At 42.6% G+C, this 288,358-nt stretch overlaps 1 protein-coding gene, 1 long non-coding RNA gene, 1 other non-coding gene and 1 pseudogene across 10 annotated transcripts; 2 read left to right on the top strand and 2 right to left on the bottom strand.

The window, feature by feature from the left end:
* The first annotated feature begins 6,452 nt into the window (after positions 1–6,452).
* On the top strand, positions 6,453–6,575 carry LOC142438423 (small nucleolar RNA SNORA67; annotated as a pseudogene).
* Positions 6,576–24,508: 17,933 nt separating this feature from the next.
* Positions 24,509–37,118, bottom strand: LOC142424995 (uncharacterized). Of its 6 annotated transcripts, none has more exons than XR_012779413.1 (6): positions 36,905–37,118; positions 33,756–33,813; positions 31,715–32,019; positions 28,240–28,391; positions 25,576–25,732; positions 24,509–25,337 (listed from the first exon to the last, which is right to left on the bottom strand). It is a non-coding gene; the product is annotated as an uncharacterized LOC142424995 (long non-coding RNA). The 6 variants fall into 6 exon arrangements; XR_012779404.1 differs by lacking the exon at positions 36,905–37,118 and adding an exon at positions 35,787–36,040; XR_012779403.1 differs by lacking the exon at positions 36,905–37,118 and adding an exon at positions 35,763–36,040.
* On the top strand, positions 35,090–141,306 carry TGFB2 (transforming growth factor beta 2). 3 transcript variants are annotated; one of them, XM_075530437.1, is made up of 8 exons: positions 35,090–36,757; positions 53,587–53,670; positions 102,513–102,676; positions 129,924–130,056; positions 130,175–130,285; positions 132,168–132,230; positions 133,750–133,903; positions 138,438–141,306. In XM_075530437.1, exons 1-8 carry the CDS (start codon positions 36,409–36,411, stop codon positions 138,505–138,507), a joined length of 1,128 nt encoding a protein of 375 aa, XP_075386552.1. In that variant the 5' UTR covers positions 35,090–36,408; the 3' UTR covers positions 138,508–141,306. The 3 variants fall into 3 exon arrangements, with proteins under 3 accessions (XP_075386552.1, XP_075386535.1, XP_075386543.1); XM_075530420.1 differs by having other exon boundaries at positions 132,053–132,230; positions 138,438–141,303; XM_075530428.1 differs by lacking the exon at positions 53,587–53,670 and having other exon boundaries at positions 132,053–132,230; positions 138,438–141,302.
* On the bottom strand, positions 126,224–126,360 carry LOC142437762 (small nucleolar RNA SNORA7). The gene has a single exon (XR_012782283.1). It is a non-coding gene; the product is annotated as a small nucleolar RNA SNORA7 (small nucleolar RNA).
* Positions 141,307–288,358: the final 147,052 nt, after the last annotated feature.

Here is a 288,358-nt window from a genome sequence, read left to right on the forward strand (position 1 = left end):
TTTCAGTAATTTCTCTCAGTTACTTTGCCCTTGCTGAATCCCTACCAGGCCTCTCACACCCTCCTTGCCACTGAATTTGGATCACTTGTTGCTCCACTGTACCTGGGTTGGTCAGCACCACCTCCTTACTCCCTCATGTCCCCCCAGAACAATTGGTCCTGTTGTTTTCTCCTCCAGACTATTCATGCAATCTATCTTATTTAGATAGATCAGTAGAGATAATAATATGCACCAAAAAATCAAGCCATAGCAAGATAGGCAATGCGTGAGAACACAGCGATGACAACAAAAAAGGAAACCAATTACCCATAGAAGAATAAATTAATTAAAAGAAAAAAAATTAAAAAGAAAGTAAAACCTGTAAATAGATCAAGGTCTGATTTTTGATCTCTAGGTGCGTCCTTCAGTCAGGTTCAATGGGTTACCATGCTTTGGCCGCAGAGTCTGTCCTTTGTACTTCCTCAGGGCCTCCCTGCTCTGCTCCCATGGTTGCTCTGCTGCATGCTTTTAGTGGTTTGCCTCAGTGTCACAGGGTCAGTCTGGGCCAGTCCCGACACTGAGTCTCCCGTGTTGTTCCCCTTAGGGTCCTGGGCCATCAAGGGATGATGTGTCTCATAGTGGGATCAGCCATATTATCCACTCTATTCATTGGCTGTTCGGAGTGGGGATATCATCCTCCAGACCTGATGGGCCAGGATGTGCTCCATTATCTCTTCCTCCCCTTTATTTGTTCCCATTTGCTCTGATCAGACATGCCACTCTCCCCTAGCTGCAGCTTCAGTGCCGTCCTCTCAAGTTAATTCTTCTGGGGGAGGGGCAGTTGTCCACATAGCTGGCATGGAGGCCAAGCCCTCAGACCTCTCCACTGGCTCCCCACTCCTTGCTGGCACACTGCATTCATCTGGCAGTGGCTTTATATCTGGTCCCTCTTTCCCTGTGGAGACACAAATACCCTCCCCTTGGGGTGAGCTAGTGCCCTATTCCCCCATCACATATCTTTTTTCCCCTTTCCTCCCTCCACCCCCTTTTTAGTTGGCTACCATATGTACCCCTGCATTTGTTCTGGCCCCTGCCATACTACATGGACCTCAACCCTGGAATGTTTGTATGCAGTAGCTTTTTCCTTGTGCCCCTTTTGCACTTACCTTTCTGTTCTTTCATATATATCATATATATGTATATATATATATATATATACATATAAACTTACCTCAGCAGACTCATGTTATATTTTTCCTTTTGTGCTTGGCTTACTTCACTTAGCATAATTTCCTCCAGGTCTTCCCATGTGGTGATATGCTTCATGTGTTCATCACTGCTTTTCAGCGATGCATAGTACACCATTGTATGTATGTACCACAGTTTTTTAATCCATTTGTCTGTTGATGGAAATTTGGGTTGTTTCCAACTCCTTGCAATTGTGAACTGTGCCGCAATGAACATTGGAGCACAGATGTCTGGCAGTGATTTGTTTCTTGCCTCTTCTGGGTGTATGCCCTGTAGGGGGATTGCTGGGTCATATGGTAACTCAATTTTCATCTGTTTGAGAAATCGCCACATAGATTTCCATAGTGGCTGTACATATCTACAGGTCCACCAGCAGTGGATGAGAGTTTCTGTCTCATCACAGCCCCTCTAACACGTGTTGCTTTCTGATTTTTTGAAGTGGACTATCTTTGAGGGTGTTACGTTCTATATCATAGGTGTTTTAATTTGCATTTCTCTTATGGCTAACGATCGGGATCATTTTTGCATATGTTTATTGGCCATTTGGATTTCAGACTCTGTGAAACATCTGTTCAGGTCCTTTGTCCACTTCCCTAGTGGGCAGTTAGTTTTTCTCTTATTGTAAGCTTTCGAAGTATTGTAGATTTTAGTAATAAGGCCTTTGTCTGATGCGTCATTGCTAAAGATGTTTTCCCAGTTGGTGTACCCTCTTATTACTCTCTTGGTGGATTCTTTCGATGTACACAGGTGTCTTATCTTCAGTATGTCCCACTTGTCTATTTGTGACTCCTCTGTATTTGTATCCTTTTCTATTTCTGATAGCTTATGTGTTCCCTGTGCCAAGGTTCTCAGGTTTGTACCGATTCCCTCATTAATGGCTCTAATTGGGGTTTTATCTCAAGGTCTGTGATCCACCTTGAGTTTATTCTTGTGCATGGAGTGAGGTAAGGGTCTTGCTTCATTTTTCTGCAGGTAGATATCCATTTTTTCCAGCACCATTTATTGAAGATAGCATCTGCTTCCTATTTAATATTTGTGGGCCCTTATCAAAGATCAGTTGCCTGTATACTGATGTTTTTATTTCTGGATCTTCAGCTTTTTACCATTGGTCTGAATATCTGTCATTATGCCAGTACCACACTGTTTTGACTACTGTGGTTGTATAGTACATGCTAAAGTCAGGTAGAACAAGCCCTCCCACTTTGTCCTTCTTCTTGAGGAGTTCTCAGCTAATTCTGGGCTTCTACGCCCTCCATATGAAGTTGGTAATCTGATTTTCCAATTCTTTGAAGAAGGATGGTGGTATTGGTGTCTGGATAGCATTGAACTTATATAGTGCCTTGGGCAGAACTGACATCTTTACTATTTTGAGTCTGCCAATCCATGAGCATAGGGTATTTTTCCATTTGTTGAGGTCACTCTTTATTTCTTGAAACAGTGTTTTATAATTTTCCTCATACAAATATTTCGTTCTTTTAGTCAGGTATATTGCTAGGTATTTCCTTTTGTGCTTGGCTATTGTAAGGGTACTACCTTTTTAATTGTCTCTTCTGTGATCTTGTCTGATGTGTAGAGCAGTCCAATAGATTTCTGTTTGTTGATTTTGTATACTGTCACTCTCTCATATTCCTCTATTGCTTCCAACACTCTGTTTGTGGAGTTTAAGGGATCTTCAATTTATAGAATCATATCATCTGCGAATAATGATAATTTCGCCTCTTCCTTCCCCAGCTGAATATCTTTAATATCTTTCCTTTGTCTTATGTTGTTAGCTAGGACCCCCCAGTACGATGTTAAATAGGAGTAGGGACAAGGTGTATCCTTGTCTGGTCCCCTTTTTTCAGTGGAATTGTTATCGTCTCTTCTCTGTTAACTACCACATTAGCTGTTGATTTTTCATATATGGCCTGTATAATACTGAGGAATTTTCCTTCTATTCATATCTTCTTGAGTGTCTTCAACAGGAATGTGTGTTGGATGTTGTTGAATGCTTTTTCCATGTTCATCAATATTATCATGTGGTTCTTATTATTTATTCTGCCAATGTGGTGAATAATGCTGATGGTCTTTCATATGTTGAACCATCCCTGAATCCCTGGTATGCATCTCACTTGGTCATGGAGAATTATTTTTTAAATATGCTTTTGTATTCTATTGGACAATATTTTGTTAAGGATTTTTGCATCGATGCTCATTAGGGATATTGGTCTATAGTTCTCAATTCTTGTGGCAACTTTGCCCCCTTTAGGTATCAAAGTTATACTAGCTTCATAGAATGAGTTTGGGAGTTTTCCGTCTTTTTCTATGTTCTGGAAGAGTTTGTATAGGATTGGTGTCAGTTCTTCCCTGAATGCTTGTTAGAACTCTCCTGTGAAGCCATCTGGCACGGGGGATTTTTTTGTTGGTAAACCCTTGATTACATTGTCTATTTCTTCCATTGCTATGGGTCTGTTGAGGTTGTTGACATCCATCTGAGATGGTCTAGGGAGGGATTATTTTTCCAAATATTTGTACATGTCTTCAAAATTGTTATATTCATTAGAACATAGGCCTTCATAGTACTGTGTAATTATCATTTGGATTTTATTTGGGTCTGTTGTAATGTCCCTTGTTTCATCCCTCATCCTTGCAAATGTCATTTGTTCCTTCCTTTCTTTGGTTAGGTTTGCCAGAGGTCTATCAATTCTGTTAAATTTTTCAAAGAACCAACTTTTAGCGGCATTAAATTTTTCCATAGTTTTCTGGTTTTCCCTCTCCTGTATCTCGGCTCTGATTTTTATTATATCTATCCTCTTGCTATTAGTAGGGTTGTTCTGTTGACTCTGCTCTAATTGGTATAATTTTTTTGTAAGCATATCATCCACAAGTCTCTCTTCTTTTTTAATGTGTGCCTTTATTGTTATCAGCCTTCCTCTGATAAAAGCCTTTGCTGTATCCCACAGGTTTTGGTGCGTCATATTTTCATTCTCATTGGTTTCTAGAAACTTCCTGATTTCGTCTCTGATATGGGTCAATACCCACTCCTTTTGCAATAGGACATTATTCATCCTCCAATTGTCTGTCCCTGTTTTCACCGTCCTTCTGTTAATTTCCAGCTTTATGGTGCAATAGTCAGAGAGAGATGTCTGTGTAACCTCTATGTGCTTGAATTTACTCAAGTTCAACTTGTGTCCCAACATGTGATGTATTTTCAAATATGTGCCATGCGGGCTTGAAAAGAATGTGATTTTTTTTTCCATGTGGGTGGAAATCTCTGAAAATATAAAGTCAAGTCATCCAATTGTGCTATTTAGATATGTAGCCTCCTTGTTGAGTTTCTTTCCCAATGATCTATCTTTTTCAGAGAGCGGTGTATTAAAGTCACCAATTATAATTGTTGAGCCCGTGATCTCTTTTTTCATCATTGGGAGTGTTTGATTTAAGAATTTCATAGGTCTCACATGAAGTACATATATGTTTATTATGCTCACTGGTTATTGGTATATTGTTTCCTCAAACACTATGTACTGCCCCTCCTTGTCTCTTGTTATGGCCTGTATCTTGAGGTCAAAGTGGTCAGCTATTAAGATCCTTACCCCTGATTTTTTTTTTTTGCATTACCATTTGCTTGCTATATTTTTGACAGCCTTTAATTATCAACCTGTTTTTGTCTGTAAGCTTGAGATGAGTACCCTGGAGGCAGCAGACTGATAGCTGAGTTCTGGTGTTCCTTCACTAGGTTTCTTCTTATGCTGATTTATGTTAAGGGCCTCCCACTTCCGTGCTCCCTGGAACTGAGCAACCAGACTTGGGTTTGAGTTTTAAAACCAATAATATATATTTCTCCCTTTTTAATATTATTATGTTTGTAATGTGCTCCGATTTGGGGGCTGTCAGGCTGTCTCCCAGAGGGGGAGATCCAGCTTATCAGGGGGCTTGTTTCCTTCTCGGCCAATTGGAACTAGATTCACTCCCTTGGCTCCCGACTTTCTGCCTATTTTCTCCCACACTGCAATCTACCTCAGGTAAAAATCTACTTTTTCTTCTACTCTAAATTATGGCTACCTGCGACCACCACTCCCCAGGCTCTGAGCTCAATTCAGCCAACCACATGGAGAGCTCTGGTGTGGGGTGCCCCTCGTGTCTGGGACTCTGTCCCCTCTAGGTGTCAGCCTGGAGTAATTGTTGCTCCCAGCATGGGTGCAGCCAGCCTTCGTTTGCCAAAGCTAGAGCGCTTTAGAGTGTTCTTGGTTTGCTTTGTGAGTGGAAATCCCACACAAAAAGTGGTTCAGGAGAGACCCTGGTACCCTAGTTCTAATTTTAGGACTCCACCTACCTGTTTCCTTCATCTTACCTCCCAATTTTCTGGTCTGGCAGCAGGAGCTCTGAAGGTGAGTCCTATCTGGTCACCATCTTTTCCCCTCCCCTGATGCTATATCTTGTAAGAGCCAAGCACCATCAGATTTTTCACCACATTTGCTTATGCACCCATTTTGCCTTCAGCAATTGTGTTGGGAAGGTGAGCATCAAAGAACACCAGGTTATTAGAACAAAGTGTTCTTGCATTGAGGAAGGACTTGAGTAGAGCCCCAATGTCCATCTGCTACTTTAGTACTTAACATATAAAATATGTACATAGACCGATATCTCTGTCATTATATATTAATATATTTACATATAAACTCATTTATGTATATATTATATAATATATATATATAAATGTCTTGCCTCCTAGTCCTTTCCTCTATTCTTTTTTACTTTCCTCCTGTCCCATTATCATATTCAAACTTCAGTTGGCTATCTGTACTTCCTCTTGGCTACATTGTACTTGATCATAATTATTTCCCTTCATTTTTGTTGTCCACGTGAAGAACTTTTATTTGTACTTTGAGTTTTCTGGGCTGCCCCTCAAACAGTAACTGTTCTCCACTGTGGGTGTAATAAACCTTAATTTTATGAGGTTATTTAATTATATTGTTGTCTTAAAGTTTGTTTTATAATTGTTGTGTTTACATTGTTGTCTATCTCCTTTCTGATAATCTGCTGCTGTCTGTTCATTATTAGAACAAGTATTTACAAGGGGATTGGAAACTGGGTGCCAATCTCTTTCAGTTCAACTGTAGTGTGTGCTAGGTGGGTAATTAGAAGCCAGTCAAGTTTTCTGTAGAGTGCTCCTCTGGTGGCCTACCTGGAGGAAAAATCTGTCTGCCTTCATGTTTGGAGCCCACTGTGAAAAAGGAACTAGAGTCCAAGGTGATTCCCTCTTCCAAGGGACCGACTGGTGCCCCTCTCAGGAAAGTAGCAGCTTGGATGTCCCTGGGTGAAAGGACTGCTCTTCTCCTTTGGCCCTCCTTTGACAGCCCACAGAGATCAGGAGAAAAAAAAGAAAAAGGAACTAGAACTCCTGTGTGTGTGACCTAAACCCCATGTTTTCAGTGTCATAAGCAGAGCTTCATTTGTGCCAGCCCATTACCTCTCCAGAGGTTGAACTTCTATCAAGATTGTGGTTGGTGGTGAGAGAATGATCGAGTAATGTGGAACAAGGCCGGGGATCTAGAAATGTACTTGTTTCTTGACATAGCTCTCGCTTAATTTTCTTTATTTGGTTCTTCTCCCACAACTCATTGTTCCAACAGAACCCAGCACTTCCAGGTTCTGATCCTTTTGAAATTTGCAGTAAGCATGGTTGATTGTCAGTTTGACAATGGAACTCTCAGGTTTCAACTTTCTTGGGTTTTAAAGTTTTCCCTGGCTTAGCGATTTCCAGCTTCCAAAATTGTGGTTTTCACCTCTTTAGATCTTGTCCTTGTGGGGTATATCTGTAAATACGATAACAAGCTATCTTACCGTCGCTTTGTTGGGTTTTGCATTTGAGCAAGGCTAGTTGTTCACCTAAACCTGGAACCTTTCCCTCGTTCTGTTTATTTCTTTAGCGGCTGTCGGCATTATATAGACGCCTGTGACCTGTAAAACAATGGTTTTTATTTATTTTTTGCTCTCATACCACCATCTTGATATGTCAAAGAAAACTATATTAGCCCACATTTATGTGCACTAATGCTTTATCTTTTCTTTTCCCCCTTGATTGCTATCGCGCAGTATAAAAGTGCCAGCATACTAACGCTAGCTAGAATGGTCTTATTGAAGGAATTTAATGGTGAGTCTAATGGCGGGTTTCTAAAATCTTTCCCATTCGTGTGTTTCATCAGCTTGCTGCTATAACTGAACAAAACTGTCTTTAAGAAATAGTTGTTCCTTTTTAGATAGGTGATTCTTAGTTGTCAATGTGCATGTGAATCTCTGGCTATCATATTAGGACACACATTGCAGGGACCCACCCTATTCGTTTCTGATTTAGTAGGTCTGGATTGAGGTCAGAGATTTTATATTTCTAAGAAGATTTCAAGTGATCCTATTGCTAGTGCCACTGGGCTATGGGTCCCTTGTTGGGGACCACTTCCATATATATAAAACAACAAAGAACTATAACAAAAATTTCCCAATGAAACATTACTTCAAGTTAGAGAATTTAGAAAACTCCCAAATGACTGTGCTATTGCTCAGTGCCTTAAAACTATGTCGACAATGATCATCTTTCATGACAACTGCGTGAGACCATTGACTTCAACATTTGTCCACATGCTCCCTTCTTACTCCAGCCTCCACTCGGATGGGGCTGGACACCCACAGTAGAGTTACTTTTCTTCTGCAAAGCATTCCCAGGTTTACTGCCCAAGTATAGCACGTACCAGACTGACCATGAGGTTGTTGGCTTAATTTCTCTCTTCATCCCGCCACATGGCCGGGGCTCACCTTCAGGGTCGGTGCTGCCCACAGCTGCATTTGGAGGAACAACTCCCCAATCCAAAAGGTGAACTCAAGGTGTGAAATCAGGTACTCTGTTTCTCCTATAAACTTGGTTTCTTTCAAACATTGATTGTGAACAGGATTATCAAGGAAAAAACCCTAAGTATCAAACAAAGCTAATAACGCAAGAGCAGCCACAATTAGAAAGCAAAGCCCACAAAGTTCAGCAAGAGCCCTGGCATTATCATCTGTGAACTGGGGATCTCCTGTCGACCTCAGGCGCTATCTGCTTCTTTCCACTAGGATATTTTAAGAGTATAGTCATTTCTTTCCAGCGTTGAAAAGCACAGGACTTCCTGACTTCGTAAGTTGTGACACATGATTCCAGGTCTTAACTCCCTGTAATTTGGATTAGTGAGGTAGGGAGTGAGGTAGAGGCTCATCTAAGAAGGTTCCAGTGAACCTTAAGTTGTTGTCTCTCCCGAGGTACATATTCTCCTGGAGCTGTGCACATTTTGAGTGTCCAGCTTTGTTCTTACAGTCTCTTGTCACGTGGGAAAGATAGCGTTTAGGACAATAATTTTGTAAAGTTATATAAAATAATTTTCTTTATTTTTTCAATTAGTATTTTCTTTTATAATTTTCTTATTAGACCCAGTCCATAATTTAGAAATAGGATCTTGATAGCATCTTGCCTATTTTCATGTCTTAGTCTTGTTCATCTGGGATAATGGTTGATATTTTAAAGATTTTCTAAAGTCAATTCCTGAACATTGGAATTATCAGTAAATAAACTGGGAGAGTCCTATGTTTATTCATAACTGGTCCACATATGCAGGTGAAACACAAAAACAAACAAATAAACAACAAAAAACCCCAAATCATCAATTAGATAATTTAGACAAAAAGAATTAAATGTTGTTTTCTATCCAAGAAATATTAGGGTGCTTCAAAAATTCATGAAAAAACATATTATTTTTCAATTTCATGTTTCATAAACTTTTTGAAGACAGCAGCAATATTCTCCTATAAAACTCAAAGTAATTCTTTTGTTTACAGAGTCTGATGAAATTAATTTCTGTAATAAATGATTTTGGATCAGTTGTTATCTATGACTCGGTTAACTACTTTCTAGCCCTTATCTTGCCTCTTCAGACTTTTTTGGTCTCCTGCACTCAAAGAACATTTCAAAGAAACATGATTTGAGTCCTTCGAGGATGTAAAAACGACTGTTTTGATAGGGTAAATTGAAGAGCTCAAAATTATTTGGGAAAGGGTAAGAGCTATTGAAACATTGCTTTAAAACATATAGACATAGAGCATATACTGAGGAAAAGTAACTTCTTTTCGTGTTTAGTAAAAGTTTCTCTGATATTGTAAGAATACTTTAGATATGCCTTTTAAAAATCCTTTCTTAGTGGCATAAAAGACAAAAGCACTGCCATTGAGTAGATTCTGACTCTTAGTGACTAATCTTTACTGGAACAAACAGCCTTCTCTTTCCTCTGTGAGTGGCTGGTGGGTTTAAACTGCTACCTAGACGTTGATAAATAATTCAACAGCCATAGTACCAACTAGGGCGCCGTATAGACCCTTCATCTCACTGCTCTTGAGTTGATTCTCATTCTTAGCCACCTTGTAGGACAGAGCAGAATCCCTCCTGTGGGTTTCCTATATCTATCTATCTATCTATCTATCTATCTATCTATCTATCTATTTATGGGAGTAGAAAGCCTCATCTTTCTTCCAAGGGGCAGCTGGTGCTTTTGAACTGCTGACTTAGCAGTTACCATCCTAGCGCATAACCCACGATGCCACCAGGACTGCTAAAGATTGTTAACATGGCTGCTGAGTCTAAGTTTCATAGACAAAAGAAGCAGTCTTCTTAAAGACAAACCACTCCATTAAAAACACCAGCTGTAGCCTTTAATCTCATACAAGACAGGGAACCTAGATGTGGACACCCAATACTAGAGGCGGGCTCTCAGAGTAAAAGGAAACCCCCAAACCAAACAAAAACACACACAACCTTGCTGATTTGTGAGACCAGGTCAAAAGCTAAGATTATACAACACCATGTGAGTCAAATATATGGGAAACTTAGATTTTAAGAAATGTCTATGGCAATTTATTTTTATAAGATCAGCTCAATAGGATCTAGATCAGTGGTTCTCAATCTGTGGGTCACTACCCCTTTGGGAGTCAAATGACCCTTTCCCCAGGGTCACCCGATTCATAACAGTAAGCAAAATGACAAAATGGTGAAGTAGCAATGAAAATAATTTTATGGTTGGGGATCACCACCACATGAGGAACTATATTAAAGGGTCGCAGCATGAGGAAGGTTGAGAACCACTGCTCTAGATGAAACTTAGTAACTTGTTAGAGTCTCATACAGAATACTCTCTGACCATCTGGGACTGTTGAGAACTAAACAACAGATCCCCAAAGAAGAACGCAAAGACAAAACAGATGCCTCTTTTGGGGGCTTCAGATAACACTCAAAGAGCCTCCCCTTTGTAGCTACCAGATTGCCTTCATATTTTATGTCACTGCATAGAAGACTATTGTATTTAGTTTAAAACAACTGTATGTAGTTTAATACAACTAATGTATGTAGTTTAAAACAACTGCACACTGATCCTCTAGACTAGTTTTGCTAGGTGGGGTTCTTAGGAGAAGCTGAACGAGTGCCATTTGCTTGTGTATGTACACAGAAAGAGATGTCTGTCAGGAAATAGCTCACACAACTGAGAGTACATTCAGTCCATCTCCATCAGTGTGCTGGAGACTTCTCCTGCAGCGCCGATGGAGAGGAGCCAGGACATTGAAGTAGGAAGACCATAGGCTAATGGATGCAGAGCTGAGATTGGCAATCTGGGTAGGCTAGAGAAACAAATCCATGGACACTCGTATGTGTATAAGAGAGAGTTTTATATAAAGGGTAATTGTATATAAGAAAGTATACCAACCCAGTCCAGTCCAAGCCCATAAGTCTGACATTAGCCTATATATCTAATACCGATCTATAAAGTACTCTTCAGACTCACAAAACACATGCAATGATGCTGAATGCAGGACGATCACAGGCCAGTGGGTAGAAAGTCTTTGGATCCAGTGGCTCTGTAAGCATCTCAGCACTGGCAGGGATCTCTACGTGGCTTTCCTGGCTTCAGAGGTCTGGTTGCATCAGTGTAGGTCCATGTGGCTTCTCCAGCTCAGGGCACGGACGTAGTTCCGTGTGTCTTGTCAGCTGCAATGTCTCCCAAGGAGTGAGCAGAGCGAGAGATAGTATCTCCCATCTCCAAGAAGGAATACAGGATTTTCCAGAATTCTCAGGAGAAGGTCATGCCCACACAGAGGTCTCATTGACTATGATCTGATTGACAAGGCAGACTCCACCCCTTCACTCTTAATCCTCTCAAATGCACACCAGATTATGTGACCCCCACACCAAGATTGCAGTTCACTGGTGCATCCTGGCATCAGCAGGCTGCGGAACCAGCTGTGGAATGTATACCTAGCAGTAGGGACCTAGCTTCCACACAGTGTCAACCTATCCTCAGAGTAGGCTACATCCCGAATGAAACCTCCCGGAATTGTATCAAGGCTCTGAACAGAGTAAGGAGGTGGGTCTCCCAGTTTTTCTCAACTGCTTGGCTGCTTCACAGAATCCCCCATCCTGGAGTTAGATCATATCATGGACAAGTCCTGGCCAAGCCAAGTTGACATAAAGTCTCCCAAAGGGGGTGCTACTACCCCGTGGGGGTCCCTGCAGGGATCCAGAGGGACTGCAAATGAGGATACTTACATTATATCCTGAATTATGGGATTAAAGTGTAAAAGAGTTTCATTTTTAGGGGTGGGGGTTGAGGCTGATTATTTTCTGTAAATGTGGCCCAGAAAAGTATGGGAACCTATGCCCTAGGCTGTCTTTAGTGAAGATATGTCAAGATATGGTTTTTGGGGGGCACCCCTGACCTCATCTTGCTGGAGAAGGGATACTGAAGACTGATTTCTATAAGGTGGAAATCAGACTTGCTTCCACCCGCCAGCTTTCTTTATCCCTATCCGATACCAACTGTCACTCCTGTTAGATTGGGGCACTCCCAGGGCACTTTAGTTGTTTGAAAGTCCATTGCTATGGCCACCCAGAATTCCCGGACAAGACTCGGGGTTGTGGGAGGTTTACCAAGGAAATTAACAGGTTACCACAAGTCAGAGTCAGGGAGTGTTAAGAGTGCTGCCTGATTGTCCCCTGCAGCTCCTCAGCTCAGCTATGCAAGTAGGCACAACTCTCCCTGGTCCTCAGCGTGCCAGCCAGGTGACCCCTTGACCTCTGCCCCACTTGGGCAGATGTTCCAAAGCTGGTTTCGTGCTGCTGATGCCTGAAGGCCCTGGGCTCTACTTGTTCATGTGCCTTTGCATCTCCTGGTGTCAGTGCCACTGCTTCCAATGCTGTCGCCACATCATGCAGGGGTCTCCTGCACACCTTGCTGGTGGCTTGTCCTTCTTGATGGCCCTGGGATTCTCTACCTCCTGCTACTGAGATGGCTCACTTTATACCCCAGGGACTGGCCAACTGATCCAGCCCCTCCTTAGAGTCCTCTGTGCCTTATTTGCATGTGAGTTACAGAGACTATGTATCGAAGAGCCGTACCAAGCAATGTCACTTCAGTGCAGTAGACTAGCACTCCCACCCGAAGCCATTTGTGGACTAAACTCTTGGTAAGCAGGGGCTAGCTGAAGGTGGTTCTGCTGAGACCTTAAAGACAGCATGCCCTCTCTTACCAGGACAGCGTACTAGACCATGAGCTAGCCCTCCCTTAGCAGGACAGCGTACTAGACCATGAATTAGCCCTCCCTTAGCAGGACAGCAGACTAGACCATGAGCTAGCCCTCCCTTAGCAGCACAGCGTACTAGACCATGAGCTAGCCCTCCCTTAGCAGGACAGCGTACTAGACCATGAATTAGCCCTCCCTTAGCAGGACAGCAGACTAGACCATGAGCTAGCCCTCCCTTAGCAGCACAGCGTACTAGACCATGAGCTAGCCCTCCCTTAGCAGGACAGCGTACTAGACCATGAACTAGCCCGCTCTTAGCAGGACCGAGTACTAAACCATGAGTTAGCCCTCCCTTAGCAGCACAGTGTACTAGAACATGAGCTAGCCCTCCCTTAGCAGGACAGCGTACTAGACCATGAATTAGCCCTCCCTTAGCAGGACAGCAGACTAGACCATGAGCTAGCCCTCCCTTAGCAGGACAGCGTACTAGACCATGAGCTAGCCCTCCCTTAGCAGGACAGCAGACTAGACAATGAGCTAGCCCTCCCTTAACAGCACAGCGTACTAGACCATGAGCTAGCCCTCCCTTAGCAGGACAGCGTACTAGACCATGAACTAGCCCGCCCTTAGCAGGACCGAGTACTAAACCATGAGTTAGCCCTCCCTTAGCAGCACAGTGTACTAGAACATGAGCTAGCCCTCCCTTAGCAGGACAGCGTACTAGACCATGAGCTAGCCCTCCCTTAGCAGGACAGCATACTAGACCATGAGCTAGCCCTGTTGTGTGCATTGGCTTTAAATATGTACCCAAGAAGAAAGTAAGTTACAACTTCACGGGCTAAAGCATTGGCTGTGTCCAAGTGCTGTAAAATTGTGTCAGGGTTCTGCTGTGAGGTTTCACCTGACGTGTACTTTTGGTTGCTCGGAGTATTTGCTTGTGGGCCTGTGTGGCTGACAGCCACCAACACCTTGAAAACATTGGACTGTGCTCATATTTCTGTTTGAGGCTTATTAGACCTAGGACCATCATAACAGCTACACCACACTAAATCTGGCAACAAATTTGTCAAGATGTTCTCTGAGTAGGAGAAATCCAACATGTCTCAGAGAACTTCCACACTAGGAAGCACAGCTTGATTGGAGGGTCTTTTTGCAGGATGGTGTGTGTGTGTGTGTATGTGTGTTGGGAGGAAGTGGGAATCCCAGGGATCTGGGACAATGGTGGGCCTCAGTGGCCCCCCTGGTACTAGAACCAGAATCCCAAGGTGTCCTGGGGGCTGCCAAAAATAATACACCTTTAAATCCCACCCATCCAACACCAAGGCATCTCAAAGAGTAAGAATGCTTATTGTGTTAAAGCAGAAGCAGAGATGTATCGAGATAACACAATTCACTAATTGTGGGAACAGAGGACAGAGAAGGAATTAGGCGGGGTTACAAAGCATGCAGGGAGAGGTATGCTTTTATCATAACTGTGGAGGCAGGGAGTGTTTCATGGTCACAAGATTACATGGTCACAAAGTAGGTACATCATCAGCAACAATTGCCAACTGCCTTCTTCCCGGAACAGTTTGAGTGAACTCTTTCTCCCATCACACCCGTGACCCCCATCTTTATTTACAACGAGAGCCTAGGGAGCAATAGCCAGGCAAGTGAAACAAGATGATGGATCAGGCAGGGTCTTCCTCCCCTGAGCAGCCAGGGGCTCAAGGCCTGTGCACATGAATGGGAAAGAAGTCAAGGTTACACTCCCAGGAATGTACAAGCGCCTCAGAAGCAGGAACTTGTCACAAAATGGAGTTTTGGTTCAGATCTTATGTCAGCCATGTTATGATGCTAAGTGTTTTCAGCTTGCTTGGCTGCCTTCCTACGTTTCTGCTCTCCTTTCAGTTTTCCATGGAACAGTTTTACTGTTGAATTTTTCTTTCTGTTTGTAGCTAACTAGTATTACAAAATTTGTCAATGTTTGATTTACAAATAGGTCAGATGTGAAATTCTTGCTCACATTTACATGCTACCCTAGTCTCAGGCTCCATTTGACTTTAAACCCTGCATGGATCTTTGACTCCGTAAGTGGGTCAGTGTGACACAGTTTCTATTTGCAGTAGTACATTTTTTTAAAAAGTTTTTATTGAGCATTTTAGGAGCCACAATATTTTTAGAATGAAGGAAATCTGCATTAGAGTTAGATATTTCTTGACTCAGACAATATCTTTAATATTTTTATTTTTAAAATTCAAGAAAAATATGCATCAATTCAGAGATACTTATATATGTATACGGGAGAGCTTTATATCAAGAAGTAATTATGCATCAGTAAAACATCCCAGCTCAGTCCAACTCAGTCCTGAAGTCCAATTGTAGCCCACAAGTCCTTCTTGAGACCCACACAGCCACATGCAATGATGCAGATCCCAGACCAAAGGGTGCAGAGTTGTGTGGCTCCGGTGGCAGTGGCCACATCACAGGGCTCTGGCGGGTCGCCGCTTGGCTCCTCAACATGAAGGTGAAGGCAGAGTGTGGGGAGGTTCCCATGACCCACCTTTTGAGAAAGCCACACCCACAAGGAGGCACCATCATGCTGTGACCTGATTGACAGGCTAGACTCCACCTCTTCACTTTTACTAATGAAGTTGACTGGAAATTATGTAATTACCACAACGGCCTAAAAATGTCAGGGGTCCTGGTGGCGTAGTGGTTATGTGTTGGGCTGCGAACTGCAGAGCTGGCAATTCAAAATCATCATCAGCACTCTGGGAGAAAAACTGGGCTTTCTACCCCCTTAAAAAGAGTCTCAGAAGTGGCCTGCAAAAATCCTGCGTTTGTTTTCTTCCTGTAAGAAAAGTGTGTTTTACTTTCACTCCCTGATCTGCAGCATTCCACATTTGGCCAGCTCAGATTTAACACCAGAGCAGGAATAGACCAGACACCTTGACCTCAGTTGAGCCCAAGAGCACAGAACACCCAGGCAGGGGACTCTAACTTGAGGAACTAGCTGCCAGGTACTTGCACATCATCCTATAAGAAGTAATGATACCCCACCCAGCAGCCTTTGCCACAGTCCCCATTTTGCATAGCCATTCCATGCTCACTGAGTTACCAGAGTCCCGCCTATGTGAATTTAATTTCTAGAATTCTCCATCTCCTTTGATGAATAAACACAATGCCCTTCTTGAAATGTCCTTTGAAAAGCCTCTACTTTTCCTTTGTTTGGCAAGATGGGGTATCTAAGTTGCTTTAGGCCCCCTCCCTGTCTCCCCTGCAAGATGTTTCTCTGTGTAATAAGCCTTTTCTCACTGCTCCCCTTGCCAGGGATTTCTCGCTAATAATCGTTTTGCTTGTGGGCTAGGCATGGCTCCTTGCTTTGTTCCTCTCACCGAGCAGGGAAGGAGCCTCAATTGGAAGTTTGCTGTGGTGACAGTTGCAAGCCCATAGGGCGGAAGACCAGTGCCACAGAGGATCGGCAAGGCTTTCATCTTTGCAGAAGGAAGGCGAGGTAAAAACTAAAGCCTGTAACCCTTATGGAAGCCTGGTAGTCTACCCTGCAGGATGTTAGGCGATGAATTCAACCCAAAGGCAGTGTGTTTGGACTTTCATTGTAACAGTGGCAGCTGATCAGGTCTTTTCTTCCATGGAGCTCGATTGACAACCTCTTGGTTACCTGCTGAGTGCTTAACTACTGCACCACTAGGGCTAGTTTTAGACACCACCACCATCACCATCATCCATCCCCCCCCACCACCACCTCCACCACTCCTCACTGCTCTCCAGTCAGTGCTGACTCATAGTGACCCCACAGGATCACCATAGGGTCAGAAACCACTGCAGGTTTCTGAGACTATAACTCTTGTGGGAGTAGAAAGCCACATTGTTTTCCCTTTGAGTAGTAACTGGTGGTTTGGAACTGCCAACCTTGCGGTTAAAAGTCCAATGGATAACCACTAGGTACCAGGACTCCTTTTTGGGCCTCCAGTTCCTACTAAGTTAGTGTATCCGAAATGAAAGAAATCTCACAGCTGAGAGTAGGTCTGCGTAAGATGCAGTACTGAAATTATACCACAAGGTGGTAATGTTGTACCATGAAATGAGAGTGCTCTTCTTGGCCTGAAAGGTAGTGTTTCAGAAGTCTTATGAATGAATTATTTATAATTTTGTCATTTGCTTAGTCATTTGACTACGTGGCTGGGTCCATCAGTGAGAATGTACATAAGTAAAAGGCATTTGGTTTAAAATTTTATAATATATTCAATGAGATAAGATGTCTAAAACTTTAAGTACACTATGACGTTAGCTTCCTTTGCTCCTTTAGTTTTGTGCTAAAAAGTTTCATTTAATTTGTATTTCTGCTGAGCCATTTTACCATAATCGTCCTAATGCATTATCACTGATGGTTAAATAGTATCATGAATTTATTTTAGTCAAAATAGTTTTAAAATGGATACCAGCCTTGTTTTATTATAACTTCTGCGCGCGCACACACACATACACACACACACAGAAAGTATGTTTGTTTTGTTTTTAGCTTTTATTTATTAGCACAGAGCTCTCTTTTTAGACATCTGCACATATGATGCGATCTTAATGTATCAATAAAGTTGATTTATCATCCGTTGAGCTTTCACCCATATTGTAGAACCAGGCATTGAACTTCTGGTTTGCAGCTTGGACTTGCTTCACTTCCTTTTCCAGAAAGTTGACTTGGATTATTTTGATTCCATCATTTCCCTCAGACTGAAGTGAAGTCAGAAGAGCGTCCGGGGTGGGACATCCTGTGAGGTGGTGTCCTGCTGCAATGACTGACACAAGGACAGTGAGGAATCAGATGGCAGTCGACCGGCTTCTGCACGTGACACTGACACAGAAAGTTAGAGATCATACACCTTTTTCCTGGGAACATGTTTCGTGTTCTGAAAGATGAGAACTTGTAAGAATACCATTTATAAGGAACCGAAAGACTTCTATCAACTTTCGTTATTGTCACTTTTCACATTAAACTTTGTTAAAATTATGTTTTCAAATCTTGTGTAATTTTTAGTCCTGTTCCTTGAGACAACTCATAAACATGAATGTGCCTACCTCACCACAGCATCAGAGTGGTGTCTCCTCAGTGTCATTACAAGTTTACTTATTGGAGATGGGCATCAGTGGTTTATTTGGATGTCACCATTGTTTCTAGAAATGACAATACCAATTCATAATTAAAGTAAATGATTCCAAGTTTATATTTCTCTGCCTCCCAATTTGAAGGCCTACAGATTTTAAAGAGATATTTGTGGGGGAGTGGTTTTGTTTGTAAGTGGAACTATTGAGAAACCCTAATTAGTGAAATTTAAAGTTAGGGTGATTTGTGGGTAGAGATTTTGTTTAAAGATAATCTAGCAAGAATAATATAAATATGCTGGATGTTCATATTTCTTTTCTCTTATATACTCATAAAAACTGAATTTTTGGATGTTATGTTATTTTTGCATAAGGAGTTTTCTGAACTAAAACCTTTCATATTTAAGTTTTGTTATAAGATAGACTTTATAAAGAAGTATATTTGACATGTTCAGTCTCTTTTTCCTGAAATAATTGAGTAAGCCTGAATTTTCTTTTGTTGACTTATCAATGAAATGGTAAAGTGAAGCAATAGGTAGGCTGTATTGTTTGTACACTGCATTTGAAGGTTCATTCCATGTTGCTGCTTTCCAAGTGATTATATCGAATGACATTTACTATCTTATTGCTAAACAAAAAGAGAAACTAAGATGATTTCATACTATCCCCAAATTTCCGTGAGACTAGACCGCAGGCTGAAAGTTTGGGAGGAAAGGATTTAATAGATGTTGTGTGTACCTCTTTTCAAAAGATACATCTTTCCCTCCAACCTTCCATAGTAAATCCTGTTCCCTCCTACCACCCACAGCCTACCTGCAATCTGCTGAAGGATGATCCTCCCCAGCAGTCAGTGCTACAGCAGGGGAGTGTACAGTTTCTAGTTCATTGAAGTGTGACAATACTTATATAGCTCAAGTTACATTTGTCGGTGGCCCAATAAGTGTCATCATAAAGATGTACGCCCTAGAAGAACATGGATCCACCAGCAAAGAACGGAAAGCATTTGCATATGTGTGCCCACTCTTGTCCGTTAGTATGACCTTGTGGGACTGCCATTTTGTCACTGTTAAAGAAGTAAAGGTTTGAAGAACTATTTTCGTAGCCATGTGACAATGATGCTATGAGGATAAGTATAAAAAATGTAACGCTTAAAAATATCATAGAAGATATTGCTTCTCCACATGTCCTGAAGCCCGGTCTATATACTCTGACGGCTCTGTTTCCATCTTTAGAACTTCACTGAATTCTGTGATCTTGAATTTCCACCATTTCAATATGGACATTTTGTCATCTTTAAGGGACTCAAATGGTGCTTATTTGAAATGGCCTTTGAGTTTTAAGAATGAAAAGCAGCCTGAAAAGGCCAGGCAGTGATTGTCCGGGGCACAGCTTCCTGAGGAATCTCTCAGGGGACAGCCTTGCTAGTCTCAGTGCACCGAGGTGCGTTGTCATGATGGGAAAATTCCTCAGCCCAACTCTCATGGCCTTCTTTTAAAGCGATGCACTTTCCCATTATTTTTAAACTGCCTCCTAATAAACTCTTGGGGTCATTCTGTTTCCTTTGAGAAAAATCATCCAGGTTGCCTCTTGGGAATCCCCATAACGGACATTGGAAGTTTCTGAGCTGACCTTTCTGCCTTGAATTTAACTGGCCCACAGATCCTGCTCAGGAACTGCTGTTCTCATTGGACATTCTGAAGGCACCCGAACAAGACTCAGACATGTGGATTCCCAAGAGAACGCTTCAGCAGCCTCTCGCTGATGGCAGAGACAGATTTAAAACGCTTGGTGTGGACTCAACCGATGCATGTAGGAGCTAGAACTCTAATAGAAATACTTGTTTACTTAACCTCAAATTTTCAATGTAATTTCTTAATATAGAGAAACATTTTCATATACTATTTGTGCTACTGAAACATTTTTTCTCCACAGTACTAAAGACCACAATTTAATTCTTGTTATTAATCTGTTCTGCATAATATTACCAATTCATACAAATTTTTCTGAAGTACATTTGGGTGACAAAAATGGGGAAGAGCTGTTTTGTTTACTGAAAAATTGCTTTGGGAACAAATATTTGTATTTTAAGTCAGCTTAATTTAGGAAAAATTTCAAACTGAAGGTAAGAAAGAATAAATAAATGGCAATTATTTTATGCCACAGTAAAATTGAGTAGCTATTAAAAATACATTAGGAGGCAAAATGAGGCATATATGAAAGAGTTTCAAAATATTTGTGCAAAAATTCCAGTTTTCCATGAACTTCTGAAGCCCCCTTGTACAAATTTGGAGCCCTGGGGGATATGCTTTGGGACTGCCAACTGCAAGATCCACAGTTTGGATCCACCAGCTGCTTCTTGAGAGAAAGAGGAGGCTTTCTACTTCCTAAAAAAGTTATAGTCTAGGAAACTCAGCAGGGGCAGGCGTTCCACCCTGACCTATGAGGTTGCTACGAGGAGGCTTCAACTCAATGGCAGAGAGTTTTTCTTTTTTTCATATAAATTACATGAAATAGTTTCATCATATAAAACAAAACCAAACCCACTGCTATCTATTTGATTCTATCTCATAGTAACCCCCATATAGTTTCCAAGCCTGTACATCTTTACAGGCTCAGACAATCTGGTTTTTGGAACAGCTTGTAAATTTGAGCTCGTGGTTAGCAGCTTAACTTGTAACCCACTAAAGATATTTGGAATGTTTTATATATATTCATACTTTTATATCTTGGCTATAAAATAGTTAAGCAAAATAACCACCCTGTATAAATAGGAACCTGTGGGTGACTCACTGTGACCCTACAGAACAGCGTAGAACTGCCCCACAGTCTTTCTAAGGCTATGAATCGGCCTCATCGTTTGCCCTTGGAGCTCTGGGGCTCCGACCACAGACGTTGTGGCACCTGATGCGTCACCAGGGCTCCTTACTCCACTCCAGCATGTACGTTCTTATGACCTCAGACATAAATAATGTGTCCACTCCATCTTTCTACGTTGAATTGGTTACAGAGGGGGAGGGGAGACCTGCATTCCTATACCAGCCTTGCAGCCTTGCACTCTCATGGGCCAAAACCTAACAGTATTAGAACTTCATATTTGTACTATAGTAATAAAGAGGTTACTTTGTTTAGAAAGAACGATGGAAAATTACCCACCCACCCCCTGCCATCAAGTTGATTCTAACTCATAGTGGCCTATGGGACAGAAGAGAGCCACTCTTTAGGGTTTCTGAGAGGAAGCTGACAGCCTCGTTTTTCTTCTTTGTAGCACCTGATGGGTTTTGAGCCACCAACCTTATAGCTAACAACCCAACACGTAAACCACTGTGCCACCAGGGCGCCTCTGGACACTATTAACAAATCAATGGAAAGTCTTGCGTCTCTGGGACATGTGCTTGGATGGCTGAGTTGGTGGTTCCCGGTGCTTAGCAAAGCTAGCCTTGGCTGTGGATTGCATCTGCAGTCCTGACATCTGAAAGACAAAGGGCATGCCTATTAAGACAGAACATAACCAATAGTCAGTCATCTGAGCAGTTGGCACTTTAGAATGGAGCTAGACTACTGGATTTATTTCCAAGGGACCTAGAAGTCTGTGTAGCTAGAGCACGATTTAGCTGAGTGAAGAATACACCTTGCAGGCAGGAATGTGCGGGCTCATCTCCAGTCCTAGGAGGAGGAGACTCTAGAAGGCTTGCTTTTAGAGTCCGCCAAGTCCTTCGAATATTCTGTGCCCCTGGAAACCAACGGTGGAGAACGGAGTGCTTACGTTCTGTAAAACCTCCAAGGGCATGTTAATGAATGCGTTTTGCTCTTGTGAAGGCACATAATAACTCACTGGCCCCTAACGACTTTGCCTCTGCAGACTATGCTTGCCTTTAACAGGTGAGAGAGAGTGAAGCACTTAGTTATAAAACCATTCGATGACAGTTTATAGATGTCTAACGATGTCCTTGCTAAACACATGGTAGCAGAGAAGTCTCGGGGCTTGTTGAGGTGTGAGCAGAAACAGGAAGATGTCCATTGTGTTGCAAGGAGTTAAAGGCTCATGCAGTCCAAGAAATGCCTGTGAACAGTAATCTTCAGAGACATTTTCTGTAGGTGAGGTCATTGCAGATCCAATTTGTAAGCTGAGAGTTTGCCACCTTTTGGATAACTTTCCCCTACACACATTTACCTATTGTTATGCTTATCTTATAGTTACTTTACTATGTGTATTGAAAGGGTAATAAGTGAAACAGGACAGGTGTTTTTATAAGACTCTTAATGACTACCGAAGCCCAGCTGCCATCAAGTTGACTCCAACTCCTCGAGAAGACCGTTAGGGTTTCTGAAACTCAAAATCTTCACCATAGCATGCAGCCTCATCTTTCTCCCAGGGAGCTGCTGGTGGGTTTGAACCACCAACCTTGTTCTTCTTAGCAGCCTTTCTCACAGCGCCATTATTCTGCATAGTGTCTTGATAGGTGCATGTCATGTGCATTTCATTTGTTAGAACAAACACCTGAAAATTATGTTTAAAAATGTATAATACCTTAAGGAAATAATACATGCAAAACACAAATGATTTGTTTTTAAAATTTAGTCATGAAGTTTCAGTTCTATGCAGGTCTTCATTGGCTAACTTCCTCTGAAGTAGTAAGCTGGTTCTGTCTTCCTTGTCTGTTCTTAGTCTGGAAATGCTACTGAAACCTATTCACTTTGAGTGATGTGCTGGCATTTGAAATACCACTGATAGAACTTTCGGCAGAACAGCACACATGCCACCGTGGGTTTGAGGATGGTGCAGGCATTGTTCTGTTACACTGTGCATGGGGTTCCTATGGGTCAGAATCCATTCTGGGGTACTTAGTACCAACAGGAGCCATGGAATGACTTTGCCTACCATTCCTTGACTTAAGTGGTTTAACAGAGTGAGACAATTAATTGACATTGCTTGAACACTTGTTACGCTCCCATAATCATGCTACAATTAGGTGAGTGATGACAGTGTTTATGGAAAAATAAGAATGCATGTTACTCATAAAAACCAATAATGAATCTCTTCCTTTATAGAATGTTTTTCTTCTTTTCTGTCTTCACAGGTAAATTCCTGCAGTAAGCTCTTACCTATGGTTTGTGTTGTATGATAGTTTGGCGTATCATTGATACTTGAGATAAGTAAGTCCTCCATCAGGGATTGAGAATTTTTGTTAAGAGACAACCATTTAAAAAATGATTAGGGTCTAGGGTGTAGGCTAATAAGGAAGCCAGACACTAGAGCCAATCTGAAGCTGTGATTAGACTTTGTTGGTGTTTTATTGATATGTTCGCTTCATTTTTAGTTAAGAAGACTTCAGTGGAAGACAGTAAAATTCCGTTTACTTTTTCCTGTGTTTTCTGTTCGGACCAGTGTGGCTGTTGCCTGTTCTGCTCTGTATGTCAGCGATAGGTGGGGAGCCTGGGAAGCTGTGCAGATATTATAAATACAAGGACTCTCGGAGGTGAGTTGGCAGTAAGTCCAAGCTATGGAAACAGGAGCAAACAAGTCTGTGCTACACCTGCTCTTAGAGCTTCCCCAGGGCAGCAGGAGCCTGAAATCACGACCAGCCGGGGACAGGAGTCTGTCTCACTGCCCACTGCATTGCAGCAGAGGGAGGTCCACTGACATGTTCACTAGGCGATCTGCCCTGACACTCGACTGAGTGGATTAATCAAGGGGATTTATGAACAGATTGGAAAGTAGAACGATGGCTGAGGTTCAGCGATAGAAAATTTCATGGTTGATCTTTAATCAAGCGCAAAGAATTGCATTTAGTCCATCTAAAGAATTTAATCTAGTCATAGAATTTTAGAGATGGTGGTACCTGCTAACAAATATTTCTATGTTTTCTAAGAGAATGTTTTCCAGATTAGGAAAACCATGGCAATATTTTCCCTCCATGATGCTAAACTTGCCTTCCGGGAGTTATGATTTAGGCTTTGTCATTGTTGTTGTTTTAAATCAAGATGAACCCTTGGTGCTCGGGAGAGATGTCCTCAGAGACCGATTTACCAAGCACGTGTCACCTTCCGTTGCTTTGCTCAGGGCATCTGGTCTCCAACTGCTCACCCCGCTGTCGCTGCTTGGCCTGTCCCCCAGGAGCTGGAGGACAGAGTGAGCTTTCTGGCGAAGGCTCTTGAGTTTCTCCGAGTAAGGTAAGCAAGCATTCATCTGAGGAGGTTTCAAAAGGTTTGTGGAAAAATGAACCAACCAAAAACATAATGGAAGTTTTCCATAAGCTTTTTGAAGCCCCGGATCGTAGAGAAGTGGGCATTAGTTCTTGTCGTTTGAGTGCCTAAGCTAGCGCGGTGTGATGGAATTCTCCGCAGTGATGGAAACACTCGGTCCCCGTGCTTCCAGTGGGGCAGCACAAGCAGCTGTCGAGTGGTAACTGTAAGGAGTGTCGTATCCAAACCAACTCACTGCCGTCAAGTCAGTGCTCAGTCATGGTGGCGCCTGTGTGTTTCCGAGACTAGCGGTTCGTGGGAGTAGAAAATCTCGTCTTTCTCTCATACAGCGGCCGGTGGTTCTGAACCGACAGCTACGCGGATCACAGTGAAACAAATCACCACTACACCATCAGGGCTAGCGGAACTAAATTTTACATTTTATTTATTTGTATCAATTACTTAAAATCTAAAAGCTATACATGACCTGGTGAGTGCTGGGTAGCTCAAATGGCAAACCACTAGACAACCAGCTGAAAGGGCGGCCTCTGGGGTGTAGGGACACTAAGGAAGATGGACGTGCTGATCTGGTTCCCTAAGTCACCGCCTCGGGACCCCTGAGAAGCCCCTCGATTCTGCACGCATGGCCTCCCCAGGGGGTGGATCTGACTCCCTGGCCACTTACAGCGCACCCAATAGGAAAAGAATGCCGTCGCGGGGCATGCGGTTAGTGTTCTAAAATAGTAGTGAGTTTGGAAGCACCAATGTATCGTAAGCATGCCCCATAAACTTCTTGGTGTGTAATTTTAAGTGCAAAAAAGTGTTTATATAATTTTATTGACTGGGTTATTGTTGATTTCTGTTTTCACTGTTCATATTTTTAAAAAGAGAAGTTCTTTTAAGATATAAATGATCTCCTGAGGGACATGCTAGGCTCCTTCTGATAACAAACAATGTTATGTCCTTAGCATTGCTTATCTGGAATTTTCCAAACGACTGCTGCACCAGACATTCAGTCTTAGGGAGACTCCAAAAGAATGGGTTCATGGGGCACCAGAAAGGGCACTGTCTGCTCCGTCACTGCACCAGACCCCAGATGCCACCTGTGCCAGCGAATCCCCGGGTGTAGAAGTTCTGTCTGGAGCACCGACTTGGAGGTTTCTGGAAGCAGTGGCTTCATTGCAGGGCTGTAGGGTTGTCCGACAGCTTCATCTCTTCTGACACACCCTTGACACCTCGCCAGAGCGGGGCGCAGACTGCAGATGGGAGCAAAAACCAAAAATACAGAGCACAATGAGCGTTATTAGCAGCGCCAGTTTGAAGTGATGAGGTGTTAACCACATTTGTTTAAAGAACAGTTTCTCTAACCCCAGAATCATTATCCCGCATTTTACTGCAATCAGTTCATAAACATCAAAGCCAGAGCGTTACATTTGTATGGGGTCAGGACCGACTGGGGCTGAGTGGAGAGACAGCCGCGAGCCCCTTCCTTACATGTGGGTGGCCTTGCAGCTGTTGGTCTACCCTCAGGCTCCTAGACAGATGCTTCTTTGCTCTTGCAGAGCCAGGCTTCAGTCCTAAGGAATGGACATAGACCATGGAGTCCCATCAACTCTCAAAACACCAGCCAGGCAGCCAGACAGCAGTCTCCCTGCAAGACCGAGAGGACCAAGCATAACATCAGAGCTGTTTCTACACAATAATATTTGGCTTTGTAGGATAACACTGGGTTCTCTTAAGCATATTATAAATATAAAGCTCAGAGGTCGGAGGGTTCTATGTGATACTAGTGGCGGAAGTCTACAAAGAGCCTGCATGAGACACAGCCGCTATACCTTTGCCCTTTGTCCCAATACCCTCCTCAAAGACAAGTAAAACTCAGCGTCTGCGTTGGGCATTCCTGTACAGATCGATCCTCACTACGAGGTGAGTTTCTGCGGCTCGGTGCTGTCGAGTGACTTCTCACTCGGCATCCCTGATAGACAGTGGAACAGCACACGGCCTGTCCTGGGCCATCTTCACGAGGATGGCTGTGTTTGAGCCCATTGTCGCAGCCACTGTGTTAACTCATCTAGTTGAGCATCTTTTTCACCTTCCCAAATCTGATGCCCTTCGCTGGGACTAGTCCTTTCTGATCATATATCCAAAGCACATGAGACGTAATCTTGCCATCCCAGCTTTTCTTGAGCATTCTGGCTGTACATCCTCCAAGACAGATAAGTTGTTCATCTGGCAGTCCATAATTCAGCGGCATTAATTTTTTTTCTGTCTTTCTTATTCATTGTTCAGCTTTTGTGTGCCTATGGCATGATTGAAAAATACCGTGTCTTGGGTCAGAAGCACCTTAGCCCTCAAAACGACATCATGGCAAAGTCTTTGGCCGCAGTGCAATCTCTGTGCTTTCTTGACTGCTGCTTCCACGGTGTTCCATGTGAATCTTAAGTAAAATGAAATCCTTGACAACTTCCATCCTTTCTCTGGTTCTCATGATGCATTTCTTGGTACAGTTCTTAGGATTTTTGTTTTCTTTACATTGAGGCCTAACCTACACTATTTGATGTAATCTATGCACATAGATTAGGGGAAATATATTTTTGGAATAAGAACTACATTCAAAATATTTGGGCTTCCATTAACTTTGGGTTCTTAAATAAATTTCTGAGGTGCGTATTCAAATCACATAGCAACACATGCCTTAAAGAGATTACAATGTTACGTGTGCAGCGTCTCACACAGGGCCTGAGAGACAGGAGAGGCTCAAGAAAAGTTCTCCATTGTGATACGTCGGGAGGATGAGGTGCTGTCTACAGACTTGTCCTTCATTTCTGATCTGTGTAATTGTAAATACTCTACTTCTGCCTCACAAAGATTTTCATGCTGGCACTATTACTGAGGCCCACTACTTCTGCTTGTGGAAAGTTTTCTCTGAATGATACTCTAGTATTGTCTTTAGTAGCAAAAGGTTATAAGGATCTACATGTCCCATGAGATGAGGACATGCACGGACACGGGGTGCCCATGATCACTCTGAAGGCCAGAGAAGACACAGTTCAGCCACTGTGAGTGGAAGTTGCAGACTCACACTTTGGGGAATATAATTTTAAGTACATTTTTTAATGGCAAAAACTTGATTAGGGGAAAATAATATAATAAATGATATGCTCTTTCTTTGAAAACAGAAAAGCTGACCATCTGAAAAGATCCTAACATTTAACGAGATGATAGAACATGTTTTTTATATGCTTCTCTGTTTCAGTTTTAATGCACACTAAGGGAAGGGGTGTAAGAGATGACTGCAAGAATCCTACCTTATCGTTTCTATTTTACTAGCTCCAGTGCTAGGAAGGTTGAATGGCAAAGAATTGGTGATTCCCTCTCTTTTCTGTGCCTTCTGATTAATAAAGATTTTTCTTGAAATAGAAACCTCTGCTTTTTAGATTTACTTTTAAATTATTGCTGCCATTTCCTTTTAAGCATCTTATTTTTCACAGCCCCATTCATTCATTATGGAAACGTGGGAACCGGGCAAGCAGTAATAATAACAGCAAACATTTAGACAGCATTTCCATTGGCCCGAGAGAAAGGGTCTTACAGGCCCTACACTCACATAGTCTTTCTGATAACTCGGTGGAGAAAGCTCTGTGACTGTTATGCGGATGGAAAGACAGGCATGAGAGAAGTTGCATAACTTCTCCCAAATCATAGTTAATACTATTCCATCCAAGCACAATTCACAGCAGGCTCTCCACACAGAGGTCCTTGTATTTATTGCTTACCAAGAGGGAGATACTGTACATTCGATTCTGCTTTGGAAAACAGAATTTGCATAGCCATTTCCCCTTGCTCATTGACTTATGACATGAAGCAGTGGCGGACAAAAGTGGATGGCGTGTATCAAAAGGTGACCACTCCCAGTCAGTAGATTAACGTAGGTAGTTCATCGTCCGTCTTGCCTGAGCATGGCTGCTAACGAACACTCACATTGGAACTATCTCTGAGTTGGAGAGATATCCACCGATGTTTCCATTACTAAAAGTAGTTTGCCACTATATTGCCATTCAATTTTTAATGGCATTAGATGACTCAGTGTAAGTGGCGAAGTGGCAGCCATTTTCCATAGGATTGTACTGGCTAAGAGATAACAGGTAACTAACTTACCTTATAAATCACGAGGCTCCATTGCCATTGATGTACTTCAAAAAGTGCCTATTATGTAACAGTAGTGAACCGATAGTGTTCATTTGATGTGCTGCGATTTTTGAGACAGTACGATTCTTGTGGGAGTGACTCCAGAATCAATGGAAGATATTCTTGGGGTAGAATTGTAAAATATATTAAAGTTTAAAAAATTAATAACATACAAGTGATATTCTGATTTTATTGTTTCATAAGTATGATGAAAATACCCAAAGACCATTGAGAAGATGTTTTCTCGAAATATGAAAGTGTAAGGCATACCACTATTCCCCTCTAGGTGGCATGATTTAGGTTGTCATTGAATCAATAGAAACCATTTCTTCCCTGGCAACCAGAGTGCCTGGTTTCTGAATAATCAGAGCAACTGCCGCATTGACTGGATTTAATTGTTACATCTGGTCAAGTAACTAGAACGCCTTTGTAATTCTCTGTTGTTTAGTAATCTTAGCTTTTTAAAAGACCTTAAACAAACAAACAAACAACCTAGTTCTTATCACTCTTAGGCAGCCACGATTATTTCTGAGTAATGCTGAAGTCTCTTCAGGTCACAGTGACATCCGTTTCGGATTTATTTAATTGGTTTAGGATAAGCAGCTTGCCAGTTATGGAACATAACGATTGTCTTTATACTTGAAAGGACATTTATAGATATAGCTAAAATAATTAACAAGGAAAGTACACATTGTTGGCATCTTGATCAGCACCCTTTTCAAATACGTGGTGGACTTGGCAGGTGTGTGTGAGGAGTGAGCATGTATTCAATAAGAAAGATCATGATGTCAAAGTTAGGGTGATGTGACCCATACCCAGCAAAGGACAAGCAGCACCTTCCGTTTTTGCCTGTTTGCTTGTTTTTCATTCTCTGCACTGACATTTAAATGAGAAAGAGCTAGAACTCATTTTCGCTTTTTGAAAAAAAAAATTCACTCTTCATGTTTGGTTTTCTAAATTTAAAAGATGAATTTCCCTGGCTATGCACAGCACACACGGAATGCGTGTCAATCCTCCCTCAGTTGTTATTTCTAGCTTCTTTGTTTCTGTGTGAGAGGTGGCCTTTCACGGAGCTCAAAAAGTTTACAGAAGCCCCTCATTCCGGTGGCCGCAGACTCGCTACAGCTGTGCACAGACGTGTTTTAAAACGCAGCTCTGTTCGTATTAGAATTATAGGCAAAGGATCAGAAGGCTTGGAGATGCAAAACATGGGATCACCATTTTAACAAAAGAAAGGTGGCAATCTGATATATTGTTGCCAATTCAGACTGCAAGGTGGCTCCCTGGTAGAGAAAGTAATGGTATACAAGTAGACAGGCATATATGCCCTGGTTTGGGCCATCTGCACGAGCTTCGTGGCGCACCAAGTGCCAATACTTCCATTCGCAGAGTTTCCAGCCTACATTTCGTCCTGTTTTGTTTTTCTGCTGCCTCCACGCATTTAAAGACGATGGATGGATCTTAAACAATAAAAATTCCACTTTGTGATTGTCAAGCCCCACTCCTTCTAATTAGGAGAACCGATCATGCTTTTCTGAATCCTTTGCCTTCTCTAGCCCTGCCTTGTAGTTAAACATTTTTATTTGTATTTTGCTAAACCACTTCTCCTTTCTCCACCAGCAACCTTTTCGGGCTCCTGGGTTTGGGAGCAGGGGAGGGAATGAATGAAGAATGGAGATTCTCTGCTGTGAGAACCAGTATCAACCATTGCCCGCAAAGTGAAGGGAAATGTTGCTGCTGGCTTCTTAGCATCAACATTAGTGAAAGCCTCATCTTTCTCACGTGGAGTGGCTTCTGGTTTCAAACTGCTGACCTTGTGGTTTTGAACGCTGACCTTGTGGTTAGTAACCTAATTGGTAACCACTATGCCACCAGTGCTTTCTGCCTTTAACCCTGCCTGCCCCACTCCACCCTGGCTCCTTTTTCCTTATCTCTTGTTCCTTAGTCACCTTTAAAATTAAATGACAATAGCAATCAATCTGATGACTTTCCAAGGAGAAATCACTATGGTTTTCAATTCATTCGTAGCAATAAACATGTTTATCTCTAGCAATATAAATAGAACATGGGACAACTATGGAAATAATCAAATATGAAAATTGTGGTTTCAGGAGATAAGATTATAAGAATTTAAATGTGGTCTATTTTCAGATTAGATGATTATTTTGCATTTTTTCCAACGTGCTATAAAACCTAATCAATTATGGTTGTCACCACCACACCACATACTCTTTCTGGCTTTAATGTTTGAAATCATTGTGGAATACTTTCAGAATTTTTCAAATTAAGGTTATTCTTTTGTCAAGGTTAGGATGGAGCTATTTAGATCATAAATTCACTCCTAGATCCAGAGGGTGAGATGAGAAGGTTTTTTCTTTTAACCAGAGTTTTGTTTAATTCCTTCTAGAAATTCCAAATTACTTCTCTGAATGCACCCCTTAACTAGCAGGAAAGGGTTTGGAAAACAGCTGCCAAGCTCTACTCTGATCTGAAAAACAAGGAATTCCACTTTAGGGTGTTAAATATTGAGAGACTTGATTGTGTTTCTGGACTTGACTTTGGTAGACATTTAGCATTCTCTTCTCTCAAAATGCACTCTCTAGCCCCTTGTCCCTATAATCACTGGAAACAAAATGTCATAATGTTTAAAATAATTAGGAGTCCTTGTGGTATAGTAGATTACATGTTGGGTCTGCTAACTGCAAGTTCACCAGTTCGAAGCCACCAGCCACTCCACAGGAGCAAGATGAGGCTTTCTGTGCTCTTAAGTATTTGCAGCCTCAGAAACCCACAGCTGTGCGAGCCTACCATCACAGGGTCACTCTGTTTAGTTTAGTTTTCTTTTTTTAGAAACCGCTAGGAGGCAGAATCATGAAGCAAACTGGCGTTTTCTTCCCTTTGCTCTTTGGTTCTATTTGTAAATAAGCAAGCAGAAGCCAGATGATTTTATTATAAATTCCCCGTGCAATGCGAAAGTGATAGATAATAATAGTAACGTTGAATGGGCACTTCCTAAGTGCCAGGTTTTGTTTCAAGTGCTTTCTCTGCATCCCATAATTTAATCCTCGTCATCTCCATGTTTTTGGTAATGTTGATCCCCATTTTACAGAGGAAGAACCCAAAACCAAGGCCCGCGTCACTGGGCAAGGATCACAAAGTCAGAAAGTGGCAGGAATTTGAATCCAAGAAATCTTGACACTGGAGCGTGTCCTTTTAATCCTGTTCTACTGTCTCCTACAGATCATCACAACAGGCTGTTCCTGATTAAATACCATCTTACTGTGCAGACCGGGCATATAGAGTCCCTAGCACCTTGTGAGATTTCAATAAATAGAGTGAATGCTTTGCTTTTTTGGCTACAGGGTTAAACAGCCTCCAGAAGGGTTATTTAATCCAAGAAAACACTAGTTTACGGTTAATAGAAAAATAACGTTTGCTGTCTTACCTAGGACATTTCCTGTGATGGTGGCACCTGACATTGGTTGCTCAGAGCAGGGTAAAGAGGCTTCTCTCCTGTTGTCCTCAAGTTGTTCTCCTCAGCCCCACAGGCCAGATGATGTCATCGGCCAGCCCTTATCACCGCCCTCATGGGCTCTGGGGAAATTTAAAGTCGCCTCTTATGAATGGACCAGGGGTCTCAGGTTTAAAGGATTATGAAATAAGCCGGAAGCATTCAACACACTGCCTTGAACTAAATGGTATGTTTCTGTTGGGAACGAGTGGTCATCAGAAGCATTTCTGGCTTGTTATCTGTAAGTAAACCAGAGGAACCTTTGTAAGTAAACCAGAGGAACCTTTGTTGTCAGGGGGCTCACTTGTTCATCCGTGTGCAGCTAGACCACTGCCGTGCTCAACCTGAAACCCAAAGGGTGACGTAACTTGATGACACAAACAGCCCCACGAGGGTGCCTATGGTCATACTTCACTGTGGCTTTTGGGATGGTAACTGGCTGTGGAATTCCTTGAGTTGCTCCCACTTGAGACTGGCCACAGAATAGGAACCTGCTGACGCTGATTTGCACATAGCCATCAGACGTGGTTAAGGTCTTGATTCCAGAGTTTTCCAGTGGCTGTTAAGAGGGGAGGGAAGAAAATGCTGGGGCACTGGGATACCAGGTGATGCTAAACTTTAGTCTTTTAAAGTGTAAAACAGTTTTCTTCAGGACTCTCAGAGCCTTTACCGTGATAATGCGGATTATTAATCTACAAGAGGAGGATAGAGTGGCTGGTGTCTCCCAAATTACGTTGGACGCATACATCCTGTTTGTCATATTCCAGGACCAGTGTTTCTTAGAAGTAGGTAGTGGGTGAGAACATTTGCAGGGGATTCTGACTGTAAAAACCACTGGGCTGGAGACACTTCAGTCTCTGTACCTCACTCTCTTCCTCTGCAAAATAGGAGTCAGATCTACTTCCAATGGGTTATTGAGGCTTAAAGGAGTTCGGTACCTATCAATCCACAGTTATTAAGTGGGATATGTGTTACTCTTAAACTCAAGTTGATTCTGATTCCGAGCGACCTCATAGGACAGGGTAAAGCTGGCCCTGTGGGTTTCCGAGACTGTAATTCATTGGAGTAGAAAACTTTAACTTTCTCGTGAGACGTGGCTGCTAGTTTGGAACTGCTGCCTTTGCAGTTAGCAGCCCACTAAGTCACCGGGATTTCTTAGGGACCTGCTTTTGCTGGTTTCCTCACTGCCACAGAGTTGATACTGACTCACAGGGACCCTACAAGGCAAGACAGAGCTGTTCCCCCTCTCCCTTCCCCACCCCTGTGAGAGTCTGTGACTAACCCTTGATGGGAGTAGAAATCCCCATCTTTCTCTCCAGAACAATTGGCGTTTCCTAACTACTGACCTTGCAGTTAGCAGCCCAGCATGTAAGTGGGCACCAGGGCTCTTAGTGCCACGTGTTAGATTTTATTAGAAGCCCCAGTGGTGCAGTCATTAAATGCTGGGCTGCTCACGGATAGGTGAGTCCCCTTTCCCAGGACCTTAGGGAGACATCATGTCCAACAGCTCCCATTTACAGCCCATCCATGCCTGTGAGCAGTTCTACGTGTCCTATGGGGTCACTGGGAGTCAGAAGGCACTCAATAGCCCCTACACCAACACATCCATTCCTGTTCAAGCAGCCCTCCACTCACTAATGATAAATACACACTGAAAGTGCACATTCTGAAAGTTAGGAAAGGCTCCTACTGACTTCGTTCTTTTTGTAATGAGAACATCTGAGCTATGAATAATATAGAGAGGCTTTGAGTTTGGGGAAAAACTCAACAGTTTCCAGTTTAAATCACCATACTAGTCAGTATGGGCACCGCGTCATGGGGAAATGAAAATGTTGACTTTTAGTAACTAAAGGTGGAAAAGAGGGGAAATTGAACAGTGGCGAGGATTATTCTTGTGCTCATCTGGTTTTGCCTAGGATGAAATAGAAACAGTGAGATTGTGCATAGCGTGTAACAGTGGCTATCAGACACTTACCATTCCAGTTTCTGAATGTGCGCTATGGAAAGGAGGAAGCTGGCTGACAAGCTCTAGCCTATAAGGAAGGTGAAGAGACAGCTGTGTCAAGAAACGGGCCAGGCAGCAAGCTCAGGAGTTCATCATTTAAATAGTAAAACAAGCCGATGCACCTTAGTCTTTATGTAAAAGAAGCAACCCTTGTAGTATTCCAGCAGTTCACACTAAACAAAGACCAGACTGCAAAACATTTATAAAGTAAGGATGGAGGTTAAGTTAGGGAATCTGGGAAAATCTTAAGATTTCAGAAGTAAAAAGCACATTTTGGATCTGAAAGATGTCCTCAAGGCTGGCCTGACCCTAAGTACACTGTACAAGCTCTCTGGCGCGCGCGCGCGCATGTGTGTGTGTGTGTGTGTGTGTGTGTGTGTGTGTACACATAGGAATGAAGGCTTCCATTTGAGAACTAGTAATTCCATTGGAGAGGCACGGAGTGAGCCACCGTAAGTGAAAACGGGACGCTCGATAGTTGTCCTTCAACAAATTGTTCCAAAATGACTATATAAAGTAAATACCGTAAATCACTGCTGTCAGGGCACACACTGCACCTCCGCCCTCCCTTCCCCACAGCAGTCCACATTTCCACACCCCCTTCAACTCCACGGTGGAGGAGAGCTCGTGGTCGAAGTAAACGAGAAGCCTTCTGCCTGTAATCTTAGCACGTCACTTTGTGGAAGGCAAACACGTGGTTCAGAGAGAACTTATAAATCTCTCCTCCCCACCAAGATCGTGATGTTATCTACTGGCAGCAGAAGGTTCGCTCTGAGCCCAGCTCCCAAGGAAAGAGAGAGAGGGAGAGGGAGGAGAGAGAGAGAGAGAGAGAGAGAGAGAGAGAGAGAGAGAGAGAGAGAAGAGGAGAGGAGAGGAGAGGAGAGGAGAGGAGAGGAGAGGAGAGGAGAGGAGAGGAGAGGAGAGGAGAGGAGAGGAGAGGAGAGGAGAGGAGAGGAGAGGAGAGGAGAGGAGAGGAGAGGAGAGGAGAGGAGAGGAGAGGAGAGGAGAGGAGAGGAGAGGAGAGGAGAGGAGAGGAGAGGAGAGGAGAGGAGAGGAGAGGAGAGGAGAGGAGAGGAGAGGAGAGGAGAGGAGAGGAGAGGAGAGGAGAGGAGAGGAGAGGAGAGGAGAGGAGAGGAGAGGAGAGGAGAGGAGAGGAGAGGAGAGGAGAGGAGAGGAGAGGAGAGGAGAGGAGAGGAGAGGAGAGGAGAGGAGAGGAGAGGAGAGGAGAGGAGAGGAGAGGAGAGGAGAGGAGAGGAGAGGAGAGGAGAGGAGAGGAGAGGAGAGGAGAGGAGAGGAGAGGAGAGGAGAGGAGAGGAGAGGAGAGGAGAGGAGAGGAGAGGAGAGGAGAGGAGAGGAGAGAAGAGAAGAGATGGATGGTCCTGCATAAGGGAACAGTACCACAGTCTAGGGTGTTGTTGGAGAACAAACTGAGGAGCTTCCTGGCTGCAGATAAAAGGACGATTTCAGAAAGGTGGCAAGTGCTTCTATAACCGAAGCGAGTAAATCCAAGTGGAGGCGAGGCCAGGAGGGTTTGGGAAAGGCCAGTCGCCCAAGGAAACCCCTACCCACCGCCCTTAGGAAATAAACTCCCCGGGCAGCGCGTCTCCGGAGTGGCGGCCGCCGTCCGTCCGCAGGGGGTGAAAGCCACCGCGGCCGCGGCCAGTCGCCTGTTGCTGGGTTGGCGTTTGGAGCGAGAGGAGGAGCAGGAGGAGCCCGAGAAGGAGGGAGCTGGAGGCTGGACGAGCTGCGAGCAGCGGCGGCGGCAAAGGAGCGGCCAGGCGGGGCGCAGGCTACCTACGGCGCGGCTCCCGGAGCAGCTCCTCGCTCGCGGCCTCTGCAGCCTCGGCGGTCCTCGGGCGACCCAGCCGCCCCCGAGCGCCCCGCGAAGCGCACCCGCCTCTCCGCGCCGGCCTCGCCCCCAGCGCGCGCCCACGGACTCGCGCGAGCGCGCGCCCCCACACGGACACACACACTCACACCGACACGCGCGCGCGCGCTCACACGTGCGCTCCTCGGCTCCGGAGCTGCGGCTCTTGCTCCCAGGCGTCGCCGTGGAAGGACAGGCCGAGCCGCTCCTCCTTTAACGCTATACATTCCCCGCCCGGCCGCCTCGGCGCCCCGCGCAGCCCGGCAGGAGCCCCCCGCGTCAGGTCGGCAGCTGCCAGCCCCGGGACCTTCGCATCTCTTCCCTCTGGGCCGGAGGAGCCGAGTTCAGACCCGCCACTTCGCACCTGAGACTGCCACATAGAACTCACTTTCGTCCTCTTAAATTTGTTTCTGTTTATTAGTCCCTCTTCCCCCTCCCCCTCCCATCTTGTCGCTCCAAGAAAAAAAAATTCTTACTCTCCCCCCGCCCCCCCCCCCGAAACTCACAGCTTTCCCCTGGCCATCCAAATTCATATTTCCACTCGGGGAACGAGTTGCATTTTTTTATAAAGGAATTCCAGCAAGAAATATTTTTCTCGATTGGGAATTGACTCTCGGTTTGCAAAAGTTTCGCATTAAAAAACCCCAAACCCCCCAAACCTTGACCTATACGTTCAGACGTGTTGGTTTCTAGCTCCTCTTTTTGCCTTATTTTTTTTCTCTTTTTAAACTTGTTTTTTTTTTCACCTTTAAAAAAATGCACTACTGTGTGCTGCTGAGCGCTTTTCTGACCCTGCATCTGGTCTCGGTGGCGCTTAGTCTGTCTACCTGCAGCACGCTGGATATGGACCAGTTCATGCGCAAGAGAATCGAGGCGATTCGCGGGCAGATCTTGAGCAAGCTGAAGCTCACCAGCCCCCCTGAAGACTACCCCGAGCCCGACGAGGTGCCCCTGGAGGTGATTTCCATCTACAACAGCACCAGGGACTTGCTCCAGGAGAAAGCGAGCCGGCGAGCCGCCGCCTGCGAGCGCGAGAGGAGCGACGAGGAGTATTACGCCAAGGAGGTTTACAAGATCGACATGCCTCCCTTCTTCCCCTCGGAAAGTAAGTGCTCCTTCTCGCTTCCCTTCCCCGAGGTGGGGCGCTGCCCGCTGCCCGGAGCTTTGGGCCCGCAGCGGCTCAGGGGATCGCCCTGACACCCCCGTCCCCGCTCGCGCTCTCTCCCGGTCTCTCGCGCTTCTTCCCACCCACCTCCTTCCCAGTAGGGTGCTTGAGGACATTCGCTTTCAAAACGCCAACTTTCCACTTTGGTTTTCTCCGTGGCCTCCATCAGAAGGCGTTATTTCCTCTCTCCGCGTTGCTGTCTCTGTCTTTTCCTCTCGATCTTCTCGACTTGGCCACCAGCTAGGTGTCCGCTCTCCTGCATGGAAGTCAGGGCTCCCCCTGGGGCGCAGTTCCACCGGGTTTCTTTGCGCACACTGGTGCGGAGCCCGTTGAGCTGATGCACGAAGGGTTAAACAAAAAGTGGCTCTCAACTAGTCTCTCCGGAAGGTGCCCGCTTTCCGTGCTGCACCCCCAACCCCCGTGCCAATTGGCACCTCCGAGTCTTCCCAGTTGTTGAAAACTTCCCCTCCCCCAAATGTCAATATCGGCCGGACAAAACCCGGTTACGAGACCGCCCGGGAAACCCCCCTTGGAACCCTGAATTCCTGATTCATCTTTTGCCGTCCTTAGGTGGGGAGGTGTTTACATTCCCCAACCATGAGCCCTGGCAAGCACTTACTGCCCGCTTTGCCCTCACCTGGAGGGCCAGGAAGTGCAACCCCTTCTCAGGCGGTGTAAAAGGTGCCTTCTTTTAGGTCGTTGGTTGGATTTGTAGTTTGGTTTTAGTTCCTGTTTTTCTCCTCAGCGTTCAGCCAAACATACCTTCTTAAATTCGCCTGTGATAGTATCGTTTTGGTTATAGCTTACCGGATCACTTTTCTTAAGATTTATTGTGTCTCCTCGCCAATCCTGAGCCCCAGGTCTCTGCCCTTTCCCTGCCTTCCAGCAGTTAGTTTGTTGAATTCCTGATCTCTGAGTACAAGACTGCTGCCTTTTTGCCTGGCTTCTTGGAGGGCCGTGTCCCCCAAACCAGCTGCGTACAGTAGCAATGGGAGTGAAACGATTAATTGTCAGGTTCTTTGGGGGGAGAGGGTAAGAAGGTAGTGTGTTTAGAATTCCTTCAAAAATTTTCTTCCCCCACCCAGAAAAAAAGAGGAGGCAACCGAATTTAGTGATACTAGCGAGGGGTAAATAACAAGCCGAAGAAAGAGTGAGAGGAGGAAGGAACCACCAAAACTATCTGCTCCAACATTTGCGAGAGCTCCATCTCCAGCCCTGAACTTTTCATTGGTTGTCATGGCTCTCCTCCCCTTCCCATGCCCTATATACTTATTGGCTGCCTTTGCTAAGCCTCTGTGTTGCCTAAATAGATAATTCAGCCCTCTTGGTAATTTTATCCCAGAGGTTCTAATTGCAGGGTGGCGCTTTTCTCTTTTAATATTTATTTTTAGTTTGAGAAGTTATAGCTCTGTGACTTGTCATATCTTGTCCTTGATGGTCTCAGAATGTCAGCCTGTGAGCCTCAATCCCAGTCTTCCCGGCTACCTTTCTTTTTTCTTCCCTGCAGCTTCTCATCTTGCTCCCCAGCAAGGAGAGAGGAAATGCTGACAAGCAGGGTGATTGTATTATGGTAATTATGGCACCATCCAAAACAGCGGGTGATAAAAAACACTCCACCCTGGTTCTTCTCCCTTGGGAAGGCAAGGGAAGGAAGGCTTTCAGCTTGAGGTGGAGCCAAGGAGGTATTAGGAAAGAAAACTCATTGCAATTGGTCAAGAACCATTGAGGCCAACCGAGGGGCTGAGTCAGTTTGCTGTCTGCAGCACCTGGATGGGCTCTGCCGCTATGAGGGCAGATAGGTGAGAAGGTTACTTGGAACTGAACAACTCATCCCTGCAGTGTTTACTGGCAAAAGCTCTGGGAGCTGCCAGGCTTTTATAGCAGAGGAGAGGCCTGACTTCATCAGTATCTAGGTGTGGTGGGAGCAAGTTACCAAAGAGGGTATTAATTCTTTGTTCTCTGAAGTACACTTTGGTCCAAAGAGCTGAGAAGATCCAGCCCTGGGCTCATGGTCATCACTAAATTGGAACAATTCTCAGATGGTTAGGAATTCTGAGTAAGGCATTTAAGATCAGTGTGTAGATACTCCTCCCCATTTAGCCACACCCCCAACTAAATGGAGAGAAAAACAACAACATACAAACCAGCAAACAAACTTCTGGGATGTCCAGTATAAAAAAAAATAACACTCACCGGGATTTGGGGGCCAAGAATACAGACTGCTTACAGTGTGCATTGGAAGTTTAGAAGCAGAGAGCTGCATTAATAGCAGATTTGCTTCCACTGTGCAGACTGGATAGTTTTATAGAAAGTAGGTTAACTGATTTTCCAGAACTTTCTAGTTATGCTGGAATATAGCGAACTCTTCCAAAAATAGGAAGAAGTGAAGAAATCACTCCAGCATATTTTCGAAGCGCAAAGTAAAAGTACAGCACTGACTTATGGACCAAGTTTCCCTCCTTAGGATTTTACTGCCTAACTTTGAACTCTACCACCCCTGCACGTCTGCATTTCTCGCAATGGATTCGCTGAGGGTCACAAGCCCCAGAGATGCCAGCGTGGGAAAGATCACTCGGTCATTTTTTACCACCGAGTTATTAGCGCTCAGGGAGTGACTTCAGCTCAAGCATTACAAATATGCTCTAATTATATTCAGCGTGCTATATATCACTGCAGATTGTTGATAGCCCTTTGCAGGGCATTTTATACACTTCAGACCAAATATTTTTAGCAATGCGGAGATTTAGAAGTAAAAATATAAGTGATATTGTATATGCCCTAAGGCATATTTTGTCTTAAATATTATCCTTGGCCAAGTATACTATATAAATACAGTAAATATGAATAGAACTGGCCAGGTGCCAATCTCTTGGGATAAATTTTAGTCAAGAAGGTATTCCTGGGATATAAATAATACTGTGTCAACATTTAAACAAGGGGTCTGATTAGTTTTGAATTTATTCATATCGATCTTTTCGCACGCCGTTAGTTTAAGGCTCAAAGTGGAGTCTATTAAGGTTTACTGATGGTTTGCCCAGTGGGAATTAGTGCCCTTCTTGTTCTTTCGAGAATCTATGAGGTGTTCAAGGCACATCTCGTCACAAGACAGCCCCATCCAGCTTCAGCAATCGAGAGTGAATACACAAGTACAGGAAGAACGGAAGCAATTGACCATTAAAATCTCTAGTGAGTCGGAACATTTAGAAAAGAGGAAGAACAGTAAAATGTCCCGGCTTAGGTTTGAGGGGTGCACATAGTGCACAGAGACTGGAAATATGCTGTTTCCCATTCTGTAATGCACAGGACACGTCCCCACCCCGAAACAATACTCATAAAAAAATGTCAGAAGTGCCCACTTTGAGAAATGTTGGTAGTCCTGGTATTTGGGGTTCTTCAGTTCTGCTCATGGGGTCATTTTAAAAGCAATAACTCAGAGATAACTTTATGATCAGAGGGCGTTAAAATAAGAGTGGAATCTCTAAGCCAGGCAACTGAAGACAATAATCATGCTGGTTTATTCTGTCCTATCGGATGAGATTGACAAACATTTACAGACTGAACAAGAACAGTGAGGTTTCCCTTGAAATTGTTTATCATTTAACACCAAGCTCTTTCTTTAGTTTTCATTGTAATTTTCCAAATGAAAGCGTGAAATGTAGAATGAATACCAACCGTTAATGCTAGGGGTTTGAGGAATGGAATTTAGTATCCTGTTCAGGAATGGATATATGCCCTGTGTTGTAAGTTGCTGGTCTGGTGGGCCATTTGCCCAAAGATGGAAAATAGTAGCCATTGCTGGGACATCTGTAATATGTTTGTTTATGTTCAGGGATTTTATTTTTAAGATTATTTGTGCTTGTGCTTGTGCGTGTTGCCCGTGCATGCATATGTGTGTGTATGAGAGAGAGAGAGAAACCGATCTCACCAGATAAGTAGATTGAACTGACCCTTTAACTTCCTGAATGACTATTAATATACAACAGCCCAAAGTTCAATACCACCATTCTTATTGCATCATTGCTGTCTAACACTTGTGCTTAATTGTGGTCATACTTAAGTTAGGCCACATTCTCCTCCTTCAGGATTTCGTCTCCTAATCCCCCTCCCCACCCTACTTTTCAAAGACTACTAGGAAATACACTGTTTATTACTGAGGTCCATGGACAGTCTCTGTTGCCAAGTGGGGCCAGCTGACCGATGGAGGCTGGGCTTATGCTAACTGGCAGAGGCAGGTGGTATCCACTTGACCTCACAAAGGGAATGGACCGCTCCCAGTGCCTCTACAGCGACCCCTGTGTTCTGCTGAAGAGCCTGTGTCTTTTGATTCACAACTCCTTGGCAAAACAATGCGATGTAACCTAATGACAGCATCTTTCATATAAAGATATTAAAGAATGACAGATCATTTTTCCTAGAGGAAAAAGAGATGTGAAAAAAGGGCTAATGACTCACTGTTGATCCCACATCAAATCTGGGTTACAATGGAGGAGGTCACTGACTCCTTAAGCCTTTGCCCAGAGATTACAACACACTGAAGGCTGTGTTTTTAGAAGATTAGGAGAAATACAGTGGAGGAGCCTGGCCATTGGCAGGGTGTGTGGGCCCGCTGTGAAGTGACCCTAATATCAAACTGTCCCACCAGCATCTTTCCTGGTGCGTGCGTGCATGTGTGTGTAGGATCCCTGGTAGTGGAATGGCTATGTGTTGGGATGCTAACTTCAAGGGCTAACTTCAACCACTAGCTGCACTGCTTTAAAGAGTTCCAGTCTCAGAAACCCACCGGGGCTATTCCACCTTGTCCTATAGGGTCACTGTGGGTCGGCATTGACGTAATGGCAGTATGTGTGTGAGTATATGTGTCTATAAATATCGTGCATCTGTGTCTATGTGTGTGCATGTGTTTGTGTGTGTTTATCAGGAGTAGTAACCTGGGCAGCAAGCAAAAAGACTGCATTGAAAAGCTCTGAAAACAGCCCTTTCAGCTTTCGTGATGCAGCATTTCCGGCCCTGATGGGATCCTGGAGAGGGACCGGACTTGCCAGATGTGCTTGCTCTCCTGCAGACTTCCTCGTAAGGGTGTGTTCCACTCTGCAGATTGCAAGGGAGAGTTCAGAACAGTGTGCTGAAATGTGGCTCTGGCTGAGATAAACAAATGCTCCACTGTCGGCTTGAAACCATATGGTGTCCTTTTGTTTTTAAATTATTTGTTGTTCAGCAAGGACTGGTTTTTTAACCTAGGAATGCAATGTTCTCTAGGTAATTTATTTGAATTTAATTAGCATGTTTGGGATCATCTCACACCTTTGTTTAGAATGATAAGTTTGCTTCTGACATAGCTTTGAAAGAAAGTTGTTTCATGCCTAGGACTAGGGGCTGGTTTTGGTGGTAGCAGCCGGTTTATACGAGTCCCTGGGTGGTACAAAGGGTTAAGGATTCAGGTACTAGCTGAAAGATTGATAGTTCTCACCCAACCGGAGGGGCCTCAGAAGAAAGACTCCATGAGCAGCTTCTAGGGTCACCGCCATTGGTAGCCCTGTGCAGGGCAGTTCTGCGCGGACACGGAGGAGTGTGCTGTAAGTTGGAACTGATTCCAAAGCAATGCTTTTTCTGGGGTGTGTGGGTGTGTGCAGGGCGGTGGCTTCCGTACTCTTCTGACCTCCGCTATCCAGAAGTGGGTTTGCTAGTTCTCGGCTGTTAACACTAGCTTCCTTCCTGGATTGGCTTGGTGGGTAAAGCTCTCCCACGACCTCCTTCCATCAGTCTCTGAATTGCCTCCTGTTCCTTACCTTCCTGCAACGGTTCCTGGTCAGATGGCTGAGTGCTCCCACAGATGCCCTGGTGGACACTGCTCAGTTTGCTGGCGAGAGCGGTCATCTTGATGCCCTTGGCCCCACTGCCACTAGCCCGAGTGTCTTAGGACCTCCACCGCCGTCTTTTCTTTGTAAGTTCTACCAACCGTTTCTCTTGCTCCAGATTCTTTCTTCGGTGCATCAGGGTCGCATTGAGGTGGGGGCGGGGACAGAGATGGAACAGGTAATTCACCAGGCTGGTCTCTGGGTCGTCCTCCTGTGAGGGTCCTGGGAGCCAGGAGTCCTTCGAGATTGACTGGTCACCTAAAGATTATCTGTTTGGACGGAGCTCCCGGTCCCCACAGCATCTTCCGGTCCCCACAGCATCTCCATTGTAGAGGCCTGGTGAGCAGATTCTGTGGGGGACAGCACAGCAGACCCCGTGGAGCAGTTCTGTTCCGAAGCATGCGGTAGTCTGTGATGCCTGTGATCCCCCGATGACAGTTCTCACTTGAGGAGGAGGCCCTAAGAGCTAAAGCTCTCAGTTAAGACTTCAGGCGCCTTAGACACCATTGGCTTCTCCTCTTTGTTCAGTCCCATATCTCAATGACCTGTTGCCATTGTGTTACTTCTGATTCCTAGTGATCTGGTAGGACAGAGTATAACTGCGCCCATAGAGTTTCCCAAACTGACCTTCGTGGAAGCAGATCACCCCACCTTTCTCTCAAAGAGAAGCTCTTGAATCAAACCTACAGAGCATTTTGAATTGCTGACCTTCAGATAGCAGCCACGTGCTTAACAGCTGCACTACCAGGCTTCCTACCTCTCACTGAACCTCTGCATAAAGCCTCCTCTCCCGACGCACTGCACCCTTTGACGCTCTGCCCCTGTATCGATGGCACCTGTGGGCTCTGCTCTCTGCTGTTTCCCTTGCTAACCTTGAGACATCCTTCCAGCTTAGCCGGGTGCTGCGACGAAGCCTCCTTGGTTTGCTTAGCCACCCTCACGTGCCTCTTCCTCTTCCGTCTCAGAAACTGTGCAGGTACTGCCTATTGTCTTTTGCCCTTGGTCAAAGTTACGTGTCTGGGGTGGCTATCTACCTCAATGGTTGCTGACTCCCTCAGACCAGGAGCCAGTGGTCTATTCTGACAAACCCTGCATGGTAGTTTCTCAGTAGATCTTTCATGTAATAAATCTTTAATGAACATATTTCTCTTTAGGAGTAATGATTGAATCGTGAGAGAAAGGATCTGTGGGGTCAACACTCCAGACCTTGGAGATGTGGAGAAATGAAGTCTATTCACATTTGCTATCCAGACAAACGGGCCTGATGGCATACTCTTACTCTGCTGAAGGCAGCGCAGGGTCTCTTATCAGCACATGTCTCTGAGGTTCAGATTTACTGATAATAATGACAGTATCAAAAATGATAACATTGATGATAGGCCTAAACCAAACTCACTACGTCCAGTGGATTCCAATTCATCATGCCCCTCCACAGGGCTTTCAAGACTGTAGCTCTTAGAAGAGCAGCCATCGTCTCCTTTCTCGCAAAGAGCGGGTGGTGGGTTTAACCTGCCCACCTTGCAGTCAGCAGCCCAGCACTTACCACACACCAAAGTTAGCCTTTAGGGAGCACATCCGGTTAGCCTTTAGGGAGCACTTTCTGCATGCCAAGCAGTTTGAAATACTTTACATGTACAAAGGGACTTCACAAAGGTGGTAGGAAATCCCATTATCTTCCCATTGTGTTTTCCTAGGTTTTTTTTAAGCCCCTCTTCTGTACCCCATTATCCTCAGAGCATCCCTTGAGGTATGCCCCAATATTTCCCCTTTGAAATATGAGGCAGTGGATGCTGGTGTACTACTGCTGGTGATGTTGTATTGAAAGTACAGCTTTTCGGTCATCATAAATAGTAAAAAACAAACCAATGAAATAATCTCGGTGCCTTTAAGGTGAACACAACTCATTGTAACCCCATGGGTTGGGGAGAGTGGAACTGCTCCGTGGAATTTTCATGGTTGTGAACTTTTAGACCAGCTCATTGGCCTCTCTTCCCAAGTTCCTCTGGGTGGATTTGAACCACCAACCTTTCAGTGAGTCATTGAGCCACCTAGGGACCCCTCCCAAGATAACAGAGACTCCACCTAGGGACTCCTCCATAGATAGCAGAGACCCTAATAAGGACCCCAGGAAATGGAGAGCACCACTTCTGTCTCTCTCTTGCAAAACAATGTAGCAGTGCATCTCATGGTGACTTTGTCTCCCACCTCAAGATAGTTCTTGAACTCTGTGTTCTTTCCTAGAAAAGGAAATAAAGCTCAGAAGCCTTGGGCTCAGCTTTGATTCTTTTTTTTTTTTTTAAGCATTTTACTGGGAGTTCATACAACTCCTATCACAATCCATCCATCCATCCATTCATCCATCCATCCATCCATCCATCCATCCATCCATCCATCCATCCATTGCGTCAAGTACATTTGTACATGTGTGGCCATCCTCATTTGCTTTGAGTCTGCTTTCCTTGCATCGAACACATCCAGCTTTGAGCTCTGCGTGAAGATAATCCAAACATTATGATTCATGGAGATTTTTTTGGTTTTGGCTGTTCACTGCAACTATTTTCTTCATAAAAGGTTGGATGTATTCGATGAGTAGAGGATTCATCTTGTCTTTTTTCAGATAATTAATTTACTTGGGAAGTCAGGATGGTGTCACACAGGGACCGCAGACTTGGGCTCCAGACAGACCCAGTAAGTGAAGGGAGGAGAATGAGTAGAAGCGGAGGGGGGGATGGGGGGGCGGAGAGGTCGCATCAGTGGGATCTCAGAGGGTGCAAGGGGAGCAATAGTCTCACAGACATGAAGTTCTCCTCCAGGACTTTGGCAGTGGTTAAAAGTGGTCCCGTTGAGGTTAGCAACTTGACTCTCCCAGTGCAAGCTATTAAAACCACTTCATTGTTGACATTGAAGTTGCTTCCTGAGGAATTCAGATCCTGGCTCTGCCATTAATGGCTTTAGAGCCCCAATTGAAGCCTGTTCACACCACCCAGCCTGCTTTCTCTGATTGTAAAGACAACCACCACAATAGGTGACAACCAAGTATGTAAGGAAGTGCTTACGTAAGCAAGCCCTTCTGCCTCTCCTAGAGCTTTCTGTGCATGCCCGGGGTCCTTCTCTCATCCCAGGCACCACTGCTTTTAAGAGGCCACCTTATCAGGACAGAACTGTCACTACTAGCTACATACAGCGTGCCATGGCTCCCAAGAGACGATCTGCACTTCAGAGACACTCAAATACGAAAACCCTATACAATCAATGACACCAGATAACGCGGAAGGAAGAACAGTGGTGCATGTGGACAGAGGACAGACTGCTGTCCTGGAAGCACATGGAAAGGAAGATGAAGTGGAGACGTGTTATCTGTCCCCAGAAAACCAGTCTACGTCACACATGTTAGGAACTGCCATCTGGAAATAACCACCTTTGGAACAAGAGATCCTCCTAGTCAGAGCGTATTAGTATGCAGGTTTCAAACACCAAAACAACAGCAGCAACAACAAAAACCAAACCCAATTCACTGCCACTGAGTCCCTTCAGAGTAACCCTGTCCTGAGGAGTAGAAGTGGCCCTGAGGGTTTCTGAGGCAGTAAATCTTTACAGGAGTAGACAGCCTCTCTTCCCCTCCCTCCCCCCCCTCCCCCCCCCAGAGCTGCTATGTCATTCGGACTGCTGACCTTGAGGGGGGCAGCAAAACTGGCCACCGCTACCCCACAGGGCTCCTTCATGCAAATTTAGACCATCGGCTTTCAGGCTTTTTGTTAGTTTATTTGTTTTGTAATCGTAGTGTGTGGCCAGTTTGTCTCAAAACCATGCATGTTTTCAGGGCCAAATGCTTAACCATTTGTCACTGATCTCACTGAAGATGTGGGTATGTCTATGTGGGTATCTGTACATAGATGCCATTTATCACTTGCCCCCTTGTCTTTGAGGGCCCTAGAGCAGGAAATCCAATCAAGGGGGGAGGGGAAGGTGCTCACAAAAATCTGCCTGCTGTAGGGCCTTCTGTAGACCGTGCAGCTAGGGGACGGTGGTGGAGGGTCAGTGGCAGACTTCTCCCTTTACATGGGGAAGGCTCACGCTTCAGTCCCTGGCCAGTGTACCTCACGTGTGGCCACCAGTCATCAGATGGGATCGGCAGCGATCATGGGGATGCCACAGGTTCAGGCAGCACTGTTTCCCATTTCTCACAGGATCCCCAAGATTTGGAGGCCGTTCACAACAACAAAGCCTGTTTCAACCCCTCCTCGAAGACACCCTCTCTCTCATCAACTCCCCTCACCATTGTCTCTGTTGAGAAAGTAGCCAGGACACTTGGAATCTAGGCAGAATAAATTAATCGAGGCAGAATTAAGTCAGGTGGCCCTGGTGAGATTGGGGTAGACTTCATTTCACTTCTGTCATCAAGTACTGGCTGGTTGCTGATGTAAATTTAAGGAAAGGCTTCAGCAACAGAATGCCATTAGGGAGTAGGTATCTGAAAGAGGAAGACACAGGAGAGGCAGGAGGTGGTTACCTTCAAGGACTCAAGGAGATGAAAGGACTACTTGGGAGGTGATATCAAAGAGTACAGGCCACAGGTAGCTAATGGCTTCAACAGTTCTCTCAGTTCATTAACATCTGGCTTTCCTGAGGCCACCTAGCGAAATCACTTTGTGTTCGAAACATTGTCTGCTGTCCAAGATGGTTTCTGAGTTGGCAGGATTCGATGTTGGTCAGCGTTGCACCTTTTCACCAGACTTATTCAACCTGTATGCTGAGCCAAATAATCAGTGATGCTGAGCTACATGAAGACAAATGCGAGGAAGGCTGCGATCTGCAGGTGACGCAACCTTGCTTGCTGAAAGGGAAGAGGGCTTGAAGCCCTCACAGATGCAGATCACAGGTGGCCACCTTCAGTGTGGCTTCCAACTCGAGGCAAAGAAGACCAGCACCGTCACAACGGGACCCACCATCTCTTCATTCTCTTCACGGTCACTGGGATGTGCGCTGCCTGCTAGGCTGAGATGTGTGGCCTAGATGTTCCTTCAACCACAAACGCGAGGCACTTCAGGCGAATGGAAAATGCTCTCTGGATAGTGTGAAGCCCAAACCTTCTGGAAATCATTTGAAAGCAAACCCAACCCTGTGAGGCAGCTGTTTGTTCTCACACCAGCATTTTCTACAAATCTGTGCTCCCTGGGACTTCCTAGCTACTTATGTGTTTGTTGGTAATTAGGAAGCAGACGATCACTGAAATGGAGATACCAAGTTTCTGGAGGAAAAGTCATGGAGCAGCATTGGGAGAGAATGAGATGGCTTTTTTTTTTTTTAAGTTGTTTGTTGTCAGGAAATACTAGAGCATCCCTTTGGTTTCATGAAAGGAAAGGAAAAATGTTGTGACTTAGACCTTGGCCTTGCTCATTTGGCTTCTTGTATCTCACCCCCACCCCACTGACAAACACTTCATCTGTCTTGACAAGCGAGTTCACAAAAACAAAATAAAACCCAAACCCAAACTATTCATTCAATAACTGTGGGCTATTATAGAATTGTTATTTGTTACTGAGTTTCGTGAACAAGAATGCAAACCTGGGTTTTAAGAAAGACCCTGAAATGACCTCACATCCACTGGTCTTTGCCACAACAAGAGGAGTACCATCCGAAAGAGAATGCTGTGTATTTCCTAGTGCATTTTTAGAGCCGCATTAACGTCGCCATTGTTGCCAAAACATAGCTGGGGCTGTTCTGGGAACGAGACTCTAATTGTTACGTGCTGGGTTCGCTTCAGCCTTGTTAATGTCAGGGCTTCTGCGCTCCAATTTCTCGGGGATGGCTCTGCCGATGCCGGATGGAGCAGGGCCGTTGTCTTTCCTTCCAACGGGGATTTGCCCTCATTTATTTCCCTCTCTATTGACTTAATCTTATTTTCATTTCTGCTATGACATCTTCACAACAGCCCCACTACAGTTGTTTCTCCTGTAATGGAGCTTCTCAGCAAGTTCCACATGTGGTGCGCAACTCATATAGAGGCCAGGGTGGGAGGGGTCTCCCAGGCTGAGGGCATTCCTCGGAGAAAATAGAATCTTTGGTGGAGGAACTGTCTACTTGAACGTCTGTCCAGACTTTCTGTGGGCACATGTCTTTCTAGCTAAGTTCACTCCTTGACATTTTGAACTCTGGAGGTTGAGGGGAACACAGAGGTAGGAATGCTTGATAGCACCTGATTTCTACCTGGAAGTGACTGGGCAGAACCAAGGTCAAATCGCCACTGGCCCCTCAGGTTTTGAAGCCATAGTACCCACCTTATGGCAGTTCTCAAACCAACTCCAATGCCATTGAATCAATTTGGGCTCATAGGGACCCGATGTAGGATTTCCGTGTCAGTATTCCAAACCCTGTCTTGCTTGCGTCTTCCTCTACCTGGTTTCATATCTAAGCCATTAAAAAAAATCATGTATATTTGCATGCTAGTGTAACTGGAGGCTTGCTTCTGTTTAGTAGGAAGCATTAAATTAAGTGTGTTGACTTATAGATAACCATTATAAACTAAATCCTGAACTTCTGCTCCTTCACCTTTGAGATGTGTGCTCCAGAAACGGAGAGGATTTGTGCCAGTTTGCCTTAGAAAGAGAGAGACTTAAGAAAAATTTCATTGCCAAAGAAATCTGAGTACCAATAAGAAGGTGATATGTGAAGAGTTCTATAGGATCACATTTAACTTGTTGGCACTCTATTTGGGCTCTGGAAAGCAGGGTTTTTAATCAGGCTGACATTTGGGGTTAGCAGATTGTCCTTTCTCGGTAACATTTTCTCGGTAACATTTCCATTCTTCAAGTGGAATAGGAATTACTGTAGTTCAGTATTGGGAGGAAATATGAGTAGCCACTTACAACTGTAATCCAAGAGAGATGTCGTATATGTTTGTGTAAGGGTTGAGAGGAATGACATGGAGGTTAGTTGAGCTTTCTGATTGATTCTTAATTCTACTTAAAACACCACTAAGGAGCCCTGTTGGCAAGATAATTTCTTGAAGTTCAAACCTACCCAAGTGGCTGTGTGGGAGAAAGACCTGACCATCTACTTCCATAAAGATTGCAGCCAGGAAACCCCTATTGGTCTGGCCTGCCATGTCAATGAGTGGGGTGGCTATCATTCAAAGGCGATGGCTTCTCAGGGCAACAATAATATAACTAGTACAGTAAGAAGGGCTCCATCTCTCTCCTGCAGACACTTGCACAGTACAGAAGATCACTACTTCCTCAGAACAAGTAACCGTTATTAGGGATATTGCTGTAAAGTCAAATGAGGTTTGTCTGAAAAGTGCTTCTACGTCTCATTCTACGTTCAAAGACAGAACCAATGTTTCTCAGCGTTGTGCCTGCTAAAAGTATCATGAGGAATACTTCCTACAAGTGCAGAGTTCAAAGCAATGCCCCCCCCCATACCCATCTAGTGATTTGAAGGTAAGAACCCCTGGTAATGCAGTGGTTTTCAGTGCTTAGTGCCCATCCAGAAGATTGGGCATTCCAAGTCACCAGTAACCCCAATGGAGAAAAGATCAGGCAATCTGCTCCCATAAAGATTACACTCAAAAAACTAACTGCTATCGACTCAATTCTGACTCATAGCAACCTAATAGGGCAGAGGAGAATTGCCCCTGTGGCTTTCTGAGACTGTGAATCTTTCTGGTAGTAGCAAGCCTCATCTTTCACATGCAGAGCAGCTGGTGGTTTCTAACTGCTGACCTTGTGGTTAATAGCCTAACACTTAACCACTATGCCAACATGGCCCCTTGTATAAAGAACTCAGCCTAGGAAACTCTATGGGGCAGTTCTACTCTGTCCTATAGGGTTCATGATGGTCTACATGGACTCAGGGCACACAATAACAGAAGCCACAATAACAGCTGCATTTTAATAATCTATGTGATTCTCATGTGGGAAGTTCAAGAAACACATTCTGGAAACACTATTTTTTGGTTTTCATTACTTTAAGTCTTAGAACCAACATAATGCCAACAACAACTCCTTTATAATTAACTTCATAGTCACTTAGTGACTTTGTAAATTAACTGTGCAAATATTTCAATCCATGACTGTTTTGAACTATTACTTGTGGAAGCCACAGTCCCCAATATCACTGAGCTTAAGACGATCAACGTCTCAGATTTCCATCTATTTTATAAAGCATGTTCCACATATACCTAAAGCTTTGTTGATTTAAAAAAGATGTATCATCTATACCATAATGCGACTCCAGCTCACAGTGACCCCATAAAGCAGAGTAAGGCTGCCCCTGTGGGTTTCCAGTACAATGGATGTTTATGGGAACAAGATGCCTCATCTTTTCCCTTTGGAGCAGCTGGTGAGTTGGATGCACCGACCTTTCGGTTGGCAGTCCAGCCCCAGGTTTTCTAGGAACTGACTCCATGACAAAGAGTTTGGCTTTAATTTGATGCCACTCCAATCATGTAAATGACTGGAAAGTGGTTACTTAAAAACTGGAGATTGTGTTCTTTAGCTTAAATAATAATACCTGTATTGCTCATATCTCCACCCCATTCATGTGTGCATTATCTGAGGCACTGGGTTCACCACGGAATTCCCAGTTCCTTCACTACAAAAACCAAATAGTGTCCAGTTGGTCTGGATTCGTGTCGGTCCCATATGTGATTACAAATGTGCTTCATTGAGTTATCAAGGACTTATATTTCAGAAGTGACTTGCCAGGCCTTTCTTCTGAGGTATCGATGGTTGACCCTAGTCTACATCCCTGTGGCAAGCAGCTAAGTCTATTAATTGTTCACACTGCCTGTCCTTAGAAGCAATCAGTTACATGAATAAATAAACAAAAAGTTCCTGCTTAAAGTAAAATAAAAAATTTGAGAAGTAAAAATAAAATTAAAAATTAGAGCTGAGTAAAAATAAACCACAAAATTGCCTGCTGGGGAATGGCTACTGATACCAGCTCCCTTCCTCATTCTCACCTCAACTTCCCATGACTGGCATGGCTTTGGGGGCTGCAGTGCTGCATTCAGTTACAATTGTCCTTTTTCTGCACCACAACATACACTGGCCTGAAGAAGGTGCTGTTTCCCAGGAAAAGGAGTTAAATCCCCCCCAAGAAATGCATAGACCCACGGTTTGAAGAGCCAGTATTGCTAAGTGAATCACTCTGTGGATTCTGCCGTAGCAATCTTGACTATGTTTTGTGAGATTCTTATTTAAGATAACTTTCAGCATCTCCTTTTAAAGATCAGATATGAATGAGAAAACTTTGTTTGACTTGCTAATCTTGTGACAAACAGTTTATCCCCAGTGTAGCTTCCTGTCTTTGCTGACCGGTTTTTTGAGGTTTCTTTTTCCCTCTGTAATGCTCTGGAGAAGGCTCTGAAAATAAACAACATGGTTGCTTGTTGGTGGGAACAGATGGGAGCAGATGGTGGCTGGAAGCAGCATGTGGCGGCAAGGTGACAGCAGACTGTGTGCACTGGGGACCGCATGCTGGGCCTCTGTGCCCTTGTGCCTCTTAGGCTGTGCACATGGCCTTGTTTCCATAGAGAAGTCTGACTGGCAGGTGTCATTCCTACGATCTGATTTGTGGGGTGTATGTTGTGAGAGAAGATTAGACAAGGTATGTTATAGGGTATAGGTTAAAAAAAAACACCCGCATTTTCAATTTTAAAAGTGAGTGACTAAAGGCACAAAGATGATACCCACCCCCCCAAAAAAAAGGAAGAAGAAGAAAGAAAGAAAGCAGTCGACAAGGCATTTGTTAATTTCAAAAGAAGGCAAATCTTAATTGTTGCGGCGGCACTTCTAGAAGACATGCCCTCTGTGAATCAAGGGTGTGTGGCCACTAATCTGTGTAAGAAGCTAGGAAAGAGAGAGAGAGGCTAGCAGACAGTCAATAAGTTAGCTCCGTAACATCACTATATTTCCTGGGCACCTTATATGTGTCAGTCACTCTGAAGTAGATCACCTCATTTCAATCTTATAAAATCCCTCAGGAGTAGGGTGATCCCTTCCTCGTCTGATGGGACCCACAGCTCCCATACGGGACTTGTCTGATGAGTCCTAGCTGATTTTCAACAAAGTTGGTGTTTCAATCCAGATGGTTTCATACAAGCATTCTCTTCTTACTTACTGGACTACAGTAGTGAAGTCTTTGGACCCTCAGCAATGTTTCTTGTTCGATTTATATGAATTGTTGGTGTATTTTCTTTTATGAGAACACAGTGGGTGAGATGCGAGGTCTGTTCGCTTTACAGAAACAGGCTTGCCCAGTTCCTTCCGTCTGGACTACTGATATATACTGAATCCCAGGAATGAAACCTAGCTCTTTAAATGTAGGTCAGCAGCCCCGAGCCCCAATGTACCCTTGCATTTTTTACTCACCTGGGAAGGTGCATTCCCATTGCAGGTAAACAGGAACAGCAGATGGTTCAAAACAAAAAACCAAAGCAGAACACCGAAATCCAGTCCCACCAAATGAAAAAAAAAAACCAAACCAAAAATACCCAAACTGTTTTATTTTTAATAAGTAGCCTCTGTTTTATCCAAGTAGGTCAGGGCCTCTTCTATACATCATGGTTTCAGGTATTTATTTTGTCATGCAGCCTAGAAATTGCCCATTGTTCTTCTAAATCTGCAAGGTAAGGTATGGTGTTGAGGCAAGATTGAGTTCAGAAGCCGATTCCGGCCATTAAGGGATGCAGGAGCTCTGGACCTGGGACCACATATCCTCGATGGAACACTTTGTGTATGACCATCTGGCTTGTATTTTCATCCCACGGTCCCAAGTAGCAGGGACAACTGCGACTGGGGGGATGAGAAGAGCATTCAGAGAGTCTCTCTTCTGCTTTGAATCTTTGTGTAGCTCTGTACAAGGCCTCTCCTCCATCAAATAGCTAATGACTGTGCTTTTTAAAACTCCTAGCTGTCTGCCCAGTTGTTACAACACCCTCTGGCTCAGTGGGCAGCTTGTGCTCCAGACAGTCCCAGGTGCTCTGTGGGTACCTCGGTGAGTATCCTTGTCTGTTTATACCTCCTTTGACAGAGTGATATCAAGTCCACCTTTCGTATGTGTCTCCTGGGGGGAACTGGGCAGAGAGGCAAAATAGAATTTGGACATGTTGATTCATCAAAAAGGGGCCCTAAATTTTTGATTCAGATTTTAAATAAGAAACCCCCCTGGATAGCTTTGAAGTGAAATGATGACTTGATTACAGTATGTGAAAAAAAATTAGATTGTGGGTATAAGATATATGTTCTAAGAATTACCGGGGGGTGGGGGGGTGGGGTTGACATCTTTATCTTGTCACTCCATAGAGGCCACTCTTGGATTCTGCCTAGAATGTCAAAGGGCCTGTTTTTGTCAGCCTGTGGTGTTAAGTCAATGGTCATGGACGATATCTTATTTGTTTCTGCACTCTTATTCTTGGCACAAAGTAGTTGCTTAATTCATGTTGTTGTTTTTTGAAATGAACATTTTATTGTGTTTAAGGAGCCCTGGTGGCGTCATGGGTTACTCATTGATCTGCGAACTGCAAGGTCAAGTGGTTCAAAACTACCAGCTGCACTGAGGCAGAAAGGCAGGGCTTTCCACTCAGTACAGAGTTACAGTTGGGGAAAGGAGGGGCAGTTCTATTCTGTCCTATGGGGTCACTATGAGTTGGCACCAACTCGATGGCTGTGAGTTTGGTTTTGAAGATGGAAGCTTACATAGCAAACCAAGTTCTCATTGAACAATCTCTACACAGTTTATGCAGTGATGTTGGTTATACCAATTAATATTTCCCAAGCAGAAACAGGAGAAGGTGATTTTCACCCCTTGGAGGTTTCGGAGGGAGGCTTGTGGAGAGTTATGCCAATGTCATTGTCATTGACTTTTATTTTGACATTCCTGTTTTGCATGAGCAAGTGAATTGCATGGGTCAGCCCCTCAGCTGACTGGAAGTGGGACTTGTTTGCCACTTGCCCAGACCACTTAAAATTGGCCCTAAAACCAAGTGTGGACTCCTCCGAGGCAGTGTTGTGTGTTCATCCGAGGGCTGGGACAGTTCACAATTTACCAGCATTTATTGAGTGCCTACTCTATTTCTGGTAACAAGACCAACAAAGCAAAGTCAAGGATGATCCTCACACTCCAGGAATTCAGTAGCCCAAGTTGTCCCCACAGCAGGCTCAGGAAGTGTGGGAATGGAACAACTTGGCATTGGTTCAGTCAGTATTTTTAAGGCTCTGAGGAGGTTTGGCTTATGTGGATCCTAAATGTAGGTGGAGGTCCTCTGGTGGGGACAAGGACACTATTTTTATCACCAGAAGAGATGCCTGATTTATTCAACTATCTTACTCCCGAGCTTGTAAAGGGTCTCATTCTCTCCTACATGGAAGGGTTGTGTTCAATGTCCCACCAATGAACGGTGTGTGCAGTCATCGCCTGTAGGTCAGAGGAGGCTTGTGCATTGTTATGCAGTCGAAGAGGCGCCAGTGGAGCTTCCAGGCTAGGAATAAAAGCCTGGTGATCAACTTCCATAAAACAGCCAAACAAAATCCCGACCAATCCACAGCCCATCATGGGGGTCGTGTACAGCCAGGCAGCATTTCATTCTGTTTTGGATGAGGGAGCAGGAGTTCAGAGTTCACTCGATAGCCATTAAGAACAACGGCAACAACCTTGTTTCTTTGGAACCTGTGTAGTTTATTTACAGGGCTCTAAGCTGGGTTTGTGGAGTCTTGGTGGCACTGCCAGCCACAAAATCTATGGTTCAAGCCCGCCGGCCGGCCTAAGGGAGAGCCTATCTGCTCCTGTAAAGGATGCATGCCCTCAGAAACCTGATATAGATCCGCTATGGGGTGGCATCAACTTGATGGCAGCGTGAATGGGGATTGGAGGAGCCCTGTTAGGTATAGTGGGTTACGCACTGGGCTGCTTGCTGAACAGTTGGTGGTTCAAAACCAGAGTTGAGGCAGTCGGCTCCAGTGCGACCGACAGGCTTGGAAACCCTCTGGCACAGTTTTTTGTTGTGCTGTAGGATGGCCGTGAGTTGGAATCCACTTGCCAGCGTTCGGCTTGGTTTTGAAGGGCTCTTTTCTCAAGGACAGCTGGATCTATTAAGGCTATGAGCAATCATTTATTTGAATGTGGAAAGCCTCAGGGGATTTAGAAGTCCCGGCCCTGTGAGCCAAAAGCACGCAAAGTTCACCCATGCTTTCAGTGCCCCCTAGTGAGGCCGACTGTCACCTGCTGTCGCCAAGCTTTCAAGATGACTCTGTTATTTTATGATCTAAACCAGCGAGTTCAGTGAGCACTCTTCCCCAAGAGTGCTCTTTGGAAAGGAAAAGGCAAGGGGATGAGAGAGGGCCATTTGTGCAGTATTCCCGCATCCTTAGACGTTAGGCATAGCCCCCCGTGGCAGGTAGAGCATGACTAGCAATATCGATTTCTCTGGAAACCGGGGTTCAGTGAAGAAAATACCTTCTCCCGGGTCACTGAGCTCTTAGCAGCAGAGCCCAAACCTGAATTACCAAGCGGCCCCTGCCTTTTCTTTTGTTCTCCTGTGGGAGTCCTGCTCCCTGTATTTTATAACTTTCTTACCTACCAGGTGCCTGGAGCCCGGGGGTTTCACCCTGATGTGGTAACCCTTTGAAGCCACCACCGCTCACTGCTCCCCTGGAGATGGACGAGTCTCTGTACCCCGATCCAGAGTCACCATCTGGGAAAGCCACAGGCCGTTCGACCTTGCCCTACCGGGTGGCTCTGAGTAGGAATCCACTTGATAGCAACAAGTGTTTGGTTTTGTTAGTGAGTCCGAGGTAGTCTGCAGTGAGTTAGTCTTTGAGACCCACTGCTTTGCATTATTGCTCCTCTCATGATTTCCTCCCTCTCAGAGGCCTGTGCTGGCTCCGGGTCTGCTCTATCTCCCGAGATGCTCCTCGGTTGGGATGACTCAATCACTTCCATGCTCCACGTTGCCTCTTGTCCTCTGTGTTTGTGGGCAGAGGGAGGGGGGCCGGCATGGGCTCTCCTGCAGGCCAGGCTGGCTGGGGGTGGTGGTGGTGGGGGTGGTGGTGGTGGTGGCGCTGGTTTGTGCATGCCCCGCCTTCCAGGTCTGTGCACGCACTTCACAGATGGACCCTTTGCCAGCCTGCTTGGGGAAGCTGCTGAGCCACGGGGCTCTGCAGTTCTGTCTTTTTTTTATTTCTCTCTCTCTCTCTCTTTTTTTTTGTTGGTCTCTGTTCTTAGAAATAGTAATTGGGTAAAAATGTAAGTGAGTCTCTGCCAGGGGGCAGGCGTCCAGGGTCAGAATGGATTTCTCCATGCGGAGTGTGATTCTGAACACTCGTCCAGTCCAGGCCGGCTGGTGCCAAGCCGCTCAAGGGCCATCCCTGTCACCTTGGGTGAACTGCCTCTCCATTCCCAGGGGACATGGGGAGCGGCCAGAGGGGGTGAGCCCGGGGCCCGGGGCGCCTCTTGGTGTTCGCACTCGCTAACCGGGGTGTAGTTGACATCTGTGGTTTTGACGATGATGACTGAACCGGCAGGTCTGGTGCTGGGTGAGCTTTAAATAAATGGCTCTGGAGATGCAGTGCTCTCTGTTTCCCACAGCCTGGGTGGCTGCAAAGTCCCCCCGCTCACCCTTCTCAGTTATCATCCCCAACAGTATCCACAAAGATGAGGTTCGCCTTTCTGGAGAGCTTCCTCCTGCGATAGAAAAAGTGTGAGCTACAGAGATGCTCACTCCCTGTTAGATGGGAAGGTGGATTGAAATAGTCTCAAACACTTGCTGAGCAAGAGGCTTTTAAGTAGCTAGCTCGGATGTATTCCGAAGGTGGGGTTCCTGCACCATGAACTCCACTCGAGTTTCCCAAGGCCTCTTCAGAAGCCCGTTGTCAGGCCCTGCAACAGAGCCACTCAATCAGAATCTCTGCGGTGGGCCCACCGAGAAGCCTGCACTTTGTAAACAAGTCCTGTAGGCGATTTCTGAGCTTCACGACATTGACCATCAATGGAAGCCATGGAGTGCAGCCCTGGTGGTGCACCAGATAACCACTTCACTGCCACTGAAAGGGTGGCAGTGGGACCCACCAGCTGCTCTGTGGGAGACAGATGAGACCCTAGCAATGTGCCCCCATGAGGGCTATAGCCAGGAAGCTATATGAGACCTGTCTGCTTGGCTCTGGAGGACGCAACAAGCACTCAACCATAAGAAGAAGGTTCTTATATCTTAAGATATGTGTATTATATGCTATGTGTATTAATCACTATGACTAATAATAAAAGAAGGCGCATGGATGCTTGGATTGAGCTGGTCTGTTGACTCATAGTTGGCTGGCCTGTGGGTCCAGATCCACAAGAGCTTCTGTTTGATTGAAAGCCTCATCTTTCTCCCATGGGACAGCCTGGTGGTTTGAAACTATTGACCTTGACGTTAGCACCCGATGTGTACCCACTAGGCCACCAGGGCTCCTTACAGAGAAGGTTAATCAGCCCGATGGGTGGTGGATGTCTACCTTGGAAGTTACAGTATGCGTGAATTCTTTCTCTTAAGTGTCTTTAACTGGGCAACTGGAGTAGGAAGGAAACTTACTAAGTTAATGTATAATGTAGAAGCCAGATACATTTTATAATGTATAAGTTAATGTATAATTGCCCCAGGCACACTGTTTGTCAAAGCAAGCTGACCTCATTGTGGTCCATGACCCCTTCTGAGCTTTTCTTGGGGTGAGGATCCAGCCAACCAAGGAATGTGAACACGGCTGCCATGTTCAGCTCCCGTCATGTTCAAGTAGCTGTACGCTTCTCTTCCCAAACCGCGGCTCCCTCTGCTAGAGATACTCATGTCCGTGCCCATCTACACAGCCAAAGTTAATGGTGCATTACTTGGTATTTACTCTGTGCCACCTGGTGTCACCTGCTGTTCTGATGTTATTTTGGAACGACTCAGTATTTTGAATCCAGCCATGCTGTCTGACTCTTCTATCACTTCAGAAATAGGAAGCTATTTTGATTTTCTGGAAGGAGAAGATTTTCCTTTGCACGTCATTCTCTTTGTCTTTGAGCTTACTTGACCACCATCATGACGGACCAGGAGATAGTGGGAACATCTTCTGTGGCCTTTGATGAAAGAATTGATGTATTTCTACACGAGAACCACTTTGAATATGAAGCTGAAGGCAATGTGGCGCTATCAAGTATTTCTTCCACAAAGCCGAGACGTTCAGAGGACATAATTGGCCTACTGCGTGCTTATCGGATGTGATTAAGTGGACTCCGGCTCATGGCCATTCCATGCATGTCAGAGTACCACTGTGCACCATAAGGTTTTCCAGGGCTAGTGCTTGGCCCGTTGAACGTTTTGGGAAAATGGCTAGTTCTCCTGCATGGTGGATACCACTAACTAGCCCACATTGTTATTGAAACAGAGGAAGAATGGTAGCTAGTGTTAACTCTACTTGCCCAAGTTATCAATGAAAAGATCTCTACATATAATAATTATTTATAAACTATCAAGGGACCAGGGGTGAGATCGGGGAGGGAGGGGGATGGGGGGAAAAAAAGGGAAACCGAGCTGATTCCAGGAACCCAAGTGGAAGGTGAATTATGAGAGTGACGAGTGCAACGAATGTATAAGGGTGCTTTGCTCAATTGATGTATGTACAGATTGTGATAAGAGCCTTATGAGCCCCAATAAAAAGATTAAAAAAATAAAATAATAATAACAATAAAAAGAAAAGATCTCTACATCATATTAACTATAAAGGTATATGTAATTTTTAAAGATAAATGTCAAATGCATGGTAGGCTCTCGGGAAGACAAAGTTAAGGACAGGGGACACTTCGGGTACATTCTGTCATCCAATGGTACTTATTGCCAGCTCTGTATAAGGCAGTAGTGATGTTATTGTGTGCCATTGAGTCAATGCCAACTCAGGAACTGCATGTGACAGACTTCCCTGTAAAGTTTCCTGAGCTGTAACCTTCATGAAAGTGAATCACCAGGAATTTTCCCCATGGAGCCATTGCATGAGTCCAACCCACCACCCTTTCAGTTAGCAGTCACCCGCTGAACCATCATGCCACCAAGTTTTCATGGCACTAGTGATTTCATCAGTAGTGGGGGGACTGTAGTAAAAAACACCATAATCTTGGGGGAGCCTATGTGCTGGTTGGAGAAGACAGAGACTTGATCATGAAAATTAAATTAGAAGGTTAGAAGTAGGCTACTGCTGTGGGGAAATGAGACAGGGTCAAGAGGATGGCTGGGGAGCTGCCATTTTACACAGGCGGGCCGTGGCAGGCATCATGAAGAAGGTCGCATGTAAGCTTACACTGGAAGGAGGTGAGTGTTGCCTGGTGGCCTGCAGGAATGCTTTTCTGGCAGAGGGAACAGCCAGTGCTCTTCCTGGCACATTCAAGGCTCATCAAAGCCTCAGAGATGAGAGTCAAGAGATCCTGGGGGTCAGGTTATATGGGGCCTTGGAGGCTCTGCGACTCTTACACAGAATCAAATGAGCAGAGAGGTGGCTTTAGCTGAGGAGTGATGGGCCCTGCCTTTGGTTCGGGAAGTGTTCTGTGGCTGTTAAGTGAGAAGATCACAGAGGGGCTGGCAAAAGCAGAAGCAGGGCGGGCATTGCTGTGCGCCTTTGCATTTCTCACGGAGACTATCCTGTAACAAGAATGCCAGACAGAACTGCCTGGGTGAAATTCTTAGCGAATAGTTTCTAACAGGTGATGGTGTGCTCTGTGGAGAATGGTCTTTTGTTTGATGATTTTGAATTAATAGTCCCGACTTACTGGCAACTCACTCACCGCCATTCCCTTCTGGAAAGGGGTTAGCTTTGCACCTTTCCATGGATGAAAATAACCCTTTGGGTCTTACATCTTGTGCTGAGAGATGTGGAATGACAGCTGCAGAAGCTGGTGCTTTCTATGGGACCCTACACTGTCTTGCCTAGGAATAGCCTGTGCCCAAAGAGCTCTGGTTACACATTGAGCTGCTAACCATGAGGTCAGCAGTACACACTCACCAGTCACGCTACAGGAGAAAGGTGAGGCTGTCTGCAGAAGCCAAGGCTGCCCGCTCCTGTGTAGACTGAGCGTAGAGAAACCCATGGCGGGGGGTGGTTCCACTCTGTACTTTAGAGTCACTACATGTCATAATCGACATGATGGCAGTGGGGGAACCCTCTCTGACTTAGTGGCCAGAACACATTGCACACATTGGCTTAGGAGAATTATTTCCCCACACCAAACAGAGGGCTGGGCCCACAAGGCTCTTTGGATCTGTACAGCTCTATTTAACACATGAACATCAAGTGTCTTTGATTAACCTCCAAAATGGGGTCAGAAGCCAGGGAATTTGTAAAACCCCATTGCTAAGCAATCACCACACATTTCTCATGTGAAGTAGAGTTTGCTTTCTAATCCTTAGATTTTGACAAGTAAAGTGGTTTAATAGTGGTATGTTAACTTTATTCCTTTACCTACATATCTAAGCAACAGCTTTTAAGATTCGACTGTGTGCCAGGCCTGGTGGAGGGATAGAGTGTAGCCTCTGCCCTCAGGGGGCCTACAATTGCATGATGAAGGCAGGCAGGCCCGAACAAGCTACAAGACAAAAAGCCAACAGCTTGTGCTTGATTATAAATACTTCTATCTGAACGGTTGTAAGAAGAATTATCTGACTTGGTCTGGACGGGTTTGACAGAAGCCTTTTGGGGAGAGGTGGCATTTGCTGCTTGAAAAGAGGACTTTGGAGATTATAGGGTGGCTGTTAGCCGGCAGAGAGAGGAAGCAGCTTATATTTTCTGGAAGAAGATGATTTGTCCTTTTCAACCTCTGGAAACTTGCTTCGGTTCCATCTTGTTGAACCATGAAATAGCAAGAACGGCTCTTGTGGTCCTTGAAGGAACCGATGTCATTTCTAAAGTAGAATCACTTTGAATACAAAGGTGGAGACGAGGGCAGTCCAGTAGTATCCAGCATACCTCAGGGAAAGTTGACTCATTCAGAAAATGTAATTGACTCGCATATATCCAGCTGCCATTGCATGGACTCCAACGCGTGGCATTGCCATTTGTGTCCTTTTGGATAGCAGGCACCTGGTAATACGATGCTGTGATATCATGAGGCTCTGGAAAGGAGCATTCGAGGTCACCAGCACTGGCTAGAGTTTCTTCCACCCTCAAAAACCTACATCAGCAGTTTCTCTGTCATATTACATGTCCTTTATGGGTTGGTGGTAGGAGCCCTCATGGCGTAGTTGCATGCGTCCTCAAACTATGGCCCATGGGCCACGTACATGTGGCCGCTGAGGACATTTATCTGGCCTGCCAGGTGTTTTTGCCACATTCTTTTCTTACTTCAAAATAAGATATGTGTAATGTGCATAGGAATTTGTTCATAGTTTTTAAAAAAAACTATAGTCTGACCCTCCACCGGGTCTGAGAGACAGTGAATTGGCCCCCTGTTTAAAAAGTTTGAAGGCCCTGGTGTAGTGGCTATGTATTGGGCTGTCAACTGCTAGGTCAGCAGTTCAAAACCACCAGCTGATCCATGAAAGAGGAGGTTTTCCACTCTTGTAAAGAGTTACAGTTTTGGAAAAGTTCAGGGTGGCTCTACCCTGTTCTGTTGGGTCACTGTCATCCGAAATGACTCAATGGCAGTGAGTTTGTGGTTTGGCTGTAGCTCTGCTCCATGGAATCTTCATTCCAGGACTGAGGCTAAGGGAGCAGGCTAAAAGAGGGGCACGCTTGTCTCTCGGGGCAGAGGAGAAAGAACACTAGCTGAACCATGAGATGAGGCTTTGTTATTTCCACTCACATCTCATTAGCCAAACCAGGTCTTGGCTTCAGGGGGGGCAGAAATGTGGCACAAGGGAGCGGCTGTGTTGGGAAGCGCCCAATGAAGAGGGACAGCCTGCATCAGAACAGATGGCACAGTCTGCTACAGGATGTGTGTGCATGTTTAGGGGGGTGGGGGCGGGGTTGGTGAACCTTTCACTCATGCCATAAATGTTCTATATCGTGGACATGACAAAATTTGATTCATACTGTTGTCTGTGGAATCATGAGGAGCTTTAGAATGGATGGTCACTGAGTGATTAGAGGTTGACTTTATAAGACAGACATAAATGTTCTTTCTCCCTGTTTTTCCTATGTGACTTGCTCCTCCAACCGAGGTATGTTGAGGTGGTGGAAGAGCAGCAGTTGACAGTGCCAAGTCTTGATTGATGTGCTACACGAAGTGTATGCCTCTCAGGATCCTGAATCTGAAATCAGGCTGACTTCCGTAACACGGGTGACATCCCTTAGCCTCAGGGTCCTAGATTGCCACCAAGGTCCCAACAGGCCCAGCAGTCGCTGGTAGGTGTTGTCCACAGTAGGGATTCGGGCTGAGTTTCCATGAGAGCATCGACGTTGTAGATGCTCAACTGTTTGCTGGAGGGAGCGTGACGTTGCTGTTGACTTATTTTGCTGTGTGAGTGCCACCGCATGTTAACCATCAAGCCCCAACCCTGTCTTTAGTTCCCAAGGATCCTGTCTAACCTGCACTTAAGGTTGCTAACACTGGCCGGCAGGGAGATTATTTAGACACAGACTCCTTCCTGCAAACTGGTGAGTGACCCAGCCTGGCAGGGGAACTCTCAACTCAGTGATAGCCTTTGGCTCTGGCGACCCCCTAAGCCAGCCAGGTAGCGTGGTGCTTGTGTGTTCATAAATAATCATCTCCGCAGGCTATTCTTAGTCGCAGCAGATGCTGAGCTTTGCTCCCCTACCCGCGGGGTCAGCAGTGGGAAAGGGAAGCAAAAATGAACACATTGTTTTGCACATGGACAGCCATCTGTAGCTCTGAATTGCCCTGTTGTGTGTATGATGCAACTGCTGGAGCTGTTTTGCTGAATATGAACTTTGTCCACCGACTGGAGTCTAAATTGATTTTGGATCCCACTGACATCTAAATGGTCAGGCCATATTTTTCTAATATTCAGTTGGAGTGTATGTTGTCTCTGAAGTAGACGTGACGCGTATGTGTTCACATCCACAGCAGGGATGCTTCTCTTGTCCTCATCTGGGTAGCTTGTTTTCTCAAGACTGCTACTTGACCTCGGCCCATGATGTGGACTCAGGAGCGCAGGAAGGCAGCTCCCTGTGGAACTGCAGCCCCGTGGCTTCCAGGATCCTTTAACACCAAGAACCAGCTGCTTCAGGGTTGGTCTTGCCTCATGGCAACCCCCAATGTGCCGGAGTCAAATTGTGCCCCAGAGCGTTTTCAATGGCTGATTTTCAGGACGTAGCTGGACAGGACTTTCTTCTGAGGTACCTCTGAGTGGTTAGCGGTGAGTGTGTTAGCTGTGTTCATCAGGGAGATACTCCGGCAAGCATCCTTTACCCAAGGATTATTTTTAGAGTGAAAGCAAATTGCTTTTCACAAACTAAACGGGTAAACCACCAAGAAGACCACACTTACTAGATGCATTAGGAACTGTGGCAAGGCCTTAGACTTGAACTTCATATCCTCTTAAAAGGCTCAGATCCCCTACTCTGGCCTTTACTGCTTAAAGGGAGTCCCTAGGTGATGTGAAACTAGTTGATGGTTAACTTGTTCAGCTGCTAACCTAAAGGTTGGAGGTTTGAGTCCACTCTGAGGAGCCTTGGAAGAGAGGTCTGTTGATCCACCTCTAAAAGTAGAAAATAGTATAAAGCACAGTTCTACTCTGACACACATGTGGTTCCCATGGGATGATGGCGCTAATGCACAGTAGAGGGTCCCAACTTCACTACGCATCGGAATTCCCTGGGGGAGCATTTCACATAGATCTATCTGGGTTCCACATCTGCAGCTCCTGACTCAGGTAATCTGGCATGGGACCCAGTGTTACATTTGAAAAAAAAAAGTTCCACGTCCCAAGTGAAGAAGCTTTGTTCCCTTTTTTGGGGGTGGTGGGTACTATATCTAGCTCTCTCCTGCTATCCATGTTATGATTTGAGTGGATTATTGCATGGAGAAAAGAAATATATTGGGGTGAAAGTGCTTATTTATACGTCTTTACTCACACCACCACTGCCACCACCAATAATAGTGATACAGCCATTAGTTATTGAATACTTATAATAGGCATTGTGCTAAATTCCATTTTAGCCTTATAAGGTAAACACTGCTGTTCTTCTCAGTTTTATAGATAAGGAAATGGCGATTCATGGAAAACACACAATTTCCCCATAATCCCACACCTTTACCTTGGCAGAGCCAGTTCTTGAACTTGATTTGTCTCCAAAACACATCCTATCAATCATTTTTCTAAAATAATCAACTTAAATGAAGGAGATGATCACAAAGGAAATTCCGCTGAGTGAGAATCATTTATATTTGTAGATGTTAGGGAAACATTTTTTTTTCTAGCTAAGGAAAACTTTCTGTTTGGATGCCTTTATTATTTCTTTAATGTAGTAATTCCTCTGCTAAACACTTGTGAAGGTCCCAGGCAGGTAGCAGGACCCAGAGCTTGAACACTGGTGGTGTTGCTATTGGCAGTAGCTTCTGGGCTCAGCTCACTTATGGTTCTCTGTGTTCTCCCCTTGAGGAAGGGAAATGGTTTCTTCTTATAAACAGAAGGGTGGGTGTTTCTCTTGCGCAGTCCAGGTGATAATTAGAGCATGCAATATAAAATCCTGATGCTATTTGCTTTGTCTCCTAGCTGTTCAGAGATTAGAATGACCCCAGTGCCTATCAGAATGGGCAGAACCCTGGCCCTTCAATGCCCAGTTCCGAGCTGGCCTGCCTGTCCCTATATGCACGAAGGACCTCTGCAGGTCGAAATCTCCAATATGAGTTTTTTAAACAGGAGAGCCAATGGGACATGCCAATATGAATTTCAATAGATACAGTGCCTGCATATGGCTAATTCTGGAAACCAACCTGTTGCCATAGTCAGTTCTGATTCAAGGCCATGCCCCCGTGTCCCCAAGTCAAACCATTTAATAGCTTTGAAGGCTTCAGACCACCAGGCCTTTCTTTCGAGGTGCCTCTAGGTGGGAATGAACTGACACCTTTTTCAGTTGGCTGACACCTTTTTCAGTTGGTGGGAGAACACTTAGCTCAGTGGTTCTCAACCCGTGGGTCACGACCCCTTTGGGGGGTCTAATGACCCTTTCACAGGTGTCACCCAATTCATAACAGTAGCAAAATTACAGTGATGAAGTAGCAATGAAAATAATTTCATGGTGTGTGTGTGGGGGGGGCGGGCGGGGTCATGACAACATGAGGAACTGCATTAAAGGACTGTGGCATTAGGAAGGTTGAGAACCACTGATTGCAGGGACATCCGCACACTGTGAAACCCAAACAAACCCATAGCCGTAAAGGTGATTTCATCTCACAGTGACCCTAAGTAGACTTTATGAGACTGTAAATCCTTACAGCCTCATCTTTCTTCTGCAAAGTGGCTTGCGGGTTTGAACCACCCACCTTGCAGTTAAGACTTCAATGCCTAATCCACATCGTCACCAGGGATCCTTTGCATATTGCTAAGGGCTTCTTCAAACCAGTTGCTGTGGAGTGAATTCTGACTTTTTTTCTTGAGCTGCTTCTACGTGGACTCAAACCTCCCACCTTTCTATTAGCAGCCTAGCACGTTAAGCATTGGCAGCTAATTCGAGGAGAAAGAGTTGGTTGCTTAGGTTCCCAGTTTCTCCATGAGGCCACATGATCTTTTAGCCAAATCCTAAATGCCTACTTTGGAGGAACTTTTTGTACACTAGGCGTCAAACCAAACCAAACTCACTGCCATTGAGCCTATTCCAACTCCTCGAGACAGATGCATCAGTAGACATGGTGATGTTAACAGACCCCTCCCGAACCCCCTTTCTCTGATCTTACCCTCATCAGCCTCTGCTTATCAGTCCCATCCTTGAAGAAAAGATACTATCCTTTTCTTCCTCGTGTGGCATTTTCATAGTATGACTCCAGCATACTCACAGTCCCCAGGGGACAGGAGAACCTTGCCAGCCCAGGTGAAAGAGGAGACACCCCAGTTCAATCATTCCTGCCTCAGACAGCCCTCCAGGGACCCTGAGATAGACTGTGCTCCCTCTGTGAGTTCTAGCTGCTTTCATCAAAGGAGCCCTAAAAGGCTTTGGGGCCCGCAGTCTTGGGTCGTTAGCCAGACAGCACATATCCTTTTAGGGGCTTCTTGTCCCCATGTGTGGTTCCTGCATGAGACCTTAAAACACACGGCTGCGCTGAGACGACTTTCACACTGCTCTCTGAGCAGCGTGGGAGGGGTTGGAGTAGTACACTCCAGCCTTTAAACAGTTTAAAATTTTTTTTATTATTACTATATCCACCAGGCTGAACAGAGGAAATTCAAGTCTAACCCTGGAGGGACCCCTGTTTAGTCATCTGTCTAGACAGACGAGTTCATATAATGGGCCTCTTTCTGTTTCTTTTGCTTTGTTACGACAGACGGTGGTCCCTTCCTTTAAACTCTGTGAAGATGTCAGCGTTTGCTTTTCTGATCCCAACCTCTGTTGATAAGCCAAGAAAGTGACTCACACATGAACCAACAATGACTCTTGAGGGTGACAATGAGGCCACCGTAGAGTGGAAGGAAAATACAGGCTTTGCATAGAGGAGACCTCGTAAAAGCCTGATGATGTGACATTGGCGAGCCAGCTACCTTTTCTGAACCTCATTTTCCTCTTCTGCGAAATGAGCACTAATATAAAACAAGCCAACAAATAAAAAATGCTACAGCCTCTTACTAGGGTGCTAAAGGAATTAGCATAGAAATGGCCTGTACAGAATAGAGTCTGGATCCATTGTTATTCCTTCATTCCGGGAGACGCAATGAAGGCTTACTTTCTTTTCTTCTGTTTTAAAAATAATTTCATTGGGGGGCTCCTACATCTATCGCAATCCATACATCCATCCATGTGTGAAGCACATTTGTACATTTGTTGCCATCATCATTTTCAAAACATTCTCTTTCTACTTGAACCCTTGATATCAGCTATTCATTTTTGCCCCCTCCCTCCCCACTTGCCCCCTCCCTCCCTTATGAGCCCTTGACAACTTATAAACTATTATTTTTTTTCATGTCTTACACTGACCACTGTAGGATGACAGAAACCCCAGCCCAGGATTTTACTATCAAGTCTGAATCCATTGGGAGAAGCACATAATCATGTGTTTTTTTTCAGTCTAGAGAAATAAAAGTGGTACCAATTCCTGTGAGAAATTCATATTGGAGATAGTTTAGAAACCGGTAGAAATCATAAATAAGGCAGCATGACAATCATCTCTGTCTTATTGGAAGTTCCTGAAATAGTAGCTAGTGAGTCAATTCTGATTTACCGAGAGCCCCCAGTGCTGAAGAGGAGGCCTGTGCGATAGGGTTTTAATGGCCAGGGGCTTTCTTTCCAGACACCTCTGGGATGCTTAGAACTACCAACCTTTCAGACAGTAACTGAGCACATAACCATGTGGGCCACACAGGGTCATCACATTCTCTTACAGCAGTGGTCCTCCACCTTCCTAATGACGCGACCCTTTAATAGAGTTCCTCATGTTGTGGTGACCCCAACCATAATTATTTTCATTGCTACTTCACCACTGTCATTTTGCTACTGTTATGCATCATCATGCAAATATCTGATATGTAGGCTGTATTGTCATTGTTACAAATTGAACATCATTAAATCTTAGTGATTACTCACAAAACTGTATGTAATTATATAGTGTGAAATATTTATTTCTAATGACAAATGAATGAAATTTTGTCTTGAAGCATGGTGTAGCATGGGTAACTGTGTTCACACCGGGTACTCGTAAAGTGGGCGTGTCTGCATGTGGGCAGACCCGCCTGGAGACGGATGGAGGAGCGGTGGTCTCAGTTCCTAAGACCATGAGAAATATGTGTTTTCTGATGGTCTTAAGTGACCCCGGTGAGAGGGTTGTTCGAGCCCCAAAGGGGTCGCAGCCCACAGATTGAGAACTGCTGTCTTATAGATGCCTTGAAGGGCTGTGTGGGGTAGATGCAATAGAAGTCCCTATGGTGTCGTGGCCTGCTAACTGAGCTGCTGTTCACACACACACACACACACCCGCCCCCCGGGCTTTGTGTTTATGCCCGTGAGGAATTAAAGTTTTAAAAATCACAGAGACAGCTCTCCTCTGTCCTCTGGGATCACTGCTGGCTCAATGGTAAGCCGTTTGGTGTTGGGTCTGATTTCGACCCCTGAGTAGTAGAGGGACACTTTCATTCTCTCCGTCATTTCTCTTTAAGCAAAGCCTGGATTGTTCCTGAAAAATGAAGTCTGGTAAATTTTTAGTTTTCCCTAGTTGAATTCAGTAAACACCCCCTCAGTGTATGGTGCCTCAAGGGCAGGGTGTCTGAATTAGGCCAGAGGATAAAGGGATGGTCCTCTTAGAAATGTCAACCCAGAGAAGGCCCACAGGGAAGGCCCTGGGATCAGACGTCACATTAGGTTAGTTTCCTCATTAAGCCCCAGTGTTGCTTCACCTACCTAAATTAGATCATCCAAGTTCATGGGTTATTAACATTACCAGTTATTGGGAGCATAGTACATGGTTGGCTATTCAATAGCTATTCATGTAGTCTCTACTTGTTATTTGTGTCTGAAGTAGTGCAAACAGCTCAGGAACAGAAAGGTTGCGGATCAAACTCCCTCAGAAGCCCCTCAGATATAAGACCGGGTGATCTGCTTCCCAAGGTCAGAGCCCTGAAAAGCCTGAAGTGTGAAGTTCTATGCTGTACACGGGGGCTTGCTAGGAGTCAGCATTGACTCAATGGCCGCTCGCAGCAGAGTCATCATGACATCATCCTTGCCTTCCAAGAGCTTATAACCAAATTAGGGAGACTCCGTTAAACACTCACGAACCTCACACAAAGAGGAACAAAAAAGGGGTGAGTGAGATTTACAAGCAAAATGCAATGGCAACCCCGAGGAAGGTGCGGTTTATGCAACAGACTCATGAACAATTCCCACCGCAGAGCAGCCTGGCTTCCTGTGCAGTGGAATGCCCAGCCTTACAATGAAGTGGGAGACAAAACTTAGTCTCTCCTTCAGCCGTTAGAGCACAGAAGCACATGATATGTGTGTTGATAACAAAATTGTTCAAATTTCACTGTGCAGTTTAGCCATTCATTCTCAGAGGTTGGAATTCCATTATCACCCAGTGTTTTCCGTGGCATTGGATAGGGCCTGTCTGAGTCATGTCTTCTTCAGTACAACTGCAACCAATAAAAAATCCAGTAACACATGGTTAACCACAAGGACATCCCTCCCCACCAGCCCCATTCCCAAGTCAACACTGTAGTCATTCAATTTAGGGTTCCTCTCCCCAGTATATTTCACCTCGAGGCATGCTGATACACCTTTGGATACATGCAGATAGAGGTTCTCTGAGGTGCTTGCCAGCACCGGCGTGGTGCTGCCTTGCCTCCCCTGCCAATCAGCAAACCTGACAGCTGTGTCCGGGACTTCTGCCGGATATCATGGGTTAGCAGAGTATATGGCTCTAGAGCAGCGGTTCTCATCCTGTAGGTCACGACCCCTTTGGGGGTCGAACAACCCTTTCACATGGGTTGCCCGATTCATAACAGTAGCAAAATGACAGTGATGAAGAAGCAATGAAAATAATTTCATGGTTGGGGGTGGGGTCACCACAACCTGAGGAACTGCATTAAAGGGTCATGGCATTGGGAAGGTGGAGAACCACTGCAAGTGCGTAGGATGTCAGGGGCTCCAGAAAGTCTTACTGAGTAAAAATCTTGTCTTCCTCCTTCCTAATACAACTCTGCCCCTTTCCTGGAACCTCCTTTAAAACGAGTCTTGAGAAAATGGGTCCCTTTAGCCACCCCCTTTTTAGGGTTCACTCATTCTCTGTGTCATGGTGCTTGTTGGCTTTCTCACACAGAAGGGTCAGAGACAAGAGACAACCAATGAGTTCGGGGTTTACAAGGAGGAGGGAGGAAACACAGAGGAGGGAGAGGGCGAGGGGGGCGGATAGAAAAAGGGTTCAGAAAGGCCACAAAAGTAGTCTTCGCCTGCGTCCTGTTTGGGCCTGTGGCCCTTCCTCACCTGAGCAGCACCTTCCCAGGCCTGCTGAGCAGAGTTGTTGGGCAGCAGCCTCTAGCTGTAATCCCAGCAGTCAGTCCTTGGAACCTTACCTCCCGTCACCCACGGGGGAAATTTGGCCTCACTATATACCTTTAATTGTAAAAGCAGACCAAGAGAACGTGATCTATTTTCTTTATCCATGTGAAAATATTACACTTTTCTTTGTGCTGCCCTCAAGTTCCAGCTCAGCTGTCGAGTTTTCGCTCAAGGTCGCCATCACGGAAGAGGGTTGATTGCAAAGTGCTGGGTTTGGTTAAATATCTGGGAGATAAAGTATTTGGTTAAATATCTGGAGGTTAATTAAATGGGTATCCTTTTCTGCTCTTGCACCGGTGAGCTTAGTTCTGATCTCTGGATCGGTGAAGGCGGAACTTAAGTCTGCTGGGGGAGAGAGCCCTAATCTAATTGGACCGTTTTCGTCTACCTGCTGTAATTCCTGGGGGGACAACCACCCCAATGCCCTGCCATCGAGTCAATTCTGCCTCCCGGTGATCCAATAGCACAGAGTAGAACCACCTGTCTTCATTTCCAAGATTCAATCTTTATGGGAGCAGGCAGCTCATCTTTCTCTCTAAATGGAGAAAGATGGGTCTAATACATCCTGTCGCATGGAATTTCATTTGCTTTCTTAAGGAGCCAGTCAGTTATGATAGAGAGGAATAACTATATCTAGTTCCTTGTATTGTAACTTGGTGTTTGTCAGTAATAATGATGATAATCAGGAGCCCTGCTAGCGCAAGGGCTAAATGCGTGACTGTAACAGAAAGATCAGGCGTTCAAGCCCACCGGGAGACTTCATCGGAGGAAGATGTGGTGACCTGCTTCTGGAAAGATTACAGCCAAGAAAACTCTATGGGCAGCCCCAGAGGAGATGGATACAATGGCTCCCAACAGCAGTGATGACAAAAAGGGTAACAAGGATGATAGGATAATTGGACTGACATCGGCCGTGCTTTCTGTACTCCCGGTATTCCTGTCATCATTTCAGCGATTTTGACCCATCGAATCTTCACAGTGATGGTATCATCACTTTCTCCCCTTCACATAGGAAGAAATCGGCATAATGAAAGAGTAAGTCACTTGCCCAAGATCAATAGCTGCTAAGTTGATAAAGGCAGAGCATTCCCTCTATAACTACTTCTCTCATCCTTGCTTCTTTACATTAATTGGAATCTCAAGTTAGCTACGGCTCATATGACACGAAAGCAGAGCAGCATGGTAGAATAGGGTAGGAACTCCCAAATTCAAAACTTCCTATGTCTACATGTTTGCAGAGAACTAGTGGAGGTATAGTAGGTTATGCCTTGGGTTGCTAACTGCAAGGTCAGTAGTTCGAAGCCATCAGCTGCTCTTCAGGAGAAAGATGAGGCTTTCTAATCCGGTAACCATTTACATTCTTGGAAACCCACAAAGGCAGTTGTATTCTGTCTTATAGGGTTATTATGATTCAGAATTGACTTGATGGCGTGTGTTTAGAGAAAGGCATTTCACTGCAGAAGTAGGCTCCACCTGGCCCAAAATGTATCAATCAGAGTACTGTTATACCAAGCAAGAAATGTCTGTGGCTTGCATTCACACACCAGCGCATGCACCCACACACATATGCACATATGCTTCTTAGGGTCTGAACTAAAAGGAACAACCAGGAGGCCAAGTCCTTTTTAGATCTTTTTTTTAAAACTAGCCGTTTTGATTAGAAAACAGTACATACAAATGTTTATAGAATTGGAGGGTTCCTGATATCTTTATTTGAATTGTGCAAAGCAGCCAAATGTAGTTTGGCCCCAGGCTGCAGAGTATATCCGTCCGGGTGCCAAGAAGCAACTGTACTCTGCCTGAGATGCCCCACATTCCAACCCGTTACCTTGTAAGTGTAATAGTTCCCAGATTTTGGCTTCAGCTGAGATGAAGAGCAGAGCTGTTCCGGGTGGGGCGGGCCCAGCTGCTGGGAAGAGAGCTCAGTGAGTGGAAGAGTCCCTGAATGAGTGGGAGCTGGGAAGGTGACCCAAGCTTTGCCGGAACAGCCCTTTTGCTGACAACTTAACATCTAGGACAATACCAGAGAGGCTGTAGCACATGGAAGGTACTCACCATGAGCCCGGCCCAGAGCAAAGTGCTTTGCTCTCTTGATCCTGTGGAGAACTCTGGGAGGTCAATGCTATTATGCTCCCCAGTTCTTTAGAGAGTTATATGGACTGCCCAGCATCTGGTAACTAGTTCAATTGCAAGGTCTCTCTATACTTTTTACTTTGGGAAGATTGGTATCAAGCAAGGAATGATAGTGGGTAATGCAGGGCTAGATAGAGTTCCACAGGCTATTTTTCAAAAGTAGAACACCAAGCCTTTCTTCTGATCGGGCTTTGGGTGGACTTGAACTTCTGAACTTTTGGTTAGCAGTCAAGTGTGTTAAGCCTGTGCATCACCCAGGGACTCCTTTATGATAGAAACCAAAAGAAAACGGAAAAAAAAATCCCACACCCAAGGCTACCAAGTCACTTCTGACTCACAGTGATCCTATAGAACAGAGTTGAACTGCCCCATAGAGTTTCCAGGGCTGCACATCTGTATGGAAGCAGACAGCCTCATCCTTCTCCTATGGAGCAGCTAGTGGATTCAAACTGCCAAGCAACCATTTAATTAGAAGACGACCCCAGATGAATGCAGCTTGTGGAGAGGATCTGACCTCTTCCTTTGCACATTTTCTCAATTGTATAGTCCACACGGACTTTCATGTAACCATTTTGATAGTCCAAATGTAAATCATGCAAGCTTGTGTCTTTCTCTAGTGTATTGTGCGCTGCAAATACTAAGAAAAACACAAGGCACTGGAATGCAGTAGGGCACTGTCTGTCTGCCCGTCATGGGCCCCCTTTCGTGGCATGACTGGAGGAGGGGCAGCCTGGGGGCCACCTTAAGACCATGTAGGGTCCTATTGGCTTCATAGACCACAAGAATTCTTCCTAAAAAGTAGCTGCCCTTGGCATAAACTTGTGAACCATGATGCTTGGGAGTTGTTCTTGTTTGTTTGTTTTTTGAACGGTTTTAACATGACCACATGTCAGGAAACTCAAGGGACTTGGTGATAATGTCCCATAAGTCTGGTTTCCAGGGCTTAGAAATTGCAACACAATTCACCACAGGCTCACGAAGACCTTTCCATGAAAGGCTTTTTAAGGTAGCAAATGTTGCCTTTTGATTTCCCACCGAAAAAGGTAGAGAGAAGACACATCCTGATGAAAGAATCCCTTGTTCTGGATCTCCTACCCTCCAGACGTGTGAAGTGCCTTTCCTGGACTCTTCCCTGCACGTTGACACCACAGGACGATTTCCTGGTGGTTGTGCTATTTCTGTAGAAGATGAGATACAGAGAACGTTGATTTAAAGTTCCTTTAAATCATATCAAGCAATTCACAGGATTTTTTTTTCTTTCTCTTCTAAAAGACCTTGATTCATCCAAAAACGAAAGCAAAAAAGAATCGAAAAGCATTAAGTACCTTGAATGCATAGGACGTGTGCCTTGTATGTCATGACTGTCCCTTGTCATTATTATTTTATAGAATTTGAAATTAAACCCCGTAAACAAATTCTTTGCCATTGAGTCATCAATTCCAACTCTGGGCGCCCCCATAAGACCAGGCAGAACCGCCCCTGTTGGGTGCCCAAGACTGTCACTCTATGGGAGTAGAAAATCTTGTCTTTCTCTCAGAGAGCAGCTGGTGGTTTTGGGATGACAGGCATTTAGACCAGTCATCCAGCTCTGTGCACTGTCGCTTAGAATACGAATAACTTGAGGATGTTACAGATCACACAGCAGCAGTCGCTTCACGGAAGGCTGAGAAGCAAACATGCTAGATGTTCTCTCTGTATGTTAAAACTGTTGGACACTGCTAAATGTTCTAAGCAAGAATTATGTATCCGGAGGGTCTGTCTTTTCGAATGAGGAACTCAAAGCAGTTCCTTCGTAATTACTTTTACCTTCTAACTCCACCACGAAAGAGCTAAGTGATCTTCTGTAAGTTGTTGAAGCAGCCTCAGGCTCCTCATCTGTAAAATGGAAATGAAAATAGACCATCCCAAGGAGTCCATGAGAGGCTTAGCTACAATAAGTCAAGTAAGCCGCCATGGAGTCCATTCCAATTTAAGTGATCCCAGGTGAGAGAGTGGAGCTTCCCTACTGGGTTTTCTAGACTGTAATCATTACAGGGGCACCTGGCCAGGTTTTTCTCCCTGGGAGCCCTGTGGGTGGATTCAAACTGCCACACTTTCATTGAGTACTGAACCATAATGACACCAGGGCTCCATTCTTGGCCCCTTACGGACCTGAGAGATAGACTTCCTAGGAGTGAATTTCCCAGACATTTGCTTTGTCTACTTGTTCCTAAACTCAGAAGCCGAGTAGAGTTCATTCACCAGAAAGGAACAGATGGCAAACCTCAAATCCGCTGAGAAGAGGTAGTTAAAATGTAACCTGGGGAATGACCCATGAGGCCGTGGACTGAGGAGACTTTCCTGCAGGTGTATGGCAGCTGCAGGAGTGTATGAGGTCACTCCGTGCAGTAAATTGCCCAGAGGATTGAGGAGGCAACCTCTCATAGCCCAGCCAGCCTTGCTCTGCGAGGCTCCCTAGTCTCCTCCTTCCATCAATATGAACTCTTCCCAAGTTTGCAATACACGTGGTGAGTGGGAGGAAGACCTGTTTGGAATTAGGCTCTGGGTCTGATCCCTTTTTCTTCCTCTTGCTACCACTTTGCGGTTACAAGTCCTGAGGCTTTGTTTCATCCTTTGCTAAATGGAAAATCTGCCTCAACAGTTGTTTCCTAGGCCCATGTCAGTAAGTGCCAATTAAAAGAATATAAGGCAATGCTAATGAGCTTTGGGTTGTGTGTCTTAGCTATGACAAAGAGAGGTCAATCAATGTTGGTAATGCCGCCTTACACTTCAAAAAGTGTAAGGTGCTTTTAACAAGGCATGTTCACCTGCATTGTCGTGTTTGAGCCGGACTGGAGCTCTGTGAAGGAGAAGGAGGAGGATTTCTACTTTTATAAAGAGTTACTTGAGCTCTTGGTATTCAGGTCATTTCCCCCCTCCCTCCCCCACCCTAGCTCCCTCATGAACCCTTGATAATTCATAAAATATTTTTTTCATGTCTTACAACCAACCACTGTCTCCATTCACCGAGATGTTTTGAAAATAATGACGGCAACATAGGTACAAATGTGCTTGACACAATGCAGGTATGGATGGATTGTGATAAGAGCTGTAAGAACCCCCAATAAAATGATTTTCAAAAAAGAGTTAAAGTCTTAGAAATCTGTTTAGAGGCCATTCTGACAGGCCCTCTAGGGCCCTGTGAGTTCGAGTCAATTCAGTGGCAGTGAGTTTGGCTTTGGTTTGGACCCTGTCAAAGGAGGCTGGTCATGCGGTGGTTAAGCACTTGCCTGCTAATGGAAAGATTGTGGTTGGAAGCCATCAACTACTGTGAGAGAGAACTGCTCCCCATGAAGATTACAGCTAGAAACCCTCTGACAATCTGCTCCCTATAAAGATTACAGATAGAAAGGGGAACCAATCAGAGTGATGTACATATAACCTCCTCCCTGGGAGACAGACAACAGAAAACTGGCTGAAGGGAGATGTCAGACAGTATAAGATATGACAAAATAATAATTTATAAATTATCAAGGGTTCATGAAGGAGGGAGGAGCATGGGGGGGGGTGAGGAGCTGATACCAAGGGATCAAGTAGAAAGCAGATGCTTTGAGAATGATGATGGTAACAAATGTACAAATGTGCTTGACACAATGGATGTCTGTATGGATTGTGATAAGAGTTGCATGAGCCCCTAATAAAATGATTTTTAAAATTACAGTTAGAAAACCCTATGGGGGGGGGTAGTTGTGCTCTGTGATATAGGGTCACTATGAGACAGAATTGACTAGCCAGCACACAACAGCAGAGACTGGTGCGGGTGGGGGATCGCTGGTCTACAAGGCGCAGAGAAGGTGTGAGTGCTCTCTGCGCAGCATGAGAGGCATGTGGGAATTGTTATGACGTGTCCATCTGAGTTGTCGTAAGCCAGTCATCTCTTTAACGCTTAGGGGGTATTTAACTCCCAGTTGTTTTTCAAAAATATTTTTAAATGATAGTAAAATATGTATAAAATGAAACTTGTTGTACTAACTATTCTAAAGTAAACCACTCAGTACCATTAATTGCATACAAGGAATCCTGGTGGCATAGTGGATTGAACATTGTGCTTGCAGCCTGAGGCTGATGGCTTCAATCCAACAGCTGCTCTGTGGAAGAAAGACATGTCAGTCTGCTCCTATAAAGGTTTACAGCCTTGGAGACCTTAGGGAGCAGTTCTACTCTGTCTTGTGTGGTCACTGTGAGCCAGACTCTACTTTCAAGGCAATCAGTTTGGTTTTTGGTTTTTAAAATTACACTCACAATGCAATACAACCATCATCTCTATTTGTTTCCAAAATGTTTTCATCACTCAAATAGAAATCTTGTACCTCCCAAGCCATAACTCCCCCTTTCTCCTCTCCTGTAAGCCTTGCTGGTGACCTCTAATCGAATGTTTCTTGTTATAGATAAATCATATACTTATAAGTGGGATCAACCAATATTTGTCCTTTTGTGTCTGACCTAGTTCACTCAGCATTATGCTTTCAAGGTTTATGTATGTGGCAGCAGGTGCCAGAATGTCATTTCTCTTTTTAATATTGGTATCATTTTTAAAATTTATTTTTTTAATTAGAGGCTCATACAACTCTTATCACAATCCATAAATACATCAGTTATGTAAAGCACATTTGTGCATTCATTGTCCTCATCATTCTCAAAACATTTGCTCTCCACTTAAGCCCCTGACATCAGGTGCTCATTTTTCCCCTCCTTCCCCGCTCCCCCTTCCTTCCCTCATGAACCCTTGATAATTTATAAATTATTATTTTGTCACATCTTTCCCTGTCCGATATCTCCCTTCACCCAATTTTCTGTTGTCCGTCCCCCAGGGAGGAGGTCACATGCAGATCCTTGTAATGGGTACCCCCTTTCCAACCCACTCTCCCCCTGCCCTTTCTGTATCACCACTCACACCACTGGTCCTGAAGGGATCATCCATCCTGGATTCCCTGGATTTCCAGTTCCTATCTGTACCAGTGTACATCCTCTGGTCTAGCCAGACTTGCAAGGGAGAATTCAGACATGATAGTGGGGTGTGGGGGGGAAATCATTTAGGAACTAGAAGAAGGTTGTATTGTTCATTGTTGCTACATGGCACCCTGACTGGCTCATCTCCTCCCTGAGATCCTTCTGTAAGGCGGTGTCCAGTGGCCTACAAATTGGCTTTGGGTCTCCACTCCGCACTCCCCCCTCATTCACTATGGTAAGATGTTACTTCTCTTTGTGACAAAAATACCATCCTATTATGTAACTTTCTGAACTTTTGTTTATCTGTTATTTTGTTTATCTTTTGTTTGTCCATCTGTTGATAAACATTTAGGTTGTCTTTGCCTTTTAACACCCAGGGACTCCAAAGTCTCCTTTTTACACCTGGGTCATATGAGAGTAAGCCAGTGTATCAGCAAATCTATTGAACCCAAGAGTAGTTTTCTGAGACAGATCCAACAGAATTTGGCACTTCTCCTGAGACTGATAGTTACAAACTAAAGAGCAGTGTGTTAGTCTGGGTACTTTAGAGAAACAAGTCCACAGAAACTCGTGTATAAGAGAGTTTTATATCAAATTTAAGTGTGCATCAAGAAAATATCCCAACTCAGTGCTGCCAGAGCCAAGTCCAACATTAACCCATATGTCCAACACCAATCCACGAAGTCCTCCTCCATCTCACAAAACAGATGCAATGATGCCGACTGCAGGAGGAAAGTAGAGTCAAGAATGTGTAAGCATTTCAGTGCTGGCAGAGGTCTCCACTTGGCTGCTACAGCACCCAGGCCTGCATCAGGTAAGGCTCATGTGGCTTCTCCTTGGGGATGTTTTGCAGGAAGTGAGCTTTGCCAGCTGAAGCAGGGAACTGGGTAAGGCAGCTGCACCCTGGTCCAACCATCAGAAAGCAAGAGACCCGAGAACTAGAAAGGCGAGGCTCACTAAGCCATTTATCTCTCCGCCCTTTAATTAACCCCACATGTGTTTATCATCCAGGTGGGCACATAAAACTAACTCAAGCAGAGAGAAGGGCCAGGTCTGTTTATTCTGGAAGGTAAAGAAAATGAGGCTTCTCAACCACAAAATGTTAGGCACTAATGCAGGCTTGTGGCCCTTGAGAAAAATTCCTGGTCATTGTTGGGTCCAGTTTGTTATTCATAATTGAGGAGACAGGAAACCCCGATTTTAAAGATGAACAGAATTTAAATGTAAGCGGCTTCTCGGTGACAGACTAACATGGCATGGCACCCTGGCGTGTCTGGAGACTGGCAATGCTCGGGTGTTCTCAGGGCATGCGGCAGACTCGTGTCATACAGAATGGGGTGGACATGGCACTGCACAGGAAGCACACTGAGGGTCACAGAATACAAACAAGACATGCCGTGCAACGGTCGGATTGGTGTGTTTGTGGGGCCTTGACATTGTTAGAGGTGGTTAAGAGACAGGACACGAAAGCTTAGACTGGAGAACAGAATTGTTTATGCTTCACACTCACATTGCTAGAAAAAGTATGTCAAGCTAAGTCAGGGTTGGTGATTTCTACTCTTCATCCCCTGTCTCCTCAAGGGCAGACAGTGTCTCTCTCAGCCCTAGATGGAGGTGCTCTGGTCCCAGCCACTCATCCTTGCAGACACGAGGGGACTGAGGTTGGGAAATGTTGATGCCAAAAGATGAGACCTATAGATAAAAAGCCCTTCCGGTGAGTGCTCACGTTTGAAACAGGTGACACCACCTTGTTTCCTGAAAGCGAGGAGGACGTCAAGCACTTCAAAGGACTACGGTCTTTAGGATGGATTGCATTGGGTCCACAGCCAATGCTCACGGAAGCGACCATCAGCAAAGCAAACAGCATATTGCAATAGCCGCATCTGCTGCACAAAACGCCTCCAAGCTGTTAAAAGGGCAAAGGTACCAGTCTGACAGCTAAGATGTGCCTGACCCAGGCCATTGTATTGTCAGTGGCCTTATATGCATGTGGAAGTTGGATATTGCATGAGGAAGATCATAGAAAAATTTATGATGAAGAATACTGAAGGTGCCATGGACTGCCGGAAGAACAAATTATTCTTGGAAGAAACAGAGCCAGGATGCTCTTGAGACTTAAGGATGGTGAGACTTTGTCTGATGTACTTGGGACATGTCACCGGGAGACACCAGTCCCTCTAGAAGGACAACATGCTCAGTCAAGTGCAGGGACCGTGAAAAAGAGGAAGACCTTTAATCAGATGAACTGCACAGTGGCTGTAACAATAGGCTCAAACATAACCATTGGGAAGGGCTGCAGGACTGGGCAGTGCTTCAAACGGTCGCTATGAGTTGGAACTGAGGTGGAACAAGCAACTCCAACAAAAGAGCTGCTATCAAGTTGATTGAAATTAATGACGCCCCCATGTGTGTCGGAGGAGAACTGAGCTCTAGATGGGTTTCTGAAGTAGACAGCCAGGCCTTTCTTTTCGTTGTTGTACCAGTAGAGAGACTTTATTTTGCTAAGACGGCAACCTAGAAAACCCTATGGGATCAATTCGACTCTGTCACACAGGGCCGCGGTGAGTAATCATTGACAATAGCAGTGCCTAACTAAACACAAGTCCTGGTTAAACTTCGGCCTTAATGCAATCAAACAAGAGTTACCAATCCAACATGTTTTGTGTGTACATTTTGGCGATACCAGTGCCATTTGCCATGCCAAACACCGCCCACCCATACTTGCTGCCAAACCCTTATTCTTTTACTACTTAAATATGGGTGGAGGTGAGCCTAGACATGATATAGCTGGTGAAAAGGTGGAATTTAAAAGAGAAAAAGACGTAGTGACTGCGGCAGGTCCAGACAGTATTATTTCTGTCAGACTGTTCGCTCTGGCATGACTAATGGCGGTGGTATTACTGAACTGTACACACATACAATGTGGGGTTGCTAACTGTTGTTCCATTTTGTCCTGGCCAGGAGTTAACCATGAGTTATGTTTAGTGACATACTGTTAGTATTCGATTCCTGCAATTGCCCTTTAGCAGTTTCTTCTCCTGTGGATGGCTCTATATGATACTGACACCAAAACCTACTGCCATCGAGTCAATTCCACTTCATAATGACCCTGTAGAGGGTCTCTGTACCTCCTTTGGGACACAGAGAGGTGCTCGTGGTCATCAGCCAAGCGTTAACCTTTTGCCCATCTGTGGGCCCCACTTCTGGAGATCGCCTGACATATTGTACACTTTGCATCCTTTCACATTCTAAGGGGCCACTGTCCAAGACCTGTTCCCACTTGTCCTCCATTTTAATTTCCTTTCACTCATCACAAAATGTCGCCTGAGTCAAAGTTTGGGCACAATGATTGGCACCTATTTGACCACATGTATTAGACGCATAAAGAGCTTTTTAATACTTTGGGATACTTCTTGGAGGCATTTTAACATGTTGAACGTGCGTGCTGGTCCCATCCCCTGCAGCATCATCCTTATATTAGAAGTGAATCAAGCTGACAGGCCCACAGAGCAAGCCTGAGGAGCAGACTGTGGGAGGACCCTAGTACACAGAGGAAATGAGTGCGGGGTTATATGTAGGGTGTAGTTACTGGAAGACTATGGAGGTGGCAAGGGAGCTCTCCTGGTGCAGTGGTTCTGGCCTGGGCTGCTGGTTGAAACCACCCGCTGCTCTGCAGGAGAAAGATGGGGCTTTGTACTTCTGTACTTCTGTAAAGAGTGACCGTCTCAGACACTCACAGGGCTGAGCGGCCCTGTCCTGTAGGGTTGCTATGAGTCCTAGTCTGTATGGACTAGATGCAAGTGAGTCCACTGCTGTTGTTGTTGTTATTGTTATGGTGAAGGACTAGATGGTAGGGCTTTCATTGTTGGTACAGGTGATGGCAGACTTCCTCTTGAAGCTCTCTGGCTCACTTCTAACAGTCACATTAGTAATAACAATGACAACCACCACAAATGGGCGATAAGTTTGTTTGACACACAAAGGGATGCAAAGGGACCTTTGTAAGCCCTTCTTTGTTTGGGGCTGTGCTGATCTCCCAAGGCCAGCTGACCTCTGTGAGGCCTCTGTCAGGGAAGAGGGCACAGCTGCCCCCCCAACCCCCACTGGGGAATTGAAAAAGCGCAGTGAACTCCAGAGTCATTAGGCACTCCCTCTGAACAAGAAAAAAGGGACTTGGTATTGAGGCTTATGGTCCAGTAGCATCTGTGTTAGGCTCACTGTTGCAGCTGCCTCTCACCCAGCTGCCCCTCACCCAATGCTTGAGAAAGAGCAGACTGTTGAAAAGAACCACGAGAACAGCACCCTCACCATCGGGTCAGCGCTGCCTCCCAGAGAGCCAGGGTGTCAGAGGAGGACGCGGTCAGCGCTGCCTCCCAGAGAGCCAGGGTGTCAGAGGAGGACGCGCTCCACCGGTTTCTTCTTCTTTAGATAAAGCGTTGCTGTATTTTCAATGGAAGTACATATAGCAAAATAGGATCCGAGCCAACCATTTCTACACAAATTGTGCAATGACTTTGGTTACATTGTCTATGTTGTATCCACATTCTCATAATTTCCCTAGCGGTTGCTCCTTCCCCTCAACCTGGTCTCTCACTCTCCCAATCTTCTTGTCTGTGCTTTATAGAGTATGTGTTGATCGGTTGGTCACATATAGATGTGTGTGTTTTAAGTGTAGTACATGAAGCTGATATTCAATACTTTATGAGTTAACCCACTATTTAATTAAGAGGATAGTTTTAATTCACAGAGTGACTACTATCCAAGGGAGGATTGCCAAACTGACTACCTATAATTTTTTGCGTGTGCCGTGTTTCAGTATACATTCATTAGTGTTTAATTTAAAAAGTCTCTGTAGTTAGTTGTTAACAACAAAAGCGGTGTTTCACCAGCCCAGCTTTCATGTATCTGTACAGCGACAGGGCTGTGACTATGCTGATCCTCCTTGGGAACCTTTAGATGCCCTCCAGCCAGCGCTGTCGTCGTTACCCAACGACAGTGATGCTTCAGGTAATGTGGCATCCTCTGCATGTGCTCCAAGCACACACTGTTCCCCTTGAGGATGCAGGTGCTTTTATAGCTTTGGATTTTATCAAATTTACTGGTCCTTTAGTGAAAATATTGAGCGAATCAGCATCTGTGAACATATACCAGTAACATTTTTAAAAAATGAAGCCTTTCAGAGAAAAATTTTAAACGGGTCTGCCCATTTACTGTAATGTTGTTAACAATTTTGTAATTCAATATAGACAGATTTTACAAAACAATTTTGTTAATGTAAGAACTACTACTTTATGTAATTGAAAAGTGTATTTTTCACATATTAGTGCAATTAGTTTTGATGACAAACGACAGTAAGGCTTTTGCCTGGTATGGGAGGAGGTCCATGGGCCGGGGTGGGGACTCTGTCAATTACTGTCCTTGGTGACATCAAGTGACTCCACTGATCTCAAGACAGTAATCTTGAAGATTCCTCCAGTCCCAACTCGTCCAGGAAGTCTGGGTTGTTAGAAGTTTCTGTTCTGTTTCACATTTTTCTTCCTTCCTGTCAGGATCCATCCTTGCGGCCTTGATCCGCATGTCCCGAATGCGAGTGGTTGCACCATGTGGTCTCGGGGAAGAGTAGGCTGTGGTCCATGTAGACAAGGAGTTCCCTCCCTGTTTCTTGCATTTCCTTCTTTCTCTGCTGCTCCAGACGGGTAGAGGCCAATAGTTGTATCTGAACACCTCCCCGCCCCCACTTTTGTTTGATGCTCCACCAAAGTCCCATGTGAAATATGTTGCTGTTGTTGTTCGGGGCCACTGAGTCCAGTTCCGACTCACGGCTAACCTAGCTGAAACAGAACAAATCATGAGCCATTGCTCAGCCACTCTGTCAATCGATCTCACTGCCCTTCTGCTTTCCGAAGCAAGCGTGAAGCCCTTCTCCAGGACTCGTCCCTCCTGATAGCGCAGCTCCAGCATGTGAAATGGAGTTTCAGTGTGCTTGCCTCTAAGCAGCATTTCTTGATGTACGTCTTCTAAGACAGATTTTGTTTGTTCTTCCCAGTCCATGGTGCTCACAGCATGCTTTGCCAGCACCATAGTTCAAGTGCATTGATTTCTCTTCAGGCTTCCTTATTCATTGTCTCAACTTTCACCTGCATATGAGACCATTGAAAATGCCAGGCTTTGGGTGAGGCAGACTTTACTCCTCAAGTTAACATGCAAATCCTTCCTCTTTAACACTTCAAAAAGGTTCTGTGCCACAGATTTACATAATGCAGTGCCTTGTTTGATCTCTGGACTGCTGCGCCCGTGACCACTGAGCGTGGACACAAGCAAGATGAGATTCTTGACTGCTTCAAACGTTTTGCCATTTAACATGCTGTTACCTATTGGCCCACCTGTAAGGATTTGGGTTTTCTTTACACTGAGTAATTCATGCTGAAGGCTCCAATAGGCTATGAGGCAGCTTCAAAATGTTTATGGAAAAGGGGAATTGATTACAAGGATCTACATATAACCGCCTCCCTAGGGGACAGACAACAGAAAATGGGTGAAGGGACAGTGTAAGACATGACAAAATAATAGTAATTTACAAATTATCAGGGGTTCATAAGGGAGAGAGGGTGAGAGAGGGAGAGGAAAAATGAGGAGCTGATACCGAGGGCTCAAGGAGAAGGCAAATGTTCTGAAAATGATGAGGGCGACCAATGTACAAATGTGCTGGACGCAATGGATGGATGGATGGATTGTGATAAGAGTTGTACAAGCCCCCAATAAAATGATGTAAAAATAAAGTTTATGGAAAGCTTTAATCAAAAGATAATGAGAAAGTTACACATGTGAAAATAAAACCGTTTTATTGTGAATTAGGCGAAATTTTATAGAATAGATCATCAGTTGTACATTCAATATATTCATACACATTTTGTTTCAAGTCTTGCATTGCCATCTATCAATGTGACATGGCTTGATCCCACTTACCCCAGTGTTTCCTGTTTCTATTGCTCCTTCTTTCTTAACCCTCTGAACATTGTCCTCTTGCTTATAAATGGCTGCTTATTCTAACACAGGGGTGAGTTCAGTTCCAAAACGGAAGGGTAACTAAGGACCATCGTCTCTGGGTTCCATCCTTCTCTGATTAAGAAGCTTAGTCTCGTTTATGATTTTGCACTCTGTTTCACATTTTCTTCCCACTCAATCCAGACCTTCTAAAGTGGTCTTTTGTCAGTGAACTTCGTGGTGGGAGCTGGTTCGTAGAGACTGATGTTGGCCTGGTCTAATTGTCCATTGGACTAATTGTTTCCACGTGTCTTTCCATTTTCATCACTCGTCTTTCCTCTGGATGGGGAGAGACACCATGCCTGTGGTTTTACATGGCTGCTCATGAGCCTTTAAGGTCCTAGTCCCTACTTCCCCCAAAAGAATGGAGAATATTTGCTTCGCGAACTATATTATGCCAATTGACCTCCGTTTCCCCTGGAGCTACGGTCCTGATCATCCAGACCCAGAGACTCAGTCCCTCAAGGGTTGGTTTATACGCCTTAGAAGTTTTCAGAACGTTGTGCCCTGTATGCTCCACCACATTCAGGGATATGGTTGTAGCAAAGGCAACTACACACACACAACTAGCCTATGTCAAATCTATGTATAATCATGGATATATGCTCTCTCTCCTTCCCACACCTGGTCAGCCTGCATGTGTATGCAGGCATCTACTCATAGATCTCCACAATTGCAGGATTGTATATTTAACAGTATTAGCCTCTGTAGCCTTCAATTCTTGCAAATCTCCCAGTGCTTTCTCCTACCTCCATCATTTTTTGCCTTTTGCACATTTCCACAAAATTTTGAAGTTCCCTCATATAGTTAATGAACTATATAGCATGTAAATAAGCCCAGTTATTCTATAAGGCTATGGCCCCTGAATCTACAAATCAATAAAGTTAAATTCTGTTAGGTTAATGGCTGTCTAAGAAGTATTTTTTACTGTAACTCTTGTTTATATATGAGGAAGCTTCAAAAAGTCCATGGAAAAATCTCATGATCTTTTAGTTCCATTTGTTTAAGAACTTTTTGAAGCTCCCTCTTGTGTACATGAATATGTAAATATATATGTATGTTCATATGAATATATATATAATTCATTGCTGTTGGTTGCTCTTAACTTATGTTTGGCATAAACCCCCCAAACCAAACTCACTACCATCCAGTCCATTTTGGCTCACGTTGCTGTCATTGTTAGGCACCGTTCAGTCAGTTCTGGCTCTACCTAGCCTGTGCTCAACAGAAGAAAACACCTGCTATTCTGCACCAGCCTTACACGTGTTCTGATGTTTGAGCCCATTGTTGCAGCTACTGTGTCAATCCATCTTGTCGAAGGTCATCCACTTTTTCGCCACCCCTCTACATGTCGGATGTATGCAAGACCAAGTCTTGCCATCCTTGCCTCTGAGGAGCATTCTGGCTATACTTCTACCGAGACAGATCTGTTTGTCCTTTTGACAGTCCATGTTACTTCCAATCTTCTTCACCAGCACTGTAAGGCAAATGTGTTGATCCTTCTTCAGTCTTCCTTATTCACTGTCCAACTTTCACATGCACATGGCGTGATTGGAAATACCATGGCTTGTGTCAGGCACGTCTTCGTCTTCAAAGTCACATCTTTGTTTTTCAGCACTTTAAATGAGTGGAGCAAATTTACCCTGTGATCTCTTGACTGCTGCTTTTCATGAACATTGATTGTGGATCCAAGCATGACTCGTAGCAACCCTGTATGACTAAAGATTAAGAATATAGCAAGCCTCTATGACTAACATTAAATTTTTGTAAAAAGCATAGATCTTCATCTTTCTCCCCTGGAGCTGCTGGTAGGCTTGGACTGTGGACCTTGCAGTTAAGCAGCCCAATGTTTAGCCAACCGTGCCACTCAGACTCCTTAAACAAGCCTCAATCTTTGCTAAATGAGGACAACCGGGCGTCATTCTCGGTGCCTCTGTTACTCCTCCTTGCCCTCTCTGGGTCTAAATGTCATATCCATGCAGTGGCCCTGCATCTCCTCAAGTACTCCTGAAGGAGTTGGGTGCTGAGTAGCTGACCCCTGAGGGGGCTGCCGGAACAAGAACACTTTCTCCATCTTAATCCCTTCCAGGCACGATTGCTCTCAGGCTTTGCGCCCTTGGGGAAAGGTTGTCCCTGTTTTTGGCATGGAAATAGCTATTCCTGATTACAAGGAAGAGAAAAGTCCTCTCACCAGAATGCCAGTGCCAACTGACAAGCTATCTTGTGGCTTTGTCTTAACGTTGCTTGGTTTCTTCGAGTTGGAACACCAGAGATGGCTCAGAAATTCATGCTACTCAGCCACCTCAGCTGCACCTCAGTGGCCTCCTTTGAAAATGTACTCAGCAGGGTACTTTGTTTTTCCACTGGCTGCTTTCTGCCTCGAAGGGAGGCCATTCCTGAGTCTGCTGTCAAAAGGCAAGCATTGGATTAGCACCAAGAAGCCCTGGGAATCATTTAAATCAAGCCTCTGAATCATGGCTTTCCCCACAGCTACTTGGCTTCACAGGGACACCAGGCTCTGATGACATAATATGCCTATGAGAAAGCATTTTGTGAAACATAAAGTCCTTTAAGTCCCCCGAAGACCCACGTGGTTAAAGTTAACATTCGTCACAAGATAAAACCCCAAACTCACTGCCATTGTGTCAGTTCCCACTTATAGAGACCCTAGAGGACAGCATAGAACTGCCCTGTGGGGCTTCCAAGGCTCTAGCGCTCTAACTCTCTACGGGAGTAGAAGGGAGTAGAAAGCCTCATCTTTCTCCCATGGAGCAGCTGCATGGTGATTTCGAACTGCTGACATTGTGGTCACCAGTGCAACTTATAACAAAAGCTTGAAAAGAACCACCAAACAACACAGCCTTTTTTGGATTCTGTCTCTAGGTGACCGCATGTGTTACAGAGTCAAACTGCTCCACAGCATTTTTCTGGGCTGTGCTCTTTATGGAAGCAGCTTTTGGGGCATTTCTCCCATGGTTCCACTTGGTGGGCTGAACCGCCAACCTTTAGATTAGCAGCTGAGCTCCTTAACCATCTGCCATATTCAGGGCCTCCTTCAGTGACTCAGCTGTTTGAGAAAAGAATGAATTCTCTTCTTCTTTGTGCCATTTACTGATCACCTCATATGGCAGGAGGACTTTTCTTGCATGTGGGTTGTGGCACAGGGATAGGAGGAAGACATTTCAGCCCCTGTGCTCTTAGGACACTTCTAACGGTCCCCTCTCCCAGTGACAGCCGGTGCTTTGAGCGTCCTGGCTAGGATCTCCTGCTGGGGCGCCTGCCCAAGCACTAAAATAAATGTGTGCAGAGAGCTCCTCTCCCCCCTCAGGGACCCCAAGGCCAGTGCTTCCGGAACACAGTAACATAGCTGGCTCCCTACTGAAAGGAATTTTCACGTGCAGGGAACTGAGACCAAGTTTTCCTGGTCAGCATTGCCCTTAGGAAAGGTGTTCTCAGCCCAGTGTCCCATGGGTGCTGGGTTGTAGAATGTACCTGGACAATCACTGAGGGTGCTGTTCTTGGGAGCTCTCGAGTCCATTCTGGTTTGGAGCAACTCCACGTGACCGAGTCGGCTGTCATTGTTACAAGAGCGGGTCACCTGGTGGTGCTCCCCGAGAAAGTGCTAGGTGGGCTCAAACCACCAACCTTTGGGTTGGCAGCCAAGCCTTTAACCATTTGTGCCATTGCAGTAGTTCACTTGGAGTTAACTCGAGGGCAACTAGTTCAGGATGGTATCTGCTGTGGACATTCCATCTGACTTCATAACACATTATGAAGCATTGGCTTCCCTCACAGAACTTTTGTTTAGTAAGTGCTTTTTAAGAAATGTCACTCTCTTGGGACTAACTGGAAGCCTTGATCTTATTGTGTTTGTACACGTTTTCTCTGATAAAAGACAATAAGGAAGTGTGCAGAAATCATCTGAATTTTGACAGCTCTTCCCACCGAAAAAAGAGAAAATCGAGTGATCAGGCAGACCCTGAACATCCATAAAGAGAAGAAACCCACTAGAAACCCACTTTCTTTTAAGAATTCTCTTTCTTCAAAATGCAGTGCCTCTCCCTCTGCTGGGGTATGTAATATGTAGGGACTAGCTGGCTTAACTCTTTGGATTCCCTGGAGGCCTGTTTTCTCTCCCCATCTCCCTATGAGCAGACTGAAATTTGAGTACCTGATCGCCCCACTACACAGCTGTGAGTGGTAGGGCTGTGAGATAGTTAGTTTATTGTGCCAGCCTGGCCGATAAACACGTGGGATTAGTTGAAGGGTGGAGAGATAAATGGCTCGGCGAGCCTCGCCTTTCTTGTCTCTCTCTCTCTCTCTCTCTCTCTCTCTCTCTCTCTCTCTCTCTCTCTCTCTCTCTCTCTCTCTCTCTCTCTCTCTCTCTCTCTCTCTCTCTCTCTCTCTCTCTCTCTCTCTCTCTCACACATCATCGGGCCAGTGTGCGGCTACCTTGCTTGTTCTGTGCCTCAATTTACAGGCTACACTACCTGTGGGACACTTACCCTGTGGACTGTGTTGGTGTAATTTGAGGACCCTTTAAGACCTGCTTCACCATACATTTGGAATTTACATCTCTTGAGCTGGGGACTGACTGTTGGTGACCTACCTTGTAGTTTGCTGCCTGTGCCGGGATAGCCTGGATCTCTCTACAGAGGACTACCTGGCGGCCCTCAAGACTTGAAGGGACTGCCAGTGCCTCAAAACTGTCTCACAGAAGTGAGTCACACTGAGCCATTTGTATTGCTTTATAATTTAACTGTTCATTTCTTGTATTATATATCTATCTGTATATAATTTAACTCTTCATTTCTTGTATTATATATCTATCTTTATAAATATATATCTAACCTTATTACCAATCTGGTTTTGCCTCTCTAGAGAACCCTGTCTAACACAGGCTGGCTCTCAATTCAATTAAGAAAAACATGTGTGCAAGAATTTTTAAGTTCTTAGCAATGGTCTCGTTCTACCGTGGTCAGTCTTATACTAACCAATGGCTTTCCTTCTACCCTACATGGTGGCTTGACCTTGAAGAACGAAAGCTGCTTAGCACCCAAGTGAACGTAGTTTTTTAAAGTGAGCATAACACTTTTGGCACAGGTCCAGGACTCGTTCAGGCCATGGTTCATCTGCATTCCTATAATTCCTGTATGTTCCCATATCTTAATTGCCCATAGCTGCCTTGCCAAAGCAAACAGGATGAGGGAAGAGCACACACCCTTCATGAGTACATCTACCAACCCAGAGAAGGCTCAATCCTTTGACTTGCCCATAGTCTTTGCGGGGTGCTAAGTGGTTATCCTTGGAAATGTTAATAAGGGGATGGCTCTTCCCAGACAAGTTTCGCTGACTATTCTAATGAAGTCCCTGAGTGGCACAAACAGTTAAAGGCTCAACTACTATAGCAGGAAGGTTTGTGATCCTAACCGATCCTGAGGCACCTCTGAAACAAGGCCTGGTGTTCTGTTTCAGAAAGAAACCCAATGGAACAATGCTACTCCGCACATACGGAGTCATCGTGAGTTGGAATGACACTGGGACAACACACAGCAACACCAAAACCCCTTGGTGGCACAAATGGCTTACACTTGGCTGAAGAGTTGGGCTGCTAATCGCAAGTTCAGTGGTTCAAACCTCTCAGCTGCTTGCGGCGAGTAACCTTGCTGTGAGTCGGCAGGGACTCAATGTTAATGACCGATAATCGAAATGCTGGCTATTTGAGCCCAGCTACACGGTGGCTGGGTGGTTTTGTTCCTTGCTGGGCATGGGGTCCGCATGAGTCGAAGGCTGACTAGACCACCGTTCACAACGACTGCGTAGGCGTGAGGCCGTCCGTCCTTGTGCTTTCATTCCTACCGCAGTGATTCACCGCCCGGGGAGACTGCGTGTTGGCTGTGTTTGCCTGCCTTCTCTCAAACGGGATAATCCAGACCATCTATTCCTCTTCATATTTACTCACTCCCAAGGCCTGCATTTAATACGTTGTAATAACAGCCCATGCCACTGGGATAAATTGGTACACAGCTTGCAATCCTAGCAGGGTGTGCCTTGCCGCTCATTAACTTAGCTTTAGGGCAGAGCAGCAAATCATCACAGAGCCGCAAAGTAATTAGGTGATTGCTTTACAGAAAAACTAGGCCACAAGCGAGGAGCTTATGGAAAACACAAAGAGAAGCTTACCGTACAAGACACGCATTGGCCATTATATGCATCGCTGCTATAATGTTGGAGAGATTAGAGAAAGATTTTCAGGCTAGTAAGAAGACGCTATGCCCATTAAGCATGTCAAAGTCAACACCAATCATTGCAAGCTGCAGGGAAAGTGGAGTCCCTTCTGGAGAGGAGAAGGCTGAGATTTGTTTATCCTGGGATAAGAAGCTATGAGCCGCAGTGGACTCGGTGGCAGTTGGCAAGGATAAAGAAGGGTTTCTGGGTCTTGCTGAGCAAGAATGGCCAAGGCTGGCCCTCATGTCGCCAAATACATCAGCCCTCACTTTCTCACCCTGTGAAACGGGATCAAGAAGGCATTTGCTTCTAGTCTGTGGAGAGGATAGCATATAGGCTAATTCATTGATGTAATGAGCACATGTTCGCTTCCTTCTGAGCTTGACTGAAGCTTTGCTGAGTACACGAATAGTTGCCTGGAGTGCTGTGTCATGGGTTGGGCTGGTTGAACTTTCAAAACATGTCCAACACCAAGCAAATCCTACCCGCTGCCTTCCAGTCAATTGTAGCTCAGGGCAGCCCATGTGTTACAGAGTAGAACGGCTCCATGGGGTTGCCTTGGCTCTAATCTTTATGGAAACCCTTCTTCCAGGGTGTTGTTGGCTAGGCCGGAACCACCAACCTCTAGGTTAATAGCTGAGAGAGAATCACCCCCAACAACTAGAGACTCTTGAAGCACCACCAGTGGATGGAAAACATGACTGTTTTGCCTGTTGGGTGACCTCAAGCCAAAAGATGCAGCTTGAAGGGAACGAGCACATGGGGCGAAGAAAGGACAGAGGACAGAGAGAATACAAGCTGAGACGAGCGCCGAGCAAGGTTGCTTCAGTGGTTTGTCGCAACCGCAAGAGGACACACTGCCCCTGTGTCTCAATCGTGCCCCATCTGTGTGCACCTGGGGTTTCAGGAGGCTTCTGATAGTCCTCGGAATTAGCCACCAGCCTCTCAGCAGCAGCAGCAGCAGCCAGCCCGGCCTGGCCCTGCCAGCACTCACTGCTTTGAATGCACAACACCCTGGGTCTTGTCGCTGCTGGAGATTTGGGCTCGGACTCAGGATGACCCCGTGTGTGTGTCAGAGAAGATCGGTAGCATGGATGTTTCAGAATTAGGTCCCCGGGACTTTCTTCTGAGGCAGGACCCACTTTCTGACTTTGTGCGTAGCAGCCAAGTGTGTTCCAGTATTGTTTGCATGGCCCTGGGGACTCTGAGGTGGAACAACAACGGTCGCTATTTAGGTTGAGTCGGGGTGGGGGGGGGGGGGAGCTTGAGCATATTAGTTTCCTCCTGCCCTTGAGAACAAAGTATCCCACAGCAGATGGCTTTCAAGGACAAGAGTGTTTTATCTCTCAGTTCGGGGGCCAGCAGTGTGGAGGCAAAGTGCTTCAGAAGGCTCGGGAGGAATACCCTGGCTTGTCCCCTCTCCTGGCAGCCTTTGGCGTGGAGCTGTGGCATCGCTCTGCCATCCCTGATCAATCTTCGCTCTGTCTCTCACTCTGGGTTTCTCCTCCTCTTTGGATATTGGGATTAGACTCCACCTACTGTTATCATTTAACTGATAACACCAGCAAAAACCCACTTTCCAAGCAAGGTTGTCTTCAGAGGTACAAGGGCTAAGGCTTCAGCATCCATTTTCGGGATGAGGCCGTGGCAGGGGGTGGAGTGCGGGCAAAATTCAATCCTTGATGGTGATGGAAACGTTGGAACAGAAACTAGAAATCCCATATCCCCCAGAGTTCAAGAAAACCCACCACAGCAGGCCAGCCCCCCACCCCCCTCATTTTCCTTTATATCCACCGTGTAAAAAGGGGTCCAAATGCTTTTGCTGACAGTACACACCGTCTCCCATAGCAGTCAGATGAAGGCCAAGTCACATAAGCTGATGCTGACCCAATTAGAGTCTCACTTGCCAAGGGCACGTCAAGTCTGACACAGTCCCCCCTCTCCGAGACTCCCGCTTCCAATCACACTGGCGGCGGGGCGGCCTTACAGTTAATAGGAGGAACGACTGGAGAGAAACGCAGAAACCACTGCCGATGAGCTGTTTACTTCTCAGTCATTTTGTGTTAAATTGCTGTGACATGAATGTCAGCAGTGCTTGGGATGTGGCAGTGAAATAAAATCCATACCCAGGGTGCCAAGACAAATTTCAGAAAACCCAGAACACAATTGTCTTGGTTGCTTGCTTGCTGGTTGTGCCGGCACACACACAACTAGGAATGGGCGCAGGGCCTTGCAATCATTGGGTGGGTGGCTTATCTCACCAGGCCCTCGAGACTGACTAATGAAGCCCAAATGACTTCCCTCAACCTAGTGGATGTCAGGAATGAGGGACCACTGCATCCATTAAGCGTGTCAAAAGTCTATACCAATCACTGAAAGGCTGCAGGCACAGTGCAGCCGTTTCTGGAAAGAGGATGTCGTCATGGTGGGTTCTGTTCAGTCAAAGGTCTTGGGTGCCCCTGGGGCGAAAGAGCAAGTCAGGTGTGATGGGAACACAAGGCCTTGGGCAATACTGGTGTTAACCAATTCTGGGAGTGACCCCAGGAGGCCTGGTGGTGTAGTGGTTCAAACCACCAACTGCTCCTCGGGAGAAAGATGAGGGTTTCTAATCTGGTAAAGAGTTAAGTCAGGTCTCAGAAACCCACAAGGGAAGGTCTACCCTGGCCTCTGGGGTCGCTGTGGGTCAGAGTCAACCAGATGGCAATGAGTTTGGTTTTGTGGTTTGAGTGAGGGTCCCCAATCTCCAAATCAGTCACAATAGTAAGACTTGAATAAAATTTTCTTTAGTTTTATCACAATGTCAAACTGATCCGGAGTTAAGCAGGTACTGCTTCTCTGAAGTCACTCCTTGCACCCATGCTGTAATGGTCATGCTGCTATCTCTGCCAGGGCTAATGCCCACAACCTTGACCTTGAAGCAGAAGGCAGGGTCTTCGAATGAAAAGCCTCAGGCTTGTGAATGAACGGCCATGCTCACCTGAGAGCTGTTCCATGTTCCTTGATTTTAATTCCTTTTATCTGTAACATAGGGGTGAGGAGCTGATGGTTCATGGGGATGAGAGGGCAGAAGTATTGGACTAACATTGTCAAGGTCACTGATTCAAATGTACCAGACGATCCTCAGCACAAAGAGGAGGCTTTCTGTTCCTGTAAAGATCCACTGCCTTGGAAACTCTGTGGGCCGGCTTGGAGTTGCACTCGACTCTGTGGCAATGGGTTGGGGTTTAGCATGGGCTGCGTAAGAGGAGAAGGAGATGAAATGGCACGGTATGCATTTGCTGTGAGATCAGGGTGCGTTCGTTAAGATGGGGCGGGGGTGATGAACATGCATTCCTCATTACCGGCTAACTCATGACACTGAGAAACAGAAAGGGCCATCTGACCAAGTTCACTGTGGTTAGACCATTGCCTAGAGCAGATATTCTCAAGCTTGAGTCTCAATACAGGATCATCAAGTAGGTCTAGCATGCTGCTTAGTAATAATTCTATTAATCAAACCCCTTGCCCATGAAGTGATTCTGAGGCAAGTAGTGAGTTAAATTTCATCTAATATATAATCCCTAGAGAGATTTGTGAGGAACCCTGGTAGTGCTAATCAGAGAGTTGAGTTTGACCCCACCAGCCGAGTTCCCCGGGAGGAAGACATGACCGTCTGCTTACGTGAAGATTACATCTTTGGAAACCCTACAGCCAGGACTATTCTGCTCTGTAGGGTCTCATCTCAATAGGGATGGGTTGGGTTTGGTTTCTGTTTTTAGTGGGATTTGGAGGCATCCTCGGGTAGTGCCAATGGTTCATGGACTCAGTTGCTAACCCAAAGACTGGTGGTTCCACCCTCCCTAGAGGAACCTCAGAAGAAAGACCTGGCCATCTACTTCTGAACAACTAGCTACGACAAACCCAATGGAGCACAGTTCTACACCCACACACAAGGGCCCACCACGAGTTACAGTTGATGAGACAGCAAGTGTTCTGCTTTGGGTATGAGGGTGAGTTAGAGGAGATCAAGGATTTCTGGTATCTCTATCCTAGAACAGCTTCAAAGCAAGAGTGACATCAGGACAGATCTGAAGGAGCACTGGGAGGCCATCTAGCCTATCTGCCCCAGACCCAGGAAACCCTCCTGTATCTTACTGGAGCCCTTGAAATATTTGAAGTCCCCTATAGGCGTTGATGTCTACTGCTCTTCTCCTCCCTAGGCCAGTTCCTCTAAGGCGGTTTCTGCTTTATGACTGGGCTAGAATGAGCTCAAGAGTGTTGAAAAGCCCATCCAGGCAAGTTACTAGGCCGTCAGCTGCTGGGACCCAGATAGCAGTACTTTAAAAGCTCTCCAGGTGATTGAAATAACACAGAGCAGAAACTGGTGCCAACCCCAGAGGGATTCTAGGTTTCCATTTCTGGTTCTCGTGTGACTTAAATTTCTTCTTTTCTCTGTTTCACTCTTACATTTTTTTCCAGGTGTGATGCCCAAAGAAGGGTCTATAGGCTCTTTTGTCTTTATGATTTTCTTTGTGTGTGTTTTTTTTAACCTTTGTGTAAGTGGCTTTCAATGTATAGGGGAACTGAAAGTCACCCAACGAGTTTGTTAAAGTGAAGATCCTCCAATCCCACCCCACTGTCTGAGAAATACTGCTATATAGGATCCATCCTTGTTGTTAGTTGCCACAGAGTGGGCCCTGACCGATGGGGTCCCATGCACCATGAAATGAAAGACGACCTGGTCGGCGGCTATCTCCATGATGGGTCGATGTGATTGACAGGATTTCCACTGGCTGGTTTTGTCAGAATTTAATGTTCAGGCTTAGCCTAGTCCTTCCAGGTAAACATGTTCTGCATTGAGTCACCCACAAGCTGGAGATAGACAGTGGCTGGGCCAAAGGAGCATAGGCTGGGCATTGACCCTGGGCTTCTTGCGCATAAGCCTGACCCACCATGGCTCCTTCCTCTCCACAAAGGGCAGAGAAATTGTACCACGTAGAGCGGTTCTGAGGTGCTGCGACACCCCAAGCTACCTCTGCTCATCTCCTCTTCTAACTAAATCAGCCAGCCAGTGTGTCAGACAGGGTTCTCTAGATAGACAAAACCAGATACATATACATGAAAGTTCTGTCTCCAAGTATCTCCAAGTAGGCATGGAAGGAAGGCCAAATGGCCACTTGGTAGCTTTAATGTAGAATGAAGAGGTTGGGGTGGGGTGGGCAGGAAGGGGTCTTTATGAATGGAAATTTGTGCTAGGCATGGTGCTCAAACTTTCCATCTGCATTCTCTTGTAGTCCCGATGACACAATTCAATATATGAGGGAATTGGCCTGTATAGGGGCATTGGTAGTCCAGTGGTAGACTTCTCACATGGGAAACCAGGGGTTACTTGCTGGGCAATGCACCTCACCTCTCTGTCAATGGAGGCTTGAGTAATCACACAGAGGACAAAACAGGCCCAGAGACGTAGGCTGGTTTTGTCTTGGAACTCAGAAAGCCATCTACATCTTCACCCCATGGTGATCCTATAATCATACATGGTTATGGCAGGGCTGGCTACAGAATTTGTGGAGTCCCTTGTTCAAAATAAAAATGTGTTCCTCTGTTCACAAACCAGGGGTAAATGCTTTTAAATGTACACAAAATAGAAAATGTTCATCTTTTCCTATGATCTCTCTCTTGAAATATCCTTGCTTTGTCCTTGCCTCCTGGTGTTATTAAAGGGAACCCTGCTTGCCCACTGGTCAAGCATTGAGCTGCTAATCAGAAGGTTGGCAGCACTTGGAAGCCACCGCTGCTCCATGGGAAAAAGACTGCTTCCCTCCATATTTACCACCTTGGAAACCCGATGGGGCAGGTGTCCTGTGCGTGACAGGATCCCTTTGAGTTGGAATCAACTTGATGGCACTGCTTTTGGTTTTGGTGGTGGTGGTTTTATTTATGTTTGTCTTGTGGTGCCATGTTCCCTTGGGCATAGGGGTCCTTGTGGGATACATGGAGTATGTATATGTTTGGCCTGGAATATACAGCCCACCATCTATTGGATTAAATTCTTTTCTCCACCAGCCTCAGACTGAAGACAGGTTGAGCTAGGCATCTCCCTTTCTATAGTGCCACAGGCTCGTTCTGTAGGATTACAACCTGTGTCCTGGAGCATGCTCAGTAATTGGATTAGAAGTGGGTACTTTAATCAATGTGCCCACCAAACTTGGGTCACAACTGCTAACCTTAGGTGGAAACAGCTGCCACTGTAGCACCCTAAAACAGCAGCACCCCAATACAGCTTGCCTCTGAACCTCCCCAGGGATGGAAGGTCATATTGGGCATTGGGTGGGCTATTGGATTGGAGCGACCAGAGCGGAAGGAACAGGAGCCGATTGACATCCTGGTGAGGCAGGAGGTGGGACTGTGCTAGAGTCCAGGTGCCCAGCCCCCCTGCTTGTGCTCCACTATCTTATCAGACGTCACTTACAAAGCACAGAGTCCAAGGTGAAATGATGAAGGATGCCAAAATGGCGAGTGAGCTCTGGGATGTGGGATACCAAAGAACTACCAGAAAAGATTTCGAAGCCCAAGGCGCCTATGGGAGAGCCCAGCAGTAAGAGAAGGAGCATTCCTCCACCCGCTATCTTCAACAGATGGCAGGCCCACGCAGACTCTCTTAAAGGCTATTTGTGATCAGTGCTCTCACGAGGCTTTCTGTACCCTGTCATTCTGGAAATCAAAATGCTGGATTTCTTGCCCCCCTCCCATATACTTCCCCCTTCACCCAAGTAGGGATGTGTGGCTGAGAAGAGGGACACCCCTCACCTACTTATACCAGGGAATCTTCCATGTGCAAGATTTTCCCTGCAAGGAAGTTCTGTGTGGAAAGCATGGCAGAAGGAGCTGGCCCTGCTCTCTGAGTGGTGGTGGTATGAAATCCAAGGCGCTTCAGGAAAATCTGTTTGATGGAACGAAAAAAGCGCATCAGAAACCGTGAGGCAGGGGTGAGCCTGGCTGGGCATGTGGGCAAGTTGGACACGGTGAAGCCCAAGTACCTGGCAGGGGAAGAGCAACTCGCCCTGGATTGACAGAGGACTTGAGGGAGAACTCCCAGTGCAGAGGAGGAATGAGTTCTTAGAGAAAGCAGAGGGAAAATCTCCCTCCCTCCAAGGCTAAGTGGGTGGACTAGGCTTGCATAAGCCATTAAAAACCTAGTCTGCAGCTCTGGCACCTTGAGCTCAGAGAAGGGACCTGCTGCTGCGTCTCATCTGTGTCTCAACTGGGTGTAGATGGGTCTGTTTGCCGTCCGTTCCCCACACTATATTCCCATCTGTTGGTCACAACTACCCAAAGCGATTTTCTTTCCCCTCTCTCTTTTTGTTTTTAAAATCCAGAGATAATTTGGCACGTTGTTCAAGTTTTTCAGCCAGGCAGGGGGCTCATGACCCATAACAGATGTCAGCAGGGGATGGCTATGACTGACCTCTGGCAGTGGCTGCCAGCAATTCAGTCACCAGTCTTTATGTAAGCCTCTGACTTGCATGCTGGTGCTGTTTCATCCAGGCCTGGTTTCTTCCCTGTGTTTCCAGGGCAGAGTGGGATGACTGCTGGGCTCTGCTCAGCGGTCAATCTACCTTGCAGATAAACAGCTTCTACTTATGAAACAAGAAAGAGAAACAAGCCAATAAAGAACCAGGCAGTTGCACCTTCAGGGTTGGACTGGCTTGAGGGCTATTTGCCGAGGTACGGAGAGCAGAGCAGCTGCGCGCAACTGCCAAGCTGTGCTTGTGAATCTTCTCAGATTCCCTCTTCATGGTTCAGAAGTCTGGGGGCAGGGTGGTTGGACGGTGTGCTTAGGAGAAGAAGAAACAAAATGGGCCTCATGGGCTGAAGCAGCCATTAAAAAATATTAAGTAACGAGTGTATGGGCAGGAGACCAAGAAGTGGAGGGGGAAATGGTCTCAAGTTTATTAAACACAAAGGAGAATCAAAATAAATCTCAAGAGCGCTCATTTACAAATGTGGCGAAGGACGAGATTGGGGCAGGTGGGTGTGAGAGGTGGATCTGCGCCGAAGTCGAGCGGGCTAGAAGGGAAGGGAAATAATGATCGCGATGTTTACTCTTCCGAAGAACTGGAAACACGCTTTAAGTAGCTTTGCTACTTAGCATGCTCTTTCAGAGGACGTGTAAAGTCTGGTTGTCTAATGATGAGGCGCCACAAAGATGCACGCTGACACGTGGTTTATAGACAATCCTGGCCTAGTGAGAGGCTCTGAGAAGGCAGAGAAACTGGCCTCAGCTCTGAGCTGGCTTTGAGTATTTATTCCTTTGCAGTAGCTACGGTGCTATTGGTAGGTGTCCCAGTGATGTAGCGGTTATACATTGGGTTGCAACCCACCTGGTCGCAGTTCAAAACCACCAACAGCTCTGCAGGGGAAAGATGGGCTTTCTACTCTCATATACAGTTACTTCTTGAAGACCTGCAATGGGTCACCAAGAGTCAGCATTGACTCAATGGCAGCGAGTTTGATTTTTGGTTTGGTGCTCGTGGTACTGGTTGCCATTGGGTCAACTCTACCTCACAGAGACCTCACCTGTGTGAGAGTAGAATCTTGATTCAAAGGGGTTTCTTGGCTATTACCTTCATGGGTCTAGATCAGTGGTTCTCAGCCTTACAAATGCTATGACCCTTTAATACAGTTCCTCATGTTGTGGTGCCCCCCCCCAACATAAAATTATTTCATTGCTACTTCACTGTAATTTTGCTACTGTTATTAATTGGGAGACCCCTGTGAAAGGGTCGTTTGACTCCCAAAGGGGTCGCGACTCACAGGTTGAGAACCGCTGTTCTAGATGGACAGGATTTTCTTTTGAGATGCCTCTGGGTGTCTTTGAACCTCCAGTTGACATCTGAGTACATTAATCACCTGAGTATATAAAACACCCGTGCTACCTAGTTGTTGCGTGTCCTCGAGTGGAATCCCACTTGTACCAAGCCCAAGTGATCGAGAGAAGCTGCCCCATGCGTTTTTTTCTAGGGCGTAATCTTCATGCGAGCAGATCGGCAGGCCTTTTCTCCTCTCGTGAGAGTTGCTATTGCATTAGAACAGCTGACCTTGCAGTTAGCAGCCAATGGCTTAGCAGCCAGGCCACCGGTGCTCCCTGTCTGGCTATGGTAGGTGGCTCACAAACTTTTCTGCTTGTATAGATGTTTGTCATCTTGAAAAACTGTTCCTCATTCTTTCATAGCACATAGTGGGAAGGTCAGCCCCATGTCTGCGTGAATGCTTTCTTCTCTCCCAAGCCTGAATATTTTGGATTTTTGTTTGTTTGTTTCTGAGACTTTTGGTTTCGTAGACTCACAAGGCCCTGGTTCACACGTAGTTGTTTTAATATGTGTTGAGTGCCAAGTGTCTACTAGCCATCAAGCAGAGTGTGGCATGGAATTCGCTGCTTCCCCAGGAGCTTGCTGTCTGAGCGTTACAGGAATGGGGAGAGACCTGGGGAAACAGCGCAGGGCTATCAAGATGAGCGCATGCTGGTGTGGACCTAGCAATCTTTCCAGTGGTATCTCCAAGGCACAGGCTTCCCAAGAGATCACAAAAGGTAGCTATTTCTATTTTAAGGATGGCTTCTTTATTTCATAAGAAGTTAGTCTCGCCAGCAGCTAGATGCCCGTGTCTGTCAGACTCTGTTGGCGATCAGCTCTACGTTTGGCGAACTCCATGTGTGTAGCAGCCTGGGTCTAGTGTGTGCAGGAACAAGAAAGACTTGGCAAAGAGCCTGTCTGCCCTCAAGATTCTTAAAGTTTTATGAGGGGAATAATCCAAATAGATAGTATAAATAAATCAGATAATACAGAAGTAATACACATGTTTTTTTTTTACCAAAACAAACGGAATGCCTATGTTGTAATGAAGCTGCATGAATGAAGAGAGGGTAGAAAGTAAGGAGACCATCAGAGTTGGATGAAACTTTCAAGAACAGTGAAAGCAAACTGGGCAGGAGGGTTTGCAAGGGGATCATAGCAACACACTTGTATGAAGTGCCTTGTCTACTCTTGTTGCTAGGCGCCATCGAATCGATTTGATTCATGGCAACCATAGCACAACCGAGCCAAGACTGCCCAGTCCATCACTGTCCTCACAATTATTGTTACGTTTGAGCCCATTGATGCTAACTCTGTAAATCCAGCTCCTTGAGGGCTTCCTATTTTGGGGCAGCCCTCTACTTTATGAAGCATGATGTTCTTTTCCCACAACTTATCTCTCCTGATGTCTAAAGTATGTGAGAAAAAGCCTACTCCAGCTACATGAATATGACATATGAAAACATGGAGGTGGACTAGGATCTACTTTGGTCTTTAGCTAGCCATGTTGGAAAGCTATGGTGGTGCACCACCACACCAGTTGCTGTTGAATCAGCTCTGACTCACATCAACCCCATGTATGTAGAACACACAGAGGAGACCCGTGCCCCACAGGGCTTTCAATGACTGTTTTCTGAAATAGGTTCCCAGGTGTTTCTTTTGAGATACAACCAACTTCATTCAAAGCTCCAATCTTTCAGGTAGCAGCCAAGTCCATTAAGCATGCGTACCACCCAGGGACCCCTGAAAGAGATTATAGGAATCTGAAATGTTAGTATGAGCTTGAAATTGTCCAGTATGAACTGCCTCTCTATATTCTTCATCTGGTATAGCCAATATATGGAAATTGTTTTGTTTGTCGAAAATTTTTTTTTTTACCATAGCTTGGGTAGAGAATGCATTAGTCCTATGAGTGTGAAAATCTGGAAGCCAAAAAAGATGTAATACATGAGCCTGAATAGAGTAGGGTACTGGATGCCAAACTTTCAAGGAAAAAAAATACATAGGCAAACTGCTTGCCATTAGGAGCTATTTTCTTGGCACATCTGATTACAATGCATGCTGGCCTGACAGCTTTCCTTAGGCATCAACTGTCATGAACTTGTTCCAAATCATAACCATCTAGGATTTTCCACCACTCTGTCAACTTTCAAAGGAGAGGGTTAACTGCGTGCCCTCAAAGGGAGTTGGAAATGGTTTGTTAATCTCTATTAATCTGCTATTCCTGTAACCAAATGCACATGTTTGTTCTTTTCTTTCTTTCTTCCCCAACCCCCTCTCTCCAACCTCCTACCCCAGTTAAATTGCTAATGGTATTAAATTGGTCCTTGGAAACGAAACCGTCCTGTAGATAGTTCCCTTCTGGTTTCCTGGGACTGTCTCGTGCTGCGGTCTTTTTTTGCGAGAACAATGGGTTTTTATCATTTTCAACGATTGCCCTAACTTTTTACAGATGCCATCCCACCGACGTTCTACAGACCCTACTTCAGAATTGTCCGATTCGATGTCTCTGCGATGGAGAAGAATGCTTCCAATCTGGTGAAAGCGGAGTTCCGAGTCTTCCGTTTGCAGAATCCCAAAGCCAGGGTGCCTGAGCAACGGATAGAACTGTATCAGGTAACTTGTCCTTGGGTTGTTTGAGCCAGTTGGTGACCTCCAGGTAAAAGACGTTCTACTGGCTTAGTGTTTTTGCCCCCTTCACTTAGTTGATACAAGAGCCTTTAGGCTGTAGCAGTGAACCTCTGGCACACCTTGTCCAGTCGTATGAATGGCCGGAGGAGCTCCAGTGAGAAGACTTCAAGCCAGAAATTCCCCATTCTAGAAAATCAGCAAATGGCGGCCTAATTCCAACCTTAGGAGAGAAGTCAGCTGACCCTCCTTTACTTGTCCTGCAGCTGTCCCTTTCTCTGTTTGTTTCTTTTACCTTCCTTCCTATTGTCTTCTTCCTCCCTGGCTTTGCTGCTTCCTGTCTCTTCACTAGCCATATCCAGTTTTCCTTTCTCCTCTGATTCTACTCGTTCTGGATCAATTTAACACCCCCCCCCCACACACACACACATCTTCCTTTCCTCCATTATTTCTGGAAGCTTTATAACGACTTCTCTGACATCTGTAAGTAGGCAGCTGTGTCATGATAATGATGGTGATGACGGTGAAGACCACATTACTAAGGTGACAGATATTCACAAACCTTTCTATATTACTCAGGTGAGGTCTACCAAGCAGTAGCATCAACAGCACCTGTGAGAAATACAGAAATTTGGCTTCTAACCCAGAACTAACAAGTCAGAATCTATATTTTAACATGATTTGGATGTATCATGTAAATGCCTTGAGTCGGGGGAGGGACGTAACTGTATAAATGTGACTGACCCAAACCAAAACTCACTACCAGCAGGTCAACTCTGCTTCATAGTGGCTCTATAACAGACTTGATCTGACCCCCAGGATTTTCAAGGCTGTGAACCTTCCCAGAAGCAAACTGCCACAGCTTTCTACCATGGGGCAGATCCTCTGGCTCATAAGCACGTACTTTAACCAGGGTGCCACTAAGAATCCTCAAGTCTACTCGGATCCAAGGCAACCCTGTATGTGTCAGGGTAGTTCTGTTCCCCATAGTGTTTTCAGTGGCTGAGTTTTTTCAGAAGAAGATCAGCAGGTTTGTTTGTTTATTTGTTTTCAAGAGGTGACCCTGGGTAGACTCAAACCTCCAACTTTTCAGTTAGGAGCTGAGCACCATCTGTAATCCTGCCTCCCTCAGGGACTCAGTTATGTAAACAGATCACTTAAATTCACAGTACCCCATGAACAGTTTGTACAGCATTGACTACAGAGTTGAGAAGACTTCACTAGGGAGCTGAGAAGATGAGTGAAAACCATTCAAAGATGAAGACTTGCAAGGCCCCAGAGAAGTCCTCTCACACATGAAGCTGAGGACCAGGAAAACAGAGGGACCGGAGAAGTCCTCTCACAAATGAAGCTGAGGACCAGGAAAACGAAGGGACCGAGGAAGTTGCCTCTCAAGGCAAATGCACAGCAGGAGAGCAAAGCGAGTGCAGCGCAGACCCAGAGGCACCCGATGACATGTGGGGTGTGAAGTGGATGTCTCAGAGGAAAAGGAAGGGATTGACATCTAGATGCAGAAATGGCCAATTATTCTCTATTTTAAACATCTGCAAATCTGTATCCTTTGGAGGAGAATTTCTCCAGAGTGCATTATGAAAATAGAGATATACAAATAAGCCTTGAATATGAGACTCCAGGGAATAAACGTAAAAGTTTTAAAGCAATTTTGAAGTATTAATTTACAGATGTGTTCATTAAAAATGGGTGAAATGGGTCCCTACGAACCTCTGCTGGGATTTTTCCAATCTGCTCGATGTGCGTTCTGAGAGTGGCATTCCACTCCATACCTGGGATGCCATCGTTGCTTCACTTCCCCTGGTAGGGTCGGACAGAGACAATGTGTCCCAGACACTATGCTGAACACTGGTTAAGTTGTGCCTCAGTTAACTCTCAGCAATGCTACAATGTGTGCACGATGCAGGGCTTTGTCTAGTACTATATTCCCCTCTCTTTTACAGAGAATGACTGTGATTCACCAAGAAATGAGGTCACTTGGCCAGGGTCACAGCACTAGGAAGTGTCAGGACTGGCTATGAATCCATTCTGACTCCCAGCTCTCGGCCCCTCACCACATACTATGCTGCTGCTAGCAACTTTTTCCCCTTTTCTCTCCCTCTGTATTAGCCAGAAGAGAAGAAAAATAAGAGAAACTAGGCCAGAGGGTGGAGTGATACTTGGAGGGAAAGTAAAGATTGGTTCCGCCAAAGAAAAATCCAGCTTTAAGGTAGCCAAATACGTTGCAAGGTAATTTAAAAGATAAAGGGAAAAAGGATGGAGAGAGAACAAAATCCCCTACGTGAATGTATCACATCTATTTTCTAAATTCTAGTTTCATTAAATCGTCCTTCCGTCTTTGCTGACAGCAACATCACTGATTCACTCACTACGTGGATTTTAGTAAATTGAAAGCAGGGTATTCTAGTTTTTGTGTAACATAAGCTGCTAAAACATGGCCAGGCTTTATGCAGTGCCATCCCCCCATCCACCCCAGCTGCCCCCCTTGTGATCTGAAGAGGGGCCTCAGGCAGAAGAATTACTGTTGACTTGCCGTACTCTGAGACAAAAAGTTCTTTGGCAGGACATGCATCCACTGAGGCTGACAACTTAGAGGACCTTAATGAGTCCTTGGTGGATGTCCCTTCTCAGTCATCATGAGCACAACGACTGTCCGTGATGTGAGTAAAAATATCTGGATGGATTAGAGTCACATCCTCAGTCAAAGACACAGATCAAGGTGCAAGCTTATGGTTTGGAAAGGAACGTGGGCATCTTCACTGCCACAGAACACAGGAATCTGAAAGGAGTTGCTTTTAGAGCAAGCATAAGGAAGGATAACATCTCCTTATCTCTCTCTGGCTCAACGATGTAGCAATATTACCTTCTGAAACTCAGCCAAGGTCCAGGCAGTAGGCCAAAGAGATTTGAGAGCCTTATAATAGAAAAGCAGCGTGCACCCACACCCAGCATACTTGTAAGAAAAGAATAACCTTTCATCTTTATTCACTTATGACTTGGTTGGTTAGCTTTAGGACTGGCCAACTCAAACCAAACACACTGCCATCGAGTCCATTAGAGTGTGGGGCTACAGGGCTGGAGAAAGATACCCTATAGGCTGAGATTTTTTAATCAACACCACTGTAATACTAGCCCATAACATCAAAATCACAGAACACAGGACCTTTTGTGGGCAGTTCCCCTGAATCTTATCCTATGTACACTTGCATTCGTTTTCTAGGACATCCATGTCAAAGCATTATAAACTAGAGGGCTTAATGGAACAGAAATGTACTGTCTGGTAGTACAGGAGGCTGGAAGCCTGAAATCAGTCCACTCATCAAATGGATTTCTTCTGAGGCTTTGAAAGAAGATTGGTTCTATGACTCTTGTCTATCTTCCGGCGATGGCTGGTGGCCCTGGGTAGTCCTTGGCTTTGTACATGTGCTACTCCAAGCATGTCATTATCTGCTTTACCTCCATCTTCATATGGCTGTCTTCCGCCTGTGTCAGTCTCATGGTGTTTGCGCTCCTCTTTTAGAGGGACAGTGCACTCAGGTGAGATTAAGCCCACCTACTACTGGGACAGGACTTCATTTCAACTTAATACATTTTTGAAGATCATATATCCAAACAAGATCATGCCCACTAGTACCATGGGTTACGGCATCAGCACTTCTTTTGGGGTACACAATTCAATCCATAGTAATAGTTGCCCACTCTCTGTCTTCTTGACCTGCCTTCTGACATCTGATTCTGGACTCTGTATTTGGAGTCCCATTTTTCGCTGTTCTCTAACTTCTCACTAGCCTACAGCTGCCAGTTGGAGATCTTTGCAACCTCTGCTAATCAAGTTCTTCTTCTAGCTCCAGTACAAAAGTGTATGCTTATGGTAGAAGCATTGGACTACAAAGACAAGGTTAAATTGTATTCAGGGACTAAATACATGCAATACATTTTATAGAGAATTATATTGAGCAATAATTAAACATTGAAGCAGAGAAAAAGGCTTGCTGCTAAATAGGCAGATCCTCCGCGGTTGGGAAAGATTGTTTAGTACAACAAGATTTTCAAAGTTTGCAGATTCCTATTGGTTCCTGCATCATTTGGTATGCTTCCCCCCTGGAGAACGGTAGAGTGACTGAATATGATCTCAAAGAGTTCAGGTGGTTGCCTGGATGATGTAGGAGGATTCTTCAGAACACTGACGTTAATGATGGGTAGCGTGTGTGCCTGCATGCACGCTCACTTGTGGGTACAGGCTGGTTTACAAGGACTGCCCCCACCCCCACTCTCTCCCTGAAGATAGTGATTCTCCCTGGACAGGGCAGGGAGAGTTACTCCAAGGATTATGTTGTTAGAATAAACTTGCCTGGCCACTCAATGGGGCCATTCTCCATTGGGAATTACTGATTCAAAGCACATCTCAAGAATTTGCAGGACATTTTGACCCAGTTATTATTTCCAAGTCTTGATAATACCCATATGAATGGACCTGCGGGAGACTTTCTGACACCTTGACAGAGGGCATTGAGAGATTGTCTTTTCCAGGGTTATCCAGATATGTTTATTCTGCCACTATTATAGAGGTAGGGAACCCCGGCCCTCTGGTGAAGGGAACTCGGGCTCCTAGTCCCCCCCCCCCTTCTCTATAGCGTCCTCTGTCAGGACTGTGATGGATGGGAGTAACATAAATCTACTATCGTTCTGAGTGCTCTGACCTCGGCTGTGCTACCAGATTCTAAACGGTTTCTAACAGTAGGACCAGGTCCAATTTCAAAATGTGTCCAAGATTGAAGGGAATATGAGAGGACTAAAGTCCTCTGGCAGATGAGCAGGAAGAGGATAAAAAGATAAAACATTGTTTCCCCATACAGGAAGACCCTTGCTATGTTTTTAAAGCTTTGTGCCAAAGCCTGTCTTTATTGGAATGTTCTCAGGTAAATAGCCAGTGCACTGGCAGGGCCTTACCACCTCCGAGGGTCATTGTAGCTCTCAGTCCATTTGCAAGTTGGAATGTATCTTTTATATGACGTGATTCTGTGTTTATGATTAAAACCATGTCCAGAGTTCTGAGATAAAGAGAGCAGGAGAATACTCCAAATGCATATCATCCATGAAAAAAAAGGGCATCCACGCCGTGGTACAGGGCAGAGCTCAGAGGAGATGTAGTATTTGCTCTCTGCCTTAGAGCCATCGCAACCCCATACAGTGGGGTGGGAGGGGGTGTGGAGTTAATCGAAGAGTGGGTCATGGCTTAACAAAATGAATGATATCAAAGATGTAAAGATACAGTGACCTAGTACCTGGTGGAGCGCTAAAGGAAACTTACCGTTAGATGTGCTGACTCCCGAGGAGCTAGGGACTCTCAGATACTTCTAGCTTCACCTCACTAACTCACACCCTTTGCACACTTCTTTACCTTCTTTAAGATAATAACTCTTTTACCTTTTTAATTCTTTCCATTATAATTTCTCAATAGCAGATTATAACGAACCATAGTGACCTCAAATAACAACCGATGCTCTGTATCTCATGATGGAGGGGAAGGTGATTCAAAACTTTGCATAGTGCTTGGCTAAGCCATGTGTCTTCTCCACATGCCTTTTCCTTGGGTCATTTAGTAGTATTTACATCGCAGTTGGACTGCTCCAGAGGATCGCTGACTTCTCTCACAGATCTGGAGCTTTGAGGGATCATGGGAAGGCGGGGCTCCGCTAGGTCCCTCTCTCCCTTTCCAAATATTCTTTGGGTGTCTCTCCATGTTCATATCAGAAGGATAGTCAAACTTCTTCCATGGACATGCAGGACTCCAAGGGTACAAAGAGAGTTGTGAGCAGTTTGGATTATCCTGCCATCTTGCTTGCGCACCTAGACTAGACAGGTGCATAGTTCCATGGGTCTGAGTCATGCACCAGAATCGATAACTTCTTTAGCATCTAAGAACGTCGATAACATAAACATCTGAATAAATCAGATTGAGCTTGGAGTGGATTAGGTCAATTCCTATGCACTGTGTCTTGTTTGATTGATGTGAAAAGTACACTCATAATGCTTCATTGTAGGTGCGCACATCCTGGGATGTTCAACTGCCCTTTCTCATTACCCTTTAGAAGACAGCATGGCATATGTGTTCAGTGACATAGAATAGCTGACCGACACTTCCCGTGTAATTCCTGATTCACTTGAGTGAATTGTAAGGAGGAGAGTACACAAGACATGCAAAAGTCCGGTGGAAAGGGGACACTCAGCAGAGGTCAGTCCTCTTCCCTCTGGTTACCATCCAATTTGGACTCCTAAGTCCTTCATTTCTTTAGGAGGAAGAGCTCTCTCTGGAGTTACTTTCCAAACTCAGCTGCCACTCTTTTATTCTTGATTTTGGTTCAAAAATATATATTACAAATCATTTGCCATGTCAACCTTTTTATGCATCTAATTCAGTAACGTTAATTATGTTCTTCACATTGGGCAACCATCACTGCTATCCCTTGTCAAGTCTTCTACCACCGTTGACCGAAACTCAGTGCCCTCTCGTTGCCCTTGCCTCCCTCGGACTCCTGGAAACCACTCATAATCTTTGGTTTCTGTACTTTTATTTGCCAATTCAGATAAGTGGGAGCATGCAGTATTTGCCAGACTAACATAATAGCTCAGGCCACTGAAAAATAGCTCACTGGCGAAGCAGTGTGATGTGCTAGGTTCATACATCATAAAGCATTAGTCTAAAAAGATTAAGACAGCGCCTTGGCGCATGGGGCTGGTGTGAGACCACACAGGTTGATGCTGGGTAACTTGGCAGAGTTGAAACACTGCCCTATTCATCATTAGATAATGAATGTGCTGAGCTTTAAGCGGGGAACCTTGGTGTTTTAAAAAATGTATTTTTCTTTTGTTGTTGAGGATATGCATAGAAAAAACAAATGCCAATGCAATAATTTCTACTTGTAAAATTGATTGACGTGGATTACAGCATTCAAATTCTACCATCATCCTTACCTTCTTCTCTCAAATTTGTCCTCCCCGATTGACATTCACTTGGTACCACCTAAATTTCCTACGTGATCTTTTCAGTTGCCATTGTCAGTTTGTTCCCATTTCAGTAGATCTTAAAAGAGTGTCAGGCTCAAGGCAGATATTCTTTACTAGTTAGGCTAAATTATTTTATGTAAACCTCAGGAGATATTTTTAGTTTTAGATTTAGAGATTATCTCAGAGCAATAATTTGTGAGGGGTGAGGGCCACCCAGACCCTATGGAAGTCATGTCTAGCTTGGCAAAAGAACTCAGAGTCCTCACTGCCCTCCCGTCCTACAGGACACTGTCAAAATGTTGACAAATGGGGGCCGAATAAAATCTTACTTCCCTCCTCTTTTTGCATATGACCTCGTTCTTTAATAGTTGGATTTTAATGCCTAGTTGGATTTGCATGTAAACAGTAACCAGTTTGTCAAGTGCAGTGAAATCTCATTTATAGCAGAGACCCCTTGCAAGGATATATAGAAAAGAGGTGAACTCACTCTTAAGCCACTTATATCCATTTATTTTGAGCTTCAAGCTGTATCATGCGCATTCAATAATTTTTCTAGATTTAGTGTTAAAAGGTTGGACGGATGTTTATGGAGCAAAATAAATAATAAAAAACCTTAGTGTGGAGGAGTGATTATCAGCATTCCTCAATGGACATTCCATTTATATCAACCTCCACAAAAGATTTTAAACTATGCATAACCCTGAAGGCTTCCAGTGAAAGTTCAGGTAGACAGGCTAGGCCAGAGTTGGAACCTGAGACATTTTATGTTTGGTTTGAGTATTTTATTGCATTTCGGGTGAAAGTTTACGTAGCAAATCCTCTTCCCACTCAACAATTTATACGTAGATGATTCTGTGACATTGGGTGCTCTCATCACAATATGCTAGCAAGCTCCTTGTTTCCATCCTGCCTTCCCCAATCCAGCCCTATAGTTTCATTGCCCCTCGCTGTCATAGCAGCTTTGCTTTGGGGCAAACGTTGTCTATTTGGGCTCAGGTTCTAAGAAGGACATTGCAAATGGTACTATTTTCCTAATTTTCTTTTTGGAGTGTTCCTTGTTAGTGTAGATAAATCCAACTGCTTATTGGATTGCTTCATTCTTTGTCTTTGGTTTGGGAAAGTTTAACTAGGATGTGCCTTGAGGACTTGATTTTGGAAATCTATCTTTTACGGAGTTGATTATACTTCATGGATATTAACCTTTTGGATCTCATGATATTAGGGAAATTTTCTTCGAAGACTCTCCAAAACTTCTGTTTGTTTTTATCCTCTCTTTAGCTTCTGGAATTCCAATCACCTGTAAATCGTTCCTCTTGATAATGTCCCACATTAATCTTAGACTTTCTTCATCATCGTCTTTTATTCCCACTGAGTTTTCCTTACATAGATTCTTGTCTGAGCATCTGTCTTCTATTTGCTGATTCTTTCTTCTATTGATTACATTCTACAGCTGTGCCCTTATATTGAGTTATCTATTTGTGACATCTTATGGTTAATTTCTGGATTTCTAGTTGTTTTCTTTTGAATTCTCAATGCAGATTTATTTAGTTCTTGTATTGTTTTCCTAAGTTCTTATAGGATTGTGTGTGTGTGTGTGTGTGTGTTTTAATCTCTTTGAAATATTTTGAATGTCTTACCAAGTAATTTTATTACCATCTCTTCCTCAGGATGTTTTTCTGTCCTTTTGTTTTGTTCACTTGTTTGAACCATCGAATCCTGTTTCTTTGTATGACTTATTATTATCTGCTGTTTTTGAAGCATTATAGTATTAATAGTTTATTTATATATTTTCTTTATTGGTTATTTTTCTGCTGATTGTATTTTGTTTTCTTTTGTTTGTTTTACTTCTCTGTCTCTTCAAAAATCTCTTTCCTCCATTGTATTATTTTAATTGTTATTTAACTGTGCTCTACATGTAACTTTGGTGGTGCCTGTGGCTAGACATGACGTTCTCTCGTAGAAGGTGTGGTAAGCCACACCTACAAGTGAGTCTTCTGTGGTTAGCCTTCTATGTTTTCCTTACCAGATTGGAGGTTCTGGAATGGGTTCTTTCTAAGATATTGGGTGACAGGTGTTGGGTGGTCAGAGTCACAGCTCTTGTGGGACCATGGAATGCTTCAAATGTGATGCCAGTTTCATGAGCTTTCTGAAGGTTATGATGAGATGTCTCCATATCTGCTGATAAGGAATGCTCCCAAAGTGGACAAGATAGGCCCATTGTTCTAGTTTGGTGTCTAAGTATGTCATGGGGTGCCATGAGGCTTTAGTGTAAGTGCAGAAGATCTGCAGGAATTGTTTGCCTGTGTGATGATGTTGGCAGAATGTTAGAAGAAGCCACTTGGATTTACTGCTCATCATTTGGCCAAGGTGCAGATATTGCAACTAAGAATGTAACTGGTGTAGCTGGTGAGGAGACATGTGTTTCCTGCTGGTCACTGGGGCATGAATACAGCTCATGGTCTCACTGGTTGCTTTGTTGGCTGCTGTATGTATGTGGCATTGGTTGATGGTTGGTCAAGGTGAGAGTACACTAGTCCCTGTGTATTGGATGTGTGGCCCAGGATCTTGCCCCACTAGTTGACATGTTGTAGAGCAGTGGGATCAGTAACATACCTCCAGTCACTGGTCTTGCAGAAGTAGTGTATGCGTTGGTCTCCAGGGTCAGGAGGTTTGGTGCAGTTGAAATAAGCATGAGGTTCTAGTTGCATTTATCACTGGGCTGGTGGTGTGCGAGTCACTACTGGTCCCTGAACAGGGTCGAGGAGGGTCAAGGAGAAGGCTCCCTCAGTCTCTGGCATGTGTGTTGAGGCAATCACCACTGAGTGCAGTTGGTCATTAGGACCTGGCCCCAACCAAATATAAGTGGTGGGCATCTGTCTAGAATTTAGTCCAGGGTGGAAGCTCTAGTCTCCCCTCCACTTCATCAGCTCCATCCACCCAAAAGATCAGGAGCCACTGCTGGTGAGTAGTTCTGTTTCTGCTCTCTAGTTCCCTTACAGCTTTATGTTTGCCTTAATCTCTAGGCTCTCTCTGACTTACTGTATTGTTTCTGATTAGATCAGGTCAGTTTATGCCTACCTTCTTTTGCTCTGGGTTATCTACACAATATCTGTGTTTCCTGCTGGGGATTCCATGAAATTACCTTCCTGAACTCCTCACTGGGAGCCCTGGAGGCTGGGATGCTAACGTCAAGGTTGGCAGTTTGGAGTCACTAGCCTCTCCACAGGAGAAAGAGAGTGTTTTCTACTCCTGAAAAGAGCTATAATCTTGGAAATTCACAGGGGCAATTCTGCCCTGTGTTATAGGATTGCTGTGAGTCAGAATCAAGCCAGTGACTGTGAGTTTGAGCTTGAGGTTTCTGAGTCCTCCTCACCTGGGAATGCTGCTCACTTTGCCTCAAGACGGCCACACTTTACCAGTGTGATAGGTAGGTTTATTGTTTCAACCTGGTCAATAGAAACATGTGGGATTAATAGGGTTGCAGTTTAATTGAAGGGAAAATTGATAAATGACTCGGCAGGTCACGCCTTTCCTTCTCTTGCTCTCTGATGATCAGACCAATGTGCAGTTGCCTTAACTAGTTCTCTGCCTCAACTTGTGAGCTACACTGCCTATGGGACACTCAACCCATGGACTGTGTTGCTAAAGTTTGAGGTTTCCTTCTAGACCTGCTTCACATCATTTGAGCTGGGGACTGTCGGACACTGGCTAACTGTTGGTGACCTGCCTTGCTTTTGCTGCCTGTAGCCAGACTGCCTGTATTGCTCTACAGAACACTCAGTTGTCTGCTTCCTTGATTTGTACCCAATAGGCCTCGTGAGTTGAAGGACTGCCAGTATATTAACTATTTCATGGAAGTGAGTTGAACTGTGCCCTCTGTACTGCTCTGTGGACTAGTTAACTGTTTATTTCATTGTGTTCTATCTCTATCTATATATCCATCCATAAAATCATAAATGGTCTGGTTTTGTTTCTCTAGAGAACCCTATCTAACACAACCAGGTCATCTGCTTGGGCACCTATAGTAGCTAAATCTCCTTGTTCACTGTTCATTCAGTTTCTCAGTGTCCTGGAATTTTTCACCTTCATGTGTGCTGTTCTGGGCTCCACGATTGTATTGTGTTCTGAATGAGGGCGACATGGTGTGTTTGGCAAGCCTTCATCTTGGGCCATCTCTTGGTTGAACTTTATGCTGCAAATCTGAAAGGTGAGGTTGCTATCCTTGCAGAGAACACAGCGTTACTGGGGTTAATGGAAACTGCTCTGTTTTTCTAAATGGCTCCCTTCTCCCCCACCCCAACACACAGAAGAGTTCAGCTTTCATTTCTCATTTTGCCCAAGGGTGTGTAAAATAAAAAGAGGTCAGCCAAAAAAACTGACTGTCTGTTAAATTAGACTTGCAAAAAGTGCCACTGGAAAAAAAAAAGTTCTACTGGCTCCTGTTGTGTGGAATTTTACGGCATACAATCCTGTTAATACTGATCCTAACCTGGCGCCACATCGGAGACATGCACACATAGTAATCCACTTAAAAAGCAAAAGGAAAAAAAGGGACAGAAAGGCCAGGAGGTATAATAAACACTTTGTTTGCATGAGGCTATTAATATCTCAGGTTTTTAAAAACTGATCAAATGACATGCTTGTGCCTCATAAGGAAATTGAATCGCTATCATTTGCTTTAGGTTATGACGTTACCTACAGTCTGTTAACCTCGTGAACATACAAGACCCCAAAGAATTGGTATTAACCATACCTTTTCCCCTGCTGTACTCAAAGTAGTGTTTGAATACAATCAGGCAATAGTCATGCATTTTTCTATAATTCTTTTTCATAATGTACTTGGTATTAATATGGATAATGATTATCAGTGCACACAGTATTTTCAGTGTATTAGGCACTGTTTAAATGATAATAGATAGATAGATAGATAGATAGATAGATAGATAGATAGATATAGGCGGGTAGGTAGGTAGATGGATTTCTTTAATCCTATGACCCGAATCAAAACCTGAGTTGATTCTGACTACTGATTCCCTGTGTTTCAGAATAAAACTGCACTCAAACGGGTTGGGTGTGATTTTTCAGATGTTGATCTTCAGGCCTTTTTCCCCAGGTACCTTAAGTTGCCAGCCTTTTGGTTTGTAGTGGAGTGTCAACTATTTGCACAATTACATTAAGGATTTCTCATAACAACCTTATGAAGTAGATACTATTATTAGTCTCATTTTACAAGTCAGGAGAATGGAGCTCGTAGAGCTTTTTCAGGTCACGTGGCTGGGGAGGGGAGGCTGAGCTAGGCTATGAACTGAGGCAGTCGGGCCACGGCACCATGTTCTAGAAAACTTTACTAGGTGAAAGAAGACAGACTTCTAAGGTTGGTTGATGTCTGTTCAAGGCATGGCTGGGCCCCTTGGATGAGCATGAGGAAGTCCCATCACTGAGATCATGTCTTCATTAGGAAAGTGTGCATAAATCTCCTGTTTGCAAGAATTTTGTAAGAAGTAGCGGTAATACACAGAAACATCTAGTTCAGTTTCTGGCTGTTCACTGGTCCTTACTATTATGATTATGACAGTTCAGACAGCTTGAATGATTGCAAGAAGCAGTGACTTGAATTTAAAATCTGTTCAGAAAACCCTAAAGGGTGAAAGCCCCAGAGTTTGACACTAGTTCTTCCCAGTCCAGTCATGGTTGATGAAGAGGAACTGGAATAGATTTGAATTCATAAAATGTGGGCGTACTGGAACAATAACCAGAACAGGAAAATTTACTGGTCAACACCCTGCTGGAAACTTAATCTCCCTCTTAGAAAGCATGTGTCTTGCACAGCACCTAAATTCTGGTCGCAGTTTGGAAACAGTGGTGAACTTGACCATTTCTGAATGTGTGTCACTCTCCCCAGCCCTGGCACTAACCCAGTCTTCTGCAGCAGGCTTCTGAAAGGGCTTGCTACACCACTGCTGAGTTTCCCATTCCAGGGCTCCTACTCAGAATTTTCCCGATGCTGCTTATTATCATTATAAACCAAAAAATAAAAAATCACTACCATCCAGTTGATCCTGATTTATAGGAACCCTAAAGGACAAATAGAACCACCCTTTGGAGTTTCCAAGACTAAATAGCTAGAGGGGTAGACAGCTTCACCTTTCTCTAGGATTGCCCTTCGACATACCCACATTTTGTTGCATTGGCCATGATCGAACTGGTTTGACCCGAGTCAAAGTCCTGGAAAGCCCACCCTAGTTTTGCTTGTCTGTATTTTTAGTTGCTTTAAGAGCCCCCTTAAAGATTATGTTCAACCCACTCTGCTTATTATGGTCTACTCCATTCGTGGTGAGCAACTCAGATTGGAAAGCAGAGGAATTCTATGGAGCCAGGCAGCCCTGGGTTTCCTCTCCCACCCTTTCTAATGCTTGGCTTTATGGATGTACAGATTCCTTCATCTCTCCGAGCCTCCAGTTTCACCTGTAATATGGAAAAACAAAACAAAACAAACCACTGCTGTCTAGTGAGTTGTTGGGAGAACATACGTGGCAAGCTGGCATGTTACATATGCAGGGACAGATCTAATGAGGGTGACTCTCATCATCTAGTAGAGGGATGCTGAGCAAGGTTCCCATCTTTCCTTGGGTGACCTGGGATTATAAAACTTCCCCTTGATGGTGTGACTCTGCTGGTGTGGCAAGGTCTCACCTGCCATAATCAGTGGAGCAGGGCAGGATTATGTAAACAGCCACTGTTTGTTTACTTTTGGAGTTCCCTGGTGGTTTACATCCATCCAAAATACCTTAGGAAACCAGCCCTGTGATCCAATTCTGAAAGATCTCAGGCACTGAACATTCTGTGGTGCCCAGTTCGATTATGAAACACATACAATGGGCTCCTTGAGTTGAAACGGACTCAATGGCAACTGGTGTGTGTGTGTGTGTGTGTGTGTGTGTGTGTGTGAGCCCTAGTGGTCAACTGGTTAAACACGATTCTGCTAACTGAAAGTCAGTGGTTTGAACCTACCCCTGCTCCATGAAGGAAAGGTGTAGCTGTCTTCTCTCATGAACACAGCAGCCTTAGAAAGTCTATGGAGTGATTCTACTCTGACTTCCAGGCTCTCTATGATTCCCAATCGGTTTCATGGCAGCTGCTTTGGTGTTCGGTTTGGAGGTTCAGTAATGGAAGGCTGGGCCCTTGGTGTTTCTTTTTCTTTTTGAAGGATGATTATAGAGTGATTGGTCTGAGAGGGGACACTGTTTTACCTCAGCCCTTGTTCCAAACTATGTCTTTGACACATCAACCATTTTTTTTACCTCCACCAGGGCACATGAATGCGTGTTTATTTTCTGATTTCAACAGAGTTCAGAGTATCTTAAAAACTGGTGTTCTAGAACTCTATTTACAGACTATCATACATACTTGACAATTTCTACAGTGGACATGAATCTGGATTTTTGAAAGATAGTGTTGATTTTGAAAAATAATGCCAGTAAAGGGAAAGTGTAAGGAATTAAACTGATTTTTTATGTGAAAGAATCCAACTGCTCCTACTGTTACTATCTTGATCTAAGTGGGCCTTTCTCTTCCCAGGCAAGAAGTCTGTTTTAAGGGACTATCTCTAGGGGAAGACTCTCTCAGTCAGTTCTGGTGGAAATGCCTTACATCTTCAAGCTTCTGTCACTCTGTGCAGCTTGGCTCCTTGGCCATCTCCCCCCTTCACATCTCTGCCCTGCTCATTTCTACTTGCTCTCTGTGTGCCCAACCCACAGTCACTGCCAGCGAGTGAGTGGCTTCTAACTCATGGTGAGTTAGGCTCACTTCAGACTATGTGCCTGAGCTGCTGTTGATATCACTGAGACGTGGTCAAGTTTAGGACATGGTGTACGCTAAGCTGTTTTCATTATTATGACAAAGCCAACACTATTTCCAAATAGAAATATCTCCTCGGGTACAGGAGTCATTACACCAACCCGTCTTTTTGGGAGGGAGGAGTGCATAATTCAATCAAAATGGTATGAGTGATATTAGTGTTAGTGAAATAATATATAACACCGATCAACACACATTTTGGTGCCCCAAATATTGGACTTGTTCCTGGGTGTATTTGACCTGCTGATTCCAAAAATGGCACTAGTTTCCCCCTCGCAGCTCTAGTTTTTGAGATACAAAACATAAACTTATGCCAATCTTCACTCTGCTTGCCCGTCAAAAATAAGGATATTTTAATGTAGCTAGTCTGAGATAGAGGAAGTACATGCTGGTTTTACTTAAAGTGGTGTGTATTGCACTAGATATTTAGGTCAAGTTATATTTCATGTGGTGTCCTTTGACCCAGGGTATCTTTGAACAGTGCAAATTACATGAACTTAGACTTGTTCCCATGTATCACTTCACCTTATTAGGAACTGAATAGCAGGCAATTCCTATGTGTTACCTTAAAAAGGGCCAGAAATAAGAGTTACTGTATGATATGTAAGGAGTCCTGATGACAGAGCGAGTTATATATTTGACTGCTAACCACAAGGTCAGCTATTCAAGTCTACCAGCTGCTCCACAAGAGAGAGGTGAGACTCTATTCCCATCGAGACATAGAGCCTCAGAACACTCTGTCCTGTAGTAGCCATGGATCATAGTAGACCTACCGAGAGTATGTTTGGTACAATATGTTGAGATTCAAATGTTCTGAAACTTAAAATGGTTCTGTTGGAATTCTAATGCCTGTGTTAAGATGAAAATATTCCAGTCTTGTTCCAAGATGTTACAATGACTCCACCTGTGCACAGAAACTCTTAAAGAAGAGTTAGAAATGTTCTTATAAGAACCCTTGGAGTCATTTAGCATGAACTATCCATTGACTTCTATATATTAAAAGGTGTTCTGCAACATTGACTGCATAATTTTAAAAAGGAAAATTCGGATCTTCAAAATATGTATGAACGTTGCTATGATGTCTTACGTCTCAACACTCTAAATTGCCCTCTCACCTTCCATATGTCTGCTGTTTCAGTTGTCTTTTTCCACTCTCCTCAACTGTGTTCTGGCTTTGCAGTATCCCCCGGTAGTCTGTATAGATTGTACAGTCTCCCATACCCAGAAAAAAAAACCCACTGCCATCCAATTGATCATAACTCCTAGAACAGAGAAGAACTGCTCCTTTGGTTTTCCAAACCTTTAAATCTTTAAAAGGCTGCAGAGTGACTGGTGGGTTCAAACCACTGACCTGATGATTGACATCTCAACATGTAAATAACTAGCCACCATGGGTCCCTAGACAGCTTCCTTTGGAAGTCCCTTAATATTTACTTATTTTTCAAATAGTTCTTACCATTTTGTCTTATCCTATAATTTAAGGGTCTAAATAAGTCTCATATTTAAACTAGGATGATATGTTAATTAATTAGTTATAACTTAATAGCTGAAAACATAGTGGAACAGCATATCTAAGAAACTGGAACTGGTGTGATCTACCCAATGCAATTTTCTGAATCAGCACCCCAAATGATCCCAGGATCAGGCCAGAAAACCAAGACACCAAGAAAAAAGTTTTGGTTGGGCTGTGTAATGCCAGTGAGCTAATCGGGATACAATTTTGAGAATGTGATCAAGAAAGCAAAGTAATTATAATAGGGAATGAAGTATCTTGGAATCCTAATTGAAATGGATAAACTATACAGGTATCAATGATTCTAATCTATATTCCAACTTTGACAAAGTTGGGTATTTATTCTACTAAAATCTTTAATAAAGAGTCAAAGTTTTCGGCTGCGCTTGATCTTTTGTTCACATGCCTGCAGGCGTAATCTCTGCCTCATCACCCAGCTCCCTTGGCTGTTTCTCAGACACGCTGCATTCACTCTCTCCTAAGGTCTTTGTAACCTGGGTGCTACCCATTGCTCTATTCCAACTCCTCAGAGAGCTTCTTTCCTTAATTTCTTTAGGTCTTTCTCAGAGATGTCACTTTGTACAGAGAGGCCTTCTCCGGTGTTCTAGCTGACAGATCAGGGTCCCATTTTGCATGACAGCCTCTCCTTCAACTGTATTGTATTTTTGCCTTAATACTTGGCTCCATCACTTGCTATACTTTAACTCCGGGTCTCTCTTTATCTTATTTGTGGTCTTACTTCCACTTCTTTAGAGAAAGTCCTAAAACAGTTAGTATGCTAACCTCAAGGCCAGCAGTTCAAAACCACTCATTGATCTAAGGGAGAAAGATGAGGCTTTCTATTCCTGTAAAGAGTTACAGTCGTGATACCCAAAGGGTCATAGAGTGGCTATGGGTCGAAAAGTGACTCTATAGCAGTGTTTGGTTTGGGGGTGTGTAGTGAGGACCCCTAGTGGTGCAGTGGTTAAGCACACTAACTCAACGTTTGGTGGTTGGAACCCACAGCCTTGGAAACCCTAGGGCACTCTGCAGATAAAGTGCTTATGAGGAGGAACCAACTCGACAGCACTAGGCTTGGTTTGGGTGCAGAGTGAGTACTCAGTCAGGATTCCAAAATGAGTTTAAGAGAAATTTCCAAATAAGAGTTAAGTACAAGGAACATTGCTGAAATAAGGATTCAACTCTGGGCAGTTGTCCTTTTGAAAAAAAAAATCACTCATTTATTGTGATTTGGAGATACTAGAATGTTTATTCCAAAAATATCTAAATTTATGTAAAAGATGGTGTATATTCCGTACCCACTTTCTATTCAGAGCTAATTCTGGCTACCTGAATAGTCATCACATGTTGTGGATAGACTTATACTTCTCCACGCAAAAATGTGTGTTGTAAATCTTAATCTCATTTGTTATTATCATGATGAAGGACTAGTAGAGGGTTTATTTTGAGTCTGTCTCTTTTGAGATATGAAAGATATGTAGCAAGTGAAGAGAGGACAGTTGGAGTAACATAGATGCCAAGACACATGTGAATCTTTAAGGAACCAGGAGGTAGAAACAAAAGTGGCAAGGACCTCCCCTTCCTCTAGAACTGACAGAAAGAGAAGCCTTTCCATCAAGCCAGTGCCCTGAATTCAGACGCCTAGTCTCCTAAACTGAGAAAATAAATTTCATTTCTTAAAGCTACCCATTTGGCTATTCTTATTATAGCCACACTAGACTATAACTAAGACATCAGGTATGTAAAAATAAGCAAATAAATAAATTATATAATAGATTAATAAGGTTCATATTCTTAGGTAACTCATAAACTCTATATGTTTGTAGAAACACCACACGTATTATTTTATAGTCACACCCCTAAATTAAAGTGCTCGGTTGAGCAGGGGCTTAAATTACAGGACAAACCATATGTGTTGTTGGTAGCCAGGAAGCAGGAAAAAGAGTGTTGGAAGCAAGTTACCCAAGTGTATATATGTTCATATCAAGTCTCTGTGGCATTTGAAGGGGAGATTAAATAAGACAATTGGAAGATGTGACCCTGAAGAATTCACATGGTGGTGGAGGACGCTTGTTCTCCCTGAAGCATTTGACAAGTAGTTCATTACAAAAGTCATAGTTCCAGACTCTGCCATTCACACTGAAAGCCTAGAAGCATTCAACCAAGAAAAGGACATTATATTTCCTTCAGAGCCTATCATTGGATGCAAGACTACCTATCTCTGTTTCCTTGTCGGCTCTGAAGTGACTTTATACCACTTGATTCCCCACCCCCTGCTGCGTAATTTCTGTGTGATGGTCTATAAATGCTATTGGGTTGCTTCATCTAAGAGACTTTCACACAAAGGATTCCTTCATCCCTTAGACCTGTAAAATGCATGTACTTGTTTATGCACATCTGCAGTCAGCACAAAGGACCATCTGTAGAAAATGAAAAAAATAAAGGAAACAATGGAGAATTATAAGGTGTTTGTATGGGGAGGAGTGACTTTCCTCTGTGTGTGTGTGTATGTGTGTATGTGTGTGTATAGCTTGAAGGCATATCTGGTGACATTTCCATCTAGGTCATTAAAGGTCATTTGTACTATACTTTTATCATAATTGCATGTGAATGTGTAGCAATTTAGGCGTATATCTAAACATGTGATACTAAAGAGAAACTGTTTGATTTAGTGACCTGATAATCTAGACATCTGTGCTCCAAAGGGACTGTGCTTCTTTCTCCTCAAGTTGATGTGGGCTTCGGGGGAGCAGCCAGGGAGGCTCTGGTGGCGTTCTCAGGAGGTACGCATTACTGCCTGCCTCTTAGAGAGATGCAATTACAAAGGAGCCATGGCAATTACAGGGCATAACAATCGGAGATGCAAGATAAGTGCTGGGTCTGTTGAGGCACTTCTGCAGAATAAACATCCCATGTGTCCGTCTGTTAGGTACCCGCACAGTGACCCTGTCTTCATGAACCAAGCGGAAGGTGACAGGAGAGCTGCACGTGTGCCTCAATAGAATAAAAGCCATCTTATCCAGTTCTGGCTCCAATTTCTATGATTTGAAAAATCCTTTTTGTCTTTTCTCATTTTTAGCTCTATAAATCTTCTTTCTAATTAAGTAACTACAGTGGGTGGGACAGAGGTCTCACTTTGCATCAGAAGAGCCAGGTTTGATTCCTGGCTGAAGTATTTCATGTACAGCCACCACTTCTCCATCAGTGGAGACACGTGTTGCTATAGTGCTACACAGGTTTCAGCAATGCTTCCAGACTAAGACAGACTAGGAAGACAGGCTTGGCAACCTGCTTCTGAAGTCCTCAGGACCATATGATCAAACCACAAAGGCTCATGGGAAGGCACAGCATGGGGCTTCTGTTTAGGTGGCCGTGCCTCAAGGACTGACTCCAAGGCTGCAAACAAACAGTATAACCCCAACCAAACTTACTGTCATCAAATGAACTCTCACTTACAATGACCCAAATAGGATTTCAAGGCTGCACAGCTTTACAGGAGCCTCATCTTTCTCTCAAGGACCAGCTGGTGGGTTTGAACCACCAACCTTGTGGTTAGTAGCCAAATGCTTAACGCATAGCACCATCAGGACTCCAGTGCTTATACATGTATATTGAACTATACTGGAGGAGTCGAGCATGACTAAATGAAGGCTCAGTGTGGTGCATTCAAGACAATCATCAAATAGCTGCTCCAAAAAGGAATGACTCATTGACACCATAAGTTAATCACATTGCATCCTTCACTCTGCCTAGTTTGTTGTTGTTCTTAAGAAGGAGGAAAAGACTCCTCCATTTTAAGGAAAGCTTTCCAGGGTATGGATGTGTTGGACAGTCAGGAGTTGGAGAGTCAGCAATTCCTCTGTAGATAAGCCAAAACACATCCTCACCAGTGTCTTCTGTAGGTTTTTCTCCATGAGTGAGAGAATGAATATAGTTGAAGGAGTACAACCCAGAGAGTCAGATGCTCCAGACTTGAATCCATGGCCATGTGTTTCTAAACTGCTATGGTCATCAACTATTGTAATTCTATTGTTTGTATTATATACATTATACTACAGGTTACTATATTCTTTGATTAAAGAATGATAACCAATACCGAAGAAAGCAACTCAGGATCCAGCAACAGGCTCTGGTTTGATCCTGGTGGTGTTTAGCACTGTTACCACCAACTTGGGCTGGTAACAACTGGATGGCCAGTTGTTGATACTGTATGGCTAGGAAGGACTGATATATGCTGAAGAGGAGAATGAAGATGCACTGATATTTCCAGAGGTTCAAAATACAGACCAAACAAAACATTCAAAATCAATAAACAATATTCGATGATGTGTACTGAGGCTCATGAAATGAATTACACAGCACAGACGAGAACAGCAATTCTCAGAGTCCTCTCTAGACTCACAGCTCTGCTTCCCCTGGGAAGATGGTGGAAAAGCAGGCTTCTGAGTTCCGGCCTCACCCCACAGGACCAGAGCGTCTGAGGTAGAGCCCCGCGCACTATCTTTTAACCAGCCCTCCAAGAGTTTCTGACGCTTACGGAAGTTGATACATGAGGCTAAGGAACCCAATCTTCTCTCCTTCCGTGTATTTATTTTGCTTTTTTGTCTTTATTCCATCTCATTCCAGAAAGGATTTGGGTTGGAAAATTTGACTTAACAGCACTTTGTGTGTAAGAGCAAAGCTCTGTTTTATAAAACGCTTAATATGGCTCAATGGTCTGATGCAGCTAGTGCCAAAATAATTTTCACTAAGTCTCATGATCAGAACAAGAGAAGCAGAATCCACTCTCCTCTCCAGGAGCGTATCTTCTGCTTACGCTGGTAGACCATATCTGGACTTCGTCGAGAAATCCGTTTTAAGAGGGACACTGAAAAGGGACTTGACAGGAATGGCGAAGCTTGCCTTATAGGAAACAATTGAGTGAAGTGACCTTCTGTTGTTGGAAGCCTGACATGGTAAAAACAGAGGATCATTTTTCACCTTGCTCCAGAGAGCAACGTATATATTGGAAAGCCTTCTCCCCTGATCTTGAAAGGAAAGCACTGGTCCATCGTCTTCCAACAGGGCTTTGGTAATTTACCTGAGTACTGCAGATGTCTTTCCCTTCATCCACAGTGTGGATGTAGGCCCAGGAGACCCAGGCCACGTGAAGACTAAAACACGTGCAAACAATTAAGTCTTCAAAAAACCATAATGGATTGTAAAACTATGTAAAATAGACTATGACTAATGAAGACTAATCCACTGCCATCAAGTCAATTCCAACTGCTGATTGCCAATGTAGGTCAAGTTAAACAGTGTTCCAAAGGGGTTCTTATGACTATGATCTTTCAGAAGCAGGCCTTTTCTTCTGAGGCACGTCTGGGTGGGTTTGAACTGCCAACCTTGCCATTAGTAGTGGAATACTTAGCTGATTGTGTCACTCAGGGTTTAACTAAGGTTTTTGATGCAAGATTTTAAGTTCAATAGAAAGAATAATTCCAACTACATGACCATGAGGTGACCTTCCTCTCTATTACGAGAAGTCTTCAGACAAAGGTACAGATGTTTGAGAATGAATTATGCTAGACCAGAGTAGATGGCCTATAAATGCCTTTCCCCATTATAGGCATAATTGGCAAGCAACATGAACACAACCTCCTTCTATATTTTTATCATATTATCATTTTATGGCCGTCTTTCCTCAAGGGAATGTGTATGATGGGGCAGACCTGCTCCACGAGGGGGAGGGGGGAGGTCTTGGGCTGTGTGAATCTTTTTTTTCAATTAGATATCTTTTTTTTTTACATTTTATTAGAGGCTCATACAACTCTTATCACAATCCATACATATACATACATCAATTGTATAAAGCACATCCGTACATTCTTTGCCCTAATCATTCTCAAAGCATTTGCTCTCCACTTAAGGCCTTTGCATCAGGTCCTCTATTTTCCCCCTCCCTCCTCGCTTCCCCCCTCCCTCAAGGCTGTGTGAATCTTTACAGAAGTAACTGTCACATCGTTTAGCCTCAGCACAGCTGTGGGATTTGAACCAACACCTTTCTGGTCATAACAGCAGACCACTTAACCACTGCACTACCAGGACTCCTTGGTGTATGCTAAAGAGGAACTTTCCAGCAAGGAGCTAGGCCAAGCAGATGCTAAAACAGGATGGGAAGTTGATGGATCAAGTCACTTTAGGTATAAGCTTTGCAGTTTAAGGAAGTCCCTTGAGATAATAGCAGCAGGTTGATTTTCCCACGCCTTCAGGTTTAATTTGATGTGGGAGATAAATGGAAGATAAACGCCAAGTGAGAAGTTTGTGCCTATTCTTAGGAAGAACATAGCCTTCAAGTTAAGATTCGAGACTTTAAGATGTGATTAGGAGGCTCTCTAGCCAGTTAGGAAACAACATCGTGAAGCTGCGGGCGGAGTACTTTGGTTTTAGCATCATTCATTCTGGTCAGCAACCCAAATGATGACAGGTTTGGGAAAGTGCCTCTCTAAATAAGGGCTAAAGGAATTGGGTTTATTTAGCTTAGAGATGGAAAGAGCCTGAGAGGGGGGTCTTAACAGTAGTCTCCAGGAATATGAGGGATATTCCACTAGTGATAAAAGACAGCTGTTTCCTGTTTCCAGTAAGGACTGGGTAAGGAAGAGTGGTGCTAAATCCCAGCAAGTGGGTTAAAGAATTCATTGGCCGTAAAGTTCAAGACAACAAATCCACAGGACAAATGTTGTTTCTCTCTTTCAGAATTGTATAACTAGCCAGTGTGTTCTTGGAGGAGCAGTAGTCTGTCCTTGGCCTCGGGGCACGTTCACCCATGTGGTAGTGTGGAGTTATCCATTGTGGGAGCCCTCCAGTGCCTTGCAGTCAAAGGCCGGCTTCAGTCATTTTCTAATGTGATTTTAAAGACAAGCAGCTTCAGAGTCTCTTTGGCTCTCTGTTCTGTTGTTCAAGTGAAATCATTTCAATTTATACCTTCACTATGAAGAAAGGAATTTCCAAAGATTTTCCTGTTTATTTTTATCAGCCCACTTGGCCCATGGAGTCATACTTCCTAAAAATTCTCATATATATATATATATATATATATATATATATATATATATATATATATATAAAATTCTGTGGAAGATGTATATCTTTGTCACTTTTTTTTCAACTTTCACAGAATATCTTCCAATCACCAGCTACTGAGCAAACTGGGACTGGAATGGGTCTCTGACAGGCTTGTTTTCCCTCCCGTCGCTGAAGCTGGCAGAATACTAGCTAGTCTCCAGTGCGATCCTGGGAGGTCTCTTTGTCACTTTTATTGCATGCTTTTTGTCATCTGGAGTTTGGCACCTGTTGCTATCCAGTTTATCTCAACTCATATCTGCCTTAGAGAATTTCTCCAGAGGATTCTGAAAGCTGCCAATTTTTACAGAAGCAGCCAAATACATCTTTCTCCCACAGAGAAGCTGGTGGGTTTGAACCACTGACATTTCAGTTAGCACTTGAGCACTTTAAATACTGCACCATCAGAGCTGTTTGTAGAAAGGGATAGAGGCAAATGATAATCCAGCTCTGATTCCTCCCATGCTCTTGGCTTTCAAAAGCCCTGCCAGTGGGATCAGGAGGTGTCAACAGAATGGGTAACAGACATCAGAAGACCAAAACAAACAAACAAGAAAAAACAAACCATATTGTTGGGAACAGGGTGGTCAGAGCAGAGACCCCAAACCCATCTGTGGACAATGGGACACCCCCTTGCAGAAGAGTTACAAGGAGGGGCTGAGTCAACCAGGGTGCAATAGAGCACAGATGAAACACAATATTCCTCTAGTTCCTTGAGGCTTCTTCATCCCCCACTATCATGACCCCAGTCCTGCCTTTCACTTCAGGCTAGACCGGAGCATGTACACAGGTACAGATAAGAGATAAGCGCTTACAACACACTGAATCCAGGAACAAGAATGGGAGTAGCGATACCAGGAGTGTAGGGGGGAGGTGGGGAGAGGAGGGGAAGAAGGGGAACTGATCCCTATGATCGACACATAACTTCACCTCCCCCTGCACCAACCCAGGGAAACAAACAACAGAAACCTTGGGGAAATGGAGACAGAGGTCAATGTAAGATCTAAAAATAATAATAAATTATAATTTTTTCATGTATCATTTATTGGGGGCTCATACAACAATCCATACATCAGTTGTATCAAGCATATTTGCACATAAGTTGCCACCATCATTAAAAAACAATTTTTAATTAAATAGTTTCATTGGGGGCTCTTACATCCCTTATCACAATCCATATATTCATCCATTGTATCAAGCGTCTGGGGTCTTAAAGACAAACCGAGTAGCCATCTACCTGAGAGGCAAAAAAGCCCACATGGAAGAAGCACAGCAGCCTGTGTGATCTTGAGGTATTGATGGGGTCAGATATTAGTCGTGTAAGACCCAGAACAAAATCATACCCCATGTGGATGAGGCATTTGTGGAGTGGAGACTCAAAACCCATCTGTAGACAATTGGACATTCCCTTACAGAAGGGTCACAAGGAAGAGATGAGCCAGTCAGGGTGCAGTATAGCACAGATGAAACACACAACTTTCCTCTAGTTCTTTAATGCTTCCTTCCCCCCGCTATTATGACTTTAATGCTACTTTACAAATCGGATTAGACCAGAGCATGCACACTGCTACAGATAAGAGCCCACAATGCAGGGAATCCAGGATAGATTCTTCTCAGGGCCAACAATGGCAATAGAGATGCCAGGAGGATTAGGGGAGGATGGGGGTATAAAGAGAGAATCAATCACAAAGATCAATATCTAACCACCTCCCAGGGGGACTAACAATGGAAAAGTGGGTGAAGGGTGACAGAGGTGTAAGATATGAGAATAATAATCTATAACTTATCAAGGTTTCATGAGGGAAGGTGGGTGGGGGAGGGAGGGGAAAAATGAGGAGCTGATATCAGGGGCTCAAGTAGAAAGGAAATGCTTTGAAAATGATGCGTGCAAATGTGCTTGACACCATGAATGAATGTGTGGATTGTAATTATTTATAATTTATGAAGGGGTCACGAGGGTGGTGGGGAGGGAGGGAGGAAAGACGCTGATCGTAAGGGCTTGATAGAAAGGAAACGTTTAGAAAATGATGATGGCAACATCGGTACAAATACACTTGATACAATTGATGTGCGGATTGTTAGAAGAGCTGTCACGATCCCCGATAAAATGATCTTAAAAACAAAACCAAACCCACAGCAACCCTGATGTTGGCATTAGGACATGATTTGGGATTGCTTGGATCGTCTCTCCACACTGGTTACTGGGAAGCGATGGAGAAAGCTCAGTTTTCGTTTCCTTGATCTAAACTACGGGGGTGTGGGGGTGGTGGTGGACAATAGCACATATCCAGTTCAATATGCCTAACTCTCAAGTCATGCTAATTTACTCCTTTAATTCACAAAGATCATCTTTCGTCCATGGTACACTCACAGTTACTTATAGATCCTCTTCATCTGGGGGTTATTTGAACATTAGGAATAGGGATATAGCATTTGTCTAAAATTTATGAGGGTACCCACAGAGCCCAGTAGTAGGAAATGTCCTTCCTTTTCTACATTTACTTAATCCAGAAAATGTCTGCGCTGGTGCCAAGTGTTCCAGGAAGCATTGGTTGCCAAATTACCTGCAACAAATCACAAAAGGAAAGTGCTTTTTAGAATCAATGGAAAGATATAGATTTTTGTCTTATGAGGCCTAGAGGAGAATTAATAAATCTTCTAAATGTTCATTTAATAAGTATTGATTGAGTAGAGTGCTGTCCTTTGAAATGATATCAGATTGAAGGCAAATCCTTCCCCTGGGGAAGTTAATGAACGTGTTGGAGAGACCAAACTTATAGGCATGAAACACCCACAGACTAGTTAGATGGATAACAGGAAGGGCAGTGTAAAACAGCAGGGTGTAAGCCCCTGAGTACTGAGGAAAGACAGGCTACACGGTTTGAGTAAGGATTGAATGCTGCTGCAGCAGACTTAGTGTTGTGGTTTGACTGATTCATGAAGCCCTATCATTTAAAGACAGAATCAAAACAAAACAAATGAGCATGTTTCTCCTCCGGTCGGAAGTCTGAGAGCATGCTGCAGTTGCTTTTTACTTACTTGCAATGAAAGCAGCCTTCAGAGGTCTTCAGCCTTCAGGCTACTTCGCTTTCAGATTCTCCTCAGCACTTGATGCCAGGCTGCCCCCGCCCAAATGTATTCTTTGTCTGTGGGATACGGAATACCTTTATAAATCGTAACAAGTCACACTGGGAGCACAAGTCACAGCTAGAGGTTTACCTCCAAAGTATTTGAATGTCATCGAAATTAGCACTGAGGTTATAGGTCCTTTCTCTCTTTCTTAGAAGGAGATTTATAAGTCATGGCTGTCATTGGGTAAACATGGGCTCTCTGAACTGGGCTTCTCTCCTTGAGCCTCCCCACGCCCTAGCTCCTCAAATTGCATACACAGGAAAGCAGAGTAACACAACCATTAACTTAATAGCTTAGAATTGATGGTTGAAATCGTGCACAGCTTATGTGAGCAAAGTAAAATAATTACTGTTGCTTTCCTTTTGACACTTGGCTCTATGGCTCCTGTCACCCTTATCCTAACATGCTGCTGATTTAGTAGACGTGTTTTCATGGCAAATGGCCTGGCGGTGTGTTGTGTATGCATGTGGCCCTGCTGTGAAGATGACAGTGCATAGACTACTAGAGTGAAGCTACATCAGGACAGTGGATCGGGACACATTTCCTGGCTTTGGTTTAGTCATGCCGTCATTATGCCAACTGAGCATTTCCCATTTCTCTTTCCCCTCCTAGATTTTGAAATCCAAAGATCTAACATCCCCAACCCAGCGCTACATCGACAGCAAAGTGGTGAAAACCAGAGCGGAAGGCGAATGGCTCTCCTTTGATGTCACCGATGCTGTGCATGAATGGCTTCACCATAAAGGTTACCTTCCACACTTGTGTTTTCCATCCTGGATATCCCGTGATCCTAAGTTATTGCATGTTGATTGTATAGACACGCACCCACACAACAATGACCTCCTTGACTTCCTATTTTCCAGACAGGAACTTGGGATTTAAAATAAGTTTGCACTGTCCATGCTGTACCTTTGTACCATCCAACAATTACATCATCCCAAATAAAAGTGAAGAACTGGAAGCAAGATTTGCAGGTAATTAAACTTGATCCTAAAAGGTGTTGAAGAAAAGAGCACATCTTGAGTTGATCATTTCAGAGGAGAGGAAGCCAATTTGCATGTGGAAGTGGGATTGTTTTGGGAGGCTTGGAAGATTTCTTTTGTTTGGGTAAAAATATGGTGGGGGAAGGAAATACGAGGGTGGGAAGGGCTGGAAAAAAGGGATTGAGTCCAAGTTTATAATGATCAATGTCCATGGTAGACTTGGTCAATATTAACTTACTGACTTATTAACCCTCCATTAAAGTATTAAATAGAGAAATCTTTTTCTCTTCATATAAGCAATTCAAATGTACAATTCTGCAGGCAAGGTAATCCATTGGTAATCTCACAAACTCAGTGTCAGGGATACTAGACTGCATCTCACAAAAGAGGAAGCCCCTTTTTCACCTCAGCCTCCATCGTTACACTGACATGTACGGAAACAGTCCACCGTTTCTAGCTCGTGCTCAATATTTGAAGGAGCTTCCTCACCAACCTTTGATCATACACACAGCAAGATTTGATTTCCCTCTCCCCTTACTCCCACTTATTGAATTACCCAAAGATCTGGAAGATGCCGACCCACAGGATGCAAGTCACTTCTCATATTAGTTAATTGGTCTGTGGCGTGTAGAAGGGCAGAAGGAGTGTGGGCCATGTGGCCAGTGTAGTATCAGCTCTGCACTGCCAAGTCGGGGAGTGGGTTCCCTCCCCCTTAACTCACACCACCAGTGACCTCCATCCACTTTCAAAGGACCACAGTGGCTCTCGCACATGGAAAAACATTCCCAGAGGGCTAGAGATTTATTTCAGTCTCTAACCTAGTCATGATTCTCATATGTGTGGAGATTAAATGCTGAAACCGGCAGTCTCTTGAGCATGCTCTGGAGAGCTTGAGTTTCTAAATCTTAGATGGAATCAGGAAAGTGTTGAGGACACCAAAAAATAAATGAAAACACCTTTTCTTCACGGCTTCCCCAAATAGCAGTCGGCGAGGGTGGCTGCTTTTGCAATTGAACCCAATGCGCTGCCATTTAGGGGATGTCTCGGTGTACGTTCACTAGGGAATGCTTTGACTTGCGCCATCTCAGGAAGCGTGTGAGCCAGCGGGGTGACGAGGCATGTTCTATTGGCACGCCTTCACTGGTGCAGGGGAAAACCTAGCCCAAACTGGAGATTCCCAAACTGATTTGACCTACCAATCCCCTTTTCAGAAAAAAATTACTCAGTGCCCCACGCTGGCAATTACAATGTTTTGTACTGCTGCCCACCATCCAGGATAAAGTGTAGGTATCTGTTTCGACAGCGCCCCCTGGATCGTTCTGGGATCCCCAGGTGGCAGTGTTGACTACTTCGGAAAACACTGACCAAATATTGGCTAAAGTATTGTCCAAATATTGGCTAAAATAAACTGCCTAGATTACCTTTCACTGGCAGTTAGAATCCATGGGAGGGCAACTGGTAGCAACAATAAGGTTGCCCTCAGACTCCAGGCCAAAGACTTCCCCTGCGGTGATTTGGAGACCCAGCCATTGACACGGACTGTCTTTCTGACCATTGAGAGGTTTCATTTGTCTCTGTGGTACTCCTCTATTTTCATGGGGACAGTGGGAGCGGGGGGCGCGACAATAAGCAGCTGATGGTGCTCGGGTGGTCATCACTGTTATTTGTGACAAAATGCAAAAGAAAAATATATATGTAACAGATGGTTTTTGATGAAGATAAAGCTAAATGTTTATTACCCAAATGCATTTTTTCAAGGTATTGATGGCACCTCCACATTTACCAGTGGTGATCAGAAAACTATAAAGTCCACTAGGAAAAAAAACAGTGGGAAGACCCCCCATCTCCTGCTAATGTTGTTACCCTCCTACAGACTTGAGTCTCAACAGTCCAACCGGCGGAAGAAGCGTGCCCTGGACGCTGCCTACTGCTTTAGGTAAAGGAAATCAGAATAAAGGCATTGTGTCTGTTAGCTGCCTGTGCCCTCTCTTTTGATACATATTGTCTAGGATTGGAACATGCGTGTTCCCATTCCAGCCAGGTTTGGGAGTGTTTAGCTATCATGATCTCATAACATCTTCTCTTCCAGAGGCTTAAAACAATTACTTCTGTGTTGCATTCACCAGCTCTTTATGGTCTCTGTGGCCGACTACTAATTGGAAGGTTAGCAGTTCAAACCTACCCAGTGATGCCAGAGAAACAAAAGCCCAGGGAGCTGCTTCCATGAAGATTGTGGCCTTGAGAACTCTGTGGGACAGTTCTGCTCTAGCATGAGTCAGCGTCCCCGCAGTGACAACTGACCACAGAAACTCCTCTGCTCCTCAGTAATGACTCAGCTAAGAAGAGGGGTAGGGGGTGGACACGAGCTCCTTGCATCCCTTGAATTTCTCTCTTAAATCTTTTGGCTGAAGAAGGGAGAGCTGTTTGCGGCCCCCGAGCAATGGAGAGTTTCTGTGACGTGCTGGCTTGCAGCTCCTTAGTTCAGGGAGATTGCACTGCCTGCATGAAGCATTTCCCCCATCGGACCCTCTCATAGAGCCAGAGCCAAATAGGAGAGGAGTGGGTGCCGAACAAGGAGAATCTTGCCCATTCCAGTGCGAATTTGTGGTGGGAGAGTGCGACTGGTTCCCATGGATTCATGGGGATTGAATCCCTTTCCATGGATTCAAGTTTGGTAGCAAGAGGATCCCTTTTTTTTTGAGACTTATGGGGGTGGTGCACATGGTTATAGAACCAAAGGTTATAGGTTCTAGTCTACTCACATAAAGCCCAGAGGAAAAGCCCGGGATCTACTTGGGGAAAGCAGCCGTTGGAAATGCTGTGGAGAACAGCGCTGTTGTGGAACACATGCAGTGGTCATGAGTCAGAACTTATTCACTGGCAACTGGTATGGGTCATCGCTAAAACAACACCTAAGATGTCAGAGTTGAGGAATGCAATGGCCGATCTTGGCTGTCACTGGCCTACTTAAGACGTTTCTACAGCTCCAGCTCATTCCCAGATCAAGGCACCTGGGGTGAAAGAATAAGATTTAGTCTCAAAGAAAAAGGCCTAAGCTAGTTCTTCAAGTACAGTTACTATACTTTATTCTATTTGAAAAAACGTATTGGTAATAATTTTCTATTTGTTAATAAGGTTTGATGGCAAGACTTCTCAGTGCTTAACAAAAAGACTTGCTCTCTTGCAGCCACCTCTCTGCTTAAATGTGTTTCTTTGAGAGTAAAAGTTTGACTCTCCAGGTCTCAGGCAAATATACTGAGACACACAGCTCAAGAGGGAAGCCTCGCTGATGAATTACCATGGTTTCTTATCATGAAAGTCACTAAAGCCCATTAAAGCTTGACCTAAAAACTTACTTATGAGATGTTGGTTGAAAGACTGAATGAATGATTTTTCCAGATTGAGGTGAACGGGAAAACTAGGTTTAAAGCCTTCGATGTTCTTTCTTCTAACAGTAACGTACAGGATAATTGCTGCCTACGTCCCCTTTACATTGATTTCAAGAGGGATCTTGGGTGGAAATGGATCCACGAGCCTAAAGGGTACAATGCTAACTTCTGTGCTGGCGCATGCCCCTATTTGTGGAGTTCAGACACTCAGCACAGTAGGGTAAGTATTTCTCATACTTGCCCTTCCGATTCTCAGGTCCTGTTGCTGCTGTTTCCAAGGGAATTCTAATGAGGATGGTCCCCTTTCATGACGATATGTGACTAGATGGTAGAGAAATTATTTCGGATGATGAAGAAGGCTTTAAGCTGAAGATAGGTTTAGAAAGTAACACCAATCAATTTGAAACACTAGGTCTTGCTTTCCCAATTAGATTCTTAGCACCTTGACTTCTTTTCCCTCCTTGCGTTACATTTTTAACACCTATAAGCAGAAATAGGTAGCCAGAAAATCAGTAATAACAACAACCGTGGAACGAATCAGACAAGTCAGATGTGAAGGATGTGGGTTTACATGGTTAAAAAAAATACCCAAAACATTTATTGCTACATAAGGAACTATCTTATTAAGAAGAACACAAGGAACTTAAATTGATGTTTTATTTTGAGATTTACTGCTGTGTAACTGTAAAAGGCCAGTTGACATCTCTGAACCTGAATTTCTTATCAGGAGAAAGGAATGTATATATCAAAAATGATCTTTAAAATAACAGCCTGAAATAAAAAATAAAATAACGGCCTGAGAGTTGATATGAAGGATGAAATACGATAGGCATGCAACAGTCTTCAGTAATTTGAAGATTAATATAAAAATATTTTAGCATACCCCAAAGCCAATGAGAATCTGAATAGTTTACCAAGTGGCTCAAATCAGAATAAGGGCAGATTCTGAAGGCAGGTTCTTCATGATATGTTACAAGTTCCCAGCTTAGATCCACCAACACTCACCCAACATAATAATGGTGGAATCCACAGGTGTTGCAAATGATTAATGTGCTTGGCTGCTAACTGGAAATTTGTCAGTTCTTGTTCCCTCAGAGGACCCTCAGAAGAAAACCTGGTTACCTACTTTAGAAAAATTAGCCATTGGAAACTCTGTGGACCACAGTTGTCCTCTGACACATATGGTATCACCATGAATTAAAATCAATTCAACAATTAAAAAAATTTTTTAACTATAATAGAAAAGTCCTGGGGTGCAGTGCCTTTGAAACAAGTATCTGTTTACGGAAACATGGCAACCTGCTAATCAAGATTACAGCCTAGAAAACCTTATGGGACAATATAGGGTCACAGTGAAGTGGAATCTACTCAACAACATACAGTAACAACAGCAGCATTTGACCATATGCTAATTGTGTTGTGTATATTCATGTGGAACTTAGGGATGTTTTCATGTTTTCAAAGACATTGGGGTCTGGAGAATATAGATCACTTGTCTGAGATCAATCAGAAAATTGTTGACAAAAAAAAAAAGACCCTGTTACCAAAATAGGTTATTCTTTGGGTGATGAACCACAGGTCAGCAGTTTTAACCCAGCAGGAGCACCACAGGAGAAAGTCGAGGCTATCTTGCCCATAAAGACTTCCAGTCTCAGAAATTCTTTACGGGTTATGGCACGTCAGAAGTGACTTGAAGGCAGTGGGTTTGAGTCGGCTGCATTGTAACCAGGACTCTGTTCTCTGCGACTCACTGACGTTTATCCTGAATTGTGGCCCTACACGGGGGATTCTTTTCTGCTCTTTATTAGGCTGTTGTAAATCTCCCTATTAGAGCAGCATTAGAAATGCCGCCTTCACTGCAGGGTAGGAACATGAATCTGCCGCCAGAAAGCTCACATAATGCACTCAGCCAAATTCAGGAGTTTGGGGGGTTATCCTTTATTTTAGACAATCTGTATTCTAGAATTCCTGTTTTATTCACATGAGGAATCATGTGCTAGTGAAATATGAAGTGTATTTATTTATAAGTGCCTACATATGCTGGACTTTAAATGGACAACTATGGCTCCCCTTCTTTCATCTGTTTTCCCAACTCCCCTGTAGACTTGGCACTGTGGGGTGACCACGTGCTTGGACATGTGAGAGGTGCTTGCTCATGCCTATCCCTTTGTCTGAGCTCTCTGGCTCGGCTGTCTCTTCTGGGCAGTGTCAGCAGTAGCTGTAATGCGGGCAAGGCCCACTTGCCAAGTAGAAACATAATTCTCTTCCCTGATACACAGAGGGAGCGTGTGAAGCCTGAGACCATGCTTGTTTTTCAAGGAGAGAGGAAGAATAACTGTCATGGTCACAAATATGTGGTTTGGACAGTTCCCCAAGAAGCCAGAGGTAGCTTAATAAAGTAGTCAGTGTTGCTACGCTGAACAGATCTTCTGTCTTATGTTTTTTGAAAAATTGCTATGAATTTCGAGGAAAAGAGCACTTTGCTGTTGGACTAACGCATGAATGGCATCCTTGGAAATGCCTCTGTGTCATCAGTGGTAGCCTACATACTTCCACTGGCAAAAGTCACATGCCCGCTGATAAAGCCTGGGGTCAGAGGTACAAGACTGAACCTTTTTTTCCCTACGTTTTGGCCATCCACTCCTCTAACTCAGCCATGGCCAGGTACCATTGAGAAAGCTTAAGGGAGGATTTATTAGTATTGTTGCTGTTCCTTTATGCAATGTGTAGGGACTGATTAATGATATAGATTGCTTTTTAAATGTCTAGTAGTTTTATTGACATATAATTCACACACCGTGTAATTCAGTGGTTTCGTTAAACATGTTAAAAAGAGTCAGCACTGCAATCAGTTTGAGAACATTTTCTTCTTTCTTGTATTCATTATTAGCTCTCCTGCCCTGCCAACCTCCCCTGCCATCACCCTGAGAAACCAATAATCCAGTTACCATCTCTCTAGATTTTCCCATCTTAGATTTCATCTAAAGGAAAAAATACAACTCTGCTCAACAACAATAACAAAATAAAACAAACACCTGAATCTCAAAGAGAGCAGGAAGTAATAAAAAGAGGAACAAATTTAAATTGAGTCCAAAGGGAGAGCAAATGATAAGAGGTTGCATGTGACCCTAACTGTAGCAGCAGGTGTCCACTTTCCTACATGCTCCGTGTGATAGCACGATGAGTCCCTCCCCCCTACCCCCCCCACGAGCATAGACCGCCTTGGTGCCCACCATTATCTGCATGGCGTTAAAGAGAAGACTTTGATCAGGAACATTCAAACTTTTCTGATGAAAATTCAGGTGGCATTAATTGGCCTGAAACGATACTTAGAATAGACAGATTCTTCATGGAAGAAAAGTGTCTTTTGAAACACATGCTGTTGTCATTCTGTGCATTGGAGTAGTTCCAACCCATAGCAGCCCTGTGTGCAAAAACAGGGACGGAAACACCACCTGGTTCTGCACCATCTGCATAACTGTTCCTCTGACGGCGCTCATGGTCACAGCCACTGGGCGAATCCGTCTCCTTCAGGGCCTTCCTCGTTTCCACAAAGTAAACTAAAGCCCTGATGAGTCAAAATTTGGATTCATCTGCTACCCATATACTCATTACTTCACCTAGCACCAAAAAAATGTCCAGAGAGATTTATTAGGGCTCTGAGGGAAGATCAAGGCTATTGAGTCCCTGACCTCACGAGAACTCTTACTGAAAATAGGATATAAAAATGTACAGCCACTCTCCCCTTATCAGCATGGTTTGGTTCCAAAGATCAGATCATTATGTGAAAATTGGCCTGATGCAAAATTGGAAGAGAGCATCAGGTTAGGAAATGGAGGATGACTACATCACGACATAACAGCCAAGTGGCATCCTTACATGACTGCCAGCTCATTGAGAATCATGGCCCACAGACAAGTTGACACATAACCTTCATCATACAGCCAGTATTACGCTTGCCCAGCATGTCAGCATTCATTCCTACCAAGTGTATCTCTTTGATGAACAAAATAGCCATGGTCTTTTATTATTACCATAAATTAAAAACGTCAGATAATGAGAGAGTTGATCGGTGAGGATGAGATGTTTAATTGTGAACTAATCTAAGTTACAAAGCAGGGTAGAGAGAAGAGGATCACATTGGGTAGGCTCACGCTCGGTTATTGAAGGTCACATTCTGAGGAACCAAGGGAGGGAGTATATGCAGCACATCAGCGAGCATGGTCAAGGGACTCCGAAAACTTTGGGAACTCTGTTGAATGAGCCATTTTTGCCCACCTGTACTTTTGCAGGATCAATTTATTTTAAGATGTACAAGAAAAGAATTCAGTGGGAAAGTGCTCAGTTCACCGACTGCTAGGCACAACTGTGCATTTACCTTGGTGTGGCAATCAGGAAAGCAAGATTCAAACCCCCAAATAGTTCAGATGGCCTATTCTGTGCTAGGAGGCTCCCAGGTGGTATGTGACTGACTTCTAACCTACCATCACAGAAGAGGGATCTGCAACCTACTGTGGAAAGGTTACAACCAAGGAAACCCTGGGACATCTTCCCTGTGTAATACTTGGGGGTCACCAGGAGTCAGCATTGACAAGTCAGACTGTGTGGCTCAGACAGCAACATGCTTAATTTGGGTTTAGCACTCGGTGCTGTGATGATAAGACATTACTAAGGAATCAATTTTTTAAATAATTGCTTTGGTTTCTTTGTCTTAGCCTTTCTCTAAATTCCCTCTCCTCTGTGTGCTTTTCCAGGTTCTTGGTTTATATAACAGCATCAATCCAGAAGCATCTGCTTCTCCTTGCTGTGTGTCCCAGGATTTAGAACCACTCACAATTCTCTACTATGTTGGCAAAACCCCCAAGATTGAGCAGCTCTCCAACATGGTCGTGAAGTCGTGCAAATGCAGCTAAGATTCTTGGAAGAGTGTCCAGATGAGAATCACATTTGATGATGATGATGACGACGATGAGGATGACGATGAAAATGACGACAATGTTGGTGTTGTATCAAGGAAACATAAGAGAGCCTCGATTCATCAGTGTTAAAAAATTTTTTTAATAGAAAAAGCGGTACTAGTTTAAACATGTTGGAAGTTTGTGTTCAGTTTGTTACAACTGGCATCTGAAACAACCACAATGAAGTTGAAGGCCTTATTCTACACTTCACCTACTCTGTAAGCGAGAGAGACAAGAAGCAAAATAGTTTGCTTTTTTGTTTTTTAAGAAAAAATAAAAACACTGGAAGAATTTGTTAGTGTTAATTATGTGAAAGAAAACAAACAAACAAACAAAAACCACAGGAAAATCCCATTAAGTGGAGTTGCTGTACGCACCGATCCTTTCCCACGCCTCACTTGACTGTTCTGTATTGCTGTGTCATAGGCACCCTTCCTATTCTTACTCCTAGAGTTCACAGTGAGTTATTTATTGTGTGTCACTATATATAATGAACATTTCATTACCCTCGGAAAACCAAACAGGTGTACAAAATGGAGACCAAATACTTTGCCCAAACTCATGAATGGCTTAAGGCATTTGAACTCGAACACACCAGAAAATAAGCAGAGGTCACGTTAATGGAATGAAAACCAAGTGAGTTATTTTATGACCAAGCAAGTCTTCATAATGAGAAAGACCCTGAAAATACACATTATGTACCATCTGCCTAAGGGGACGTCTTGTAAGTTTCAAAAACGGAAAAACCTGTTAATAAAGGAAACTTTCAATGAGAATACGTCTAAGATGTTTTTTCCTTTTTAATTGTAAATGGTTCTTTTTGTCAGCTTAGTAAAAACCAGTGAGATTTTGAATTGTTTTAACATGTACTTGTCCATTTTAGACCCAAGGGTATTGCTACAGAGCTATGCTATAGGTCCCCACCGCCCCTTCATTTTTGTATATGTAACTATGTCGATATTATTACAGTAGATGGGTGTAGTGTCAGCATAATTGGAAATACATCTGCAGGTCTCTTTTACATATTATTAAATCAAAACATTAACTACTTTATGTATAATGAATAAATTTTCACCATATTTTTTACATTCTGTAAAAATGTCAACTCTGATTAGATTCGACTTCCATTTGTAGATCGGACTTCAACATGGACTCTTTAGTGATCGCTCAGAATCCTGGGTCTCAAAGCAGGACCTTTGAGTAAAGCCTCTATAATGAGTTGCACTACAAATACATGTTATAGTACTTGCTTGACTTGTGTTTTATGTATGGTCCATTTTTATGACATAAGCTACCTGAATCCACCTGTTCTTTTATTTTTTATTTCGTTCTCAACAAAATGATAGACGCCATTCAGTGGTCTTCCTATGTCTTTTAAGCATCATCACTAAGCGATTCCAACTTGAAACGTATTTTTTTTGTTTTAGGAGAATGAGAATGTTATAGATACATAGAAGATTGATGTGAAAGGTTTAGTTTTAGCAAAAACCAGGATCTGTCTGAAACTAAGAATATTGAAGAAAAAGATTTCTCTAATTAGGATTAATTAGTCTTTTCATCACAGAATTCTGTGCATATGAAAAAGAAGACAGTTCATAGCAACAAAGATCTTTTGCTTTAATTTCAGTGTTTAGTGCCCAGGAATTGGCGAATAATTGTGATCTACATTTCAGTTGACTTTTTTTAAGGGAATAAAAAGTCAGGCCCATGAATCATTCAGTTTACTTTGCAGAAGTCTAAAGGTTTTTCTAGATGTACTTTGAAGGATGAAAAGGCTTAAGCCATGTTCTCCCATTGTCAATTATTTTCTCTCCAAAGACTATTATCCACATCTGAGGTTCAAATTTATCTTCCTAGTAAATCCTTTGCCACATCAGGGTAGAGATGGTGTCTGTAGAATGGGCTTCGTAGGATATGTCAGTTTTTTTCAAGTAACTCACTTATGTATTTTGCTTTCAGAGAAAACCAAATAGGTAAAAAATAAAAGGTTGCAATATCTTCAGTTTCACTTAAAGAGCAACATAGTGAGATGCTGAGGGGGTGTCTCAGAGTAAAGTTGTTGGACTTTCTTTTGAAATTCCTCCATCATTCAGTGAAGTGGAGCATTGGATTTACAAATTTGAAAACTGGAAAGTGTGAGAGATGGACTACCAGCATATAAACAATCCCTGTGTTGGATGTAACCCAACCCCAGATTTGAGTGTGTGTCTTCCTTCTTCCTCTTCTCCCTCTTCCCCGTTGATTCCGTGTCAATCACTTTGTATCTGCAGGTATTTTCCTCTCAGATCAGACAAGATTCTGTTTTGTATTATTTTATCTTTCTTTATGAATGCACTGATAATATTTTGAATGCTCTATTTTAAGATCTCTGGAATATTTTTTTTAAATTTCAGGGTTCTATAATGTCTTTATTTCCCTAAGTAAATATTACCATGGGTAGGAAGGGTGGTGGGGGGGAGTGGGGAGATCTCAGTATGTGGTGGGGCAGGGCGGCAGTTTGTATGTGTTAAGCCGCAGTACAATTTTATGGTTAGCATGTTTAAAAAAATAGAGTATAAGAATTCTTATAAGAATATAAGAATAGTTGTTTTGTATTTCGATGATGGATTACGCTGTATTTTAACACCATGTATGTTTGTTTTTGTGGTGCTCTAGTGGTAAATAAATTATTTCAATGATCTATTGATGTGTTTTTTTCCTCTCGCAGTGCCATCACTGAGGTGGGAAACCACCCCTCACGCAGTGGCATTGATCTCAAATGGGGGAGTCAGTCCATCTTTCTAATTGCCTTTTGTGCTTGTGTTTTTCCTCCAGGATAGTCACTTCATAAATGTCATGTTTTTTAGCTCAAAAGCCAGGATGTATTCATCAAGGACTGTAGAAAGTCCTATGCAGTCTTTTCACTCTCTTGTTTATTGCTATTTGGTAATTGTTTGAGATTCAGTTTCCATCCAGCTTGACTGTCTACCAGAAAAAATGCAGAGATGTTTGGACCATGCTTTGGCTTTCTGGTTCTATGTACTGCCAACCCCAGAGCCAGAAGAATTGGTCTAGACAGTATCCCCTGTAGCCCCATAACTTGAATACTTACTCAGCTTGCCAGATATAACAAGAGTCACGTGCTCCTTGGAGGCTGGCAGTTTGGGAGCAACTTACTCTGAGTTTCACTCAGGCTCCTGCACCCAAACAACCCCCTTTCCCCGCAATTTTCCTTGGCTATTAGCTATAAGACCAGACTTTCCAAAGGAATCGGGTTTCTTAATAAATAAAACTAATTTTGAGAAGTTGCTGAGGTTCAATTTGGCTGTCTTGCTTCATCTAATGAAAGAACATAGTTTGTACCCATGTTGCTATCTAACCATTTCCCAGACACAAATTTTAGTGGTTCAATAGAGTAGGAGGGGACTCCCTTTTAATAAAGCAATCTCCTCTCAGATTCTTTATTCTTAGCTCATACATAGGGGAAGCATTTGTCTCTAAGACATGTAGTTTGTGCTTCTGGGCAGCATGGCTGGGAGAGCCCTTACACGGATAACGGAGGGCATCGGAGAGCAATGGGCGGAGCCACTGAAAAGCTAGACCAACTTTAGCAAATCGGCCAGCTGCTGCCCTGAGCCTCTGCTCCTTTACGTTTATCATTAGGATGGCCTTATCTGCTCTGAAAAGTTTTGTTCGTTTGTATACCCTTGCTGTTACTATTAAATAAATTCACACTGGAGAAGTACATGGCTTGGGGTTTGGCCCATTGTAGATGATTAATAAATGGCAGTCTCAATCTGTCCCAAACAGTTCTCTCTGGGGCTTCTTGGCACTCCTTTTGTGATGAATTTTTCATTCTCAGACTGTAAACGGAGGCCTCTTTTCCTCCATATGGGAACTCCCTGAATGTGTCACATCCCAAGGCCCTCCATTACAACTAGATCAAGCCTTCCGTTTTCCTGACAACATTCTGTAACTCTATTTGTTAACCTTTTGGTTACAACTTAACATGATTGACCAGGAATTGTTTCTTATAAAAGGGAAATGTTCATTATAAGGCCTTTAATTTATTTTTCACTAATTAATGTAAAAGAGTCAAAGTTGTTAGGTGAATGGCCATCATTCTTTAAGACAACGATAACAGCTATGATTTGCGGAGACCCTACTGTTTTATCAGCGCTCTTCTGTGAGTCTTTGCTAACCGCACATCTATGACGTAAATGTTCTTTATAGGATTCCATTTTGTAGGAAAGCAAGCAGACTCAAATGGTTCAATTGTTTATCAAGATCACTCAGCCTTTAAGTGGAGTGTCAACAAACTGTCTAATTTACTAGCCCCTAGCCAATAGTGGCTACTGATCAATTAAAACAGTGACTAGTCTGGATTTAGAAATGCTGGTAGTATAAGATACACACCAAAATTTGCAAACTTAGAATTAAAAATAGGATGGAAAATGTCTCAATAATTTCTTAATACTAATTATGCATTGAAATAATCATAGTTCCGATATGGAGGGTTCAATAAAGTATATTATTAAATTAAATTTTACCTGTTTCTTTTCACTTCATTTGTATGGCTACTAAGAAAAACTCAAAATATGTATGTGGCCTTTTGTTATATTTCTGTTAGTGCTGTTCTAGAATTTGAAAATATCTCTATTTAGCAACAAGCCCTAAATTAAATTATTTTAGGAATTACTTCTAAATTAAATTATTTCTGAAAGCTATATTGCCAGCCTTGGTGATTGGCATATGACTGAATATTTTTAGTCTAACCCCTATGAAACTGTCATTTTGCAGACCGACATTTGTTGACTATTGTAACGCCAAGCCTAAGTGTTGGAGCTAACAGGCAAATATGGCAAGGAAAATATAGTATAAGACTGACAAACATCTCAACAACATTGATGGTTACATGAGAGCAAAATACTAATAAGAGGGACAACACAACTTACTGCTAAGGAAGTAAGTTGAACTCGTTTATCAAATGTTTTCAGCTCATAGAAATCTTCATTAAGATGCCCATTTACTGCAGTGTTCCTTCCCCACTGAGGGAAAGAAGAAGAGAGCCACTCCACTGTTTGGGCGACTTGCCCTGATTGTAGGAAGACGCTGTTTTGCAGACAAATATCAGCGGCACTCCTGTGCCAGTGCTAACAAACCTGAAAGGGGGTGGAGCCATGGCTCATGTTCTAGAAGGTTCTATAACCGGGGTGGTGGTGAGGGATGATTTATAAGAAAGGGGAATAAACACTGAATATAAAAAATTAGATTCGAAGTCGTAGATGTCGTCATTAGCGATCGTGAAGTCGACTCCCAATCCATGGCATCCCCATGCCCAATGTGGTGAAAGGTTGCCCCTCCTTCAGGGCCATCCCCAAGATTGGTTCGGATCAAGCCATGTGCTTCGCAGGGGTTTCCCTGGTTGATTTTGGGAATTACATTGCTTGACTTTTCTCTATAAGGCTCAGAAGGGGCTAATAAAAATGAAAAGCCTGGAAGATATAAAATGATAAGGTTCATGACTTCACGACAAGCCTCCCCGTGGACTTTAGTTGAGCTATGCTTCTGTTTCTATTCAAGACTATTACCTTGCAAGCCTAACAAAATCTAGATCCCTTTTTTGAATTGTTAAATGGTTTGCCTTATTTACTAATGTTCCCAGTAGCTCTAGAACAGGGGTCCTCAAAATTTTGTAACAGGGGGCCAGTTCACTGTCCCTCAGACAATGAAGGGCCGGGCCATAGTTTAAAAAAACTATGAACAAATTCCTATGCACACTACACATAACTTATTTTGAAGTAAAAAAAAACAAATGGGGCAAAAACACCCAGCAGCCGGATAAATGTCCTCAGCATGTGGCTCACGGGCCATAGTTTGAAGGCGTCTGCTCTAGAATCTTTTCATCTACCCTAACAAAGAAAACATGATCTCGAGTTGAGTTGGGAGCTTGGTTTTACTAACATTCCAAGTTCCAGGTAACTGAGAAAATGTTACTTTTACATTACTTTTGAAATATAGCAACCAGAACCTGTAAGATTGGCAATGTCATTAACATCTAAGTATTAGGTAGTTGTATCAATATATGTGTGCATTTTTACCCAAAGTTCAATAGGAATGCTTTCCAATGATCTTTATTCAATGAAAGTATTGATTCCATTTTCTCTAAGTGGGTGCCTTAGTTCGCTGAAATACTGTGCTGATTTCCTTATTTAAGGAAACAAGGCCATCTGGGACAAGCGTTGAGCATGCTCCCTGCAATTGGGAAGAGAGCTAGTAAAGGGGACAGAATGTACTGAAGGAGACTTTACACTGTGATCAAAACTCAGAAAATCATTCAGCCTAAGAGAGAAGACATAATTAAACAGCAAGGCAAAACATTAGTGGTCAAGAAAAAGGCCCATCTAACCTTCCGTGTGGGGTTTTCTCTCCCACATGCACCAAATTGATGGAGAGAACACAGCTGTGTTACTTAGGTGACATCATAAAGGTCTGGCCAACCCTGGAAATGAAGACCCTCTCCTCAGACCCCAATCTCCACTCGGAATCATAGAGAAAATCCCAAATCTCTGGGTGTGGGGAGCAAACAAGCTAAGAAGTTATGTAAGTCAATACTGTTCTAAAGGCGACGTGAAGACGTGCAGTTTGGCTTGCCCTCAAGTATGGGTGTAACGCTAATTTCTCATCTGAAACAAAATTAAACAGTACAGGAAACCGAGAACTTTAAATCAAGTGGTGGCTATTCATTTTATGAAGTATAGTGCTGACATCACATTTCTCATTACCTTGTGCGCACATCCTCCCTTGGCTCCTGCCCCGGGGTTCTAGGGAACCACTGGCTACATTCGGCTTCCCACACAGTGATAAAGCACAGTCACAAAGCTTTGGCGGCCCCTCAAAGCATCATGGCCTACTGGTAGTGTTGCTATCTTGGATAGTCAATCATGAAGGGTTATGTTTTTATTGGTTTTCCCTAGGAACACACACACACACACACACACACACATGTTTCCTTGTGGGGGGGGATATATCTGTAAATAAAAAGATAGATGATAGATATCTCTTTGACAAAACCCTACATATATATGTGTATATATTTGTATTTATTACATCTATATATGCATATATATTTAATTCAAATGTCCTTAATAGTATAGCACAGGAAACAATTGCAACTCAATGGTACTAGGCTTAAACTGAAGCATTACCCTTGCTTAGAGATCTAGAATAGTGAGACCAACCACTGAACGCCTCAGGATCAATGGAAGTAGAGGGAAGGGGAGAGAGATCAGGTGGGAAAGGGAGATTGGGGTTATTGGCTTAGACTTTATGTGTACCATACATTTAGCAAGGACTCAGGGTGGTGCAATGATGAAGTGCTCAATCGATCATTCAAAGGTCAGCAGTTTGAACCCTTGCGTGAAAAGGCCTAGCAATCTGCTCGTAAGAAAATGCCAGCCTAGGAAACCTATGGGGCAGATTTACTCTATCACCCTTGGTGGTTCTGAGCTGGAATTGACTCAACAGCATGCAACAGAAACAACATATGCTACTGAGGCAACTAAGCAAATCTAGTGAGAAAAGCAGAATAATTGGTCAACTGAGCTTAACTTCAGGAAAAAGACCCAACCAAGGAATTCTATCAGGCCATTGTCTTTCCAGAAGGGTCTATAAAAGTTCAAGCACGTTTGGCTGCATCAACATTACTAGAAGTCGCTCCTGTTCCCAGTTTACCTCTGCTCCTGCTCTGCTGAGTTTGGGGAATGGTCACATCTCATTCCTGGGGTGGCAGGGGTGGGGGGGTGGGGGTCTCTCCCTAAGGACAGCAAGTAGTTTTGACTTCTTATCTTGACAGACCTGATTTGTCATGGTGCTCCCAGTACCTAGCACACTGCTTAGGTAGCTCAAGGAAAGTAACCCATGTTTGGTAATTGCAGAAAGGAGACTGGTGTAATATAAAGCCTGGGTCAGGGCTCTCCCCTTAACTCTCCACCTGATACACTGAAGCCAAGGAGACACTTGATCTTTCTCTGTGTCTTGTTCAAACAAAAGGCTCGAATCAGGGGATCTGCAAGTGTTGTTGGAAGTCCCTAGTGTTAAAGGAAATTCCTCCCTGTCACCTTCCTCCTTATTTAAATTTAACCCTCAACTTTTCCAAGGCACTAAAAATCTATGATAAAGACAGTTCTAGGAAAAACTCAATTAAAACATTGAACTAACTGACTGGTCAGATTTTTCTTTCGACACCAACTTTCTTCCTTTCTGCCAATATCCTATCAGTATCTCCCACTGAACAAACACAGTGGTAGGAAGACATGATACGGGAGCCTAGGAAGCCCAACGTGTAGGAAATGCCTTCCCTGATACAGAACAGAGCAGGATGAGGGTGAAATTGGATTTATTGCCCCACAGATCCAGGTCACGCACATCTTGTGTGCTTGGAGCATGAACCATAATGTGAGTGGGTGTTCCGTGGTCTCCCTGTTGGCAGCGACACGGGCTTTGCACCATCCTTGCTAAATCGTCTTGTCTACTCCCATTGGCTGAGCTCTGCCCACACCTCTGAACTTTTCTTAATGGGTTGGGATAGCTCACTTACTTAAAAAAGATTTTTTAATTTCATTTATTTTGTTATTGTTGTTGAGAACATACACAGCAAAACAAATATAGATTCAGCAGCTTCTCCATGTACGATGTAACGACATTGATTACACTCTTCAAGTAGTACAGCCACTCCCAGGTGCTTTCTGAGTTTGTCCTTCTCCAGCAATCTCAATTCCCTGCCCCTAAGGTTCCTATCTAATCTTTCAAGAAGCTATTTTCTGTTTGATCCCACATAGAAAGTTCTTAAAGAGTGTAATGCTCAGACATATTTTTTTTGTTACTGGCTAAGCTGAAATATTATTTTAAGAATACCTTAGGAGATATTTTTGGTTTAAGGCTTAAATATTTTGTCAGGGCAATAGTTTTAAGGAATCACCAGTCTTCATGACTAAGAAGTGTATTCAGCCCATGAGAATTTGAAATTCTGTTGCTCTCTTTTCCCCCTTTGATCAGAATTCTTCTTTAGAAATTGTGATCAAACTGTTTTTTCATGATGGGAGTCAGACTGCATGCCCCTTCTTCTTCTTCCTCCTCTTCTTCTTCTTCTTTTTTCCAATTCAAACTGAGCTTGACATGTCTGATAAATGATTAAGAATCAGTTATCCTCTGTGGCTGGGTTCCTACCCAGTTTGGGTCACTCAGATCCTAAGCCCAGTGAGGTTTCTGGTCTTTTTGTCCCCCTCTGGTCTTATATCATGACATCATCCCTCTTCCCAGTAAGTGTGGGGACTGTTAGGCTGGGCTGTCTGGAGAAACAAAGCCAGTGACAGTCATCTCTGTATAAGAAGGAACTGTAGATCCAGAAGGCGTCCTACCCAGTCCAACTCCAGTCCATGGGTCCCGTGTCAGTTGGAGCCCTCTTCAGACTCACAGAGCTACAGGTCAGTGGGGCAGGAACAGGAAGCAGGGAGCTCCTGCTGAGTGCAGAGTTCCATGGATCCAAGTGCAGAGTCCCATGGATCGAAGGTCCAAGAGTCCCTTGGATCCAAGTGCAGAGTCCCATGGATCCAAGGTCCATCGAGACAGGGTAAGGCACTGACAGGTTCTAGGGTCAGGGGTCTCAGGGTGCTCCCAGGGGCACATACAGAATTCCAGCAAGCAGGGAGGGTGAAGGGCAGGAGAGAGAGTGAGGGATTCCCTGTGCCTCTTTTATGAAGAGGCCACACTGAAGGAGGCCTTATCAGTCTTTGACCCGATGGATAGGTTGGACTTCACCCCTACCCTTTTGTCCAGGTACAAATTGACAAAAAAATCAAACTGCCCAGAGACTATGTGTTTGCTCCATGAATCAGGCTGTGTTTGCAATTGCAGATGCGATGAGATTTCCAAGGTGAGGTCCTGAAGACAAGACGGCGTCTGCCTGGTTCTCTAGGGATAGTAATCTTGATTTTTAGAACTGGCTGCCATGCTGCTTAGGCTGCATGGAAAGACGTTATGGAAGGGTTCTAGCCGTGGGCCCTAGTCAGGACCCCAGCTGACAGAATTACGGGAGCAAGCTTCTGAATTTCAGCTAAGGCATGAAAGCTCTCAAGTAGGGTTAAGCTGAGCCCAGTGAACCCCCAAACATGAAATGTAATAAAAATAATTACTTATTTTAAAGTCACCAATTTGGCATAATTAGTTAGGTAATAATAATAATAACTAGAATAATGACTATTTTTACCTTTGTAGCTAAGAATTTAGCTGCATGACTTTAAAATTATTTAGTAAGAGTCTCTATAAAATAAAAAGGTGTTTGACATAGCCCATTTTAACTAAGAGCAAAAAACGATGAAATAAATCCAATGTCCTACAAATAATTGATCTTTGACAGAGAGCCCCAAACATTTAAAGGGATAAAAATGATCTCTTTAAAAAATGGGGTTGACATAATTGGATTTACAGCTATAGAAAAATTAAACAGGACCCATACCTCACCCCGTGTGCAAAAATGTCCTCCAGGTGAATCAAAGATCAAAATGTAAATCCCTAAGCTGTACATATTATCAATGAGAGAATAGGGGCAAACTTATGGGGCCTGCTACAGGGTATAGTCACACCATCAAATATAACTAAGAAAACACACACAATAAATGACAAAATCAATGGCCAGGGTGTACTACAAATGAGACACTTTGTACATCAAAAGACGTCATCAAGAGTCAAAAGAGAACACATGGAGTGGGGCGGGGCTGTGGGGGAGGGGATTGACAGTGACACAACAGACAGGGGACTAAAATCTAAAACCCGTAAAATATGTCCACACTCAATATGCAAAAACTGAATAACCCAATTAAAAAGTAGGGAACAGATGGGGAAAACAGTTCACCAAAGATTAAATACCAGTAGCCAACAAACATCTGAAGAAATGCTCATAATCATTAGCCATCCAGGAGCTACGAATCCGAGAAATGATAAGCCACCACCTTGCATTGACAGTGGCAACTAAGTCCAACCAACAGGATATAAACAAATGCTGGAGAGGCTGCAAAGAAATTGGAGTCCTCATTCACGGCTGGCGGGAAAGCAATTATGTGCAAACACTGCGGCCAGTGAAATGTTATACCTCAAACAGCTGGGAATAGAAATTCCATATGATCCAGCTATGCTCTGCTGGGCATATCCTAAAAAGGCAAGAGTCATAACAGGAACAGGCATATGCAATCTGTGTTTATCGTAGCACTGTTCACAATAGCAAGATGACAGAAGCAACTTAAACATCCATCAGTTGTTGCTGTTAGGTGCCAACCCATACCCACCTCATGCACAGCAGAGGAAAGATGGCGTGGTCCTACACCAGCCTGTTATTCCTGCGCTTGAGCCCATTGTTGAAGGCACAGTGTTGATTCCTCTCATTGCCTTCATTTTCACTGCCCGTCTGCTTTGCCAAACACGATGTTCTTCTCCTGACAACCTGTCCAAAGTACGGAAGATGAAGTCTTGCCTTCCTTGCCTGTTAGGAGCACGCTGACCATACTTCTCAGTTTGAGTGCCCTCTCTGACCAGAGGGCCCGTCCTCCGGCATCGTCCCTGACAATGTACTCCTTCCAATCCTTATGCCTTCAGTGTCTGAAATGTTTCATAGCTCATTCCTCCAAAGTGGGCAGCCAATTTCTTTTTTGTTGTCTGTTCGTAGTCTGGAAGCTTCGCTAAAACCTGTGCACTTTGGGCGATCCTGCTGGCATTTGAAATACCAGTGACACAGTTCCCAGCATCACAGCAACACACAAGGCACCACGGCACAACAAACTGACAGACAAATGTTGGGCCCATCAATAGAAGAATGGATAAAAATAACTGGATAACTGGTACATACACTCAATGGAATACTATGCATAGCTAAAAAAAAAGAAGATAAAACCTTCACAACACCCTTCATGGGCTGGATGGACCTGGAGAATCTTATGCTGAGTGAAATTAGCCAATCACCAAAGAACAAATATTATATAAGACCACTGTTATAGGAAACAACCAAATCAAAGCCATACCAAAGGGAATAGACTTTGGGGTCTGGCAAGTGGGAGGACAAGGGAGAGAAGACAGAGCAATAGGCTAGATTGTTGCTGCATGCTAGCTTGAGTAGAATGGAAGACTGTTGTCAAGGGCTGTCCGTCAACTCATACTGCTCCCATGTACAGCAGAACAACCCCCCCCCCCCGGTCCTGTGCCTGCTCACAATTGTTGTACCTGAGCCAATTGTTACAGCCAATGTCGAGCCATCTTGTTCACCGTCTTCCTCCTTCTCACTGCCCTCCTACATTTCCAATGATGATGTCTTTTTCCAGGTATGCTCTGAGCCAGGATCAATTCAATGATAGTGAGAGAGAGAAAGAGAGAGAGAGAGAGAGAGAGAGAGAGAGAGAGAGAGAGAGCCTGATCAACATGTCTAAAGTACATGAGATGATGTTTCTTCATATTCACTTCTTCTAGGAAGCATTCTGACTGTACTTCTTCCAAGACAGATCTATTTGTTATTTTGTCTACGGTACTTTCCATATTTTTCATTTATTTATTTTTTTTCTTTCCATATTTTTTTACCAGCACCATAATTCAAATGGAAGATAGAATAGAAATCAGGGATCAAGTGAGGGGTAAACTACTGGGGCTTGATTAGGGGTTTTAACTGTTAAGTGTGTAGCAGATGATCTGAAACGTAACCCCCACATAATTAACAATAAACATTTTTAAAATGAGCTAAAATTAGAAAACAAAAAATAATCTCTCAGTCTCCTGAGACAGATATGTAAAATACTAAAACACAACCTGAAAGTCTAGTGCAATGAATTCATCAAATGTTCATTTAGATCCAATGATGTGGCAGGTATATTGCTCAGTGTTGGTAATACACTGGTGTTAGAAGACAGATACATCAAGACATGTAGAGATATATTGGTGGATAATAATAATATATGTACAAGATGTATTGGAAGAGTATCAAAGTCAAAAAGGTTAGGTTGAATTGCATGCAACTGCCTTTCATGTTTTCAGGAAAAGGTTGAACATTGTCAATTTCCTACGGACTCATTGAAAAATGGGACTCTAAGAGACCTGATTTGAAGATTAACAGTTAGCTAGGAATCCGTAGAGGGACAGGAGGTGATCATTATTGGAATAGTGTGACAGGTGTATTGCTGTCGTGGAAGCAATGAGAATGCTGTATTAATACACGCTCGACTCAAGATACAAAAATCCTAGGAGAAACCATCATATTGGCTAAGTTTAGGTCATGTATCAACCTCTTTCTGGAACACGGTTTTTAGAGTAAATACTTAGTCCTTTTGGCTCCTGTGAATAAAAGAGTTACACTCTCAGCAAAACTACATTGGAAAGACATAATTTCACATGAAAAACTATTAGTTGGTTGTTTGGTTTTTTGTAAGGTAAATGGAGGCTGATCCATCAAATTTGGACTGATTTTAATGATCTCAAAAGTACAGAGGAAAAGTGACTAATTATTTTCAATGCACATCAAAGAATAATGAACTCTTGGAGTATGTAAAATCGGTTTTTCCCAATCTGCTAATACTCAAAACTAGCAGCCATAGACCATTTGTCCTCTCTCTATATGTCGGTCTTAGAAACTGCTACAGCAAAGGAGACTTCACCTCAGTTGAGTTTCTATCCTGCCTTTGGTGACCCAGATTGTGTGCTAGACTACTGGGACTTTAGATTCGGTGCTTGTGAAGCATACAATATCTTCCACAGGCCACACCAGAAGGCCTTGACCAGGAAGCCCCACTAAGTGAACTGGGCTTTACCTCAAACTCACCCAGAGCCCTTCGACTTCAGGTCAAAACACCCTAGTGCTTGAGAAGCAGCAGATGACTGCTTGCTCACGGCTATAGAACTGGTGACCTGCTGACATAGTAATATGTGCATACATATGGATATGACTTTGACTGCGCCCAAGTGGCCCATATGAACATGGCTTTGACAGAAGCAACATCGACACGCTGATAAGCAGAAAAGCCACTAACATACAAAATTTACAAGGTAAAAAACAAAACAAATTAAAAAAAAGACTAAACAAAAAGATAGCAAATATTAAAAGAAAAATTGCTAGTAGTTCAAGGTCCTTTCGTTGGCTTTTAGGAGTGTTTTCTAGGTGTAGCTTGTGAGGCGCCACGTCCTGGCCCGGAAGACCATCCTTTATACTCCCTCGGGCTCCCTTTGCTTTGCTTCCTCCGCTGCTCCATTGCACGCCCCCAGTGTTTGCCTCAGTGTGGCGGGGTCAGCTCAGTCGCCCATCCCCCATTGTGTCTCAGGTGCTGTCCCGTGTAGGGCCATGTGTTGTTGCAGGATGTCGTATCTCATAGTGTGGCCAGCTGAATGGTCCTCTCTGTATGACGGGCCCTTCTAGCTGGTCTATCGACTTTGGGCTTGGTGGACCCAGGTGTACTCCACTACGTCCTTTCTCCTTCTTTTGTTTCAGCTTCCTTCTGGATGTGGTGTGGTGGGTCAGTTCCTTTCCCACTCCAGACGATCTATTTTTGTTTTCTGTGGTATTCCCTTCGAGTGTGGGGGATAGGCTGGACAAATAATGAGAGAAGAAAACAACAGGACCAACGGTCCTGGAGGGACATGAGAGCATGGGAGGTAGGGGAAGGGAGGAGGTGTCGCCCAACACAGGGACAAGGGAACAGCGAGTGGTTCAAAACCAGAGGAGGGAGGGGAGGGGAGGACTGGAAGGGAGTGACCAAGAGCAAGGTAACTGAGAGGAACTACTGAATCCAAAATGAAGGCTAAACATGGTAATGGGTCGGGAGGAAAACGAAAGGAAATAGAGGAAAGGAGTAGGAGGCAAAGTGCATACAGAGAAGCCTAAATACAGACATGTACATATGTAAATATATGTATGATTATGGGGCAATAGATTTATATGCATACATTTATAGGTTCAGTAGTAGGGTAGCAGATGGACATTGGGCCTCCTCATGCATAATCCCCCAATAAAATAGCACCTCGCTACTGAGAGATATAGCGTCTGGGGACTTAAAGGCTTGAAAGCAAACAAGCGGCCATCTAGCCCAGAAGCAACCGAGCCCACACGGAAGCAGCACACCAACATAGGTGACCATGAAGGACAGAGGAGACCAGGTCTCCAACATCAAAGGTGGGGTGGTGGCAAGAATCATATCACCGTGAAAGAGGGGGAGTGCATGATGGGGACCCAATGCCCACCTGTAGACAGCTGGACACCCCTTCCAGAGGGGTAGTGAGGAGGAGATGGGCCACTCAGGGTTCAGTGTAGCAACAATGAAACTCAAAACCTTCCTCTAGTTCCTGAATGCTTCCTCCCCTCCCAGTCATCATGACCCCAATTCTACCTTGCCTTGCGGACCTGGTTATACCAGAGGATGTACAGCGGTGCAGTGGGGATCTGGAGGCACAGGGAATCTAGGACAGACGAACCCCTCAACACCAGTGGTGGGAGTGGCTACACCAGGAGGGAAGGGCATGTAGAAAGGGAGAACCGATCTCGGAGATCTATGTGTAACCTCCTCTCTGGGAGATTGGCAAGGGGGAGGCGGGTGAGGGGGGACGCCAGGGAGTGTAAGATAAGATATAATAATTATTTATAAACTATCAAGGGACCAGGGGTGGGATCGGGGAGGGAGGGGGATGGGGGGAAAAAAAGGGAAACCGAGCTGATTCCAGGAACCCAAGTGGAAGGTGAATTATGAGAGTGACGAGTGCAACGAATGTATAGGGGTGCTTTGCTCAATTGATGTATGTACAGATTGTGATAAGAGCCTTATGAGCCCCAATAAAAAGATTAAAAAAAAAAAAAGAAGAACTGGTGACTTTTGGTTCGGATTGAGAATACCCACCCAGTGAACGGTGGTCCAGAACTACCATATGCTGACTATTTTCATGATTTATTATGATGTATTAATCCAGTAGGTATGGACCTGCCCTTGTGAATATTATCGAAAGTTTTGCCCATCACAGCGTCCATTGTTTGTGTAATTAGTGTCCAGTTACTTAAGAGTGTAACCTGTACAAGTCAACAATATACGTAATTTGGTTCATAGCCAGCCTCTACTTGTATAATTTTCCCAACTCACTCATTGCCACTGAGTCGATGCTGACTCACAGAAACTCTATGCAGCAGTGTAGATTTCCCCGTGGGTCCTAGACAGTCACTCTTTAGAGGAGTAGAAAGCCCTGTCTTTCTCCTGTAGAGCAGCTGGAAATTTTCAATTACCTCATAGATTTCAGCCCAACTCATAACCACTATGCCATTTAATTCTAGGCCCAATCTCAGAACCATTTGCTCTTCGGGCATGGTTCTACTTGATGCTCATCCGCATAAAGAAATTACCGAAGATATGAATGCTATAGTAAAGTGTGGCAAAGAAACTAGAAGGTGCTCGGCTATCAGAAGAAATAATGTCTGTGATCTTAACGGCTTGTTTTCAAACAAGAAGTCATGTAAGCGAGGCATCAGCAGGGAAGTACATATGGAAGAAGCACAACAGCTGTGTGACCCAGGGATTGTAAGTAATAAAACCCATATCCAAAGGAGGGAAAGGTATTAGAGCCTAAGTTGTTAACACTTGGTTTTCAGAAGGTTATGGATGACAGTGAAAGCCCCAAGTCCATGTGCAAGACTTACACACGGATCAAGCCTCAGTGAGTCCCCTCTGACCACAGTTACCATACGGAGAGCATTGTGGAGTCAGTTAGGGCAGACACAGCTGGTTGAAACGTAGTATCATTTGGTTTCCCTTTTGCCCCATTCTAAAGCTGTTTAATAAAAAAGCGAAGAGGAAAGACACGTGGATTAAGCCTCCGGTGATTCCCATCTGACCAGAGATCAGGGAAATGAGCAGCCTTGCCTTCAGGCAGAGTGCATGGGAAGTGGATGACTGCACGTGCAGGTAGGTTAACATTTAACACCTTATAATTTACTCTCTTTTGACCCATTCAAAATTTGTTGTAGTTTTTAATATTTCTGCTTTCTTGTCTGTTTTATTTTGTAATTCTTATTAGTTTTTTTTTTCTTTTTTGGAGGGGTGGGGAGAGGAATGTTTTTGTGTATATGAAATCTAGGATAGACAAATTTATAGAGAAAGTAACTTTTTAATGGTTTCTTGGGGGTAGGGCAGGAGAGATTGATGAAAATTGGGGGCGAACAACAAGGGGTTTAAGAAAGAAGACAATGTCCTAACATTGATGGTGGTAATGATTTAATATATTATTTGAGCTATTGATGAGATGTGAATTATTTGCCAATAAATCAGTTTTAAAAAGCTTCACTGTCATTTAATAGATTCTAACTCATAGCAACCAAACAGTGGAGGGTAAAACTGTCTCCATGGGTTTCCAAGACTGTAACTTTTTACTAAAGTAGAAAATCTTATTTCAATTTTTTTTTCTTCCAAAATCAGGGCAAGTTTTGAGCCAAGTAGACCAATCTCTCATAGCTTGTGTTCTTTGACAACACTTGTGTTTGTGGGATGGAGCAAAACCTTCTCATCCTTTCCTGATGGGTACTATTGTCAGTCCTAACATGCTGGTTCCAACCAGGGTACACAGCACAGTCATCTGCGGAGCGTTTACAGCCACACAATCCTATGTTCACTCCAAATTTCCAGATCTATTGCATCAGAATTACTTTGTGGATAGGATCAGAACTTTACACTATATATATATCTCTATCTCTCTCTATATATAGTTTTCTTTTGAGATACATCTGCTGTAGTTCAATTCCAGGTATTTATGGGTAGCTGTCTAATCATGTGGAGTTTGGGGTATATTTGTTTCTGTGTCAAATCTAACTCATGGAGACCCCAAATCTGTCAAAGTAGAGTTGTATTTCATCAGGTTTTAGTAGCTGGTATTTTGGAAATAGAACATCAGGTATTTCAGCTGAGGTACCTCTGAGTGTACTTAAACCACCAGGGTTTTGGTTAGTGCCAAAACGACTGCACCGCCTTGGGGAACCCTAAAGAAACCTCATATATGGCGAAAAAAGATCTCCCAAACCTGGGCTGTTTCAATGTCAAATGCAAATACTTAAAAGACTGTCAGAAAGTGGGTATAGATAATGTCGCCTGTTAACAGCCTTCACTTACTGATCCAGGAAGCTCTGTAATCTTGGTTCTACACTTGGGTAGGAAATGCTTGTGTATTTTTCTAGCTCTTCAAAAGCAGCGCTGGTCATCCCTTAAATAAATAAATATGCATCTTTATCCCCATTCCATGGAATGGTACGGGCAGGGGTGGATCTCGGGAAAATGTCAAATACCAAACATGAAATGTCTAGGAGACTACCGTTTAAGTCATTTTGTCCAAAAAAAGATGCTTTCCAGAGTGGGAAGGAAGATTGTTTCTTCATATGGGGGTGGCTGTAGAAGGCTGTAATGGAAGTCTGGTAAGTGGGGAGGCTTGTGATCCATCATCTCAATTAGACATTTCCTATGAGCCTAAGTTTTTCTGTGGGAATTTTCTTGAACAGTTTTCTTGCATAAAGTTTTTCCCTCCTGTCAACTCTTTTACTGAATTTCCCCCCAGTGGTGGAGGGTTCTGTATTTGCTATCAATCCTCCATCTACTCCATCTCTTATGGTAAATTTTTAAATGTTTTCTTGCACTAAAACTATAATAAGTCAACTAGTTAATTCATCTTAGGTAGCGAAAGCACTGTGTATTTTCTTTAAATGTTCTGCCAGCACCCTAGCATCTGTATAGACACCTTCCATCAAAATGTTACTGAGGGAAGAGAGCATCTTCTAGGCATTTGACCTTATGAAATCAACATTTTTGTTGCTATATTATATAGGAATAATTATTTCACGGATTAATTTTCCTCTTCTAATATTTGCCTGCCTGATGCAGAGAACAAATGAGTAAGCAAATCATTGCTTTGCCTGTGTGGCCCAGTACATGCTCCTTAATTGATTCATAGGGTCCAGATTACCCCACTTTACTTCCAAGGAAAATTAATTCTGCCTGAGAATGGAAGTGCGTGACCTTTAGGATCCTGCGGTCGAATTTGTAAAATCGCCAGTTTATAGCATGTGCCCCGGGAGCCCCTGCTTATACGAAGGAGCCACAGTGCTGACATCACCATATTTGTTACCGATTCTGAACGCATGCCTCACTACAGAAAAAACCAACAAAACAATGGGGCAGAAAGTGTTTTAAAATCTGAAATTGTTACAGACGCCATCAATAACAGAAACAGAGATCCTCTTTGTGGAATGAGTTTTCTTCTAAATCATTGGATCAAAAGAAAGACCAATTGACAGTCACCATCCTGGTGGACAATTTGACATGTCGTGTTCATAATTTCAGGACAGTAAACAAACAAGGTCCTGTGGCCAGAATGTGTTTCTGGGGTGCCAAGCTACTAATGCAATTACGAGAAGGAGGCTCAGCTCTGAATATTTTTCTGTTTGAAAATTATTTTGTCCCAATCATTAAATCCTCAGTTTGCTAGAGTTGGCTTTAACAACCGGTGCAACTTGAATATGACTGACAAGCCTGAAAAGAGTTCATATCACAGTGTTCATGTGGTAGCATTTAAATGGAAGACCTGGTTTGGCGTAAACTAAGCCAAATGAATGGAGAACGTCCGCCTTAGAAAACCAGTCTGCACGCTGTTGTCGTCATTACAGCTATCCCTGCATATGGACTATCTTTTTGAGAAAGAAATGAAGTTTTGGGGTAATCAAAACCTGGACATCTAGGGGAGGGCTTACTTCAACTTGTCACACACTTTTTGCTCATTTTCCTCAGGTCCAATCACAAAATATGGTAACACCGGAGAAGGCTCATAAAGGGTCATGAGAAGATTTCATAAGGTCAGTGGAAAAGTTCCATTATCAAATTTCCCATGCCCTTTCTGAATACCCCTCATATGTCTACAGCAATATGGGAAGAATTGACAAACTAGATGATAAAATCCCGTCAACTATTTCTTGGAAAATAAGGAGAGCTTGATATTTGCTGTCTGTAGATTCCATCCTGATAGTCCTCATAGAGATAAACTAAATATTGTTCTAAGATATTTGTGTCACCAGAATACCTGTTGAGCAATTCATAGTATTTGCTAGCTTTAAAAAGGCATATAGGTGAAGAAATTGCAATTCAAATACTTGACTATTTCTGTGAAGTTTGCAACATTAATTTTTCTAGGGGCAGAAGTCAGTCTGATGGCAATGCTGACAATATATCAGGGTGTTAAGGACATTTCAGAATCATAATTAATCATCTATTTTAATATCATGTGCTGCATATTCACTTAATCTTATAGAAGTACAGTGTGTTTGTCTGAAAGCAGTTAAATTTTTTTCTACTATGAGTTAGTCTATACATGTTTTGCCACCCCTACTTACTTGTGGAAAGTTCTTAAATATTTTTAGGCAACAAGTATTAAAATATTTTCCTAATACGCCTTGCGAAGCACATGGTGCATGGAGTGAAATGCTAAAATCTTACTCATGATCCAGATGCATTTGAAAATATTCCTGAAGACCAGGTACAAAAGGAGGTATCAAAAGAGGAGTGAAAAACATTGCCCCCCAAATCCCAGTCACTAGAGTATATATTTATGTTATGATTATGTGTTACGTATTATGTTATGGTTATGTGGAACATTATATTGCAGCATTCCCATCTGACAAGTCAAGCTCCCCAAGATTCTAAAGTAAGTTTAAAGATAGACACGGATCTCCACCAGGGCATTCTCATAATTTAAGAGGATATCTTGATAAATGTGAAAGCACAACAAAACAAAAGCTACCAAATACTTATTTTGGAGCAATTTACAGTCACAGAATCACGAGAAAGGAACAAGCAAATGACAGAAGTTCTGTAGAGTGCCAGGAATCAATTTGGCATAACCACATGCTACACCATCATTGTCACACTCAAATCTTGCATGAAACAGAGGCCCGGAGTGTATGAGGTTCTTTCAAATAGAATTACTTTCTTAAATAACTTGGCTTTTTCTAATGAAGAACACATGAAGACATTCAACAAACACGTTCAGGTTTACTCTGAAGACATAAACATAAATGTTTACAAAGAAGTCTAAAAAATTCATTTTACATGAGAACTAAGTTTACAAATCCAGGAAAGGAAAATTTTAGTCATGTATGCTTGTATGATTTCACAGTAAAAAATAAGATACACTGTGTATTTCTCAATGTTGAACTTGCTTTTGCATATTTATAACTTTAATGACTGCAAATTGTACAACATATATCTTGTTTTCATCTTAAAAGCACTCAGAAAACTTCAGAGTACAATGATTCAAGGAAATTTTGATTCATTATACTTATTATTTGTGGAAATATTAGTTTGCAGCTGTATTAGTCTGGGTGAACTAGGGAAACAAATCCACAGAAATTCATATATGTACAAGAGAGAGTTTTATATAAAGGATAGTGTACATTTAGAAAGCATCCCAACCCAGTGCTGTCCAAGCCCCTAAGTCCAACATCAGTCCACATGTCCAACGCCTATCTACAAAGTCCTCCATCTCACAAAACACATGCAATGATGCTGACTGCAGGAGGAAAGCTGAATCAGTGAACGTGTAAGCATCTCAGCATTGGCAGGGGTCTCCAGGCAGCTGCTCCAGTACCCAGGGCTGCATCAGGGTAGGTCCATGTGGCTTCTCCTCAGGGATGTCTTGTAGGAAGTGAGCTTTGCCAGCTGACGCAGGGAACTGGCTAAGGCAGCTTCACTTCGTTCGACCATCAGAGAGCTAGAGACCCAAGAACTAGAAAGGCGGGGCTCACTGAGCCATTTACCACTCCACCCTTCAATCAATCAATCTCACATGTGCTTATTGGTCAGGTTGGCACAATAAACCTTAACTATCTTAGCAGCTTAATCATTGAATAATTTGTAAGAGAAAAGAATAAGAAGAAATTCTCTGAATTATAAAATGCTAGAGATAAAATGTATACATAAAATAGAATATAATAATTTCTTTTTAAATTAAATTTATGATATTTTCATGCCATATATAATCATATAATTAAATCATACCATTTATTACAAAGGAGGCATAAAATTGAAGTATGAAGGCATTGCAAGCAAAATTGGTGAGAGAGTTTTCATGGTGCAAGATCAATAGAATTTTATATTAATTGTTAAAACTGTTAAGTTCACTCATTTTTTTTTGTCACAGAATTTTTTGGTAATGTGATATGTGCTATCTCACATCCACTAAAAATTTTTTATTCTAAACTATCTCATTCCAATGAAATGGCATATACGACTTTTGCATTCCATCACTAATATTGAAATCATGTCTTAAAAAGAAATTATATCATGAATAGATAAAACACATACAATTATAAGGGGATTGCAAAAAAACTGTTGAAAACAGAATGAGGGGATACCAGTCATTTAGTGCATTCCAAAAGAACTGCAGGTCCTGAGAATATAGCCATGCTAATTAAGTCTTTTTACATTGTTAGCTGAAGAAAAATGGGTGCCCTTAACAGATTTTTACGATTGGGAAATAAAGAGGTAAGAAAGAATCAAAGAAATTCTGTAAGGTGGATTCCTAATATTTTCCCATAAAACCTCATAAATTTTCCCTTGTTTAATAAGATGAACCGGAACATTGTTGTGGTAGAGAAGAGCTCTGTCTGGTGAAATTTTCCTGAGCATTTTTCTGTTAAAGCTTTGGCTAACTTTCTTGCAACACTCCCGTAGTAAGTAGATGCTCTTGTTCTTTGGTCCTCCAGAAAGTCAGCAACAAAATCATCTGGACCTCCCAAACTGGTGCCATGACCTTTGCTTTCCTCAGGTCTGCTTTTGCATTGATGGTACCACTTCTACCTATTGGTAGCCATTTCTTTTTTTAAAAAATTTAATTTTATTAATAATTTTATTAGGGACTCATACAACTCTTATCACAATCCATACATACATCGATTGTGAAGAGCGCATCTGAACATCCCTTGCCCTCATCATTGTCAAACATTTGCTCTCCACTTAAACCCCTGGCATCAGGTCCTCATTTTTCCCCTCCCTCAGGAACCCTTGATAATTTATAAATTTTTATTTCATCATATCTTGCCCTGTCCGATGTCTCCCTCCACCCACTTTTGTGTTGTCCATCCCCCAGGGAGGAGGTCACATATAAATCCTTATAATCAGTTGCCCCTTTCCAACCCACTCTCCCTCTACGCTCCCAGTATCGCGACTCACATCACTGGTCCTGAAGGGATCATCTGCCCTAGATTCCGTGTGTTTCCAGTTCCTATCTGTACCAGTGTACATCCTCTAGTCTAGCCAGACTTTCAAGGGAGAATTCGGATCATGATAGTGAGGGGCAGGGGCGTGGAGAGGGAGGGAGGGAGGAAGCATTTAGGAAATAGAGGGAATTTGTATTTGTATTTTTCATTGTTGCTATATCACACCCTGACTGGCTCATCTTCTCCCCAAGACCTTTCTGCAAGGGGATCTCCAGTGGCCTACAAGGGGTCTTTGGGTCTCCACTCTGCACTCCCCCACTCATTCACTATTGGTAAGATTTTTTGTTCTGGTGATGCCTGATACCTGATACCTTCAACACCTCATAATCACACAGGCTGGTGTGCTTATTCCATGTGGGCTTTGTTGCTTCTGAGCTAGATGGCCGCTTGTTTACCATCAAGCCTTTAAACCCCAGATAGCCGGTCGCCATCAGCTTTCTTCACCACATGTGCTTGTTCACCCGCTTTGTATTCAGCGGTTTTGTTGGAAAGGTGAGCATCATAGAATGCCAATTTCATAGAAGAAAGTATTCTATCATTGAGGGAGTACTTGAATGGAAGCCCAATGTCCTTCTGCTACCTTAATACTAAACCTATAAATATTTCCTCATCCTCATATATTGATATATTTGCATATGTACATGTCTTTATCTAGACCTCTACAAATGCCCTTTGCCTCCCAGCTCTTTCCTCTATTTCCCTTGACTTTCCTCCTGTCCCACTATCATGCTCAATCCCCACCAGGTTTCAGCAGTATTTTTTCATGAGAACCATGCTTACCAAGTCCAGTTTCATCTTCTGGTACAATTCTTTCAAGAAACACTTTATGTCTTGATTCCACTTGTTTATAATTTCCATTGAAACTCCCCTCTTAGTTTTAGCTGATCTGGGCACAGTAGTTTTGGTACCTGTGGTAGTTAGATAATCTGTTGTCAATTTGAGAGAATTAAGAGTAAAGGGGTGAAGGTTAGCCTGTCAATCAGATGGCAGCTTGATGACCTCATTTGGAGGTGCTAAGGAGATAAATAACTCGCTTGAAGTGGGAGATATGCTCACACCCTGTGAGACATTTCTGATGAGAAGTCACATGAAGCTACCCTGATGGAGCCAGGGCCCTGGGAGTTGGAAGAGTCACGTGGAGACTCCCGCCAGTGCTGAGATGCTTAAAATGTCGCTGGATCCACAAGACTTCCCACCCTCTGGTCTGTGATCTTCTTGTGTTTGGAGTCATTCCATGTGATTGTAAGTCTAAAGAGGACTTTATAGATTGGTATCGGACATATGCGCTAATATCGGACTTATGGACTTGATCTGGACTGGGCTTGGATGTTTTCCCAATATTCAACTGCTCTTGTATATAAAGCTCTTTTCTATACACATATGAGTGTCTATGAATTTGTTTCTCTACTCAACCTGGACTAACACAGTACCCATCAAACAGAAAGTTTGCTCAACTTTCCTTTTTTAGTAAGAACTGTGTACGTTGAACCAACTGATGTCATGCAGTTGCCATCATCATTGGTTTTGCTTCTCTAGAGAACCTAGTCTATTTGTATAACTGCTCATTTACTTTAGCCTTGTCCCCATAAACTTTGCATAAAGCATCAATGATTTCATCATTTTTCAACTCATGCTTCACTATAAAATTTATATTTGTTCTTGTTTCAATTGTGACAGAATTTATGTTGCTCTTGGCTCTTTTTAAACTGATGTCTTATTCTTCTTAGTGCCTCAAACTAGATTGTATTCAAACATGTCATAACAAACTAGTATGAGTTTATTTTGCTACACATTTTTCTTATATCCATGCATGTTTTTTTCACAATATGCATTTAGATTAACTTTTTGAAAGTACATCTTATTGGTGTGTTTGTGTATAGCTCAATCTCTATCTGTATATCTATATTTAGAGCAATGGTTCTCAACCTTCCTATTGCTGTGACCCTTTAATAGAGTTCCTCATATTGTGGTGACCTCCAACCACAAAATGATTTCAGTTGCTATTTCATAACTATAATTTTACTACTGTTATGAATCAGGCTACCCCTGTGAAAGGATCATTCAACCCCCAAAGAGGTCACAACCCACAGGTTGAGAACTGCTGGTCTAGAGGGAGAAAAGGAGTGAGGGAGGGAAGGAGGAAGAAAAGGAGAAAGAGAGAGAGAGAGAGAGAGAGAGAGAGAGAGAGAAATACCAAATATGAGGCTGTCTTCTGGGTAAGGATTTATAGTTTCAAAAACCCTACATAGGGTCACTATAAGTCAGAATTGATTTAATAACAGGAGAAGATATATACATATACACATACATAAAATCTATCCCATACATATACATACATATGCATGTATATATGAAAGTAAGTAAAAAAGTATTGCTACAATATAATTGAAATGTGTATTAAATAAAAATATCAAAATATGAAACTGCTGTTTCTTAACTTATCCATTCAGGTCTACACTCATGAAGGAGGTGTTTTCACATCTCAAGCCTCTCTGTGAAGAGGTCTGCATTCTTCAGTGTAAACCACACCAAAGCTGAAGTTTTTGCATTCTTGAGGGCCTCAAATTACATTCTTTTAAAATGTTCTTTGTCTTAAAAAAAGAGAGAAAGAAATCTGGAGGAGCCAGATCCGGGTGGGAGAGTGAAAGCTTTCCTGACACGATTCTCCTAGGACTATCCTTGCTCCCTTGAAAAAGGAGCAGGCCCCTTCTTGCAATGGAGGACATTCCTCAGCACAACTTTCCTCATCTTTTACTCACCTGTGCAATTTTCAATTCTCTTAGAACCCCTTTCTAATAAGCCCCTCTCCTGATTACTTAGAGAAAAATCTATTAATCTCTCCCATTCCTGGGAAATGCCAAATAATAGTCAGTATAACCTGTGAGTTGACCCCTCTGCCTAAATATTACTGGTCCAGAAGATCACCTGACAATCTGTTTAAATGTGATGTTTTTCTTCTAAGGTACCCCAGTCAGCAAAAGGCAGGTGTATTATAGAGAGAACTTGTCCCACTGACTGCAGACAAGCTGAAATACATTGTTTGGAATAGAAGGTGCATGTGTGGACTGACTATAGAAGCAATACGTTTGACTTCCCCTACGTGACTCACATGCCCCACAAGTGGGTGAGCAAAGGACATCAAGCTACCACTTATCAATGCTCAGGGTCTTCACAGGTCTCAAGCCAGCTGGGCCGATTGCCCACTTCTCCTGGAATGTTTCTTTGGCTGCATCTGGACCGCAGCACCCCAGAGAGCAATTGGGCATTGTGTGATGTGCTCAGAGGAAAAGGGAGATCTGCTCTGTCAGGAGCAGGGAAAGGTAGCAATGTCTTGAAATGTGTTGAAACTGCATCCTGGGAACTGACTCAGCTGGTTCTGCAAAGGTTGTCTGCCCCTACTATGCAGTATACAATTGCTTTTAAGGAATGCTCGAATAAAACATTTTTCCAGGCCACATTTTTCCCTCTGCAGGACTATGCTATGTGTGACAACATTCCAACTCCGAAGCAGAACTTGTGCCAATCCACACATGCAATTAGAGCGCACACATTTCACGAGCCATTGGTCAAGTCCCTGATACAGTAAGAGGAAAACCCACAACGTAAAGCCTCTCCAATGGAGGGAAACTATTGGAATCTTGCATGGAGTTTCAGAGTGGAACTTTCTTCCTCGTCTTATCTCGCTTGGCCCTTCTACTGCCTTATCATTTCTCCTGCCTAAAGTCCCCACAAAGCTACACGGGAGGCGGGATGGGTTGTGTTCAATGCGGTGTGGCTGAATGTGGCTGAGTGTGATGCGGAAGTATTTGACTGTGGCCCACCTGAAAAGCTCAGTGTCTCGATTCTGAAGAGTAGAACTCATTGACTCAAACTCATTGCCAACGAGTCAATGATCACTGACAGTGACCTCCTGTAGGTTTCTGAACAGGTAACTGCTTTACAGGAGTAGAAAGCTCAATCTTTCTCCCGCAGAGCTGTTGGTGGTTTTGAACTGCTGACGATGAGGATCACAGCCCAACACATAACTGTTACACCACCACAGCTGAAGAGTACAGTAGTTTAGTACTTTAGGTCACCCCCAATGGCATTATAACCTGAATCTAGCCTTCAAGCGATGAGAGTGAAGTACAAAAACAAAACAGTTGCTATTGAATTTATTCCAACTCATGGGGATCCTCTGTAGGTCAAAGTGCATCGTATTCTGTAAGGTTTTCAATGACAGCAATCTCTCAGAAATAGTGTGTCAGGCCTTCTGAGGAGTTTTGTCTAGATTTGCATGACCAAGCATTAAAACATTTGGACGATCCAAGGACTCCACAAAAATACAATATAGGCAGCAGAGGGTCTTTCTGGTCCCACCTCTGGGAAAACCCTGTCACCATCAAGTGCACTGGTAAATGCCAAAATTCCAAAGTGAACCACCTCCATTTCTGGGAAAGTTGAGATGTCATTTCCTAACTACATATCTCTGTTAACTCTCGTCTGACAAGCATCACAAACAAAGAAAATACTACTTGCAGGTTGCTATGAAGCTTAGGAACATAAATCAGCAGTTCAAAAAGGAGACCAGTTCCATGGTTTTGAAAACTTCCGTAAGTCTAGGGGTCTGGTTCTGATCACTGATCTATTTTTTATTCCTTTGATATCTGTGCAGCTTTATCATAGAAATTGATTAATTGAGTTAATGAAATGAATAGGAATTCATTTAGTCATACAAGTGAGATCGTTTTTTAATTTAATTTTTTGTTTGTTTTTGTTTTAATCATTTTATTAGGGGCTCATACAACTCTTATCACAATCCATACATGCACCAATTGTGTAAAGCACATTTGTACATTCATTGCCCTCATCATTCTCAAAACATTTGCTCTCCATCTAAGCCCTTGTTAAATTTAAATTAAAAATGTTAATGCATTTAAATATTCAAAGTAATCTTATTCCAGGGTAAATAAAATGTTTTATAATAGAGACTTGGAGGGACTTCCTATGAATAGAGAATATAGAAATTTACAACTCATTGCCATTGAGCCTAACCCGATCAGAGGCTTTAGACAGGTATAATCGCCCCTATGAGTTTCCAAGAATGTAATGCTTTATGGGAGTAGAAAGCCCCGTCTTTCTCCCATGCTTCTGACCTGCTGACCTTTCAGCAATGCGTAACCAGGAGTTGAGGTGAGTTTAAGATAGATAAACAGCTTATGAAAATTTCAAATTTTTCTGAAGTATGTTTTATGAGGAGCCCTGGTGGAGCAGCAGGTTGCACATTGGACTGCTAACTGCAAGGTCTGCAGTTTGAAACCACCTGCCATTCTGTGGGAGACAGATGAGACTTTCTACTCCGACACACTCAGAAGTTTGGAAACCCACAGGGACAATTATATCTTGTCCTTTAGGGTCACTATGAGTCAGAATTGACCAGATGGCAGTTAGGGTTTTGTTTTTTGATGTTTAATGAGCTCAATACAATTTTGCTTATTTTATGACTTTAGGTTTTATTTTTAAATATCGTGTGCGATACCCTAATCAACATATTGTATTACAAGCACTATTTTTACAGTCATGTCCTCTCTTTTAGGGGAATAATTTTATGCAATATCAAGATCAAGGCACAGTATAAGTAAACATTATATACATCAGCAAGACAAAGTTCGACATTGAATCATACAGATTTATGATAAAGCAATAGAGACTAGTAAATCCAAAACAATCTGTTCTATAGAAGTGTTTTAAGTTTATTTTTATGAGTATTATTTAATTTTCTAAGCAAATGAATATATACTTGGCGATCATCAAGGGATGGTGAGAAGTGACTGCCAAGGAATCTCTGTATTTGGATAAACATTTAAAACATTACTCATACGGTCGTGTTCTGCAGTTGAATCACAACGGAAACCACTAGCCGCTCTGAAAGAGGGAGGGGCCTTTCTCCTTCTGGAAAGAGTTACAGTCTCCTCTGCAGGTCTATCCAGATAAGATAGGCAGGATAAATTATCTGGAGGAGAAAGCAACAGACTGATGGTTCCGGGAGGGCCCTGGGAGAGGGGGAGGCAGGGTGAAGGAAGTGGGTGTTAACAAACCCAGGGACGAGGGAGCGGCAAGTGATCCAAAATAGCCACCCATTGGGAAAAAGATGCAAGGGTCTGCTTCTGTCGATACTTAGAGACCGAACCCTCTTTGGGGCAGTTCTCTTTTGTCCTATAGGGTTGCTGAGAGTTGCAATTCACTCCACGGCAATTAAAATAGCAGGGGTCATATGTCACTCTTTCTGGTAGATTCATCTACCTAAGTAATCTGATTCAAGAACATAAATGGCAATCATGCCGGTAGACCTCTCCAGCTGGAATATTTAAAATTCAAATAGACTATATCTGTGGTAAAAGATGATGGGTAAGTTCATTAGGCGCAACCAAAATGGTGTCAGGGGACAAATGCGGAGCCAGTTATTGATCGCTCATGTTCAGACTGAAGTTGGAGAAAATGAAAGCAAGTGCCCCAGAAATAAAAGACAAACGTGTGTGTGTCCCACCTGATTTGAGAGGCCATCTAGAAAAGTTATGGAAGGTACTGACCCAGCCTAGCCCAGAAGAAATGTGGGGGGACTTAGGCACATCACGCATGAAAAAAAGCAAAAGGACATTAAGAAGTTAGGAAAGAAAGAAAAGACCAAAATGGATGTGGAAAGAGACCCTCAAACTTGCTCCGTGGAATGGAGGCCTGCTAAGAGTTGGAACCGATTTGATGGCACCTAACAATAACAATATCGAGCCCCCACGACTTTCAGCTTTATGTGAGCCACTAGCCAAGTGAGCATCTGGTGTGTTCACACTGTAACTTCTTGGTAAGCAGCATGGGTCCTTGATCAAGGACAGAGGAACTAGCACGAGGAAGGCTGCAAGATGGAAGATCATCTCTGAGCACAGAAAACAGCCTTGAACAATTTTTTCCTTAATCGTGAAATTGAAAAGAAACTACGGTTTCAGACTATGTCTATAAAGTAGCTAGGAAATGTCTGAGTACATGATGACAAGAAGCTTATTAAATATGAACTTTTATAGATGGAAAGAGCTATAACTTTGTTTTGGGGGGAGGCTGGGGCGGGGTTCGTCTGATTCGTGTAGCAGGAAAAGCTCTGGTGCACAAGCAGCAGATGTAATTCACGGTTCAGTTGTGCTGCTTATCAAGCACATGGGCATTACGTCTCTAGATTCTACATCTCACTAAAAATGTAGCTGAGCTCTATGTGCCACTTAAAAATCACAGAAACCACATGACAGCAATAGAACAGGGGAGATTGATGCTAATGATGCAATTCATTCAAACCCCAATACTGAAAATATTCTTCCATCATGTAACCAACCGAATAGATAAATATTAACAGATAGTTGCATTCTTTGTTTTCCCCATGGCAAGTCCTTAGGATTTGTCGAGTGATTTTCACATGTAGGACCTCTCTACTGAGACAAGATGCACTTTATTTGCTCAGTAACCATGTGTGGCAAGAAGCTACCATACTGGATAGCCCAGATTTAACACCTAATATTAAAAAAATAGGAATACATGTCGACATTCATTATGGTAAAGTTAGTGAAATGAGTGTCTTTCTACTGTTAAACGGAACCTATAAACATATTAAACTTGGTTCACAACAGTTTCTCCGTCTCTATGTCAAGTCCCTGATAAATGTTTCCGTTTCAGATTCTGTGCTGTTATTTGTGGGAATAGGCCTAGGCACAAAGATGTTCACTATAGGGGACAGCAAGTAAAAACCATCTTGAGGTTCCAACAATATGGAAGTAGTTGGATACATGTGATATGTAATAGATATGAGACAGCAAGGCCATAAGGAGCAGTGCACATAGCGATCAAAATCATGTTGTATTTCAAAAATGGAAATGTCCTAAAAATGAAGTTGGTGATGTCTACCCAGTGGTATAAATAGTATTACTGAAACATTTCCGGTGGTAAAGAGAAATGGTAAAATGTAAAATGCTATAGCCATTAGTCCCATTTTGGGGTCAACACTTCTACAAATAAGTAGATTGAGTCATAGGTGAAAATACTAGCACTCATTGTTTGATGGTGGTAGGATTTGGTGAAACCATTTTTTACTTTTCTGTGTGCTTTTCTGGATTTTCAAAGTTACCTATAATAACATTGTTCCATTATTGTTGGAAAACAGAAATATTAAATTTTTATGTTGAGGTAAATTTGCTGACCTTGGGCAAAAATAATGGATGCATTGGTGTTTCAACAGAATTCCCTGGCCTTCCGCTCTAGACCTCCTGGCTCACGCCCCAGCCCATGGGTCACCTGTGCAGGCCTCACCTCTCTCTCACTGCAGACGCAAGTGCTGCGATGATGCTGAATAGGTCTCAGCAAACCCACCAGATTAAACAGAATAAGAAGAAAGGCCTGCTGACTCTTGGGGGTGGGAGGCAGTCACCATAAGTTAAGTGCCGACTCACGACAGCTAACGCTAACAATAATATGAACTGGCAAACAGGATATAAAGTGTATTCACCAAATCACTGAACCTAGAGAAGAGCCAGCACTGACATCCCGTTCACCATGTACCAGGCACTGCTACCAAATGCGTTCTATTTACCACTCGTCACAGCGATCCTGTGACAGGGCTCCTGTGACATTCTCCACTGTCCAGAAGAAGAATGTGAGCGAGGATTGAGTTCAATCATCAATGTGAGTTCCTTAGATTGGCTAAAGTCACACGGGGATTAAACGGGAAATGAAATATGCCCAAACCGACAATTGTCTACAGAATTTATTCCCTTAAACACTTTGCAATACAGCAAAGCAATAGACTGTAATATACAAAGCAAAATACAAAGCATATTATCGGTTATTTGGTGGGTAAGTTCTTATCTCTCTGTGCTCTATTTTTCCTCTATCATCTTCGTATGGGAAACAGGTGCTACTATTATAGTAAGTACTTTTTATTCACAAAAGAAAATAATTAAACCAGAGTAGCCACCTCAGGCTTATAAGCACTGCCTGGTTCAGGGGCGGGGGTGGGGGTAAGGAGCAAATACAAGTTCAAAGATCCATGTGTCATAAGGTAAGGTGGCGGTTTTGCTAAGATTGTTGTCAGTGAAGTGTGGGAACTTGATTATTGTCGCTGACTTTCTGAAGAGGCACCAGGCTAAGGAGTTGAATCCTGATTGTGGTGCTTACTTAGGCAGGTGGCCCAAATGGCCACTGTGATGCTTGGTCAGCGTGGCAGCAGTGACACCAAATGACAGCAGAGTGGGATAAGATCCAGTAACCCCAAGCCTCTTGCTTTTGAGCCTTGGGCTCTCTTTAGCCCATTCTCTTTCTCTTGGAAGGGGTCTTATTCTGACAACATTTTCTCTCTTTGAATTAGCTCCTCTTGACCTTCCCCCTAAAAGCAGATCCATGCTACCTAGGCTGCTGCTTCTTCTTCTTCTTCTTCTTCTTCTTCTTCTTCTTCTTCTTCTTCTTCTTCTTCTTCTTCTTCTTCTTCTTCTTCTTCTTCTTCTTCTTCTTCTTCTTCCTCTTCTTCTTCTTCAATCGTTTCATTTGGGGCTAGTACAACTCTTATCATAATCCATCCATCCCTCCATAGTATGCCAAGCACATTTGTACATTTGTTGCCCTCATCATTCTCAAAACATGTGCTTTCTGCTTAAGTCCTTGGTATCAGCTCCTCATTTCCCCCCTCCCTCCCTGCTCCCCCTCCCTCATGAACCCTTGATAATTTATAAATTATTATTATTTTGTCATATCTTCCATTGTCCAATATCTCCCTTCACCCACTTTTTTGTTGCCCACCCCCCAGGGAGGAGGTTAGGTAGATCCTCCAGGTTTATTATTCTCTCCGTTCCCGCCCCCCCCCCTCACAGTGAGGCAGGGTCACCTGGTATTAATGAGACCATAGCAGTCAAGGTGACCTTAGCTGCAACTTGCAGGTGTCTTTCCTTGCCAGGGAGGGAAATGGGACTCCAAAGCAGGCCCAGTAAATCCAGGTGAACTTCACAGAGTCTCTGGAGGGTGTTCAGTTTTGTGCATAGTTTTGGGTTGACTCACCACCAAATGCTTCCTCAAAGAGACTCATTAAGTTTATGGTAACAGTTTAGAATGGAATTTATAGTGCTAATATTAAATAGGAGGGGCCTTCATTTGCAGCATCACCCCTTTTTGCCACCCCACCCCCTACTCCTTGGCTCTTTTTCTTTTTAGTTTTCAAGTCTTCTGTGACCCCTGCTTGAAGGCAGAGCTGTAAGAGATTGCCTTCTGATGCCCGGGGGACCCTGTGACCTAGACTGGCAATAAACAGGCTTACATGGGCTCCTGTTGTACACCGTACCACTCCCCACGCTCCCCCTGCATCCCAGACCTTCTAGCCGGACCTCCAAAATGCTGTGTTCTCTACATCACTTCTATTCTCTGTTTATTAACAATTCCAGCGGACTGTCCTGCAATGAGTGACAACGCTAGAGGTATTTGTTATGGCTTCCTTCCACTGTGGACGCTGCGTTTCCGTGGCTGGCTCTTGGTTACCTAGGATATGGCCAAGGGAGGCAACTGGATCGGCGGTGGCTTGGATGGCTTCCCTGAGAAGCTGTGGAGAGCAGGGCTTAGTGGTCAGTAGGATGCCCTAATCGAGTGCCCGATTAAGCACCCAGGGAGCCCTTCTGAGCTGAGCTTCCACTGTGCCCTCCACTGCTCCTAGAGTTCTGCAGATACACCCTTCTTTCACCTGTCCCCCAAATGGCCACATATACTGACGTATCTGTCTACTGCTGGGCTATGAAATCTGATCAACAAAGGCCGCCTCTTATTCTGTGGCATGCCCAACACAATTCAAAGTGCACAAAGGTGCTTAGTATAGGCTAGTTAAAGACCTGCCTAAATGAGCACCTGTCAGTGGTTTCTTTCCGAAAAAGAAAACTAGCATGTATTCATCACCTATTATGCCAGGCCCTTTCTGCATACATTTCTTTCTCACAATTCTCCTCCTTTAAAGTGGGCATTATTATCTTCAATTTACATATAAGGTTACCAAGTTCAGTGAGATGAAGTTCCTTTGTTAGTAAGGGCAGTAGCCAGGATTTGGGGCCCTGGGTGTCTCATTATTAACACTGCTCTGTGTTGCCTTTAGTCTGTCTGTGCTAGTTAAACGGGGTGGTGGGGAGGGGAGTGTCCCAAGTAGTACTTGCTTTGATAGCCACTCAGAAGGTTGATAATATAATTGGCCATATGAAATTATTAATTTTTTAAATGAATGGTAAATGCCAAGCGCACACGAAGGGCCAGAATTTCATGTGAACCTATACTTTATCTTTTGTCCAGCAATAACAGTTTTATTCAAATTTTCATTTACAAGGAGCCCTGGTGACACTATCAAGTATGTATTGGACTGGTAACTCCAAGGTTCATGGTTCAAGCCCATGAGCTTCTCCTCAGTAGAAAGATGAGGCTGTCTGCTCACAGAAATTCGATTTGATGACATTATGCTGGGTTTGAGGGTTTGCCCCCAAAGTTGATCTATTTTGAAATAAATCTCAGGTAATGTCTTTAAGAAGGTTTGTTCAATCATTAACATAGTGATAGTTGTTCCCCTGGAAGGTAAACAGATCAGACAATTTTGGCAACGCTAGTTAGAGACATTCAGTTCCTGTTCTTTCCAAGAGGGTCGGGCAAAGAGTTCAGTCCCTTGAGACCCCATTAGTCCATTGAGGGATGGTGTGTGCTCTAGGTTCCTGGAAAACCAAAGATCCAGTAGAGGATACTTCTGGTATTCGGTGGGTTTACATTTGGAATTTTCTGCATACCTCAGGCAGAAGTTCCATGGCGATCAGCACAAACAAGTAAGGAAGTGCAATTCCTTTCTTGTCCAGCGCAGGTTTTAGAGCCAGGGACACAGTTCCAAACTACCCGGTGCTCTCCTGGAACAAGACGGGCTTTCTACTCCCGTAAACAGTGACTGTCTGGGAACCCAGAGGAGGTCGCCATGAGTCGGGAATGGCTTATGGTAGTGAGAGTCACATCCGGGAGTTTTTCCCACTCTTTTCCAAAGGACTCTGTCCATTATTCAGAGACACACTGGTGGTAGTCAGCACAAAAGATAACATCCCAACCATTTCCCCAGGAAGCCTCCAGAGTCTGTGACTGCTTTGGAGAAAACAGCCAACATTTAAATTCTTACAGAAAAACTTGCAAAAACCTCAGCTTTTTCAGAACTTCTCAGAGGAAGCCTTAGCCAAAATTGTCTTTTATCTGGGGAAACATTCATATTTCTATTCCTCGGCATGATTTGGAATCTGGCCCATACTAGAGATTTGGGAAAGTGAAATGTTTGGAAGAGAGTTGAGGTATGTTTGTGTGTTTGCATGTGTGTGTGTCCCTATCGGTATATGAGAGTCTGAGTGTGCATATATGCATGTATGTGTGTGTCAGTGTCTCCATAGTGTGAGTCTGTGTTTGTGTGCCCGCATGTGCATGTGTGCACACATGTGTATATGCACATGTAAGTAAAGGGAGTAGAGAGTGGTCTGTGGAGGCGACAGGAGGGCCATGTCTGCTAGGACCAGAACCATTTTGGCATCAGTAGCTTTATATACTGCAGAATCTCAGATCTAAAATTATCCCTTGTTTGGAACCGTTGTTGTTTATCTGTATCCTGGGTTTTCCCATTCTTAAAAATACCCTGACATGCATCTAAGGCTGTGCTCCAAAGGTTAACACTCCTTAATCCTAAAGGGAGTGGTGAGTAAATTCCTTATATATCAATCTAAGAATAGATCTTGGAGCCATTCAAGTGTATGCCATAATGCAAGCGATTTCTTCTATTTTTGAACGGAAGCAAAGAGCAATGGATGGGAAAGGGGAGAGAGCAATGGACAAGGTGACGAAAATGGCTTAAAGAAAATAAAAACTATCATAACATGTGATAACAGTTGAAAGGGAACACTGGGTGGAAATGGTTTTGACTGAGAAGGGGAAGAAAACAGAAAAGAAATTGTGTGAGAATACTTCCTCCCATGTCCCACAGAACACACATCCCCAGGGCACATCCAGTGTGACCTAACGGGAAACACTGGAAGTCACAGAAAGGTGAGCATCTCTTTTGTTTGTTGTATTTAAAAGTTGCTTTCCACCCTGAGGTTGGGGATTTCCTCTGCAAGCAAGAATTACCGGCTCAAATCATACCCAGCGGGCCCCTTCAACACAGTCAGGTTCCTTTTCGGCTCTCTGTTTCTGACCAAATGTGTGGCAAGTGGACTCTCTGAGTCAGTGGTGTTTGCACACTGCCGTGCCTGCCTCACGGGAGTCCTGGAAGAATGGGAACCGACTTGCTGTGGTTGGTAAGGCTACCAGGCGGATTGCCATTCCCTTTCTGTGTCACGGCCCTTCTCCACTCCCCGTGGTGCTCCTGTCACCTAAAGGGGCACCTCTGACCAGCCTCAGCTCTCTTCCTCACAGTGTCCTGTTCGATGGCAAAGTAAACCAACAACAAGGACAGCGAAAGGAATGTCACTCTCCATCTGAACAAGCTGGAAAGTTCAGTTCAGTTTATGTTTTGTTTTGAAGGATGCATTTCTGCATGACTCACTGGGGCTTCCCATTTCCTGCTCGATATTATGAAAGGTGCCTGGGAGACAGTCTGCTGACACCTTTGCTGGATATCCTGTCATCCATCTACCAGTTTGTCTACTGTGCTGCTGTCATGCTGGAAGCTATGTCACCATTATTTTAAAGACCAGCAGGGTCACGCATAGTGGGAAGGTTTCAGAGGAGCCTTTAGACCAACGTTATGAAGAAAGGTCTCAAACTTGACTTCTGAAAATCAGCCAGCAAAAACTCCAGGTTTCACACCAGAATGTTGTCCGGTATCGTGCTGGAAGGTAAACTCTCAGGTAGAAGGCTCTGAAGACTTAAAGGGACTGCAACAATAGACGACCATCGCAACAATTGTGAGGGTGGCAGAGACTCGGACAGCATTTCCTTCTGTCGTACATGGGGACCATGATGAGTTGAAGCCAACTTGATGTCAGTCAGTAATGGGATTACCAGGTGCCTTTTGCCAGTGGACCAGTAGTTGTTTACCTCAACAGTCACCAGCAAGCCACTGCACGAGTGCAACAATGCCTTTCTCTAAATTGGTTTGTTACATTACACATCACAGGAAAACCTGTGGCTCCTGATGAGGAGGAGGAACTGTTTCTCACATGCGACCCTCATGGCAAAACCACTCTGAGAAGAAATCATCTATTGACCTGTGATGGTACTGACTGCTATTATTAAATGTTCTCTGTAATAATCATCTATTTCAGGCACTCCGTTTCAATTCTAACCTCAAGTACAATGATATGCGGTAAGGAAGGAGCTCACTGTACCTAGAAATCTCTTGTTTTTATCTTTTCTAGAATTACATTTGTCCCTATCGACAACCAAGATATCCTCTGAAATAATTTGCATATGAGAACCCTCCACCCCTCTATATTGAGTCTTTTCAAAGAAGAATCACATAGCAAAATAAATGACCAATTTAGAAGGAAAAATATGTTTTTTAATTTTTTGGAAAAAGATATTTTAAGTACTTTGGAAACAGTAGCTTAAATCAAAAGGTAAATAATATGTAGGTAGGTAGATGCCAGTTAGTCAAACCCAATTCATGGCAACATGTGTACATCCTCATGATTGCTGCTGGCAAGCTTGAATCTATCATTCAGCAATTATGCCGTCTTCTCACTTAAGGTCTCCCCTAACCTTATCGGTTCTCTATTTCAACAAGCATAATGCCCTCTTTTTGCAATTGATTGCTTCTGATGACATGTCCAAATCAATTATGCCAGGACAGATGATTTTCTGTTGTCATCAAGAAGGCTTTCATTGGTTAATTTTTGAAAGTAAATTGCTATGCCTTTCTTCCTAGTCTGTTTTAGTATTGAAGTTCCACTGAAATCTAGCCAGCACTGACAGTCCTGCTGGTATTTACTTGAAATACCCAAGGCATAGCTTCCAATATCAGAGAAACATGTAAGCATGTTGTATAACATGTATCCCAGTATAGTTAGCCAACTTGATAGATGGGTAGTAGATTATAATTATGCATTATGTGATAGCCAACTCCATAGACTCTTTCCCCTGAGAGTTATCTGTCATTGTAAGCTCTCCACCCTGAATCTTTAGCGCAGGCCTCTCTCCTGCACACAGAGTACACTTCTGTAAGGCCAACTCAACTGTTCAGTGAGATGAATGGGAACCTGAACTCAGAGGTTCTAGACAGGGCAGGTAATGCCCTTCAGGAGGTATTTGACAGTATATGGAGATGATTTCAGTTATCATAACTTGCAGAAGAAGGTGCTGGGCCTGGCACTACTGGTAGAGGACCGAGATGCTGCTGAACATCCTGCAATGAACCAAACAGATCTAATATCTGACACAAAGTGCCAACAGTGGCTAAACTGAGGACCCTGTTTTCAACTTTTATGAAATTTGTACTTTTTCTCTGAAGTTTCACTTATCCCACTAAGCTTCTGCTGAAAATCCTATTTACCCCCCCCCCCCTCTTTTGAACTCCACTATGTATCTATTGGAGGGAGAAAGACAAGGCTTTCTACTTCTATAAAGATCCAGTCTCAGAAACCCGCAGGGACAGTTCTGTCCTATAGAGTTACTAGGAGTTGGAATTAACTTAATGGCAGTAAGAGATGTCCTTGTCTCTAAACTGTGTAGTTTTTTATAATCCGTACGTTTGAAGATCCACTCCCTAATTGGATTTGTGGTTTCCTAACCACAGGGCTCATCTGCTTTTCTTTTTGTATCTTTCAATGCACTTGGCCCAATATTCTGCCCTTGCAATGAACTCACCACACTCCAGATAAGCGACTATATCTTCAGAGAATGACAGAATCCTGACAGGAGGGGTTCCCCAAGGGACTGAGAGATAGGGTAAGTCAGGATACCCACAGTCCTTTAAATAAACCATTTCAGTAGATTAGGGAGTGGATAGCATACCTTCTAGGCTATAGGAAAAGCCATTTGCTATTGGTTAACACTCATGTTAACATGTTTAACTAAAGCCATGCGTTTCAGAGAAACAGAAATAACCCACCTGAGCATTTAGGGTCAGTCTTTGTCAGAGGATACAGCCTGCTGAGTTTGGGGCGATAGTTACTGTGTAGTGTTGAACAGATGGAAAATTCCATCAAACCTTATCTTTCCTCATTTGACTGTCCTGAAGACATTTCCAACTCCATGTCAACCAAGCAACATCTTGAATTAATAGTCCAAATTTGTAGCTACTTAAACTATGGAAAGATGGAGGACGCAAACATCCAGGAGGTTGACAATGGACAACCTCCCTCCACCCACCACACACACACACACACACTCACACACACACTCACACACATACACACACACACACACACAATTAGTACATTGACCTTTTGGTTGACACATTAGTCTCCTCTAAACTTAGTGTGTGAATCTCTCACCAAGATCCTGATCGTGTGTGGGATTATTGATAAGGTCCAGTTGCTTGTTTGGCAAGGCTGAGGGCCAGTCTGCGTTGTGATGCATTTACCAAAGCAATGCTGTGTTGAAAACTCCTGGACCCATAACTAAATGCCCCCCACTCCATGAACTTCCTAAAATGCCTCAAGCCTTTCTTTTCCAGCATCAACATATCTTAGCATGATAAGACTTCAAGTCTCATCCCAGATCCTGAAATCATCATGTGTTTTACTTCCAAAAGTCATCTGAAAACTCTACTCAGACTTCATTTAGACATACTTATTGGAACAAACCAACAACAATAACAAAAACTCAACATACAGCTTCTTATTAGTAAAGGGAACCAAATGAGAACTTCAAATTGCTCTGAGAAGTTTTTATAGGCCTGGCAGCACCAGAGATGTTTCATCATGAAAGAACGTGTGACAAGAAACTGGGACCACTTACAGAGCATTTCTCAGGGACAGGCCCAGAATAGAAAGAGATCTTTTGTAAAAGACTCAATGATTTGACTTGATGTTCCTGAGAACAGCGAGGACTAATTAGAAGTAAGTTAGAGCTTGTATTTGTTACACCCGGGCATTTGCTAATGAGCCCCCTTATGCACAACAAAAACGGATTTAAACTTGATTCATCACCCTGGTTATCTTTCCATGTTCTGCTTCCATCTTTTCATTTGATTGCGTAAGTTTCTTGTTTAATGTCATTCATTAACAGAAGAGGCTGAGATGAAAATATCTCTAGTGTTTCACCTAATTATAATCCCAGTCATGGGCGCTGGAGAAAATGTGGCTTCGTAATAAAAAGAAAGCTGTCTAAAGCAATATTATGCCGTCTAGAAATTCCATCGAACCACTGTACAAATAAACAATGCTACTGAATCACACAACAAATCATCTCACAATTAGGCCACACAAGACCAGCTGCTTTATAAAGGCGCCCTTGAGCCAAAAGGAAAACTTTGAAGATAAATATTGCCACATGTGAAAGGACAAGAAAAAATTCCCAACAAACCTTAATTGCACGAAGCATCATTTTCAAATGCTATTTGCCATGGGAATAAACGACTTTGGGTTGTGACCCATGACCATGGTAAGCACGCTCTTCAGTGTGGCGGATCGAATTACCGTTCTCATCGCAGGCAATGTGGGCCTGGGCGGCGGCACACCTGCCTCAGCTTGCCCCTTTCCTTCTCCTTCCTCAGCCGTTTGGTATTTCTCACACACAACATATACAATCAACTCTCCATTAATCTGTGTGGTTATCCATTCTATGCCTCAACTGAAGAAAAATGTTAAATGTAGGCTGGCCTCCCAGAAGTATGGACTGATGAAGATCCCCGGGGATACAGGCTTATTTTCGTATTTGCTAGAGTTCACCAAGATTGCTCGCTGATTTTGAAGCTCCACTACTCACTCCAACGTCAAGCATTAATGCTCTTTGGCTTAACTGCAATTCTGAGATTATCCTTGCATTTGATAGCAAGTGCAGTTCTTGGATTATCCTTGTCACCACTTCACTTTTAAAATGTTGCTTTCCCTCTTCGTCTTCACAGTGACTGCCTTTTCGGCTTCACTTCTTGTTTGTGTCAAACAGTATCCAGGATAAACAATCATCACAGGAAAATACTCAAGCTATTCCTAGGACACCCTAGATTTAGGTGCCTATTCTAAGATTTACGGGCTTCAGCAATCATTTTGAAGCACAGAGAACAAAAGTTATCTAAAAATGCTGAAAGAATATTCTTGCCAAATGCAAGAAGGTCTGACTTGACCTAGAGAGACCTCAGAAGAAAGGTGATCTCCTTCCCCCAAGTCAGCCATTGAAAACTATGGTTTTCTATTCTGACAGACAGGAGATCTTGATGAGTCAGAAGAGAATTGATGACAACTGCTTTGGGGTTTTCACTCTGATTTTAATATTGTCAGGTTTGCAAAGGTAATACTTAGCTCTTTGGAATAAAATCCTTCAGTGTTATTTTTATTTGTAAACTGTGGATATCTGTTCTAACATTCTTTTGTGCATAGGCCTAGAGCTTACATGGAGTCTTCCGTTGGTCTATGGTGAGTGAGAGAGTAGCATAAACATCAAACCTGTGCTTGTTCAATTGTCATAGGTCCACTGTTCCTTAAGATATGTTTTTCACATACTTAATAAAGAAAATACTTCTCTCTGCTTTGCTTTCCCTTTGCATGGATTCGGGAATCAAATCCTCCTAAGTCAAAGGGGAACTTCTCCAAAGGAAGGGGAAGCTCATAGCTATCTATATGACATTTGTTAAACTAGGATGTGAAAAGCTTTGAGGTTGAAGGTGGAATAAATGCTATATTTTCAAACAATTACTATAGTCTAGGTAATGTTTAATTTTAGAAAGTCCAAGAAGAAAATTAAAGGCTCAAGAAGAGGCTTTCTGCTTTGCTTTTTTCCCGCAATGAGAAAGCATCATTAACAGAAAAAAACGTTGAGAAGGACCTATTTACTTTCAAAGATATCTAGCATTTAAATTATATGTAATTTGGCAGATCTTCTCTTCTGTCTAGTTTCCAGCCACAGGTCATTATCTCTGAGAGTGTAAATCACTCAGGCATTCTCCATGGTCATTTTCTCAAGGGTTACCTGGGTCACAGTGTTTCCATGATTACATCTGCCTTATATTTGCGATCAGTAGTTTCATCACAGTAAATATCTGTGATTTTGAAAAGAATGATGGTTAGTCAATGTTTTCTTCTGTCCCCAAAATATTGACTCTCTCTTGTTATTGACTACAAAGACAATGATGCATAGTGCTTCAGGCATCGTTTATGGTTAATGTTGTGGCTCCGTAGAACCCCCCCCCCCCCCAAAATCAAACTCCCTCCCATCATGTTAAGTCTGAATCATAGGGACCCTAGGAGGAAGAGTGGAATGGCTGCCGAGGGTTCTCGAGGCTCCGCATCTTTATGGGAGCAGAAAGCCTCCCTTTGCTTTTGTTCCTGGAGTCGCTGGTTGGCTTGACTTGAGTAAAAGCCGTGTGCAAAATCACATGCCGTGCCAGAGCTCTGTGTGTGTTTAGAAGCAGCTTATTACTACCCGGAAGTAGTATAAATGAGATCAGGTTAAAACAGGTCCTGAAGGCAAAAGCAAGATGAAAGTACAAAGGTACAGGTAGAACCTTTGCTTCTGCTACATTACTTTTTCCTTCTCGACACAAACCTATGGCCTCATGGGAGCCTGACTATTATCAATTGACCAAGGAAGAAACCATTTAGCCCTCATCTACAGATGATTCTTCAAATAAACACTCCATTCTGAAGTGGCCCTACAGACTCAAAAAGTCGCTCACACTCACTGCCCTTACGTTGATTTCAATTCAGAGTAACCTCATAGGACAGAGTGGAATGGCTGCTGGGAGTTTCTGGAGCTGTAAAGCTTTACTGTAGTTAGTGGTTGCTGGTTTCAAACTGCTGATCTTGGGGCTACCATCTCAACATGTGACTCACTACACCAGAGTCAGGGCTCCCTGACCCTACATATAATGATCAGGAAAAAAGCCAACGGGCCAAAATTCCAGACAGTGAACTGGTTGCTTGTTTTGTTTCCTTACCTGACAGAACCAGCGGGGTTCCTTGACAAAGGACAGGAGAGAGGAAACTACTATGATGCAGGACTGTGGCTTCCGGTTTGGTTGGATGAGCAGACAGTCCGGAGAATCCCACTGGAACATGAGTGATGCGGGGTCTGCAGAAGAAGTATGTAGGCGGTCCTCTCTTGCTATATGTACATAAACCTCTGCAAAGGAGCAACTTAACTGATAATTTAAAATTTGCTTTAAAAGACTTATGCAAGCACCTCGTTAAATTACAAATAAATAAATAAGTAAAATAATTAAGTGGATGAGATGACCTGCTTTTTAAACGTAAGTTAGCTTCTTTCTATAGCCACACCCACCCTTGCCTAATGGGTTCTATGAACAAAGGAAATATAACAGTGAAGGTAGAGGTTATGTATGGGTTTCAGCAACCGCCAAGGATATAACCTGCTGACAGCAGAGAACAACCCTAAGTCCTTAGAATAGCACTATTTCTTAGGGAAATAGGAAGTCACCTTGAGAGCGAGTGATGCCGTTGCCCTAAAGATATGATATAAGGGGTAGCATCAGCACGTCATTCCCATTAGAGCCCACATTTAATTTGTGTTAAGTTCCTGCAGTGCTTCTACCCAAACCACCTTTGACAGACATACAAAATGTGGTAATCGTTACACAGTATTGCTCCTCAGCAAGAAGTTCCTTTTGCAGCAAGTGTGGCAATTGACCCATTCTCATGAAATTGACTCATCTTACTATGCCTTCTACCATTCTGAGGCCAGGTGATCTGACAGAATAGTGAAATAATCGTTTGAAGACTTAATGACACTGCCAATTGGTTGTAAATACCTCGAAGGAACGCCCCCCTTCTCTCCAGAATGTTTTATATGCTCACAAACCAGTATCTGATATGTGCCACTCCCCACCCCATCACTAGGATTTACCACACTGGGAATTAAATGGTAGAAAAAATGTATTGAACATTTTTCTCATTTATCCCATTAACTTATGCTGAAAATTAACCAACAACTGGTGTAGCAATACATTGCCAGGGAGCTGCCAGAGGTTCAGGCTGCATTCAGAAGAGGGCTTGGAACAAGGGATAACATTGCTGGTATCACCCGAGTTTCTCTGATGAAAGCAGAAAATACCAGAAAGATGTTAACCTGTATTTTATATACCACGATATCATAACAAAATATGATAAACTTGAGGAGAATGGGAATTCCAGAATACTTCATTGTGCTTCTAAGGAACTTGTACGCTGGTCAAGAGGCAGTTGTGCTAACAGAAAAAGAGAATACCGCATGGTTTCAGATCAGGAAGAATGTGCAACAGGTTTGTACCCTTTCAACACATTTATTTGATCTGTATGCTGAGCAAATAGAGAAACTGACTTGTATGAAGAAGACTTTGGCATCAGGATTGGAAGATGGTTTATTAAAAGTCAGAGATACACCGATGACACAACCTTGCTTGCTAAAAGTGAGGAAGACTTTAAGCATTTGCTGATGAAGATCAGAGATGGCAACTTTCAACTCAATGTAAGAACACCACAATGCTGACAACTGGACCAATCGGTAACATCATGATAAATGGAGAAAAGGTTGACGCTGTGGTAGTTATGCAATCATTCGTCAATGTGAGAGGACTAAGAGTGAAGGGGTGGAGTCTAGCCTTTCAATCAAGTGATAACCAATGAGGCCTCTGTAAGGGTGTGGCCTTCTCCAGAGAATTCTAGGAACTCCATTATTCCTCCTTGGAGACGGGAGACACTCTCTCTATGAAGACTTTCTATGAGACATTTTCTGAGGAGAAGCCACATGAAGCTACCCTGAGGCAGTCAGAGTTTGGGAGCTGAAGGAACCATGTGGAAACCCCAGAGAGCACTGAGTTGTTTACAAACCACTGGATCCACAAGACTTCCAGCCCACTGGCCTGTGATCTTCCTGCATGCAGCATCATTGCATGTGTTTCATGGGTCTGAAGGGAACTTTATAGATTGGTATCGGACATATGGGATAATATTGGACTTATGGATTGATCTGGACTGGGCTGGGATGTTTTCAATTCAATTGTAAAATTCAATTGTCCTTGTATATAAACCTCTCTCTTATACACATAATGTGTCTCTATGAATTTGTTTCTCTAGTGTACCCCGACTAACACAGTTGTCAAAGATTTTGTCTTCTTTGGATGCATAATCAATGTTCATGGAAGCGGAAGTCAAGAGAGCAAAAGACAAGTTGCATTAGGTGAATCTGCTGCATAAGACATCTTTAAAGAATTGAAAGGCAACGATATTACTTTGAGGACTAAGTTATGCCTGATCCAAGCTGTGGTATTTTCCATAGCCTCATAGGCAAGTGAAAGTTGGACACTGAATACAGAAGACCAAAGAAGAAGCGATGCCTTTGACTTGAGGTGCTGGAGAAGAATATTGAAAGCACCACAGACTGCTAAAAGGACAAACGGATCTGTTTTGCAAGAAGTACTGCCAGAGGGTTCTTAAGAGGCAATGATGGTGAGACTTCATCAGACATATTTTGACCATGTTGTCAGGTCAGACTAGTACTTGGAGAAGGACAGCATGTTTGGTAAAATAGACGGGCAGCAAAGGAGAGGAAGGCCTTTGAGGAGATGGCTTACCGCTGGCTGCAACAATGGGCTTAAGCACAGAAACAATTGGGAGGTGGATGCAGGACTGGGTACGCAGTGTTTTGTTCTGTTTGTGCATAAGTTTCTACAAGTCAGAATCATCTCCATAGCACCTAACACAACAACATCCCATCAACTCTGCATCTTGTCTAAGGTCTTAGTGTGTAAGGACGAAGGCACAGCAGAAGTTTTGCTAAGCCCCAAATGGAGAATTCCACTTGGACACTGTGTCCTTAAGTTGCTGAATCAATAGGCAAAGAAGTGGATTACTGTGTTAACTGGAGTGATTGCTTCTCACAGATACAGACAAATTGACCACAAAACAGGCATAAAACAGAGTATGTCTGAAATGTAGAAAGTCCTTTTTAATAATCTCATGTCTTGGACACAATAATCATCGTCACTGGAAAACTTAATCAATTGTTATATATAGAACTACTAAGGGCCCAGAATATTCAAAAATGAACATTTTATCACTGTGCAAAGCAAGGAACCATGATGCTCTGCGGTCATTCTTAAGGTAAAAGAGAATGTAACAAGAAGTGGGAGTCAGTAGCAACAAATGTGAGCCACAACTAGTTGCAGATGAGGACAGTGATACTCATGAAGTCTTCCTTTTTCTACAGGAATATATTTGTGTGCATATCAAGTTATTTTTCATTTTCCTTCTCCATTGCCCACATATAAGATATTCTAATGAAAACAAAATGTATATACATATTTTAAGTTGTGTATGATTAAGAAGTAGGATTTATATTTAAGATAAAGAGACTGTATATCTTCTTGGGAGACAGGATTAGCATGCTTTGAGATGACTGAGGGATATTTTCAATGCAATAATTGTAAACATCAATTGAGTATGGCTAATTTAAAGGGTGGGTTGTAGTCTCTTGTACTGTGCTAATTTAAGCTAAACTGTTTCTAAATTTCCCAGAATTCCTTTCTTTGCATGATGAGAAAGAAGAAATTTGCATGGAAGGCAGAAGTGAAACACAAGTCATTTTTATATTTTAAGGTTTGGTGTGGCATCAGGTACTGTTGCAACTCAAGGACATTTCTATCAGGTTTCTGATTCACCGTGTTGGTGCAGAGCAGAAGCTGGGCTGTACCTCTGCCAGTTCCTGCCGAATCTCCTCTTTCAGCTGCTTGTTCTTGAGCCGGGGTCATTGCAACAAAGTGTACCAGCTCCTCCGCAAGTACATGCATCCTCAGTGGTAGAGGTTTGGAGCTAGGGAGAAGCTAATGTAGCTTTCAGTTCATCCGCATAGGCTCCAAATCTTCTTGGATTTAGTTTGTTTTTGCGCCTTCAACTTCGTGTCTATTTTTCATTTGTAACTGCTTTCTCTGCTGACTTTAGGACCAGCACCGCATATAAAAGTAACAGCAATATACAAACTATTCAACCAGATCCTATAATTATATATGAAAAAGTCCTTGGGTGCTGCAAACGGTTCGTATTCAGTTACTGAGTAAAAGGCTGGCTGTTCCTGTATACCTAGAAGCATCGCAGGAAGTAGGCCTAACAATCTAGTTCTAGAAGATTATAGTCAATGTAAACTCTGTGAACGGTAGTTCTACTCTTACACTCGTGGGCGTACCAGCAGTCAGCACTGACTATTGGCAATGGTATAGTGATATAATGTCAGATATATATCATGCTTAGTGAGTTTGTTTCTCTGCTTCAGCTCTAATTGATCAAGTTAGATTCCAATATCTGCCACTTGTTATAAAAGGCATGTAGGGAAGCATCTCTAGGCTTAAGGACCCTAATATGTTACATAGGGATAGCACCATCATTAGCAATACTCTGTATTTCGTGAGCTAAGAGTTCAGCATTCTGCCAGGCAGAGCGGTAGGACTCAATACATGGTGACTACTACCCGTAGAGCACGGAATGTGGAGACCACAGGAGATTTAGTGAGGTCATCTGAACTAGTAGCTTGCCCTACAAGGGCCAAGTTTCCCAATTATTTTAGGGTGTAAATGTTACCCTTGCTTATCCAGCATCACGATGGTCCTGTTACCTGCCATCAAACTATCTGCTAAACAAAAGCTGCCTAATCCCATGAGGGCCTGCACAGGAGACCACTCTGGTTCCATCGGCTGGCTTTCTGGAGTGGGGCTCCAAGCTTTCCTTCATAATTCATTAAGATGAACTTTGACCCTTGGATAGAGCTAAACGAATTTATTGACTGTAAGCTCCACTGAACACACCAACCTGTATCCTACCACCGACAACCAAACTTGTATCATAACAAAGAAGACAACCCTGTTACCTACTGAACTGTAGTTTGAGTCATAAAACTGCATAAATTGTAAACACTTGAGGACGAAGATGAAAAAATAATAATCTGAAGAACCACACCAAGAGTAGAGAAGTTGGTTTGTCCTTCTTCCCTGGGTTCTAAAAACCTGCGAGAAGTTCTGAGATGGTGAGGTCTTGAGATGGATGAGAAAAAGAAAGATCAATGTTAAGATCATGCACAGGAGGTGCCCATGCAGACAGAGATCATAGAAGGCCCAGTATATGCTTCAGGTATGAAACATGGTAGCTCCAGATGTAGTATGAATCACCCCCTTTCTGGGTAGAATAACCTTAAACACAATGAAATTGAGTGATTGCAGATGCGGATGGCTTTATTGGACACAGGATCGAACAACATGACCTTCGGAGCCCACAGCTTCCCTTACAGAGTTTCAAGTCACACATCATGCCCTCAACCCAGGGACTGGAAGGAGTGAGGAGGAAAGAGGATTATAAGGACGAGATGGAAGATCTTCAAAGATATGTCTTCAGTCTTAAATTCTTGTCTTGCAGTATGCCTGGAACGCCTTTGTTAGACATTAATTAGACACATTTTATTTTACAAATATTATGAGCCAGAATTTGCAATGATCGTGTCTCCGTGAGGGATAGATGAGCGAGAGAATAACCTTTACCTCATCAGTTCCCTCCCCCTCCTCTCTGTGTAAACCACATTAGTCTCTCAGTAAAGGTACTTGGAGAAACTTGCTAAAATTTTCCCTCATGCTTGAAATTTACTTACCCTGGGTAACAGGAAATGTGGAGTCTTGTGATGTAGATTGTTATACCAGATGGTAATCTTAGCGCATGCTATTTATGTAGATCGGCCATGTGTGTGAGTCATCCATTGAGACTGACCTCAGTCACCGTGAAATTGGGTTCCATACCACTGTTCTTAATAAATAATAATAATGGTACTGATTATGCCTCATTTCAATGCACACTTAATGAGGCTATTACTTTTATATGATATTAAATATGGGGTTGTTTTCTTTTCCTAAATAGTACGTTGTTAACAACTGACTGATTGTTAGACGGTTAGATTGATGCTTTTCAGGGGCAAAGGCAGGCACAAAATTTAACTCTCCAGGTACCTGCCACCTGACTCCATTGACTATCCTAACTCCTTTGATCTCTCTTTCAAGCAGACGCATATCTTACCTCAAATTGCCTTCTTCTAGGTCCTGAGATTTGAGTTTTAACAGTGTTGACGAAGGTTTATTTTCAGGAAGTTACCACACGCTTTCATCTTCCCCTGCTTTTTAGCCACTGACAAATGTAGCCATGGAAAAGAGTTTCTTATTTATTATAACTTAGGTTATCTTTCGGCTGCAAATAAGTTAGGGAGCAAAGGCTACCAAAAGAAAAATTACAGTCAGGACGTGTTGTTTTCTTTGCTCCCAACCATTCATCCATTCAACTCTGTTTCTGTCTTAATCCTTCACTACGATACTGCCATACCCTGACTGCTCTCTCCACTCTTCTGTCTCCTTTCCTCTCCTGCTTTCTCCTCTGCCTTCCTGGCTTTTCTTTCCTCTTCCCATACCTTCTTTTACCCTTTGAAGTTTTTCCTCGATACTTCCTAGTTTGCCTTGTACAAAACTGTCATTATCTCCCAGGCTTTGTAATCAACTGCAGACATTTTCTAAGGTGACAATTGATGGTCCCTTGGCTCCCAGGGCTTCCCACTGACATCTGGTGCTTTCATTGATATAAGATGCCACTTCCTGGATATCCGACGCCCCCTCACATTGCATCTCATCTGAATAGTATGTCTCTCCTTTTTCAATTCCCCCTTCTCCCCAGCTGTTGCTTGTTTCTAAATCTGGTGTGCTGGTGGGCCTATCAGTACAAAACTGCAACTCACTGGGCTGACTTTTCCTGAGCCCATCGGCCATTTCAGTAATAGCATATTATTCTTCAACTCTCCTTCTGAGAAGAACAGGCCAATCCCTCTTTCCTTTCCCTTTTGTCCTTTCTTCAGGACTGCTCTTCAGAGCTTGTTCCAGTGAAGGTATTGTCTCCACAAATAAATATATTGGTTCATCTTACCTTCCTGGAATATTTCCTGCTTTTTTCTTCGAGAGAAGGATCATATTCATTTATGGTTTTATTTCTCTTACCTAACAGTTAAGAAAGGAGCCCTGGTGGCGTGCATTGGGCTGCAATCTACAAGGTTAGCAGTTCAAAACCACCAGCTGCTCAGCAGGGGAAAGATGGGCTTTCACCATCTTGGAAACTCACAGAGGCAGTTCTACCCTGTCCTAGAGGGTCACTATGACTCGGCATCAACTCGCTGGCACTGAGTTTGGAGTTTTGAGAGGCTAATACCTCAGCATAATTAGGATAAGCACTTTAATGTGTGTTGGTGTTGAACTGCCTGTGACTGTTTTCTCCGCCCCGGGTTCTGTAAGTGTGGCCTAAACTCTTCCTTTTCTGACCACCTTGAGATCAGAACACAAAGCCAACAAGTTCATAAGAGCTTTTGATCTGTGCCAACTTCTGTTGGGGCACTAGACTGAAAGGAAGCAAAGAGGCAAGTGTCAGTGTTCAAAGGCACGAAACACATTGGTTTATCTATTTCTAATGGGAATTCGGGAGTGAATTATTAGTGAAGCTTTGAACTCTAAGGAGAGTTTTTCCCTCATTTTTTTCTTGGTTTCATACGGAGGTGGGCATCCAGCTGTAAGACGTATGGGCTTAGTGGTTGTCAGGCCCATCCTCATCATCCATGCCCAGAAATCCATCCCTGGGCATGGATTTCTGTAAGGCACACCGCATGACCCGAGAATACTATGCCTATAGTTCACCTTTTCTCTCTCATACTTTGGGAATAGCAAATGCAGCGCTCTGCTCTCCAAAAGATGTTTCAACCTGATGCACATGAGGAATATGTTTCATTGCTAACCGAAAGACGGAAGGCTAGATTCTACCCAGAGGCACCTTGAAGAAAGCACTGGCTTTCGAAAGTCAGGCGTTAACAAATAAACAAGAATAAAGTAGGAGGCTTCTCACTTTTCTGTCTCAAAATTTGCTACACACCCACAGCAGTCAAAACAGTCTATTGCTGGTGTCACAACAGGCTAATCTGGACGAATGGAACAGAATTGACAACCCAACTTAAATCCACCCACTTATGGACAGTTGACCTTTGACCAAGGGCCCAAACACGTTAAATAGGGAAGAGGTGTCCCAATTTAACAAAGTATACTGGCAAAACAGAACCCAGGCCTCGCACTATATGCTAAAATAAAATCAGAATGGATCAAATACCTAAATGCCTACCCTAGAATTATAAAAGTCATAAATGAAAAACAGGAGAAATTTAGGTCCCCTAATAAATGGCATAAATACACTATCAAACATAATGTAAAATGAGACATAACTAGCAAAAGACAAATTAAATGACTGGATCTTCTAAAAACTGAGACATGTATGTGCATGAAAACATTCACCTAAAAAGAACATATGGACTGGTAAAATTTTTTGACAAAGACTAATTGGACAAGGAACTAGTCTGTGAAATTGATATAAAATGTCAGCACTTCAACAAGAGTAAGAAAAATACTTCAATTTAAACATGCATAGATTACAGAAACAGGCATTTCACTAAAGAAGACAATCAAGAAGCTAACCCACAAGAAGAATATTTACAATCATCAGTTGTTCATTAGAGATGTAATCCAAAATAACAATGATTGATCACCTCATCCCAATATTAGCAGCAGAAAAAGCAATATCAAACCCTCTGCCATTGAGTCAATCCAACTCATCGCAACTCTACATAGGTTTTCAGAGGCTACAAATCCTTATGGGAGCAGACAGCCTTAGCTTTTTCTAATGGAGTGGTTGGTGATTTTGAACTGCCAACCTGTGGACAGCAGTCCATTATGTACCTGACAGCACCTCATGGGCATTAATAGCAAAGTTAAAAACAAAACAAGACAAATAGAAAGCAATAAATGCTAATGTGGGCGGAGAGAACTTGAAATCCTCTTACATTGCTGGTGGGGCTGCACAACAAGGGTACCACCACTGTGAAAAGTGGTATGGTGCTTCCTCCAAAAGTAGAGACTAGAACTACCATATGGCCCAGCGATCTTTTTATTTGATAGACATTCTAGAGAAATAAGATCCATGACACAAATAAATGCATGCACACCAATGTTTTTATCAAAGCACCATTCCCAAAGGCAAAAAGATGGAAGCCAGCTAAGTGCTCATCAAGGAAAGAATGTGTCATCTTAAAGAATAACAGTGAAACTGCAAACGACCTTATTATGTAAATGAACCTGGGAAACATTATGCTGAGTGAAACTGTCCATCATTAAGGATACATATTGTATGAGACCATGGTTATCAAAAGGGAGAGAGGGGAACATGTAGGCTAGAAGGTGGACAAATGTTAACTTGGGTAAAAGGGAAGGCAATACAAGTAGGAGGTTGTAAACAAAACAAAACAAACAGGAGGGCAGGGAAAGATACTGGGAGGACTGCAAGAGCTAAAGGTAACCGAGGTGAATACTGTTATAAATACAATTTTGCAATATGTAGATGCTTTCATAGACAAACAGGTGGAACAGCTGTGTGTGCGGAGGAGGGCAAGGAGAATGGGAATAAACCTATGAATTATTATATGTTAGACAGAAGATATTGGTACATAGATATCTCTTTGTCATCAATATATCCATGAATGTAGCAGAGCATTCAGTAAGCAAATACATGAAAATTCCTGAGATATGACAAAACATCACAAGGGAATGAGTCAGGGGACCATAGTGTCAAGACCAAAAATAATTTCTTTTAGAAAGATTAATGTAAGACTGGTTTCAATAACATGGATATTAAAGATGTCCCAAGCAACCAAATATTCCAAAATCTCTCCAATATCCCTAATATCAATCCTTCCCATGTCCTAGGATTCGAAAATTTACTACAGCAATTCTCAGAACTCATGAACCTTTAGGGAAACAGCTAACATGGTTCTGAGGGTTGGGAAGTCTCACATCTGGCAGATTTCTGTCTGAACCTCCTAATCCTTAAGGCTGCAGAAGCTAGTGAAGTAGGTCAAATGATAGGGTCCAAGAAAGTTCCAAGAACCGGAGGTCAGGCAGAGACAACCCAGATAGATGTACGGTCCAGAGCACGAGAGTAAAACAGCTGAAAATGAAAGGAGGTCTTGCTTGCTTCACCAGACCAAAACCCACCTGGGACTCATGTCAAGATGGCTACGTGTGTCCTGGGTCTGAAGTCATTCTGTGAAGCAACTGGTTTCTAATTGGTTTTAGTCATCGATGACTCAGCACTAGTCTTCTACACATGCCCAATCAGGAAAGGGAGATCACGAAGATTTCTTCTTGCCTGGGGCTTTCCTGGAGATGTGGTTTTTGCCTTCTACAGACAATAATCCTCCCAAGGAAACAACGTGGGGTCAGTTCAATCACACCCTGTAGTCAGTCGGCACTCAATAGCTATCCCATCTTTAACCAGTCTCATTGGCACAACAGATTACTCTCTCCAAAGTAGAATTACAACTACAAGTGTAGAGGCTAGACTATAATGCTTCACAAAATGGAGGCCTCTGGCCAGAAGCCCATAGATACCACCCAGGTAAATTGGCATAACATAGTCCACAAAGATAATATTGAAGACCCTGTGGTAGGGTCTTAAAAGCCATCAAAGGTGCAAGTATTGGTCTCTCCCTGTTCAGAGGAAAGAAAATGATGAAAAGCAAAGGCTGTATGGAAACAATTCGTTCAGTGGACCATGCAGGCATCAGTCTTACAACGCTGAGACCAGAACTAGATGGCACCTGGCCACCACTGCTAGCGACTCCCACTAGAGAGCTTTGCAGAGGGTGGTATAAAAATGTGGAACAGAACTCACCATCTGAGACGTGGTCAGCATTCCTGGTCGAACAGACTGGTGGGACCCATCAGGGCTGGGACTGAATTCAACCTCATTTTAGATGACAAGGGTCATTTTTCCAAAGATTAAGTTCAAAGGGTTAGGGAAAAGGAAGGACAAAGAAAGGAAAAACAGGGAGGAAACGAGACAAGTCATATTCCACTGAGGGGCTTGCAATGGATAAACTGAAACAAAATGTATCGTGAACTGCTAAATGTCAGTGATGATCTACTCTATAAACTTAGCCTAGCTTCCAGTCAAAAGTTGTGTGCTTTCATAAGTGAGTGCAGTTTTTACACATAATGACCATCTCCATCTGGGTGAACCACACCTCGAGTGTCCAGCCATTCCATGTGGCTACTAGGTTGGACAGCACAGACGTACAGAGTCACAGAGGAATAATTCACTGCACTCTCCACTTAACACCCACCTGAAAGCTTTGCCTTCTTTGCCGTTTCTCTTTTGAGAAAGTTGGGCTTTTGTCCTGCTGACATCGGCCTGCCTTCATTTTCTACCCTAGTCTTGGTTCTAACTGCTCCATTCTACGTTTAATACTACTGAAATCTTACCTTGGTGTGGTCTAACGGTTCTGCGTTGGGCTGTTAATAGCAAGGTCAGCAGTTCAAAACCATAAGCTGCTCCAAAGTGGGCTTTCTCCAACCCTAAAGAGCTAGTCTTGAAAACCTACAAGGGCAGTAGTTGTTCTTCCTGCTTTTTTCCAATAGTGGCAGTTACAAATAATTGCCCTCTTAAGTCACATCCCTCTAAATTGCAATGATTTTAGATCAGCTACAGGGGTTTCTATTTATAGGTGTTTCATTTCATCTTCCTTATTGACTCATTCCTTCAGACTGACAAACTCTTGTTTTGAGACATACTTTTCTCAATTAATTTATTAGCTGTTCCTCAGTTTTTATGTTATCCACCTATGTGATCAGCATTAGATTAGCATTCTCACTGACCCCAGTGAAAAATACGTGGCCTAAGAAAGTGCCTGAGACTTGCTGGAAGGCTCACCCATGGTTCACTGTGAGATACTGCTTTTATGTTGTGTCTTTCATAATCTCACTTGTGTTAAATTCACTTGATTGGTTTAAAAGTCACTAACCAACTGATGATACCGACCTGTTTTTCATCTTCATGATGAGGACATTCTGATGCACCTTGACAAATGTCCATTTCAGAAGCCCAAGTTCTCAGCTGTTAAAAGAGGAAATAAGGTTCATACTCTTACTTAATACTGTGAAGCCAGGGTGGTCTCAGTCCAGAGCCATGTATGTTTTTCCCAAAGCTCTGTCACCTTTTATCTCCTCCACAGTTGCTTAAATAATAGACCATTGCTCATGGGTCACATCTATTGTTTGCCTCATCTCAGCGACACAGGGATGGTCATATACCAAATAATTAAGTAGCCTGCTTTCCTTCTTAATAGTATAATGTTTTGCTACCAATATTTAAGCCATTCTTTGCACCTGAAAATTATTTTAAAACAATCAACAGGTCACATGACTCATTTCAAAAATAATTGTTATAGTTAGTTTATGGAAACACTTTTGTGTGTGTGGGGTGGGGGGGCAGGGGTGAACTTTCCTGTCCTATCAGTGAGAGTGTCCGAAGTCAGAGGGAACTATAATTAAGATGATGGAAAGATATTTACTTATTGGATCAGGTGCAGAGAGAGCCTGATTTCCAAGGACGTGTTGCTCTCCTTTATCCTTTTCTCTATTGGCTCACTGTTGGGGGATCACTGATTGTTCTACTCTTCTCTTCCTACTGTTAGCTCTCCTTGCAAAGGTGCAAGTCTATGAACAATACATCTAAAGTTTATATATTTATCCCCCCAAATAATCAATCAGATGCACAGCGGAAGAATATATATTTCCCAAGATCTTTCAAAGTTTTGTTTTATCTATGGACCTAGGGGGTCATGTTGTTAGCTCACAACCAATTATATTATGTCTTAAATTTTGGTTTGCAGTAGAAAGACAAATGTATTCAATTTTGTCTTAGGTCGGATTCTCTAGAGAAACAGAATTAATGAAGCTTAAATGTGTGCATATATATAGTGGAGTTAAAGAAAATGGCTGGCATATTTGTGTAAAAGGGAAAATTCCAAATCTGTGGATCACATGTTATGCTGAAAGCTTTTCTTGCTCAGCTTAGCTGCAGGGATGGTTAACTCCAGGGACACCGATAAGGTAGCAGGCCACTGGCTCAAGTGTACAGAACTGGAGGTCAGTAAGTCAGACACAGGACCCAGACCAAGCAAAAAGAAAACATTCTAGAGCATCTATTTATATTGGAAACATCACAGGAGAGCTCATCTTACAGGGTTGACTAGGTTTTAACCTTAAATCAGCCAAGCTGACATAAAACCTTAACTATCAAAATTATTCATGTGAACTCCTGTATACTCCTTATTGTCAAATTAATTTTTACTAATGGTTGGTGAAATGAATGTCAGAATACAATTGTACTAGAAAATTATGTAGAGTCAAAAAACTAACATGATGAATACACAAGCAAACTATGACACATATACACAGCTGGAATATTACTCAACAAAAAGAATAATAATTAATCTGTGATATACTCTTAACATAGATGTGTCTGGAGGATGTTATGTTGAGTGAGCTCAGTCAATTACAAAAAACAACAATAAAACAGCTACTCGAGAGTGTTCTCTATAGCTGCCAGGTTTTCAGAAATAGATGTCCAGATTTTTTTCCAAGGTACCTCTGGTGGACTTTAACCTCCAATCTTTGGATAAGCGGCTAAACACATGAATTTATTTTCATATCCTGGAGGGAAAAACCTATGCATTTGAATTATGGTGTGGGTGAAGAATATGGAAAATACCAGGGACTGCCAATAGAACAAGCAGAATGCTCCTTAGAGGCAGAGCTGGCACGTTTTCAGGAGACATCAGTCCCCGGAGAAAAGCATCATGTCTGGTAAAGTGGAGGCGCAGTGAAAAAGAGGAAGACCCTCGATGAGTGAGATTGACACACTGGCTGCCACCATGGGCTCAAAGATAAGAACAGCCATGAGGATGGCGCAGGACTGGGTGGTTTTCCATTCTGTTCTGCATAGTCCCTATGAGTTAGAACTGACTCGAATACACAGAGCAGCAACAGCAGGGATGTCTCTGGACGTCAATGAATAAGCGAATAAATCAATTGCTTATATATACAACTTCTGCTAGAATGCTTCGTGTTATGAAATACTATTTTAAAATGTTGTGATTTAGGTGAAAGTTTGTAGTGCAACTTAGTTTTCCATGCAACAATTTATATGCAAATTCAGTTCATGACATTGACTGCAATCCTCACAGTGTAGCCTCACTCGTTACAATGTTTCCCTGTGTTTTCCATTTCCATTCATTCTTTACTATCCCTTCCTACCTGCACTGCTGATCTGAGACTGCAAAGCCTGCACTGCTGATCTCCTAAGGTTCGTATGTTGCTGGTATTTTGCATCCTCTTCTGCCAATGTACTGCTAGCAACTTTTGTTGGATAATCTTCAGCAAAATTTTACTTGCCTGTGATATCAATTGGCAGTGGTAACTGGCACTAACTTGTTCTAGTCTCAAGGTTGTGGAAGCTGAGGTTCATGTGATCCCTTAGCTCTTTGGACGGTTTCCATGTGTCTTTGATGTTCTTCACTCTTTGTTGCTCCTGTCATGGAGAGATCTGTAGCTGCACATTAGGTGGCCACTGACACATTTTTAAGACCCTAGTTAGTAAAACTCAATGAAGCAGGATATAGAACATTTTCTTTGTGGACAATGTGTGCCAATTGAATTGTGTGTACACTGAGACTATGATACTGAGCCCCACGGCCCAGGGACTCATTCCCTCAAGGTATTTGGTTACAGTTAAGAACTTTGTGCCACCCCCACCCCAGTATGCTCTATTGTATGCATGGATATGCTAACAGAATATACGAAGACATATATAGAAATACCCTTCGTCAAACCTGTACATATTTGTGTGTGCAGTCTCAATCCCCTTCTCACACCTGTGCAGCTTGTGTGACTATCTATGTGTCCATTTGTAGACTCCTATTACTACTGTTGTAGCAGAATTGTATTTACCTTTGTTGCCTTTAAGTTTTGTGCCCTTTACAGCATCTGCCTTTGTCTTGATTGACTTTGTTCTGACTGCACTCACTTATATATTGCTTTTCCTTTGGCCTGAATTAATGTCCATCTACTTTCTAGCTAGGATTTTACTCTCCTTTTGTCTCCCACTTCTGATAAAGTTTCTTCATCAAATAAGGTTTCTTTCTATGTGTAAAACTTTTCTTGACTTTATACACTCGTGGTATAATAAAATACTAGTCCTTTTATGATTGACTGATTTCACTCCATTTATGCCTCAGGTTCATTCATGTTGTGAGGTTCTTTCAAGATTCACAGTTATTCTTGAATGTTGTGTAGCATTTAATTGTATGTTTTACCATAGATTGTTTTCCATTCATTCATTGATGGGCAGTTAGGTTGTTTCAATCCTTTTTGTTATTGTGAATAGTGCTGTGATAATTATGGATGTACATCTGTGTTAGTCTGAGTAGACTAGAGAAACAAGTTCATAGACACTTATATGTATATTAGAAAGAGGTTTATATACAAGAGCAATATTGAGAAAACATCCAAGCTCAATCCAGATCACATCCATAAATCCAATACTAGCCCATATATCCAATACCAATCTATAAAGTCCTCCTCAGATTCATGAAATATAGGCAATGACACCAAATGCAGGAAGATCACAGGCCAGTGGGTGGAAACTCTTTGGCTCTAGTGGCAGTGTAAGTGTCTCATCACTGGCAGGGGTATCCCTGTGGCTTCTCCAGCACCCAGGGCTGCATCACGTTTGATCCATATGGATTCTCCTCAGGGATGTCTCGCAGGGAGTCCATCTTGTCCATAAGGAGGCTCCAAGAGAGTGAGCTGAAAGAGAAAAGTGTCTACTGCCTCCAAAGAGGAAATTACCAGAGTTCTCAGAAGTCTCGGGAGAAGGCCATGCCTACACAGAGGCCTCATTGGTTATTTCTTGATTGATAGGCCAGACTCCACCCCTTCCCTCTTAATCCTCTCAAATTGACACCAGATTGTGTAACTACCACATTTATCTCTTTCACAGTTTCTTATTTCTCTAGGAAATATATATCCTGAACAGAATATATATATTCTTTTTTTGAGCAATAGCTATGATTTTTATTAATTAATAATCTAAAATACAATGGGTATTTAAAAATCATTTTATTGGGGGCTCGTACAATTATTATCACAATCCATGCATACATCCATTGTTTCAAGCACATTTGTACATTTGTTGCCATCATCATTCCCAAAACATTTGCTTTCTACTTGAGCCCTTAATATCAGCTCCTCACTTTTCCCCCTCCCTCCCCACTTCTCTTTCCCTCCCCCCTCCCCCCTCCCCACTACCCCTCCCCTCTCCCCCCTCACTCATGAACCCTTCCTAATTCATAAATTATTATTTTGTCATATCTTACACTGTCTGATGTCTCCCTTCATCCACTTTTCTGGTATCCATCCCCCAGGGAGGTTATACATAGATCTTTCTAATTGGTCCCCTCTTTCTACCCCACCTTCCCTCCACCCACCAGGTATCACCACTCTCACCACTGCTCCTGAAGGGGTCATCTGTCCGGGATTCCCTGGGTTTCCAGTTGCTATCTGTACCTGTGTACATCCTCTGGTCTAGCCAGATTTGTGAGATAGATTTGGGATCATGACAGTGGGGGGAGGAAGCATTTAGAGGAAAGTTACATGTTCCGTCATTGTTGCCCTGCACCCTGACTGGCTCTGCTGTGTTATATGATATTTCTGCTTCTAATTTTTAAGGAACTGCTGTGCTGGTTTCCACAATGGTGCACTCTTTTACAATCCTACCAGCAGGGTATGATGGTTCCAGTCTCTTATAACCTTCACAAGCATTTATTCTGGTGTTTTCTTTGTTTGTTGTTGCTGTTTTAATTGCCATTGCTGCTGTAGTGAGAAGTATCACATTGTTGTTTTGATTTGTTTCTCTCGTTATTTGAAGCATTTCTTCAAATGTTTATTGGTGGCCTGAATGTCTTATTTGGTGAAATGTGTGGTTATGTCTACTGTGAAGTTTTGAATTGCATTGTTTGTCTTTTTGTTATTGAGATGTTGAAGTTTTTATACATTTTAAATATTAGTTAATTGTCTGATATGTTGTTGCTCTCCAGTATACACATTTTCTTTTTTATTTTTTGGTGAAGTCTTTTTGTGTACATAGTATTTAATCTTTTTAATATTTAATTTTATTTTTTATCATTTTATTGGGGCTCATACAACTCTTAACACAACCCATACATACATCAATTGAGTAAAGGATCCTTATATATTTGTTGCCCTCATCATTCTCAAAATTTGCCTTCCAATTGGGTTCCTGGAATCAGCTCATATTCATTTTTTTCCCTCCCACTCCCTCCCTGCTCCCTCTCCCTCATGAACCCCTAATAATATATAAGTTATTATTTTATCTTATCTTACACTGCCCGGTGTCTCCCTTCACCCACTTTCCTGTTGCCCATCCCCCAGAGAGAAGGTTATATGTGGATCCCCGAGATCGGTTCCCCCTTTCAAAACCCCTTTCCCTCCTGGTATCACCACTCTCACCATTGGTCCTGAGGGGTTCATCTGTCCTAGATTCCCTGTGTTTCCAGATCCCAGCTGTACCTCTGTGCATCCTCTGGTCTAACTATGTTTGCAAGGCAGAATTGGGATCATGATAGTTGAGGGGAGGAAGCATTTAAAAACTAGAGGAAGGTTGTGAGTTTTATTATTGCTACACTGAACCCTGAGTGACTCATCTCCTCCCAACTACTCCTCTGCAAAGGATGTCCAGTTGTCTACAGATGGGCATTGGGTCCCCATCATGCACTCCCCTCATTCACGATGATATGATTTCCCCCACCCACCTTTGTTGCTTGAAACCTGGTCCCCTTGGCCCTTCATGATCACGCATGTTGGTGTGCTGCTTCCATGTGGGCTTTTTTGCTTCTTGGCTAGATGGCCGCTTGTTTACTTTCAAGCCTTTAAGTCCCCAGACCCTATATCTCTCAATAGCCGGACACTATCAGCCTTATTCACCACACTTACTTATGCCCCCTTTCGTCTTCATCGTGTATGTGTGGAAGGTGATCACCCAATGATAGTTTTTGTTCTTTGGTGTCTGCTACCTGATCCCTTCAACACCTCATGTTCACTTAGGCTTGTGTGCTTCTTCTCTGTGGGCTTCTGAGCTAGATTGCCACTTGTTTGCCTCCAAGCCTTTAAGACCCCAGACGCTATATCTTTTTGATATCCGGGTACCATCAGATTTCTTCACCACGTTTGCTTATGCACACATCTGTCCTCAGCGATCATGTCGGGAAGGTGGGTATCATGGAATGACCATTTAGCTGAGCAAGGTGCTATTGTATTGAGGGAGTGTGCGAGAAGAGGCCCAGAGTCCACCTGCTACCTTCATAGTATTTAATCTTTAAGAGATCACAGTCACCTCGTTTGTCTTATATTATTTGCTTATTTTAATTATATCTGATAGTGTATTATGCCTCATCTCAGGGACTCATAGATTGCCCCTACTTTTTCTTTGTCAATTTTTATAATTTTGGGTTTTACATGTAGGTTTTTACTCTACTTTGAATTAATTTTTGTAAATGGGGAGAAATATAGGTTCTTTTTCATTTTTCTGTAAATAGGTATCTAGTTTTGATAACAGTATTTCTTTATAAGACTAAGAAGTATCTCTTCTCTAGTAATGAGTTTCTGCCTTTTGCCAAAAATTAGCTGTTCTTGTGTGGCAAATTTACTTCTGAGTTCACAATGCTGTTCCACTAGTTTACGTATTTGTTTCGGTGTCCATCCCAGGTTGCATGGTAGGTTTTGAGATTGGAAAGGTGGGTACTCCTAGTATTCTTTTCTTTAGTGGTGCTTTACTTATCTGAACTTATCTGTTCCTTTACATATACAGTTGGCAATTCATTTTTCCATTTATTTAAAGAATGAAGCTGGACTCTAGATTGGGGATGTATGATATCTGTAGATCGAGTTAGGTGGTACTGACATTTTCACAATGTTGAAAACTCCTTATAATCTTTCACTTATATATAGATCTCTTTTAATGTCTTATAGTTGTATTTTGTAGTTTTATATGTATAGGTCTTTTGTATCTCTAGTTAGACTTATTCCTAAGTATTCCAGAGTTCACTTTGTTCATGGAAAGAAATTTAACTGATTTTTGTATGTTGATCTTATGTTCTGCCACTTTGCTAAAAAAAACCCTTCCAGTTAATGCCAACAATTTTCTTGATATCTTTGAGACTTTCTATATATAGCATCATACCACCTGCAAATAGAGAGTTTAAGTTTTTCTTTGACAATTTGGATGCCTGCAATTTTCCTTTATTGACCTATTGATTGGGCTAAGACTTCTTGTACAATACTAAATAGTATTGGTGACAAAGAGCATCTTTCTCTGGTTTCTGTTCTCAAGAACTTTGGTCCTCTCTTTTTGACATTTATGAAAGCTATTGGTTTTGCATGTATACCTTTACTTCTTTTGAGGGGTGTATCTTCTATTCCCATTTTGTTGAACAATTTTTTTCAGGAATGGGTGTTGGATTTTGTCAAATACTTTTTCCAGGTCAATTGATATGATCAGGTGGTTCTTTTTTTTTTTTTTTGGCTCTATGTCTTTGGTGAAGTATGTTGATTGCTTATCTAATCGTGAACTATTCTTCCATGAAAACACACAGTCATTCACTTGATTCTGACTCAGAGATACCCTATAGGACAGAGTAGAACTCTCCATTGGGTCTGAGGGAACAAACAGCTTCATCTTTCTCCTACAGAGCAGCTGGTGAATTTCAACTGCTGACTTTGTACTTAGCAACCGCATACTCTACTGCATCACCATCCTGTGTATCTGGTATGGAGTCCATTTGGTCAGGATGCGCTATTATTTTTAACTGTATATTTTTAAATTCTGTTACATAGGGTTTTGTTGAAACTTTCTCTGTCTATGTTAATGAGAAATATTGGTTCATAATTTTTTGCTGGCTATGTTTGCTTCATAGAATGAATTTGGGATTACTCTATTCTTATCTATGTTCTGACATAATTTGAGTAGATACAGTGGCAGGTGTTTCCTGGATGTTTGGTAGAATTTGCCTGTGAAGCTGTCAGGGTCAATTTATCTTTATGACTTGTTTAACTTTTTTTTTTTTTTTTACTTTTTACAGCGCGATTCAAAATGTGTACATCAGGTGTTAGTTTGAGTTGTTAGTGGGTTTTTACAAATGTGTCCATTTATTCTAAAATTTCAGATTTGTTGGAGTAGATTCTTTATAATACTTTGTTATCTTTCTTATTCCACTAGATTCTGTTGTGACTTCATGTATTTCACTTCTAGTTCATATTATTTGTGATGTTTCCCTTGTTAAAATTTCCAGTAGTTTGTTCATTTTGTGAATCCTTTCAAAACCTCAAGGTTTACTATTGTTAATTTTTTCTATTGTTTTTCTGTTTGACAATTTTTCTGCTCTAATATATAATATTGCATTCCTTTGGTGACTGTGGTATGAGTAAGAATTTTTGTTAATGCCCCCTTTTCAACTTATTGAGTGAATGGGTTGATTTTAGTTCTTTTGAATTTTTTTATGTTTACTTGAAATTGTACTCTGAACACTGCTTTTGCTGTTTGTCCAAAATTTTGGTATGCTGTATTTTCATTCTTGTGTCATTCAAGATATTTTAAATTCTTATTTTATTTATTTTGTTAGAAAGTAATTTTTAAGCAGAATGTTATTCGGTTTCATTGTATTAAATTTACTCTACATGATTTCTAGTTTTATTGCATCGTGATTGAAGAAGATACTTTGTTTTAAAACTGTTTGAACTTTGCTTTGTAGTCTAACCTATTATTCATTCTGGAGACTGTCTCAGATGCACTGGGAAGAATATATATTATATTGCTGGTGGAGTGTTTTGTATGACAGGACTTCAGAAAGTTCATGGAAATTTTTATTATCATTTAATTTAAAGTTTCCATAAAAATTTAAGATCTCTCATATATGTAGTCATCTATTTCTGTCAAAGTTTGAGTTATGATTTTTGAGGCTTTTATGTGGTGAATAAATCTTTATAATGGTTATGTCCTCTTCTTCAATTGGCCCTTTACTTATTATTTGAAGTCATTTTTTGACTCTCATGATGGTTTTGCCTTAAAGTCTATGTTACCCCAAATTAAATTTCCATGCCAGCTTGTTTTTCATTGCCATTTGTTTGAACCTTCGTTTTTTTTTCCTGTCTTTTTGTCTCTTGTAGAGAGCATATGGATGGACATTTAAAAATAATAATTTCTTGACATAATCCAAATATCATGCAATTCAATTGTTCAGTCACATTAAGAAGAGTTGTACAATCTTCACTACAATCAGTTTCAGAACTGATTTTCTTCTTATACTCAGTGTTGTTAGCTCATCATTTCTCCTCATCCTTCCTTGCCATGTTTCTAGGTAATTATTAATTCAGCTACTAACTCTATAGTTTTACCTACTCTGGACTTTACACACCCCAAACCATATAAAACACAAACAATAACAACAACACAACCCAGAACAATAATGATATGACAAAAAATGAAAACTGATTAAAAGAAAGCAGAAAATACTAAAAATTGAAATAACATTAAAATAGGTCAAAAAGGAGATGAAATATTGCGTTTTAGCTTATCAGCAATTGCACTGATTCATTTTGCAATTATCTTTGTCTGATAGGAAGACTATCACAGTCTTGTGAAGACTGAGCATTCAGAAATTAAGCTCTCATACTGTCACCTCTCCGGTAACATACAGGTTGATGTGCTTTTTCCATATGGACTTAGTTGATGCCCCACTTAAATGGCTGTTTGTTTAAAGACAGACCTTTTAGATTCCAGGTGCTATTTTTTCTGATAGCTGGGAATTATTATTTCTTCACCACACTTCGCAATAGCACCCCCATCTTCAGTTATCTCGTCATTATGTCAAGAATCAGGCAGGACCATGTCATACAAACAAAGTGTTCGTAGATTGGAGCTAGAATTAAGTGTGAACCCAAGATTCATTTATGTATCTAGGATTTATATGTGTTTCTGGTTCACTTTAGAAACATCATTATCATTTTGTGACAGGGAGTATTATAAATCATCCCACACAGAGAGTGTAATAAGGTGATTTTATTGATAGTCACCAACTTAGTGAATGTTATGAAATTTAAAATGCTGTCAAAAAAAAAGGAAATTGGGCATGTATAGGCTGGTATTTCATACCACAATACAAGAATTGTTAACTTGAAGTACAGCTAAAATAATCCATAGGAGTGTGGATGGTGAGAGTCTGTCTCATTTATTTTGTAATATTATCAGGAGAGGCTAGATCCCTAGCAGAGGAAATCATGTTTAATGAAGTAGAAGGGCAGCAAAAAAAGAGGAAACTAAAATTAAGATGGATTGAAACTGGGCGCACGAATGAGCTGAAACAAAGAAATGGTGGTGAGGAAAAGCCGGGCCAGGCAGCGTGTCCGTCCTTTGTGCAAAGGGTCACTATGAGTCAGATCCCACTTGACAGCACCTAACAACATCAACACCTTGGGATCAACTTCTGGATAATATTTTCACACCTCTCAATCTCAGATTGTTGTCTGCCAATTTTGGCTATTTGTTCAAAGAGTTCTTTTTAATATTTTTTGTAAGCTTGAACATGTTTTAACAACTTTGTTTAATTTCCTTTTATCTGGATATGTTCTACTTTTATCATCACAACGAAGAACAATTTTTCTGGATCTATATTTCTTTGTTGCATTAAGCATTTTTAAAAATCATTTTATTAGGGATTCATACAACTCTTATCACAATCCATGCATATATCAATTGTGTAGAGCACATTTGTACATTCATTGCCCTCATCATTCTCAAAATGTTTGCTCTCCACCTAGGCCCCTGGCATCAGTTCCTCACTTTTTCCCCTCCCTCCTTGCTTTCCCTGCCTCATGAATCCTTGATAATTTATAAATTATTATTTTGTCATATCTTGCATTAAGCATATTTTCCCTTCAGCATTTTATGTATGTCACTCATATTTTCTGGGTGATGTCTACTAGATATCCACTGCTTAGTCTTATTTATTCTCCTGTAGATATTTTGCTTTTTTTTCCCAAGTTGCATGTAGAATTTTTTTTTGTATTTGGTTTAGGAAAGTAAGTTTGATTATGGTTTTTTTTTTGTTATTTCCTTGTAGACTCTAATCTTTCGGGGGCCTGTTGAGCTTCTTGAATATATGAGGGGTTACGGCCCTGCCACCCTCCCCCACTGGTCACAGTGAAATTTTTTTTAAAAGCAGTTTTGCTAGAACCTCGTTGTGTGTGTGTGTGTGTGTGTGTGTGTGTGATGGCCAATTAAGAGAATAGAGTGTGGCTGTGAAATTTTGCTTCCTGTTCAGGAAAAATTCCAAAGAAACTGTTGAGAGATTGAACACAGCTTACAAGGGCAGCACTATGGGAATAGACTCAATTATATGACTGGTTGACCAGTGATGGGGGAATGGGTGATGGCCCTCACACATGAAGATCAGATTGCAGGCTGGCCTTGAGAAAGGGTGCTGAGGCCAGGACCACCCACCTAGGGGCAACTGTGGTGTGGGCAGGTTGACACTGGCCTGTGGATGGATTGAGCAGGGGCTCTCCACACTCTGGTCACCAAGAGGGTGTGTGGTGGGTCAGATGGAGACCTCAACTCTTGGTTACCAGCCTGTGGGTGTGTTGGTGCAGTCATGGAAAAGTGAAAATGATTATCTTGTCCCTGCCTTGATTAAAATGCTACTTATAATAATTCAGAATGGTCATGCTTGCTATATCAGTTGACATCTCACCAATCCATATGTCCCCCTGTTCACCACTTTAGTCTAATGTCTTTATAATCAACATCTATTCTACTTCTTTATCCTTTTGTCTGAAGCTCAGAGTTCCAAGATTACCATCTATATCTGCTTCAATTCATTTTAGGGCTTCTGTTTTAGAGTATCTGGGTCGTTTCACTGCCTAGCCCACAATCTGGACCACCGCTCTTACTTTCTGATCGTCAGCCCATGGCTATGTCACATAACTCTAATAAAAACTTTTGTATTAAGTTACAGCCTACTTCTAGAACTTCTGTTTGTATTAATAGGACTTCTATTTTCCAATAGAAAACATTTCCCCCCTTAATTATTCTAAATATTAAACTGAAAGGTTCAGGCCTGATGAAGATAGCAATTCTGCATTCAGTAGGATGTACTGTGCTTACTCCTTTGCTTGTTCAACCATCTTCATTCCAGTGGCATTCCAGTGGCAAACTTCTGGCATACCAACTCCACAGGTCATTTAGGGAGAAATCCAGATTCCATTTAGACACATTTTGAACAACTCTAAATATTGTACTTTCTCAGGCTTCCAGGGAGCCAGTGTTTATCACTGGATGAATGCAGTTACAGAGAGATCAAGGACTTAGTTTATTCTGGGTCACATCCACTATAATGGTCCAATCTAGGCCAAGAAGTCCTCTTGCTCAATTACTTTTCTAGATTCAGACACAATTTTTTTCCCTCATAGGCCTCCTACCTGGAATGAAGCCTTGAACCCAACATCTGACTGGTCTCTCTTTATTCCAGAGCATCATAGCTGCTGCATATTTCTTATTCTGTCCTGTGCACACTGTCAGAAAATACTGTATATGGAATTCAGCAGCTGACACTCATAATTGGTCCAGAACTGGCTCATGAATCACATGTCAGAGCAAAACATTAAATCCCAAGCCCAACACAAAGACGGGTGACGCCAGTGCAATGAAATGTCTTTTAACACAAAATTTGTCAACTCAGTGACACTCCACCCTCAACCCTGTTCTCTTCTCTCTTCCTTGTGTCACATTTATTTGTGAAATACAATTTTAGGATAAAGGTATGTTCATATTTTGAGTATGTACTAAAAACATTGCAAGAAATATGAGACTATGATTATACTCCCTTTGATCACACTGATTCCCCTAATTAAACATTATGCTGAGGAGAGTGCTGTGGAATCATGTAAACCCTGTGAATTACATAATAATGATAGAAATATTCAAAGAATTAGTGATTAATGAACAGATGTGAAGAGGCAATGTGAACTTATGGGAAACCATTTCTAATGGTGATGTCAGCAAGGAACAATTTGCAGACATAATTACTAAAAAATTATCAGAGACTTCCTTGTCAAGTATTTTGTATGTTTATAAAGCTGTTGGTGACTCATTTTAGGAGTCTGGGAGACTTATTTGATTTGGAATCAGGATTTTATTATAGCTCAGCTGTTATGTAATAGTTTACTCAGGCTGATGGGGAGATATTCTTCCATGTCAACATAACTTGTATGTGTGCAGTGAAATTTTCTTGTAATAATTTCAGCAATTTATATCTGAATGCTTTCTCATATTTTCATTAAAGGAGTATATTCTCAGTTTGTAAATGAAGTGTAAGAGTGACCCTGAGACTAATTATTTAATAGATTACCACCCACTGTAGTTGGTTAGGGTATTGGAGCAATGCATTGTAATGACTGTCTTTGACATGTCATAAACTTAAAGGTGAATGCTTCACCCTACATGTGTAGTGCTACTCTGTACAATAATAAGTCAAGGTCATCCATGACTGCTATAACAGACACCAAATTAGTCAAGCTTTACCCACATGGTCTTGAATTATAATACTTGAATGCCAAGTCATCTGGATACATCCAGTTTATATGTTGGCTGGGGAACTAGTTTCTGATCCACACTGCTAGTTGCTAACTGGAAGTGTTTCATCTGGAGTTTCCAAAACACTAATAGCAACCAGATAGTCATTGTGTCTGACTCTTGCCTCCAATTTTAATGGCTTTCTCCAGAATAACTCCAAAAGAAATATAGTCTGAAAGAAAATGTGGTGCTTCCATAAAAGGTTGGGTTATCTTTACTCTAAAGGATAGAGAAACAATTAAATAGGATACACATGGAGGGCTCCCGTATTCCATTTTTGGTTCAACTACCTAGCTGCTGCTAGGCCACTGAAAGTTTTTCTGGTTTGCTTCCATTTAAGTTTCTTCCTCTTTTGAATCAGGAAATTGACAAACCATGGGACCAGCCAGGAGCAGACGGGGATGACTTGATCAGTGTTGAAGACAAGCATGGAGAGTCAGTTGTTTATTGTATGTGTAAATACAATGCTGGCTGTTAATGTTTGGTATTTGTTTGTGGCATGAGCGTTGCCTCTCCATCGTTGATGTTCTGGAGATTGATGAACTTCACTTATTAGCTCCTCTTTTCTCTTGAAGTTTATCCAGAGGATCAAACAACCTAACCACCGGAAACCCACTGCCATTGACGCAAATGTAACTCATAGTGAGCCTATAGAGGGGTGCTGGGGTTTTAAATATTTTGGGGAAGAGAGAACAACTTGTGCTTGTCCCTGAGCAGTTTGAACTGCTCATTGTTGCTTGCAGTATAATATTTACCCAAAGGCACCACCAGGGAACCTTTGAAGGTAGACAAAATAAATAACACTACTAAAAATAGCAGTTAATCTTTACTGAACCCTTACACTCTGAAATGCATTTTCTAAATGGCTGTGTATTACTTCCTGGAGTCTTTTCAATGACCTCAGAAAGGTGGAATTCTTACTTTATACTAAAGATGAGGTGACTTGGGCTTAGCGAGGGACTTGTTCAAGGTTTCAAAGACAGCCAATGACAGAACGTAATTGATACCCAAGCCATATATATTCAGAACTTCTATTCTTAAACACTACATAAACCCTGGAGTTGAAACTTGAAAGATTTGGTGCCTGAAGAAATTGATGATAGTGATCAAAAATGGAGAAATAAATGGAAGAACTAGCCTTTCAAAATGGAATCTTTCATAGCTTATGTTAGTCACCAAGTTGTCACTTTTCAATCCCATTGCTTAATATGTATTATAGTATATAGTTCAGGTGACCACCACCTTTTCTTCAAATTACTATAATAATTTATTTGAAGATATTATTTGTTGCTACTTACAGTATTATTGTACTTAAGGTATTGCTTTCAGGTGCCATTGAATTGGTTCTAACCCATAGTGACCATATCTACAACCAAAGGAAGTACTGCACCGTCCTTCACAAGCCTCGCAATCGTTCTTAGGTTTCAGCGCAATGGGGCAGCCTCTGTGTCCGTCCATCTTCTTGGAGACTTTCCTCCTTTATGATGCCCATCCACTTTACCAAACATGTTTCTCTACTCTTCTCTATTCAATTTCCAACTTTCACAGGCATATGTGGCCATTGAAATGACCCAAATTACCATTTGGGTCAGCTGGGCCCTGGTCTTCAATGTAAAATCTTTGCTTTTTAAAACTTTAAATAATTCTTGTGCAGCAGATTGCCTGGTGTGATGCGTGAATTGACCTCTTCACTGGTGCTTCCATGAGAACGGATTGTGGATCTAAGAAAGAAAAAAGCCTGGACAATTTCAATCTTTTCTCCATTTGTCATGTTACTCCCTCTAATCCAGTTTTGAAGATTTTTATTTTCTTTACATTGAGTCGTAATCCACACTGAAGGCTGCAATCCTTGATCTCCATCGGCAAGTCCTTCAAGTCCTCCTCACTTTCAGCGAGCAATATCGTGTCATCTGCATACCCATAGGTTGTTAATAAGCCTCCTTCCAATCCGATGCTACATTCTTCTTCATGCAATCCAGCTTCACCGATTATTTTCTTCGTGTAGAGATTGGATAAATCTGGTAGGGGATACAGCCCTGATGCATATCTTGCATGACTTGAAACCACGCAATATTCCTTTGTTCTTTTTGCACAATTGCCTCTTGATCCACGCAGGATCTCAATGAAGTGTTCTGGAGTCCCCATGCCTCTCAAGGTTATCCATAGTTTGTTATGGTCCATACAGTCGAATGCCTTGGCATAGTCAGTAAGACACAAGTAAACATCTTTCTGGTAGTCTCTGCTTTTAGCCAAGATTCATCTGAGATCAGAAATGATATCCCTTGTCCCACATCCTATTCTAAATCCTGCCTACACCTCTGGCAGTTCCCTGTCAATGTATTCCTGTAACTTTTCTTGGATGATCTTCAACAAAATTTTACAAGCATTTGATATAAATATGATTGTTCTATAGTTGAGCATTCTGTTGGGTCACCTTTCTTTAGAATGGGCATAAATATGGATTTCTTAGTCAGGTGGCCAACTAGCTGTTTTCAAAAACCCTCACTTGGACTAGTAAGTCTTCCCAGTGCTCCAGCAGCCTGTTGAAACATTTCAGTTGACGTTTCACCAATTCCTGGAGCTTTGTTTTGAGCTTTTGCTTTCCGTGAAGCTTCCATTTCCTCCTTCAGAGCCATTGACTCGTGTTCCGGTGCTGCCTCTTGAAGTGGTTGAATGTTGACTAGTGTTTTTTGGTACAGTGACTCTGTGTATCCTTTCCATGCAACTCAGGTCTTGAATTTTTTTTCCTTCTTTTGGTTTAAGATATGCTAACTGTGTCTCATTTTTTGTTTCCTAACTCTAGATCTTTGCGTATTTCAGTACAATATTTTTCCTTGTCTTCTTGAGCTGTCCTTTGAAACTTTCTGGTCAGTTGACCTCATTTCTTCCATTTGCCTTAGCTAACCTATGCTCGAGAGCACATTTCAGAGTCTCTTCCGATGTCCCCGGTGTGTATAGTTGCCATTTGTTCTGTTGAAAAAGTTATTTGTTATGAACAAGTCATTGGTCTTGCAAAATTCTATAATGTGATCTCCAACTTTATTTCTATCATCAAGACCATAGTTTACAATTACTTTTCCTTCCTCTTTGTTTTCAACTTTTGTGTTCCAATCACCAATAATTGTCAATGCACCTCTCCAGCATGTTTCATCAATTTCTGACAGAACTCATTGGTAGAATTCTTCAATTTACATATCATTTGCTTTAGTGGTTGGTGCATAAATTTGAATAATAGTTGTGTTGACTGGATTTCTTTATATTCAGATAGACATTATCTTATCACAGATGATTGTACTTCAAGATAGATCATGAAATGTCTTTTATGATAATGAATCCACTGCCATTACTGTTGATTTTGTCATTCCCAGAATAGTAAACCTCATAATGTTCTGATTCAAAATGTGTTTCAGCTCACTAATGCCTAGAATATTGATCTTTGTAAGTTCTATTTCATTTTTAACACTTGTAATCTTTTATTCATACTTAATGCATTCCTAGTTCCAATAAATAGTAGCTTTTTGAAGCTGTTTCTTCTTATATTGAGTCATGCCTCATAAGCAAATGAAGCTCCTGAGGCTTTACTCCATCTGCATCGTTGTGATTGATTCTGCCTTGAGAAGGCAGCTCTTCCTCAATCATGTTTTGTATGAGCCTTTCTGATCTGAGGGGCTCATCTTTTGGCACTGTCTCTGACAATGTTCTGGTTCTAGTCATTGCATTTTTAGGAACTGACAATGTTTTGATTCTATCATAGGGTTTTCAGTGGCTAATTCCTTTGAAGTATACAGCATATTCCTTGTTCATAGTCTGTTCTTTTACTGGAAGCTCTGCGGATACCTGTTCACTTTGCGACCCCCTGCTGGCACTTGAAATACCAGGGACAATTTCCAGTATCACAGGAACACACAAGCCAGCAGAGTAAGACAAACTGACGGACAAGTGGAGTTTGAAATGTTACTCTATATGTATTCAAAATTCTAGTCCAGTCAGATCCCTCACACTTCTGGAAAGGTCATATACACATTGCAATTTTTAATCATTTTTTAATGTCACCTAATGCATCTGTTGTTTCCCCTTCTCTACCCATATCTGTTAAACTAGTCCACTGACTAACCCTAATTTCACATTTCATCTTTCTAGGCCTTTCCTGATACCATTAACAAGATGTTTCCTTCCTCCTCCAAACTTCAACTGCATTACACTAACTTTGGCTCTTTCACTGCTGAATTTTTGATGAAATGTCTTGACTCTTCCAGCACCCACAGAAACTGTTGAGCACTGGTACAGAGTTGAATTACCAAATGCATTGTTTGTAACTTGGATGTACTGCTCATACTTTTTTGAGGACAAAGGTCTCTATGCCATATTTATTTGTGTGTCTGTGGTGCATGTACATATAAAAACTCCTTGCATTGAGTTGATTCTGACTCATAGCAGCCCCATTGGACACAGTAAAACTGTTCTCTTGGATTTCCAAGACTTTAAACCTTATAGGAGCAGACAGCCTCATCTTTTCCCAGTGGAGCAGCTGATAGATTTGACCTTCTGACCTCATGGTTAGCAGTACAATGCTTAATCAGTTCTGCCAACAGAGCTCTTCTCTTATACATATAGGTACCTAAATATCAAATAAATTTATCTGTGGCTCCTGACTTTCTCTAAATGTAGGAGATTAGGTGCTTGTTTTAATATAGATTGAAATTAGAATTATGAGTTTTTGAATGAATAACATTTCTAAATTGGAGTGTAAGGTTTCTGGAATATTGTGATATTTCTTGAGGTACACTCTGCCATCTGGTCAACTCTGAATCATGCTATCCAAAGGACAGGGTGGGACTATTCCTGTGGGTTCCTAAGACTACAACTCTCTAAGGGAATATATATATATATATATATATATCATATATTTATATAATATGGTAGTTACATAACTGGTGTCTACCTAAAACTTTTAAGAGTAAAGGGGTGGAGTTTAGTGTGTCAATCAGGGTGCAACTTGATGACCATATTTGGAGGCACTATGGAGATAAACAGCTCACTAGAAGCCAGACCCGCACTCTGCTTTGTCTTCCTTCCTGGAGGTGGAGCACACACGACCTCTGCTTGACATTCCAGTTGACAAGCCACGTGGAGACACACTGATGGAGCCAGAACCCTAGAACTGGAGAAGCCATGCCAGTACTGAAATGCTTACACCAACACTGGATCTACAAGACTTTTCAACCACTGGCCTGTGATCTTCCTGTATTGGGCATTATTGCATGGCTGCATAGGTCCAAGGCAGAATTCATGGACCAGTATTGGACATATGGGCTAATATTGGACTATGGACTTGATCTGGATGGGTTGGGATGTTTTCTCAGTATACAATTTCTCTTTTATATAGAACTCTTTCTTCTACACAGATGAGTGTCTATGAATTTGTTCCTCTAGTCAACCTGGACTGACAATATAAATATATATTTATATAAATATATAACCAAGGCGCTAAATGAGACTCTTGCAGTGTCTGAATTTGACCACTGAATTTTATGGGTAAGAAAAAGGGGTCAGGGCAGTGCCTAATACCATCAGCCATTACTTCTATGGCTGGACCTAGGACATAGGTCTTCGTGCTCCAACTCCAGGGCCCATTTGCTACAATTTGCTGTGTCCATTTCCCAGGTTAGAACTCTATTTGATCCTTTACAGCATGTTTAAAAAGTAGGATGTATCCGTTATTTTTTCCCTCATCTTTCTCAAAATGTCAGTTCTCTTTTCCATCTGCCTTGGGAAAATTGAGTCCACTGTAGTTTCCATTCTGTTTAGCTATGATTCTTACGAACTCTTAATTTGATGTCACTTGTTTCAAAGTAGATATTTATTCTAAAAGCATGTCTCTGATGCTTCAGGGCACTTCAAAGGCCAAATTACACTACCACGCTATACTTCCTTCAAAACATACTGTTAGGTGCCAGAAATTCCTTCTAGCTGAGTAATGAACATTTCTTTAGTGTTAAATAACCACAGTCATTGAAAGTTAAAAAGGGCTTCAAGCCTATCAATTCTAATTATTCCAATTTACATTTAAGGAAACCAAAGTTTGGAGAGATCGTGACTTTCTGAAGGCTCCTGTAATCATCAGGAATAGGAACAGAAGTCTTTTTGTGGCACCGAGCCGCCATTCTAGCCTCCATCTAGATGCAGATGAGAGTAAAGGAGCCTTGTTCTTGTCTTCATGAGCTTACATAATAATACTGCATTGCTTAGCCAGTTCATTTTAAATTGGCATAGAAGAGACGTTCCCAACGGAAAATGAGTAGGATTCAGACATTGACTTGACCTGAATGATTCAAAGATGAATGTTAGAGACATCAAGTAAGGCGATGATGGAAATTGTACTTTTTTTACAGTAACCCCACACTTGGTCATGGACTCAGTATGCAGTCCATGAGTTTACATGTCTAGCACTTTCTTTCATCTGGCATCTCCAGCATTTAGGAGAAGATCTAGCCTCCCCTTAGTGAAATGTGTATTAAGAGAATGAAAATTTGTTATTAAGGCACACACGTCTACCCAATAATCTCAAAACTCAAACTAAATCCATGGCCAGAATGAGTATAGAACAGAGAACTACCCCTGTGGGTTTCCAAGGCTGGACATCATCGTGGGAGCAGAACATTCCCACAAAGTGGGAGTAGCTGGTGGTTTTGAATGATTGACCTTGTAGCTAGCAATTTAACTTGTAGCCCACAAGAGACCAGTGCCTTCAAAAATAAAGCCACAATCTACCTCTAGCACTACTGACTGAGTCATACATGTTATGGTACAGTTGATCTACTTTAAACTAAATCTGACTCGAGATTTTGGATTTCAATTATTCAGGTATGGAAACAACGGGAAGATGAACAAACAGTACAAGCAATGTGTGAGAGATCAGATGTGATCTGTCAATTGTTGAGTTCTCAGTGGATTCTTCCTCCTTCCTTCCACCCTTCCCCCTTCCACCCTTCCTCCCCTCTTTCCTTCCTTCCTCCCCTCCCTCCTTTCCTTCCTTCCTTCCTTCCTTCCTTCCTTCTTCCTTAAGCCCCTGCATAAGTACCATTAATCAGTTCCATTCAATTTCTGACTCATGGTGGGTACACCTGTCAGAGTATAACTGTTTCATAGTATTTTCAATGACTGATTTTTTGGAAGTCAGTCTTAACTAACGACTTTTTTCCAAGTCACCTCTGGGTGGACACAAATTATCAACCTTCAATTAGTAGGTGAGCATGTTAACTATTTGTATTACTCAGGGACTTCACGTGCAATTTGGTGAAATACAAAACTATCAAGGTGATATAGTAATCAATCACCAATATTTATCTGTTCTTCCTCCCTTGCCCAGATTTTCCTCTACATGTGACTATCCCATTAGTTTGAACTCACCAATCACTCCGTGCAAGAAAAGAGCTGGTGATTTGCCCTAATAAAGGTTGCATTCAAGAGAACTCTCTGGTAGTTCCACTCGCTGGTAGTTCCACTGCCATATCAGGCCACTTTGAGTCATAACTAACTCATTGACGCACAACTACAATGGTCTATAATAAAATGAGAAAACTTGGAATGGAAACCATCTTAAAGGGAGTTTCACATTATTCTCTGCACAACCTTAACAGGAGTTTGCGAATACCGACTACTTAATTTTTGATTTTCTCTCCAGACCTGAGAATTTGAAATTGATTCTGGAATTTCCTCTCAACAAGATACCTATCCTCCAAAGGCATTTATGCGTCTCAGGAATGTGGTGAAGAATGGTGACCGCCTTTCTAGCAGGTCGAATGTCATAAACCCTTCAGGAATCCTCCTTGTGGTTGGGCAAGGTTTAGGCTTGCAGTCCTTCCTTACATGGGCAAAAGCTGATTTGCTCAGGCCCTGCATCAACCACAGATCAGTTAAGCAAACACACAAACACAATGGTTTGGGTATGTGGTATCATTTTACTTGGAGTGACCTAATATTCCTAAAAATGTCCACAACAAGAAACTCTTTAGGACTCTCCAAATGTAGAGAGAGATGTGCTAATCCTCTAAACTAACTATCAAGAAATTGTTACATACACCTGGTGTTCTAAATCCAATGGCTTATTTCACTGTTGGTGATTTCTATAGAAAAGTAAAGATTCTTAGCATATTTTAGTTATGTTAGACAATAACTATCTGTTAAAAGTTAAGATTATAGTATTCTGAGCAGAGGTGATAATAAAAATATTTAACAATTGAAATTGCACTTAATCAAGTAATTAGAACAGACCTTGACCAAAGGAAACTGATATTTTATACTAGTGCATATGGACTGACTATTGCCCCTGCTTCTGTATTGAATTAATGAGGTATGATTCATAGAGAAAAACCCAAATTGTATCTATATAACTTGCACAGGTGGATACCATCATTCTATATAATACCTAAGTGTGTTAGTCTGGGTATACTAGAGAAACAAATTCATGGACACTCATATGTATATATGAGATAACTTTATATACCGGAGCAATTGAATATTGAGAAAACATCCCAGCTCAGTCCAGATCAAGTGCATAAGTGTGATATTAGCCCATATGTGCCATATCAATCTATAAACTCTTTTCCAGACTCATGAAACACATGCAATGGCACTGAATGCAGGAAGGCCACAGGTCCTTGGGTAGAAAGTCTTGGGGATCTAGTAGCAGGGTAAGCATCTTAGTGCTGGTGTGGATCTCCACATGGCTCCTCCAGCTCCAGTGCTCTAGCACAGCTCCTTGTGTCTTCTCAAGAGGAATGTGTCGCAGGGAGTGCACGTGTCCTGTCTCCAGTGTGCTATTTATCTCCATAGCACCACCCATTGAGATCATCAAGCTGAGACCTGATTGACAGGCCAAACTCCACCCAGTCACAAGTTGACACCACATTATGTAACTGCCACAGAACATACCCTTATCAACTTGGCACTTTTACACAATCCTTTAGCCATACATACTTTTTAGCAAAACAATAATAAAATCATATCTGTACCTACCAGGATAAAACTGAAATTCATACAATTAAAAAATGTGCCACTCTCATTTAAATATAACATTCTATACATGAACAAAACAAAAATATTCTATATTTATGTGACCACTACACCTTAATTCTATTATCCTATCAATATATTCCCCCACCTATGAAAGTGTGTAATCCAGCCACTTCATTTCGGGTAGCCAATTTCTATACTGCCCACTTACATCAACCCAGTGCTCTGAGGAGACAATCTTAATCTTTGATGTGAAAAAAATCTTCATTCCAGTTGGAACCTTGTGAGTCCACATCCATTACGCAGTCAAATCAGGACGGCCCATCCATAAAGTCAGCAGTAATATGCCCCAGTTCACAGGCTCAAATATCTTCTCTTCATCTGGTCGGATTCTGATCAACTCAATGTGGGCTTCCTCACTTACCCTCACCAGGGTACCCATTAGTTCCCTTGCCCTTAGACAATGGGCACTGTCACAAATTCTCAACAACCCTAGCCCCCTTGTGCTAGGTCATAAACTTCATACTAGTTAATTACCCTCATCTTTTCCTTTAGTCCCGGTGAACCATGTCCATGGGTGTCAGTGGCCAGACTCATCCCGTCTCTTTATTGCTGCGTTTCTCTCACTTCAACTCAACAAGTAGATCCAGGTGGTCACCTAGCAAGCGTTTCAGCCTTCCCTCGGGCTCCCTTTAACGTTCAATCCTAGAATGGAGGGTTTCTTCATGGTTCCAGATATTTTTTCCCCCAGCTTCGAGTACAAATCACTAGTTTAAAATTCCAAAAGCCAAAGAATTCCTTTTTCTCTTCAGTCTGTCAACAGCCCCCTAGTCACGTATCTTCACCTTTGAATGTCCTGAGCACTGAAGACACTGGGCAAAGTTTGTCTTTACAGAGCCTTCTTTGCAGACATATCCTAAACTCATTTATGGATCAGTTTTAATGGCTGAAAACAAGTGGGCTTCCAAGCTCTTTATCATCATACTTCCCAATAATCATTTCGATCAATCATACCAATAAGCAGAAGAAATAAGTATAAACAGTAAAATCACATCCTAAACTCAATTCTTAAAACAGTCCAGCTCAATTCTTATCTATTTGATCTTAATCCTTATTTAAACTATTCTATTGATACAAAATATGGGATTAGACCTCTGGCAGCATCAAGTCAGAGCCAAGCTCTCTGTCAGCCATTTTGACCTTGTCAGCCATTTTCACTAAGCAGCTCTGAGAAAGAAATTCAAGGGGCGATTTTGTCCCCTGAGCTCAAAATATACATTAATCACATTAATTTTCATCATTTCACACAGGAATAGCCCAAGACTACAACCAATAAAAAGAACCAAAACTTTAACTTCCCATGTTCTTTCCAGAAAACAACACGTAACCTGCATGGCCATATCTGAATTCTGTCTAGCCAAAGAATTTCTCAGAAACCACACTGCTTGGTGAAAATGGCTGACTGAAAGAGTGGCCTGGCTTATTCAGTCAGAGGCCCAAGGCCATATTTTGTATCAATGGAATAGTACCCCACTCCGAAGGTAACATAATGTCTTAGCCTGGGTAGACTAGAGAAACAAATTCATGGACACTCATATGTGTATAAGAAAGAGCTTTCTATACAAGAGCAATTGATTCTTGAGAAAACATCCCAGCCCAGTCCAGATCAAGTGCATAAGTCCGATATTAGCCCATATGTTCCAAGTTATACATGGTGTCCCTTGTGTCAGTGGATATCAATTTCAAACATAAAAAAAATCCTTGTCTCATTTTATCAGTTTTTCTTTTCTACTAAATTATTTATATTAGTATACAAACATACTATATTACATATTCATACATGAAAATCAATTTTTATACTCTGTCATCCTTTGGCTACTCTGTCCTATGACTTCCCTTATAGCAAACTCCTGGAAAGACTTAGTCCTCACTCATTACCTTATTTTTTTCCTTCACTTACTCTTGAATCCTTCTCAACCAAGCTTTTTTCAGTTATGAAAATGTTCTGGCCAGTCACCAAGGGCATGAATGTTGACAAATCAGTGGGCATCTCTCAGACATCCGCAATGTGAGTACCAGCAGTATTGAGCACAGTTGTTTTCACTCCTTTAATTGCAATTGAGTTTCCCACTCGACTTCTGGACCTCATGTTGTTCTGTGCTCCCTGTGCCTTCCTGTTGACCATCTTCTTTTTTTTTTTTTTTTGATTGAGTCCTTCAGATCTGAACATCTAATTATTAGAGCATTGCTCTTCCTTTTTCTAACTGCACACACTTTCCAGGTAAATGCTTCTATGTCCATTGGTTAAGCCCTTTCCTCGCCATCCTCACTACTGCAAGAGTTGTCCCTGTCCATCTTTATCCTCTCACCCTGCTTTTGTTTTCTATCCCTTACCACCTAATTTAGTCCGAAGGGACCTTGATCACCTGTCTATTCCACAAAATGTCACACTGGTCCATTATATTAATGACATTATGCTGATTAGACCCACTAAGAAGGATGCATCAAAGACTCTAGATTCATTGGCACAATATCTGCATACAAGAGGTTGGGAAATTAACCCAAGGAAGATTCAGGCACCCTACACCTCAGTAAAATTTCTAGGGGTCCAATGGTGTGGGGCATGTCGAGATATTCCTACTAAACTGAAGGATATGCTATTGCATTTGGCGCCACCAATGACTAAAACAGAGGCACAACACCTAGTGGGCCTCTTCGGATTTTGGGGGCAACATATCCCTCACTTGGGTGTTCTACTTCAACCTATTTATCAAGTGACTGAAAAGCCTCCAATTTGAGTGGGACCCAGAACAAGAAAAGGCTCTGCACCAGGTTCAGGCTGCCGTGCAAGCTGCTTTGCCCCTGGGACTATATGATCCAGCTGACCCAATGGTGCTAGAGGTGTCATTTATAGGTAAAGATGCAGTGTTGAGTCTTTGGCAGACCCCTAGTGGTTAATAACAACGTAGACCATTGGGATTTTGTAGTAAAGTCCTGCCATCCTCTGCAGACAAATAAATCCCCTTTGAAAAACAGCTGTTGGCCTGTTACTGGGTCTTGGTGGAGACTGAATGTCGTACCCTGGGCCACAAAGTAACTATGAGGCCTGAACTACATATCATGAACTGGGTATTGTCTGGCCCACAGAATCATAAAGTTGGACATGCTCAGCAATACTCCATTGTTAAGTGGAAGTGGTATATATGAGATCGGGCCAAAGAAGGACCTGAAGGGACAAGCAAGCTGCATGAAGAAGTTGGTCCAAATGCCCACAGTCTCCACTTCTGTCACATTACCTTCTTTCTCCCAGTCTGTACCTATGGTCTCCTGGGAAGTTCCTTACCATACTTTAAGTGAAGATCAAAAAAGTCATGCTTGGTTTACGGATGGCTCTGCACGATATGCAGGTGCCACTCGTAAGTGGACAGCAGCAGCACTACAGCCCCTTTCTGGGATTTCCCTAAAGGACAGTGGTGAAGGGAAATCTTCCCAAAGGGCAGAACTTAGAGCAGTGCACCTGGCCATTCAGTTAGCATATAAGGAAAAATGGCCAGATGTGAGAATGTATACTGATTCATGGGCTGTGGCTAATGGCTTGGCTGATGGTCAGGGAATTGGAAGGACCATGATTGGAAACTTGGTGACAAGGAGGTATGGGGAAGAGGTATGTGGGTAGACCTCTCTGAATGGGCCAAGAAAGTAAAAGTAATTGTATCTCATGTGAACACTCACCAAAGGATCACCTCTGAAGAGGAGGACTTTAATAATCAAGTGGATAAGATGACACGCGCTGTGGAGACTGGTCCTCCTCTTTCCTCTGCCACTCCTATTATTACCCAATGGGCACATGAACAAAGTGGACGTGGTGGCAAGGATGGAGGTTTTGCATGGGCACAGCAACATGGACTTCCACTCACCAAGGCTGACTTGGCCACTGCCACTTCTGAGTGCCCCATTTGCCAGCAGCAGAAACCAACATTAAGTCCGAGATATGTGACCAATCTTTGGGGAGATCTACCAGCAACTTGGTTGCAGGTTGATTGCATAGGACTACTTCCATCATGGAGGGGACAATGTTTTGTTCTTACTGGAATAGACAACTACTCCGGATATGGATTTGCCTTCCCTGCATGCAATGCTTCTGCCTAAACTACTATTCGTGGACTTACAGAATGCCTCATCCACCAGCATGGCATCCCACATAGCATTGCTTCAGATCAAGGAATTCACTTCACAGCAAATACAGTGCGGCAATGGTCCCATTCCCATGGAATCCACTGGTTGTGTCATGTTCCTCATCATCCTGAAGCTGCCGGCTGGATAGAACGATGGAATGGGCTCCTCAAGACACAATTACGGTGCCAAATAGGTGGCAACAACTTGTGGGGCTGTGCCAATGTTCTCCAGGAAGCTGTATATGCTCTAAACCAACAGCCAATATATGGTGCTTTGTCTCCAATAGCCAGAATTCATGGGTCCAGGAACCAAGGGGTGGAAGCTGGAGTGACACCACTTACTATTACTCCTAGTGATCCACTTGCAGCATTTTTGCCTCCTGTCCCAGCAACCCTGTGTTCCTCAGGCCTGGAGGTCCTGGTCCTGAAGGAAGGAACTCTCCCACCTGGAAACACAGCACAGATTCCACTGAACTGGCAGCTGAGAATGCCCTCTTGCCACTTTGGACTTCTCTTGCCTTTGGATCAACAGGTCAGGAAGGGTGTCACTGTACTAAGTTGTATGATTGATCCTGATTACCAAGAAGAAATTGGACTGGTATTACATAATGGAGGTAAAGAAGAATATGTCCAGAAATTATATAAGTATATATGGCTAAAGAATTGTGTACAGGGGCCAGGTTGACAGGGGGTGGATTGAGATAGTTTGTTGTCCCAACCTGGCTGATAAACACATGGAGGATTAATTGAAGGGCAGAGAGACATATGGCTCAGCGAGCCTAGTCATTCTTGAATCTCGCTCTTTGATTATTGGACCAGTGTGTGACTGTCTTACTTGTTCTGTGCCTCAATTTGCAAGCTACACTACCTGTGGGACATCTAAACTATGGACTGTGTCACTGTAATTTGAGGTCCCTTAAGACCTGCCTCACCACATAATCAGAATTTATAACTCTTGAGCTGGGGACTAGCTTTTGGTGACCTGGCTGACTGTTGGTGACCTGCCTTGCAGTTTGCTGCCTGTGCCAGATAGCCTGAATCTTTCTACAGAGGACTATCTGGTGGCCCTCAAGACTTGAAGGACTGCCAGTGTATCACAACTCTCTCATGGGAGTGAGTTGCACTGAGCCATTTGTACTGCTTAATATTTAACTGTTCATTTCTTGTATTATATATCTGTCTATCTGTATATAATTTAACTGTTCATTTCTTGTGTTATATATCTATCTTTATAAATATATATAAAATTATTAACAATCTGGTTTTGTCTAACACACCACCTGACATCACACTACCTTGTAGCCATTACTGTTTATTGCTGGATTATCCTACTGGAATGTAGCTATGAGAAGACAGAAATGATCTGCTTCATTGCTGTTTCTAGTGCCTAACACAGAGTTTGAATTTTATACCCGATTGCTGCATAAATAAATGGGGACTTTATGTAAATATGGACTATATTATGTTAATATATTTACTATAAATATAAATATTATGTAAATATTATGTGAATATATTATTTAAATATATTTACTATATTATGTAAATAGGGACTATAAACTATGATTTTCATATATGAAAATTGACTTTCCTTTTGTTTGCCATGAGAATCTCGTATTAGGAGTAAGTCAGGCCTGATGTGGATCAAACCTAGCTCATTTGTTTATATATTGTCTATGGCTGTTTTTATTCTGCATCATCATTGTTAAATAGCTGAGACAGAGATTGTGTATGATGACAAAGCATGTACATATATACGTATATCTATGTATATATATATAATGTTATATGACATACGTGTGGGTGTATATATATACAATTTACTATCTGGAAGTTTAAATTAAAATGGTTGCTGAACTTTGGTCTGTATACTTTAAGAAAGCTGTGTAATGTAGAGAGAGTGCCTGGTTGTCCAAATGTGTGAAACTTGTGGTTGGCTGCTAACTGAGAGGAAATTTAGGTTTGTGCAAAGTTGACTTGGAAGATAAGCTTGGCAAGCTTTTTTTTTTTTTAAATCAACCATTGAAAACCTTATGGTGCAGAGTTCTACTCAGATACCTATGGGGTTGCCAGGAGTAGGAGTTGACTTGAGAGCAACTGTTTCCTCTTTGCTATTCTTTCTTTGTTTTGTTTTATTAGGTAGAGGGTAAAAGCAGGGCTCTGGAGCCAGACACTTTGAGCACAAGTCCCATTCCCCCGCCTTCATTAGCTGTAACATTAGATAAGTTATCTATGCTGTGTGTACCTCAGTTTTTTCAACTGTTAAGTGGGGAAAACACTGGCACCACTCATATAAAGTAGTTGTGAAGAAAAAATGATGTAATATGTGTGAAGTGCTTAAAAATTTCCAGAAGATGACCAAGATGGTGACCAGATAGGTATCTCACACCCAGAGATCCATGGAGATCAGTGAGTGTGGAGCTTTTCGTGCTGAGTGGGGATATCAAGTCTGTCTGTCGATTCCCAAGACAACTCAGAGCACTTCTCTGAACCAGAGGCTGACTTCGACCGCATCACCTGCAATCCCTGTAGATCTACCAGCTGCCTCTTTTGTGGCGCTCATGGTACCCACTCTGCCTTGACTGGCACCACAGGGCAGCCAGGTGTATATCAGAGGCTTCCACCCTGCCTCTGGGTTCCAAACCGCCAGCAAGTACCTCCCCCCACCCCTCCCATAAGAGCTGGCTCCATCTGGGCACTCCTCACAGACACACCAGGCAGCAGTCCCCTCAAGAGGTCCGTGTCCCATCTGGGTGCTCCCCACAGACCTGCCAGGCACCTTACCCCCATCCCCTCAGAGAGGTTCCCATCCTGCCGCAATGCTCCAGCTCTGCCAAGCATTGGACACAAGTCTGGCAGAAGCTTCTGCAGCTGTGGCACAGGGACCCAAGTTTTGGGGGCTTGCTTACTCCATTCTCCCTTCTCCCTAATCAATGTCCCCTCTCTACTCTGAGCAGTGAATCTGCATACTAACAGAAGTAGTGGGCCCTCCCTCCCACCTGCCTACCTGTGGGAAGTGCCCCTAGCCAGGAACAGATTGCCCAATCCCCAACCCATCTCCTAAATATTCTCCCCTGCACTTGGGCAAACACTTTTCATCAGATTGCACTTCACACAGCTATAAACAGCCACTAAGGAGTCCTGAGAGTGGCATGATCATAAGTCACAGGCCAAGGCAAGAGGGAAACCCTAGCAGAACAAAGGTGAAACACAATCCTTCAAGGCAGTTGGCTATAGGCAGCCTACAGAAACGCCAACACCAACTTCCAAAAGAGAGAGTTCAGGGCTCTGAGACACCCGGGAAAATAGCACCTAGTTTTAATAAATCGACCAAAAAAAACCATAAAGCTGCTTTCACAGCTTCAACAAGAAAAGAAAAACAAAATCCAATGCCAGAGGACCACCTGGACCTAATGACAGTCATAGAGAAAGCAGACGTTGGCCTCCCACAGAAAGAAATCTTCGGAATGCTGCTTAGAGTCATAGAGAACATGAGGGAAGCATTACAGAAAAAGGATGAAATGATAGAAGAGATAAAGGCCATGCATCAAAGGGAAATACAGAGCTAAGGGGTAAGATAACTAAAATTAATAGAAAACTTACGGACATTGCCCAGCAAATGGATGAGGCAGCGAACCACAGCAGTGATCTAGAGGACTCCCAAGCAGAAATTAATAAACGTGCGAAAGTCTAACAAGTCCATCAGAGAAGCTGAAGAAAATCTCAGAGCTATGTCTTATGCTATAGGAAGGAACATCAGAATAATTGGATTAACGGAGGAATGCACAGCCAGTAAATCAACATCCAAAACAGTGATGGAATTCTTGGAGGAAAACTTTCCTAGCTTAACGAATGAAAACCAGGCAACAATCCAGGAGGCTGAAAGAAGGCCGGCTTGACTGAATCCCAAGAAGAAGTCATCAAACTATATGGTTGTTGAGCCATTCAACTATGAGGAAAGGAGAAAATTATGAGAGCAGCTAGGGTGAAACAGGCAATCACATATAAACACAAGCAGATAAGAATATGCTCAGACCTATCAGTGGACACTATGAAGAAGACTAGAGTGGAACCACATATTCTGAAAATTGTAGGAAATAATGCAAACCCAAGAATACTCTATCCAGCCAAAATATCTATCAAACTTGTTGGAGAAGTGAGTCTTCCCAGACAAGGAAATCTCAAAGAATATGCTAAAAGGAACCCAGCACTACTAAAGATCCTCACCAGCCCAGTATGGGCAGAACAACACTCACCAAGCACATATAAGAGACTACCACACAGAATAACTCTACCCAGACACCATCAAAGGGAACACAGTCCCCAAGATTACACGGGCTTAACGATGGAAAGAAGGAAAGACTGAACCACAAACACACATATGCACAATCCATGGAAAAGAAATGGAGGTAGGAAAACACCCAACACAAGAGAGATAAAATGACATCACAGAGTCCACAGATGGATGTAACAACTCTGAATATCAATGGAATGAACTCAGGCCTTAAGAGACTAACAGCTTGGCTTAGAAAACACAACCCCTCGATCTGCTGCCTACAGGAGACACATCTCAAGATTACAGACAAAAATAGGCTAAGAATTAAAGGTTGGAGAAAAATATTCCAAGAAAATAGCAATTCATAAAAAGCAGTAGTTGCAATCCTAATCTTGGATAAAATTGACCTCAAAGTGCAAACCATAAAAAAAGATAAGGAATAATGCTAATATAATGCTCAAGGTAATGATAGACTAAGAACCACTAAGCATTCTAAAATTTACTTGCTGAACAAGTTCAGTGGAATATATCAGCCAAATTCTGCAAAAGATTAACAAAGAAATCAAAGGCTCAACAATTATAGTAGGTGACTTTAATACATCACTCTCTGAGAAAGATAGATCACTGGAAAAGAAACAACAAGGAAGGTAAAGATCTATCCACTACAATTAGACGATTTGGCCTGATATATATCTACACAGCTCTCAACCCAAATACAAAAATATTCACATTCTTTTGAAGCCCACACAGCACATACTTGAAGATAGACCACTTGCTAGAGCAGGGGTGTTCTACTAGTCGACCACAAATGTAGTGTGGGTAGATCGCATGACATTAAAAAATAAACGTAAGCCTATCATCAATCCCTTCACTTAATTGATATACAGCGTAGCCAATCAGAGGCAATCTTAGGTGCCAAATGCAGTGCAAACAACTGTGCTAAGTGCAGCAAAACTGACAAGCTATTGCCAATTTTTAGACGTTGTTTTTTTTCTCTCTTAATCATAAGAAAGGATATTAAAATGAGTAGGGGATCTGGGCCAAGTAAGAAGACAGAAATGTATCACTTCCATAAAGAATGGGAGATTTTGACACTACAAACCGACATTCAGCTTAAGTCCGGAGAGCATGAACCGTTCTGGAACTTACTCGGAGAGCGAAAGTACCCAAACATGAGAAAAATGTGCTACCTCCTTGACTGCATTATTTGGCTCTACTTATTTATGTGTCAGCATTTTTCCACATAAATATCATTAATTCCAAGTACAGTTCCACCATAACTAATGATCATTTGGAAGTGTGCTTGAGCCTGGCTGTCAGCAGCTACTGGCTGCACTATGCATCCCTTGCTCATTCCATTCACTGCAAGTCATCAGAGTAAACTCAGGTAATGACAAAAAAATGTACATAGTTAATTGTGTTGTGCTGTGCAATGTGGACTCATGTGGTTATGCAAGGTACATAAACATACATTGTACATATAAAGAATTCTCAATGCATTTATGAATAAATGTAATAAATAAAAAAATAAATATATGTTTTGCATTTTTGTACTTGGTAGATCATTTGGACTTGATCATTTTATAAGTAGCTCGCATGATGAAAAAGTGTGAGCACCCCTGTGCTAGGGCATAAGTCAAATCTTCATAAATCTAAGCACATCAATATCATACAGACTTCTCTCTCTGACTACTATGCCCTAAGATTGGAAATCAACAAGGAAGATGAAGAAAACAGGGGCAAACAATTGGAGGATGAATAACTCTCTATTGCAAAAGGAGTGTGTATTGGCCCAGATCAGAGATGAAATTAGGAAATTTCTAGAAACCAATGAGAATGATAACAAGATGTACCAAAGCTAATGGGATACAGCAAAAGCAGTCATCAGAGGAAGTTTCATAGCAATACTTGCACACATAAAAAAGGAAGTGAGACTTATGATTCACACTCTGGCACAAAATTTACAGCAACTAGAGCAGAGTCAACAAGACAATCCAACTAGTAGCAAAACAATAGAAATAAAAAAATTAGGGCTGAGATTGAGGAGAGGAAAATAAGAAATCTATGGAAAAAATTAATGCTGCTAAAAGTTGGTTCTTCAAAAGGATAAACAGAATCGACAGATGCCTGGCAAACTTAACCAAAGAAAGGAAGAAACAAATTTCAATAGCAAGGATGAGGGATGAAACAGGGGACATTACAACGGACCCTAGCGAAATCAGAAGGATAATTACATAGTGCTAAGAAGGACTGTACTCCAAAGAATTAAAAACCTTGGAAGACATGAACAAATTCTTGTGAAAAAAAATCCCTCCCTAGACTATCCCCAATGGATGTCAGGAATCTCAACAGAGCCATATCAATAGTTGAAATGGACAAGGTTATCAAGGGATTACCAACAAAAAAATACCCTGGACCAGATGGCTTTACAAGAGAATTTTACCAAGAAGTCAGGTAAGAACTGACACCAATCCTACACAAACTCTTCCAGAACATAGAAAATATGGCAAACTCCCAAATTCCTTCTATGAAGCTAGTATGACTCTGATATTTAAACCAGGCAAGGATCCCACAAGAATCGAGAACTACAGACCAATTTCCCTAATGAACATCAATGCAAAAATCCTTAACAAAATATTGGCCAACATAATACAAAAGTATATAAAACAGAATACAAATGTATATAAATCACTATGACCAAGTGGGTTTTATACCAGGGATGCAGGGATGGTTTAACATATGAAAGACCATTAGTATTATTTGCCACATTAAAATGAAAATTTATAAGAACCACATGATAATATCAATAGATGTGGAAAAGCATTCGACAAAATCCAACACCAATCCCTGTTTAAGACACTCAAGAAGATAGAAAGGGAAGGGAAATTCCTCAATATAATACGAGCTATATATGAAAAACCAACAGGCAAAGTGGTAGTCATTGGAGAAAAGACAAGATAAATTCTTTTGAAAAGGGGGCTAGACAAGGATATCCCTTGTCCCCACTCCAATTTAACATTATACTGGAGGTGCTAGCTAACAATATAAGGCAAAGAAAAGACATCAAAGGTATTCGTCTGGGGAAGGAAGAAGTGAAACGATCATTATTCGCAGATGATATGATTTTATATATGGAGAATCCCAAAAGTTCCATGAGAGGAGTATTAGAAACAATAGTGGAATGTGGCACAGTGGAAGGCTACAAGATCAGCAAACAGAAGTCTGTAAGACTGTCTGTACTACATACACATAGAACAAGGCCACAGAAGAGGGGATAAAATGGTGGTATCCATCACAATAGTCAAATTTAAATATCTAGGGATAGACAGGACTAAAAAAACAAAAGATCTGTATGAGGAAAACTACAAAACACTATTAAAAGAAACCGAGGGTGACTTCACCAAATGGAATACATCTCATGCTTGTGGATCAGAAAACTCAATATAGTAAAGATGCCAGTTCTGCCTAAGGCACTATATAAGTTTAATGCTATCTCGATCCAAATACCATCAACTTTCCTCAAAGAACTGGAAAAACAGAATACTTACTTCATATGGAAAGGGACGAAACCCAGAATTAGCAGAGAACTCCTCAAGAAGGACAAAGTTGGAGGGCTTGCTTTACCCGACTTTAGCACCAACTATACAGCCACAGTGGTCAAAACAGTGTGGTATTTGTATAATGATAGATATTCAGACCAGTGGAAAAAGGTTGAAAACCCAGAAATAAAATCAACAGTGTATAGACAACTGATCTTTGATAAGGGCCCCTAACATATCAAATGGGAAGCAGATGCCCTCTTCAATACATGGTGCTGGAAAAAATGGATATATATCTGTAGAAAAATGAAGCAAGACCCTTAACTCACTCCATGCACAAGAATAAAGTCATGGTGGATCACAGACCTAGAGGTAAGACCCCAAACAATTAGGACTATCAGTGAGGGAATTGGAACAAATCTGAGAACTTTGACTCAGGGAATACATAGGCTATCAGAAATAGGGAAGGACACAGAGGAGGTACAAATTGACCAGTGGGATATATTAAAGATAAAACACTTGTGTAGATCAAGAGAATTCACCAAGAGAGTAATAAGAGAGACCACAGAATGGGAAAATATCTTTACCAATGACACATCAGACAAAGACTTATTACTGAAATCTACAATACGCTGCTAACGTACAACAATAAAAAATCCAATTTTCCACTGAGGAGGTGGATAAAGGATCTGAACAGAGTTTCTCAAGGGCAGAAATCCAAATGGCCAATAAATATATGAGAAAATGTTCCAGATCTCTAGCCACAAGAGAAATGCAAATTAATACAACTATGAGATACCACCTAACACCCTCAAAGATAGCCCAATTCAAAAAATCAGAAAGTAGCAAGTGTTGGAGGGTCTGTGTAGACATAGGAACTCTTGTTCACTGCAGGTGGACCTGCAGGTATGTACAGCCACTATGGAAATCAATTTAGCTATATCTAAAACAGATGGAAATTGAGCTACCATACAATCCCACAATCCCTCTAACTGGGCATACATCCAGAAGAGACAAGCAAGGAACCATGGCCAGACACTGTGCTCCAATGTTCATCATGGCACAGGAGTTGGAAACAATCCAAATTTCCATCAACAGATGAATAGATTAAAAATGTGGTACATATACAGTGGAGTACTACGCATCCCAAAAAAGCAGTGATGAATGCATGAAGCACATCTCTGCATGGGGAGAACTGGAAGACATTATGCTAAGCGAAGTAAGCCAAACACAAAGGACAAGTACAACATGAGACCATTTAGGTAAGCTAAAACAAATCCAAAAAGGGCATAGGGAAGAAGCTACTATATACATACTTTTCTAGGGTGAAGTCCAGGTAATATGGCCGGGGCCAGACTAAACCTACGGATATATGTGATAGCCAACTAAACAGTAGGGGGAGGGGGAGGACATGGGTAGCTGGGGGAACAGGGCACTAACTCACCCAAGGGCAGGGTGTTGCTTATATCTCCACAGGGAAAGATGGACCAGACTTCAGCCCGGTGCTCCAAGATAAGAACGTAACACACTGGCATGAAGCAGGGAACCAATAGAGAGGCCTGAGGGGCCGGTCCCATTACAAACTAATGAACAGGACCCGCTGCCCCCAGAATAATTCATTTCAGAGGATAGCACTGAAAACACAGCTCAAGGAGAGGGACATGTCAGATCAGAGCACACAGGAGCTAAGGAGGGGGAAGGAAAAATGAGTGAACCACATTCTGGCCCTCCAAGCCCTGAGGACAATATTTCTGCTCAGAGCAGGCAGTGCACAGAGAAGACCATAGGGTCAGCCCCACAACAAGACACAACGTTCCTCACTGACCCAGAGCACCACGGGAGACAACACTGGAGACACATGGTGAGAATTATGCCTACCCTGACCCCACCACACCAAGGCGAGACACTGGGGGCATGCAACAGAGCAGCAAGGGGAGCAGAGCAATGAAGTCCCCAGGGAACACCAGAAATAGACTATTGGGTCAGGGCAGACTCAACAGACTTGACTGGAAAATACTCATAAAGGAAAACAAATAAACCTTGAACTTTTTATAGGCTTTTCTTTTTCTGTTGTTGTAGCTATTGTTTTATTTTAAATTGTTGCTTTGTTTTGTTTGGTCTTGCATTTGTGTACATTGTTGTTGCTGCATGTCTCTCTGTATGGGATAGCTGGGATAAACAAGCTGGAAGAGAGAACAACAGGATGACAGTTCCAGGCGGACGTGGAGAGGGGGAGAGAGAGGACAAGGAAGTGGGTGTTAACAAACCCAGGGACAAGGGAACAAGGAAACAAAAAGCAATGGCTAGGAGGGTGTATGAAGTGTGGTAGGGCTTGATCAAGGGCAATGTAACCCAGAGGAATTACTGAAACCCAAATGAAGTTTGAACATGATAGTGGGACAAGAGGAAAGTAAAAGGAAATAGAGTAAAGAACTAGGAGGAAAGGGGCATTTATAGACATTTAAATACAGGCATGTACATATGTAAATATATTTATACATGATGATGGGGAAATAGATGTATGTACATATATTTATAGGCTTATTATTAAGGAAGCATATGGACATTGGGTCTCTATTCAAGTACCCCCTTAACACAAGTACACTTTGTTCTAATAGTCTGGCACTCTGAGATGCTCACCTTCCTGACATGATCGCTGAAGACAAAGCGGGTACATAAGCAAATGTTGTTAAGAAAGCTGTTGGTGCCTGGATATCAAAAGATACATGGTCTTGGGTCTTAAAGACTTGAAGATAAGCAAGCAGCCATCTAGCTGAGAAGAGCAAAGCTCACATGGAAGAAGTACACCAGCCTGTGTGATCATAAGGTGTCGATGGTATCAGGTATCAGGCATCAAAGACCCAGAGCAAAAATCATAATGTGAATACGGGAGAGGAAGGGGAAGTGCAGAGTGATGGCCCAAAGCTAATCTGTAAGCAATTGGACAACCCCTTACAGAAGGGTCAGAGGGAGAAGATGGGCCAATCAGGGCGCAGTATAGCACTGATGAAACATACAGCTTTCCTCTGGTTCTTTAATGCTTCCTGCCCCACCCCACCCCACCCCATATTACGACTCTAATTCTACCTTACAAATCTGGCTAAACCAGAGCATGTACATGGGCACAGTAAGAACTCAAAACACAGGGAACACAGGACAGATAAACTCTTTGGGACCAATATTGAGAGTAGCCATTTCAGGAGGGGAAGGTGACGTTGCAGGAGAAAGGGGGAACTGATCACAATGACCTATCTATAAACCCTGCCCAGGAGGATGGACAACAGACAAGGGAGTAAAGGGAGATATTGGACAGTGCGATATAAGACAAAATAATAATAATTTATAAATTATCTTGGGTTCATGAGGGAGGGAAGGAGGGAGAGGAAGGGGAAAAATGAGGAGCTGATACAAAGGGCTGACGTAGAAAGAAAATTCTTTGAAAATGATGATGGCAACATATATACAAATATGCTTGACACAATGGATGGATGTATGGATTGTGATAAATGTTGTATGAGCCACCAGTAAAATGATTTAAAAATTTTTTTCCAGAAACATAATCATTTTTTTGTAAAACAATAAATAAAACTGACTTGAAAAATTACTGAGGACAGGCACATCTGATTGTAGAGATGTGAGTTTAATTCGCCCTGAGGAATATATTATACATGACTAAGTTTATTTCCCGCCCTCCCTTCTCTGGTTAATTCTCTTGCTTCTTAGGGGAGTTGGTATGATCAGATACATTTCCCTTCTGCTGAAGATGGAAAAATTTACATGCAGACTATATTTTTTGTGTAAGTAATCTTTGCAGGATACATGCACAAAGCAAATACACTGATGTGTATCAACTACACATTATTTTGACTGAATTCAGGAGGAAATCTCAGTTGAAATCAGTCGTGCAGACTTTTTGAGTGAGTGTCTACCTGATTATTTGTCTGATGGCTTCTCTTTTCAGTTGGTTTTACACATCCAGTGTATACCATCAAAGGCATCATAGATGACTTCCCAAGCAGCTTTGCTTATTTTCTCTCTCTGTATTCCCACTTGCAGTCTCCATGTGAAATGTCCTATACGCTTTTCAGTGTCCAGGACTAGAACTTGGCTGGCTTCCAGACCTCTGTAACTTCTTTGACTTCAGAAGGTCAGTAAGTCCTCTGTTCTGTGAATGTCTGTGACCCATCTCTTGGTTTCTAGCAAAAGATTTCTTTTTGACTTTATTTTAGAATCATGTAAAAAAAATCCTATTTTCAGAATCAGATTTTCATTTCACTGAAGCAAGGGGCTGTACTTTGCCCTTTTGGTATATGAAGCACAAAGCATAGTGCCCCACACAGAGTATTTGCTCAGCAGATAGCTCTGTTTATGGTAATTCTTAGGCTGGTTATTAAGGACTTTTGGGATATAGGTGCTGCCAACCTCTTAGAAGTCATACCCTTCTCTAATCACCATGATGGTTGCCTTTCAAAATTCCCTTCTTCCTAATACTTAGTCCTTACATCTGAGTTGTTCCGCCCTCATCATTGTCTGATTGAGCGTTATCCAGTCATCAAATATCAGTTTAATAATTACTAATTCTAGGAAGTTCCTGGCACATACTTTCTGACCTCCAACCAGGGCTATGATGGGGCCTCTTCTCACATTATTTTACCTTTATCTACTCAGAAACCTAGCTGTGAAACTGGGGTATGCCCTTTCTTGTAATTATATACTACTTTTTTGTATGTGTAGTTAACTGGTGTGGTAGTTACATAATCTGGTGTTAATCTGGGCCTTGAGAGGATTAAGAGTGAAGGGGTGGAGTCTGATCTTTCAATCAGGTCATAGCCAATGAGACCTCTGTGTGGGCATGACCTTCTCCTGAGGATTCTGAGAACTCCTGTATTTCCTCCTTGGAGGCGGGAACCATTTCTCTCTCTGTTTACTCCCTTGGAGATGCTCTACTGACAATGCTCACTCCCTGGGAGATGTTGCAGCCCACAAGACACATAGTGCCCTGAGCTGGAGAAGCCACATGGACCTATCCTGATGCAACCAGACCTGGAGCCGGAGAAGCCATGTAGAGACCCCTGCCAGTGCTGAGACGCTTATAATTCCACTGCATTCAGAAGACTTCTAAACTACTGACCTATGATCTTCCTGCATTGGCGTCATTGCATGTGTTTTGTGAGTCTGAAGAGGACTTTATAGATTGGTATCAGATATATGGGCTAATATTGGACCTATGGACTTGAACTGGACTGGGCTGGGACATTTTCTCAATATTCAATTGCTCTTGTATATAAACCTCTTTCTTATATACATATGAGCGTCTATGAATTTGTTTCTCTAGTCTACCCAGACTAACACAACTGGCTAAAATTTATATCACCTACAAGAATGAGTTCTAATTAAAATAATGTCTGTTTATCTCACATGTTATCATTGGCATCTAGTACGGTGATTAATTCACATTTGGAAGGAATAAGTAATGGGTAATAGACAAAGATGAGGAATATAAAGAAATGACATTCTCCTATGTGGTGTGAAAATGTGTTCAGGATATCTTTACTGAGTGTTCTATGTGTAGCAACACTGTGCTATGACTGGGGGTGCAACAGAGAACCAGATCGGCACGGAAAGAGATGAGATATGAGTGAGCAACTTTCCACTCCCTGGAGTGTGCTGGACCACTAGCATTTCTCTCAGTGAATCTGACCTAGCTTCCCAGAAAGAGGAAAATGGTTAAACCTGTTTCACAGCCCCATTTGAGTGATTTAATATAGTTATTCATGGGAAAAAATATTGAGTCTACGGCACTGAAGTTTTATAACAAGTAGCCCCAAAGTTACTTATTTTATTGTTACACCACAGCCAATTTATAACTTTTAAGGTAAATTTTTTTCTGGGTATTTTCTAAATGGCTTCTATCCTTCCTCTCCTCACCTTACCAGTAAGTCTAATAGCGAAGGTCAGCAATCTTGTCAGCTCTTTCCCATTACCTTGACTCTATGGATTCTTTATAGTCTATTAACTGTTGGTCCTATATTTTTTTAGTAATTTCTGCTAAATTAGTCATATCACTCACTACCATTGAGTCAATTCTGAGTCATAGCGAGCCTAATGGAGAGGGTAGAACTGCCTCACCCATCCCATCCCCTGTCATGGGTTTCCACACAGTAAGTCTTTATGGCAATAGAAAGCTCTGTATTTCTCCTGAATTTTATGATTATACCATTCTTAATTTTAAAAAAAAAACATTGTTTTCTCTCACTTAGCACTTTATTAAAATCGGAACAATTCAGATGAACCATTTGCTGATTGCAGTTAATTTGATGTACTTTTCTGGAACATGCTTGTTTTGTGACACTGACTGTCATTAACAGATGAAGGGTAGAAACTTTTCAGGGTCTGAGGACACATCTGATTGTCCAAGCATGCTGTCCAGCACAGCCATATCGCAGAGGGCTACCAATAGCTGACAACGAAGTCACAGAACCTTACATCAGCAAGAGGCTTTGGGTCCATCTCCTTATTTTGCAGAAGGAAAAGTGAAATGATGTCTCTTCTGGGGCTGGGAGAAGATCTCAGGTCTCCTGATTTTCCCATGCCATTGCTCTTTTCACATGAGCGCATGCCATCAGCCAAAGTGGAAAAAAAAAAAACAGCCATGAAAACCTCCCTCTGTACTTTCCTGCCACGAGGCTCTATTCACACCATCCAGGGAAGGGCAATTACATTGCATATTGCTCTTTGGTAGCATTTAGGAGGCCTTTTTTTCCCCTGTGAGAAAGAGACCCTCAGTGGAGCTGTTGAGATTGATGGATATCAATTTCCTCTTACATATCTCTGCTCTATGACATCATCCATTTGGAGGCAGGCGTCCAAGTCCACGAGGTTGGCCGAGGGAGAGGAGGGCATATCTCAGGCCAGCTCCCTGACAAAAGAGCCAGCTCCCGGTCATACTCTCCAGACCAAGACAATTTTGTTTCTCAGCCTGGTCTGCAGGCACGACAGGCTCCTTTGCTTTGTGACTCATTTCTGCCCAGTAGCAGCTTTAGAGTTTCATTAGCGGCCTACCAACATCCTGGCACAAAGCGAATGAAAGGCCTTCCTGAATGGCTAGTAGAGAAAGCTGGGCACCTGCTCCGTCTGGCTATTCTCCTCTCCAGCACCCTGGGGATGACTGTTCTGCAAAACAGGAGCTGCTCTGTGCTTGCTGCCAAAGGGAGAACCCTGATTAGAATAAGACCCAGCAGGTTTCTGCCTCCTCTTCCCCTCTGCCTGTCTTTCCCACCCTTTTGCAGCTAGTGGGTGGTGGTTGTTAAGGACCGTAATAACAAGACTTGAGTGTGTTTGGCCACTTCTTCATTGTCATTTTAAAAATTGTGAGCTGTTATCCTTGTGAAGAATAACTCAAGTTACTGGAAAGGCTATTCTAATGCACTGATCTTAATGAATATGAACGATTTTATGCAACCAATGAATGAATTTCTGCTTGGGAAAAAGCATACTGTATTAAAGCACATACGGGTGAGATTGGAAGTACATGGACGTGATCAGCAAGCTGAACAGAGCGGATGAATTTGTGGGCTTGTGGGGATGGTTTTACATAGGATTTGAAGTTGGGGCAAAGCTTCCTTTCTTTCAGCGTCTATAATACTCATCCTACAGGCAAGAAAGTGGTTTCTCCAGTCTTCGGCTTCTTTCTCTTTCTTCTTTGCATCTCCGACCCTCCTGAGTTTCTCCTCGAGTGACAGTGGATCTTGAGTCGGCGGAAGGAAAATAACCTCTCTACTTCTCCCTGCTTCTCACATCAGCCCTGCGTCAAGGCAATGGAGGTGATATCTGAACCCAGCACTTACTGATAGCAGCTAGAGTCCTTGGGTGGTGCTAATCTTTAATGAACTCAACTGTTAAGGTTGGAGGTCCACATCTGCCCGTGGCACTTAGGAAAAAAGTGATGAGGTCTATGTATGTACAATCAGCCACGGAAACACTATGAAGCACCATTCTACCCTGACACACACGAGGTCACTATGACTCAAATTCAACTAAATGGCAACCTTTTTATTTTTTGAAATACGAGTTTTTCTATTTAACTTTGAGGGAAAGCATTTGTCAATTCAAATAGGTTTTCAGGTGAAATTCCCAAGCACGGTAACTTTAAGGATACTTGAAATTATATACTATTTATCTGATTGTAGCCATTCTTGTTGGAGAAAATAATTGAGAAGAAGATGCAAACAAAATAGTGAAATTAGGATGAAGAAGTTAGGAAAATTACTTGACAGAAAAGGTACTAAAAATAGAGACAACACGGTGTTTATACTTTTGAAGGCATTAAACAGACAAGCAAACAAAAAGGTTAAACTAAAGTCAAACAAGAGAGCATTGCTATTATCCAAGCACAGGAGCTATAAGTCTCTGCACAGTTTTATTAGATGGTATATTATGTTGCTCTAGCTACATTTTAAAAGTTAATTTTTTTCTGCAAGAATAATTTTTGTGTCCTCCCTAAAACACACACAAATGGGGACTGGTTCAAATAAGAGGAAGGAAGAAATTGATGACTTTAGAATGTTTAGAGACATTCTAGAACTCAAGAGTTTAAAGGTACTCAACATTTTATCTATCTCTATTAGCAAGATGAGAGAGATAAAGAAAGGCAGGGAAAGATAGAAATCTTTCTTTGAGGAACTGCTGTGTAGTAAAGAGTAAGTCTTGGTTTGGGTAAATCTGTTAAAGTCAATACCCCTGATGACATATGCCCGGAGCATTTAAGGGAGGAGATGAAAGTACATGTAGGTCCTATTGATAACTTTGGGAGACTTGAGCTTCAGTGACTGATTCTGGCAGGCTGAAACTGCAGATGGAGGATGATTGATATGTCGCCAAGCTTACATGGAAGCTGAAAGGAACCAGGAGTACTACAATATAGGAATCATGGTTATTATTAAGTAAATTTTTCTCTTAACATCTTTAGAGAGGAAGAAAATAATGGCATATGTCTCCAGTGGATTCATGGATTTGTAGAGCACTAGTGTTTGTTTCACTACAAGAAAGGAATAGGGGTTTATGGATGAAGGGGCTTCAGAAAGTTTGTGGCAAAATTCCATTATGTTTTCATTTCATTTTCCCACAAACTTTTAGAAGTCCTCTCAGATATGTAAATTCAGATTACTGATACAGGTATGCATAATATATGTCTATATGTGTGTGATTACCTTTGATAAAACTGATGTGGGTATGTTTTGATTAAAAACAAAAATTAACAAGCTGGGATATGCAGATGATACCACCTGGCTTGCTGAAAGTGAAGATCCCTAGTTGGACTTAATGCTGAAGGTCAAAGAATGGCACCCTTTAGAATGGATCACACCTCAAAATAAAGAAAACCAAATCCTCTCAACTGAATCAATATCATGATAAATGGGGGAAATATAGATTTGTCAAGGATTTCGTGTTACTTGGTCCCTCAATCAACACTCATGACATCAAGTGACAGTGTGTTAGACAGGGTTCTCTAGAGAAACAATCAACTCTCAGACTGGAGTCAGTTTACTGACCCACAACCCCTTGAATGAGAAGAAGGTCAGGCCCCTTTGAAGAAGGACCCAACTACATCAACTCTTCTACCCTGTGCTATAATTTAGTCCAAAGGGACCTTGATTGTTTCTTCTGCCAAATGTCACACTAGTCCATTATATTGATGACATTATGCTGATTGAATCCACTAAGGAGGATGTATCAAAGACTCTAGGTTCATTGGTTCAACATCTGTGGGAAAGAGGTTGGGAAATTAACCCAAGGAAGATTCAGGCACCTTCCACCTCAGTAAAATTTCTAGGGATCCAGTGGTGTGGAGCATGTTGAGACATTCCTACTAAAGTGAAGAATAAGCTACTGCATCTGCCCTCCCCCCACTCCCACCAACAACTAAACAGGAGGCACAGCGCCCAATGGGCTTTTTGGGATTTGGGAGGCAACATATCCCTCACTTGGGTGTTCTACTTCGACCTATTTATCAAGTGACATGTAAAGCCTCCAATTTTGAGTGGGGCCTAGAACAAGAAAAGGCTCTGCACCAGGTTCAGGCTGCCATGTAAGCTGCTTTGCCACTGGGACCATATGATCCAGCTGACCCAATGGTGCTAGAGGTGTTTGTTGTAGATAGAGATGCAGTGGAGTCTTTGGCAGACCCCTATTGGTGAATCACAGCATAGACCACTGCTGAGTGTCCCTTCTGCCAGCAGCAGAAGCCAACATTAAGTCCAAGATATGGGAGCATTCCTCAGGGAGATCAACAGACAATCTGGTGGCAGGTTGATTACACAGGACCACTTCTGTCATGGAGGGGCAGCATTGTGTTCTTACTGGAATAGACACCGACTCTGGATATGGATTTGCCTTCCCTGCATGCAATGCTTCTGCCAAAACTACCATTTGTAGAAGTACAGAATGCCTCATCCACCAGCATGACATCCCACATAGCATTGCTTCAGATCAAGTACTCACTTCACAGCAAATGCAGTGCAGCAATGGGCCCGTGTCCATGGAATCCACTGGTTGTATAATGTTCCTCATCATCCTGAAGCAGCTGGCTTGAAAGAACAATGGAATGTCCTCCTAGAGACACATTTATGGTGCCAGCTAGTTGGCAACAACTTGCAGGGCAGGGGAAATGTTCTCCAGGCAGCTGTATACACTCTAAATCAGCAGCCAATATGTGGTGCTGTGTCTCCAATAGCCAGGATTCATGGGTCCAGGAATCAAGGGGTGGAAGCTGGAGTGGCACCACTCACTATTACTCCTAGTGATCCCCTTACAGCATTTTTGCTTCTGTCCCAGCAACCCCATGTGCTTCAGACTGGAGGTCCTGGTCCTGAAGGAATGAACTATCCCACCTGGAAACACAGCCTGGATTCCACTGAACTGGCAGCTGAGAATGCCCCTTGGCCACTTTGGGCTTCTCATGCCTTTGGATCAACAGGTCAGGAAGGGTGATTTCACTGTACTGAATTGTGTGTGATTGATCCTGATTACCAAGAATAAACTGGACTGATGCTGCATAATGGAGGTAAAGAAGAATATGTCTGGAATTCAGGAGATCCCATAGGCCATCTCTTAGTACTACCATGTCCTGTGATTAAAGGATTAAAGTCAATGGCAATATATACACACATACATACATATATGTACATATATATATATATATATATATACATATACAGCATGAAGGAATACAGCTAATGAGTCCACACAGCATTACAGAGGGTTCAGTTCAACTCACTTCTGAGAAATGGCTAATATAATGGAAGTCCTTAAACTCATGAAGACTGCTGGGTCTAAGGTCAAGGAAACAGGCAGCTGAGTCTTTCTTAGAGCCATGCAGGCAGCCCAGCCACAGGCAGCAAACAACAGGGCAGGTCACCAACAGTAAGCCAGATGATAAGACCCAACAGTCCCAAACTCAAGCGATGAACACACCAACAATGTGGCGAAGCAGGTCTTGAAGGAACCTCAAGCTCTAGCGACAGGGTCCATGGATTGGGTGCCCCATGGGTAGTGTAGCTCACAAGTTGAGTTAGAGAACTAGGTAAGGCAGCTGCACACTGGTCCAATCAACAGAGAGCAAGAGAGAGACAGGTGGGGCTTGCCCAATTATTTATCTCTTTGCCCTCCAATCAAACTATGACTTTTTAAATTTATTTTTATTTTCAGGAAGTTCGATTTTTATTTGGTGGGTATGAGAGGTAGCACAGGTCGATCAAGGCCTTCATCCCACATGTCCCTATAGGCCAGGTTGGCACAATAAACCTACCTATCACAGACGGTGTGCTAGGGAAATCTGCAGCAGATGAAGTCTTTAAAGTGCTAAAAAGTAAAAATGTCACTTTGTCGACTAAGATGCACCTGAACCAAACCAGGCTATGAGAGCTACAAAATGAATAAGGATTGTAGAAGAATTGATGCCTTTGAATTATAGTGTTGGCAAATAATACTGATATATCAATAAAAATGAATACATTTGTCTTAGAATTATAGCCAGAATGTTTCTTAGGAGAAAGATTAAAGAGACTTCATCTTACATCCCTTTGGGCATATTATCCAATACAGTACTATTAGCCAGATACTAAGTTGAGATTTTTCTGAAATAGTTTACTTAAATTTCATAACTGACCCTAAAGGTGGGTACTAACATAACACCCTGCTTTTCACCAACTGAGTCTTAGAAAGTGTAGTACTAAGTTGCCCTTAGTCACCATTTTTATAAGAAGTGAATAAAGATTTGAATCCAGTCTTACCTTGAACCCATGCTTCTACCCTTTCTGAGAGTGTTTCCATAGCTTAGAGTACCATCACTCTCAGGCAGAGCAATACATTTCCCAAGTAGCTCAGGGACCAATGCACAGAACTCAGTGATAAAGAGAAATAAAACTATTTACCCTTGGTATAAATCTAAATATTTATCATTTTGATCAATGTTTTCCATCATTATTACTTTTTGTACCTGTGGGAAATTTTTTTTTTTAATCAAATGAATTCTGTCTAAATGTGACAAATAATAATCTGGGTCATGGAAAGACAGGTACATTGTTAACAGATTGTGAGGAAACTAGAGGTCTAGATTCTATTTCAAGAGGTATAGTGACCTTGATATAAAATTGACCGTGCAGAGAATTCACACAGCTTATGTTGCACAAAAAATTGTTGATGTTAATGTGGTGAATCACTACTCTTTGTAGTTCTTACTGGGGTCAGAACAATTGCTGAATGTCATGGTGTTGTTCAAATTTAGCTTAGTCTAGCACCTGATTCTGTGATATTTGGGAAATCCCTTGAGTACCTTTTTGTGACCCAATCACACATCCTCTCCTGACATAATGAGGAGGCTGAATAGAAAAATGAAATTGAAAGATAGAATTTTTTCCCACAATTTTCTCTCCTACACAGGGGTAAGTTAAAAATTATTAGTACCATATAATAAAACTGTTTATAAAATGAAAATATCTCTGTATAAAATTATTGCTTCTTGGCATGGCCTTCATCGACATCTGTACTCTTCTGAAGGTGGTGGTGTGGCTTCTGGAGGTGGCTTTTGGATGGCGGTGCATTTGGTCATTAGGTCTTACTTCTTTCCTGAAGAATTGATCTACAGCCTCTCTGAATGATAGTCTGGACATCCTTGAGGGAGTCAAATGGTGTCTATTTTAAAGTTCCTTGAGTTTGGAGAACAAAAAGAATAGAAATAGTGTATAGCGGGGGGGGGGGTGGGGGGGTGGGTGAGATAAGCATTCCCAGTGAAGTCCCCTTAGGACAGCCCTTACTATGCTCAAAGAATGAGCAGGCACGTTATTTTCCTCTCTAATGCAGCTTTGAACTTTATTGAAACTTTTCTATAATAACCCCCCATGATCAGCCCATGTCCTTCAAGAAAATCTCTCAAGATTATCCTTTTGGATCCCTAGAATCAATTGCTGTAAACTTCTGATCGGACTTCTTTGTGCTCGGTTTAACTGGCCCAACAGACCTCTTTGGAAATCACAGTTTTGATGGAACCTCGTTTTTGAAGGCAGCATGAACACAAGTGTATTACTAAGAGGACTTGTCTCCATTCGTCCAACTGTTGCGTAGGCACGCTTTGTTTTAGCACACTCTGTTTGAATTAAACTCGTGCATCTATAAATGGAAACGCTAAAAGCAATGCAGTTTACGTACCCTCATGTATGCCTGGGGGGGGGGTGAGTTAATAAAACACAGATCCCACCTCCCCCGCCCCCACCCTCCCTGCCTCCCTAGGGGTGGGAGAGACAACAGTGGGACAAAGGAATAGACAAGAATGAGGCATCCTGGCCCTTCCACAGAGATGAATGGTGTGAGAAAATGTGAACGACTTCTTGTGTAAACATGCCTGAGGTGAAAGGTACTTGCAGCACCCACCAGGCTAAAGCACTCAGATGAATGTGCCGGCCTGGAAGAGCAGGGTTCTAGCTATCAGGGGAGGTGGTGAGAAGTGGGCAGGGGAAGGGGTCCATGACCTATGCTTATCTATGAACTGAAGTTTTGATCTCAAGGCTGGGAACGGCATGACCAGAAATAAATGTTTAAGGCATGACATTCTTTCCATGTTAGGACACCACATTCTTGCTATTTGGTGACAAATGACTGAACTGTGAACTTGGTCCCATTTATGATCTCATTCCATAAATATGAAACTCTTGGCATCTGGTTTGGAGCATTCCAGGAAAGAGTTAATGCTAAATACTGCTGCCTCATTCTTTTCCTCTTTGTGGTGAGTGGCAGGCTGGGGTGTTGACTTGGCTGTCTTCTGGAGGTGTTTGTCTTTATGTGGGCTTTGTTATCTGCAGTCTAGGAGAAGACTCAATATGTGTCAGAGCAAAATTATGCCCCACAGAGTTCCAATGGCTAGTGTTTCAGAAGTAGATTGTCAAGTTTTACTTATAAGACACCTCTGGATGGACTCAATCCCCCAACCTTTGATTGTGATTGACATTTGACTCTAGAGCAACTGATCATGGAGACTAAACATTTCATTCTATCTGTTGAAAATTTCCATTTTCAAGAGAGATTGAAACACTTATAGAGAATGTATACTTTTTATCTGAAATACTACAGATGTAAAGTAAAAAATAAAAAAGAAAAGGAAAGTCAATCCCATTGTTAAAACACAGAGAGTAAGTGAGGGCGTGTCTGGGTGTGCGTGTTCTGGGTAGAAAGTGCCTGGAGGGGCGTCCAGCTACAAGAGCTTGTTGCAATAATTCTCCAACAGGCGGAACAAAGCTTCCAATAATAAACGGTGACATTTACACAAATACTTGTGGTTGTGCTTTCCATTTCTTCTTATAGGAAACAGTAAGGTTTTAAATGCTTTGGTGATGTGATCAGTGGACAGTAGTGGGAAAGAATTTCCCTGAAACTTGACTTGCGATCAAAATAAGGAAGGGAGATCTGAAAGAGCTGAGACTAGTTCAGCTGATCAGGATGTGGCACTTTCCGACATCTGGACGTCCAAACTAGTGTTTTGTATTCAATTCTATTAACATGTGTCACTTTAATGAATATTTTCCTTTGGAGTTGATTGGGTGGTTACGTTTTTGGCAATAATTGTGCCGTCTGTTGCTTACATTACCTGACCCACAGTCCATTTTCCTTGTGTTGACTGTGGGAAAGAAAAAAAAAAGCGGAAAATATCTCAGAACCTGGAAAACAGTCCTGTGAAGACAAGTCATCTTTTGATTGAACCTCTTAAATAGAGGCTCTCTAAGGATTGTCTCCCTGCTGTCTTTAATCACATGTAACCAAAAGGGAGGAAAAAGAAAAGAAAGAAAAGACTAAGCTCTGCTTGTATCAGAAAGAGAGAGGGAATGTGCTCACACACGTACATGATGCACACAGACACAAGGGGCTGGAGCCATTAAAAATTTTTTAAAAGAAAGTCTGAAACAGAAAATCCAGCTTTAGCACTCATCCTCTTCGCTTTTAACAAAACCAACCAGAAACTAAGCAACTTCCTTGGATCAAAAAGTATTTTCAGGAAGCTCAATAATGAGATGTTCCACGTGCTCTTTAAAAAGGCACCGGCCAGACATATGCTCTGAAATGTCTTCTTAGCCCCTGCTATTCACAGGACCATAAACTCACTGTGAGTTTTGCAAAGCAGAGTTCTGGATGACTCTGAGCATCTTAACAAGAAGTTGGAGGAGTAAAGGGAAAGGCTGAGTCTCTGAAGAGCAGACAGAATTGGATGCAGCACTGTACGCTCTCAAGTTAGCAAGCATCTGGCATTTCTGTAGGTCTTGCGACCCGAGGGTGGATAGTATATTTGTATGTATGACAATATGTATGAATCTATATGCATGTGGATGTTGCGTGTGTTAATATACTGAGTATATATATGTGTGTGTTTCCTATTTATTCCTCAGTAGGCTCTTTAAGGCGACATATCTAGGTGTCTGGAGGCATAGACTATGGAATTATGAACCTAGAGTGAAATGGAGACGTCATCATTTTCTGGTTGGACAACCTAATGCAGGTTACTTAGTTTTTCAGGGTCTCAGATTTGTCCCCTATCCACTGGAGCAAACCTTATAAGGAAGCCATGAGGTAGTCCTTGGAAAATTATTTGCACAATGTTTCACATAATAATTTCCCAATGGAAATGTTAGATCTCATATATTGAACATGCCTTTCCTGCACAGTCTCTAGGTAGATTTTTTGGGTTGCTTTGTAACAAAGTGAAGATTTCACTTGTGTTGTTGTCTCTGATTCACAGTGGTACATGGACTTTTGTCTCAGATAAACCATTCACTCCCATCTGTAGGGAGAAGTATTGCCAATATATTGTCAAAACACTCTGGGCACATATGATATATACAAGGGACTTCAAAAGTTCAAGTAAAAATTCTGTAATCTCTTAATTCCATTTTCCATGAGTGTTTAAAATCCTCCTTATGTTTCTGTGACACTAATACTGCCATCATGTATGTTGAGGATGTGATTCTACGCCCCTACTACACCCCATCTGGTCAAAGGCACCGAGGCCTCCATAGATGGGAAGAAAGAAACCAGATTAAGGAATACAGCGACCTCTTGTTCTAGGAGATCATTTTGTCTGAAACCGAATTCCATTGAGCAACCTCCTAAATTCCCTCATGTTACACTAAAAAATATGAGACAGACCTGGGCGAAGGCACAGCATGCATCAATTACCACATTGGTTTGCCTAAATACTTTCTGATGAGCTGTTCTCTCTGGATGTTTATGACTGCCTCTTTCCAGCTACATTTCATATCTCCAATTACATTTTTTTCAATGTGTAGGGACATGACCATATTTTGAAAGCTAGTAAGTTAGCCATGACTACAGACTTGTTTATTAATTCACTCCACATATATTTACTGAATATTCTCTAGATAGCAGACGTTGTATTAGATGCTGAAAGAATAGGACCATTTAGGGAACTATTCTCAATTTCAAAATAGTCAGAGTCCAGTAGAGAAGAAATTGGTGATTTCAGTTTAGTTTGTGACTTGTCTTATTCTTATGAGAACAGTGGGTGTTATGAGGTAGAAAGCAGAAAGAGGGGGTGTTTAAATCATGATTTTAAGGTCACAAAGCTGAAAAGGACTGGAGGTGGGGGATTCAAGGCCAGTCCTATGATCCAAAATGTGTGCTTAGTCACTAAGATGGATGCCTCTTCTTCAGATGATCACATTATTGACATAAATAAGCCACCCGAATTCCCTGCCATAAAGGTGATCCTAACTCATAATGACCCTATAGGTCAGAGTAGCACTGTCCCTTTGGGGTTTCAAGTGTCTAAATCTTTACAGCATCAAAGAGTCTCATCTTTCTCCAAGGAGGGTCTAGTAGACATGAACTGCTGACCTTATGGTTAGCAGGTGAACTTGTAATTCATGATGGCACCAGGGCTCCTTTTTGACTTTACGTTTAAAACAATGCCCACCCCACCCCCACCCCCAGTGCTGTAGAGTCCATTCTGACTCATGATGAACCTATAGGGCAGCATAGAACTGCCCCTGTGAGTTTTCAAGACTGAAACTCTTTATAGTTGTCAAAAATCTCATCTTTCTTCCTCAGAGCATATGATAGTTTCAAGCTACTGACCTTGTCGTTGCTGCACAACTTGTCACCACCACAGGCCACCAAAGGTCCTTGACTTTAAATACTCAAAACCAAACCAAAGCTTCTTCCATTCCTACTGACCGTGACCCTATAAGACAGAGTCGGACTGTCCCTGTGGATGTCTGAGACTGGAACTATGTCTGGGAGCAGGAAGCCCCGCCTTTCGGTGGTTTCAAAGACAGACTTACAGATCACCACCCCGCATGTCCCCACTGTGCCACCAGGGGTCCAAATACATGCTAGTGACTCATGTAGATCCAGAGATGAAAACCATACTGCAATGACTTCGATGTGACCTATTTCAGTGAAATTTTAAAATTAAACTTTATTTTTTAAAGCAAAGCAATGCGAGAGAAAAATGTACAGTTAATAATCATGATATCACATGGAGTCGGCCCAACTGCAGGTACACCTTACTCCCCAAGGGGACATCTGGCTTTCTCACACTTTAAAGAGGTCTTTGGCTGCAGAATTCCTTGGTGACACATGCCATTTGATTTTTTTTGACTATTGTTTCCATAAGTGTTGATTGTAAAATGAGATCTTGAGCAACTTCAAATTTTTCTCAAAACTCACAGAAAGAATTTACAATCATAACTATGATTTATGAAAGGGCAGTAAAACAGATTCAATCCAGTCAAAGAAGGAGACGGAGAGGCCAGATCCTGGCTATACCTTTTAGTCTTCCATTAGTCTTAGAATGTGTCACTGCCCTAATATTGTGCTGGAGAGTATATGTACCACACTGGCAACCTGGGAAGCTGACAACAACGTTAATGTTCAGAGGTTTTACTTTATCCCCCCAACATGGTGGATTATAGCCTCCAGATGATCTGATACGCTATTACCCAAATCCCCCATACTAAGTCACATGGTTGTCTTTTCTGTTATGGCTGGTCTATATTCTGACCAAAGGGTGTGGTATACTACACTCTAACCAGAGATGATTCTATGAGGCGTGGGTGGGGTCAACTCCAGCATAAACAGAGATGCTTTTGTGAGGTGTGGCTGAGATTATCTCCCAGACCTTAAACTCACTGCCAACGAGTCAATGCCATCTCATAGTGACCCTATAGGGTGGGGTAGAACTGCCCTGTTACCAAGACTGTGATTGTTTGCAGGAGTAGAAAACCGTGTCTTTTTAAAAAATTGTTTTATTAGGGGATCATACAACTCTTATCACAATCCATACATATGTCAATTGTGTAAAGCACATCTGTACATTCATTGCCCTCATCATTCTCAAAACATTTGCTCTCCACCTAAGACCCTGGCATCAGCTCCTCATTTTTCCTCTCCCTTCCTCATGAACCCTTGATAATTTATAAATGATTATTTTGTCATATCTTGCCCTGTCCGACATCTCCCTTTACCCACTTTTCTGTTGCCCATCCCCCAGGGTGGAGGTCACATGTAGATCCTTGTGGTAGGTTCCCCCTTTCCAACCCACCCTCCTTCTTCTCTTTCAGTATCACCATTTTCACCACTGATCCTCAAGGAATCATCCGTCCTGGATTCCCTCTGTTTCCAGTTCCTATCTGTACCAGTGTGCATCCTCTGCTCTAACCAGGCTTGCAAGGTAGAATTGGGATCATGATAGCAGAGGTAGAGGAAGCATTTAGGAACTAGAGGAAAGTTTCATGTTTAATCGTTGCTACATCGCACTCTGCCTGACTCATCTCCTCCCTGAGACCCTTCTGTAAGAGGATGTCCAGTGGCAAAACCATGTCACTTTATCATGGAGCAGCTGGTGGTTTCAAACTTCAGACCTTATGGATTCAGCCCATTGCATAAGCACTATGCCACTAGCAGTCAAGGCAAAGTCCAGGCCAGGTATCTTCTTCTTCAGAAAGCCAAACTCAGCGTTGTTAAGTCAATGCTGACTTATAGTGACCCAGCAGCAAAAAGTAAAACTGCTACATAGGGATTCTGAGAATATAATATTTTTAAGTAGCAAGCAGCCTCAACTTTCTCTTGTGGAACCACTGGTAGATTTGAACCACTGATCTTTGAGTTAGCAGTCAGTCAGACATCTAACCTCACTGTATCACAGGACTCTAGACCTCATCTTGGAGAAGGCCAAATTCTTGACTAAACATATATGAACCTGACTAACCGAGTACAGTTAAAACATATGGCCAGATAGAAAGGAAGACTTATTTGTAATGTGCCTGTAATACCTACAGCAAATTGTGTTTAAATGGGGCCTCTAGAAGTGCATTTTATCAGTTATGATTGTTTATGATCAGTTACGAAGTTCAAATAAGGTCGGGGGTGGTGTTTTAGGGCTGGGATAGCCTTTAAAGGATGTTATTGAGGACTCAGGCATTTTAGCTTTCTGGTGCCCCACTTTTACCATGTGCCTTTCACTGTCATGGTTGCATGATGACACCTTCACTTTAAGGCATTATATCCACATTTGAACTGGAGAGAAAGCGAGAAGGAATGAGTGCCAGAGATGTGTGCCAGCTGAATATGCCACTCTTTATTCAGAAAACCGTTCTACCACCTTCTATTAGCAATTCATTGAGCACTGATCAATGCAGTCACCTTGAACTGCAAAGACTCTGGAAATGTGAGCGCTTTCATTGGGTTAAACTGTTGCCCTCAACAAAATCTGGGTTCTGTTAGCAATAAGCAACAAAAGAATGCATATTTAGTAGACAGCCAGCATGGTCTGCCACATTCCCTAAGTAGGTTAAGTACGCAGATTTTTATTTCTTGGGGGCCTGAAAAAATACTTGGTGCTATTCTATGTACAATGAATAGAACAATGAACTAAAATGTGGATGGAATGTAAAAACATCACCACACTTTAGACAAACTGTGTAGCTGCCTCTGGAGTCACTTCTGATGAGAGAAGCCAGACAATTAGCAAATAATTACACACACACAGACACACACTAATATGAACACATACACAGGAGAGGAGGCTTCGAAAAGTTCATGGGAAAATGGGATTAAAAGATAAGGGCATTTTTCCATGAACTTTTTAAAGGGCCCTCCCTCAGTGTGTGTGTGTGTGTGTGTGTGTGTGTGTGTGTGTGTGTGTTTATGCTAAGCGTTCAGAAGCAAAATGAGGCAAGCTGAAGATGTGAAGAGGACCACAGGGCCGTGAGTGTGTGGGCACTATTTTTGTAAGACTAGATAGGTAAGGTCTCACTGATAAGGTGACATTTGAATATAAACTCGCAGGAACTTAGGGAGTAAAACATGTGGTGTCTCTCTGGGGAAAGATGTTTCCATCTGGGAAGGCCAAAGAGATAAGAGCAACTTGACATGTCTGAACAGAGTAAGCAGGAGCTACTGTAGGAAGACAGGGGAAAACAATGTGCCTTTGAGAGCTGCTGCTGTCATCTAGGTGAGCCATGCCGACTTGGGTCAGAGTGGGAACAACGGGCATAGCCAGAAGGCATCATGGCAGAGTCAAAGCAGTAGGTGTCTTCTGACGACTAACATAATGGATTGTTTGCTGCTTCTTATGTATTTCTAGAATTCAAAAGCTCTACAAAGAACATATCATGTGTATAATCAAAGAAAACCAATACTGAGCCCTCCTACTGTCCTCTGGATATGGATGAGGAAGGAGCTCACTCAGGAAACCATGGCATTGGTAGGATCTGACTTTAGGTCTCAAACATAGCAAGATTTGTGATTTCCGTCACCTGTCAGCTTGTTGTGCTGCAGTAGCTTGTGTGTTGCTATGATGCTAGAAACAACGCCACTGGCCTTCCCAATATGAAGAGGGTCTTCCAGGGTGGATAGGTTTCAGCGGAGCTTTCAGACTAAAGCAGACTAGAGGAAAGACCTGATCCTCTGCTTCCCCAAATTGGCGAATCCAAGCACCATGGCTCCTAATAGAATATCGTCTGCTGTGATGGTGGGAGACGAGCCCTCTAGGTATACAGGCACCACACGATGGCCACAGCAATGGCCTCCAACACGCCAATAATCATAAGATGACCGAGGAGCAGACAGCATTCCATTCCATTGAACAACTCCATGGCAATCAGCAACCGAACAGCATTTGTGATTCATACTAGATTTAGGAAAACACTTTAACAAGTTTGGATGATGCAGGAGAAATGAAAACTGGGAAGACAATGGGGAAGAGAGAATGAAAATTCAACAGGAGAGAGATTTTTAACAGACTGACAAACATGACCTTTTAAATGGCAGCATCAATCAGCTATCAAAGCACTGATTTACCAACTGAGATTTTTTTTAATTAAAAAAGAATCTTTTGATAATACATGGATACAAAAGATTATGTAGAAACTTCATGGTGGTGAGTTAGTTTATTGTGCCAACCTGGCTGATAAACACATGTGGGATAATTGAAGGGCGGAGGGATAAATGGTTCGGTGAGCCTCGCCTTTCTAGTTCTTGGGTCTCTTGCTTTCTGATGGTCGCACAAGGGTGTAGTACAGCTGCCTTAGCAGTTCCCTGCTTCAGCTGGCAAGGCTCACTTCCTGCAAGACATCTCCAAGGAGAAGCCTACCCCGATGCAGCCCTGGGTGCTGGAGCAACCGTGTGAAGACCCCTACAAGTGCTGAGATGCTTACACGTTCACTGCTTTGGCTTTCCTCCTGCAGTCAGCATCATTGCGTCTGTTTTATGAGATGGAAGAGGACTTTGTGGATTGGTGTCAGACATGTGGGTTAATGGGTTGATGTTGGACTTGCAGGCTTGGGCAGCACTGGGTTGGGATGTTTTCTTGATGTACATTTAACCTTTATATAAAACTCTCTCTCATACATGAGTTTCTGTGGATTTGTTTCTCTAAAGTACCCAGACTAACATAGGGAGGAACACTTCTGAGAAGCAGGTGAGACGGGTTGCATCTCTGGAAGGATGCAATCATTGTCACCAGATTGTACATGTACAAGTTGTTGAGCCAGCGTACACATATGTGCTCATGTGAATACTCTTATTTATCCACAACAGTAAAATTAGTTAGTAGAAAATAAAAATTTAGCAAACACAAGATACAGTCAGAGAAATATATGGCAAATATAACACTTGAACTAAGTCTCTGTTTTTAGGTGCTCTGTAACCATCTACATGAGGCTTTATTTTATATTGAAAACTGGGGACAACAAAAGTTAATCATAAAATATGGTGTGTCATTTTGATATTGAGTAAATTTGCTATTAAGCCAAGTCTACCAAGTCTGAAACACAGGAACAAGGTAGAGAATGATGTAGATCAGATTTGGTTTTACCCTAAAAGCAACAGGAAACCACTAACGTGCTCTATGAAGACAGTGACTTGGTTGTGTATGTGTTGCAAAAGCTTCACTGTTTTTTAAAACACATATTATAAGGGGGAAAATAGTTTTAATAAAATCAACAAGAGAATTAAGACACACACACTCATAAATGCAAAGACTACTTTATAGGGGGCAATGCAAACATAAAGAGACCTTCTCCTCAGAATATATAGTATATGATTCCTAGAAATTACAAGATTACACTGGAAAGCAAGATATGCATAACATCAAAATATTCACTAATAAATTGACCCCGTATCAGATTAACCCAGGTTCAAATCTCTCTCAAAGGAAATTTAGCTTCTGTCTCTTCTTTCCTATTCTGTCCTCATTCATCTCCCAGTGCCTGTCTCCCTCTGACTGTTGACTATTTTAAACAATACCATGTAAATATAGAGGGAGACTGCCGGTCTTAAATCACACGGCTCCATGAAGTTGATGGAGAACCTCTCCAACAACAAGCCTGTCATTGACCTGGGGTGGGTATTTGACGTTTCCTTTGTGCAGCTGGAGTTGAGAGAAGCTAGCCACATCCTGTGTGCTGACAAATCTTGCGCTCAGTCATTTTAATGATTCTTTATGTTGTTTCTTCACGTTGCCCTCCCTCTGTTCAAACTCCACAATCACCAAGCCAGATGGCGGCCTTCTTAGCCTTAGCACGACAGTCGACCCCACCATGGGCCTCTACCTGGGCCTCCTTTAGCTCTGTTGAATGGGGCATTTTCAGGTACAAGTCCTATACAGAAGTCTGAACTAGTGAAAGTCATTGATAAAATAAAATAAAACCTGAAAAGCAGCTAAGATTCCTGACAAAAGTTCCCATACTTGATGATGACCTTCCCAGATCCTTCTCCATTCCTCATTGTAATTTGGCCCAAAGCAGGTTTTATTCTCAAGCAAACTGATTTGCTTTATATTGTGTATAATGCATCTCCCTTGCCACCAATATTTACCTGTCTGTTTGCCCTCCCTTAAAAGTAGATTTTTACTCACTGTTGCTCTCCCCTACTCTCATTATACTTTCCCCTCACTAACATCATCTAGATGTAGCCTGGATGCATCTGTCTTTATCTCTGCTTAGTTATGACAGTAAAGTCTGTGATGTTGAATTTTGTGCATGTGCCCGCATGGAACCTGTAAGGAGATATGGATGGAGTTTAGCCTATTGGTTCACAACTTAATGACCTCCTTCGGAGGTGCAACCGAGACCGAGATAAATGGCTCTTTGGAGGGTCACCTTCCTCTCTCTCTGCCTTCACCTTCGTGCCAGTGAGCCACTAGGAGACCTGCCAGAGCCCTGTGATGAACTGCACCATTTGAGCTGCACAATCTCGTCCCTGCCAGCCTGTGAGCTTCTGCATTCTGCACCACTGCATGTGACTGTGTGAGTCTGAAGAGGGACTCGTGGACTAGTGTCACGCTTATGGACTAGTATTGGACTTAATGACCTGATCTGAACTAGACTGGGATATTCTCTTGATATACAATTACTTCTTAATATAAAGCTTCCTCTTACACATAGATGAGGGTCATTGGATTTGTTTATCTAGTTAACCCAGCTTAACACAGTAGAGTTGTCCTGTTTCTGACATTTGTGCTTTTCAGCTGCATATTTTGTGTTTTGGACTCTTTTGTGGCATTTTGGAACTTCTCAAAAGTGGTTACAGTTTTATCAATCTCCTATACCCAAGAAGTTTTTTGTAGAAAGAAGCCACTCAATAAATGGCTAACTCAGGGTTAGTTCTCTGTTGAACATGTGTGACACATCAATCCTTTCAGGCCAAGCCAGTTCTAACATCCAGCTCTCCTATCTCCTCCTAAATTGACTGGCCTGCGTAGCCATCTTCCCAGACTTGTGACTGGAATCCTTTAACACGAAGAGAACTATCTGCGGGCACGAGTATGGCTTCATGCATGACCAGAAACACTTCCCACTCAAAGCACGCAAGCCTTTGGTTTTGAGCCAAAGGTAGTTATGTGTAGAATCTGGAACTGGTTGTGATTCTAAGTTTCATGTCCTTTATGTTTTCTCCAGGATCTCCCCCCTGCCCATTCTCAAGGGATTAGCATCAGGCCAGCTGTTGGCTGCCAAAGTTGTTTAGCAATCCACGGATCTCTTGCATTGTTTGAAGTGGTGTTTGAGTATGCATTTTCTATGCTCACCTGAATTATAATTGGCTAATCTCTGTTAGCCATATGTAATAGCCACATGGTTCTCTGAACTATACAATGCAACATGTTATTGTGTATTAACACAAATAGTTCTTACCTTGCTTCATGTCTCGATATAGCTCCTTGAGAAAATAGAAGGGTTGTTTTTTTTTGGTTTTTTTTGGTAGTCCCACTGAGTCTGCTGCAGCTGGTGGTCACTCTATTTGGGCCATTTGCTGACTGAATGGGCCTAATAGGATGAAATGAAATGTTCGAGGTATGTAAGGTAAAATCCTGTGGTCCCCATACTTCAAACTGCATCAGAATTCTCTGGAAGACTGGTTAAAATACAGATCACTGAACTCAACTCAAGGACGCTGAGATTCTGTAGGCCTAGAGTTGGCCCATGAATTTGCATTTCCAACTTGTTTCCAGGTAATTCTGATGCTTCCGTTTGAGGGTCACACTTTAAGAACTGCTTCTCACAAATGAGCCAGGAACCCAGTACTTCCTCTGTGAGCTGGCAGGCAGAGTGGGATGTTGTATCGTTCCAAGCTTCAAACCATACATAATTCATCCCTAAAAGTAGTGATTCAATCTCCTTTCCCTGTGTGTGTGGGAGTGAGCAAGGTATTTGTTCTTTCTGGTAAGGACTTCAATTAATGTTATTCAGTGTCAAGCTTAATATACTTCCGTATCATTGTAGAGCAGAAATGCCTAGCTAGAAGCTACAGGAGTACCTCCAAACATGACACTGCTGAAAAAGATTCTAGCCCAGACAATGAGGCGAGGGTTGCCATTGACCCAACAACTTGAACATTAACCAGTGGGCCTTGAACACTCTTGTGAAAGGAGAAGAAAAACAGAGAGCACAAATCTGTAGGAAAGCTGAAGTCTTTTGGAGTCAGTAGGTGGGTGATTAAGCTATGTCAACACTCCTGAGCTCCCTTTCCTTAAAAAGATCTTCTACCTCAGGGAGAAGGTATAAATATTAAAAGAATATAACATCTCTACTTTAGGATACAACACAATGTTCCCTAATAAATCATGATTAGGTCCCCATCTTCTGTAACTGTTTCCATGGGATCCTCACCTGCTCTGAGAGACAGCTGGATTCATTAGGGATCTACCAAGGCAGAGATGGTAGAAAATTCACAGACTTTGTCAGACCTACTTTAGATTTGGTCTAGGGAGACCAGAGATTTGAACAATCAGTATAATGTTTCAGGGACTGTGGACCTATGGAGGGGTTTCTGCTACTAGCTATTTACAGGGCCAGTCTTGAGCTGGAAAAATTAGGAAGTTCTACAGATCTCTCTTAAATACTCCTTAACCTAATTCTATGGTGCTTTCTTTCCGCTTTCTTGCTCATCAGCTCTTACTTTTTGCAAACGTATTGATGTCAGTGAGCCATCAAACCTTTAGATTCCCTAACCTTACTTTATCTGCCAGTGTAGGCACATGTGTTGTATCCTCCCAGGGACAGGGAACAGGTTGCTGCTTAGGGGATTCTCATTTATGGCAACTTGGTGTGTGCCAGAGTAGAATGGTGCTTCATCAGGTTTTCAGTGGCTGATTTTTCTGAAATCCAGGATGATGACCTTCTTCTGAGGCACCTCTGGGTAAATTCAAACCTCCACCCTTTGCCTTAGCAGTCAGCCTGTTAACTGCATCCCCAAGAAACTACTGAAGTCGAATTAGACCCAGAGAAGACAATGTTTTACTCAAAGTGTCATTTTGCCCAATTGTATTATCATGTTGATGTCTATCCCTAAATGGAGTTTGTATTAGTCTGGGTACTTTAGAGAAACAAATCCACATAAACTCATGTACAAGAGAGAGTTTTATATAAAAGTTAAATGAACATCAAGAAAACATCCCAACCCAGTGCTGCCCAAGCCCACAAGTCCAACATTAACCCACATGTCCAACACCAATCCACAAAGTCCTCCTCCATCTCATAAAACAGACACAACGATGCCGACTGCAGGAGGGCAGCAGAGTCAGTGACCGTGTAAGCATCTCAGTACTGGCAGGGGTCTTCACATGGCTGCTGCAGCACCCAGGGCTGCATCAGGGTAGGTCCATGTGGCTTCTCCTTGGGGATTTCTTGCAGGAGGTGAGCCTTGCAATCTGAACCAGGAAACTGTTAAGGCAGCTGCACCCTGGTGAAATCATCGCAAAGCCAGAGACCCAAGAACTAGAAATGCAAGGCTGACTGAGCCATTTATCCCTCCGCCCTTCAATTTACCCCACATGTGTAAATCGGCTAGGTTGGCACAATAAACTAACTAACTCAGAGTTTGAAGGACTCTCAATGACTAAAGTTATTTTAGGCAAACAACAGCCAGCAAGAACAATTAAAATGTCCTTAAGCATCCAGCCAGTCTGCAAATGGATAAGATTTGTTTTGGGTTTAAATTAATATTGAAAATATTAGCATTTCCTAATATTGGCATTGATGGCTAACCGAAAGGTTGTCAGTTTGAACCCATCATATGATCTTGCTGAGAAAGACATGGCAGTCTGCTTCTATAAAGATTAAAGCCTTGACAACACTATGGGACCATTCTACATTTTTTATATGGACTTGCTCTGAGCCAGGATGGTCTCAATTGCAATGAGATGAATCATGTTGACATGTAGCATTAAAAAAACTCACCTAAAAACATGCACACACACACACACACACACCAAACACACACCTTTCCAACTCCCACCGCCAAATCACGGTAACACACACACTGCCTGCTTTGCGTTTGAAACTAAGCTTTCTCAGAGGGTGCAGGCTGATCACAAGCCAGCCTTCTTTAGTAGCGTGCAGCATTTTTTCAGGATGAAGAATACTTTTTGAGCACTTGTTAGAAGAATTAAATTATTTATTTTCAAATCTGAAATTCAGGGAAAATCTGAAAACACCCAGGAAAGGCCAAGGGCTCCTTGAACTATACTGGGATTCCACACTGTGGCTCCAGTGTGTCTAGGGATTTTGAACTTGATGCTAAAACCATTGAGCAAAGAAGGAACAAATATCAGCCCCATGATAAGGCGGAAGCTTAAAATAGTAGGAACAAAGGAGAGCTTATACAGTCCATAGAATATGAAGTGATGACAAGCGGAGCAAAATGAAGCTGAGAATGAAAAGGAACTTGCTCAAGAGTGTGGGATAAAGAAATCCTAAATACCCCTAGTTTCAGTTTCTAGGAGAAGAAAAAATTCAAAGACTCCCCCTACCTTTCAAAGGTGTTTGTTCAAACACAATGCCCCCTACTCAGCCAATGTTAGCTCTTTATCTCACTACCTAACCCTCTTGGATTTGCTCATGTGAGCTGAAAATTTCCGAGGCTTTTCTGATAATGTGTTAACAGGAGGATCACAGCTCTCAAGCCAGCCATCCCTGAACAAGGTGACTAGGTACTACTCTTTCTTTTAACTTTGCAATAGGAAGAAGCTTTTATACACATTTTCTCAGAAATTTTGGAGAGAGGTACCCAGAAAGAAAGAGATAGCTGAATCATATTTTGTGAATCAGAACCATTCTAGGTGTTTATTTTAGATAAAGTTCTCTGCATGCTTTCTGAAAATAGCATCCTCTTGTCTCCACTTCAATTTGTCTTTATAAATATGTGGAGAATATGTCTTAAAGTCAGTAAGTGGCAGAGCCAGGATTCAAACTAAGACCTTTGCCAAAGCTAAGAATCTATGTCAGGTGTTATGTTAGACCTGTATCTAATAACTAATTTTGTTCTCATAAAAACAGAATGAGGCAGCTACTAGGGGTCCTGGTTTACAGTGGAGAAAACTAAGGCAAGAGAAATTAACTCATTTAGTTTAAGGTCATACATCTTGTAAGCAGCAAGATTCATACTATGCTCTCTCAGACTACACCCCCCCCACACACACACACACACTTTTCCTGGTGGCCATAAGATGCAGATGATGTAATCAGCCAAAGGACAAGAAAGAAAACACAAAAGTAGACACTGGTTGAGATTTGATAATTAATCACATCATTCTCAAGGTTCTAAACCAGATAGGTGGTGGGATAAGATAAATGGATATTGGGCTTTTGGCCTGGAAATAGCAGATGGGAAAACATTGCTTACATAAGAGGCTGTATGTAGTCAGGTTTCCTAATTGTTTCCCCATGCATTGAACCAATTTACTCACCAAGGTGCAGACAGAGCTGCTCCAGGACTTGGCCTAAAGGAGAAAACCCCATCCAAGCTTGCTGACTGCTGTAAAAGAGCAGAAATGGGGAGAAGGCTTGAATGTGGACAAAGATACAGCTGTCCTATCTCTCATTCTCGTCAATCAGACAGCACTTGCCTTTGCCCTTCGAGAAGAGTGAATGAAGGAAAGAAATGGCAGACCAATTCCTCCTAGTTTTCTGTATTTGTGCGTGAAGTGGAATTTTCCTCCTTTCCAAGAAAAGATGAGGAATTAGGGCTAAAATGTTCTTCCTTGACCCCTCTCTCAAAGTGAAAAAAAAAATCTTTTTTAAAAGTTCTGTTTCAATTTTGAAGGAAAGATTCACAATTGTTACTGGTTGAACTAAGTTGATTCTCAAGACTGGAAACTGTGTGACCGTGGCCATACTCTAGCTTCTGAGTTGCACAACAAATGTTAGCTCATCTGCTCACAGTGAGATAACCCTGCACTTTGGGCAATCTAGTGGAACAACCGTCATCATTTCAGTGGAGGAAAGCAGGGAGGCCAGTAGTTTGGACTGAACAAAAGAGAAATAAGAGAGACGTATTCCAGATGCATCTCACATGCTTCAGTCCCAATGTCTGAAAAATACATTTGCTGTGATATTACCTTACAAATGAGTGTTTGTGTACTAATTATGGTGAAAACAAGGGGTAGCATATGAGAAAGATAAAGATATTAAAAAGAGATGACTTAATAACTGCAGGCAGATAAACTACTTATAGCTGACTTTGAAACTGGTGGAGAATGTTGACTAATTTGGCTGAGTCCTTAATGATGAAACCACATCAGAAACTCTTTTCACCTTGTTCAGAGATGAGCTCATCAATTCAGACTGCTCAGAATTTGTGTGTGAGCCAACGTTATTGTCTCTGCTCTACCGCAAAAGTTGCCGGGTGGAGGGAGGAGGTTATGGCCCAGTCACAATCCCATGCTCTGTAAGGCACACCGTGATGAATGTTTACACAGTGTGATGTGTTTTTCAGGATGTAAATACAGTTCAGACCCTAGGATGAAACCTGTGACTCTAGTATATTGTGAACAGATTAGTGATAGAGCCCAGCGCTGTTTAGTTATTTTTAACATGGTGTTGGCTAACATTTATTGAGAGCTGTCCATCTACTCCTAGTTACTCAACATCCTCTGGCACGATCACTTACAAACCGAACTAAACTCGTTTCTGTTAATAGATTCTGTCTGACTTATAGCGACCCCAAGCTTTTCAGAGTAGGCTGAACTCCATGGGTCTTTCAGTGGCTGTGACCTTGTGAAGGGAGATCACCAGGTCTTTCTTTAAAGTGACTATAGGTAGATTTTAACTGTCAATCGTTTGGTTAGTCACTGAGCACTTGAAGGCATGCATCTCCCAGGCAATCAGACATGGTCTCTACTTGCATCTTAAAAACTTATCAATTTGGTCAACCAGGTCAAGAGCTGGTCCTCTACTGACTTTAGAGGTTAGGCCTGAAGCCCCAGGTCTAACACTAAATCCAGTTCCTGGGAAGACTTCATTTATTCTTTCAACAGTTTTTTTTTTTTTTTGGACACTTACACCAGACACTGCTTTAGGTACTAGACCTGCCTGGTTGATGCTTTCAGGGAATTTAAAGTGGAATGGGTAAGACATACCAGGGAAGCCTGACAACCAAAGGCAATACATGTTAGTTGGGGTACATTTGGGAGCCTGTGATCGTATTGGGGAGATAAACCTTCAGCTTAAAGCCTTCTTACGCTTAGTGCTTTAACTTAAAAGTTGAATGAGTGTTTGAGCAAAGAGCGCTTTACAAGGAAAGAATGCACCTCATCAGGCAGGGGTCAGAGATCTGGTAGCAAAGCCCTTTAAGCTAATTCACGGACTTGCATTCTGCTGGAAGCAAAGAAACCTGGGGGAGTTCCGGGAGGCAGTGATAGGAGAAGTTTGGTGGGAGATGAGCCTGTAAAGTGAGATAAGATGCTTGGTTTCTTCCAAAACAAAGGCACAAAATGGTGACAATAATAACCACCTCACATGCACATTCTGAGAACCAAAGTAGAAAAATATCTACAAAAAGAGTTTTTGAATGCTCTAAAGCATAAAGGGAAGGCATTGTTCTAGTGTGTTGGCAGTAGACTTCAGCATACTTTTTCAGGAACAGAAACAACTTGATACAAATCTATGCTCCAGTGACCCTTTTAACCAGTGTTGCCATGTGCCATCAAGAACTCTAAGCCAAGGTGTAAATCGCCAGTGATATAGTATATTTGTGCATTTGTTTTCTCCTTCCTTATGTATTTTCAAAAACCTGAAATTCAAGCCCCAGGCTACATTACTAAGGTTTCTAAGGAGAAACTGTTCACTAAAGATGATGCCATCAAAATAAGATAGGGATACACAGAGTGATGAATTAATTGATTGATGTTCAACTTCAGGGGCTACATTAGATGATCAAAATCTGTTGGACCTGAAAGAAGGATAAGCTACAATGAAGGCATTGGTAAAAAACAAGACTCCAGGAATAGACAGAATACCAGTTGAGATGATTCAATGAGGTCAGCAATTCAAACTCATCAGTTACTCCATGGGAGAAAAATGAGGTTTGATACTCTTAGAAGGTCTGCAGTCTCAATAACCCAAAGAAGCAGTTCTGCTTTATCCTTCAGAGTCACTAGGAAACTGACTGGATGGTGTGGGGGTTAAGACATTTTTAGGGGGCCCTGGTGGTGTAGTTGTGTTCAACTGCTGCCTAAAAGGTTGAGGGTTTGAAACCAATTTTTGAATTTGCATCTGAAACCAACCAACTCTAGGGGAATGGTATCAGAGCTTAAATTGTGAACGCGTAGTTTGCAGAAGGCTATGGATGACAGTGGATGACCCAAATCCATTTGCAGGGTCTTCACATGGCTGAAGCCTCCAGTGAATCGCCTCTGAACGTAGTGCAGGGATGTGAATAGTCTTGCTATCAGACAGAGAGCATTGTAAAATCAATTATGGCCATGTCTCACGCACTGTCATCACGTTCATTCCGACGCATATTATGATCCTTTAGGGCAGGGTGCAACTGCCCCTGTGGGTTTCCAAGACAGTAGCTCTTTACAGAAGTAGAAAGCCTCATCTTTCTCCTGAAGAGAGGGTGGGAGTTTCAAACTGCTGGCCTTACAGTAAGCAGCCCAACATGTCACTTCTATGCCACCAGGGCTCCCTTGGGGCAGATATTGTTAGGTTAAAATGTATTAGCTTATCATTTGATCTCTCTTTTGACCCACTTTAAGTTGTTTCCGTTTTTAGTATTTCCCACTATCTTTTAAATGAGGTTGTTCTCTGTTTTGTCTTGTCACTTTTGTTTCTAATTTTGTGGTTAATGTTTGTTTGCTTTTTATTTGTGTATTGTATGCTTTTCTGTATATGAAATCCAGGATATGTAAGTCTATAAGGACAATAATTAGATTAATAATAGCCTATGGGCATGGAAGAGGAGGGGGGTGGATGGGAAGATATGTATATGAGAAGAAAATGTTCTGAAATTGACTGTGGTGATGATTGAATGACCTGTATTAATACAAATAAAGGGTTAATATGTATGATATGTGAAATATATGCCAATAAACTCCAACAACCAAACTCACTGCCATGGATTCAATGCCGACTCACAGCATACCACTTGAGACCGCAACTCGTCATGGGGCTGTAACTCTTTCTTCCAAGGAGCAGCTACTGTTTTCAAACTGCAACCGAATGCCTAGCCGCTATGCCACCAGGGTTTCTGTATATGCCAATCAAAAATTTTTTTTTTTTAAAGAAAAGAGATTGACCACCTTAGAAGAGCCTTAGAATTCCAAAGTGCAGTTCCATACTCCGCCCCACCGGGTCGCTATGAGTCGGAATTGATTTGTCGGTAGTGGATTTGGTTTTGGTTTGAGGTCTCTTTAGGTCTGCAGTTTCCCTTGACGCTGTCCCTGAGAGATGAGGAACCTGGGTAAGGGGTCTGAGTTGTGTATTGGGGCTGATATCAACAGGTAAACTGGAAAAAGCGATTCAGAACAGAGTCTTCTACTTCGGAAAGTTAGAAGGGAAGCAAAGGATACATTTCTTCAGCAGTCTGGTTAACGTCTGCTTTTGACGTTGCCACCCTGACAGTGTGTATTGTGTGGGTGGTAGGGTAAAGGGAGCAAAAAAAGAGACCACCCATTGGGATTAAGAAGAATCTTTGGATTTGAGCCCCTATCACCAAAAATGTTAGAACTTCAGCTTCCAACTATCCACTTCCCACTTTTTGGCAAGATATCTGGAAGGCTCAGATGTCATGCTTGGAAGCCAGTAAAATTCTTTCATGTTGGATGCTGAGAAAAGTGTCGGATCGGCTGCCTTGCTGTAGCCAGAGCTGTTGTTTCTGTCTCTCTGACTGCTGCACTTGGAACGCCCTGGTTGCCAGTGACCTGGCCTGCTTGGCTGTGTCCTTTGTCTCTACTGGAGCTGAGTTCTGTGGCTCTCACAGATCTCTTTGACACCACATGTCCTTGCATGGTTCCCACCGCTTCTTGGTGTTGGATGGGAGGCCCTTCGCATGGCTGTTGTTATTTCTGTCCATTCAGTTCATGGCTGTTGTTATTTCTGTCCATTCAGTTCCAACTCATGGCCGCCAATGTGTGTAGAATAGAATAGCTTCATAACGTGAGGGATTCAAATAATTTAACAACTGGTTCACTTCCCTAGTGATTGTTTTAGTATTAAAACAAATGACATACCTAAAAGTAGTTTATTATCTCATAGTGTTAGCACTTAAAGAACAATAAGAAAGAGACTCAAAAGTAGATTATCTTATAAGAAAGAGTTTTAAATATTAATGCAGCGGTTCTCAAACTTCCTAATGCCGCTATCCTTTAATACCCATAAATTATTTTCGTTGCTACTTCATAACTGTAATTTTGCTACTGTTATGAATCGGGTGACAGAATACTAAATAACACCTGACTAAACACAATTGATTGGTATCCTCACATACAATATTCTTCACTTTTATTTCAACATCATCAGCCATGTGATTTATCCTACACTGTCTTTTCACTGTAGAGTTGGGTCCCATTCCCTTAGTGGCAGGTCAATTAGACAATTGTCATGGGGTTTCATATGTTAGAAACAGGAGACTTCTCTGAGAATATTATGGTCATCTTTGAAACACCCCTTTCCATTTCTGCTGAACTTATAGCAATTATTCTGACAATGTTGTGAACTCCTTTGAACACATTTATGAATTACATATTCATTCATATCTGGTGGGAATCTGGGGCTGAAATAGATGGCAGCTTGTCGCCCTCATTGTTTGGCAGGTTTTCTCTTTATATTCTATGTTTGCTGCTGAAGTAACAAATGCAAGGGAATAAAATGTATTATCATTTATCAAAAGTATGACAAATTTTATGAAATGAATAAATACATATTACAAGCATATTTCCATCTAATTTTTTATATTGATGGATGAAATGAGGAGTCCTGGTGGTGTTGGACTGCTACCCCAAAGGTCCATAGTTCAAAACCTCCAGCTGGTCCTTGGGAGGAAGATGGGGCTTTCTACTCTCTTTAAGAATCAGTCTCAAAAACGTACAGTAATTCCACCCTGTACTATGAGTCAGCATCGATTCAGTGGCAGTGAGTTTTCAAATCTTTATTTATTTATTTTGAATGGATGGAATGATCATTATTACAGATGCTTAGAATACGCTGTTGTGCAGGTGAGAGGGAAAAAAAGAGTAAGGAATATAAATTTGTGATTTCTACCTTGGGTGCCTGCCCAACTGCCCACCTTAGAGAGAACCCAGATTGCAAGCGCCATTTTAATAACTGGTTCTCTGAACTCAACAAAAAATTAGGTAACAGTTCTCCCCAGCCCAGGTGAGCCAGCTTAGTCCCACCACTGGCTCCATAGGCTTCTCAAAGCTGCAACCTTTTAGAAGCACTTCCAAAGTGGCTAACATTGTGTTCTGCATCGCTCAGGTTCCAGCGACCACCTTCTGGAAAGGACTGTTCTTTTATTTAGGAGACTAAGTGGCACAGTGGATAAGCATGTGTGGGTATAAAATTAACAGCTACTTCTCAGGAGAAAGAAGCAGAAGTTTTTGTGAATAAATATTGTAGCCTTGGATACCATATTGGTCAGTTCTAGTCAGTCCTGTGGTCCCTAAGAGTCAAAATCAGTGACATGGCAGTGGGTTTAATTCAGCCCTTATCTCTGTTTCCCTGTGTGCCCTTAGTGTTAGCATAGTTTCTGTCGAGGTTCCTTTCTTCCATGCCTCACAATTCAAACTCCTACAGGTCAACCTGACTATGACCTAGGATTGCCAGACATAAAAATAAAATTAGAAGATGTCCAGTCAAATTTGAATTTTAGATAAACATAGTATAATGTTTGAGCATAAATATGTCCCAAGCATTGCTTAGAACATACTTCTATTAAAACATTGTTTACATAAAACATCAAATTTAATAGATATCTGTATTTTATCTAGAAACAGTAGGAATACTGAATGGGGATTAGTGATCAACTCATCATCATTACCTTATCACACATATAAGGTGGATAAGAAATGAAAGCAATGATTCATTTCCCTAAGGGTGCAGCTACCACACATTGGTCCCATTCACAATCCAACGGGCCCAGAGTCACTGCAGAGTTTCACCAAGCCTCAGATAATATGCTTAGCAAAGGTCAGATGTGACACCCCCAAATCAGTCATATTTGAAGCCTGAATTTCAAGACTCATAGATCTTGAGTTTTGCCTACAAATAAATCTCTAGAGTTTTGATTACCTTTTATGTAAATAAACAGATGACAAAATACAGTGATTCAGGGATATGAGTTTTTGAGGAGAGATTTATATAATCACTGGGCCGGGTGAGATCTGTTTATGAGCAATTCAATTTAACTCTCCTGTTTTCCCCCTTTCTAATATAAAAATAAGAAATATTAGTCTAATCCCAGAAATGTGGAAGATAGGTATCTGGACAAGTAACTGCAAGAGATATATATTCATGCCCATTCTAAAGAAAGACACACCAACAATATCACTGTTGATGAATTTGAAAAAAATTATTAAACAATATCAAATCCAACAAAAACAAATTAATATGTCATGCAAGTAAAATTTGGTAAAGATACACTTAGAAATGGTTACAACAGTGCATGCATGTCCATGTTTTGTTTTGTTTTTAAACATTTTATTAGGGGCTCATACAACTCTTATCACAATCCATACATATACATACATCAATTGTATAAAGCACATCCGCACATTCCCTGCCCCAATCATTCTCAAAGCATTTGCTCTCCACTTAAAGCCCTTTGCATCAGGTCCTCTTTTTTCCCCCTCCCTCCCCGCTCCCCACTCCCTCATGTGCCCTTGGTAATTTATACCTCGTTATTTTGTCATATCTTGCCCTATCCGGAGTCTCCCTTCCCCCCCTTCTCTGCCGTCCATCTCCCAGGGAGGAGGTCACATTTGGATCCTTGTAATCAGTTCCCCCTTTCCAACCCACTCACCCTCCACTCTCCCAGCATCGCCCCTCACACCCTTGGTCCTGAAGGTATCATCCACCCTGGATTCCCTGTGCCTCCAGCCCCCATAGGCACCAGTGTACAACCTCTGCCCTATCCGGACTTGCAAGGTAGAATTCTGATCGTGGTAGTTGGGGGGAGGAAGCATCCAGGATCCGGGGGAAAGCTGTGTTCTTCATCGGTACTACCTCGCACCCTGACTGACCCATCTCCTCTCCTAAATCCCTCTGTGAGGGGATCTCCAGTGGCTGACACTTGGGCCTTGGGTCTCCATTCTGCACTTCCCCCTTCATTCAATATGGCACATATATATATATATTTATATATATACACACACATATATACATATATATATATTTTTTGCATGATGCCAATCAGAAAGTCAAGCCAATCAGAAGAGGATATGGAAAGATGTCATTGCTGAGATTAGATGGATTTTTTATGAAAGAAGTAATATTAGAAAGATATTGTATTTTATTGACTTCACAAAGGCATTGGACTATGCAGATCATAATAAAATTATGGATAACATTTCAAAGAATATATCATTTCATTATTTATTAAACTCGTACACTGAACAAATAATCAAAAAAGTTAGACTAAATGAAGAGAATTCACCATCTGGGTTCAAGAAAGATTCAGCCATAAACAGTGATATGTGGATGATACAACTTGGCTTGCTGAAAGTGAAGAGGGGTTGAGCTATATACTGATGATGATCAAAGACTACGCTCTTTAGTATGGATTACACCTCAACATAAAGAAGCAATGATGCTCACACCTGGACCTATTAGCAGCGTCATGGGAAGTGGAGAAATATTGAGGTTACCAAAGATTTTATTTTATTCGGATCCACAATCAATGCCAGGGAAACAGCAGTGTTGCAACTGGAAATCTGCAGCAAAAGAACTCTCTAAAAGCAGCGGTTCTCCACCTTCCTCACGCTGCGACCCTTTAATACAGTTCCTCATGTGGCGGTGACCCCCAGCCATAAAGTTATTTTTGTTGTTACTTCATAATTGTAATTTTGCTGCTGTTATGAATCGGGCAACATCTGTGAAAGGGTCAACTGACCTCACAGGGGTCGTGACCCACAGGTTGAGAACCTCTGCTTTAAAGGGTTAACAAATAAAGCTGCCACTTTGAAGACTAAGATGCGCTTGTCCCAAGTCCTGACTTTTTCTTTCTTTCCTTCTTGCTTTCTTGCTTTCTTTCTAAAATCATTTTATTGGGGACCCATACAATTCTTTTCACAATACATACATCTATCCATGGTATCAAGCACATTTGTACATCTGTTGCCATCATTATTCTCAAAACATTTTCATTCTACTTGAGCCCTTGGTTTCAGCTCCTCATTTCCCCCCTTCCTCTCCCACCCTGTCTACCCTTGTTAATTTATAAATTATTATTTTGTCATGTCTTACACTGTCCAACATCTCCCTTCACCCACTTTTCTGTTGTTCTTCCCCCCGGAAGAGGATTATATGCAGATCCTTGTGATCAGTTCCCCCCTTCTTCCCCTACCTTCCCCTTCGCCTCCTGGTCTGGCTACTCTCATTATTGGTCCTGAAGGGTTTATCTGTCCTGGATTCCCTGTGTTTCCAGCTCTTATCTGTACCCGTGTACATGCTTTGGTCTAGTCAGATTTGTAAGTTAGAATTGGAGTCATGATAGTGGGGGTGAAAAAACCATTAAAAAACTAGAGGAAAGTTGTATGTTTCATCGGTGCTATACTGCACCTTGACTGGCTCGTCTCTTCCTTGTCACCCTTCTGTAAGGGGATGTTCATATATATGCTAAGCCCTGATGGCATAATAGCTAAGCATTGGACTGCTAACAGCAAGATCAGCAGCTCAAAACCATCAGACCACGCCTCAGGAGAAAGTGAGCTTTCTACTCCCATAAAAGTTAGTCTTGGAAACCCGTATGGACAATTCTACCCTGTCCTATAGGGTCATTATACATCAGAATTGACTTAATGACCATTAATTTTTTTTTTTGGTTGGACCTTTTTGTGTTGGTCATATGCACATAAAAGCTAGATAAAGAATAAGGAAAAAGAAATAATTTATACCTTTGAATTGTGGTACTGGCAAAGATTACATATGCCATGGACTGCTAGCGAACAAACAAATCTTTGTTGGAAGAAATACAGCCAGAAGGATGAAGAGACTATCCCATGTACTTTGGAGATGTTATCAGGAGGGATCAGTCTCTTGGGCATCATGCTTGGTAAAACATAAGTTCAAAAAAAAGAGAGAGAGAAAGATATTCAAAGAGATGGATTGACACAATAGCTACAACATTGGATTCCAACATAAACACAGTTGTGAGGATGGTGCAGGGATGGGTAGTGCTTAATTATGTTGTGCATAGAGTCACTAGAGTTATAACAGTCTCAAAGTCTTCCAGCAACAACAGATGGCAATTACCGCTTATTCAAAGGTTGACAGTTCAAATCTATCAGTAGCTCCATGGAGTAAAACTATAGCCTAGAAAGTCCTATAGAGCAGCTCTACTCTGTCACATTAGGCCACTGTGAGTTGAAAAGAATGAACAGCAGCAACAGGATAAAAATATGATTTATTTTAGGGGAAGGAGACAATCGATTCACATGATTATAGATTGGTAAACAAATAAGCAGGATCTGTCATCAAAATGTTCCAGGTAGTACGGCAGGGGCCAGACCAAATGCAGGGATACACATGGTAGCCTACTGAAAAAGAGTGGGGGGGAAGAAATGGGTAGTAGGAGAAGAGGGCACTAGCCCACCCAAGGGGAGGGTGTTGTTTATATCTCCACAGGGAAAGAGGAACCAGCCTTCAATCTGGTGCTCCAAAATGTGGATGCAACATGCTGGCATGAAGCAGGGAATCAATAGAGAGATCAGAGCGGCCAGATCCAATCCCAGCTACGTGGACAGCACCCTCTTCCCATTCCCCCCCACCCCCACACCGGAGAATTCACTTCAGAGGACAGCACTGAAGCTACAGATCAGGGAGAGGGAAATGTTTGATCAGAGCACACCTGATCAAACAAAGGGTAGGGAAGGGGGGTGGGTGGAGAGTGGAACTCATCCTGGCCCACCAAGCCCTGAAGACGATATTCTGCTCAGAGTAGTCAATGCACAGGGAAGACCATAGGGCCGGCCCCACAGGAAACATGAAGTCCCTCACTGACCCATAGAGCTACGGGGGACAACACTGGAGACACAGTGGGAGAATTATTCCCAATCTGACCCCATCATACCAAGGTGCAAAACTAATGGCATGTAACAACTCAGCAAGGGGAGCAGAGCAAGGCAGTCCCGGAGAATACCAAAAACAGACTGTGGGGCCAGGGCGTGGCACCCATCAGATTAGACTGGAAAACACTCCTAAAGTTCCACAAGCAGACCTTGAACTATTTATAGACATTTCTTTTCTCTTTTTTTGTTGTTGATTTTGTGGGGGGTTTTTTTGTTTTCTTTTGTTGCTTTGTTTTTCTCTGTCTTGTTTTTGTGCATATTATTATCTCTGCATGTCTATCTAGATAAAATAGGTGGGATAAATAATCCAGAGGAGAAAACAATGGGATTGATGGTTCTGAGAGGACATGGGAGAGGGGGAGGCAGGGAAAGGAAATGGGTGTTAACAAACCCAGGGACAAGGGAACAACAAGTGATGTAAAATCGATGGTGAGGAGGGTGTAGGAGGCTGGGTAGGGCTTGATCAGTGTAACCGAGAGGAATTACTGAAACCCAAATTAAGGCTGAATATGATAGTGGGGCAAAAGGAAAGTAAAAGGAAATAGAGGAAAGAACTAGGAGGCAAAGCTCATTTATATGCTGTGCCTGGGGATATTCAGTCATCTCAAATGTCGGGCATTTTGTTTATTTTGAAGTGTTGTTCTGTGTTTTTTTTAAAAGCATTTCCTGTGTTTTTGTTTCCACAAAGCTAAATAAATACTTTTTATTTAAAAAAAAAAGCTCATTTATAGAGGTCAAAATATAGGCATGTACATATGTAAATATATTTGTATATGACAATGGGGAAATAGATCTAGGTGCATATATTTATAGGTTTAGTATTAAGGTAGCAGATGGACATTGGGCCTCTACTCAGATACTCCCTCATTGTACGAACACTTTGTTCTATTAACCTGGCATTCCATGATACTCCCTTCCTGACATGATTGCTGAAAACAAAGCGGTTGCATAAGCAAATGTGGTGAAGAAAGCTGATGGTGCCCGGCTATCAAAAGATATAGCATCTGGTTTCTTAAAGGCTTGAAGGTAACAAGTGGTCATCTAGCTGAGAAACAACAAAGCCCACATAGAAGAAACACTCTAGCCTGTGTGATCATTAGGTGTTGATAGGACCAGGTGTCAGGCATCAAAGAACCAGAACAAAAAAATCATATCATTGTGAATGAAGGGGAGTGCAGAGTGGAGACCCATAGCCCATCTGTAGGCAACAGAGCATCCCCTTACAGAAGGGTTGTGGGGAGGAGATGAGCCAGTCAAGGTGTAGTATAGCACCAATGAAGCATACAACTTTCCTCTAGTTCTTGAATGTTTCCTCACCCCTACAGTCATGACCCAATTCTACCTTACAAATCTGGCTAGACCATAGCATGTACTTGGGTACAGATAAGAGCTGGAAACACAGGGAATACAGGACAGATAACCCCCTCAGGACCAATATTGAGAGTAGTCATACCAGGAAGGTGCAGGAGGAGAAAGGGGGAACCGATCACAATGATCTATATCTAATCCCCTCCCAGGGGAATGGACAACAGAAAAGTGGGTGAAGGCAGCCAGTGGTCAGTGTAAGACATGAAAAAATAATAATAATTTATAAATTATCAAGAGTTCTTTAGGGAGGGAATGGGAAGGGAGGGGAAAAATGAGGCGCTGATACAAGGGCTCACGTAGAAAAAATAAAGCTTGAGAATGATGATGGCAACAAATGCACAAATGTGCTTGACACAATGGATGGATAGATGGATGGATTGTGATAACAGTTGCATGAGCCCCCAATAAATTGATTTTTTAAAAAGAATAAAGAAGGTTACTCCTACTCCTTCAGTGTCCTCAAAACAAACAAACAAAACTAAGTATTTCTTATGAAATGGATTAAAAGCACTATTAGTTCATCCACATGAAAAATGTTTTGCCAATAAGTCCCTCACACTGTAATTGAATTAAAATAACATTTTAATTGGATGTTTCCATTTCTTTCTACTGAATATTTACATCTTTCTTTCCATTGTGGCTGGAATTATCATCTCAGTTTCATAGTTATAAGCATGATGCTTTGATAATTAGGTGACAGCTAGTGGCAAAGAGGCTTTTTCAATAAGTAAATAATTGCTAAATTAGAATAATAAGGGAGATGGTTGGATAAGAATTCCTGAAAGCATTTAGGAGAACAAAATTGGCCAATTGTCTTAAAGGGAGAGACACAGAATGAAACTAGACCATGTTCCTTGTACATTTATATGCATCATTCTTGCAATACAAAGTAACAAAACTATTTCATTTCTAAGTGGGGGGAAATATATAGCTACAATTCAGAGCAATGACAACACATTAATGTAATTTTTATAAATGAATATACTTTCCCGTAGACATTATCTTTCACATGATGTGAAAGGCCCTTTTTATAAAATTGTTCCCAGAATTCTCATTTGATCTTTTAAAAAAATCAACAGTTTTATTGGCATATAATACACATATCTTAAAATTCCATAGTTCAATCAAATCCAGAAAAGTTGAACAGTCATCACCACAATCAGTGTTAGGACAGTTTCTTCATCCTTTTTTTAATATATTTCCCTTTTTTTCTTTGCTCCCCCACTGTATCCCCAAGGAATCCTTATTCCATTGCGGTCTCTGTAGGTCCATCAGTCCTGGGTTTCATCTATCTAAAATCAGAAAATAATATAACAAAGATTCAAGAGGGTTACCCCCTCAAAAAACAAAACAAAACATCAGAAATAAACTCCAATAAGAAGAAAAAAAAACCAGAAAATGTTGAAAACCAGATCAGACCAATGTGTACCAGAGTGGGCATTAAGTAACAAGGTTTGAACTAGTGAAATCAGATGTGTCATTTTGACTCCTATAGTCCTCTCTCCAATGTTCTCTGCCTAGTAACAAGTCTGTTCCCATCCCTTCATTATAGATATAGGGAAATCACTGGAGCCTTAGTTACTATTTACATATTATAAATGTATTTTTGGCTTCTGCTATCACCCATAGCTTTCTGAAAACTAGAACCTCAGAATTTAGACTCTGTTAAGATGTCCTCTGTGATAGTTAGTTATACTCTGTCGACTAGGCTCCCATAGGAACATGTGGGCAGAGTTTAACCAGGTTGCTGCTTGATTGGAGGGTAACTGAGATAAATGACTTTGCAATGTTGCCTCTTCCTCTTTCTCCCTGGTGATTCGACCAGCAAGCTAATCCCTAAATCAGTCCTTTGTCTTAACTGTGTGCTACACTACCAGTGGGCGGAGCCAACCCGTGGACCCTGATGGTGTGCTGTGCCTTGCTATAGATGGAGGCTCTGTTGGAACCTGCTTCACTATGCTGCTGCTACCTCATCTTACATTGCCTGCTGCTTGTGGGCCAGCTCTGCTCATCTTGCCTGAGGGCAAATTCCAAAGACTGCCTCCTTGACCATGGGCCAGGACCAGAATGAGTTGAAGGACCTTTAGTATATTAACTGTCCCCTGAAAGTGAGTTGAACTGCTTCATGGATTGATTAGCTGTTGTATTCCTTCTAATTATATAAATCTATCATCTATCTATCTAACAATTATAGATAGATAGGTTTATATACATAAATAAAATCATAATTGTACTGGTTTTGTTTCTCTAGAGAACCCTGCATGATTTACAATCATTTGGTCACTGATGTGGGTGTGTTTCTTCCATGTGAACTTAATTGACATCTCACTTAGATGACTGCTTGTTTGGAGACATTCCTTTAAGACCCCAGATGCTATTTTATCTGGCAACTGGGCACTATCTAATTTCTTCACCACACTTTGCTATAGCACCGTATCTTCCATGCTCTCTTCCTGAGGATGAGTATCAAGCAGGGGCATGATGTAATAACTAATTGTTCTTAAATTAGAGCTAAAATTTTGGTGCAAGGCAAAAATCTCATGCCTGGATATATGTTTTATTTTGTTTTGTTTTAAATATTCTTTGGCTCCTTTAGAGAGCTCCTTGCTAATTTATGGTTGAGAGTTTTATCTATCAGCTCCCAGGAATATAAGGTTCTTCTGTTAATTGTGTCATTGATTGGCCCCCGATACTACTTTCTTAAACACTGCTGAGATAGGGATATTGGACCAATGTAGGCTAACTACATTTCTAAATACCTGAATTATTCACATTGTACAGAATAAATCCTATTGTGGCTGGAAGTTGGTTGTCAGGGCAAATTTGCAATAATATTTACTGAGAATGCCAGTCACAGATTTGCCAGAATAATACATATCTTAATACAGCATACAGGGCATTGATGTAGTAAGTCAATGATTGTCCACCTACTGACAAGCCAATATCTTGGTATAGCTGTCTTCTGCATCTTGAAAAATGAATTTTCGGTCTTAAGTCCTCAGGTTGCAGGTGTGTCTGAGGTAGAGTCCAGTTCACCTAGTGGAGTTTCCACATCAGATCCCTCTGGTGAAGCCTTTGGGGCATGCTGCGGGCCTTGGAGATCCAGGATTCAATGCCCCAGTGTTCTATGGCACTTGGCCTTGATTCTCAGGGTGTGTCCAGCAACTCAGGCCACTGTGGCTTATTTGGTGCATATTACCAGGGATTTTCCCCACATAGAGCCCTTAAAAGTATTTTGAGTCATTTCCACCACCCCCCTTCCCCACTTGGAGGTGGGTCCTTCCCCTTTTCTACCAACAGTAATGCACTTGTCTTCTCTTGGTCATGCATGCTCCCTTTCCATCTCCCAACTTGCCTTTCCCATCATTATCCCTCACCCCTTGACAGGGATGTCTACATGTTGGGAGGGGTAGGGGGAACCTTGCCATAACTTTGCATGGCAGCCACTGAGTGGCCAACATCCTCTCCCCCTCCCTTGACAATTTGATCCCAACTGATGTGAGGAGCTCTCCACCAAAGTGACCTTCAAGATACCGACCTAGAAAAGCTGGTGTGGGGTTCATTAGCACCAGTCAGGCTCTCTACCAGGCTGTCTGGCCACTCTGGCCAGCTGACTGGATGTCCTGCAAGCCTGAGCTTGTGTTTTTCCTGTTGCTTGTCCCTACAGCAATGTAAGCATACATTATTGGTCCTTTGGTGGTTGACGAACTTCACTCAGCACAGAGCCCTGCTTGTCATGAGGTATTTCGTGGTTTCATCACTGTTTTTAGGGATGTATAGGTTTGGGGAAATCAGTTGTAAGAGACCTGTATTAGGTTCTGAAAAGCAAATATGTCACCTTGGTGACTAAAATATGTCTAAATCCAAGTCGTGATCTTTTCAATTGTTTCATATACATGTGAATATTGGATAATGAATATGGAAGAATGGATGTGTTAGCACTGTAGTGTTAATGAGCAATACTGAATTTACCATGAACTTCCCAAAGAATGAATGTACTCATCTTAGAAGAAATACAACCAGAATGCTCTATAGAAGCTAGGATGGTGAGATGTCACCCGACTGATTTAGTCACAAAACCAAGTGCTAGAAAAGAGCATCATGTTGGGTGAAATTGAGGATTATTATTAATGAGGGAAATCCCCAGTGAGACTGACGAACACAATAACCCGCACAATTGACTCGAATCCACCACCAATCAGGAAGATGTAGCAGGACAGTGCACAACGTTTCCTTCCCGAGGTCACTCTGAGGAAGAGCAAATGACCACATGGAAGCTGATAGTCCAGTCCTAGCAATGACACATCCAGAGCACCAAGAAGGAAGACAGCAAGGTGAAAAGTCAATCAAACTCATTGTTTTCAAGTGGATTCCAACTCATAGCCATCCCGGAGGTCGCAGTAGAGTGAGATCCTTATGGAAGCCTCATCTTTCTCCCTCCGCGGGGCTGGTGGGTTTGAACGGAGTGTTTCACCACTGTGTCATCACTGGTCCTACAATCATGACACATCTTCCCTGATGACATTCTTGGGCATGACCTTAAGTTTCTCTAGCCCATTGTGTGTTTCTGGGGGTGGATCACGGACTCTTGGACTTTGTACCACAATTGTTGCAGATCACAGGTATGTTTGGGCCATTGGCTCTCTCACATAGATCCTCCCTTTCCTCGGGACAGAGGCAGAGCCCTGCCGGTTAGCACTCAGATTCTTTCCCAGTTTTCCTACTTAGAATTTCAGCTAAACATAATTATTATCAGTATCATGTTTTCCCCTAACTAAACGTTCCCGGAATACTATTAATGTTCAAAACATGAAGGCACAATTAGTGAAATAGGGCCACCGGGGGGGGGGGGGGGAGCAGACAAAGCTATGATGAGAGAGGGGACAGTGAAGCCATAGTACAGCCAATAAACAACAACAAAGTGAGCTTTGGGAACCAAGAGACCTGCCATATTGTCAGAGTGGAAGAAACAGCCCACTGTATTTTAGAAACAGGAAATAATGTCCATAAAGGAAGGTTTCCCGTTTTGTTCCATCAGTAATAAAATCTCATCACATGAGTTGTAATCAGTCTGTAACGTTATCCCCATGATGCCTCAGCCTTTGTTCTGCCCCTACTTTCCACCTCTGGTCTCTGCTTGGGAAAGCTTTACGGCTCCACTGGGAGAGCTGGGAGAGAGAAGGATCCTCTTTGTGCTGTTTAAACTTTGAAAGGGCATTGACTTTCTTTGCCTTCTCACAGCGACCACAGCCCGTGCTGTTCCTCCCCACTTGAAAGAAACCCCGGCTGTCCCTGCTCTTTCATGTCTGGCGTGGAAAAATGTCTATCGGCTGCAAGCTCTGTGCGTCTTAATTCTCAAGGATTTTAGTTGTAAGTCGTTCAAGGCCTGAGCTAAGGTTTCAGGCAAAGGTAACTTTAGTAGAGGAGCCGGATTCTACCCCCACCCTCTGCCCTGGAGGGCTGTGTGGGACGCTTTCTGTGAGTGGGACGCTTTCTGTGAGTGGATAAGCTCTTTAGCATAGATGTAAACTTCTGTTCCCCCGGTATCTGATAAAGGTGACTGGAGACTGACACTTTAAAAAAAAAGCAAGAAAGAAAGAAAGAAGAAAGAAAGAGAGAGACAGAAAGAAGGGGAGAAACTAAACCCAGAGGCTTACAAAGGGATTAGAAAAGTATACCCCCAGATGGAAAATTTTACGGGAGCTGGAGAAAATGTATAAGTGAAATATCAGTATCATAAAATAACAGGAAAGAGTGTAATCTACCTGGTGGGGAAAATTGTCACCTAAAAAAATAAAACTCTCCTAATTTCCTTAAAAATTATTTTTGCTGCTTCTGAGCCCATAAAATGGAACGAAGCTGACTACGGCGTCTCTGCTGCCGACCTCATCTTTGCTAACAGGAGCCTCTGTGTGTTTACAATGGAAACTTTTCCATTTCCCCCCCCCCCCGCCCCCCCCCCTACATAATTAAAATAAAGCCACCCAGGGGCAGACAGAAACCCTACAAGAAAGAAAGAAAATTGCTAATAATCTGCGTGAATTACGATCCAGAAGTTTAAAGGAAAATCAGAGTGAGTGTTGGAGCAATGGACTCAAAGCAAATTTGGGGTCAATGAGAAAAAATGCACAAGGGGGAAATCCTGTGTTTTCCTTTACTAAGTAATAATAATAATGCAATTTGTTTTAAGTATGTGCTTGGTGGAAGATAAATTAGCAGATGAATACCTAAGGCATTTACTTGGGGAAATGTGATATTGGTGTAATTTTTGCTTTGAGATTCCTCCCACCCCCACCCTGAACCCAAATTTTTAGGATGGATTTCATGACTTAGTTATTGCTGAGTGAGCATATGAGGAACATTTTCTTCAGTTGCTGAGACAGGGTATTCTCAGGATTAAGTTTCTGTTCTCTATGACAATTATTTTGTCTGGGATAAGTATACCATTAAGAAAAGTAATGGTTTCAGTTTATTTCATAATCAAAGTTCTACACGCACACACACATTAAATAACAGGGCAAGGTAAATAAGGTAAATACAAATGAAAACATGATTCATGAAAAAAATACAAAACAAACTCCTTATCATTGAGTTGATGTTGATTCATAGTGACCCTCTAGGCCAGGGTAGTACTGTCTTTGTGTGTCACCGAGACTGTGACTCCACAGGAGTAGAAATCTCCATCTTCTAGGAGAACGTGTCGAAATCTGGACCAACTTTTATCCACTAGGCCTCCAGGGTTCTTTTGATTCATGATAGAGAGTAATACATATCACATGTGTGGGTGAAGCATGACAGGAATTCAGAGGGTGGATTGATGACTTAGAAATAGGATGGGGATCAAGAAAGTCTTCGATAAGTCTCATTGACAATGCACCCCCTACGTTTCCACAGCATTAAAGGTGTGAATAGGTGTGGGTGAGTTGTAAATAGAGCTCTTCACACAGAGGGAATCGTGATGCATTATTCAGGGGATGGGCACGTGTTTATTATAGTCTAGGTGCCCTAGGTTCTGGAGACAGAACAGTGAACTAAACACTAGGTTTTCCCCCATGAATGTTGGCAGGGCCGTGGTGGGGTGGTGGTAGTGATGCATGGATTTAGAGATTTTAATGTCTTTGAAATACTGTTATTTTCTGAATATGGAAAAATTTTTTTCAAACTTTCTAACTCAGCTTGTGCTGAGTATATGTCAGGGAATATTCAGAATGAGAGGAGCTGATACCAAGGGCTCAATAGAAAGTAAATGTCTAGAGAAGAATGATGGCAACATATGTACAAAGGTGCTCGATACAATTGATGAATGGATTATTATAAGAGTTGTAAGATCCCCCAATAAAATGATCTGTTAAAAAAATCAAAAACAAATTATAGAATTATTATGTATTCCTAAAGAAACAATTAGGCAAGTCAAATGGATACTACACAATTTGGAAAGAAGTTTGAGAATAAACCATAATCGAGTGAGTGAAAAATGTTTGCTTGTACTAGAGGTAGCCTGGTTGTGTAGAGGTTAACCACTGGACTGCGAACAACAAAGTCAACAGCGTGAAATCACCAGCCATGCCATGGAGAAAGATGAGGCTTTCTACTCCCATAGAGAGTTAAGTTTCCAAACCCACAGGGTTGGTCCAACCCTGGCCTATTGGGCGGCCATGAGTGGCACAGAGTCCATGGCACTGAGCTTTTGGTTTGGGTTTTAGAGGTAAATAATAAGAATGAAAGCAGTGGGTGCGACCTGGTCCACACCATTTGTAGAAGAAGAGCAAAAGGAATTTGAAATTATTGGGATTAATTTAGGAAGTAGAAGTTTTATTTGAAGGAAAAATGCCCATATATGTCTACTACTTGAGGAATGGTAGCAATTGGTCTCTCAAAGCATTGCAAATAAGTTTCAGCTTCTTTGTTTTATGAAACCCTTGACCCGGCCCTGGAAGAAGATCAAATATGGAATAAAAGGCCGCTAACAACATCTTCTATATAATATGCAGAGGTGGTATTTTTTCATGAATAGACTAAGCTCACTTACATTTAAAAATTGGTTTGCCAAAGTTTGATTTGTTGACAATCAAGAGTTTGAAGTGAGGTTAATTCTACTTATTTTCTTTTTCTACTATTTACAATACAGTATAAAAAGATTTATTGGCTTTTCACATACCCAGCATTCATAATCTAGATTTTCTTTTTAGAAAACAGAGCATGAGGCAAGGATTGAAATGTCAAAAATGGAATGGAATGATGTTAGTTTATGGTAGTGGGATTGAGAGAAAAAGATTCTCTGAGGAAAGTGAAGATGGAAACAAGTGTGTTGAATTGTATCACAGGCCACATACAGTGAGTTTTACAGCTCATGTTATGGATTGAAATATGTCTCCTCAAAATATGTGGTGTAAATTCAAGCTTTTATGTTTATGGTGGCATGGTGGTTACACATTGGGCTGCTAACCGCAAAGGCAGCAGTTGGAAACTCCTCGGAAGACAGCGCTTTCCATTCATCTTAGGGTTCAAGTTTATAAAGAGTTAACGTTTCAGAAACTCATAGGATCGGTCTGACCTTGACCTAGAGGGTCCTGAAGAGTCAACATCAACTTGATGGCAGTGGGTTTGGGTTATGTTTATGGCTATAATCTCATTTGAGATGGTTCATTATATTAATGGATGTGGATTAGTGTAATGGGTCAACTTCTTTGGAGATCTAAAAGATTAAAAAAGCAAGCAAAATAGAGATGGGAGAAGACATCTGCCGACCCATAGGAAGGTGCAGGAGCTCAGAAGAGAACATGACTGTCCTCCAGACCAGAGCACACATATATAGAGAGAAAACCTTCCCAGCACCAACAATCTGAATTCAAACTCTCAACTTTCTCACCTGTGAGGAAAGAAATTTGCTTGCTAAAGGCACCTCCGTGTGGGATTTCTTTGATACCAGCACGAGAGAACAAATATGGATGCACAGCCAGCCACTTGTCAGGTGTGCTCACTCCTTTCTGGATTTCTGGTAGGTCTGCACAGAGATTCGTACGTCACAACAGTCCCTGCAGTGACTAAGGAGAGAGAAACGCTATTCTGGTTTTCCTAAGGCCCTTTGTTTCCAATAGTAAAGGTTCAACTTCTGGGAAGTGAGTTTTCCTGTATTTGTGGGTTGAAGCATCTGCCTCCTTGCAGTCACTTCCAGGGGCCATGATGTGGTATTTCACAGGGCGGGGTAGCTCAGCACAGCCAGAACACTAAGAGAGAAAGAGGCAGCATTGAGGAAACTAGATGACACACAAAACGTGTCTTCAGTACACTAGCCAAGGTATATTAGCAAGAGTCCATCTTCAGGAGCTCTCCCACGTGTTTGAATCTGTTGGCTTTTGTGACACATTTTCCTTTTGCCTTAATTTTGCCTTAATTTCTGGGGAATAACTTTATTGCTATAATCTCATTTGAGAATGAGATTTTAGCCCCACTACCCCCCACCCCCACCCCCCACGGCCAGATCTTCATGAGCTCCTCAGAGCCTGAAAGAGGTTTGATTCACTCCGGTGTAGCGCTCCACCAGGTTTCTGACAGGCAGCACCCTTCCGGTGATCAGCACGGTAAGAAAGAAGGTGGAAGGAAAAAAAGATGAGTTACTTAGAGAGAACAGTGTTCTCCGTGTTGCATTTCTCTTCACACTGACTATATAAACCATCAATCCAGTCAATATTTCACTGGTGACTTATAAACCAGGGTTATTCCAGTGGGCGTGTGCCATGGAAAGTCCCCTCTTTATGATAAAACCTCTGTTTTCTCTGCACAATAAAAGCTAGTGTGACACCCCAACATGCCCAGAAGATTTTGATAGGCGCAGCCGGCAAAGAGCAGAGTTCCCAAAGGCGGGGATGTGTGAAAGCACAGCATTTGGGGGAAAATCTCAAGCAGTTTAGTGTGGTTGGCTTCTTGTCATTTTCTGACTCCTGTTCATCAAATTGACAAAAGAGCAAAGCAGAAAAGCTTCTGTCTTCTGCCTGCTACCTGGAATTTTGTTGTGGGTGGGTGCATTTCCTTCTTAAGATAGATGATGAAGGCCAGAGATGCCGTCCCTTTCCCCCCCAGTCTCATATAATTTTATAAAGAGAAAATTTCTAAAGAAACTCATAGTGCCCTAAATTGTAAGTGTGAGCAGGAAGACCATAAATGACTGGTCAAAAATATACACGACACTGATGGTAGAAGTGGGATTTATTATATTGAAACAAGGCTGTGGGCTTTGCGTTCAGACCAGGCCAGAGCTTTCAGCTTTCTTGGGGTTAAACATAGCCCAGAAATACGTTGCTAGCAAACAGAATGGAAAACACTGGTCCCAGTTTAACTCGATGGCTCTGGATCAGGGTGGGTCACTGTCATCCTGAAATAGCATGTGAACAGCACAATTTTCTCAAACTCCTTCTACCATATTAAATTACCAAAGTAAATAGCAGCTATATTTTATCTGCAGTATCAGCAAGATCGTATAACACAATGTAGGCTGGTATCACTTAACAAGCTGGGCTTAAAAAAAAGGCCTAGTGAGATATTGAAAAGAGTCGGGCACTAATGCATAGCACAGCATGTGTAGCTCATTACTGTATTATGATGAATTAAGGCCTTAGATCCAACGAATCACTAAGAACCCCCTGGATTCTGCAATGCGATGCCGTCTGTAACAGCCAAACTCGAAGACTGATGTCTACATCTTAATTTAGCAAAGTAGGATGGCCCTGTGTTGCAGTGCTGTTCCTCTGGGTTGGCATACGATGCGCTTAATGCAGCTCTCTCTCATTAAAATTTGGCAGAGAGTACAAGACATGCAGGTGTTATTTTATTGGATGAACTGAGAGGTAAGCCGGGACAACACAGTCATTGAAGAAACCGCATTGAAACCCTATCTGACCTCCTTCAGCCCAAGGATGAACCTCAACCTTCTTTCTTCTGACACCAATTCATCCCTCCCACGGCACTTTATTTCTCTGCTCAGTTTAATAATTGGTTGCAATGGCCACAAGGAGTCACAGATGATATTGACAACTATGGAATTTATTAGGGAAAGCTAACAAATTCCAAAATGTTAAGGATTTTGGTTCTATTATTCACAGCATCTCTTCTTAGCCTGCCTGGCAGCTATATTTTCTTTCTTTCTTTCTCTCTCTCTTTCTTTCTTTCTGTCCTTGGTCTCTGAGCCACATGGTCCCTCAGCCTCTGCCGTGCATGGGCAAATTTTATAAAATTCCTTTAGCACTGATAAATGTCCAGAGAACACCCCACTTTATAAGTCAAATTTTTGCCCCAAGAAATATACCTTTACTTTTTCAATGGGCGGAGAAGCCCGCGGGTCTCGCTCATGGTGCCAGTATTGTTCCTCTGCCCCCTCACCATGCAGGAATCTCAGGCACACTTGACTCCTGGTTTGTTTATTCTTAGTGTTTGCAAGATTTTTGATTCTTGCTTCTTAAATGGCTCACTGTATAGTCAGTGGAATGGAAAACTTTACCAATGCCCTCTATTGGAATTTCACACACCCTATTTATAGGGTTCCACCCAAGTTTAAGGTGGGAGTCACAAAGACTCTGGATAGAAGGGTCAAGCCAAGCACTTTCACTCCCCTGCAGTGGTTTGGAATGACAAGTGACAATGTATCTTGATTTAGGGCTTTTCACTTATAGATTTCATATCGTGCCAACCTCCCATATCTAAGAATTTCAAATTAAAGCCTATAGATAATCCTGATGAAAATAGTTTTATTATTTTTAAAGGCATAATTTAATCAAATTACATGTAACAAAACACTTCCCAATTTGATCAGCTCTGCTAAATTCTTCTATTTTGTATGTCTCTTATTAAACTGTTCATGTTTTTTAAACATTATCTACATTAAAGTTATATAAACATATTCTAAGTTGTATAAAGAAAATTACATAATGACAACAACTATGAGATCAAAACACAGAAATGCCATAATTCCTTGATCATATGGCCTTACCAGGCTACTTACTGCTACAGGCATTTCAACTCTTATTAATAAACAACAGCAGCGAAGCTACAACAACCTATGGCCCTCCGTTCAATTCTAACTCATGGAACACCCTGTGTGCACAGCAGTTGCTCTACAGAATTTTCAAGAGTCAGACCCTTTGGGAGCAGATTGGCAGGCCTCTCTTCCAAGGTACCTTTGAGGGTGTTCAACCCTCCAACCTTTCAGCTAGTAGTCACGTGCTTAATTGTTTGAACTAATCAGGAACTCCATTTACAAAGCAGCTGGAAGCAAATAAGTACATATGAATAAATTTACTAATGAACGAACTATATGCTCATGTCCACCCTAGAAGCAAGGAATCATAGAGTTATATGAGGCATTTCAAGTCATTCAACTAAGCCAACAGATGAAGCCTTTCCTTCTGCAGCGTTTCAACAGTGAACTATTTGGTCTTAGGTATAGCGATCTCACTAGATGGGATAGCACATGTCATCTTTGCATAACTAACACAGTTAATAAATTCTTAAGATGAAATGAAGTCTGCCAACTTGTAACTTTCCATCCCTTTGCTCTGCTTTTCTCTTCTGGAAAATGATGAACTAAAAGTACTCCCTGTTCTTTATGCTGTGACTGTCCTGATACTTCAGGACAGCGACGACATTCCCCGTCTAGTCTGTCCTTTTCATTGCTCATGACACCAGGTGTCAAGCTCGGTTTCTCGGTTTTATCATTATATCGTTGAAGTTTTAGAAAACGAATACACATGTTTTGCTAAATTATATTTTGTCAGGAAAAATACAAGCAACCAATATAACAGGAAATTATTAAATTTCAGGAGCAAACGAGGGCTGGAGGTACAGGGAATCCAGGGTGGATGATACCTTCAGGACCAAGGGCGTGAGGGACGATGCTGGGAGAGTGGAGGGTGAGTGGGTTGGAAAGGGGGAACTGATTACAAGGAGCCACATGTGACCTCTTCCCTGGGAGAGGGACAGCAGAGAAGGGGGGAAGGGAGACCCCGAATAGGGCAAGATATGACAAAATAACGAGGTATAAATTACCAAGGGCATATGAGGGAGGGGGGAAAGGGGAGGGAGGGGGGGAAAAAAAGAGGACCTGATGCAAGGGGCTTAAGTGGAGAGCAAATGCCTTGAGAATGATTGGGGCAGGGAATGTATGGATGTGCTTTATACAATTGATGTATGTATATGTATGGATTGTGGTAAGAGTTGTTGGAGTCCCTAATAAAATGTAAAAGAAGAAAAGAGAAAAAAAATGATTAGGGCAAAGACTGTACAGATGTGCTTTATACAATTGATGTATGTATATGTATGAACTGTGAAAAGAATTGTATCAGCCCCAATAAATTGTTAAAAAAAAAAAGAAACAATAAAAAAATACCACAATAAAGAAAAAAAAATTTCAGGAGCAATGTAAAGAGTATATGAGAACAATGAATGGGGAATCTGTTGAGATCTATTTCTGAGCAATAATTCATGAAAGGTGAAACAGAATTTTGGTAAAGGAGCAGAAAAGCAAGCTTTTACGTTGTACTGCTGGTGTGAGGATAAACTGATGGAGATTTCTCAAATGGCAAGCGATGCCTATGTCAAAGTATTAAAAACAGGCAAACAAATGTATTTTAATATGAAAATCATGGTTTAGAAACTATCTTAAGGAACTAGTGGGCCTGGGCAAACCTTTTCTTTTGCTTTGCTTGTTTGGTTTTCTGTTAGTTTGTTTTTCCAGAGCCTCAGGCCCACTAAGCACACACTCTACCACTGAGCATCCCCGGGATGCTGAGTACCACCACCGTGCCCCCGTGGAGCATCTGTCTCAGAGTACTGCTGTGTGCTTTCTGAAGGAGTCAGTAATTAAGAGGGGTTGTTTTTTAGTTTGCAGACCCTCCTGTCATGGTTGGTGAAACCTGATCCTCCATCTTGCTGGTTCTGCCCTCCATAACTGCCTCCAAAGGAGAGCTAGAAAAGGCTCTCCGGATTCCCCAGACTGGAAAACTGGGATTGTATTTAATCTGCCCTACTCTCTCTTAGGAAGGATGTCATATTCTGTCTCGCTTTAGAAAAATGTACCCAGCAAACATTGCTTTCACTGGATCTGACATTTGTTCAACGCTGGCTTCACTCTCTGCCAGGCACTATGCTATGTACTTCACAGTGCCTCCCTGCCCCGGCCCATTACATCCTCATAATCACCCAAGAAGGCTTGATATGAATAGTGTCCCTATATTTCTTTATCTCTTTATTCTTTCCTCTGAGTATTTTGCATTTATGGACACCCATGTGTGTCTCCGTGTGCACCATCTGTGTGTGTTTCTCTGTTTTTAGATTTGCTTTCTTTTTAATGTTCATGGTAAATGTTCGATGTAACAAACTTGGAAACACTTTTCTAAGGGATAAATAAATATAAGAATTTCTATGGTGGTGTTTAAAATTGATACCTAAAGGACAGGTAGATTTATAGCAGCAGTAACTGGATTGATAAGCATCTAAGGGCACGGCATGAGAGGGTGGGGGTGGGGGAATGGGGATCCGGGAGCACAGAAAGAAAATGTTCTGAAATTGATTGCAGTGATGATTGCACACATCTTCATAATGTAAATAAATGATTAGTTGTATGATGTGAAGTACATTCCAGTAAAAACATAATTTAAAAAATTGATAGTATAGATCATTTAATGAGGTGACATCAGCTGGAAAATAATTAGTTCCATATGCAGCAGTTCATATTGCACGATTCCCGTTTTCTAAATAGTGAGAGCATACACTGTGCATATTTGTGCTTCCACATACACGTATATAGGTGATCTAGGGTGGGGCAAGCGGTTGGCAGCATACTGAGCGGCTACCAGCAGGGTGGAGGGTCACGTCCCTCCAGAGGAAAGCCGGGCAACCTGCTTCTGAAAAAGTTGCCCTTGAAAACTCTCTGGGGTGCAGCTCCTCCCTGAGAAACTCGGGGTGGACATAGTTGGGATTAACCAGACAACAAGCGGTAAGACACATTCTGGGTATATCTCTGCGCAAGAGAAGGCAGAGAGAGGAGTAGGAAAAGGGAAACGGGAGAGACTCCCATCATGATGAAGTCACCGTTTTATGCCATTACTGCCAATCATTGTAAATCGTTGCTCTGGGAAGGCGTATATTCGATGAGCATCCCCTGCAGCTCTGTATCCTCTTTACACTCGACGAGCACGATGCCTTTGCTTCTATTCACATCACTGTGTAAAACGTGCAGTAGGACATAGCTTGAGATTGAACTTGTCTTATTTTTTGCCATAAGGATTTCACTCTTCCGCTATGGGCCACGGCCGTGCACATTATTACTCCGTGTACCGGCGTAAAGGATCATTCATTCAACCCTGTGTTCTTTGAGCAACACTCTGTGTGCATGTATCAGGTGAGGGAAGTGGTGGTTCAGTAGTAAAGACTCATCTTTTCTGTGGAAGACCTGGGCTCAGTTTCCAAACAATGTCCACCTGTCAGTAGAGGCTTGCATGCTGCCATGATGCTGAGAAGGTTACAGCTGAGCTTCAAGACTAAAACAGACTAGGAAGAAAGGCCTGCAAACATTCCCAGACTCAGGCTGTGGAACCCCTATGAGTCACAGCCATCTGATCTGAAACCAGTGACGGGCAAGTTCAAACCTGGGAAGTGTTTCATCTTGTTGTTTCTGGAGTCAACATGAATGAGTCCAGGACCAGCTGAATAGGAACTAATAACTCTAAAAATGTAGTAGATGATGGGCCTCTCAATCGCCCATAAATCACCATCTACTTTAAGGACGCTTAAAGCTGAGCTGGGGACCCTATCCATGCATTCAGCAAATATTTACTGAGCATCTGTTATGAATCGGCTTCCTGGCTGATTGCTAGAGAACTCAAATATCGCCCATCTCTCATGAAATTTGCATTATTGTGTGCATGTGAAGGTAAGGCAGGTATGTGGGGGTGGAGGTGGGAAGAGAATGTGTACTATATTTTACTTAGCTCTTAAAAGGAATCAAGCGCCACCATAACTTACAGATATTATTTCATTGACTCCCCTCCCCAACTCTATGAGGTAGCAATACTCTCACTGATATTTTATATCAGCTTCTGGTGCTGGTAGGATGGAGATTGATTGACTTGGAATAGGGGTTAGACAGATGTAAAGCACATCTGTGTTATTCTAGAGCAGTGGTTCTAAACCTTCCTCATGCCATGACCCTTTAGTACAGTTCCTCATGCTGTGGTGATCCCCCCTAACCATACAACTTATTTTTGTTGCTACTTCATTACTGTAATTTTGCTACTGATATGAATCAGGCGACCCCTGTGAAAGGTTGTTTGACCCCCAAAGGGGTCACAACCCACAGGTTGAGGACTGCTGTTCTAGAGCCTTCTTCAGCCACACCTCTGAGCTGCCCCTTTGCCCATCTGCGTGTGAAGGTGCAACTACTGTGGGGAAGCTAAAATCCGCAGGGCAAGCAGATAGAGCTGGATCTAGAGAAACTCAGAAGAGCATTTCATGCACAAAGGACAACAGGCACCCTGGGTGGTGGGCGGGAGAGGGGGCAAATAAGGACTGAGAGAGGCAAGACCATCAGATTAGAGAGAGAGTTCAGATGATGAAGATGGGACTGGATTGCATAACTCTAAGAATATAATCAATGTCAACAATGATATGTGTAGACACTGTAATATTGGTGCATATTTTACTCTGTCTATTCTAAACAACAATCATGTAGTTAAATAAATATATAAATGTATTTGCATACACACACACACACGCACGCCCATAAAGAAAGCACAAGATGATGGGGATTGAAACCAGAGAAAGAGGTAACAACATGCATGGGGCATCGCTCCAGACCACATTAAGGAATTTCTCTACATTTTCAGAACAATTTCTCTAAGTTTTCAGGACAAAAATAGGCTCGTCGAGTGGGAGGTGAGGCACTAAGGAGTATGAATATATGCACATTGCTTATTAAAGTCACAAAAATAATTATGGTTATTATGAAAATATTTATTAAAGGGAGACAATACTTAGTGTTTAGAATTTAATCAGGCAGTTATTAAAATCATTTAGAGGCCTGACCCGCAGATGGTGGCAATGGTGGGAAAGAAAAATGAATACATTTGAGGGATATTACTCTTAGAAGGAGGCAAAAGAACCTTCCTTGGGCCTCTCACTTTGAAGGGACTCATTCTACATCACTTCTTGCACCTGTCGCCATTGATAGAGTAATCCTCAGTGCATAACTGTTGTACCAGTCAGAGTCCACCATTACTATTTTGTAGAACACATTCCAGTTCTTTAGCACCTTGAACTCCTTGGCCCAAGTCACTCTGCTTCTGCTTCCATGGCCTCTGCTTGCCTCGTTCCTGTCTTCCCTCCCAAAGGTGAGCTGAACAGTGTCTGCCTATATACCCTGGGAATTAGTAGAGAATGGCTGTGTCTGAGGACGTTGTAAAGGAGCTTTACAGAGCGTGGGCATAAATGCAGTCCCCTATCTGCCAAAAATCAGGACTTTTTTGTCTCCCACTGTTATACAGTGTTTTCAGAATTTCTCAATAGAAAGCTTGATTAATAGTCTGACATGGTGGAACGAACTCCAAATGTCCTACAAGTCGACATTTTCATCTGTTCGGGAAGTTGACAGACATCCAGAATGAGATCTGTCATCAATTGACATTTCACCTATTTTGAAAGAGAAAAACCACTCGTACACTTAAATTTTTCCCATAGTACTGTCCTTGTAAACTGTGTTCAACATCGCAACAGTTTCTGCAGCATATTTCCTGAGCAGTAAACAAAATTTTACAGTTGCACGCTATTCTCTTATATCAAAAATCACCAAAAAAATTAAATTTGAGCGATATAGCTTTATGGAAAAAATTCACTATTGCCAGGAAGAACCTTTGCAGGCTATGCCACTGGGTGCACTTACTCAGAGCAAGTTTCTGGATGCTCAACTAGCAGAAAAAAAAAGTATACTAAGAAACTGCATTCTGCCAGCCCAATTCTATTTTTTTTTTCGGGGAGTGGGGGATGGGGTACACCCTCATAGTGTTTAGCTACTTAAGTTTTTAATTGGCACAAGTAAAACACCCATGTATTTTAGTCTAAAAAGGTGTCCTTTGGATGTATAGTTTCCTTTTCTCAACAGTATTTTAAAATTCTATATTACTGACTAAATTGATAGTATCAATGCATTTACTATATATCTC

The sequence above is a fragment of the Tenrec ecaudatus genome, chromosome 1 (assembly GCF_050624435.1).
Source record: "Tenrec ecaudatus isolate mTenEca1 chromosome 1, mTenEca1.hap1, whole genome shotgun sequence".
NCBI classification, from domain to species: Eukaryota; Metazoa; Chordata; class Mammalia; order Afrosoricida; family Tenrecidae; genus Tenrec; species Tenrec ecaudatus.

Coding starts and splice junctions, on each gene's coding strand:
- TGFB2 (XM_075530420.1), top strand. CDS start 36,409: ATGCACTACTGTGTGCTGCTGAGCGCTTTTCTGACCCTGCATCTGGTC. Junction 102,677..129,923: donor AACGGATAGAACTGTATCAG/GTAACTTGTCCT, acceptor TTCCCCTCCTAG/ATTTTGAAATCCAAAGATCT. Junction 130,286..132,052: donor ACTGGAAGCAAGATTTGCAG/GTAATTAAACTT, acceptor CATTTTTTCAAG/GTATTGATGGCACCTCCACA.